The 288,358-nt window shown below is 34.7% G+C and overlaps 3 protein-coding genes and 1 long non-coding RNA gene across 8 annotated transcripts; 3 read left to right on the forward strand and 1 right to left on the reverse strand.

Moving 5' to 3' along the window:
• The first annotated feature begins 12,859 nt into the window (after window positions 1-12,859).
• On the forward strand, window positions 12,860-26,637 carry LOC123566628 (protein jagged-1-like). Of its 3 annotated transcripts, none has more exons than XM_045360904.2 (7): window positions 12,860-13,002; window positions 13,258-13,426; window positions 15,103-15,273; window positions 20,396-20,512; window positions 22,508-22,621; window positions 24,794-24,887; window positions 26,479-26,637. In XM_045360904.2, the coding sequence occupies exons 2-7, from the start codon at window positions 13,363-13,365 to the stop codon at window positions 26,582-26,584; spliced, it is 666 nt and encodes a 221-aa protein (XP_045216839.2). In that variant the 5' UTR covers window positions 12,860-13,002; window positions 13,258-13,362; the 3' UTR covers window positions 26,585-26,637. The 3 variants fall into 3 exon arrangements, with proteins under 3 accessions (XP_045216839.2, XP_053405671.1, XP_045216840.2); XM_045360905.2 differs by having other exon boundaries at window positions 12,925-12,997; XM_053549696.1 differs by lacking the exon at window positions 15,103-15,273.
• Window positions 26,638-37,316: 10,679 nt separating this feature from the next.
• LOC123566627 (uncharacterized) lies at window positions 37,317-41,106 on the forward strand. 2 transcript variants are annotated; one of them, XR_006689452.2, is made up of 4 exons: window positions 37,317-38,864; window positions 39,342-39,473; window positions 39,981-40,098; window positions 40,641-41,106. It is a non-coding gene; the product is annotated as an uncharacterized LOC123566627 (long non-coding RNA). The 2 variants fall into 2 exon arrangements; XR_006689451.2 differs by lacking the exon at window positions 37,317-38,864 and having other exon boundaries at window positions 39,189-39,473.
• A 16,512-nt stretch (window positions 41,107-57,618) lies between these two features.
• LOC123566625 (ras-specific guanine nucleotide-releasing factor 1-like) lies at window positions 57,619-234,409 on the reverse strand. Of its 2 annotated transcripts, XM_045360900.2 has the most exons (30): window positions 233,926-234,409; window positions 177,203-177,229; window positions 162,114-162,220; window positions 160,566-160,713; window positions 158,778-158,855; window positions 146,754-146,869; window positions 144,145-144,282; window positions 142,302-142,381; window positions 141,277-141,470; window positions 139,726-139,836; window positions 99,844-99,961; window positions 90,379-90,545; window positions 87,630-87,708; window positions 85,997-86,202; window positions 82,885-82,967; window positions 81,981-82,056; window positions 81,595-81,812; window positions 80,840-81,072; window positions 79,185-79,886; window positions 76,663-76,786; window positions 69,305-69,417; window positions 68,429-68,535; window positions 67,462-67,638; window positions 65,043-65,140; window positions 64,267-64,351; window positions 63,181-63,378; window positions 62,866-62,945; window positions 62,127-62,244; window positions 59,978-60,046; window positions 57,619-59,480 (listed from the first exon to the last, which is right to left on the reverse strand). In XM_045360900.2, the coding sequence occupies exons 1-30, from the start codon at window positions 234,187-234,189 to the stop codon at window positions 59,358-59,360; spliced, it is 4,437 nt and encodes a 1,478-aa protein (XP_045216835.2). In that variant the 5' UTR covers window positions 234,190-234,409; the 3' UTR covers window positions 57,619-59,357. The 2 variants fall into 2 exon arrangements, with proteins under 2 accessions (XP_045216835.2, XP_053405672.1); XM_053549697.1 differs by lacking the exon at window positions 177,203-177,229.
• LOC123566626 (uncharacterized) lies at window positions 115,451-120,978 on the forward strand. Its single transcript, XM_053549698.1, has 2 exons — window positions 115,451-115,555; window positions 118,018-120,978. The coding sequence occupies exon 2, from the start codon at window positions 118,025-118,027 to the stop codon at window positions 119,768-119,770; it is 1,746 nt and encodes a 581-aa protein (XP_053405673.1). The 5' UTR covers window positions 115,451-115,555; window positions 118,018-118,024; the 3' UTR covers window positions 119,771-120,978.
• Window positions 234,410-288,358: the final 53,949 nt, after the last annotated feature.

The raw sequence follows: 288,358 nt of genomic DNA on the forward strand, positions 1-288,358 counted from the left end.
AGATGTTGAACGTTTTGTTACCATTCATGAACGGATGGAGCATGCTTTCATTTTGTTTTGTTGCAAAGGACTCGTGTTTTCAAAGTGTTGTTGATTTGTTTTCAAAGCCAATTGTTGCCGGCTTCCGCAATTTTGTTTGTCTCAGTCATGGAAATACGAACCTCATATGCCAACAAAATAAATTCACATCTAAATGCTCTTTTAAAATCTGTTTATATATGCGCCATTGAAAGTGCTAGTTTGATATATTATGACATATGTATGAAAGAAATGCTCTGAATATATTCCCATCTATCCAACACATGTGAAACGGATATAAATGTCTTCCTAGCTATTTCATCTTTTTTCCTAGCTGCGCATATTTCACTTTTTTGTATAGTTCTACCGCGTGCTTACCAGCTAAACATCGCAGTTGTTTACATAAATGCAATAAATAAACCAGTTTTACGCCAGGTTCAGCGACTTAAATAGATCGTAACATTACGAAGCAATACATTAATTTTTTACGTACTTATTTATAGTAAGTATTACTATTTATAGTAACAATGAGCTATTTTCCATATTATCGATCTAGCTGGCTCTGATTGCTTTGAAACATTTTAATTGCGTGCTGAACGCGTCTAATTAGTTTCTCAATATTACCAGACCTGATAATACTCTAATTTTTCTCTGGTATTGAAGTAAAATGATGACGTAGATTATATAACATCATTTATGTAATAGCCGGTTCTATATGTAATGTAAAAATAAATTTAATTTCAATGATAACTGAAAACATACTATTTAAATTGATCCCGTTTCTTAGGAAATGATCATACTCATGTCACCAGCATCAAAGTATTGACCTATTATTGATAAACTGCTGACAGTTTGCGGTACTGAGGGTGGCACTTACTATGTCTATAAAAAGATCCGTTGGAAACGTAAAATGCAAACAAGCAAAAATATGAGCAGACTGAGTTTGATTTAGTCTGTTCATGAAAGTAATAAGTCAGAAAAGCTGTATATTTGTATAATTTTATGACAATCAGAATTATTTGTAATATCATTTAACGTAGAATGTATATGTGTTTATATGAGCCGAGCCATGAGAAAACCAACATAGTGGCTTTGCGACCAGCATGGATCCAGACCATGGATCCGCGCAGTCTGGTCAGGATCCATGCTGTTCGCTAACAGTTTCTCCAAAACCAATAGGCTTTGAAAGCGAACAGCATGGATCCTGACCAGACTGCGCGGATGCTGGTCTGGATCCATGCTGGTCGCAAAGCCACTATGTTGGTTTTCTCATGGCACGGCTCATATCATAATGGGGCGCCCCAGGGGAGGAATGGTTAAGATAACTAACATTGAATCACTTACCCGTCACCGATGTGGATTCGAAATCTCACCTGAAGTGTAGAATTTCTTCCAGCTGCCTTAAGGAAGGTCGGTGGTTAAAGGTTTTATATTTTACAGTTTTCAAATCCTACCATGACTGAACTGTTTTGATATCTGTCTTTTGGCCTGTTTCGTCGGGCCCTTAATTGTGTTTCTCTTGTTGCTCTGTCTTCTGAAAAGCCATTGAGTACATACGTTTTTTGGTTCTTAAGGTTTGCTTTTTATATATTTATACACGAGCATTTTTGTGTTTTACATGCCATGCCTTTTTGTTTTCATTACGTGTGTTAGAGATTCACCTGGAGGGGATTACTTTTATTTACACTGCCCCGTGTTTTTGGAACATGGTGGGGTAAGAGAGAGGTTAGATGCGCACCATAAACCGGTTTAAGCTCCCAAGTGGTATTTTGCCACTGACCGTTCCAAAGCGGTGCCCCACTGTGTTCCTTTGTTTGTTCGTTTCGTTTCGTCCTCGTGTGTTGGCTTTGTGTGCGAGTGTGTGTGTGTGTTTGTGGTGTGCACGTCTGCGGGTTGGTTTCGTCTTGAGGAGGTTGCGTTTTTGGTACGTGGCATTCCCTGCTTGATATTTGTCTTTGTTTTTTAAGGTTATACTCTGCTCTATATAACAATGAACAAAATGTATTCAAATCGATCGTATTCGGACTTATTTTTGAATCCTTTTGCTTTATTAACTTTTTACAATATCTAATGTGATGCAAATATATATAAACATCGGTACAACATTTACACCGACATTAAAATATTATTACGTTGCCAGTTGTTTTTTACATTTTCAGCTTTTAGCTTTTCATATATCTATTTATTTATCCGAAAGTGTTGTGTTTTTTTTTCCAAACCTTCTATTTATCATTCAGAACATTTTTGAGAACGTTTAACTAAACCTTTTCCTGCTTATATGATATCTGTGATATTTCTATATAAACAGATATATACATTGAAGCCCGTTGAAAGGTGTTTTGAAAAGTGTCCCATAGATTAGTACTACGACATATTACAATCTGGCAATTAAAACATTTCAGATGTAGCTTCACTATCTACTTTGTTGTCCTTTTTATATTCATAATTATCTACCGAAAGGCTTTTGGAGATTTTTTTTTCTAGAACTAATTTTCATCTCATACTTAAGACATTCTTATAACTTCTTTCATGTATAACTTGTATTTAATTGCAAACAGGTTAAAATGTAGTCGTATGGCAAAAAATAACCCATTCACTACTTAAGTCTTTGAGAACATTGAATGTAAATGTTTCTATTTACGAAACTGGAATTAAATTAACTCATTCCTTGAAGGGAATGTCCCAATAGCAACTTCTAGCTAACATCAAAGTTCGTAAACCATTTTCATTTAATGTGATATTCAATTATATAATGTGTTCTACATTAGTTATTAGACAGAAAAGTGTTTTTAATGGGGGAAAAAAACTTTTTATATTAACGCACTTAGATATTTCCTTTGTCTTTACTTCTTCGTGAATGTAATTAATTTTAAAAGTAAATATGAGCCGCGACATGAGAAAACCAACATAGTGGCTTTGCGACCAACATGGATTAAGACGAGCCTGCGCATCCGCACAGTCTGGTCAGGATCCATGCTGTTCGCTAACGGTTTCTCTAAATGCAATAGGCTTTTAAAGCGAACAGCATGGATCCTGACCAGAATACGCGGATGCGCAGGCTGGTCTGGATCCATACTGGTCGCAAAGCCACTATGTTGGTTTTCTCATGGCGCGGCTCATATCTATCAGCAGAGACAACTTTATTTACCCGACATTTTGCAAAAAGTAGTTTCTCTGATATTACGTAAAACATTTTTTTTTAAAAGTGTCTTTCGTTATCATTGTAATTTCTAATTACGAATGTTTATATTTTGAAAAGGCATGTTCCTCTCCAGTAGATAACATTCCTCATGTATATTTTAAGGTAGAAGCTTCCACCTATTTTTATCTGCTTCATTTGATTTTAAAATTGAATTTTATTGAATGATCTAATTTAGTAATTTTTATATTATGGCCTTCTACGAAGGTACTCATATACCAAGGTTAACACATGCACATCTTATAAAAATAAAATAACACAATTAGAGCGGGTGTGGGTATTTCCGAACAGTTAAGCAATAATGTTGAATGTTCGGAAATACCCACTTATATTGCCATTTAAAAACAGCTTGTTTATAGAGTGATTCCAGCTGATTTAGTGTGTATAATTCCAAACTATATAAGTATACAGATATTGTCAGTATAGTGTATTGAAGATATTACCTATTGGACGTGTATTTCCGAACAGAGGGGGTAATTCCGAACAACAGTGGGGCTAATTCCAAACAGTTCCAACTTCTTAAAAACAGAACGTTTGTTTGTTTACAATGATATACACAGACTTCTTTACGGTATTACTTGCATTTTAACAAGAAACTTTATAAACAAAACTATAACTCGAATTTACAGAGCATCTGTATCTAAAACCTAAATTTGCAGAAGCACAGCACAACATCTTGACAACTTTCTACATGATTAATGTCCGAAAATGAATATGGTATTAACACCTTATACATGATGCAGTGTGCATGTTAAAATGTCTTGAATTGTGTTTAATCAACAGTAATTTGCATCAACAGAAGTTCGTCTGTTCCAGATAATTCATCTGCACACATTTAGAGAAATCTGCATCACAATTTGGTGCTTGTAGGTTTTTCACACATAGCAGTAACATGACTTGTCGTGCAAGATTGTCTTGGCATCCATAATCTGCTTGCAACTTTTGTCAAGCTCATGCTATTGCTAAAACAGTCGCCGCTCCTCTACCAGAGGATCATATTTCACATTTTAAAACGAGCTATATAATGAAAGAAGTTGAACTCATTTTACTAAGTAGTAGATTTATTATTTGTTACTGTATCTTTTTATAGATATATTTATTTATCACTACTTTTTTAATTTATAGTCTAGCTCTAGTTATTTTGCTTTCAAATATAGTATATTATTAAGTCTTTATATATAGCTGATTTTGGATAAACTGTTCCTCATAACATTGATTGTTGGAATTTGCCACATATTAACAAAGTGTGTCTAAATCCGAACGGCTTCTTTGATCTTTCAACGTTTTCTTAATGAGAAGTGCAGTTAACTCCTTCCAGGACACTTGTGAGGTAAGACATCCATCAAAACTATTGTCAGCGGTAAAAAACCATATTTTTTAGTCCTTCATACTACTTACATCAAATACAAAATCAGGTAAGAACGACATGCATGCAAGCTGTCTTATAATTCTAGTCTATTATTTTGAAAAGGTCGCGACAACTTTGCATTCATTGCATATGATATGGAATTCGTTTTATCTGTAGTGACGCTAATTAGATTGGTTGCCTTTCAAGAATACAAAAATGTCATTGGAAAAATGTGTTCGGAATTACCCCCCTGTTCGGGATTACCCACACCCGCTCTATATAACATTCTTACACGACCTGATTTATTTTACTATCAGAAAATGTGTGAATTTTCTGACGTCACAACTACTACGTTATAGCGTCAAATGGCATAGCGGTGCGCTGGAAAATAAACCAATTGAAAATGTGCAAATATTTAATGAATGCCATCAAGGATGTACTTTAAAATCCTTGGTAATAGTTAGTGATTTGCTCTTGAATAAAATCATTGTTTGTCGTTCAGATGCGTATATAATTCCTTCGCATCTGAACTCCAAACAATGATTTACATGTATTCAGCAACAAATCACTAAATAGGATATATTATTTCTTAAATAAAATCACTGATAGTACGTCACAGTTATTACGTCATATCGTCAAACGACATAACTGTTCGCTGGAAAATAAACCCACACAAAGCAGGCAAAATCGTAGTTGTTTTCGTCAAGGATATGTTAGAATGCAGTAATATATCTCAGATAGTGATTTTCTCTTGAATGAAATTGATCATAGTTTGTCGGTCAGATGCGTATTATTATATCACCAGGGCGCATAATTCCTGCGCATTTGAACTCCAAACAATGATTTTATTCAATGAAAAATCGCTGTTTGAGACATTTTATTTCTAGATTAACTATTAGAAATGTTATTTTTAACAAATGCATTCAGTTTGTAAAACAAGAAGAAAATTTTCTTATCAAATAATTTCCTGATATCAACATTAGGATGTTGGGCTTACATGATAGCATTCACTTTTCTATGCAATATTATACCCTGTACAATGATAATAAACGTTTCAACATATGAAAAATATCAACGTTTTGAGTTAACTGATATACGTAAAAACTTTTCATCTTATGTAATTCTGATGTTGCTATGACCAACTAAATTATGACGTCCAGTGATATCCAACTACATGATTATGTTCCATATTTTAGCCCTTAAGAACACCGAAACAGAATTACTCTGTTGAGAGGAAACTAATTACTCTGTTGAGAGGAAACTATAGATGACCTTTTGTATTTCTAAATTTCTGATCAAAGAAGATACAGTATGAAATAAAACTATCCACACTTTTCTATCTTTTGCAAATGAATTTATTCTAAATAATTTAGAGTTACGTTTTTTTTGTTACGTCTTTAAATTTTCCCACTGGATTTTAGATTAAAGACATCACTTCAATCTTGAACAAATGAACAGAGTTTTCATGGTAAAATAAAAAATGAAAAAGCAGCTGGTGTTAAAAATGTATCTTGAACTATTTTATTGTAAATTTCTGATCAAAGAAGATACAGTATGAAATAAAACTATCCACACTTTTCTATCTTTTGCAAATGAATTTATTCTAAATAATTTAGAGTTACGTTTTTTTTGTTACGTCTTTAAATTTTCCCACTGGATTTTAGATTAAAGACATCACTTCAATCTTGAACAAATGAACAGAGTTTTCATGGTAAAATAAAAAATGAAAAAGCAGCTGGTGTTAAAAATGTATCTTGAACTATTTTATTGTAAATTTCTGATCAAAGAAGATACAGTACGAAATAAAACTATCCACACTTTTCTATCTTTTGCAAATGAATTTATTCTAAATAATTTAGAGTTACGTTTTTTTGTTACGTCTTTAAATTTTCCCACTGGATTTTAGATTAAAGACATCACTTCAATCTTGAACAAATGAACAGAGTTTTCATGGTAAAATAAAAAATGAAAAAGCAGCTGGTGTTTTAAAAATGTATCTTGAAAATATTTTATTGTAAATTTCTGATCAAAGAAGATACAATGAAATTAAAACTATCCACACTTTTCTATCTTTTGCAAATGAATTTATTCTAAATAATTTAGTGTTACGTTTTTTTTGTTACGTCTTTAAATTTTCCCACTGGATTTTAGATTAAAGACATCACTTCAATCTTGAACAAATGAACAGAGTTTTCATGGTAAAATAAAAAATGAAAAAGCAGCTGGTGTTAAAAATGTATCTTGAACTATTTTATTGTAAATTTCTGATCAAAGAAGATACAGTATGAAATAAAACTATCCACACTTTTCTATCTTTTGCAAATGAATTTATTCTAAATAATTTAGAGTTACGTTTTTTTTTGTAACGTCTTTAAATTTTCCCACTGGATTTTAGATTAAAGACATCACTTCAATCTTGAACAAATGAACAGAGTTTTCATGGTAAAATAAAAAATGAAAAAGCAGCTGGTGTTAAAAATGTATCTTGAACTATTTTATTGTAAATTTCTGATCAAAGAAGATACAGTATGAAATAAAACTATCCACACTTTTCTATCTTTTGCAAATGAATTTATTCTAAATAATTTAGAGTTACGTTTTTTTGTTACGTCTTTAAATTTTCCCACTGGATTTTAGATTAAAGACATCACTTCAATCTTGAACAAATGAACAGAGTTTTCATGGTAAAATAAAAAATGAAAAAGCAGCTGGTGTTAAAAATGTATCTTGAACTATTTTATTGTAAATTTCTGATCAAAGAAGATACAGTATGAAATAAAACTATCCACACTTTTCTATCTTTTGCAAATGATTTTATTCTAAATAATTTAGAGTTACGTTTTTTTTGTTACGTCTTTAAATTTTCACACTGGATTTTAGATTAAAGACGTCACTTCGATCTTGAACAAATAAACAGAGTTTTCATGGTAAAATAAAAAATGAAAAAGCAGCTGGTGTTAAAAATGTATCTTGAACTATTTTATTTTTAATTTGACTGGTATGATTTTAAAATGTGAAAAAATATAACGTGATTACTTACGTTTAAGATATTGTGACTTTTATTTATATTCAAACACTTTTCTAGTTTAAGTTTTATAGAAATCTGTCTACTGTGAACGTCAAAGTGCTAAAGTTATGTTTCTATGTTCTAGATTGATTGGCATATGAATGTTATCGATTACTTCCGTTCCTTTTTTTATGTCTAGACTTTAGTCTTCAGGTAGAGAAGATAGCTTTTTTCAGTTCTAGAAATTTGTTATAAAATAGCTTTAACCGAAGTGTTATTACCACTTGAAGCATAGAACGCAAATCTACGGATCGCGGGGTCGAATGTTTTAACAAACAAACAAACAAAATCAGCATGAAGCGAGCAATATACCCACGTAATGATTTAAATGATCGTTTAAGAGCTTTAAAGTTCCTGTTATCCGAATGGTTAAAATCTCTGACCTTTCCGTACTAAACCTTATATTTTGTTCGTGTTTAGAATCTTGGAATTTTGCTTAAACTGGTGCTAGAGAAGAAAATGTAGGGGTGACTAAATGAAACGAATTTTCTATGATATGTATTTTGTTTCTTGTGTTCTCTGCACATATTTGGTAAGGGCCTTTAAATGGAAATTTCAGAGTTTGACCTGAAAAGAGCCTAATTTTATGTATCTTGATACTGCTGCAGGAAAAATTAACTAAAGAACATCGTAAACATTTCAACAGTTAATTATGTAATCATGTAACATAATGATATGATTAATGACCTTCTTATACATATCATCATAGCATACAAATATACATATGCATATTTACACTTGCCCATACACTTAACAAAAGTTCTAATCGGCAACTTTCCATCCGAAAATATTTAAAAGGATGTATTATATCCAACGTATTTATTGTTGACAAGTGTTTAAGTTCAAGTTCGACGATTCGAAGATGTCAGAATAATTTGTATATTTGATATATTGATAACATAACACATAAGCACAGATACTCCTTGACTCCCCTTTCATGTTGTCGTTGCTATAATTATTGTTGAATTGCTGTAAATAATAGAATTTGGGTCATTTGTGGCTAATTTGGGTTCATTATGTGGATAGCTGGATCCCAGCATCACGCATTATGTCATATACAAAAGTTAAAGGGAACCAGATATTTGATAGAGCAAGTACTCGTTGTAAAACACAATGTTTAAATTTGGACCAATCAGAAACAAGTTCTAAAAATAGCACGCCTGCTATGGTATAAATAGGTACATGGATGGCAGAAAGCTCATTCGGTATCCAGCGGACGAAGAAGGCACATCTGACGGGAACTTCAACAAAAAGACCAGTCAAGTATAGTCTCCAGCCTATAGGCGTTTGAGCTATTTAAGATTGTTAGTTTGAAACATTTAATGATTTGCCTGATCCCTGAAATTGTCTAGCTCATAATTAAAATCATTTACAAAAGATTGGTACACGAATCATTTAGGCAGGGTAGCCAGAGGAAAATTCTATATATGAGATATTTGGTCTCACCAGCTATACGTTTTAACAAAGGACATTCTACATCGTTTGTCAGCTAGTCTAAGACATAGTCACCTTAGCGATTGGACACAAAAACATTGTTCAAGATACTAAAGGCGTAGGCACTTCCCTGGGTCAAATAACTCGTATCCTGACAGAAGATACGGCAAAACTATAGCACTGACCTGTGTCTGCGTCGGCTTCCCGATTTGATTCCGTTTTCTGTGTAAGCTGGTGTCTCAGTATCCACTAATGGGAATGGATTGAAACTTTACAGACTTGGTAATTGTGTTGAACTGCATTCTAATGTGTAGATTCAATATTTATAGTTTGCGTTTGTTCAAAGGCAAGTCCATTTTTCGAATTGGTATTTTTTGGGTTAAGTCAGTGCCACCAGTTGGAATATAAACTGCACACAATGGTTTTATTATGGAGCTATGACATAAGAATCTCGGGTTTCCTGGGAAAGAGATGGAATTGGAAGTGCAAGGTTTTTGATAGGCCGGTTTCATTGCCGTGCACATCAATTGTTTGTATGCGTATTGTCGGTGATAAATATCATTGCTCCAAACCAAACGTTGTTTAAAATGTTTATCTATTCTTCGAACAGTTGATGAAGATGTTTTTACACGGAATATTGTTTACAATATATTCTCTACGTTGATTCCTTTAGAAACTAAAGAAGATTATTATTATAATTATTATTATTATTATTATTATACCAGATTTACATAAGTTTTTGGGGCAAAGATTGTACATGAAAATAAGATGATTCCTTGAACAAGTGCTCTCTTTGAAAGAAAATAAGCATTGGTTTTTAGGAAGAAATTTGCAGACACTGTGATCTAAAACAAGAATATCGCATCAAAACGACATAAATTAAGTAATGTATCAAATTATCTGACTATTTACTGCACAAAAATCAGTGCGATTAAATAATGAAGTATATTTTTATCATTCACCTGTTGTAATTGCGATAAAATATTATAAAGTGTATCCTTCATGATTGTCTGTTAACATTTTTGTTCCTCTATAATTATCGTTTCGGATTACGTTGGAATTAATGATTTTTTTGGTAAGCAGATAATGTACGTATAATGATCGAAATGTTATTTTGTTCGACATTTGGAGGTAGTGTTAGATTTCTAGCATAACTGTAGTTCGCCATGCTCTTTTGCATTGATTTTGATCTAAACATAAAGCAGGGCTATAATACCATGCAAAAAAAAATCTTCCCATGAGAAGTATCTCTTTTTCTGATTTGTTACAAGTTAATCAAAGTAAATATTACTACTGTACACATCTTTTTAAAAATTTGATTTAGCTCCCGCCTTCCCAAGTCTCTTCGTTTTCCAAAAAATAAATGTTTTTAATTTACCTGACAAAACAACAGAACACTTGTTTTTACTTATAAAAATATTTAGATAAATGTTACTCGACATAATTTTCTAGGAAAGCCCCTCATTCAAATAAATACTTAAATTAAAGTATACCTCAATGGCTTGAAGAGAATAAACCCATTATGATTACATGATAACTATCTGAATGTATGAAATAGAAATGTATGAAACTACTGAAATGGATAAAATAAAGGAAAACCCTCATAGGATTTCATGCAACCTGAATGGATAAAGACGAAGAAAACTGTAAAACACTAAAAGGATTATGTACAACCTGAATGTATAAAGACGAAGAAAACTGTAAAACCCCAATAGGATTACGTACAATCTGAATGGATAATGTTGAAGAAAACTGTAAAACGTTAATATTAATTACTCAAAGTACTTATTACATTATACTTAAATTTTCATAAAAGAGTCACAAGATGTGCGAAAATTGAAAAAGAACTTCCACGGAAAAGGGTGTGACAAGTAGAGTAGGTTAACCAGAATATAAAATATTACTTCTACTTGAACAAAAACAAAAACAAAAGAAAACATCACTGCATTTAAACATTAAACAAATAATTAAGGTACATTTACTGTGTTCTGATCTTTGGAACAGCTCGAGCTTTGGCTTTTGTTAATACCTGGCAAGCTTTCACTGCTATCCTGACACAAAAAAAAATCAAAGACATCCATCGAGCATACATCGAGCATACATCAGTTATTTTTAGAATATATATTCTGCTTGCCTCGCTTTAGGTACATTAAAGGCATTTACAATTGTGGAGTGGAGTGGCAGAAAGCAGTTATATTAAAAGCTGTAATTTTGGGCAAAGTTTTGTTTTGAAAATTTAGAAGATGATATTGAATCAAACATGTATGCTTAAATGCACATTTGTTCGAACCATTTTGTATATACTCGTCATTTTTTTCCACAGGGACATACCCCTGGATCACAACAGAAATTCTGATCACCACAAGTCACCAACCTAACTCCTTATCCGACCATACTTCGATCTATTCCATTCATGATATTACATTTTTGGACGGAACGGTCATTTCAAATACTGAACTGAATTCCAGTACACCCGATTGGAATTTTACTTATTCTTTTGCCTATTCCAATGGAACACAACCCTACAATATAGAACTAATTAGAAAAAGAATTGTTTTGTATATTATCTGAAGTAAGGCGTTCAATGCACGTAGTTTTATCAAAATACTAAAAAAGACAAGCAATTGACGTTTGTGTCACATCTGTGCCTATCTTTTCCAAACAAATATTGTTTGCAAGATTATAGACAAAAATCATTTTTCAGTTGTTTATTTAATCACAGATGGTGCACTTCTCACATAATTTTCTATCATGCGAGAACGCCTTAATCAAATAATGCGTAGTTCATATTTCTGAGGCCGCATGTAAATAATCTTAGGAAAATACAAAATATGCATTCTAACACGATCCGATTCATTTTCCTATTAAACATGAGTTTAATGTAGGGATGAAAACAGTGTATTATTATTCAACAATTCACTGTTCTGACGTCATAATTATTACGTCATAGCGGCGAGCTGGAAAAGAAACCAATTGAAAACGGGCAAATATTTAATGAATGCCGTCAAGGGTGCACTTTAAATTCCTTAATAACGTGTTAGAATTGAAATAATATATCTCATTTAATGATTTGCTCTTGAAAAAAATCATTTTTTGTCGTTCAGATGCGTATTATTATATCACTCGTGCTGCGCATTCTAACACGACTTGATTCATTTTCCTATGAAATAAAGAAGGCTGAAAGTTGTGCGTTATTTTACAACAATTCATTGTTATGACATCACAATTGTTACGTCATCAAACGGCATAGAGGTGCGTTGACTGAAAAAGAAACCAACAAAAAACAGGCAAATATTTGAAGGACGTCCTCAAGGATGTACTTAAATATCTTTGGTAACGTGCTAAAATCAAACTATATATCTCATTTAGTGATTTGTCGTTGTATAAAATCATTGTTTGTCGTTCAGATGCGTATTATTATATGACTCGGGTTGCGCTCTCGTGATGATAACTCATTCGCACCTGAACTCCAAACAATGATATTATTCAACACCAAATCACTGGATGAGATATATTATTTCTTAATTAGACCACTTCCCGTAAACAAAAATACATCACACGTAGATACTGTACGTTTGGCGCAAAACTGAGTTGAATGATAAAGAAATTATTAATTCAATGATTTTATGTCTTAATTGTAACGTCCCCGTTCATATTTAAATTAAAACTGTTATGACAGTTATTTGCCATGCCTCCTCGGCACGGCAATTAGTCAGGCTGTAGCGAAATAAGAACAGAACAAGATTCTATAGCGTTACAGAGGGGACAAGGAAACTAAGTCATATGTTTGTTTTCCTCCGACCATGACAGGCTCATGTTACATATCATGACGTCCTATTTTTCGTTTACGTTTACATTCATTGTGAATAAATACCAAGCGATTTATATCATTTAGTTAGCTTGATTATTCTTGAAAGAAAAACATATTATTGTGAGGTTGGGACTATTTCGTTGAAATACGCTTGAATTGAATGTTAACTTAGAGTTTTTAAAAACACCAATGTAAAATAAATTTGATATTTACTAAAATTTTATTTTTATTAACTTTGATATTTTGGTCTATGTTTCTTTAACGGAAACACAGTTAAGAGTTAAGAGTAAAAATTAAACTTCACTTGAAAGTTTTCAGAGACTTACATTTCAAATAATCCTAAATACATTTTACAATCAATTTGTCTTTACTAATTTTAGGCTTTTCACCTGGGCAAAAACAGGCAAAGTCAGTGAAACCACGCCATATAAATTGGTGTGTAAACTGCACGACAAAATTCCTAATCTTACACATAGCAAAGAGAGATGGGGACTTTTTCGCGCACATTTCTGATCATCACCACACTCTTCATCAAGGACGTTAGCTGTGGTAAGTTGATCTTTACAATTATATTTTTTAAATTTCATCTCTCTAACTTACGTCTTCTAACTTATGTATTGTTCTTTTTTAAAATAAATATTCGATACGTAAACTAAGGTGACAGAATAATTACAAAGAGCTATTCTGTTGCTTATGTATTTTTTTGGTGTGAGTGTGTGTTGGGTTTAACGTCGTTTTTCCAACAGTATTTCAGTCATGTAACGGCGGGAAGTTAACCTAACCAGTGTTCTTGGATTCTGTAACAGTACACACCTGTTCTCCGCAAGTAAGTGCCTACTTCCCCACATGAAGTGGAGGACGAATGATTTTTAGACACAGTTTCGTTTATCAAATCGTCACGGAGAACATACGCCCCGCCCGAGGATCAAACTCACGACCCCGCGATCCAAAAGAAGATACAGTGCAAAAGTCGTAAAGCACAGTGCATGTTTTGTGATGGTTCCCTTTTAGTTATATAGTCTTTTCCCGCTTGCTGAAGTTTATAGTTAAATGAAATGTTTGATATAGCCCAGTAGTGTTTAGGCATTTTTAAAATATTTCTGTCACAGAATAATGAACCGACATGGCCCAACAATATAAAACAAAGAATGTATTCAATAGTTATTTAGTTTATTATGCTACTTTATCTAGAGATAGACCCTAACATTTTCATTGATAGAAATACATTAAATAAAGTCTAGAAATTGATTTCCAAGTCCTTGAAATTAACAAAAATGATTTCACAAATGTGCAATGTATGATAGTTTTGCTAATATCAATAACAGAAGTTTTAATATTTAATTCAAAGTTGTGATCCGCAAAGAATGTCAACTCTTGCCTTGGGCTAGTACTTTAAAGCAGAGATATTTATTAGTTTACTTCCCTTGCAATTACACAATAGAGTAGAAAAAGAAAACGGTTTAAGACACAATATTATACATTTTTGCACAACAAAATCGTTTAGGATTTATTAATATGTGTTTGATTTACCCCTGAACCACTGGTTCCTATGATTTTGTCAATTTACTTATGGTAAAAATTAACTTTTAACAAGCCGCTAATAAAATGAAATACCAGTAAGTATTTTACAGTGCAGATAATACAGTTTTGCTTGTATCAAAATGTCACAATAGAAGCACTTTTGTAATACACAACACCTGGTAGGATTAGTAAAGGTGCAATTATATTGATCTCTTTTTCCTATGCCTTCTTTATCAGGGCCTGTCTGTCCATCTGAAGAGAAAGGGACAAGGTTTGGAACAGGCAGACTAACACAAATTGAAATATACAATACAATTTGTTATCTAAAGATATCTAACGTCAACCTTGCTAAGATACTTCTATCTTTTAATATTTACTTAAGAGATCCTCATCGAGTTTACTCAACTTTAATTGATATTATGAGTTAATTTTGCATTTATAAATAAGGGACATGCAGTACTATTTGATTAGTTTTTAGTAATTGTACACATTTATACTGTGTTTAATTATACATGTCTAAATACCTAATGCATAGTACTGCTAATACACAAAAATGTTATTAACATAAACTGTAGGTTGTAATTGTTTCTATTCTGAATATGGAACTTTGGTTTATTATACTTTTAACAGAAGTAGAATAGTATAAGTGCAATATCACGTTTATGCGTGATCAAACAGTACAAATTACCCTACCTTTTTGTCAGAGAATCTCGAATGTCCACCTGTACAAGATATTGGTCCCTCGCAGTGCGTAAATGAATGTTCGCCTACAAAGCCCTGCACATCGCCTTTATTATGCTGTCCAGGAAGCTGCCGAAAACAGGATTCGCAGAACCAGGATGTTAATATAACGTACACGAGATGCTTACCTCGAGGTATTCACTGTTTGTTTTTTTTATATATATAAATCGTATTATCATAAAAAGGCTTCAGGAAATGCGCAAGAAAGCTCCAATTAATTGGAGTTTTCTTGCGCATTTCCGGAAGCCATTTTGAGTTTTCTTGCACATTTCCGTAAGCCATTTTATGATAATACGGGGACTTATCATTATATAATACAGTTTACTACATGAACCTTTGCACGCAATAATTATGATCTTGCATATACGTAACCTAATTGATAGATACCACACATTTTGATACTCAAAAATTCCTTGCATTTCTTCGCACTTTATTTCCTGCTTGAAAAAATAGCCATTCATTGACACAACGTGTAACTATGATTGCGCATCAAATTTCCCTCCATCTTTTCTGTAAAAAGATATTCCTTTTCTTTCCAAGGCACTATTTAGAAGGTAATAAAAACCTTCTTAACCCTTACCCTGCTAAATTTTAGTAATTAACTTGTCCATATTTCAATTTAGACAGTACCATTGACTGCTAAAAGGGGTACTTACTTGAAAGAAATAATTTTGATAAGGTATCCACAATTTCAGTCATCATTAACACCAATGCGTTTAAAAGAAATATGTTGTTGCCTGACTGATGCGAGAAAAAGATCCTAGGCAATTATTAACAATAAAAAAATCAAAAGGTTTAATGATCCAAAATTAGAGTCGGGGACAAAATATTTTATTAAAATTGATATTAACACTATTTAAGATATTGTTAAAATTCAAAACGGTTATATTCTCATCTCTGTAGACTTTTAAGATCTTGTGTGCTTGTATCTTGTCTTAAAGCCGAAATTGATGAATTGAAAAAAGAAGTACTTTTACAGATTTGAGCAATGAAATAAAAAAATTTGTTTGTGCAATCGCCATATTTTAAAAGATGTGTTACTCTCGTATGGCAAGCTCACGTGTTTCTAAGAGTTTAAGAGGTTAAAGGTCACGTGTTGAAGATTGTCCTTGTCTGAAAAGATCTTTTGATGTTTCGGCTTTCAAAAGTATTCCGTCACGTGATGCATGCCAGAAACAGGAAAAAGACAAAGTTCTAGAGTAAGCGTTTCTGTTGGTAAATCCTTTAAAATATATTTTAAGTCATGATGGTTTCGATAGCAACCCATTGTCTTGACAGACGAATGAAAACGTGGTTTGGCACTTTTGAAACACTGGTAAGTAGCTGAAACACTAATATGAGAATTGAGTTTCGCCAAATGAACAAATAGAAATGGTAACTTAAGTAGCTAAAAGGACCACAATTGTTGATTTTTCCCAACGGGATATGTTAAGACTTGGATATATAACTGAGAGATGTACATGTGTTGATTTTATCTGTTCAGCTTAACTTGCCAAGGACCATACAGGGAGATAATCAGCAACAATAGATTCAATAATACGAGGGCTGAAACAAAAGTAATCTCACTGGAGCCATAATAATGTGTATAAGGAAAAAAAAACAAGTGTTGCTTACTTATCGAGATATCAACATGCAAAGCAAGTATGGTAATGAAGATCGCAGCACGTCACTGACGTTATTGACATCACAAACCTAGTATATGTTTGTCGATAAGAAATGACAAACCTTAGCGTCAAATCAAGAGGAAGCCACTATAGCTTTAAGAGATGACTACAAAGAGATGTTATCACATATCATTATAATTTCATATGTGAAGTTGTGTTGTTTTGATGTCAGTTGATAATTGTCTTTGTTTTGGTTGTTTTACTGGTTATGAAAGAAACGCTGTTTTTACGTACGGCGAAATATCGTGAGGGTAGAACGTTCTGAAACAAATAAATCTGGAAAATAATATTCATTGATGTAATCATACTTGAATTAGCTTGCATCTTCATCGTCTTTCTGTAATAATACAATAATGAATAAATGCGCAATGGAAGAAGTGACATTACTTTTGGATCTACTCACGTAATTCCTACTAATTGAACCCAATTTTAAAATCTTTGACAAATATATGAGAAAAGAAAATATCGAAAATAACATTAAACAAAAAAATGTAATGTATGTTTGCAACAAAAAAAAATGGCAGCCACATTATACACAAAGTCTGTATGCGCCTTTAAGTTCCCAAGAACTATGCTTCTATAACTAAAACAAGGACAAATATAGAAGTATCAAGCCCTATGTATGCTTTTATATCACGTTATCTAACATTCAAAATACAAGCAGTTCTAACACGGGCCTAGTAACAAGTTTTATTATATATAATATAAATTCTGTAAAAATAATCGGCTTGTATTTCACAATTAAATATGAACAGCCAGAAAAAAATGCGTATTGTACCTTTTAAATTCCGTATTGTACCTGCCGTATTGTATGCAGCCGGACTACTTTCATTAATATGCATGACCTGACACAGTTCTGTAAATAGCGCACATAAAAACTTCACTTAGTTCCCGTGATTTTAATATGTTAAACATCGAAGTTTTCGTTCAATAAGAAAACAACAGACAAAAAGGTAGAGGTATATAATAAAAGGGTCAATATAACAATAGCTAGACCTGGGATTTTGTATTCAGCTCTCGTGGATTTTGCAAGGTCGGATTACACTCGGGGCTTGCGGTTGAGATCCGATCAGGCAAAAATCCACTCGAGCTGAATACAGCATCCCAGATCGAGCTACTATTATAATAACCCTATTATATATTTGGTATTGCTAGTCGTATTATTATATATTTGGTACTGCTACTCGTATTATTATATATTTGGTATTGCTACTCGTATTAAAATCAGATTATTCAACTGTGATAGGGACTTAGACATTATTCTTGCAAAATTTGCTTTTTGCATGTATTGATTTGATAATAATACAAATATTTGCCGTCTATCTTTTACATCGTGCGTCCAATGCACATCATAATATATATATTTTCGATGACCTTTTACAAACATTGTTAATACCAGTAATAAATGACATGCAATGTGCAAATAATAATATTGAATTTAAGAAGGTAACATATGGTGCAGTTTAAAAGAGGATGGGGAAAGATGAGAAATGATGTTCAATATGTACTCTTGTCTTTAATTCTTTTGGTTTGTTTGTTGTTTATTTGATATATTTTGTCTTTGGTCCGTTTTGTGCAGGCTGTGGTCTTTGAAACCAAATATTCCTGCTACACGCCCGCTTAGTTCAATAGGGAGAGCGCAGATCTACGGATCTCGGGGAAATGAGTCCGATCCTTTTTGACGATTTGATAGAATACATTGTGTCTGAAAATATTCGTCCTCCACCCCTGATTCATGTGGGGAAGTTGACAGTTACTTGCGGAGAACAGGGTTGTACTGGCAACACTGGTTAGGTAAACTACCCGCCGTTTCATAACTGAAATACTGATGAAAGACGGAGTAAAAACCTAAACAAACAAGCAAAATTTAATGACTTTTATATACATGGAAAAATTCATTCTTTGTCCAGAAAAAGAATATTGTTTTCTAAGACCTCTTTAAATTCAAGATATTCTATCTGCCACCGCTCAGAAACTTTTGAATAATAACTATAATAATTTTTATGATGATTATTATTATTATTACCATTATTATTTTACTAACAAGAAAAACTATGCTTGTAGACGATCACACATTAGGCTATATGTTCTATCTTAAATATACTTCAAGGTGAAATAAGTTTTGATTTGTTAAAAAATATGTATCAAGAAGATTATTATTATAATACTGTTGAACCTGCCTTTCAGTTAGGGACCAACTTTATTAACCAGCCACTGCCTAATGCAGCCAGGCAAATGACTTCCCCAAACTGAATTTTATTCCAGTTTCAGCTTGTTTTTAGCAACCAGCTTGTTTCGCTCCACCGGTCAGTAGCTTAATACAAAACTTTACAAAAATGGCAGTCAATCCTTAAATTGCTTGCTACAATAATGAATTGTTTGCTTTCAACAAATAACAGAAAATCAAACACCTAAATGAAACAGACAAGAAGAATCTTTTAAAAAAAATAGATACATGACCGCATTAGCCAATGTCGATTTATTAATGCTGGAGGAGCAGAGATGATCTTAGAGTGATTTAAATTGTTTTAATGCATTCTCAGAAGTGGTCAGTCAGAGTCGGCAGGTTTGTAGTGGCTGTATACCAATAAAAGAAATTGGTCTTTGTTTCATGTAAAATTCAGCTACTTCAGATCAATTTTGATACACTTTCTAGATTTTCACTCCGTCGTAGACCTATTTTACACAAGATATCCATACATTTGCTTCAAGAAAACGAAAAGAATGGTTGTTGAATAGTATGCAGTGAAATGCAAGTCCTCCTAAGTTGAGTACCCTCAGATTGTCGCATTTCATAAAGCGGTTCGGAGAATAAACACCCTATTTTCATCTGTAACTTAATAACAAGTAAACACGCGAGTATGCGAATATAAGCATGAAAAGTGTCTTGCCTTATCCAAAGAGCTATAAAAATAAATTTTAGTTCTTTGCCTTATCTAAAATACATTCCTAAAGTGAGATAATGCCCATCACCCACCAATCAAAATGTAGTTAATGACATTTACCCCAGATATTTACAGTAAGTATAGCTGAATTCAATACCGACCTGCGGCTGGAAAATAGACCCGCCCACGCTCAATGGTATACCATAAGATTAACATACAACTTCTGATTTTACTAAAGATATCTTTAAATCCAGGGAAATGTCATGTGGTCGTTTCGATTCAATTCTGATCTTTTACTGTAAAAATTTTGGTTTTACCTCTTATATAATGTTCTTTTAGAAATGTTGATGTCTGAGAGCTTTTATTTCGAATTACGCCATTTTTTAAATATTTTTTGCGAATGACACATGCTCGCGATAAAGACTTCAAAGCGATGCAAATATTAGGATACAACAAATCTCATATTTAAATTAACAATGAAAACATTCATAAATTCGTTAGATATTCGTATTAAGTGTAAAGACGTCAATTTTTGCTCTGTTTTAAAGCGGCTTAGTACACAGTTCATTCTGTAGATAGTCATGGATAGTCATGGACGCCCTGAAATAATAATTTATGATATATCACATTAATGCACTGTGATAGTGGAAAGAATTTGACCAGCTGGATGCTTCTCATTTATATAACATTTGATCTATACGTTTCAGACCTATGTCGTGATGGTGTTTGTAAGAATGGTGCTACTTGTTTATTAGACTCTACAAAACCTGAAGGTTACAGGTGTGACTGCGTAGTTGGATATGATGGAGCACAATGTGAACATAGTAAGTTTAAAAAATCTCAAAAAAGATCCTTTTGAAACGTAGAATGCTGGCAAAATAATCCTGGATCAGATTTGATTGTAAAACTTCCTGAGATATTTTGTTATGTTTTCGTTGAGTTTAACGTCGCACCGACACAGTTCAGGTCATATGGCGGCTTTCCCGCTTCCCGCTTTGATGGTGGAGAGGAAGACCCCCGGTGCCCCCTCCCACAACCCTCCCCCGTGGTAAATTATTTTATTACGGGCGGGCACCTTTGTAGAACCACCGACATTCCGTAAGCCAGCTTGATGGCTTCCTCGCACGAAAATCCAACGCCCTGAGTAAGGCTCGAACCATCATCGGGGAGGGGCATGCGATTTAAAGCGCTAGGCCACGCACGGGTGCGCCTCCCGAGATGTATTTAGATGTGTAAAACACACCCCACATCGCAATCAAACATTAATGAACTCCATGGTATCAAAGGAAAAGAAAATAGAGCAAATGTTGGGATAAATTGAGATGTACTGATTATCGGTTCTAGAGTATAAGGGTCTTACATGACAGGGTTTCCATACCTCGAGAGAACAACGCTACGATTTCGAGGTATCTTATTTGCGCTGTCCCGACTGAGGGAAAAACAGCTGTCTGATGCATGCAAGATTTTGCTTTCCTTGCATATTCTTGCAACATTTTCAAAGACAATTTTAAATTGTAAAATCGCGCATTTAGTATATGACTTCATAAAAAAGACGTCACGGTGTGCACATGTTGCTTCTTTTTCCTTAGGGAAATGAAGAGTTGATCTACAAGCCAGACAGCTTTGTCTTTCCTCGCTAAATAGGCAAGAAAATATTAATATTTATGAGCAATAAACGACTCGTGTACGTTTGAAATATCTCAGTCAAGGACTTCAGTTATTGACACTGCCTCCTCTTGGTTATAATTTGGTAGTAGCGTCGATCATTCGGTAATTATACTCGTATGCTAATTTAAACATGCAGATAGGGGGAGGGAAAATAATCCTTGCCAGTTCTAAATATAGTATGTCATCGCGGGTCCGTGCACTACTCGAGATCGTCATGTGAAGAAGCTACTCACCAGTTTTGTGGATGATTGGCCTCATATAGCCGTCTGTGTCTGCAAAAAAAATGTCCAAAGGATCAACTGGGTATTTATCCATCATAGAAAGCTGTAATGCATTAATTCTGACGATGTGACTGTGACTTAAAACCAAACTAACAAACAAACTTATACATGTAAATACTCAGTCCCTACCCAGAATGCTCTCCTTCGCCAGTCATGTTTCTCAAACGGAAATGGAAGAACGACAACTCCGTATGAGAGATTGGTAAATATTATATGTAGATAGCACTTCTAAAATCATTAAACTTTGTTTACCTTAATCAAATGATACAATTCGTGTTATAACAACTGAAACTGACTCTTATTTTGATCGTTAAGAAACAGATCAGTAAAAGTATGATACGACCTCTTTTTGCAAAGAAAGCAGTTCAACCATTTACAGTTACGTACATCCATTGTTCCATACTGAAAATCTCTAACTCTGTATCAGATCACATCTGAGCATGTGCCTGAAGGTGCTGAATTTTGTGTGAATTATTTGTTTGAAACTAAAACAGCCTAAAATAAAACATTGAAGGAATATATGTCACGATTTTCGCTGTCCTAGCAAACGTCTTAGTCCATTTTGTCTATTTATTTCTTTAAAACTTGCACCAGTAGCAATGCACTGAACTTGGATATTTGACTTGATTTAGTCCTTAGCTTGCTGACGGCAGATAATTCTGCCCTTGCGACCAGTGCAGACCATGATCATCCGTCTGATCATGATCTGCACTGTTCGCCAGCCAGTCAGTATCTTTTTGGTAAGCAACCCTTTTGATAGTTAATGGTATCGTTCAAATTGAAAGATTGACAAGTTCATTATAGAAATTTAGCACGGTAAGAGTTAGAATTGCATTACAATTTACAGTTCCAATGCTTTTTGATGAACAGATATAGATGATTGTCGCCCCGATCCATGCTTAAATGGGGGAAAATGTGAGGATTTGGTGAACAACTATACATGTTGCTGCCCCTATGGATTTACTGGCAAAAATTGTGATACTGGTAAGTTTGTGTTATGTTCTTAATGTGTCGTACAATGCTCGATAAAACCGTATTTCTATGAATGTTTTATTATTACTTGAAAGCATGTACACGGACGAGTATTTTAAATCTCCAAACGGCATTGTAGTCAGTCTACTTCCGGTTGGACATGCTAGTTGCAAATGCTTTGCCAAGCGTTTTGTTGGCATATATTTACTGCATTATTGATACCTTCTCTGAAATTATGATTTGATACTGATTTTTAGCTCACGTGCAGTGTGATGTATTGTGACCGTCATTAATCCGTCCCTTGTACTTTAATATTTACAGGGCCTCCGTGGCCTTGTGGTTTACGTCTCTGGCTTCGAATCAATTTCCCCTCATGGCCTCCGTGGCCGTGTGGTTTACGTCTCTGGCTTCGAATCAATTTCCCCTCAGGACCTCCGTGGCCGTGTGGTTTACGTCTCTGACTTCGAATCAGATGTACGCTCGTGCATTAAACAATGCAAACCATGTATAATAACCATCGTGAGAACACAAATAATACAGTTATTCTTCTGATTGTTTTTAATACCACTTCTGCATTTTATTTATCTATTATGTTGGGTTTAACGTCGCACCGGCACAATTATAGGTCATATGGCGACTTTCCAGCTTTGATAGTAGAGGAAAACCCCAGGTGCCCCTCCTTGTATTATTTCATCACGAGTGGGCACCTGGGTGATCTTCCGTTAGCAAGCTGGGTGGCTACCTCACATGAATAATGTAACGCCCCGAGTGAGGCTCGAACCCACATAGATGAGGGGCAAGTAATTTGAAGTCAGCGACCTCAACCACTCGGCCAAGGAGGACCCTACTACTTCTGCAAGTGAAATGTTAAAGAAAATTGTGCGCAATGTCTTAACAGTCTTAATATCCCGTCGTTTAATCTATCTTTAAAAAAATTCTAAACGCTGAAATATAAACGTAAAATAAGCACTGGTTTTACTAAATTTGATAATAAAAAAAAAGGATTTTCTCCAATTCTTTGACCATTTTATTTGGTTAAGGATGTATAACCGCGTTTACAGAACATTTAAGGACATACAATATGTTTGGAATTTGGAATTTGGGATACAGTCCCTAAAGACATGTAATACTATATAAAATCGTATTTTGTGGGTACAGGATTTCACCCATCACTGAAAGTCTTGTCTAAAACAATAAAGATTATATTTTAGTTACCTGTATATTTTTGAAGTCAAAGGGACGGGTCAGTTTTTTTGTTTTGTTTTTGTTTTTTTTGTTGTTTTATAAAGCAGGATTGCAAAATTTCCACGGGAGAAAAAAATACTCCCACGAGAGGACCTACTTTTGAACTCGTCTCAAAAATTCTTGTTTATGATTTATGGAAAGAAACGACCATTTTTAACTTTTCGCGAATTTTTGCAATATATCTACTAATAAAAGAACAATAAAAATAGGTAGCGGAGTTTGCAAAAACTCTGTAGCGAGACTGGTGTATACACTTTCTTGCTGTAAAGAGAATACAGACCTTTGTGTGTGGGTTTCTTATCGCTTTCTCGTTGTCCTGTAAATGAGTCGCGCCATGAGAAAACCAACATAGTGCGTTTGCGACCAGCGTGGATCCGCGCAGTCTGGTCAGGATCCATGCTGTCCGCTAACGGTTTCTCTAATTGCAATAGGCTTTGAAAGCGAACAGTATGGATCCCGATCAGACTGCCCGGATGCGCAGGCTGGTCTGGATCCATGCTGGTCGCAAACGCACTATGTTGGTTTTCTCATGGCGCGGCTCATTTACAGGTCAACGAGAAAGCGATAAGAAACCCACACACCACTGGTATTGCCATGTTGTCTTAAGCGCAGCTTTTCGGTTTGCCAGATTCAGCTAATAAATTTACATTTTTTAAATGTATAACATTGTATATAGATATCTATGGCTTATTTTGAAAAAAGAAAAGAAAACTAAACGTTTAAGGTGGCATGTAATGATATTAGACATTTCATATATTCTAAAATCTTGCTGATGCACAGACTGGTCTGGATCCATGCTGGTGGCAAACTCACTATGTTGGTTTTCTCATGGCGCGGCTCAATTTATCTAGTCTCTCTAGCAAAGACTATTTGTGGTATGTTGAACTAGATTGGATATTCATCATTTACAACAATAATGTGTCCTGTTATTCATTCCAGAAATACTCCCTGTATGCCAGCAGAAGATGCCGCCACCAGAACGTTCACCTTGTTTTGAGAAAAAATGTGAAAAATATGAAGATGCGAGATGTGTGTAAGTAAATAAAAAGTACACTATACTAAAAAAACAAAAATTCAGGACTTCCTATAAAAAAAAAAAATATTTTTACATACTGTATGATACATTATCAGAAACCACTTGCTTTTTATACGCCCGAAGGGACGTATTATGTTATGACGCTGGTGTCCGTCTGTCCGTTAGCAATTTCGTGTCCGCTCTGTAACTCTTGAACCCCTTGAAGGATTTCAAGGAAACTTTACACAAATGTTCACCACACCGAGACGATGTGCAGAGCGCATGTTTTGGATGTCTCGCTTCAAGGTCAAGGTCACACTTAGGAGTCAAAGGTCATATCAGTTTGTTTCGTGTCCGCTCTAACTCTTGAACCCCTTGAAGGATTTCAAAGAAACTTGACACAAATGTTCACCACACCAAGACGACGTGCAGAGCGTATGTTCCGGATGACTTGCTTCAAGGTCAAGGTCACACTTAGGGGTCAAAAGTCATATCAGTTTGTTTCTTGTCCGCTCTGTAACTCTTGAACTGCTGGAAGGATTTCAAAGAAACTTGGCAGAAATGTTCACCACATTGTAACGATGTGCAGAGCGCATGTTCCGGATGACTCGCTTCAAGGTCAAGGTCACACTTAAGGGTCAAAGGTCATATATGACTTTGCTTTGTGTATATTGCTCTGCATTGCAGTGCTCTTGTTTTTATTTGGCAGATCTCTTTTTTGTACTTACAATAATTTTTTTTTGAATTACTTCCCTTTTATGTTACTATAAATAGCTTATTTTGAAACTTTTTTATTATTGGCCGTAGACAAAAACCGAGACCACTTTTCTGTGGTACAACATGGATGGTACCTCCAATTTTAAGGTGTATTTTTACATACCTGTACGTGATAAGGATTTTTTTGTAGACTTTGAATATTTTTTTTGTGGACTTAGATTTGTTTTTTTTTTTTGAAGTTTTCCTTTTGTTGTTCCAGTCCTTTGAGGCTACAACAGTAAAGTTCTTAAAATTTTGCTCCCATCCTATGATGTAAGCCTTCGGGCGTATATTGCCCCGCATGGCGGCGCTTTTGTTGTATATTGGCACAGTTATGATGGGCTGATTCTAATGTTTAAAAAACTTGTTGCCCGACACTTTTGTTTATGTTATATGTTGATCGCTGTTATGAATTTCTATTGTGCTCTTTAAAAAGCAATATGTTAGATATGATCAAATTATTTGAATTATTTCATTAATACAATGCATTGTTATTTTTCGTTCTTTTGTTATTTAATGAATAAACGCATATAGATGAAGTAATGTTACAAAAGAAAACATTGTTAACTTTTATAATAAAGAAATTATTAATTAATATTGTAACTGCATGCATATTTCGTTTTCAATTTATATTGTAATTGCGTGCACGTGCATATTCATGACCAGTTATTATTAACAAAAGCGTATTTGCGTGTATATTTCATGATCAGTCAGACTGAGTATTGACATTGATTGCATATTCATGACAAATTAGCACTGTAATAGGGTATATATAATATTTCATGATCAATTAATTGTGCATTTATATGTATTCTTCGTGATCAGTCCATATACAACTGCGTGTAAATTTCAGGCCGATGTTTAAATTCATAAGGACAGTAGGAGGGGAAGAAGAGGATGTTACCGAAGATTGTGAACGTCAAGAACATAGAGGACGCAAAAAGTTTACAAATTTGTGATGACAGTCAATGTTTGTGAAGTCACTACCGTAATAAAATATAAATACTTTTAACTTTCTTAAATACATTTTGCATGAACACGTGCTATTTAGAAAAGTAGCTTTGTAAAAATTTCATTGTACTGAAAACAATGAATACTGTTACAAGAGGGCCAAGATGGCTCTTAGTCGCTCACCTGAGTAACACACAATACCAATGTAAACATGTGATTTCATGGAGACAAATATTCTGACCAGTTTTCATTAAGATTGGACCAAAAAACATGGCCTCTTGAGTGTAAACAAGATTATTCTTATTCTACCTAGTTTTTGAACCCATATGACCCAGTTTCGGACTTAGCCTAGGAATCATCAAGATAAACATTCTGACCAAGTTTTATGAAGATAGGGTCATAAGTGTGCCCTCAAGAGTGTTAACAAGCTTTTCCTTTGATTTGACCGGGTGAACTAGTTTTTGATCCCATATGATCCAGTTTCAAATTTGACCTGGAAATCATCAAGGTAAAACTTTCTGACCACGCTTCATGAAGATAGGGTCATAAATGTGGCCTCTGGGTTGTTAACAAGCTTTTCCTTTGATATGAACAGATGACCTAGTTTTTGACCCGACATGACCCAGTTTCGATCGAGGCCTAGTAATCATCAAGATAATCATTCTGTACAAGTTTGTATCAAATCAAAGCATAAATGAAACCTCTACATGGTTGAAAGGGCCAAACTTTCAGTGGCAATAACTCCAGAACCCATAATGGAATCTAGCTGGTTTTCGAAAGGAACTGACATCTTACTATGACTTAAGTTGCAATTGTTTGTAAGTGTGTTTAAAATCAAATATAAAAAGGCACTTCTCTCGTGTTCACAAGGTAAACATTAACACATTTTGGCTCTTTCAGGGGTCGATCATGGGCCGTAACTCCGGAGCCTATGATTGGATCTGACAGATTCATTATGGAATCCAAGATTTATTGTTGTTGAAGAAATTTTATAAGTTTGTATCAAATCAAACCATAAATGAAGAGTCTATATGGCTGCAAATGATATGATAGCAAATTTTGGCCCTTAAAGGGGCCATAACTCTGAAACTCGTGATGTAATCTGGCCAGTTTTCAAAAAGAACCGAGATATTATGCAAATACAAGCTGTATGCAAGTTTGATTAAAGTTGATTGCAAAATGTGGTCGCTATCGTGTTCACAAGCCAAAAATAGCAAATTTTGACCATTTAACGGCCCATAACACTGGAACCCATGATGTGATCTGGCCGGTTTTCAAAAAGAACCGAGATATTATGCCAATACAAGTTGTGTGCAAGTTTGATTAAAGTTGCTTGCAAAATGAGGTCTCTATCGTGTTCACAAGCCAAACATAGCAAAGTTTGTCCCTTTAAGGACCCATAACTCTGGAACCCATGATGGGATCAGGCCAGTTTTCGAAAGAAGCCGAGATATTATGCCAATACAAGTTGTGTGCAAGTTTCATTAAATATGATTGCAAAATGTGGTCTCTATCGTGTTCACAAGCCAAAAATAGCAAATTTTGGCCCTTGAAGGGCCCATAACTCTGGAACCAATGATGGGATCTGGCCAGTTTTCGAAAGGAACCCGATATGCCAATACAAGTATTTGTGTGCAAGCTAGATAAAATTTGATTGATTGCAAAATGTGGTCTCTATCGTAAAAATTGTGAACGGACGGACGGACGACGGACAAAATGCGATCACTAAAGCCCACCCTGTCACTACGTGACAGGTGAGCTAAAAATAGTATTGCACGACTGCTTAATAGTGTGTGTTGTATCACTGGTCTAATTCAGCACATTTTTACTGGGCTAAAAAGTAGCAAAAAATTAAAAGTTGAAAATTGATTTCTAAAGTCATGTAATAAAACACTTATTGATAGTGCTTGTTAAATGCAGCAGTTAGGTGTAGTTTTTAGGCGTAAAATTGTTTGTTTCCGGTAACATGCTAAAAGAATAAGGGTAGGTAGGTCGGTACATTTTTTTTTTGGGGGGGGGGGATTTTCTTTTATTAATTGGGACTTTTCGAAAATTGATCTTGTGTCAAAAATAAATACAAATAAGAGGGTTATGCCTTTAGAGGACCAGTTAGTTGATTTCTAACATCTCTGAACATGTTTTAAGCATAAAAGTGCAGTTTTGCAACTTTTTGTTTAAAAGTTTAAAAACAATTCTTCAAGGCCATAAAAACATTTAGGGTCGGGCCAAAACTTTAAAGCAGGTCGGGATACCGGAAACAAACATTATTTAAGCCTTACGCAAACAGAGTTGAATATCATGATTACGTAAATATTCGGACACTTCAATTTTTATAATTTGAAAAAAAAGGCGAAATTGATGGTGGAAAATATCGTAAACATGGCTGACGCCAATAAGACGTCGCCGTCGTGGGCGGGGTTGCCTGCCCATTTGTAATACAACTGATCAGAAAACAAATAAAATGCAAGGAGCAGTTTCAGTTTGGGTACTTTTGTAGCAGATATATCATGTTTGTGTGTGTTTGTTTTTGTTTGTTTGTTGGTTTTTTTTTTTTTTTTTTTTTTTTGTTTTTTTTTTTTTTTTGGCTGGGGGTGGGGGTTGGTTGTTTTTTGGGTTTTTTCAAGTTGATACAACCCAATATGTTTTCGATGATTAATTTTAAAGTAATGGTTGGTCTATGCATGATTGACAACCCTCGTAATCAAATAAAAGGAGGTAATTAAAACAATAACTATCTCAGATACTATTCCTTTTTAGCTTTACACTTCCCCCATTGCCGTCTATCATTGTCTGAATTCATAGTGAAAGAGATAAAGGGAGACAAAATAAAAAGCTGCAGTCAGAGTTACTGGAATGTCTATGTTCAATCAATTTTATACTTTTAATACGCTTCCCTGTAGTTCATATACACATCTTTCCAACCTTTAAGTACAATTTTAAAGGAAAATTACGACTGTCAAAAGTGCCAGAACCTCTCAGCTCCATTACTAAACTTAACAGTCCCACATTTCTTGATGTACAATCATTATATTAATCAGTTGTTTTACAGAATCTGCAGGTATTCTGACATGGTATTCATTGACACGCATAAATTCGGTATTCTAAGGTTTTATAGAAAGATATGTGCGCGTTAGTTTTATTTACGTCCGAAGACCGCCAAATAACTTATCACGTTAACTTATAAATTATTCCGGCTTTTCCTCCGTTACTTGCTTGCTGTAAAAGCAAACAAGTAACGGAGGAAAAGTAAAGTTCACCACTTTTCAATAACATACCATAACAAATATACTAATCCCCAATGATGACGTGATTCCCGCCGAAACGCGAGGACGAGTCCATTTCATTATAAAGTGTGTGAAGTTGGCGAGAAGTTCGACATTCGACATTGAACATTCGATCTCAGAACGACATTGGACATTTGAAGCGTGAAGTTGGCAATAAGTTAAACTTTCGACATTGAACATTCGATCTCAGAACGACATTCGGCATTCGATACCAGAACGACATTGGACATTCAATTTTAGAACGACATTAGACATTCGAATCCAGAACGACATTAGACATTCGAATCCAGAACGACATTGGACATTCAATTTTAGAACGACATAAGACATTCAAATCCAGAACGACATTGGACATTCGAATCCAGAACGACATTGGACATTCGATACTAGAACGACATTGGACATTCGATTTCAGAACGACATTGGACATTCGATTTCAGAACGACATTCGATACCAGAACGACATTGTACATTCGGTTTCAGAACGACATTCGACATTCGATTTCTGAACGACATTCGACATTCGCATCTAGAACGACATTGGACATTCGATTTTTAAGAACGACATTGGACATTCGATTTCAGAACGACATTCGACATTTGATACCAGATTGACATTGGACATTTGATTTTAGAACGACATTCGACATTCGTATCCAGAACGACATTGAACATTCGATTTCAGAACGGCATTCGACATTCGATACCAGATCGACTTTGGACATTCGATTTCAGAACGACATTCGACATTCGATACCAGAACGACATTCGACATTCGATTTCAGAACGACATTGGACATTCGAACCCAGAACGACATTGGACATTTGAATCCAAAAACGACAGTGGAGATTAAATACCGTAACTATATTAGATTTTCGAACTGAAAACGACATTTAGATTTTTATTTATAAGTTATAAGATTTGGCTGATAGAATGTAATAAATTAGAATATGCACTACGTATCGTATGTACGTTTTTCATTCAATAACAACCCCGTGCGGAGGCTTGCTGTAGTAGCTGTATTTTTAGTTCTTTCTTTGTTCTTTATCTTTTTTGTCTTAATAGTATAGTTTATTTCAAATATGTCAATAATGTGACAATATGCATGCCAATATCTCCCAGGTGGGATACTAAACAGTATACGTTTCTAAGTCTTCTCCCTCGGGCACATTTATAAGACCATTTATGAGTTAAATGGACAACATGCTGGGACAGATTTTCAAGTCGATCTGATTTGACAACAGAAGTGGGGTTTTCATTTAGTATACCAAATGAGCAGCAATACAATAAGTTGGGCGGTGCAACAATTATCCGTCGGCTGATGATTTACGTAAGAAATAGGCATGTAATGTAAGAAATGAACCGGTTTGCAATCAAAGACTGCTCAGCGTATTGGTAAGTGCGATTGCCCCTGATACATGACATGCAAACAACCTGTGGGTTCGAACCCCAACAGAATTTCTGTTTATTGTATTATGAATCAGAATTCAAAAAGTACGTAACATATTTTATTGCCTGGACTTCAATATTTACTGCTTTGAATTATTTTGCTTCATTTTTCCCATTCGTGCCCACCCGCTTTGCGCAGTAGGGAGAGCGTTTGTCTATGGATCGCGGGGTCGGTGGATGTTCTCCGTGACGATTTGATGAAAGACATTTTGTCTGAAATCATTCGTCCTCCACCTGTGATAATTCATGTGGGGAAGTTGGCAGTTACTTGCAAAGAACAGGTTTTTACTGGTATAGAATCCTGGAATACTGGCTAGGTTAACTGCCCGCCGTTACATGACTAAAATACTGTTGAAAAACGGCGTTAAATCCAAAACAAACAAATCAGTTTTCCCATTCGTTTTCTGTTACTTTTTTCTCTCTAAAAATTCATTTCATATCAGAAAAAAGTATTATTTCAATTCACAAATAAACAAGGTTAAGATAGAAATTGTTCATATCACGGCCCCGGTGCAGTCAATCCGGTGGCCATTTGTCAAGCTTCAGGGCACCTGTGTTTATAAACAAAATCTTTGCTCAGCTTAGATAAGATAAATGCCCATAAACCATAAATAACTCATTACCAGAAGTGTCATTCCTGTGTTCATTTTCAATCATGTTTATACATTAAAAACAAACAACGCAATAAGAATGAAAATAAAAAAAGATATGTGTCGATAGCTCGTTTTGAACTCGCAAGTAATAAATACAAAAAAAAATTACAGATACGCAAAAAACAGATATATAACATGATTAACAATTTAAAGGCCGCCTTTCAAGGACGAAGACCTACTTACTTAAGATGCTACTTTTAGCCAATTTTCGTTTTTGATTCGAATGTCCAATGTCGTTTTGGATTCGAATGTACAATGTCGTTCTGAAATCCAATGTCTAATGTCGTTCTGAAATGGAATGTCCAATGGCGTTCTGAAATCGAATGTCCAATGTCGTTCTGGTATCGAATGTCGAATGTCGTTCTGAAATCGAATGTCCAATGTCGTTCTGGTATCGAATGTCCAATATCGTTCTGGTATCGAATGTCCAATGTCGTTCTGGTATCGAATGTCCAATGTCGTTCTGAAATCGAATGTCCAATGTCGTTCTGAAATCGAATGTCGAATGTCGTTCTGAAATATAATGTCAAATGTCGTTCTGGTATCGAATGTCGAATGTCGTTCTGAAATCGAATGTCCAATGTCGATCTGGTATCAAATGTCCAATGTCGTTCTGAAATGGAATGTCCAATGTCGTTCTGAAACCGAATGTCCAATGTCGTTCTGGTATCGAATGTCGAATGTCGTTCTGAAATCGAATGTCGAATGTCGTTCTGGTATCGAATGTCGTTCTGAAATCGAATGTTCAATGTCGTTCTAGATGCGAATGTCGAATGTCGTTCTGATGTCGAATGTCCAATGTCGTTCTGGTATTGAATGTCGAATGTCGATCTGGTATCAAATGTCCAAATGTCGTTCTGAAATCGAATGTCCAATGTCGTTCTGGTATAGAATGTCGAATGTCGTTCTGAAATCGAATGTCCAATGTCGTTCTGGTATCGAATGTCTAATGTCGTTCTGGATGCGAATGTCGAATGGCGTTCTGAAATCGAATGTCCAGTGTCGTTCTGGTTTCGAATGTCTAATGTCGTTCTAAAATTGAATGTCCAATGTCGTTCTGGTATCGAATGTCCAATGTCGTTCTAAGATCGAATTTTCAATGTCGAAAGTTTAACTTATTGCCAACTTCACGCTTCAAATGTCCAATGTCGTTCTGAGATCGAATGTTCAATGTCGAATGTCGAACTTCTCGCCAACTTCACACACTTTTCATTATAACAGATAAAATAATAATTCTTTATGCCATTAGTTGACATTTAAATATTAGTACATTGTATTTCTTTCATTTTAACTATCCACTAAGTATACGGCATTAAAGCTCAGTAGGGTAAAATGCAGATAACACTGGATATAAGCAAGTCGTTTTGTGAGTTCGAATCCACATGAGAATTTTTTTAAGATTTTTGTTTTTGTTTTTCTTATTTCTTTTAATTTTTGTTCTCATATTATCGTTTCTTTCTTTCATGGTTAGTGTTTGCATATATATGTCTTTATATAACATAATATAACGTCCATTATTCGCTTAAGTGCATGTATTTAATTAATATCATTTTTGATTTAATGCTAAACCTTTCGAACCTGCCAAATCGGCTTTAGATATTTCCCTGTCGTGTTGTCACAGAGCATATGAAGAAATCTATTTTTTTTATGCAAAAATGAAATAAAAATTAAATGTCATAAATGAGTTTCGAACCCACACGCAATACATGTTTATCGTGGACAGTATGCTTTACCTCTGAGCAAATTTGTAATTGGTACTAAAACTAGAACTATTTAGATTTAACATGTTAGAACAAGAGCTGTCGGAGGACAGCAACGCTCGACTATTCAACAGCATTGTCAATTAAATGAATACAAAAGTCAGAAAGGGGCATAATTTTGTACAAATGCAAAACAGGTAACGACACCTACACAGTGCTTATCAGCTCATGACAGTGTTCAAGTGTGAAGTTTCAATTCATTCCCATTAGTGGGTACTGAGATACTACCTTACATATAAAAAACTTAACCAAAAACAGTTAAGTTGAAAAAGGGGCATAATTTTGTAAAAATGCAAAGTAGAGTTACTGAACCTATGTACTGCATGTCACATCATGACAGTGAACAAGTGTGTGAAGTTTCAATCCATTCCCATAAGTGGATACTGAGATATTAGCTTACATAGAAAACTTAACAAAAAACTACTCAGTCGAAAAAGGGGCATAATTTAAAAAAATGCAAAGTAGAATTAAGAGACCTGCGCAGTGCATGTCAGATCAGGACAGTGACAAGTGTGTGAAGTTTCAATCCATTCCCATTAGTGGATACTGAGATATCAGCTTACATACAAAAACTTAACAAAAAACTACTAAGTCGAAAAAGGGACATGATTAAAAACAAATGCAAAGTAGAATTAAGGGACCTGCGCAGTGCATGTCAGATAATGACAGTGAACAAGTGTGTGAAGTTTCAATCCATTCCCAAAAGTGCATACTGAGATATCAGCTTACATACAAAAACTTAACAAAAAACTACTAAGTCGAAAAAGGAGCATAATTTTGAAAAAATATGCAGTCTGACTAAAGCACAGCTCCAATTAACGCTACGCACATGAAGACGTGCTATTGATAGCCTCGTTCTGTCGAGCCATACGATAGCCAATCAGAGCCTACTTACAACATTTTATAAGCGAAAATAGAAGTTTTAAAAAATCTATATTTAGCCTTGGTTTTTCATATTTACAATTCTTATGGCGACCACATCTCGACTACGCCTACGTGTTTTGAGAGAAATCATATGTCATGGTACGGGCTTGGTCACGTAAGGTGTCAGACAGCCGGTTAGCTCAGTCGGTAGGGCACTCGCCCTGTAAGCGAGAAGTCCCGGGTTCGAGCCCCGGACTGACTGCACATTTTTCTCACCCTTTGACATTCGACGCTATTTTGATGGTTCAGCCAAATGCTTGTTGAAACAAGTCGCCTGACTGGTTCAAATAAAAATAGATTTGCGAAAATAACAATATCGGAAATCCAAAATATACAGAAAAAGAATGTGAATGGGTCATTCTCAGATCTTCGTTTAGAAGATCAAGTACGTTAGTCAGATTGAAAAAAATGCAAAGTAGAACTAAGGGACCTGCGCAGTGCATGTCAGATAATGACAGTGAACAAGTGTGTGAAGTTGCAATCCATTCCCATTAGTAGGACCTGAGATACCAGCTTACACACAAAACCTTAAACAAAAATTTCTAAGTCGAAAAGGGGGCAAAATTTTGTAAAAAAGGAAAATAGAATTATGGAACCTGTGAAGTATAAGTCGGTTTTCACAATGAATAAGTGTGTGAAGTTTCAATCCATTCCCACAAGTGGTTACTGAGGCACCAGCTTACATATAAAAACTTAACCAAATCGGGACACCGACGCAGACGCGGACGCCGATGCCGACGCCTACGCACGGGCGAGTCCAATAGCTCTACTATTCTTTGAATAGTCGAGCTAAAAACTGATGTATTACCTATGTTCTATTTTGATATATTTATAGTCATGTTTGTAAATATCAAGTTATCGTTGGGACATAGACCTGAACCTAGAATTATAATTATTTGTCACTTACCCGTAGGCTTCTCCCGTCGAATCCAAACGATTTTTTTTTTTCACCAAATAACACGTTTCTAATCATTTATGGCTTCGAAGAGTTACAGCTTAACAAGGCTAATACTTCAGATTTAGAAGCGTCATTTTTGGATTTAAATTTAACAATTGTGAATAATAATCTAGAAACGAAAATATATGATAAAAGGGACGATTTTAATTTTGAAATTGTCAACTTCCCTCATCTTGATGGAGATGTCCCTCGAGCAACATCATACGGTGTCTATATTTCACAGCTTATTCGTTTTGCAAGAGCTTGCTCAAAGATAGATGATTTTAATGACAGAAATCTTCTTATCACCAAGAAATTGTTACAACAGGGTTACTGTTATCATAAGCTACGGAAAGCTTTTAGTAAATTTTTCTACAGATCGTCTGAACTGTTAAAAAATACAATACGAACCTAAAAACTCTTTTAAAACTTGGACTTACACACCCGGAATACTATGGAGATGTAGTTTATAAAATTCGGAAAATTAAACATAGCCCTCATTTTAATCAAATATTTGTAAAATGGGTTAAAAAGTTCATCAAAAGAGGATACGATGCGAAAATCGTGAAGCAAAAGGCATGTTTAGTGATTGACCCCTCTACAGTTAATTGCTACGCTTTCCTTTTTGATGGTGCGATGACTAATAAAGTTTAAGACTCCATGATGCTTTTCTCCTAAATCCTACATACAACGGACGGAGGGAGTTGATTTTTGTCTTACAGTTTTCTTAGTCGTGCCCTTGAAAGTTAGGCTCTTGTTGCTCTGACTTCAGACAGGTTGTTGAGTACTTTGGTGTAATTTTACCTTAGATTTACCTTAATTTATGTTTTGCTTTATTTATCTGTTATTTTTGCACTAATGTTAGAACCTTTCTCAGCGGGGATTTTGTTTACATTGTGTTGTCTTACCTGTTGAAGATAGAGTAAGTGCGAGGTGGGCATGCCCTAAACGAGTTTAAACTCCCAGTTTCCTTTATATAGGTTACTGACCGTTCCAAGGCGGTGCCCCTGTTTTCAACTGGTTGTTTTGTCTGTCTTGTGTTGTCTGTTGCGTGTGTTTTCTTGTTTGTTGTGAGTGTTTTTCCTCCTCCTCGCTCCCCTTGTCGCCACTCTTTTCCTTTGCATTTTCGCTGCTTTTTGCATCCCCTTCCCCTTTGCTTTGAGTAGGTTTTCGTAGCTCCCCTTTGTTTTGGTAGCCGGTGTCCTGGGGCGGTGCGTGGTTGTTTTTTTCTGCTTGTGTGGATGCGTTTGTGTGCTTCTGGATCTATGGCGGCACCCTGCTGTTTTCGTATGTGTTGCTTGTTCGTTTTTCTATGTTATTCAATTAGTTGCGGTTGTATATTTCTCTTTGGTACACGAGTGTCTGCGCTATTGTGGTTTACGTTGTAGTGTGACTGTTATTATGGATCGTGGCATTTCCTTTGTATATTCGGCCTTGTTTGACTTTCCCCTTCGGATTCCTTCTCCCCCCCCCCCCCCGCCCCCCTCCCCGGCCAAATTTTGCTCCTTACCATTTCCTTCTCCGCCATCTATACTTAGCAAATTTTACTTGTTGGATGTTTGTAGCAACCCGTCTGAAATATTTTTCCATTACAGCTTCTTTGCGTTGTGGGCCTACAATGCAAATGCGTGGCTCTGTGGCTGTGTTTTTAGTGCCCTGTGCTTCCGAGAAATCTACCCTTACCTATTATTTTTCGTGCATTGAATTAACGGTATACGCAACTTATTGTTAATCCATTTTCATCATAAATTTCAAACTTAAGGGAAAAATATATGAAAATTAGAAGTGTCGTTTTCGGCGAAGTGTTGGATTCGACCATGTTTCATGTTCGGCGAAGTGTTGGATTCGACCATGTTTCATGTTCGGCGAAGCGATCGAGAACACGTAATCACACGAAAATTGCCGAATGTCAGTTCCACTCATTAAGTACCAAACAGTTGATTTTTTTTTATTTCGATGACTTATCAGAAGTCCATTGAACCACATTTGTCATTTTCAAGACTTTGTCAACAAATATATATATATAACGTTATAATAGTCATATAAAACACGTCTGATGAACCAAAACTTATGCTATGAATATTTAGAAGTAAACATTTAACATCATGATAAGTACAGGGTGTAGGCTGAGTGTTAAACGGTAAACATGGTAAACAAAAAATAACTCACTTCTGCCAAAGTGTTATAAGTCAGTATTTTTCTGTAATTTGTTTTACTGAAATAAGAAATAAAATAATGTAGAGAAGTGATGCTGCTGATAGATAACCTACACACTTTCGTATGCTTTGAAAATATTCTAAACATTTCGTTACCAAACATTTTTGTCATGGAAATGTCGTCTGCTTCGAATACAGTGTCTGCTTTGTAAATTTTCAATATAATGTTACAGGTATAGAATTTAATCAATTGTCACATCATATGATTCACATAAAACTTTAGATGAATGTTCTAGTTTTACTCTGACTTTGTAATCCTTTCATTCTCAAATTTCAAAAGAACCAATTATCTTTTCTGGGATATGTGTATTCAATTTGTCCTATGATATCACGTGCTTATTGGTCATGATAGAAATGCTGTTTTCTCAAACAAAAATTAAATGAGAAGTCACATGAATGTAATATTAATACATTCAGTGAATAGATCCTTTGAAAACATAGAACGCAACCTAGCAACATAATAGCAGATTCTGTTGAAGTGAGTCTGTTCATGAGAGGTTCTGTAATGTGTAAAACAACTCACGTCACCTGGCACCGGCTTATTATAAAAGCGGAATTCTATTACAGTAAAAATGGGTGTACACTATGATCCCAGAAGACAAGAAAATATCCAAGTATGGAACTCACGTTAATGATGTACTTTGAACAGGAACGTGTTTTGAGCACTAACTTAAAGGTAGTTCGTACTTTGCCTTGAATACTTGGTGGCACTGTTTGTAAGTCTATCCAATAAGATGTCTTCAAGCTTATAAAGGGCTGTTCTATACGTCCTGTGACGTCATTCATAGTTTTGAGATTTTCCTTTTATCCCATCATGTAGATCTCGATTTAAGGCGTCACGACTATTTCTACGAATGTTATAAAATTCGGCCTTCATTAAGTATTTAATACACGACACTTGTTAATGGACTGGAAAGCCAGACATGAAAAACAATGGTAACGCAGTTAAAATCTCCCATGTTTTTAATTCAGCTTCAGACAGTAAGGTCAGGAAAGACAACTCTTTGAAAACGATTCTCAATTTACATATACGCCAGTCAACTATGAAAAACAAGGAATGCCGGGTATGTCACTATTATTTAGAAAAAAAAAGTTTGTTACATTTTTGTGAACGCAACTTAATATGGCTACGATACTTTGTTCTGTAGTAAAATTATCACGATTTTCATTATAAACACTTCTGGCTTCTACAAGGTGCTGTCCATGCTTGACACAATCTGGAGTACTTATTTCTAAAAGCACTCATGCAATAGAAAATTAAGTTGAAAATTTTCAAAACGTTAGTTAAATATCTATTGAAAATTGATAAAAACTAAATATCATACACTTTCAAATTACATTTACATATTGGTTTATCATTTCGAATTACTTTTTTTATAATAAAAACTAAACTTTTAATTTTAATCTGGAGGCATGCCCTTTTATAGTCAATGATACAACTATAATGTATTGTTACTTTATATCATGACTTTACAATTCCTATATATTAAAGGAACGCTTTATTATTCCGCTGTTACCATAGACACCATTTAATTTCCCAGGTAACATCAATTCTCTGACAATCTTATGGAATTATAATTTTTCTCTAACAACCATATCGGAGAGAACAGAACACGGCGCATCTTTTGTCGAGGTTGTTGGTTTTAAAATATTTTCAATCTGAATATCATCAGGTAGGTCTTTAATGGTTCTTTGTTTTTAAAATTAGAGCATTTTTTATCATGATCGAAATTTTACATCGACAGGTTTGAGTTTTAGATATATAATTTGTACATATTTAATTACTACGTTAGAAAATGGGCGTTGTCCTTATTCCTAGCTCGTCGATATTGATCAGCGGGAATGCGTAAATTTTGTTTGAATGACATCACTTAGGAATACAACTGTATTCGAGTGAAAATTTAAGTCGATGTATTCACTGAGCTGTATGCATATTCTGTAATATAATAGCTGATTTCGTGATTTTTGTTTTTGGATCGAGAAAAATGATAAAAACTAATAGTGATAGATATTAGAAAACTATGAAAGCTAGCCATTTTAAAAATATACATTTGACCGATAAGTTAATTTCTTATGTTTACTTTTAAATTATATCCTGCTTCTTATCAAAAGATAGTATTTTGCACTTAGAGTCGTAGCTTTCTTGTCACACAAATAAGCTGGACAGGTCTTTCTTTCAGACTTCCAAAATGAAAGTCGCGTTTGTCTGTTTTTGCCTAATATGGTTGGTAGCAGCAATGACTGTTGCCAAACCTGCTAAACTTGCAAAAAACAACCCTGAGGAAACTATGAGCCAAGGTACGTGAAACTGTTTCTCTGAATTTCTTTTCGGGCTGTATTTATGTCTAAAACGAATACATGTATTTCAGGTTTATAGTTTTGTTTTGTGGAAAATCAAAGATATTCTGTTTACATTAGGTTGATTTAAAAATGATTGGGTGCATTGAAATGCTATCGTTGCTCTTTAATACGCCAGAATAACAACACGACAGCACAGTATGTCATTTTTGACTTGTTGCCGTATAGGCGCCCCTGCCAGCACGACATCACGATGACACGGCTGCATGATTACACGTTTGAAGTAGGACGACGACACGACAACTGATCCACTTATATCGAGATTTTATATTGCATTTACGAACCTACTCAATGGCATTCAATTACCAGAGGAGGGTTCTAAATAATGTTCTAATAGCTTTGCCCTATCCCATTTGCATATATCTTACGGCGACAGTTTTTGAGCACCTAAGCTTTAGACATAGATCTAGAGAGATCTGTTAAACTTTGTCAGCAAGCAAATTACTTGCCAATCTAATAAAAAGTTTTTTCTTTTATTATAGCTGATCTTGAGAAGCTCAGAAATCAAATGCCAAACTGGAATATAGAAGGACTCTATCCACCCTTTCTTCCGAGAGTGCGAAATATTGAACAACCTAAGCGGCGGTCACAAAAAATCAAGATCAAAACGAAGCAGTCCAGAAGGAATAGACGTTCAGTAGTAGATACTCTATAGCGGCGGAGACGTTGAGAATTGTGAAATTGAGACAGTGTTAAATTCTTATTTCTAAAGACTCGTATAACTTTTTTATGGCTTTATCAATTTATTGCATTATTTTATAGATTTTGTATTGTTCTTTAGATCATAAGTACGTCGGTATGCCTGTATTGTACATCTACTATTTTATTTATGAATATGCTTCAAGTTAAGATCTTAAATGTATGAATAACTTCTTTCTGCAGATTATTGTTTTGCTATTAATACTGTAAATGTTGTCTGTTCTTACTCGAATCTATATATGAAATTTATTTGTTTTGGAATCTACTTAACTCCACTATCGTTCTGAAAATAAACGGAACAGAATTTAATGTAGATTTACCTTAGGTAAAATGATAGGGTGTTTTAGTTTTATGGGTCAAAAGGCGATTTCCTTGTTTTTGATGATGAAAGAAGAACTCGGGTATGAGCCCCTCCTAGCATTATTTCAGGAATGTGCTTGTACCTGGATAGTAGCACCGACCTTCAGTATTCTAGCTGGATGGCTTCATTACAAAAGAAAGAATTCAACATCCTAAGTATGGTTCGAAAGGCAAGTAATCCAAAGCGGGTGACCTTGACGACACGGCACTAGAGACCTCTAAAATGATAGTAACTTACAGACAATATGCAGTTAGGTTTATTACTTTATTGGCTGACCACTACACTATTTTTGTTTACATCAGTTTTAAATATACAAGAAACGAACAAGAAACGAACAGTATACTAATGAACTTTGACAATGTGGCAGTTGAGTCCAATAAGTTCAGGGGTGTTCAAAGATAATTCGTCATAGATCTATTGCAAAGCAATTATTGGATTTACCTGTATTGGAAAAAAAACAGTGTCGATTGCATTGAGGTCAACTGCCACATTATCAAAGTTTATTAGTACCAAAAAAAGTACCTCACAATCATAAATTTTGTTTGAAAATATCGTGATAATTTCTAGTTATACGGTTTATGTAAACAAGACGAGAACATTTCTGAGCTGCTGTAAATAACATGTGAATGTTGTGTATTTATATCTCAAAGTGTAATATGGTTTAAACATCTATTTAGAATCTACTTTGTACGGAATCCTGTTCGTGCCACTTAAATTGTCGCCTCGCCAACACGCGACAACGCGATAATTATCGCGTTGTCGCCTTGTCCGAAAACATATATACATGCGAGATTTAACAATCCTCGCGAGGTTAAGAGGGCGATAATTATCGTCTTAATTGTCGCATGTCTTTCTTAATTCTCGCGTCGAGAAATTGAAATCCAATAGACATAGTTGCGAGAATTAATAAAACCTCGCATTGTCGCATTGTCGCACTGTCGCTTGGGATTAAATTTCCGGACAAATTTATCGATGTAATTCTTCCTGGGTACTATTTATCAATACCACGATGATGTAGTAAGAAATTATCCCCTACACCGGGCGACAATGCGAGGTTTTACTAATTCTCGCAACTATGTCTATTGGATTTCAATTTCACGACGCGAGAATTAAGAAAGACATGCGACAATTAAGACGATAATTATCGCCCTCTTAACCTTGTGAGGATTGTTAAATGTCGCATGTACATATGTTTTTGTACAGGGCGACAACGCGATCATTATCGCGTTGTCGCGTGTTGGCGAGGCGACAATTTAAGTGGCACGAACAGGATTCCGTAACTTTGTTTGTTTATGGTTTAGCGCAGTTTTCAACAGTATTTCATTTTTTTTTTAACCTAACCAGTTCATGGATTATGTACTACTACAAACATGTTCTCAGCAAGTAATTACTTTCCCCTCGTGACGACTGTTTACGACCCGAAAGGCGACGTTTTTGTTGTTGGTGGTGGTGGTGTATTTTTTGTTTTTTGCTGCTTTTTTTTGTTTTGTATTTTTTTGGAGGGGGTGGGGGTTGTTGTTTTTGTTGTTTTTGCAGCCGAACAGCATCGTATGGAAATTCAGTGTTTCAAATAAATCCAGAGTTTCTTTTCTCGCCCTGCCTATCGTAAGAATACTGCTTTCAATGCTCAATAGCTTATTCCATACATGAGTTAACACAAATAATAGCAACACGAAAATTCCGGGCTAACGAAAATCCATTATAACGGAGGCGAAAAACTCGAGAAAAGCGCAATCGCGCATTGTGAGAAAAAACGTGCGTAAAATCGGAAGAGTAATTCATTATTTAACGCGGAATAGTAAGTACATGTAAATCAGAATTAATTTATGAATATTTTTTGTCAATGGTTTATACGTAGTTCTTTATTGGTTATATGTCATAAAAACAATTTTTTAAGTAAGATATAAGCCTAAAACGATCCAATATGTAAACTACTGGACAGTCTGGGCAGTATTTTACATATTGGATCGTTTTCGTCTTACCCTAACATATTATGACAGAACGGTGTCCAGTTTCATGATCTGTGTATTTCAAAAAAGTTTAATTTTAAAGGTTTTTCCATAATTTCGTCATCATTTTTGGCACTGTATCTGTAGCGTCTGACATTTGAACAAATGCAAGAAATTTACATACATTCTCCATATACGTTCGGTTTGAACGCAATATCATTTTACAAGCTTATTTGTCTTTAGATGATAAACAATCTTTTCCGAGATTAAAAACCGTATATTAAACAAAGCACTGTGAGTTACATTTACCACAGATTTATCAATATTATCATCTTTCTCGTATTTCATAAATTTTAAAGGTAATTTCTCCAGTGGTTTGAAATATCAGTATACCGGTATATAATGACAGCAGTGAAATTTATTTCCACGGGCAATATCTTACTTCAAGAACCAATTATCCTTTCATGTTCACGACTTGCTTAGTCATACATGCAATATACATAATGATGTAACAGAGTACGGCTTTGTAATTATTTTACTGTGAAATCGGTGATATATCAAAGTGCTTTATAATAATATATTGATTACTTTACAATAGACTTGCAGTTTTATGGGTAATTTTCCTTTGTGGACACTTTGTACTTTTGTTGGGTTTAACGTTGCACCGACACAATCATAGGTCATATGGCGACTTTCCCGCTTTGATGGTGGAGGAAGACCCAAGGTGTCCCTTTGTGTATTATTTCATCACGAGCGGGCACCTGGGTAGAACCACCGACCTCCCGTAAGCCAGCTGAATGATTTCCTCACATGAAGAATTCAACGCCCCGAGTGAGGCTAGAACCCACATCGATGAGGGGCAAGTGATTTGGAAGTCAGCGACCTTATAACCACTCGGTCACGGAGGCCCCTTGACACTATGTATGATCACTATCCAGTGGACAAATATTTACTGCTCAACTATGTTTTCAATGCTTTCTATATTCACAAGCCATGCCGAAAATTGCACTTAGAATACTACTTCGTTACAGTGAAACCTCTCTAAGCTAGATCTCCTTAAGCATCGGGAACCCTTCAAAACGCTGATCAAGGAAGACAGATCAAAGGATTTCAGTAAAACAATATATTCCTTCTTCTTCCAAACAGAGCTTCTCTGAATCTTTAGTCCTTTTAAGCTGTTTCGGTTTTTTCGCGCAACTATTAAATATTATTCTAATAGTAGACCTTTATATGAACAACCTTTCCTTTGCGTCGGTGTCGGCATGTGCACCCCGCGTTTTAAAAGTTTATCATATAACAGGCTTCTGTTTGCAAACTTAAGCTGTTTCGGTTTTTTCGCGCAACTATTAAATATTATTCTAATAGTAGACCTTTATATGAACAACCTTTCCTTTGCGTCGGTGTCGGCATGTGCACCCCGCGTTTTAAAAGTTTATCATATAACAGGCTTCTGTTTGCAAACTTCACACATGTATTTGACATTATGAAATGATATCAAAGGACAAATTACATGTTAACTCTAAGACTCTTGACTTATTTTGTCAAAGTATTGCCCCTTTTCAACTTAGAAATGTTGGTGAAAGTTTTATATGAAAACAGCTTAAGTTTCTCAAAAACTACTTTGCCAAACGCTTACAAACTTTACATATGTCTTTGGCATCATGAGAGAACCTCGCATATCAAGTAAAATAACTCTAGCTGTTATTTTGTCAAAGTTATGCCCCTTTCACTTTAGAATTTTCTGTTGAAACTAGGCCAAATGTGAGTTATACGAGACAGACAGATGAACAATGAAGAGGAATAACGGCTTCAATCAGTTCTGTTTGTGCGCGGGCTTTTTTTTTTCAACAGCATTCCAGGTTAATGACGGCGGACAGTTAATGTTAACTGTTTTCATGGAATCTATATACCAGTACTAACCAATAATCAGCGAGTAACTACCGAATTCACCTCATAAAGCCAGAGATTGAAGCGGAGTTCAAACACAACTTCTTCTATCAATTCGTCTTTGAGAACATATGCCTCGCCTGGGGATCAAACTCGCGACTCACAATCCATTGATCTGCTTGAGCTAAGTCGGAGCTCTGATCTTTTCCTGTTTATACACAACAAAAAGAAGGCCATGAATGTTTGGAGGAACCATTTCAAAACATGTTAGAGAGCTCTAAGCAAGCGTGTTTTTATCCAGTGGCTCATGATTCTACATTGACCTAGGAACCTAATTTATAATCTCAGATGGCCAAGTTTCCATCTTGACATAGAAAACAAAACGGTTCCATGGATATCAGAAAGAAAATATCGTGTCTGGAACGTCTGAAAAAGCTTCTTCTAAGGTTTGACATAGTGACCTAGTTTTATACCTCAGGTAACTCTGCCTAAAACTTGACAGGTTTCATATAGATCCGACAGAAAATATCATCTGACAAATGTTGACAAGCTCTTGCTATATTATAACGTAGTGATCTAGTTTTGATCCCAGATAACCCAGTTTCGAACATCAAGACAAACACTCTTTAAAGGTGTAATAATGACAGGCCTTCCAGCATGGCCTTGCAAAAAAGGAGGAAAAGTAGGAGGTTATTAAGATAAAATTTGCTATGCTTACCTTAATAATACTACACCTACATCAGGCCCTGATCCAGAAATTTTTGATTTGGGGAACACCAGGGAGCACCAGCCAGGCGCACAGTGAGCGCTGAGAGGGGTAGGTATTGGGGGGGGGGGGGGGGGGGGGGGCGCCGCCCACGTTAGAAGGGGGGATCTGGTAGCCTCTGGTGCACTTACTGGTGGCTGTACTCCCCTCATTTTAGGGCGGTCAGGGGGCTGTCCCCCTGGAATTTTTTTTTAAATACAGGCATGAAATGGTTGCTTCTGGTGCATTTTAGTTCTAAATTTGAGATAATGGAGGGATTAGTCCCCTCTTGGTTGGGGAGGGGGTCAGTGGGCGCTTCCCCTGGAAAATTTTGAAATACGGGTAAGAAATGGTGGCCCCTTGTGCGTTTCTGGGTCTAAATTTTGAGAAAAAAATTACCTCTTTGCCAATATAGTAGGATACATCTTTGAGGAGTACTGGTCACTTCTCAGCCAACTGTGTGTGTGTGTGGGGGGGGGGGGGGGTTGCTGGAGGATCCGGGCCTGTATACTGGCAACCGAATGATGACCCAGATGTCTTGACTGGCAGTTTCTGTGCTTGAATCTGTGTGCCCATATGGTTTGGTAGGATTATAGGTACCGTGATATGAGGCAACTATTTTGTATTGCAGGAGGCCCCAAATGGCTCCAGAAACTGCCAGCAACACATCAAGAGTCCATCATCTGCAAATATAACTACTGAAATGGTTGGGATTTTTTCTTTTAATGTCAAGCAAGAAAGAAAGAGAAGTAGGTTTTCATCAAAAAGTAGGAAAAGGCATTTAAAAAGTAGGTAAAAGTAGTAACGCCGGAAGGCCTGTAATGACCAAGAAGAAAATATGCCCTCTATGGTATAGGCAAGGTTTTTCAACTATTTGACTATACAGACCACGTCTTTGACAAAAGATTACAAAGTTTCTATTTCAGACCTAGATTTTATTCCGACTGACATTCTGATTGGTTTGAATGTATACCAGGTAGGTAGAACATGTGGAGTCCCAGTCTTTTATAACACATACAAGACAAATACTCTCATTAGGCTGAGATTTACTAGAAATGTAGATGCCAACGCGTAAACAATGTACATGTACAAAGGTCTTTTCTTAACTAAAGGGCCAGAACTCTGGTGTTCCTGAAACATCCTCGCCTATTATCAAACTTCTATTAGATCTTGTAGTAAGAAACACGTTGTGTAAATTTCATAAAGACTGCTTTAGAAATTTGGCCTCTAGTGTGTATGTGAACTTATTCAAGGGCCATAACTCTGGTGTTACAGAAGCAATTTGATTGAAAGTTGTTGCCATATATATCCGGAGTAACATTCATGAAGATTACTTAAGGAACGAGGTCTCTAAAATATATTTGTTAACAGTAAGATGGTACAGACAACAGAAAGACGGCAGATGGGCAGGTAATGGGTAATCACAAAAGCTCAGCCTTAAGCACTTTGTATTCTGGTAAGCTGCAAATAGGAGAGGACTCATCCAACAAAAATATAGACTTTAAGTCGTACGATTACACACCCTTTAAAGACCGCTAACTGAAGACAAAAGTTCAGCAGTGTCCTTTAATCTAAATGAAAACAAATAGCTTTAGCAAGAAATATAGTTTTTAATATTTTACTCAAAAATACAAGGGGGAAACATGTACAATTAATGGCATAACATCGAAAATGAAACACGACTGGTTCTGTTACAGCCATTCTGTGTATTTACAGAAAGATCTAGGTTACAAAGGTGTACCAAATTTGAACTGGAATGCTTAATTACAAAAGTATACAAAAACTTTCAAATACAACAAGAAATAATCAAACATTGTATTAACAATTACGCAGTATTCTACTTAATTTCAAACTACATTATTAAACAAGCCATGATATAAAAAATTCGCATGCAATAAAAACAATGAGTATTTCTGTAATTACGTAACCTATGCCTTTTTTGTTTCACTTTTCTATTAAAGTTTCGAAATGTTGTGGATATCTTTGGTTTCTGAACTAATTAAAGGTTCAAGCATGAAAGTGTTAATGATATGGTACTACACTCTTAATGTATAAAACGTATATCCGACTGCTGATGGTTTAAAAAACATTTTTGAATTATTTTAATTAACTGCTTTGAGACCAGAAAATAATACTTTTCCAACCACACATGCAAGTGGCAGCTGCTAAGAACTGAACCTAAACGTTTAGATATATAAATGCTCTTTGGCTTGAAAATTATAAAAAGTTTAGTAAGTTTGTAAATCTAAAATGAGTCATTGGTCAGATTTTTTTTTCAATAAAAAAACTCATCAGGAGCTTCATTTCTAGAATGGTTTCAAAAGCGAACTGTGTGACCTTGGACTTTGGTTTTGATGTACTCTACAGACAAACTCAAAAATGTAAAATGATAAATATGAGAGTTAATGATCTAAAAACATGATTAAATTTGAGTGTTATTACAAAAAATCTAGTATGTTAATATTAGACATGACAAACAACTAATGTATCTGTATTTTAAACAGTCTGAAGAGATTCTTATGTATATCTGGAATTTTTTAACATTATTGTCATCATATCAAATAACATCTTATAGTTTAACTGGTCTAAACATTCAATCGGCAACCAGTTATTTTCATTTTTTTTGCTCATTTACTTCATATTAGATCCAATCCATTCTGTAGTTCATTAAGTTGGCATGTAAAGTGAAGCTAATGGTTACTTACTGTAAAGGCCAATAAATGGTCTAAATCCTAAACTTCCCACATGAGTAAGAGGTTGAGGTCAAGTAATTTGAGACACAATGTCTTTTATCAATTCCTCTCGCAAAACAAATGCCTCACCTGAGTATCAAACTCATGACCCTGCGATCTGTAGATCTGCACTCTCCCTACTGAGATAAACACAAATAAAAGAGACAAACAAGGAGCTGCGTTCAATAAACGCTTGATGCCCCCGGTGGCATCCTTGTCGATACAAAGCAACCTAAGTCCAAAACGAGGATAAATTCAAGGTCATGCAAGGTCAAACTGAGGTGAGGTGATGTCTGAAGATGAGGAATGGTCACAGGTTACATCTGCATTAGTATAAAGTCATTCTAGTAAGGGGTATTGATGCTAGATGAAACGGTCCCATCTGGTTAACCTCGTACGGACGGACGGACGGACGAACAGACGGACAGGACATTCACTATTTGCCTCCCGCATCAGTAGACGCTGGGGGCATAAATATTTCTGGTTGCTGATTGAATATTTAGATTAGTTAAACTATCATAAAATCTCTAACTAAACAGGTGAAATAATTCATCCTACATTATCACTTTCTGATCTTATCATATTTCACCTTAGCGCAAAAAACTGTACCACTGTATTGACATAAAGTAATGTAACACCCACTTATTGAGTTGACCTGATGAATTATTAGGTGCATGTAAGATTAATTCTAGCGATACTATGAAGATGATGAATGCCTTTAACAAAGCCTGAGATATGTATTACCCTAAAACTATACTCAAAACACTTGAGCCGTGCCTTGAGAAAACCAACATAGTGGCTTTGCGACCAGCTTGGATCCAGACCAGCCTGCGCATCCGCGCAGTCTGGTCAGGATCCATGCTGTTCGCTAATGGTTTCGCTAATTACAATTGTCTTTGAAAGCGAACAGCATGGATCCTGACCAGACTGAGCGCATGCTGGTCGTAAACCCACTATGTTGGTTTTCTCATGGCGAGGCACACTTCAGGACTGCAAAGGCAACAAAAGCTAATCTAAACTCAACACGACTCTCATTCTTCATTGCAAGCAAACCTCTAATACAGCTTAACAAAAACAGTATAAACTAGAAGTAAAAGAAAAAAAACAACAAGAGTATTGGTTTCTCAGGTCATATACTGAACAGCGTGTCTCTCTTTGTCATGAGGCTGTTCAAAACTGCCAGAAATTAAATGCTCCTGGTATCGTTTGGTTTTGGTTTGGTTATACTCCACTTTTCTAGAGTATTTCAGTTATATATATACAGTAAGAGTCGGTTAATCTACTGTTTGATCAACATTTAAATTTCTTAGTTTTGCTGATTTTCCTGACATTTCTTTGAGTACTGTTATAATACAGAACCACAGACATTATACATAACTTGAATGAATGTCAAATTTACCAATAAAAATGATTTTGACAAGAGTATTTTCCATTGTAAATTGCAGCCATTGTTGACACCGAAACTTGTTTAAAAATTCCAATGATTAACCCTATATTTTTACAAATACCTTTGTGGACATGACTTGACATCATTAAACTTAATTTAAAGATATTTTACAAATTCAAGAAGATCCTACATATATATTCAACAACCTTAAAATAGTGTATAGTTTATATCTGAATCTTCATGAATAATTTGTTTGTTTGTTTGCTTAGTGTTTAACATCGTTTTTCAACAGTATTTCAGTTATGTAACAATGGGCAGTTAACCTAACCAGTGTACCTGGATTCTGTACCAGTACAAACCTGTTCCCCACAAGCAACTGCCAACTTCCCCACATGAATCAGAGGTGGAGGATGAATGATTTGCGACACTATGTCTTTTATCAAATCTTCACGGAGAACATATGCCCCCATGGGGATGGAAATCACAACCCCGCAGTCCGTAGATCTGTGCTCTCCATATTGAGTTAAGCGGCAGAATAGTCATGATTAACTTAACATCCTGTTTCAGATAAGCCAGGTCAAGAAGTAGCCAATGCTTCTTGATTAATGATTATCACATATTTCATGTCGTGGGAGTGTAATAAAGCCATTATTAAAAAATGATAATAAACTAGTGTAATAAAGCTTTGACATTGACGTCATTTATAGTACTGGAGACGTTGGTGAAATTGACGTGTTTATATAGTAATAGAAAGTAGAATTGTTTATGTTTCTACAGGAAAAGCTGACATGTGATAAAAAGAATATTGCATTTGTGACTTTCCATACTGAATTTATTAAACACGTTGCATAAAATAGATAAAATGCTCGGCAGAGCATCGCATTTTATTATTTTATTCAACTCGTTTAATAAATTCAGTATGATAAACTCATGTAATATCCTCTATATAATTAATACGGTAAAGAAATTGGTATTCATTTAAGCCTGCTATAATACTACCATTAATTCAATAATCTGTATTTCTTTATCCATTCAATTAACATCGCTGCTGCAGACAATCACCTGAGTAACAAATACTCATATTGCACATGTTCAAATGACCTACTTGTAAAAAGGTAATTATTTATGAAACAAAACAAAGTTCTATCTAAATTTCACAAAATATCAATTGGCTGCCATTAAGGGCTTAATAATAGTCACTGACTTATATACAACATGACACATTTCTTATCAATATCAGATATAAAGAAATTAAATAACAATAATAAAACAGTAAAAAGCATAATAAAGGTGTATATGTATATATATATGTATATATATTTGAGTTTAGCCAAAGTCTCAGCTAAAGTTTCTGAAAAAATAGAAAAACAACAATTTTTTAACAAATCTATCAACAAATTAAACAACACCACTGTGTCTGTATGCTACCCTAATTATCACTCTACAATGACTGACATTTGATAAAGTGTCCTCTTATAGATCACTATGCCACATTCACAGATGGACCACTATGCCTAAATGAAGTGCACCAGGTTAGCTTTAGCACTATGCCCTACAAAGATTTTCCTTTAATGCTGACACACTATAAAGTGTCCTCTTAAAGCTTCTCATTCACATTATATTATAGAGCACTATGATATAGGACAGTTTCCCTTTAAAGCTAGTCATTCACAGAGGGACCATTACGCCTAAAGGAGATGCACCTGGATAGCTTGCACTATGCAAAACAAATGTGTCTTTTTAAAGATGATGCACTATTAAGTGTCCTCTTCAAGTTACTTATTCACATTATATTATAGAACGCCATGTCTTACTATAGTAACCCTTTAAAGCTAGTCACTCGCAGATGGACCACTATGCCTTAAGAATAGCCCTTTTATAGCTTAAGCACTATGCCTTACAAAAGTGTCCTTTTAAAGCTGTCTGGTCATATATGGAGCACTATGCCTAAAGCAAGTGTTTAATTAAAGCAACCCCCGTCATAGATGGAGTTCAATGCCTAATTCCCCTTTAATCCTGAAGTAGTATGCCTAACAAAAGCTAAACCATTTACAGATGGAGCATAAAGCATTATCAGGAGCCCCTTTAAAGCTATTTACACAGATGGATCACAATGCTTTATTAATGAACCCCATTCAAGCTGAATCTATATGCCTTACTCGGTATTGTTATCAATGTGCTTATTTCACAGATAGGGCACTTTAGGCCTTATTAAAGAGTCCTTTAAAAGCTATTTATGCACTAATGAGCTGTATGCTTTAAGATATTGCCCCTCTGAAGCTACTCATTCACAAATGACTGACAGAACACTACAACTAAAGAAAAGCTGAAGCACTATGCCTTAGAAAAGCAACCATTCAAAGGTTGACACAGATACAGTGCCCCTTTAAAGTTACTACTTCACAGTTACATTATACCTAAAGAAAGCATCATTTTTAAGTTGAAGCACTATGCCACAAAAAAGTTTTAACACAAATACAGTGCATTAGGGCTTAAGAAAGTGTCCCTTTAAAGCTACTTATTTAAAGATGGGGCAGCATCCCTATAGAAATTGTCCTTTTAAAGCTAACAGAAAAGGATGGAGCACTATGCCTTGAGAAGATATCCCTTCAAAGCTTTACATTCACAGATGGATAACTATGCCTTAAGACAGCATCATTTCAAAGCTATTTATTCATAAAAAAAGAGCACTACACCTTGATTAAAGTTTCCCTTCAAAACCAGTCATTCACAGATAAAGCAGTATGCCTTAGAAAGTGTTACTTCAAAGCTATTTATACAGACAGAGTACTATGCCTAGCTTTAAAGTACTGTCAAAGCTAGTCATTCACAGACAGAGCAATATATACATACTCAAGTGTCCCTTTCATGTTTACCATTAACAGACTGAGCACTATGCCTTTCGATAGTTGTCCTTGAAAGCTACTTATATTCCTTATACTTAACCTTTAGCCTGCTGTTGGCAAGTGATTCTGCCTTTGCGACCAGCGCAGACCAAGATCAGCCTGCACATCCATGCAGGCTGATCATGGTCTGCACTGATCACTATTCAGTCAGTTAATTTTCAGTTAACACCCCTTTGAATAATAAATGGTATTGCCCAACTGATGGACCAGTCCAAATTAGAAATTTAGCAGGCTAAGGGTTAATCAGACTATGGATCAGCTTCAGATTATAGTTTATACATATTGCACCTGATTCTAAAGTGTAAAAGTACAAAAATGACAACTAAATTACATACATACTAAAGGAATATATGTTTCATAACTATGAAGAAATGTATGAAGTATTTATTAAAACTGGTTAAACAGTTAATCATATTGCACATTAAGTTGGTGTGTTCTTGAGTACATTTGTGTAACATAGATGAAAAGGTGTAAAACAATTTTTAGGCTACAAAAAAGCAGCACCAAGAAATTTATATAGACATGGTTAACATGAATGGTTAAAAGCATTCCCCTTAATTCAACAGAAGAAAGCCTATTAAGACATTCAGTTCAAACCTTGCTTAGTTTCTTCAATGTTTATTCAATTAACCAGAGTAAACGGTATATACAACATGTTTAGATTAAAACTGGTGTATCTCAGTTCATTCAAGTTAAATTTATACATGGTATACAAAAATTTTAGTTTACATAATCAAAATCAATTTGTTTTATCTCAGTTCAACAAAGTTTAGAGATTCAGAGGTTTTAGTTTAACAAAGTAAAGACAATTATATTTCATCTCAATCCAACATAGCATATACCTATACAGAGATTTTAAGTTCAACATGGCATTGCCTTAATTAAAAAATATCATCTCAATCAAACAAAATAAAACCTGTGCAGAAATTTTAGTTTAACATGGTAATTATTTCAAAATGTTTCATCTCAAGTCAACAAGGAAAATCTACAGGAATTTTACTTTAATATAGTTCATCTCTCTTAAACAAAATAAAACCTATAGTGAGATATTAATTCGTCTCAGTTCAACTGAATAAAATCTATACAGAGATTTTAGTTCAACATGGTTCATCTCAATTCAACATAACAAAACCCATTACCGGATTTTAGTTCAACATGGTTCATCATCTAAATTCAACAAAAAAACAAGAGCACCGCCTTGCGGGTGCTGACGCTCATCTGATTTTTTTTGTGTAATAGAAATATTGTCCTACCCATGATTTTCTAAGTCTAAAAAGGGCCATCATTCTTGCAAAAAGCAGGATAGAGTTATGTTTCTTGATGTACAGTGTCCACTTATGATGGTGAAAAACTGTTGCAAGTTTTAAAGCAATAGCTTTGATAGTTTATGAGAAAAGTTGACTTAAACATAATACTCAACCAAGAAAATGATTTTCTAAGTCCAAAAGGGGCAATAATTATTGCAAAAAGCAGGATGGAGTTATGTTGCTTGCTGTACAGGGTCAGCTTATGATGGTGAACAAGTGTTGCAAGTTTCAAAGCAATAGCTTTGATAGTTTAAGAGAAAAAGTTGACCTAAACATAAAACTTAACCAAGAAATCTGATATTTTCTAAGTCCAAAAGGGGCCATAAATCTTGCAAAAAGCAGGACGGAGTTATGTTTCTTGCTATACAGGGTCAACTTATGATGGTGAACAAGTGTTGCAAGTTTTAAAGCAATAGCTTTGATAGTTAGGATAAAAGCTGACCTAAACATAAAACTTAACCAAGAAAACTGATTTTCTAAGTCCAAAAGGAGCAATAAATCTTGCAAAAAGCAAGATGGAGTTATGTTTCTTGATGTACAGGGTCTGCTTATGATGGTGAACAAGTATTCCAAGTTTCAAAGCAATAGCTTTGATAGTTTAGGAGAAAAGTTGACCTAAACATAAAACTTAATCAAGAAATCTGATATTTTCTAAGTACAAAAGGGGCCATAAATCTTGCAAAAAGCAAGATGGAGTTATGTTTCTTGCTATAAAGGGTCAGCTTATGATGGTGAACAAGTATTCCAAGTTTCAAAGCAATAGCTTTGATAGTTTAGGAGAAAAGCTGACCTAAACATAAAACTTAACCAGGCAACGCCGACGCAGACGCCGACGCCGACGCCGACAACCGCTCAAGTGATGACAATATCTCATCATTTTTTTTCAAAAAATCAGATGAGCTAAAAAACGCTATAGTGAGATATTACCTCAACATGGATCATCTCAATTCCACAGAATAAAACCTATACAGAAATTTTTGTTCAATATGGTTTAAATCAACATGGTTCATCACAATTCAACAAAATAAAACCTATAGTGAGAGATTAGGTCAATATGGTTTAAATTAATATGGATCATCACAATTCAACAAAATACCTATACTGAGAGAAAAGTTCAACATGCTTCATCTTAATTAAATAGAGTTAAACTTCTGATTCACATGGTTAAATTTTATAAGTTTTATCTCAGAACTAATACAATCAAACTTGTCAAGAATTCATAGAATAAAAAATATATGAAGTACATGTATCCATTAAATCAAATTAGTGAAGAATTAATACAATCAAACTTGTGAAGAATTCATAGAATAAAGACTTGTAAAAAAATCATGGAATGAATATCTGTGAAGAATAAACAGAATCACATTGGGCATCACAATACAGTTAAGGTGAATATAATTAAATTATATAATATAGGCCTAATGTCACAAACTCTTAAATGACACTCCTACAATGTTTTCTTCACAAATGAGCCATGCCATGAGAAAACCAATATAGTGGCTTTGTGACCAGCATGGATCCAGACCAGCCTGCCCATTTGCGCAGTCTGGTCAGGATCCATGCTGTTCGCTTGCGGTTTCTCTAGTTGCAAAAGGCTTTGAAAGCAAACAGCATGGATCCTGACCAGACTGCACGGATGTGCAGGCTGGTCTGGATCCATGCTGGTCGCAAATGCACTGTGCTGGTTTTCTCATGGTGCGGCTCAAATGCTCTTATAATTCATCACCTCAGCTCAAAAAATGGATAAAACTTCTGTATGTTAATGCATTTATCCGTTTTTGTGCTAAGATATCATTTTAATCTGAATAATACTGAACTTGCTAAAGGTTGAAAATTGCATATTAAAGCAATTGAGAAATAGATATGAAAAATACTTTAATATCAATGATGACCACATTTTGTTGGTTTTTAAACCAAGTCAGCACAATTTAGGTCATAAGGTCCCACTATAGGACAGGTGGAACTCACAAGTGCTTCTTTCTGTGCATTCGATTCAGGCATGGTAGGAGTGGGTACAGTGTTCTTTGACCTACTGAGCTCCAAAACAATAGAGGTCACGTTCATATCACAGGCAATCATCCTATCAACTTTATGGAATGTAGGCATAGTGTTCTTTAGTTATTAAGCAGAAACCATTTTCAGTCTCAAGGTCACTGTGACCTTGACCACTGACCTACAAACCCATAAAACAAAAGAGGTCATCTAGTGACCATATGCAATCCTCCTATTTAGTTTAAGAGCAGAAAGCCCAAGGGTTCTTATGTAACTAAGCATGAACCATTTCCAGTCTTGAGGTTAATGTGAACATGTACTTTGACCTATTGACCCAAAAAACAACTGAGGTCATCTAATGACCATAGGTGATCATCCTAATGCAGTATGATGACTGGAGGCCAAAGCATTGTTTATTTATAGAACAGGAACAGTTTTCAGTCTCTAGATCGCTGTAACCTTGACCGCCTGAACCACCCAAAACAACACGGGTCATTTACTGACTACAATCAATCGTCCTGTGAAATCTGACCACTGTGAGACAAAGCAACTCTAATTATTGATCAGCCAAAAAATGGTCTACCAGCAGACAGGCAAGAAGCAAAACAATATACTCCCTCTTCTTTAAAGGCAGACATAGTAATAATATTGCTTCAGTCCGATGTCATTACCTGTTCTCCTCAACCATTGCTTATTGCAGAATATACAATGCTTAACTTGCTTTTTTGTTTAACTGAGAAACAAATCCAGCCATGCTTAAATCAATTTTTGATACAGTATTCTCTCATCCGGAAAACATGAAAATAATTTGGCATACAGTAATACATTGGTTTACATGGTAATCGTGGTTATTAATACTTCATAAATCTGGCTAAAGAAAATCTTTAAGCCATCAAAAATGGATGGCCAAAGAACCTAGAATAAAAGGACATCACTGATGGTTTAAGTAAACAAAAAATACACAACTAACAATGTCGGTTTTGCAAGGTAAAGTCTTATAAAAAGAATTAAAAAGGGAAATATTCTGTACAAAAAATTATGCAGCTGTTTATGCAAATCTTTCTTACAACTTTTATGAATTCACAAAATTAGTGAACATTTCCACGTTGCGAACTTTTCCACTTACACAGTACATATTCGAGGGGAAGGACGTGAAGTGGTTGCACAGTGTTCAAGCAAGCAAAATGGTTGCAAACTTACAAAATGGCAGATATTTGCTAAAATTATCACATGTTCTTTTATTTTTCCATCAAGTAAGTGGGTTTCCATGGTATTTTGAACTCGCTTGCTTGAAGTAAGTGTGCAACCACTTCACGTCCAGCCCCTTGATATTACAGGATGATGTTTGGAGCGAAACAAAAGAAATTAAATGTTTGTTTTTTTTACATAAAAAGGATCTGTTCAAAATCTGGCATATAAAATTCATTTGGTCTTATTGTAATTCAAAAATCTATGACAAATTTATACACTATGAATGTATATCTGACACCAGCTACACAGTTTAACAAGAGCACCGCCTTGCGGGTGCTGACGCTCATCTGATTTTTTTTTGTATAATAGAAATATTGTCCTACCCATGATTTTCTAAGTCTAAAAAGGGCCATAACTCTTGCAAAAAGCAGGATAGAGTTATGTTTCTTGATGTACAGTGTCCACTTATGATGGTGAAAAACTGTTGCAAGTTTTAAAGCAATAGCTTTGATAGTTTATGAGAAAAGTTGACTTAAACATAATATTCAACCAAGAAAATGATTTTTCTAAGTCCAAAAGGGGCAATAATTATTGCAAAAAGCAGGATGGAGTTATGTTGCTTGCTGTACAGGGTCAGCTTATGATGGTGAACAAGAGTTGCAAGTTTTAAAGCATTAGCTTTGATAGTTTAAGAGAAAAAGTTGACCTAAACATAAAACTTAACCAAGAAATCTGATATTTTCTAAGTCCAAAAGGGGCCATAAATCTTGCAAAAAGCAGGATGGAGTTATGTTTCTTGCTGTACAGGGTCAGCTTATGATGGTGAACAAGTGTTGCAAGTTTTAAAGGAATAGCTTTGATAGTTTAGGATAAAAGCTGACCTAAACATAAAACTTAACCAAGAAAACTGATTTTCTAAGTCCAAAAGGGGCAATAATTCTTGCAAAAAGCAAGATGGAGTTATGTTTCTTGATGAACAGGGTCTGCTTATGATGGTGAACAAGTATTCCAAGTTTAAAAGCAAAAGCTTTGATAGTTTAGGAGAAAAGCTGACCTAAACATAAAACTTAACCAAGAAATCTGATATTTTCTAAGTACAAAAGGGGCCATAAATCTTGCAAAAAGCAAGATGGAGTTATGTTTCTTGCTATACAGGGTCAGCTTATGATGGTGAACAAGTATTCCAAGTTTCAAAGCAATAGCTTTGATAGTTTAGGAGAAAAGCTGACCTAAACATAAAACTTAACCAGGCAACGCCGACGCAGACGCCGACGCCGACGCCGACGCCGACAACCGCTCAAGTGATGACAATAACTCATCATTTTTTTTCAAAAAATCAGATGAGCTAAAAAGCAGGCTTGAACGCAAAATTATTAAAATTCATATTAAATAGAAAGAAATATGACAATTTTGCATTCAATCCTCCTCATGTTGCCAACAGAGCTAGAATTCCATTACTAACTTTCATCATATATATAGGTATGATAATTTCAGTATTAACAGAACCTGTTTTATACTTTTTGGAAAAGCATGTTGTACTGCACAATATGAGAACTTCAACTTAAAAACTTAGGTCTAATTAGTCGTACCATTGATCCCAAAAATAAAACAGATCTGAAATTATTGTATAATAGCGCTAAATCTCCCTAAACCTCGTGATAACCTAATGAGATATCATTTATTGAAGATGACGTTTTTTTTTGCACTTTGCTTTATAAGCATTTATGCGTTTCATAACTTGATCAGAGTGATACATTATTTTACATAAAATCAACCAGTCACAATTCTGATTATAATTTCTTTGGTCTAACTCAGTCAATAAGGACATACATGTATTCATCCTGCAACCCCGTTCAACTCCTGACTTTACAAATGCAGCAATCCCTAAACCAACAAAAGGTAGCATTATTTTTGTGCAAATCCCTCAAAACTGTTTTCGTCTAATACACAATGTAATCTTTTCAATAACAGTTCTTATTATCACATTGCTGGATTCCGGTCTCACAAAGCATACCAGAAGTAAACTGGGTACCAGTCAGTGTATCATGAAGAACCAGCCTGCGGTACCATGGAAAGACGTGACATCTTTGGTTCTATATCTAAAGATGCTTTATAAGTCTGTTCATCGTCATACAGCCGTGTTGTATCAAGTAAATAATTTGTAACCTAAAATATAAAAAGCATTTTTTTTTTTTTTTTTTTTTTATGCAGCAATATTGTTGCATATCATTTCAACAGGCAAAAATAGAAACCAAATCTGAAAGCATCATTATGCTAATTCCGACAAAACACTTGTTTTTCAAAAAAACAAAACAATTTAGATTAAATTAGATACTAATAGTTTTGGAATTCTTTTGGCAAGTGGTTAAGGCGCTTCACTTTGAATAGCTTGCAAAACTGGTATGATTTGTCCTGGTTTCGACACAATTCAGGCCGAATGGCAACTTTTCAACTCTAAATGTTGAAGACACAAGGACCAGCTAAAGGTAACATTTAAGAGATGGGTGAACACCTGAGTGGGTAGAACCACCAAACATGTGCAAAGAACTCCTTAGTGTTGTATCAGGACAAATATATAAAGTCTGCCTAGATTCTTTTAAATGCATTCAGTTAAAACATTTTTAAACTAATAAATGCAGTACACTGGTCTGTTATATACTTACACGAGGATGATGCTCTATTCGATATGGCGTCTGCTGAAACAGTCGAATCTCTCGGATCACATGGGCAATCTGTTAGTAACATCAAATTAAAATCTTTAGCAAAATTTCAAACATACATCCTCTCAATTCTGACAGTCACTTCAGTTTGTTCTTTGTTTCAATTGCGGAGGAAACATCCTCTCAGTTCTGAAATCAGTTCATTCTCAACCTCGGGGAAAACAATCTCCCACTTCTGACATCAGCTAATTTTCAGACACTGGGGAAAACAATCTCTCATTTCTGACATCAACTATTTTTCAGACACTGGGGAAAACAATCTTTCATTTCTGACCAGTAATTGCTCAACTAAGGGGAAAATATCCTCTCACTTCTGACAACAGCTAATGGGGAAAACAATCTCTTACTTGCGACTTCAGCAATTTTTTACTTCTAACATCAATTTTTAACAACAATCCTGGAAAACATCTCTGTTCCATATTAAAAACAAGAGGGCCAAGATGGCCCTAGGTCGCTCACCTGAGAAACACACCATAACAGTGTAAACATGTTTGACATAGTGATTTCATGGAAACAAATATTTTGACCAATTTTCATTAAAATTGGAGCAAAAATCTTGAGTTTTAACAAGTAATTTCTTTGATTTGACCTAATGTCCTAGTTTCTGAACCCAGATGACCCATATTCGAACTTGACCTAGATTTCATCAAGGCTATCATTCTGACCAAATTTCATGAAGATCAATTGAAAAATACAGCCTCTATCGCATACACAAGGTTTTTCTTTGATTTGACCTAGTGACCTAGATTTTGATTCCTGATGACCCATATTTAAACTTGACCTAGATTTTATCCAGTCAAACATTCTGACTAAATTTTATGAATATCCAGTGTAAAATGCAGTCCCTATAGCATACACAAGGTTTTTCTTTGTTTTGACCTAGTGACCTACTTTGTGATCCCAGATGACTCATATTCTATCTCGACCTAGATTTTATCAAGGCAACCATTCTGGCTAAATTTTATGAAAATCCAGTGTAAATTGCAGCCCCTATTGCATACACAAGGTTTTTCTTTGATTTGACCTAGTGACCTCGTTTTTGACCCCAGATAATATATATTCAAACTTGACCTAGATTTCATCAAGGCAATCATTCTGACCAAAGTTCATGAAGATCAATTGAAAAATACAGCCTCTATCGCATACACAAGATTTTTCTTTGATTTGACCTAGTGACCTAGTTTCTGACCCCAGATTACCCATATTCAAACTTGACCTAGATTTCATCAAGGAAATCATTCTGGCCAATTTTATGAAAATCCTCTTTAAAATGCAGCCCCTACTGCATACACAAGGTTTTTCCTTGATTTGACTTAGTGACCTAGTTTCTGACCCTAGATGACCTGTATTCAAACTTGAACTAGATTTCATCAAAGCTATCATTCTGACCGAATTTCATTAAGATCAATTGAAAATACAGCCTCTATCGCATACACAAGGTTTTTCTTTGATTTGACCTAGTGACCTAGTTTTTTTTATCCCAGATGACCGATTTTCAAAGGTTTTTCCTTGATTTGACTTAGTGACCTAGTTTCTGACCCCAGATGATCTGTATTCAAACTTGACCTAGATTTCATCAAAGCTATCATTCTGACCAAATTTCATTAAGATCAATTGAAAATACAACCTCTATCGCATACACAAGGTTTTTCCTTGATTTGACTTAGTGTCCTAGTTTCTGACCCCAGATGACCTGTATTCAAACTTTGCCTAGATTTCATCAAGGCAATCATTCTAACCAAATTTCATGAAGATCAATTGAAAAATACAGCCTCTATCGCATGCCAGTCTAAATGTAGACAGACAGACAGACAGACAGACTCCGGACATTGAGCGATCATAATCACTTACCTACTACAAATCAAACTATGCCTCACTTCTGACTTTAACTATGGGGAAAAACTGATATCAGCTTTTTTCCAACTGTCTGAGAAAACAGCTTCATGCTTCTGATTTAAGCATGGTTACTACCATTGTTAAAAGAACCCTTCACTTGATAACAACTATAGGGGAAAAAACAATCATTCACTTTTATCTTCAGTTTGTTTGAATTTCAACTACTACTGAAATCACAATAAAAGCAGTATCTTACCATTCTCATTTTTGAGAAGTTAACTAGATTATCCTCTGTCATATCAGGTGTACCTTCCTCAATGAAAGACAGGTCAGTGAGATACATTCCCAAATATGGTATACAAGGAGGGTCACATCTGAAACACAAAACAAACCAGTAATAGAGTGTCTCCTACATAGAACAATGCATTAAATAGTCTACAAAATTTCATGTTATTAGGTCCAAGTTTTCAAAGTTTACAGATCTGAAACTGTTTTCAGCTGTCAAGTCATTTTGACACTGACCTTTGACCTATTTTCTTTATTTATCATCTGTTTCATTAACTCAAAACAGGCCATCATCCTATGGTTTCCTATCTATCGGAGCAGGGGTTCTCCTATCAACATATTTCTTCTTTGGTCTAAGGTCACACTGACTCAGCTATAGACATACAGTGACATAATCTCATTTAGAAACTATTTCCAAACTGTGGATCAATGTACCCTTGACCTTTGACTTACTGACAACCAGGTCCCTAGCCTAAACCCAGTCATTGAAAATAACCCAATCTTTTTTATTATATCCAAGGGAGACAATCTGTATATAACATTCGTTTGAAGACAAATGATAGTTTTTCCCCTTATGCAGTGTGAAGGCACTGTTATGTTGAACTATGCCAGTGGCATGTCCTATAAACATATGAGACAATTTCATATTCATAATAGCTATGTTTAAAGAGTTGTTTGAAGAGATCAAAACTTCTGAAGATTTGTACTACCTATGTAATGCATCCCTCATGTTTTTAAATCGACCGTCTGATGATACCAGCGTCTGTAAACGTTCAATCATCTGCTTAGTCTGTAATATAGAAAAATCTCATTAGAAAATTATGTCTGTCTAAAAATGACATAACATTAGACATAAAATAGGGAAGATTAAATTTAAGTTATGCATTGCTGTTGTGTATCGAAACAGGGAAGTGTACATGCAGAAATTAAAAAACTTGTAATTTCAACACCATTTTATCGATACACATTTGACTTTAACCACTAGACAACTGAGGCCCCCACAATCAATTTAGCATAAAACTTGCCTGTTTAGATAGTTTTTCCCAGGTTTTCTTCAGCCTGTAAACAGAGCTGTTGACAAATGCTGCACAGATCTGCAGGACTCCATTATAGTTGTGCATACATCGACATATATCTGCTATAGCTGCCCACTTCTCTATACACGCCACACGCTCCTGTAGACTGGTTCTACTTACTATCTCTGTCACAACCAGTCTACTTACCTATACAATATAATACAATCATAATGAATATTATTCCATAACTCCTTACATAAATCGCTGGTCCGTACTTTGTTCTATATGACAGGTCAATATTTAACATGTTTACTGGGCTATAATAATTAGTCAAAATATTGAAAATAAAACTGTGAAAATTAATTTCTGACATCATGTAATCAAGCAGAATTGTCATAACATATTAAATGGCTTGCTTGTCAATAGGTGTATACTATGTTCGATCACAGTATGATGTATTATACAACTTTTTATCAACTGCTGACAAGAAGTGTAGTGCTTGCAGAAAAGAACAGTATTCACCTCATTGAACTGATTGCTAACAAGGAGTTTAATCACCTCACTGAACCACTTGCTAACAAGAAGTGTACTCTCTCACTTCACTTAACTGCTTACTAATGAGAAGTGTACTAAACTCAATGAACTGTTTCTTGAAAAGAATTGCACTGACCTCATTAAGCCACTTGCCGACAAGAAATGTACTAACCTCACTGAACAGGTTGCTGACAGGAAGTGTACACACCTGATCAAACCACTTGCTGACAAGACGTATACACACCTCATTGAACTGCTATCTGACAAGAAATTTACTTACTTCACTGAACCACTTGCTGACAACTGTACTCACTTAACAGATCCACTTGCTGACAAGAAGTTTACTTACTACATAGAACAGCTTGCTGCCAAGAAGTGAACTTACCTAATTGAACCATCTGCTGACAAGAAGTATACTCAGCTCAATTAAATGCATGCTGACAAGAATATAATAACCTCAACAAACTGCTTGCTGACAAGTTTACTCACCTCACTGAACCGTTTGTTGACAATAAGTGTACTCACCTGATTGAACCACCTGCTGATAAGAAATGTACTCACCTCATTGAACCGCTTGCTGACAAGAAGTACATGAGGAGCTTTATTAGCTTTGTCAGGCTTCATCCAGGCTTGTCCTAACAACTCTCTAAATGAAGAAAACAGGTTCATGGTTCAATCATCATCAGATCAGAACAAATAATATATAAAAAAACAGTAAAACTTAAACTTTGTTCGCTTGAGTTCGGATAATTTGAACACCGCCCTTTGCTTGAAATCATCGTCATGTCCCGGCAAAATCCTTATATACTGTAAATTGTTTGATGGCTCGAACTACTGATAACTCAAACAATTTTGCCAGTCCCATCAAGTTCGAGTGTCTGAACGAAGTTTGACTGTTTAAGCCAAAAAGGAAATAAAATGCAACAAAAAATGGTTACTGTCACACTAACATAATTATAGGCTTTATAGCAAACACTTCATAATCTTTTTATGGGTGGAGAAGACCCCAGGTGCACGTACAGGCATTATTTTAGACATAATCAGGCACCTGGATAGATTCCTTGCAAGAAAGAATTCTACAGTCAAAGTGAGCCTTTGAGACCCAGAACAGTGAGCATCGAGTAATTAGATGTCAACAACTTAAACAACTTTGCCCCACTACATTCGCCTAAATGGTTCAGATGAGCTACAAAGCAACACAGTGAAAAGTCTGCTGTCTCTTTAAAACAGTCAGCTTTTGGGAAAAAAGAGAACTTTCCTATTAATACTGAAAGCCAAAATTTTACTACAAAGACTAGCATATTCATGTATGATTGTAGTACATGTATATTACTTACTCGCTTCTGATGGATGTGAATATTTGATGATCAAGGAATGTCAACTGTTCAGATATGTCTAGTGCAGATAAACTATCAAATGTATCCTTAGAAGGAACCTGAAATCCAAGAACAATGTTGCTGTTATAATTTGGGCAGTCGGATAAAAAAAATCCATGGAAACATTGACAAAAGAAGTTTAATGTGTACCCGAATATCAATCCATATCCATTAAAAACAACTTAATGAAAAATCATCACAGTCTATAACATAGTTGTCCGTATGACAGCCAATGCTCAACTATTTGAATTGTTGCCCTAGTATCAAGAATATTTCTCTAAATGTTAAAATATTGAGTTTCAATCCAGTATCTGCATAAGTTTTGGAGATAGTAACTTGCACGCAAAACTTTAACCAGGATTTTCTTATTCCGAAAAGGGGTATAATTTAGCCAAAGTGCAGTCAGAATTATGGGACTTGATGTTATCACCTAGTTTCATAACCCTGAAAACACATTTAAGGTTTCAATTCAATATCTGCAGTAGTTTTGTTTTGGAGATAGTAACTTGCATGCAAAACTTTAACTAGGATTTTCTAAGTACAAAAGGGGACATAATTTGGCCAAAATAAATTGAAGAGTTTTGGGACTTGACCTAGTGAGGTTGGTAATTGATCTAGAAAAAGAAACAAGAGGTTCATGATGACCCTGGATTGCTCACCAGAATAATATGAGCTACATGTTTCAAATGTCAAACTGATGATTTTTAGAAATTTTTTGGAAGATTTTCCGATGTACAATCAAGTAACCCCTGGGGCGGGGCCAATTTTACCCCGGGGGTCATGATTTGAACAACTTTTGTAGAGGTCCACTAGGCAATGCTACATATCAAATATCTGAGATCTAGGCCTTCTGGTTTATTTTTAGAAAATTTATGAAGATTTCCCTATGTACAATCAGGTAACCCCTGGGGCTGGGTCAATTTGACCCTGGGGGGTCAAGATTTGAACAACTTTTGTAGAGGTCCACTAGGCAATGCTACATGTCAAATATCTAAGCTCTAGGCCTTCTGGTTTATTTTTAGAAAATTTTGAAGATTTTTCTATGTACAATCAAGTAACCCCATGGGGCGAGGTCAATATGACCCTGGGGGTCATGATTTGAACAAATTTTGTAGAAGTCTACTAGGCAATGCTACATGTCAAATATCTAAGATCTAGGCCTTCTGGTTTATTTTTAGAAAATTTTTAAAGATTTTTCCATGTAAAATCAAGTGAACACCCTGGGGCGGGGTCAATTTTGACACCGGGGGTCATGATTTGAAAAATTTTGGATAGGTCCCCTAGGCAATGCTACATGTGAAATATCTAAGCTCTAGGCCATCTGGTTTATTTTTAGAAAATTTTGAAGATTTTTCTATGTACAATCAAGTAACCCCATGGGGCGGGGTCAATTTGACCCCGGGGGTCATGATTTGAATATATTTTGTAGAAATCTACTAGGCAATGCTATAAGTCAAATATCTAAGATCTAGGCCTTCTGGTTTATTTTTAGAAAATTTCTGAAGATTTTCCTATGTAAAATCAAGTGACCCCTGGGGCAGGGTCAATTTTGACCCCGGGGGTCATGATTTGAACAAATTTTGTAGAGGTTCACTAGGCAATGCTACATGTGAAATATCTAAGCTCTAGGCCTTCTGGTTTATTTTTTAGAAAATTTTTGAAGATTTTCTTATGTAAAATCAAGTGACCCCTGGGGCAGGGTAAATTTTGACCCCAGGGTCATGATTTGAACAACTTTAGTAGAGGTCCACTAGGCAATGCTACATGTCAAATATCTAAGCTCTAGGGCTTCTGGTTTTTGAGAAGAAGATTTTTTAAGATTTTTCTATGTAAAATCAAGTGGCCCCTGGGGCGGTGTCAATTTTGAACCCGGGGTCATGATTTGAACAAAATTGGTAGAGGTCCACCAGGCAATGCTTCGCACCAAATATCTAAGCTCTAGGGCTTCTGGTTTTTGAAAAGAAGATTTTTAAAGTTTTTCCTTTTGGTTGCCATGGCAACCAGAGTTCTGCATGGAATTCAATTCTCTGAAATTTTTTTTGTAGAGCTTCACCCAAGGAACATTCCTATGAAGTTTGGATGATATTTGTCTAGCGGTTTATGAGGAGATGTCATTTGAAGTAAAAGTTTACAGACAACGGACGACGGACGATGGACGACGGACGAAAGACGCCGGACAGTGAGTGATCCTTATAGCTCACCCTGAGCCTTTGGCTCTGGTGAGCTAAAAATAAGTTTAAAAGCCTTATATGCCTTTAAATAATAGCCATATGTACTTGCTGCATGCAAAACTTTAACCAAAGTGTGACGCCGACACCAGGACGAGCAGAATAACTAGACTATTCACTGAATAATCAAGCTAAAAATGCTTGCATATTACCTCTGGGTGAGCAAGAAGCTTTGTGAGATCTATTTTTGGTTCCGTTGTTTCCTTGGTGAGTGTCCGAAGTATGGACGCTGCCGCCTTATGTTCTGCTGGCAGCAAATTTGTATTACAGACCATCTCCTCGAGAAAATCTATCACAGATGCCTTAAGCTCATTGTCACACTCAAAATCCTGAAACACAATTCATTAGTGAATTAGAAAAAGTGGAAAACCACACTCTGGTAGCCCAACACGACATAGACGAAAAATGTTGCAGGCTCGGTTTGATTGCGCCTGTTCATGGACGGTACTGGAAATGATAGTTTCCATCCATGCCCTCCATAGCCTCGAGTTGAGCAGAACTCAACATTTACAAATGTCATAAGTACCAGAATATAATTCAGAGACATCCGAAGATGTATTCATACGTCGGTGCACATGGAACCTTCAGTGACACACAGAGTTTAATTCCCCAGTTAAAATAATGTTTTTGCCCTAAACCAGAAAACAATAAGCTAAACTGAACAAACTGGAATTTAGAGAGGGGATCAAACTAAGGCCAAACTATTCTCGTAGTTGTAGATATAGACACTTTCTAAACAGAACTGCTGCTGACAACTTTGTTATTGGTTTAGCACTGTTTTAACAAAGTATTTCAGTTCTGTAATGACCCAGTCTAGCATTTAACCATACCTGTGTTCATAAATTCTGTACCAGTACTATACCTGTTCTCCTCAAGGAGCTGCCAACTTCTCCACACAAATCACTTGTGGAGGATTAACTATTTCTGATATAATGTTTTCCATCAAATCCCAGGGAAAACATACTCTTAACCCTGAGATGAAACTTAAAACCCAAATGTTCCATCAATCTGCAGTCTCCTGTCTGGCAGAACTGTTGATGAAGTAGTATTAAATCAATGTGTGCTTTTAAAGCATTCTAGTTAGGAGACCCATTAAATTGTTATAAAACCCTCTTTTACCTGGGAATGTTTGGAGACCCAGTGTTTGATTATGTTGAGAACTCTCATTGTTGCTGCAGTACTTATCACTGACTCTCGTTTCTTTAACAGTCGGGTATCTGTAGCACCTAAAATCATACAAAACAACATCATAACATTCCTAGATATTTCATTTAAACATATTTATCTATAAGTAAAACTTTTTACCAGAAGAATCTTTTTAAAATGTGTCAAAAACACGAACAGAATGATACACTTCAATTTAACTGTAAAGTTTGTTCAAATCTGACTAACTGCTATAGAGGCATGTGCTAACATGACCACAAGACTCCCGAATTCACAGGCAGATGAACAGATAAGACAAAAACATATAATTCTCCCTTCATTACTAAGTCTTCATTCACAATTATTCTATAAATGCTATTATAAAATGGTGTTCCTAAAACAGCAATTACTACTAAAGTAACTAGAGCTATCACTGAAGGTGATGAATGTACCGCCCACCCCCCGGCATGCACTGACACAGTACATTGGATATGCACAAGATAGCATAATTATGTGCACTGTATATATAGGCTTTATGTAGATATATAGACTTTATGTATGTAGTAAAGTAACAAAAACAAAGTCCCATAACTATGCAGAGTATTTTTCTGAAAGGACCTAACATGCACCATGCTCAAATAAGGTTGGTACTGATCACACTTGTGTGAAGTTTCATTAAATTGTATGCAATGGTTCCACAGATTAAGCACACACAAATTGTGTCTTGAAATTGCAAATTGTCTAATCCCAGACATACATTTTCCGAAGCTTTGCTTGAAAATATCTTTCCACTGTAAAGATGCATGAAAGGAAAATCTAAATCTGCTGTAGATAAAAATATTGATATATTACCAGTGCCAGCACTGAGAAACCTTTGCACCCTGGCAGAGGACTGATCGGGTGAGTAAACGCCTGAACCCGCAGTTGCTGCAGCAAATGCTGCTGTTGCTGCTGAAGAACTTGACCTAAAATAGAAAAGAAATTGAAATATTTTATCCTATTATTCTTTTTGTCTTAAAAGTAACGTATTTACCCATTTATAAGACCATACTTCTATAAGACGTGTTCCTTTAATTACATCAAAACTGGCATTAATTTGCACAGTCTGTTATAAACACTTTAGGGCAACGATATTCACACGTTTATAAAACAAGACAACATATTTGGTCTGACTTTAAAGGATAAAAAACTCGTCTTAGGCTAAATATAGTACTTACAGCCCAGGTTCTGAACTTATAAAACAAAGTTTGGAGACCTGGTTGAATTTCAATACACTAGTATCTGATTGGTTATTTCAGTACACAACTTTGAAATTGACCAATCAAAAGATGCCAGACTGGTCTGAAAACTGGAAGTTACATAATGTTGGACTCATCTGCTTTTTTACAAACAAGAAATTCATTCCAGAACTTAGTTTGGTACAAAATAAAAATTCTATGCAAGTTTTACAGAATATAGTAAAATACGGCTGATTTTTGCAGTGATTATTTTCATAATTACAGTCATACTTAGTTGACCCGAACTGATATAATTCGAGAGCTATACCCTTCGCTCAAACTCATCGTCAGGTCCTGGCAAAATGTCTATGTAACATATAATTGTTTGTGGCTCTACTTACCGATAACTGGAAAAAAAAGTTGCCAGTCCCGTCGATTTCAAGAAAACAAAGTTCGACTTCACAGTACAGTCAAACCTCGTTAACTCGAACTCGTCGGGACCGAAAAAATTTGTTCGAGTTATCGGTAGTTCGAGTCATCGAACAAAATACATTATACAGGGATTTTGCAGGTACCTTACGATGAGTTTGAGTGAAGGGAGGTGTCTGAATTATCCGAGTTCGAGAGAACGAAGTTTGACTGTATATGATTTCTTTACTTTCAAATATCTCCAGTATCAGTAATATGATTCCAGATTTTTTTAGATTTTAAAAAAAATGCTATTCCCATTTTTAAAATATCTGAACACTATAATCCAACTCAGATAAGACTTTTTGACAGGGAAATGTATCAATTTCAAGTTAAATACATGCATTCTTCACATATTGCTGCCCTAGTTAAACTTCTACATTATACTTTTTTGAAGACCAAGCAAATAACACTAACCTTTGGCCTGCTGGCGGCAAGTGATTCTGCCTTTGTGACCAGTGCAGACCAAGATGAGCCTGTCCATGCAGGCACATCACGGTCTGCAATGGCCGCTATTCAGTTAGTAAATTTTCAGTGAACACCCCTTCGAATAATAAGTGGTACTGCCCAAATTGAATGATGGAACAGTCCATATTAGAAATTTAGCAGGATAAAGGTTAATACAATATACCGATGTACAGTCAAACCTGTCATAAGTGGTTATTTGCCTGGATTAAAGGATTTCTTCTTCTGCAATTTTCTTACTATTTATAATAAGATATAATTATATTAATACAAAATTAAAGTACTAATAAAGGTATTTCTGTAACTGATTTGTACATAATATACTTTAATTTTTTCTAGACACTATATCTCAAACAAACTAGAACTATAATTCAAAGAGTATACCACATTCTATTAAAATGGATTTTTGTAGTTGTTGTTGTTTTTTTACAATGATTTCTTCTTTTACAGTGAGCTGTATTCAGATTTCTATGCAGGTTACAGAAAAAAGTGTTTCTTTACTCTGACCTATAGAATTTTAATAGCCTACTGAAAATGATTTTGAAAGTGCAATTCAGACATGCTTGAAGTAAATGAAATGAAATTTTGCAATATTTGTAGAAAGATAAAAGAAGAGTGCTTTTACAAACTTGCTTTGTTCTAGTAACAAAGGCTCTTGAAATGATAAATAGTCAGTTCAAAGTCATTGGAAAATGCTTTTTTTCTTCTATTTTATCACTTTGCATACGGTAGATAGACACAAGAAAATTGCTTTACAATCTAAACTTCTATGACCTTGACATGAAAACATCCAATTCTGCATGAAACCTGGAAGTTGTTGCAAGGCGCTTAAATCTGACATAGGGTTTTTCAGCAGATTTACTTCATTTTGGACAATGAAGAGGCTTAATTCTGAGCAAGTGACCTAGTTTTTTGAATGATGAGTTTTCTTGAAGAACTATTATATAAACAAGATTGCCATGATGGCCTTTTAATGCTCACCTGAGTGTTTTTCAGGATGGTTGATTGATATTACTTAGTTCTGAACTAATATTATATACCTATAAAATGAAAACAAGCCCGTTTTCTGAGAAAAAAAAAGAGATGTTGTCCCCTAAATTTAATGAAATTTTCAAAAGACATGTCATCTGAAGCAAATTCTGACACATTGTCTGACGATGAAGGACACTCGGTGACAGAGAAAGACGAAACACAAAGTCTCCACCTTAGTCTATAACCCAGGAGAGCTAAAATGATAATAAAAAAAAAATACACTGAAGTATGAAGAACAAGTCTAAATCATCAAAACAGTGATCTGGATACAGGTTACCTTTGAGAAGGATTAGATACTGAAAATAATTTACTTGGGAAAGTGTCAATATGAACACATATTCCAATACATTTCTAGACACAGGTTATATCAAACCAACAGAGGTTTGCAGCCACAAAACCACTCGAGAAAAGTCTATAGAACTTGCAAAAGTGATGAAAGAGGTTTAAAAAAGATTGAAATGACAGCAAGTGAGAAAGAAAACGTTAGAAAAGCCACAGTGAATAGTGACCAAAAGACAAGAGTGAGAAATAGATCCACTAGACTAACCAGAATTCCGGAATGACCGTAGGATTATACTGTTAGTGAAGGACTAGCTAAGTGACCACACACAAAAAAACTAAATAAACTATAAAACTAGCTAGAGTATTCGAGGAATACCTAGGGCGACCGAAATGCAAGTCTTTAACTTGACAGAGTGACATCTCCCTGTAAGAAAGATAACTTTTCAATTGTGAGCGCAGTCTGTAATACTATGCATACTAGTTGTTAAAAGATACACCCATCAACTCTATATAAACAGTCATTTCTAATGGGATACTAAAAAAATCCCCACCCCTACCCCCCCTGCTCAATATGTCATTTTTCCAATTATATCATAATTTTCACTTCATTCCATTAAGAATTGATAATTATTATCAATTTAAAATAATTTGTGTAATTATTTTTCTTGCTGTTCATCTTCGTTAAATCTAAAAGATTTTAATCATTGTTACAAAGTCAAAGAGGGGATTTTTTCGCACTTTAATTGGTCAAATTGAGCAGGGGGGATTTTGTCAGTGGAGAAATTTGTCCTTCATTCATCTGTAACAATAACTAACTGACCTGGAATACCAGTAAATTTCTAACATTTCATACCTCCAATATATATGTTCAAGAAAATATGATTATGTTCTCATATTTTTTACAGTAATAAGATGGTCTGCCTTTGCATGGCTCCATTTATATCAGGTTTATTACGAAAAAAAAAAACAACAACAAGATTTATAGTATTTGTTGTCCAAGTGACGTGATGATAATGTTTCTTAATTAAAAATATTTGTCTGAAGTTTGACAAACTGGAGATAAAAGATTTGACTTTTGACCAGCATGCCATCCAATAAGCCTTTATACCAACATGACATCAGAATAAATTTCAAAGTTTTTTGTCCAGCAAAACTAACTATTGACTGGTTGATAGCCAACTATGAACTGATGATCTATGTAAGGGATCATGTAATACCAGACCTGAGATTCAGTCAAAAAACCAAAAGCCTGAAAATCTACATTTTAAGATTGAAAAGTTCTTTTCCCGTAAGTTATATATGGGGAAATTTTGGTAGCTTGAAATCATGATCAGGACTAGTCCTGAAAAATCCAAGCCTGTAATACACACTGTCTTACTAAATGCCTTGCCAGTCAAAACACAGTAGTTTTAACTATAGACTGGCAAACCGTTCAGTAAGTGTTTGATTACACAGCATAAGGAATAAATGGTTTTTTTTGGGTTTTTTTATAAAGTTTGCCTTCAGCCCTGTAAAATTTAGTGTTCAACCATGGACAAGTCAATACCTGAAACACTGAACCAGTGATTTATTTAAAAAGAGTCATGTAATAAATATGATTACTGAGTGGCAAGCTATTCAGTAAGTGTATAATATCAAAGGATTATAAAATCTTTGTACACGAACATCGCGGTACTAAACACAATAGGTACTATTCTTCTTAACAACTGTTGCTGCAAAGCCTAATAAATAACGACCCATCCTAACTTAGAGACTGTTCTTCATGAAAAATGTATATCTCCCACCACTTACCATGCAGAAATTGTAAAATGCAACAAATTACATGTGGGGAAGTTGGCAGTTACTTGCGGAGAACAAGTTTGTACTGGTACAGAATCCAGGAACACTGGTTAGGTTAACTGCCCGCCGTTATATGACTGAAATACTGTTGAAAAACGGCGTTAAACCCAAATCAAACAAACAAAAACAAATTAAGGGCCATAACTCTAGGGTAAATCTCTGAATAATAACATTCCAATGATATACACAACTGTGAAGTTTGGTGGAATTCCAACCAGTGGTACAGGAGTGAGTAGAAAAGGAACAAATTTGACAAATCAAAGGTCATTTCTCTGCTGGAAACATTTTAATCAGAACACGACAATGCACAACTACACTCCATACTAATCACTTCTGAGGTTTGGCAAAATTTCAGTTAAATGGTAGGCAACAAAGAGTGTGATAACTGTAAAATATGGCAAACCAAAGGCCAGAACTCTGCTCAGACCCAGAAGCAGAAAATGCTGGTAATGTGCATAACTAGGCTTGGCACTGATATCTCCTGTAAGGTTTGGTGGAAATCTGTGAGACGTAGCCAAATCATCATAAAGTTTGACAAATAAAAGGGCCATAACTCACCTAAATTCACTGAACCAGAACACACCAATAATATGCACAATAAGACTTGGTACTGATCAAGCCTGTAAAGTTTGGTCGAAATCCCCTGATATATAAGAAAAGTGACCAAAACATCAGAACATTTAATAAATCAAGGGCCATGACTCTGCTGATAATCACCAAACCTGAGCATGCTAATGACAAGCACAATGGCAATGATCACATTTGTATAGTTTGATGTAATTTCTCCTTGTATCAAGGGCTATAACTCCTGAATATCACTGAACTGGAACATGCAGACAGTATGAAAAATGAAGCCTGGTAAGGTTTGGTAAAATCTGCCCAATTATATAAAAGAAGTGGGCAGGCCAAAACATCATAAAATGAATCAATGGCCATAACACTGCTTAAAAATCACCAAACCAGAAAACATCAACATCAGTTATTTGTTTGAAAAGAATCACAAACTAGAAAATGCTTTTGTAAAAAAGCGCATGTCTCCCCCAATGCAAAGTCCTATAGGCACGAAGTTAATAGGGGTCAGGAGCGAATGTCAAAAAGACACTGATGGTTAGCTGCAATAGGGATCATCTACTTGGCATGTCCAGTCATCCCGCTAAATTTTAACACTAGTGGCCTACCGGTTCTCAAGTCACTGTTCAGGCTCCTGTGACTTGACCTTTGACCAAGTGACCTCAAAATAATTAGGGGTCATCTACTCTGCATGTCCAATCATCCTATTAAGTTTCAACATTGTAGGTCAAGTGGTTCTCAAGTTATTTCCAAAAAATAATTTTACATGAACAGGCCACTGTGACCTTGACCTTTATTAGACTGACCCCAAAATCAATAGGGGTCATCTACTCTGCATGTTCAATCATCCTATGAAGTTTCAACATTCTGGGTCAAGTGGTTCTCAAGTTATTGATCGGAACTGGTTATCAATGTTCAGGCCACTGTGACCTTGACCTTTAATGGAGTGACCCCAAAAACAATAAGGGTCATTTACTCTGCATGAACAATCATCCTATGAAGTTTCAACATTCTGGGTCGAGAGGTTCTCAAGTTATTGACTGGAAATGGTTTTCCATGTTCATGCCCCTGTGGCCTTGACCTTTAACAGAGTGACCCTTAAATCGTTAGGATTCATCTACTCTGCATGACCAATCATCCTACAAAGTTTCATCATTCTGGGTCAAGTGGTTCTCAAGTTACTGACCGGAAATGGTTTTCAATGTTCGGGCCCCTGTGACCTTGACCTTTCACAGAGTGACCCCAAAATCGTTAAGGGTCATCTTCTCTTTATGACCAATCATCCTATTAAGTTTCAACATTCTGGGTCAAGTGGTTCTCAAGTTACTGACTGGAAATGGTTTTCAATGTTCAGGCCCCTGTGACCTTGAACTTTAATGGAGTGTCCCCAAAATCGAGAGGGGTCATCTACTTTTCATGTACAATCATCCTATGAAGTTTCAACATTCTGGGTCAAGTGGTTCTCTAGTTATTGATCGGAAATGGTTTTCCATGTTCAGGCCCCTGTGACCTTGACCTTTGACAGAGTGACCCCAAAAACAATAGGGATCGTCTACTCTTTATGACCAATCATCCTATCAAGTTTCAATATTCTTGGTCAAGTGGTTCTCTAGTTATTGATTGGAAATGGTTTTCAATGTTCATGCCCCTGTGACCTTGAACTTTGAGGGAGTGATCCCAAAATCAATAAGGGTCATCTACTCTTCATGACCAATCATCCTATGAAGTTTCAACATTCTGGGTCAAGTGGTTCTCTAGTTATTGATCGGAAATGGTTTTCAATGTTCAGGCCCCTGTGACCTTGACCTTTGACGGAGTAACCCCAAAATCAATAGAGGTCATTTACTCTTCATGACCAATCATCCCATGAAGTTTCAACATTCTGGGCCAAGTGGTTCTCTAGTTATTGATTGGAAATGGTTTTCAATGTTCAGGCCCCTGTGACCTTGACCTTTGATGGAGTGATCCCAAAAACAATATGGGTCGTCTACTCCAGCAGCCCTACAACCATATTTTAAGTTTGAAGGTTCTAGGTCAAATGGTTCTCGGAAATTATTGCTTGGAAATGAAGTGTGATGTACGGACGGACGGACGGACAGGGCAAAAACAATATGTCTCCTGGGGGAGACATAATTCTCTACATTAAGAATTTAGGAGTGGAGAAGATTTTGTATCTTAGAATCATTTAAGGATGTAAAGGTCAAATTAATTTTGCGACAAGTTTGATGAATACAGGTTAGATGGACAAAGACCATTATGGATATTTTTTCTCTTTGTGGACAAAAATCAAAATTTGAATGATATGCAATTTAACTTGTATACATGCAGAACACTAACCTTCGTTTGGATGCTCTAGATGATGTGACTACAGCGCCTGCACGTGCTTGTGGAGGAGAACCATCGGTATGTGTGGCAAAACTACTCCTTGGTGTTATAGAGGCAGATGTGTCCTCAGAGCTAACTGTAATACAAAACACAACTTCATTATGTTTGCTTTGCTTTGGCTTTAGCACCTTCTTCAACAGTATTACAATTATGTAACTGCAGGCAGTTAACCTTACCAGTTTTCCTGGGTTCTGTGCTAGTACTAACCTGTTCTTAGGACGTATACGCCAAACAGCCCATATGAATCAGAGCCGGAGGACGAATGATTTCAGACATAATGTCTTTTATCAATCGTCACAGAGAAACATTCGCCTCACCAGGGGATAGAACTCGCATAACCCTGCAATCAGTAGATCTGTGCTCTCCCTACTGAGCTAAGCAGGCAGACTAAGTTCACTTCCATATAAACATAATTCAGTAATTATATATATCATATGAGCACATACAATAATTGAATTCCTTTAAAATTGCTGCAAATATACAGTTGAACTTCAATGGCTCGAACTCAGATCTTTCGAACACCCGGGATCGCTCGAACTCTTCTCCCGGTCCCGAATTTATTCCTTCTTTATTCTATATAGTTCTACCTCGGATCGCTCGAACTTCGAAAATTCGAACTCTCGAACTCATTTGGTGGTCCTTTCGGCTTAATTACAGTGATAAGTACACCTGTTCAGTCGAACAGACAATTTGTCGCTGGAATGGCTTGTGTTTACAAAGTTATTCACACCTCTGCCTGACATTCGCCAAGCTTCCCCTTTAACCGGCGCGTGCGTAATTTTCACACGTTTATGTAATTAGCGTCGGTATACGACAAACAAATTAATAAAGTGACTTTCGTTCACTGCAATTCTTCAATGGGCTTTGATTTATACGAATAGAATTATTTAAAATAATTGAGCAATGACTGTCTTTATTTTTTCTGCATAAGAACGGGAGATCCAATGTCAACTTTCATACTGCTTTAGCATGGCTGAACAACTTAGAAAAGGACCCGGAAACGGGGGTATATCTAAGTCGGCTACTTGAAAGCAATATAATTATTTGATATTTGTACTGGACTATGATTCATAAAGGTTTGCTTTTCATTTGATGTTGTCTTCACTACATTCTTATAATCATATCAGTGTTTTATATGTGTTTTTTGTTTCGTATCTATGTCATGTTTGAAAATAAATAAAGCATATTTCAGCCTTCGTTTTTTATTCATCATCGTATCATGCACACATTTAGGTAAAATATGAAAATATATTACGATGTAAGGTTTGTAACACATCATGCCCTCGAATTCCAAAATTCAAAATGGCCGCCATTTGGATGGCTCGAACAACAGAAAACTCGAACTAATTGCCACGGGACCCTCGAGTTCGAGCCATCGAAGTTCGACTGTATATGAAGTAATATCATAAGCATGATGTTGAAACACAAAAAAAGGAGGATAAACTGTGCTGCAGAAAAGCTCAGCTTTTAACTGACTCAAGTGTTAAAAGGCACTGACCTCCAGATTTTTGAAAGAAACAAGGAGCTGCGTTCAATAAACGCTTGATGCCCCCGGTGGCATCCTTGTCAATACAAAGCAACCTAAGTCCAAAACGAGGTCAAGGTCAAACTGAGGTCAGGTGATGTTTGAAGATGAGGAATGGTCACAGGTTATATCAGATTCTGTATTAGTATGAATTCATTCTTGTAAGCGGTATTGATGCTAGACGAAATGGTCCCATTTGGTTAACCAAGAGATGGCCCATATAAAGCAACCTAAGTCCAAAATGTGGTCAAGGTCAAGGTCAAATGAGGTCAAGTGATGTCTGAAGATGAGGAATGTTCACAGGTTACATTTGCATTAGTATCAAGTCATTCTAGTAAGGGGTATTGATGCTAGACGAAATGGTCCCATTTGGTTAACCAAGAGATGGCCCATATAAAGCAACCTAAGTCCAAAATGTGGTCAAGGTCAAGGTCAAATGAGGTCAGGTGATGTCTGAAGATGAGGAATGTTCACAGGTTACATTTGCATTAGTATCAAGTCATTCTAGTAAGGGGTATTGATGCTAGACAAAATGGTCCCATTTGGTTAACCAAGAGATGGCCCATACAAAGCAATCTAAGTCCAAAATGAGGTCAAGGTCAAGGTCAAACTGAGGTCAGGTTCTCCCTAAATAGTTGTTCTGTCTGGTAAACAAGATGTCAAGAAAGCAGATCTTAATGTTATGTAGATACAGCACAATGTGTGTAATTATGAAGAGAAAAATGTAATGTAATGTAAATAATTATAAGAAACGGAATCAATTTTTTTAGAGTTCATGCAAAATGAATAACAGAATATGATCAGTAAATCAACCATGAATTGTTAGTGCACTACATGGATCTGTTGTCCATTTTGAATGAAATCCGAGAACAGAAATTCATTCCTCAAATATTTTTGTCAAGCAAAACAGCAGATGTTTTAAGATAAAATATAGGTATTGCATACTTACAGTGTTTAACTTTGATTTGTGGTGCAACAATGTTAGGCGATGAGTAACTGTAACTGATTGGTGATGGAGCACGGCGCAATTTAGGACTTGCACTAGGTGACCTAGCTGTATGTTTAGGTGAGGTAGATCGTATTATGGGAGATGGTATTCTCACTGGTGATGATGATTTCTTTGGCTTGCCTAGTCGAAGTGGAGACGCTGTTGAAGTTGCCGATGAGAACAAGTCCGTTGAATATCTTTCCGGCATCTTAATAGGTGTTGAAGGCCTTCGTGGACTGGTTTCGCCACTTTTTGGAGTCAAGGGTTGTGGTAGTGAGCGTCGCGGACTGCCAAGCGGGCTGGTTGCGGGACTAGGTCGTGGAGTTCCGGGTGTTAAAGTTTCTGAACTTGGAACCGAATGTAATCCATACACGCGTGAATCGAGAGATTCTGATACACTTAAAGATAATCCAGTACACACATCCGGCATCAGGTATTTGTTGTTCAACAAATAAAAGTCATCTGTTGAAGATTCACCAAAATCTGACGGAAGCATGACAACTTCTGACAGAGAAGGATCCATTTTTATTGCAGGTATTTCTGGAATTTCAGAGTCACAAAGTGTCTCACACGTTGCTATTGGGGCCTGTTTAGGGGGTTCTAGGAAACTGTCAAGTTCACTGGGGCTATCATCGCTGTCCATAGAGTCTTCTCGTTTTAAAGCTGAAAAGTTAAATGTGTCATTTCTTTCAGTATCAATGAAAGTACTCTAGATGAATAATCCCTAAAGATCTAAACAGGGCTTTAAGATGACTAAAAAGATACAGAGGTGGAAATTTTTCGATGTAGCTTTACCATTTATATAGCAATCAGCATTTCAAATTATCTAAAAACGAAAACTGTTTGTAAAATCATACGGAGTATGCCCTCCAGGCTCCACCATGGCTCATTTTCAATGACAATGAGCAAAGCAATATACCTCCTCTTCTTTGAAAAGGGGCATAATGAGTAATAAAACAATATTATGTCATAAGGAAATCTTGCCAGCTAAAAAGGTCATGGATCCATAATATTCAGTCTGCCACTTTTTCATCACAAGTCTTCTGAAATTTACTAAAATTACAACCAAGTTACCACTTGCCAACATGCCTTGTCAAGGATTCAAGCTTAAAACTGCTGTTTTAGTCCTTTGCAGGATGTGTTTCAACTGGAAGGTAAAGGTGTGTTAACAGAGATTCTCACTCTCAACTGCTGTTTACACACCTTCTCACATGTATGCACTCCTTGGTGAAGCGTAAACATATTACAGCTCCATAACAAATAATTCAAAAGGAAATGATGTCAATAAGATAAAACAATGCTGACATTCCTGTGCATCTTCCAGACATTTAATGACATTATTAAAACAGTTTATAATTTTTTTAGCTTTTTGCACATTTTATGCTAGAATAGTCTTAGCATAATTTGTTCATTTCCTGTTACATAACCTACAGAATCCCTCGGGATACGTTGATACCCTCAACCTCTCTGACACGGGCACAAACCAATCCCTCAGGATTCTGCAGATGTTATAACACGAAAACACATGTGTAATCCCAACATTCAAATTACCAACTTCTTGATTAATTCTTAAAATAATAAAATAAATTATCTGTTAGAAAGGTAATCATACATACTTTTCATAAAGTCGACATGTTTAGTTGTGCTTATTCGTTGTTCAGAGTCTGTGGACGTACTGGCACCAGAGTCACTACATGACACTTCAACCTTCATACAACCTGTGCTTATTCTGCGTACACGATCTAATTTCTCAACACGCGGCTTGATAACATTTTTATTATCCTCTGTGGGCGGGTCCTTCGTAAACTGTTGCAATGCACTTCCTAACATTTCAGCGTTCAGGACAGTTCTGGAAAATATACAATTACATTGAATTTTGACCACTTTAATAAGCCATTTTCTACCCCGCAAAAAACTAACCCCTGATAATTATTCTCTTCAATTTACTTATAAAAAAACTGCCTGTTTTGTAGAGACAAACCGATTGATCAAATTTATGCAAAATAGGTATCAGGTATGACTTTAAATTCAAACCAGAAAATTTTTGTACTGGATTTATTTCCACTATATAAAATGACGGTGCTTCTTTTTTCCATAAATATATACATAGGTGCAATGCAGATTATTTCTGTTCTGTTAGGTCTTGAGTGACACTGACATTTTTTTATCTTATGTGGTGACTTTTCAGCTTCTGATAGTGGAGGAAGACCCAAGGTGCCCCTGCGTTTTTTCAGGCGAAAGTGGGCACTGTGGCACAGAACCACTTCGTAAAGTCTGCCTAATGGCTTCTTCACGAGTCAGCTATTCACAGCTCACCCAAAGTATCCTTAACTCTGACAACTCATAAAAAGACATGATTTAAATTTCTTACTTGTCTGAAGGGGCTTCGGCATTTTGCAGTATGTCCGAATCAAGGCTACTCGAGCCGATTCCCTCTGGACTTCTGTAGACTTTCTTCAGTGCCTCTAACACCTTCTGACCCGTGGTGAACACACGATATGTGAGCAGGAACGTATTGAGGAAGTCGATACTGAGAAATCGTAAATCTGTCAGCCTCTCAAGCAACCGTTCAACACTGCCATGCCGAATCTGAAATTTTCAAAATAGAAAAATAAAACAAACTTTTTTCAACAAAATGCACAAAAAGACATTATTGAGGAATGAAAGTGGAAACAGTTCCATAAGTATACATATAAGGTTAGTTCACTTGGATATAATTATAAAATGAAATGGACAACCTGAATATAGTTACTGTACCTGTGGAACTTTGCAGGAATTGAGAGTTCGGCTGAATTTGATATCCACATCATCTCGGAACAATTTAGGATCTGACCTGGCAATGCAAAATATATCATATATGACATCATAGCCATATGATTATTATAATAAAAGCTACAAGAGAAATAAGTTAACAGTAAATCTTTAGTGTTGCCAGCTTTGTATTTCAATTGTTGTTGTATTGAAAAACCACCATGATGTAGAGAGTAACTTGAAATTTTATCATTTTGATAAAGACCGTGAGGCCGTAACGTCATTGAAATAAAATACAGTGAAAACTAGTCATTATGCCATAGTTAGTTTGTTTTCTTGTGTCTTTGGTCATACTTTCACAATTATGGTCATACGCTGGATCAGTAAAGGCAGTCAAGTATACGTTGCCCGTAGTTCATCTTATGTGTTTACGTTATGTAATAATGTCCCATACTGTCCTCCATAGTCTTATTTATTTAGTTTGTAATCGTCTTCCATAGTCTTGTTATTATATTCAATTATTTTTAAGCAACATTTTCAATCCTATAAACCTCATATAAACCATATCCAAGAGTCCAGCCTTAATCCATATTAATTACTGATTCTTTACTAACTAATAACTAACCTCATTGATAGACCTCCCTTTTAAATTTCTATTTCCAAACTAACCTGCATAATGCATGCACACTTGGAATAAGAAACTGACGTTGCAGACCAACTTATTAGCCTGAGATAAAAAGCATTTTCCATGAAGCACATCTGTCTGCATTAGCAGACCCTGTTATCCCTGGCCCAGAGTCTAGAACCCAAGGCAAGACCAAGCTGATCAGCCAAAGACTTTGATTTCTAAGCCTGTAAGAGCATCTATGTTTGAGACATAAACCTCTAAGCCACAGAAGATGGAACCTACCTCACTGACTGCGGCATGGTAACAGAAGATGACTCACTCATGGAGCTATTTAACAGGTCACTGTAATGTAGATTCTCTATACACTGTAAAACATAAAAACATACACTGTCTAGTGATTTATGTGTCACATAATCAATAGCATCTATGATATTGCATTTCCAATTTCTGACCTTAGTACAAATGTTGAACACTTTACAAATGTAATAATGCAGACAGTATTTTCACCACTGTAAACAACAACATATTTTCACCAGATTCCATGTAGTTCAGGCATTACATGTGGCCTCTGGAGTATTAACACAGTTTTAAATGACACTGAGCCCTAGTTTTTGACCCCAGATGACCTTGCTTTAAACTAGATTTAGAATTCTTCATGACAAACATCCTTTACAGCTTTCAGATCAGGAAGTATATTATGCTTATACATTGTTAACAAGGATTTCCTATACTCTGACCTAGCAACCTGGTTTTTGATCCCAGATGACCCCATTTCTAATTCACCAAGATTTGATTTAAAGTAAACATTCTAATTTCTATATTTAGGTAGATGATTATGACCTAGCTTCTGAATCAGATGACCCAGAGATTTTGTTGCAGTAGTGTGTACACAGTAAAACATTCTCTCATACCAGAGGTTAACCACAGTTCCCTAGTTGAAACTCATGGCGCATTTTGCCAATTTTTTAGTTTGGTTTCTTTACAGGTAAAAAATTTCAGCCAATCAGCAACTGTTACATTTAACGGCAAATGTTCATGAACCAATCAAAATTAACAGTTAAAAGTGTGACTGGGTCCTTTTCAATATCGACGCCAACGTATATGCAATTTTCAATTTCTTTAGATAAATTTTTTAACATATGATCAGAAGAATTTATTTTTACTAATCGCCATCATAAAATATCGTCTAAATTCATTGTGCAAAAGTATGCTGCTAAGATATCGTCTGAATCTTCATTTTGGCATGCACAATAATTATAGTGAACATTGATTGGCTAAATCCACTCCTGCCAGTAATTATGAGTGCACACTCTCACCAAGCAAACAAAAGAAATTGTCAAAACTCTGACAGCTGAGAATGACAGAAAAACTGTTGATGCCGGAAGAAGACAACCGTATTATCCGCACATATACCAATGGCTTAACCTGAACCTATGGTTCTGTTGAGTTAAAAAGAATCAAAGGGCCAAAGAGCCATTACCCTGAAAAATTAAAATTCTAAACCATAAAACACCTTATATGCTCAACTAGATCATTCCAATCAATTTCGTCTTTCAAATCATGACAAAAGCTTAAATACTTATTCAAACAATACCTTGAAAGGGCCATATCGCTGCAAAAAAATGCATAGTCATACAGGCAAGAAGTCAATAGGGGACAGGAGTGAAAGTCAAAGAGACACTGATGATTGGCTGCAATAGAGATCATCTACTTGGCATGTCCAGTGATCCCACCAAGTTTCAACATTCTGGGCCTAGTGGTTCTCAAGTTATTGTTCAGGTTCCTGTGACCTTGACCTTTAATCAAGTGACCCCAAAATCAATAGGGGCCATCAACTCTGCATATCCAATCATTCTATTAAATTTCAACATTCTGGATCAAGTGGTTCTCAAGTTATTGAATGGAAAGAGTTTTCTATGTTCAGCCCCCTGTGACCTTGACCTTTGATTGAGTGACCCCAAAAACAATAGAGGCCATGCATTTACTCTGTAAGTCCTATCACCCCATGAAGTTTGAAGGTTCTAGGTCAAATGGTTCTCAAGTTATTGACCAGAAATGGATTTTCATTTTCTGTCTGTACCCTTGACCTTTAAAAGACTGACCCCAAAATCAATAGGGGTCATCTACTCTGTATATCAAATCATCCTATGAAGTTTCAACATTCTGGGTCAAGTGGTTCTCAAGTTACTGTCCGGAAATGATTTTACATGACCAGGCTTCTGTCACCTTGACCTTTAATAGAGTGAACCAAAATCAATAGGGGTCATCTACTCTGCATGTCCAAGCATCCTATAAAGTAACATTCTGGGTCAAGTGGTTCTCAAGTTACTGATCGAAAACAGTTTTACATGTTCAGGCCCCTGTAACCTTGACCTTTAACAGAGTGACCCAAAATCGATAGGGGTCATCTACTCTGCATGACCAATCATCCTATGAAGTTTGAACATTCTGGGTCAAGTGGTTCTCAAGTTACTGTCCGAAAATGGTTTTTCATGTTCAGGCCCCTGTGATTTGACCTTTAATAGAGTGACCCCAAAATCAATTGGGGTCATTTACTCTGGATGTCCAATCATCCTTTGAAGTTTTAACATTTGGGTCAAGTGATTTTTAAATTTAACTTATTAATCGAAAACGGTTTTCAATGTTCAGGTCCCTGTGACCTTGACCTTTAACAGAGTGACCCCAAAGTCAATATTGGTCATCTTCTCTGCATGACCAATCATCCTATAAAGTTTCAACATTCTAGATCAAGTGGTTCTCAAGTTACTGACTGGAAATGGTTTTTCATGTGCAGGCCCCTGTGACCTTGACCATTTATAGAGTGACCCCAAAATCAATTTGGGTCATCTACTCTGGATATCCAATCATCCTATGTATTTTTTAACATTCTGGGTCAAGTGGTTTTCAAGTTATTGATCGGGAATGGTTTTCAATGTTCAGGCCCCTGTGAAATTGACCTTTAACAGAGTGACCCCAAAACAATAGAGGTCATCTACTCCAGCAGCCCTACCATCCTATGAAGTTTGAAGGTTATAGGTCAAATGGTTCTCCAGTTATTGATCAGAAATGATGTGTGACGTACCAGTGGGGGGAGACAGAATGAAATCCGGTGAATGCGTTCTGATAGGAAGTGCCAACACTAGATGCAGAGGGAAAGATGGACAGACTGACAGTGAAGACAAACCCAATGTCCCATGAAATAATTACATATAGTTGAACTTTATTCTCTTAAACTCAGATAATTCAAATACCATCCTCCACTCGAACTCATCTTCAGGTCCCTCAAAATACCTATGCAATGTATATTGGTCAATGGCTCGGACTACTGGTAACTCAAACAAATTTTGTCTCTCGCGTCAAGTTTGAGGGAACAAAGTTTAACTGTATAGCGTACCTGACCGATGTCACTACACCAAGCTGCTTTCTCTATGTGTGTAGATGCTACAAGTATTATTGTGATCTGTGGACCACTCTTAGAATCAACAATTAGTCGGAAGTCAAGACCATTGTAGTCCACTTGTTTCTCACCAGTTTGTAGCGGTAATAAAGTACTCTGTGAAGATGAACTTGCTGCACTTGAAACAGAATCCAACGATGTTGCTGAAGAAAAGCATTAAAGCCCTACAATGACTTTGTATAACATGTGAAACACACATAAGATTTTTTTTTTAAATCACAGACACAGTTTTGTTTATTTGGCAACTTTACAGCTTGTGCCTCTACAGGCATTATATAAGGCATGACATGGACCTTGATAGAACTTTTCACCTTTCAAAAACTTAGCTGAACAGATTCCTCACATGAAAGAGTTATAAATCCTAAGCTGTGTTTCAGAATTTTATATTAAAGTAGCATTTTAGAATTCTACATCCAAAGTAGTGTTTCACACCCACAGTGGTTAAAATGGGCAAATGATTTCAAGTGAGTGATTTTAAGTGCCTAGTCATGAAGGTCCAAAACTTTTCTTCAGTGAATCCTTGTTAGGATCCTAGGAATTTACTTACAAATCTGATTACTAGTATATTGAAAGAATATAATTTTTTATGTTACAGATGACCCTATATACATTTAAATGAAATATCATTCATTTGAAGGAAACACTTGTCACTTGACTAATACTATAACTTACTAAAATTTCTGTAATGAGTTATATTCTGTAAAATCGATGGTGTAATGCAATATTTACTGTAAAATGGATTGTATAATGCATTACTTACTGTAAAATGGATGGTGTAATGCAATATTTACTGTAAAATGGATTGTATAATGCATTACTTACTGTAAAATGGATGGTGTAATGCATTACTTACTGTAAAATGGATGGTGTAATGCATTACTTACTGTAAAATGGATGGGATGGTGTAATGCAATATTTACTGTAAAATGGATGGTGTAATGAATTATTAACAGATGGTGTAATGAATTATTTACTGTAAAATGGATGGTGTAACGAATTATTAACGGATGGTGTAATGAGTTATATTCTGTAAAATGGATGGTGTAATGCAATATTTACTGTAAAATGGATTGTATTATGCATTACTTACTGTAAAATGAATGGTGTAATGCAATATTTATTGTAAAATGGATGGTGTAATGCAATATTTACTGTAAAATGGATGGTGTAATGAATTATTAACAGATGGTGTAATGAATTATTTACTGTAAAATGGATGGTGTAATGAATTATTAACGGATGGTGTAATGAAATATTTACTGTAAAATGGATGGTGTAATGAATTATTAACAGATGGTGTAATGAATTATTTACTGTAAAATGGATGGTGTAATGATTTATTTACTGTAAAACGGATGGTGTAATGAATTATTTACTGTAAAGCGGATGGTGTAATGCAATATTTACTGGAAAATGTAATGCAATATTTACTGGAAAATGTATGTAATATTTACTGGAAAATGTAATGCAATATTTACTATAAAATGGATGAGGTGTTACATTATTTACTGTAAAACAGATGGAATATGGCATAAGTTACTATAAAACGGATGTGTTATGCTCTACTTACTGTCTTCATCAAAGTAAAAGATATCTGAACTTGGGTCTTCAATTATTGTGCAGTCAGCCAAAGGAATTTTTCCACAGTTCTGGAATGAAAATTATGATTATTTTTAGTGTCTTGGAGGCAAATTAAAGCAAGAGCTGTCACAGGAGACAGCACGCTTGACTATTTCAATGCTTGATTATAGTGAAACTGGGCACATCTGAGAAGCTGGAGCTGCCACTGGAGTGTTTAATGACTCCAATGGTAGATGAAGATCTTGCATAATAGCTTGAGTCTGTGTCAAAAATATTAAGTAATAAGAGAGATAAAGATAAAGTGTATCAAAACACTAAATAAGTATAATTCTAAGCAAAAAGGGGCATAATTCATTACATTTTGGTACAAGAGTTATGTACCTTGTGTCATATGATGTGTGTGATAATGTGGAAGATTACTACTTCAAGTTTGAATCAAATCCATGTAGTAATAACTGAGATATAGTGAAAATGCTTAAATTATAAAGAGGGTATAATTCATGAAAAATTGGTGCCAGAGTTATTCATTTTGTGTAAAATGATGTGGGTGATAAGGTGGAACAACTGTTTTAAGTTAGAATCAAATCCATTTAGTTTATAATAACTGAGACAGAGTGAAAGTGCATCAAATTACTTTAACCTGAAATTGTAAGTCAAAAGGGGGAATAATCAATGAAAAATTGATGCCAGAGTTATGGCCCTTGTACCATATGATGTAGTGATGATGATGAACAATTGTTTCTAAGTCTGAATTAAATCCATTTAGTAATGACAGAGATAGAGTGAAAATGCACCAAAACTTTAACCTGCAATTCTGTGTAAAATGGGGGCAATAATTCATGAAAAATTTGTGCAACAATTATGAACCCTGCGTCATAACTTTAACCTGAAATGCTCAGTAAAAAGGGGGGATAATTCATGAAATATTGGTGTGAGAGTTATGGCCCTTAGGCTAGATGATGTGGGTGATGATGAGGTATAACTATTTTAAGTTTAAAGCAAATCCATAAAGTAATTACAGAGATAAGGAGAAAAAAAAAAAAGAGTGTAAAAAAAACTTTAACCAAGGTGGGGACGCGGAAAGATGCCGACTCCGGGGTGAGTAGGATAGCTCTCCACATACTTCGTACAGTTGAGCTAAAAAAAAATGACCTGCTCGAATTTTGCATCAGTTTATACTTTACTTACTTTTGTAAGCTGGACAATCTAGAATGCTTGCTTTTAAGTTCACTGTAAAATCATTTACATTTGTATGGGACTAATTTTCATGGATTTCGTCACAAATACGTAGTACAATGTAATAACATATCCCATATTGTATGTCAGTGGCAATTTTTTTTTCTGAAGTGTTTTTCTCAACTCTACAGTTGATAAGGATAGTAAAGAAACTTTAGTTAAGGTAGCTCTGCATGTTTGATATAGCGAAAGTAATCACATAGCATTATATAATCCAGATAACATAGAATAACGTCTGGACTTGGCACACAGAAACGAAAATATGTCTATGAAATAAAAGCAACCTGTGAGTAACTTTATATTTATAAACAAGAGCTGTCCGTAAGACAGCCAAGCTCGACTCTTCGAAATATTGTCCCAGAAGCAGGAAAATATTACCCAAAAAGGTTAAATATCAAAAGAGTTTTAAGTTCAAAAGGGGACATAATTTGACCAAAATGAATATCAGAGTTATGGGACTTGCTGCTATCAACTAGTTTTAAAACCCCGAAGGCACATGTGAAGTTTCAATTCAATATCTGCATTAGTTTTGGAGATAGTAACTTGCATGTAAAACTTTAACAAAGTCCAAAAGGGGGCATAATTTGCCCAAAATACATGTCAGAGTTATGGGACTTGACCCAGTGAGGTTGGTATTTGATCTAGAAAAAGAAAAAATAAGTTTCAAATCTATATGGTTTTTAGTAATAGCTGTATGTACTTGCACGCAAAACTTTAACCTGGATTTTCTAAGTCCAAAAGGGGGCATAATTTGGCCAAAATGAAGGTCAGAGTTATGGGACTTGGTGCTATCAACTAGTTTTATAACCCCGAAGACACGTGAAGTTTCAATTCAATATCTGCATTAGTTTTGGAGATAGTAACTTGCATGTAAAACTTTAACCAGAATTTTCTAAGTCCAAAAGGGGGCATAATTTGCTCAAAATACATGTCAGAGTTATGGGACCTGGTGACCCCAAAGTCAATAGGGGTCGTGTACTCAATAAGTACTATTAGCATGTGAAGTTTGAAGGTCCTGGGTGCAGTGGTTTGTAAGTAAAGTGCCTTCATGCAAAAAGTTAACCTTGGCGCCTGTGACCTTGACCTTTGACCTGGTGACCCCAAAGTCAGTAGGGGTCGTGTACTCAATCAGCATGTGAAGTGTGAAGGTTCTGGATGCAGCGGTTCGCGAGTAAAGTGCCTTCATGCAAGAAGTTAACATTGGCCCCTGTGACCTTGACCTTTGACCTGGTGACCCCAAATTCAGTAGGGGTCGTGTACTCAATAAGTACTATCAGCACGTGAAGTTTGAAGGTCCTGGGTGCAGTGGTTCGCAAGTAAAGTGCCTTCATGCAAAAAAAAAGTTGTGACGAACGAACTAAAGAACGAACGGATGGAAAGTTGAAAACTAATATGCCTCCCTTTGGGGGCATAAAAAAGATGAACAGTTCATATGGGTCTCCACCTAAACATAAAAGTTAAAGATTTATTCATATAACAATATAGAGGATCATGAAACTTACCTTTGCAAGGTGAAGTCTTCCATTTTCCTTTGCACGTGTGGTGAGCAGAAGATGATTTGTGAACAAGTACCCCTGACGAACCTCTTCTTTCTTTGATGATGAAGTCAAAGATGGCAGTCGTCCACGATTACCACGAGGCTTTTCCTGGAAAACTTGCAGTAAAGGTCCTGCAAAATATAATTCGTAATATCACTGAAACTAATAGCAACACCAGATCTATTTATGTATACAAGCACATATAACAGTACTATGGGTCCAGTGTTGTTATAATTTCTGAGTTTTTGGTCCAGTCACCATTATTTTATGACACAGTTCCGATTAGGCCGGTGCTATTCTCAGAGGTGTGAACTGTGTCCTATATATATTATTCAAAATGATATTCTTATACATTTGATTCCCTGTACATGTGTCAAAAGAGGCTTCTTTGAGATTCATATCATATTTTTTAAAAATACACGAGATACTTTTACTTGTGAGTACAAGTAATTATAAATAAAAAATAAAGATACAGTGACTTAGTTCTTAAAACGAAGTCTTTTAAATAAAAACATTATTCTGGCAGCCTGTAGAATATAGAGGTACCTACTGTGTCTGACAGTAAATATCTTATCTAAGCTACAGTCACACATATGGATATGTCCGTGCATTGAGTTACGGTGCGTATGGGATTGGTCTATGGTTGGGGCAGACACTGATTAGTACTGAGCAGTAGGTCTTAGTACGGGAAAAATGGTGAGAAATGGGGAACAAAAAATAAAGGACGCGAATAGGTACTATAGTTTAACTGGGCCTGGCAACTTGCCCAGCACGTGGACGGGTCTGCAGTGAACTACATTGAACTATGCTTAAGTACGGGCAGCCACGGATAACTACGTTTAGCTAAAAATCAATACAGCAAGGTACGTTTCAGTATGAATAACTATGTTTTTGTACGTTTAACTACGGATGAATAAGTTTCAACCAAGTTGGACTAAAGTCACGCTCAAATGGCTATGGATTGCTAAAACTTTTGTGCATGTTCAAAACTTGGAGAAACTTGCAAGTTTAGGATAAGCCTCGAATACGTTTTGACCAAGTGCTGCTACAGATTGATACGGATTACTACTTTGAGGTATGGCTCAGGTACAGATCGATGCAGATTACTACATTTCTATCCATGGCTAGATGTAGCTATCTGCGCCACATGACGTACAGTGTGTGACTTGGGTATAATAAAATAACAACTTCAATAATAACAATTCACGATTTTTAACGTTTTCAAAATATTCAGCAACTTTGAAGTCATTCAATTTTGTAGGTATAGAATTTTCTGGTTCTGCCAAAACAGCTTTTTTTTGCTGTGATACGAAATTGTTGGTTTCCAATTACCAAGATAGAAGAATTAGACCTTTCATTTTCGTTGGGATTTAATTCCATGGATTGACTCAACCAAATATTCCTCCAAAAATAAGTACCACATGATTATTAACAAATTCACAATATCTTAATTTCAAATATTACCCTTTATTCTAGCATAAAAATGGTAGTCTTGTCACTTTTCCATGTTTTTACAGAAGAGAAAAGTAGTGTTTACAGAGAGATTCTCACGCTCACATGCTGTTAAAATACCTTTTTATATATGCGCGTTCTGTCACCAGGCAAAGCGTAAACTATAATAATATAAGAGCCTCAAAACAAATAATTCAAAAGGAAATTAAATCAACGTAAAAAACAACTCGGACATTCTCGTGCATTTCATGGAAATGTAATGACGTTGAGGGATATATAATGTACTCATTTATTAGTTTTTGATGCGTTTTATGCTAGAATAGCGTTACGGCTGATGATGTTCATTTCTGTTATAACATCTTAAGAATCCCTCGGGATACGTTGGCACCCTCGCCCTACAGGGCTCAGGCACCAACCAGTCCCTCAGAATTCTGCAGATGTTGTGATACGCAAAAAAAACAACCAGGCATTATCCCTACAATGTAAATAGGCCTTAATTCATACTTGTATATGTACATAATTATAATGTGTAGGATTTCACTGTTGTAATACTTCTATAAGCGCATGAACAGTCAAAATTCACACATTTTAATACTATACATTCAATATGCACTTTTAAATTCAAAATCTTAAGTTTTAGACATATATCAGTTTATGTGTAGCTTGAGTATATTAACCAGAAATTTTACCAAACTTAATGAATATAGAGATTTACTACTTTTACTCAAACTGAGATCAAAAAAATTATTCTTTCAACTCAATTAAAGCATAGTCAACTTTCCTTGCACACAAGTTTCAGCATTGCCAATATTTCTGGCTGGTAATAAAATTATATATAAGTAGTGACTTTTACCTGTATTTACATGCCCTGAAAAGTGTTTATTTCCCATTCCTTATTATAACTGTGAAAATTAAATGATCAAAGCTCTATTGCTTACATCATTAAAATTTCATTGCTGTGAAAACATTTGTTTCTATTTGATTTTCTAGTTATCCATGTTCAACTTTAATGCATTTTTAATGAGTCAGGGAGTTATTGTAGACTCTGAACAGGAAAAAAAAAAAAGAAAATAAAGGAAACTATCTATTATATGGTTGAAAATTACTCTTGACTGTAAATTAAAGCTTGTTAAAAATCAAGGGATGAATGCGAAAGAAGTCTGAGTGCTTCCTTATTTATATGCACTATAAGACTTCTTTTGCGTTCATCCCTCTAGATGTAATTCAAGATCAAATTTTATATTGTAAGTATGACCACCTTGCCTCTTTTAACAATTTACACTGTCATAATTTACACTGACACAATTTACACTGACAATATTTTGAGGAATTTGTCAGGGATTCCCATAAAAATGGTCCATCTAAGAGAATAAGACCCTTTTAGGACCCACGAGACGCATGTACTGAGGTAAGGCGAGGGCACAAAGGTCACAGACATATCAACTCCTACTACCAGGTATTGTGTCTGCTACAACATATTATTTTCCTGTATAGGAGAAAACTAATAACGAAACAGCCATGAAACTGACAATAAATTATCAGATAAATATATACCAGCATGTCAAAATCATTCACTGTCAATCACAAAACATAAAGATTCTAAAAATAAAAAGATACTGAGCCCCAAGTAACACATTTTCTTACAGCATGATTATATTATAGCACTGCTGCCATCTTTTAACCACAGAAAAGGGAAGTTACTCTAAAATTCCCCTTATTCTCTTATAGACAAACTACTCTTTTAACGTTTTCATACACTCACCAATTTCTTTCAACACATTAAAGCCCGTGATTTCAAATTCCTTCGATATTTCCAATACCATGTCATGAAAGACGGCATATTTTGGTCGGAAAATGAAATATTCAATACAAACTATAGAAATGATTTGAGAAAATTGTCAGTCTGATTATACTTTCCATACAATGTGAAGGATAGGGCAGTTGAACTGAGAAAAAAACCAATAGCTAGCCTAAGCTATGTACACCTATTGATTACCAATATTGACTGCCCACATTCTTTTACATTACTATTACTGCTGATTACACAGTTCTAAGGCAGTGATGTTCGTCACTTATTATTTTTAAACTATCTTTCATTCATTACACTTCTAGAGATCTTATTATTTTTTTTATTTCATATCAAATATTTAACAGTAATGAAAAGACATGTTTTGTGAGAACAATTTTCAAATATTGGCTTCCATTAACAGATAAATCAGCTATTCTCCTATATTTATACAATAGCTGCATGTTATAATGGAACAACTCGCTAGTGACACATTATTAGGAGTGGGTGTTTTAGATACGCTTTTATTCCATCTTTGATTTGTGTCTCAGATAATGTGTACTAATTCTCTTGTAAATGAAAAGATTATTTTAAAATATAATAAGAACAAGCCAGGAAAAAAAAACAGAGTATAAAATAGTCAGTAATAAAATTTTAGCCATTATCACTATTCATGTTGAATGCAAAAATCTTAAAAAGTGATCAATGCATTCTGTGCCCCCTAAAATGCAGTTTGTTGATAGATGGCTTGTTGCATACTTATCATTTGAAATTATGTCCCTTTAAAACTTCCTTTCAGATTCTTTACAAAGGGCATGGACTCATACATTTTGTTATAGGGCCATTAAAACGTTGAAGTTGAAACTGTATCAGAAAATAAATACGCCCATACCAGTATGACTAAATAAAAATTCCCTGATTTTTCCCTGATTTTTTTCCCTGATGCAAAAAGTGGTTTCCCAAGATCTTTTTTGTTGCATATATCTCACAAACAGCTCACTTACATACAGTGGTATATATATATATATTATGGTCTCCATCACCCCTTACACATGAAGCTATGATCACTATAACTAAGCTAAGCCTTTTACTTCCTTTTTAACATGTTCCATGAATTAAATTGGAATTATTTTAATTGGTGTTGTTTTTTTTGGTTGTTGTTGTGTTATTTTTCATTACTGTTGTCATTTTTTCACAGAATCCAGGTAGCTGGATTGCTCTCTTACATGCAAGAATTTTACATTCCAAGACATTTCATTTTTCTTGAATTCTGCGCTATCACTCATTATCATCCATCAATGTCGAAACAATTAATTAGAGGCGATTTTCTAACATAAGTATAATTATATAAATACTTTGCAAGTGTTATGACTGTTCAAGGAAAACAGTCTGTTGTGACTGTTGGTTGAGTTCGAGTGGTCAAACAATATATACGATAAGGGATTTTACCCCGACCGGATGATGAGTTCAAGCCAAGGGTGATGTTCATCATTAAACTATCCAAGTTCGAGTGAAGGAAGTTCATCTGTAGGGAGTGTACACAAAGTTAAGCTAGTTGACTTTAGATTTCCAAGTGTGATATTGACCTTGAACCTTGTGACCTGCCTTTTGTGCTTTGCATGTGGTCTTGATGAAAAGAATAATTTTTATACCAATACTAGTTTTATGAAAAATCTTACAAGCAGTTCTAAAGGAGAGATAGAGCAGATATGAAATTAAGCTATTTGACCTTTACCATCCAAGAGTGATATAGATGTTGGACCTAGTGACATTTAATTTGCGCTCTGAACATCATCAAGGTTTACAATCATCCTTGATGTTAAGGAGGTATCATGTGGTCAAAATGGACAGACAGACAGCCGGAGGGACATACAGACCAACAAACGGACATGTTTGACTGGAATATAGCCACCATATTCTTTGTATCTGGGTGTATAAGAACTAGGTACAAAATTTTAATTATTTAGTAACTGAATTTGAAAAATTAAGCTCAGTGTCTGAGTAGAAATAACATTAAAAATCAATCCAGGGGCTTAAAAGATATGGAGTTTATGTGTAACATTTACAGATAGACAGATAGACAAACAGACAGACGTGAAGCAATATATATTTCTTAGATGATACCCCTTTTCACTTCACAATTATCAAAGAAAATATAAAATTAAGAGCACCAACTGACACCAAAAAAACAATAAATAAAACAAAATATGAACAAACATCAGGCTGAAACTAGAGATGCTTTTGAGAAAAGCGCATGTCTCCCACAACTGCCCCTATGAAAAATGTTAGTTTCTGTAGATGTTTTAGACGAGTGGATCCAATTAGATGGTCTGGATGAGTGGATCCAATCAGTAATTCAAGGGCCATAAATCAAAAGTGCCTGGGCGGATTTGGCTAGTTATCGAACTTGGGTAAGGTCTTATGGCCAAACACATTTTGTTCAAGTTTGGTGAAGATCGGATGAGAAATGTTCGACTTAGAGAGCGGACAAGAGTAAACAGACGGATTTTTTCGGTAATTCAAGGGCTGTAACTCTAAAATGCCTGGACCGATTTGGCTAGTTATCGAACTTGGCCGAGGTCTGATGGTCAAACATATTTTGTTCAAGTTTGGTGAAGATCGGCTTGTATATCGACTTAGAGTGCGGACAAGAGTAAAAAGGCCGATTTTTCGATAATTCAAGGGCCGTAACTCCAAAATGCCTGGACCGATTTGGCTAGTTATCCAACTGGCCGCAGAGTCTCATGGTCAAACACATTTTGTTCAAGTTTGGTGAAGATCGAGAGAAATGTTGACTTAGAGTGCGGACATGAGTAAAAAGGCCAAGTTTTCGATAATTCAAGGGCCGTAACTCCAAAATGCCTGGACCGATTTGACTAGTTATCGAACTTGGCCGAGGTCTCATGGTCAAACACATTTTGTTCAAGTTTGGTGAAGATCGAATGAGAAATGTTTGATTAAGAGTGCGGACATGAGTAAAAAGGCCAATTTTTCGATAATTCAAGGGTGTAACTCCAAAATGCCTAAACCGATTTGGCTAGTTATCAAACTTGGCCGAGGTCTCATGGTCAAACACATTTTGTTTAAGTTTGGTGAAGATTGGATGAGAAATATTCGAATTAGAGTGCGGACAAGAGTAAAAAGACCGATTTTTGGTAATTCAAGGGCCATAACTCCAAGACGCCTAAACCGATTTGGCTAGTTATCGAACTTGGCCGAGGTCTTATGGTCAAACACATTTTGTTAAAGTTTGGTGAAAATCGGATGAGAAATGTTCGACTTAGAGAGCGGACAAGCTTTGTGACAGACACACACACAGACACACGGACACAAAGACAGACTGGAGTAAATCAATATGTCTCCCACACCACTGTGTGGTGGGAGACATAACAAGAGCACCAGTCTGTGTGGGTGCAGATGCTCATCTAATTTTTTTGTCTCTGTATAACAGAAATATTGTCATACCCATGAATTTCTAAATCCAAAAGGGGCTATAATACTTGCAAAAAAGCAATGTAGAGTTACAGTACTTGCTGTGCTTAGTCAGCTTTGCTCCAAGTTTTAAAGCAATAGCTTTGACCGTTAAGGAGAAAAGTTGACCTAAACGCAAAACTTAACCAAAGAAGTATAAAATACATTTATTTTTATAGCTCTCTGACTTAACCAAAAAATCTGATATTTTCTAAGTCTAAAAGGGGCAATTAATTAATACTTCTTGCAAAAAGCAGGATGAATTTATGTTTCTTGCTGTACAGAGTCAGCTTCTGATGGTGAACAAGTGTTGCAAGTTTTTAAGCAATAGCTTTGATAGTTTAGGAGAAAAGTTGATCTAAACATATAACAAAACCAAGAAACGCCGATGCCGAGTCCTGATACGGTTTTGGTGTCCCACTAGCCATCTAGTTTTCTAAATGTAGTTGATTTTTGTTTGATCAAATGCAAACACTACTCTTTGCTTAAACCAATCATCCAATCCCATCAAAATGCCTACGTAATGCATATTGTGCAACTCCAGAAAATGCAAACATTGATTAATTGAACTCTCTAACTCAACCAACAATCTCAGCAGACGTTTTACAGTGCATTCCACATCTTTTTCCTTGAACAGACGAGACTCATGCCAAATATTTGCATCAAAAGGCTCATGTCAGAAAGTCGCCTCTCCTTATGGTGCATATTTTTACACCTTGTGGGATATGCTATAAAAGGATAATTATTTAATCACCTGTTTGACACATTTTGGTTTAATGACCAAACAAGAGCTGTCACTATTGGTGATAAATTCCCCCAAGTAGGCCCAAGAATGCCATAGTTGTATGGGCAAACAATCACATATCATTTTGTGACCTTGACCTAAGAGGCCTCGGTCATAAGCATGACATCTTCTCAATATGGTTAACATTTGTGTCACTTTTTTTTCAAATCCCTTGATAAATGACAGAGTTGTGGACCTGACAAGAATCACCTTTGACTTCTAAGTGTGACCTTGACCTTGTAGCTACAGGGGTCTGGGTCTTTTGCACACTACACCTCGTCTTTTTATAGGGAACATTTAAGCCATGTAATTTCAAAATCCCTTCATCAATTGCAGATTTATGGACCGGACAAGAAACAGACTATGTTAACTTTTGACCTCTAAGTGTGACCTTGACTTTGGAGCTAGTGGTGCTGGTCTTGCTCAAGACAAGTGTTCTCATTATGAGGAACATTTACGCCAAGTAATTTCAAAATCCCTTAATGAATGGCAGAGTTATGGACCGGACATGAAACATACCCCATTAACCTTTTACTTATAAGAGACCTTGACCTTGGAGCTAGGGGTCTGGGTCTTGCGCATAACAAGTCGTCTTATTATGGTAAACATTTATCCTAAGTTGTTTTAAAATCCCTTCATGGATGGCAGAGTTATGGACCAGACATGAAACAGACCATGTTAACCTTTGACCTCTAAGTGTGACCTTGACCGTAAAAAAGCTAGGGGTCTGAGTCTTGCGCATGACACTTCGTCTCATTATGGTGAACATTTATGCCAAGTTATTTCAAAATTCCTTTATGGATGGAAGAGTTACAGCCCGGACAAGAACTTACCAGATGCAAGCATGCACGCAAGGACAGTGCGATTTTAATATGCCCACCTTCAGGGGGGCATAAAAAGTTGAAAGCTCAAACTACCTATTACTCAAACAAGTTTAAGTTCAAGCGAACAAAGTTCGGGTATACAGACTCCCAAGCAGGCTTTAAAGCCCAGGCAAGGCGTGTTTTCACAAGTTATTTAAGTTTTTCAGATTATCTCCCCTAGCCCCACACTAACCACTACCATCATAAATACCATGTTACAACTAAAACCATATGACTGTATTAATCAAGTATTAATTTTTTGCTTTTGATTTTATTGTTTCAATTCATAAATCACCTCAGCCTGAAATTTTTTCATTAAAATATTAATAAAGCTGTTGTGGTGAACTGTAAGGGGGCAGCAAAGCACAGGAGACTGCCAACTAATATAGGAAGTTGTCACGTCCTTGCAGAGAACAGCTTTACTGTAAGGGGAGACAACTGCCCAGAAGACTGTACTGTAAATTGAGACTACTGTGTTGGAGATGTAAGAGGACACCACTGTATAGGAGATTGTACTGTCACAGGGTGAGAAAAATGTGCAGCCAGACCAGGACTTTAACCCGGGACCTTAGAATACCGTTCCAATGCTTGACCGACTGAGCTAGCTGGCCGCCTTCACACTTTCTCCCCATTTTAATATTCAAGTCCTATACCGTGACAGTACTGTACGGGGAGACTACTGCATAGGAGACTGCGGACTTAAATAGGGAAGTTTTCAATTCCTTGCATAGAACAGGTCAAAATCTCAAGTGGCAGAGGTATCTGTACTGTAAAGGGAGACCACTGCATACGAGACTGTTCTGCAAGGGGAGACCACTGTGTAGGAGATTGTATTCTAGGGGAGACCACTCCTTAAAGAGGTTACTGATTTGCATGGAGAAGTTGTCTCTTACATGCAGACAACAGTACAATGCTGGTTGAGGGGGAATAACTCAATCAAACTGAATTTGCTTCTATTTTGCTTTGTTGAATAATCTATGAAATGATTTAGTAATTATCTATTAATGGCGAGAAAAAGCAAGACACAAGACAACACATAACTACCAGAAATGACAGATGTATCCTATACGTACCCTGTCTCACAAAAGTCTGGTTAACGTCTAGCAGTATATCACAACCCTCTATAATCATACGTTCTATTGACAAGTTTTTCCGTATGTTCTCCGTTTCACTCACTTCATCGTGCATAATCTGAAAAAAAATCAAGAATTATACAATACAACAGAAACTTTGGTACCTGAAAATTATCTTAACATTTCGCAGGAGTATGGGATCTTGAATTTGGAGACTAGTCTAAGAATACAACCTTGTCATTGGTTGATGTGGAGACTGTGCTCAGAAACAACCAATCTGGTGCTGGACATATGAGACTGGTCTTCAAATCACTTTTACAATTATACACCAATATAAATTCTGTCAAAAATACAGCTTGTATTTCACAAGTAAATATGAACAGGCAGAAACAAAATCCGTATTGTACCTTGCTAGACTACTTTAATTTAAAATGCATGATCTGACACAGTTCTATAAATAGCGTACAAAAAACTTTACGCAGTTCTATTTTACCATGGATAAACATTGAAGATTTTGTTCGATAACTAAACAACAAATAACAAGAGGACCATGATGGTCCTGAATCTCTCACCTGTCCCCAAATGACCCAGTTTTGAACTGAGTATGACTTCGTTTTTTCTATTATTTGACATAGTGACCTAGTTTTTGAGCTCATGTGACCCAGTTTTGAACCTGACCTTGATATCATCAAGATGAACATTCAGACCAACTTTCATACAGATCCCATGAAAAATATGGCCTCTAAAGAGGTCACAAGGTTTTTTATTATTTGACCTACTGACCTAGTTATTGATGGCATGTGACCCAGTTTCAAACTTGACCTAGATATCATCAAGGTGAACATTCTGACCAATTTTTATGAAGATCCATTCAAAAGTATGGCCTCTAGACAGGTCACAAGGTTTTTCTATTTTCAGACCTACTGACCTAGTTTTTGACTGCACTTGACACAGTTTCAAAACTGACCGAGATATCATCAAGATGAACATTCAGACCAACTTTCATGAAGATCCCATGAAAAATATGGCCTCTAGAGAGGTCACAAGGTTTTTTATTATTTGACCTACTGACCTAGTTATTAAAGGTGCGTCACCCAGTTTCGAAGTTAACCTACATATCATCAAGGTGAACATTCTGACCAATTTTCATTTTGTGAAGATCCATTCACAAGTATGGCCTCTAGAGAGGTCACAAGGTTTTTCTATTTTTAGACCTACTGACCTAGTTTTTGATGCAGTTGACCCAGTTTCGAACTTGACCTAGATATCATCAAGATGAACATTCAGACCAACTTTCATACAGATCTCATGAAAAATATGGACTCTAGAGAGGTCATAAGGTTTTTTTATTATTTGACCTACTGACCTAGTTATTAAAGGTGCGTCACCCAGTTTCGAAGTTAAACTAGATATCATCAAGGTGAACATTCTGACCAATTTTCATGAAGATCCATTCAAAAGTATGGCCTCTGGAGAGGTCACAAGGTTTTCCTATTTTTAGACCTACTGACCTAGTTTTTGACCGCAGTTGACCCAGTTTCGAACTTGACCTAGATATCATCAAGATAAACATTCAGACCAATTTTCATATAGATCCAATGAAAAATATGGCCTCTAGAGAGGTCACAAGGTTTTTTTTTATTTGAGCTACTGACCTAGTTTTTGAGGACACGTGACCCAGTTTCAAACCTGACCTAGATATCATCAAGGTAAACATTCTGACTAACTTTCATGAAGATCCATTGAAAAGTATGGCCTCTAGAGAGGTCACAAGGTTTTTCTATTTTTAGACCTACTGACCTAGTTATGGACCGCACGTGACCCAGTTTCGAACTTGACCTAGATATCATCAAGATGAACATTCTGACCAACTTTCATAAAGATCCCATTAAAAATGTGACCTCTAGAGTGGTCACAAGCAAAAGTTTACGGACGCACGGACGACGGACCACGTGATCACAAAAGCTCACCTTGTCACTTTGTGACAGGTGAGCTAAAAATGTTGAGGTACATAACAAAAGGGTAATTATAACAGAAGCTAGATCTGGGATTTTGTATTCAGCTCTTGTAGATTTTGCAAGGTCAGATCACTGGCACCAGAACAGAAAGAAAATGCCTCTGCACATGTTAAACTAACCCCCTAGGTATTCTATTAGAACCATGGTCATGAACGGGAAAATATACTAACCCGTTTCAATCGCGCATTTCATACCTAAAGCACACAGTTCGGTAAATGTGTACTATAGATATCAAACAAGTGGTAATTTATCTTCCATTGTGTACCGGTCACATTTCTTCAATACTTCTTATCTTAGAAAAACAACACGTAGTTTATAGTTATTTCAACGTTACACAAAAAACTTGCTTGAACTTCCCTTGTGAAGTTCCGTTCTAGATTACAAAACCATTCTGATTGGCTGTTGTGAAAATGTATGTCAATTGTCATTTTACTACACGTGTTCGCTAAAATGTGAAAATGCAGCATAAATGTGCAAAATGAATAAAATAAACAGAACAGATGCAGACCAATGTACGATTTCAAATTAAAGATCATATACAAGATGAATTTCATTCATCATTTCGAGTTTTAGTGTAAAATTGTGATTTTTTTAAATTTTATTTTTGTTTGTTTACAATTCGCAAAACATGAGCACACTGCCGTGACCTCTAGACTGGATATTCATTAGGGAAGGTCAAGCAAGTTTTTTCTGTAACGTTGACGAAAGCATAAAATATGTTGATAATCTCAGCAATATGGAATATTGAGACAATGTGACTGGTGCACATGGAAGATAAGTTATCGCTTGTTCAATATACTTTAAGGTACCCATTCACCGAACTGTGCGTTTAAGTTGAGAAATGTACGATTGAAACGGGTAAGTATATTTTCCCGTTCATGACCATGGTTCTAATAGAATACCTAGGGGGTTTGTATAACATGTACAGAGGCATTTTCTTTCTGTTCTGGTGCCAGTGGGTCAGATCACACTCCACATTTGTGAGCCTCGTGAGATCCGATCTGGCAAAAACCATTCAAGCCGAATATAGCATCCTAGATCTCACTAATATTATAATAACCCTTTTAAATTACCCAGATGCACATAACAATATTAAGATTGTAATGTCTACAAAATATCATAATTCACAAATCAATACTTATAAGGGTACAGTTCGATTACTAGGTCATACGTGTTTACATGTTTTCAAACCAAAATTTCTCTACTTATAAAATGACCTTTCTACTTTTTGATTATGTTTTTGTTTTATCTTAAGCTCATGTTTTTCTTATACAAGACACGCTAGAATATGCAATCCTGAGTTTAGGTAACAAAACGCATCATGAAGTTTACGAAAACGAACTGTGGTTGTCACATTCAGAACACCTTTGTTTAAACAAGGCAGAATTTGATTAAACCATCACTTTTCAAAACATAAAGGTATCCTTGACAATTTTTACAATAAAAATGCTAGATCTTTTATATTCATTTGAAAAAGTTGGGCCTCAAACTGGCTTTGTTATATGATGTAACAAATAAAAATCAACAGGGGCAGACAGGTGAGAACATATCAGAAAATGGTTGCTTACAGACTCTCTTTATAAACAGTACAATGGAACTCGCCAACAAGTATAAACAGTGCAATGGAACTCCTCAACAAGTATAAACAGTTCAATGGAACTCTTCAGCAAGCACTAACAGTACAATGGAACTCTTCAACAAGTATAAACAGTTCAATGCAACTAGCCAACAAGTACGAACAGTGCAATGGAACTCCTCAACAAGTATAAACAGTGCAATGGAACTCTTCAACAAGTATAAACAGTTCAATGGAACTCTTCAGCAAGTATAAACAGTGCAATGGAACTCTTCAACAAGTATAAACAGTTCAATGCAACTAGCCAACAAGTACGAACAGTGCAAGGGAACTCCTCAACAAGTACGAACAGTGCAATGGAACTCCTCAACAAGTATAAAAAGTGCAATGGAACTCACAAACAAGTATAAACAGTGCAATGGAACTCTTCAACAAGAATAAACAGTTCAATGCAACTAGCCAACAAGTATAAACAGTGCAATGGAACTCACCAACAAGTATAAACAGTGCAATGAAACTCTTTAACATGTATATACAGTGGAATGGAACCAGCCAACAAGTATAAACGGTGCAATGGAACTCAACAAGTATAAACAGTGCAATGGAACTCTTCAACAAGTATAAACAGTGCAATGGAACTCTTCAACAAGTATAAACAGTTCAATGCAACTAGCCAACAAGAATAAACAGTGCAATGGAACTCACCAACAAGTATAAACAGTGCAATGGAACTCTTCAACAAGTATATACATTGGAATGGAACCAGCCAACAAGTATAAACAGTGCAATGGAACTCAACAAGTATAAACAGTGCAATGGAACTCTTCAACAAGTATAAACAGTGCAATGGAACTCAACAAGTATAAACAGTGCAATGGAACTCTTCAACAAGTATAAACAGTGCAATGGAACTCTTCAACAAGTATAAACAGTGCAATGGAACTCTTCAACAAGTATAAACAGTGCAATGGAACTCTTCAACAAGTATAAACAGTGCAATGGAACTCTTCAACAAGTATAAACAGTGCAATGGAACTCCTCAACAAGTATAAACAGTGCAATGGAACTCTTCAACAAATATAAATAGCGCAATGTAACTCCTCAACAAGTATAAACAGTGCAATGGAACTCCTCAACATGTGTAAACAGTTCAATGCAACATCTAAACAAGTATAAACAGTGCAATGGAACTCGCCAACAAATATAAACAGTGCAATGGAACTCCTCAACAAGAATTAACAGTTCAATGGAACATCTAAACAAGTATAAACAGTTCAATGGAACTCCTCAACAAGTATAAACAGTGCAATGGAACTCCTCAACAAGTATAAACAGTGCAATGGAACATCTAAACAAGTATAAACAGTGCAATGGAACTCCTCAACAAGTATAAACAGTGCAATGGAACTCTTCAACAAGTATAAACAATGCAATGGAACTCTTCAACAAGTATAAATTGTGCAATGGAACTCTTCAACAAATATAAACTGTACTCAACAAATAAAGTTAGACTATATATTTAAGTGCAGAAATTAACTAGTTTGCAATTCTTATTTGTTTGTTTCATACATCTGAAAGATCTTTCAGATGTTTTAACAAAATTGCTTAGTAATTTACTTATCAACCATGGTTTAAGTTATTTTGGTTAAGCAACAGTAGTATTGGTGATCTTGTTTAAGCAAAAGTGGTTTAATTTACTTTAGTTAAGCAACAATGGTTTCGATTATTTTAGTCAAACAGCAGTTGTTTAGGTTACTTCAGTCAATTAAATGTGGTTTAACTTATTTTAGTTAAGCAACAGTGGTTTGGGTTATTTTAGTTCAGCAACAGTGGTTTTGGTTATTTTAGTTAAGCAACAGTGGTTTTGATTATTTTAGTTAAGCAACAGTAGTTTGGGTTATTTTAGTTAAGCAACAGTGGTTTGGGTTATTTTAGTTAAGCAACAGTGGTTTGAGTTATTTCAGTTTAGCAACAGTGGTTTGGGTTATTTTAGTTTAGCATCAGTGGTTTGGGTTGTTTTATTTAAATAACAGTGGTCTGGATTATTTAAGTTAAGATACAGTGGTTTGGGTTATTTTAGTTAAGCTACAGCGGTTTGGGTTATTATAGTTTAGCAAAAGTGGTTTGGGTTATTTTAATTAAGCAACATTGGTTTGGATTATTTTAGTAGCTTAACAGTGGTTTGGGTTATTTTAGATAAGCTTAACAGTGGTTTGGCTTACTTTAGTTTAGCAACAGTAGATTGGGTTATTTCAATAAAGCTACTGTACAGTGGTCTGGGTTATTTTAGTTTAGCAACAGTAGTTTAGGTTATTTTAGCTTAGCAACAGACATGGTTTGGGTTATTTCAATTAAGCTACTGTGGTCTGGTTTATTTTAGTTAAGCTACAGTGATTTAAGTTATTTTAATTAAACTACAGTGGTTTGGAGTATTTTAGTTTAGCAACAGTATGATTTACATTTTTTCAACAATTTTGATGAATATGACCTCTGTTCCAATCCAAATGTTCCCTTCTGTTTTACAAATATTTACTAAGGCCATAATAAAATATCTGCTCTATACCCAAAATTTTTCCATAACACCTCAGCCCTTTTTCTTTTCAAAAACCAAAAAGAACTTTTATAAAGACATTAACTGAATTTCAAGAAATATTTTTATTAAGCCTTTTATCTGTCATATCAAACTCTACTGTATCTTTTTTTGATAGAAGTACAAGTAACAAAACTTAAATCCCCACTCTTCCCTTTTTACGAAATACTTGGATGATTAATCTAGAAATAATTTTACAATGGCCTTACCAGCATTAAAACAGGAAGTTGTATTGAAGAACCTGTTTTACAACTGTATATAGTTTTTCTTCCTGCCCTATGTATGCAGACGAATCTCAAAACTTTATCTCAGGATACTTTTTCCTCTAAAATTTTCTTAAACTTGTCATATCTGTGACCGTCGGTTCGGCAGCTCCAAATAGTTGTGGGGGGAAATTATGCTCAAGTGGTAACTGACCACCGAAGACCGATCAGTCAACAGATATTTTGGAGTGGGGTCATTGCCCCTGTATGGATGCACAAATGATGAACTCCATGTTTAGTTCAGTAATTAATTGATTTATTTTATGATGGACACCAATGTGTAGTTTATGTAATGTTATTTCAATATTTTAGTATAGTCCAGTATTCCAAATGTTATCAAAGTTCTATGTTCAAAATACAGTTAAAGATAAACACATCCAAGACAAGCACCGAAATTGTATTCTATACTGTCAATTTAGTTTAGCGGTGTTGCTTGTTCGAAATTACAAAGAAGACTGATTTTAAGTTCTAAAACAAAATTATAAGTTTCCAAGGACAATCTCTAGGGTAACCATATTAGCCAATAAAAATTTAAAAGTAATTTTATATCTAAACCAATGAAAATTATTGTAACAAAAAGGTGAAATCATTTACTTAAGAATTTAGAAGTTTACTTAAGAACATGCCTGGGCTTCACACTTAATCAGCCAAGGAAGCCAAGGTGTTTGTTAACAATAGCACCTAATGCAAAGTGCTAAAAGCAAAATCTGTTTTATAATCAAAATTGTTTAGAAAGTGATAAAATAAAAATTTCTGACATGTTTAAGCAGGAAAAAAATAATAAGTTAAGTAACACTTGTCCAAGCAAAGAATGTTACAAAATAGAAAAATCAATTTTGAATGATTTTTACTTAATTCACAAAATATTGAAATTAAAATTTATCATTAAAATTTTATGAAAGAATTTGGCTAATTTTATAGCCTGGTTACACATTACCCCTCCTTGAAAAAATGATTGTCCTCAATCATAATATTTACTGAATAACAAATATAACAATAGCAAATAGCATGTTATATGCTGTAAAAGAAAAATTGCATACAAATATGAATAAAGACAATAATAAACATACAACTCATTTATACAGTGACCGGTCAAATTCATACATCATACATTCATTCATTTACACATCTTTTTTTATTTGTATATATTTTTTTTTATTATTTGTATAATATTATTATGTAATATCAATAAAACAAGTTAGAGCTCTTTAATTAGAAAAATATATGGTATGTCTATGAAGGAAAACAAGTTAACTTCAAATTTTCTATAAAATTACTTGTATCTTGGCGATAACTAGTAACAGATCATAGAAAACTTTGCAGTTGTCGAAAGGACAACAATAAAATGCAAAAATATTGAAGTTAAAAAGTAAAACAACAATAATGTTTATTGTAGCCTCCATATACATAAAATTGTCTATAGTTTGTGGCTTTATCGCAAGTATGGCATAAAACTTGACTTTGAATAGCCATGTGATTTTGGAATCACTAAAGTAATATTGTAACATTAATTGCGTTACGTTGTGTAATTGCTTTTGCAACTTGTCCGATTGTGGATAGATTCTAAGTATAATAAGTAACATTAAATAATAATCTACCACGGAAGTATGGTTATCTGCTCATTGGCAGTCATATATAATGTTTCAGTTTTTGTGTAGTATGCACATTGGCATTATAATGTTGGTTTTGTAACTTCATGTTGTGGACTGATGCAAGTATATCATGGAACAGTAATTGTTCAGCCACAGTTAGTATGGATGAGTGAATCTTTTAGTTCACTATGTAATATTTTTATAAATTCATGTATAATTATACAATTTCAATACTGAACATTTTGATTTGTGAGAGACAGCAAGTATGACATAAAACTTTACAGTTGTCATCACAATAAGTATAGTGTAATTACATTTTGTTGTTTGCTTCAAATAACATAATTATAATAGTTTGAAATATTTTAGTATATTGGCAGTGAGTGACTTCCAGTATCCATAATATGTAACATATTTTGGTCCTCCTGCACTATTTGAAGTTGAAGATTCAAGTATTGTTCACTGTCCTTCAGCTTTATATATTTTCACTTGTGTTCATTGACACTTTAATATTTGGAAGCCCATAGTATAGTGTTCTTTGTCCATATTAATAATATCTATCTTGGTAAAGTGAAATTAGAACATTTAGTGGGACATTGCCTCACGCACATTGAAACAGTTGAACCTCATTTTATTTGCAGAGAAACCTGTTTATTCTATCAGAACAGCATTGCTCATTTACCTTTTGGTATATGGTAAAATTAGATATTGTAAAAATTAAATTAATTAAAATGCTTACATATCTTAGAGAAAATATCATTGACTTTTCTGAAAACATCTGCCCTTATCATAAAATAGTACTGTTATTATTAAAAATTTAACTGCAATTTATTTTGTGCTGGTAACAACAAAATTGACTATAGAGTACAGTTCAGCTCACAAAAATATACATTAATTATTATGCGTAAAACCTGAATTATTATTTAGAACCTTTGTTTGATTTGAAAATTTTACCAGGCTGCTTGATCTTGGCTGCCATTCTAAACAAAAACTGTCTAACACACTTGATTGGAGCTTGAGAAAATGGAAGCCATACGGGTTCACGAGAGTCAGAGAGATAGACCTTGAAGTATGTTGAATCAAGGGGATCTGATTCATCATTTGTCATGACGGCTCTGATCATTTTGGCTTCGGCTGGTTTTCCATCATCCAACAAAGCTGTTGTGCTCTGCCACAATTCATGGTCTATTTCTTGTAGGCTGTCAAACAGTGAGTTTAGGTATGGTTGAAGTAGTTCTTTTCGTTTTGATATTCTGAAGGGTACACCTTGATGAGAAATTTGATTGTTGCCATAAATAGAATAGATTTCTTGGTTGGATAAGTCGTAGGTTTCACCATATCCTACAACAGTATCCTTTACGGGTTTAATACGGTGTACTGGAGTGGGCAGTCTGTCAAAGAATCTGTGTTGCTTCAGTAGAGGACGTTTTCGTTTCTTTCCACTCATAGTTTTGTTGATGTGGTACTCTCTAATGAAGACATCAGGGATGGAAGATGCATATTCCCAGGTGCTGGGTTTGTTTGGAGCCTTCCATTTGATTCTGTAGTAGAGAGTATCCTTGCTGCGTTTTGATGTAATGATTTTTTCTATGTCCTCTGCTGAAAATTTGTGTGTTGGTGTTTGTGCAGTTGTGGATGTTTGTGCTGTTTGTGGTGTTGAAGTAGTTTGCATGTTTGATGTTGTTTGCTGAGGATCTTCTTGTGTGTGACTGGAATCATGAGGTTGTGATAGTGTTTCCTGTTGTTGTGACTGTTGCTGTGTTTGTGCAAGTTGTTGCTGATTGTGATTAGTGTCGTTTGTGACTTGACTGTTTGATGATTTTGACCGTTTGACCTTTGCTTTTGATTTAGGATTTGCTGGTCGTTTACCTTTGTCCTGTGCATTAGATGTGTTAGTGTCTGTGTGTGTGTGATCATCTGTGTGTAGTTCTTCTGCACTCAAAGGTTCTTCAAGATGTTCATACCCTTCAGGTGGATTTGTTGGCCTGGACTCAGGGTCATGGTAGGGCTTGAGGCGAGTTGCATTAACAAGTACCTTTACTTCTTTGTTGTCACTACAGCGCCTCAGCTTGTATGTGTTGTGCGGACCAGTGAACACAATGTAATATGGTCCAACCCATTTCTTATGTAATTTAGGGGCCATACCTGGGGGAACCTTTGTGCAAAATAACCATACTCTGTCAGCTGGCTTGTATTTTGGTTCTTGAGACCTCTTGTCATATTGTTCCTTATACTTGTCCTGTGCAAGTTTAATGTTTTCTGCAGCTATTTTCCTGGCAATGTCAAGGTTATGCAGAATCTGGGAAAGATGAGTTTTGAAAGAAGCAGAAAGAGTAGTTTTGGGAGTGAGGGCTGTGTCTATAGGCAGACGCATCTCACGGCCGAAAAGTAAGAAGAAAGGAGAATGTTGAGTTGACTGGGTAGCAGGAGTCATGCGATATGCCATCATAATCGAAGGAAGAAGTTCTGGCCAATCATCCTGCTGTCCCTTACAGTAAAGGCGAAGAGACTGAAGGATTACACTGTTCATTCGCTCCACAGATCCATTAAGTAATGGTCTGTAAGAACTTGTGTAGAACCGTGTAATTTGGAAAAGTTCACAGAGAGCCTTGACAAGCTGTGAAAGGAACTGCTGACCTCTGTCAGACACAAGGACATTAGGGGCTCCATAGCGACATATGACCTCCTTGAAAAGAACAGCTGCCACTTCAGTAGCCTCCTGTGTGCGAAGTGGAAACGCTTCGCACCATTTAGAGTAGCTATCCACTACAAGAAGTACATATTTGTATTTGTCTTTTGTTGTTGGAAGGCCTCCTAAAATGTCAATGTGCCATCTCTGAAAAAGGTCAACAACAGGCATAGGTTGAAGGGGTGGTGGTTTGCCATGGATGTCCCTCTTCACCTGCTGACATTGGTCACATGACTGTATGTATTTCTGGCAGTCCCCGAACATGGTGGGCCAATAATATTTCTGTCTGAGCGCAGCATATGTGCGCTCAAACCCCTGGTGCATGCCACCAGCCAGACTGTCGTGATATGATTTCAAGACATCATCACGCAGAATAGATGGGACACACACCTGTGTAATGAGTTTCTGGTCCTTAGGGACGCCTTTTGTCCTAGGTGTATATAAGTGTAGTAAAACACCATGTTCAGAAAGTTCGTACTGTTCTGCCTCAGCCACTACCTGTTTAGCTTTCTTAGGGTCATCTGGAAGTTCCTGTTTTAATTTATAATTGAAAATGTTCCTATAAAATTCATCATCCCTTTGTAGGAATATTAGGTCCATGTTTTGTGTAATAGGGTCTTCCATTTTCTGTTGTGTTTGGGAGTCTTCTTTGTTTGGTGCTGTCTCAGTGCAGGCAGTGGCTGGAGCTACAGATGGAGTGGGAACATTGTCGTGACTGTAAACAAGTGTCACAGCTGCCAATTCTTCAGACTTGGTGTCCGAGACCTGACAGACCAGTTCACTTGGGTCACTTTGTTCCTTGCCACTTTTCTCATTTGCTTCATGGTAGAGGCGACGCGAGAGTCCATCTGCATTTCCGTTAGCACTAGAAGCCTTGTGAACAATCTCGAAGTTGTAGCCCTGAAGTGTCAGAGCCCATCTACCGAGACGTCCTTGGCAGTTCTTAATGTGCTTCAACCACTTCACAGAAACGTTATCTGTGTACACTGTAAAGAAGTTGTTGGCAAGGTAGGGTCTGAAATGTTTCACAGCTTCTACCAGTGCCAACCCCTCCTTATCTGTGATGTGCCATCTTAACTCATGGCCATGTAGTGTTCTTCCGCCGTATGAAATAGGATGTTCAAGACCATTATCATCCAATTGTGACAATACGTAACCAATGGAATGATCAGAACTGTCTGTTGCTAGAATAAATGGTCTGTCAAATCTAGGGAAGGCTAGAATAGGCGGAGAAGAAAGAGCTTTCTTTAAAGTCTTAAATGCATTTTCACATTCAGGTGTCCATTTGAATTTAGAGTCCTTTTTAAGAAGTGCTGATAGGGGATTTGCAATTTTGGCATAAGATTTAATGAATTTCCTGTAGTATGAAGTCATACCGAGAAAAGATTTGACTTGTTTCACATTTTTGGGAGGTGGATACTCATCAATGGCTTTTGTTTTATCTGGGTTGACTTTGATACCATGTTTTGAGATGATATGCCCAAGATATTCAATCTCATGGGTTGCAAATTTGCATTTTGCTGGCTGAAGAGTGAGATTTGCTGAGCTGAGATTAGAAAAGACTTGAGATAAGTGATCGAGGTGTTCTTCAAAGTTGTGAGAAAAGACAAGAATGTCGTCGATGTAAACAAGAGCAATTTTCCAGTTAAGATGTTTCAGAACTTTGCACATTAGATTTTGAAAGGTGATAGGAGAGTTCATTAAGCCAAAAGGTAAGCGAGTCCAAGTGTAAACAGATTGATGAGTGACAAAAGCGGCCTTGTGAGCAGTTTCTGGATCAAGTGGTACTTGCCAAAACCCACTCTTAAGGTCAAGAACAGAGAAAATTTCAGCCTTAGCATCAGCAATGGTATCAAAGACGTCAGATATATGGGGAATGGGAAAAGACATTGGTTCCGTGGTCTTATTCAAATCGCGGTAATCAATAGTAAAGCGATATTCTCCATTCTTTTTCTTAACAAGCACCACAGGGCTATTCCATGGTGAGTCAGACTCTTCAATGAAACCATGGTCAAGCATTTCTTTGACCTGCCGCTCAGTTTCACGGCGCATATCAGGACTTTGTCTGTAGGGAGCTTTCTTAATGGGCTTAGCATTTCCTGTTTCAATTCTGTGGGAGAATAGATTTGTGAGACCTAATTCAGAGAAGTCCTTTGCAAAAGACTTTCTGTTTTTACCAATGAATATTAAGAGTCTTCTCTTCTGGTCAGAGGTGAGATCAGAGTCATTAAGGTTGATTCCGAGATCTTCTGCAATTTCAATATAGTGCTCATCAGTTAGTGTGTCAGTATGAATAGAATTGACAGATGCAGGAGCTTCAGAATTTTCAGAAGTAGGAAGATCAGTAACTTGTGTGACATTAGCACAGTTAATTTCAGAAAGAACAGAAACTCTAGCATTAGATTTTAGAAAGACAGGAAGAGCAGTTGGATTCATGAGACGGTACTGTATTTTCCCATCCACAACTGTAGAAAGACATTTGCCTCCTGCCAGTTCATCTTTTACTAGATTCTGTGGCGGCTCACACAGCACAATCTCACCATCCTTAAATTTGTTAGTCTTTAAGGGAAGGATAAATTCTGAGTGTGGAGGTATAACATGCGATGTTAGGGTTTTACCAAAATCAGTTTTAGCAAGATCTGGTGAAATTAAAGAGATAGTGATTTGGTTAGTGTTTTCCTTGTTAATTGTTATACTGTTAGATTGGAAATTCAGCTGGAATCCTTCTTTCTTCATAAAATCTCTTCCAAGAATGACTGGTTCATGAAGTGTCGAGAAGACATGGAAAGTGTGTTGAAAGGGGAAACCATCAATAAGAAAAGAAAGATTGATAGTTCCTAGCACTGAATGGATCTCACCACATACACCATAAATATGAGCAATTTGGGCAGGGTCATACTGAGGGTCTTTAGAAAATTTCTTGACAATATGTTCACTAATACAAGAAATACCAGCACCGGAATCAAAGAGTGTTTGGTACCGTTTTGAATGGATTTGAATAAAAGCCCTACAGTTTTGGTCTAGAGAAGAAACTAAAGAAATAGTGGGTTTGACCTCACAATCATTGGTAATGTTAGCACAGGTTTGTTTAGAGCACTGCCAAGGAGCCTTATAAGAAGCCATTTTATCTAGAGCACTTAAAAGTCTAAATACTAATACAATGGAAAAAATATAAATCTTTACAAAAATTTACTTAGTCTAGTAAATAAGTTATAATTGTTGAACTAGTTGAAATAATGGTAAGTGAAAATACTCAACTTTAGGTTAAGTTGTTTTAAACATTTAAGTTTAATTGTAAAACTTGTAATCAAGTTCGAAACTGTACAAAATAATAGAATTTTTCCAGCACTTGCAAAAATGTGTACTCAAAGTAGAGATTATTAAATAAATTTTACTGAAAATTTGTGAATATAGCTTGGAAACAACAATTTAATGAAAAACTTTGATTAAATGTGTTCAAATTTTCTACTATCTACCATGAAAATACAACAAAAGTAGATGAAATTGTGCAAAAGCTGTTCTGAATAGAATAAAGTAACAAATCAATTGGTTAACAACAACTGTTTCAAATACACGAGAAACAATATAGCACTAAATGTTGAAATTTCACTTACCAAAATAAGCACTTTAAGAATTTTCAATTGTCTTGATGTTTATCACATCATATCTGTTGTTTTCTGGCTTCTTCTGGTCTTCTTCTGGATGACGGCTCTTCTCTTCAAGTAACAGCTCAAATGCGGTCAGTCCCTGACTTCAGTAGGTTCCTAATTTTAGGTTACGGTGGTTTGTTTTTAGTGTTTATGAAATATCTGCTTTAATTAGCTCTGATCCCTCAATTACATTAACAATTCTAGGATTGTCTGTTGCAGTTTATTTTATTAGCATTTTGATCCCCGAGTTTACTTTCAGCACTTTTTGTTTTCTTCTGATTTTGACATTCAAGTCCACAATAGCACTTTCACAAGTTGTTGTAATTCTTCTTCAAAGTTTAGTCCATTTCTCATATGTAATGATCGTACTTCGGATTCTCTCACCACAAATCTGTGACCGTCGGTTCGGCAGCTCCAAATAGTTGTGGGGGGAAATTATGCTCAAGTGGTAACTGACCACCGAAGACCGATCAGTCAACAGATATTTTGGAGTGGGGTCATTGCCCCTGTATGGATGCACAAATGATGAACTCCATGTTTAGTTCAGTAATTAATTGATTTATTTTATGATGGACACCAATGTGTAGTTTATGTAATGTTATTTCAATATTTTAGTATAGTCCAGTATTCCAAATGTTATCAAAGTTCTATGTTCAAAATACAGTTAAAGATAAACACATCCAAGACAAGCACCGAAATTGTATTCTATACTGTCAATTTAGTTTAGCGGTGTTGCTTGTTCGAAATTACAAAGAAGACTGATTTTAAGTTCTAAAACAAAATTATAAGTTTCCAAGGACAATCTCTAGGGTAACCATATTAGCCAATAAAAATTTAAAAGTAATTTTATATCTAAACCAATGAAAATTATTGTAACAAAAAGGTGAAATCATTTACTTAAGAATTTAGAAGTTTACTTAAGAACATGCCTGGGCTTCACACTTAATCAGCCAAGGAAGCCAAGGTGTTTGTTAACAATAGCACCTAATGCAAAGTGCTAAAAGCAAAATCTGTTTTATAATCAAAATTGTTTAGAAAGTGATAAAATAAAAATTTCTGACATGTTTAAGCAGGAAAAAAATAATAAGTTAAGTAACACTTGTCCAAGCAAAGAATGTTACAAAATAGAAAAATCAATTTTGAATGATTTTTACTTAATTCACAAAATATTGAAATTAAAATTTATCATTAAAATTTTATGAAAGAATTTGGCTAATTTTATAGCCTGGTTACATATCACCGTCAAATGACAATATAAATGAGGTAAACTGATAATAATATAATCAGATTACTTCACAGAATTGTAAACTTTCAACAAGGAAGGAAGATCACTATTGGTATGTTACTTTAAACATTTATTAATAATTATAAACAAAATATGAGCAGATTGATATTGATCAAAGTTTCAACTGATATAAATTTTCATGACATTGTTTTGGAGGGTACAGAGGACCACTCTCTTGACCTAGTTCTTACCCAAAAGGTCCATGTATCAAATTTGACCTACATTTCATTAAGACAAACATTTTGACAATGCTTAATGTAAATCAGTAAGGAAATGTGGCCATGTCAGATAATTTTTGTACCTATTGTAAACAAGTTTCAAACATGCATTAAATTTCATGAAAACAAACATGTCTGAACAAGTTTCATGAAGATATCATTTTAGTACAAAATGTGGCCTCTAGAGTGTTAAAAAGGTTTTTCTGTTTTTATACAAAGTGACCTAGATTATATGGACCTTGATCACCCAGTACTGAACAAAACAAAAATATTAAAGAGGAAAGCATCTTGAATATAAATCGTAAATACTAGGCAATTACACAGACTGACACTGACAATCACAATACCCCTTCTTGAGCGCTCTGTGCCCAGGGGAGCTAAAAGTCACAGACATCTACAATTTATGGGGTGTTAAGAAGTTTTTTCTATTATTATACAAAGTGACCTAGATTATATGACCCTCGATTGCTCAGTATTGAACATAACAAAGATATTACAACGGAAAGCATCTTGAAAAGTATAGTAAATACTAGGCAATTACACAGACTGACACTGACAATCACAATACCCCTTCTTGAGCGCTCTGTGCCCAGGGGAGCTAAAAGTCACAGACATCTACAATTTATGGGGTGTCTCATGTATCAGGTTTCATTGGAATCCACCCAAAATTATGGAAGATGTAACTATGCACTACAAGCTCTCAACTAAAAAGTACTACTTACACCAGTGCACACCTTTTGTCTAAGTTCAAGGGCACATAACTCTATATAGCACTGCTGAATGCACATATTTACACTTCACGACATTGATATGTATGATGTATCATTGAAACTTCTTTAAAACTTCACAGCAGTTCACACTATTATTTACAACAGTCAAAGCAATTAACTAACAACTGTCAAATGTCTCCTATATATATCCACCTTAACTTAATATTTATAGGGATATAAATAATAAATACATGATTGTGTAACTTTAAAAGCAACCATTCTACACAATTACATAAAAATCAAAATTTAGGATTTAGCTGAATGCATTTTTTTAAAGCATAACATTCAATTTTCAAAAATTACTGACACAGTTCCCTTAAACTCTTTCATAAGGGAGTTTTAAGGAGGCGTAAACATTTCTTTGAAATCTTCAAAGGGTTGTACCTTTTTAATCATACATGTATTCAAAAAGTATATAACACAAATAATATTTTGGAAAAAGTTGTCCTTTCTGTCTCTAAACCAAAAAAACATATTTCAAATTTTTGCAGTTGTGAATAAAATTTCATGAAGAAGTGGTACATGCCATCTTATATCACTTTTATTTGTTTAGAACTTGAGTACAAATTTACATAATTGCGGTAACTGGCACCACTGTTCTTTGCAGCAAAACCTTTGATTGAAGCATAATTAACCATGTTGATGTCCTACAGCTATGACCTATAATAAATAGCACAGAATAAATTAACCACCATCAGTGAAGCTAATACATGTCTGTTGTAAAGAGGCTGACACTCCTGTTTATATACTACAAACTAGAGATGCTTTTGAGAAAAGCACATGACTCCCACAACTGCCCCAAAGAAAAATGTTTAGTTTCTCTAGATGGTTTAGAGGAGTGGATCCAATTATATAGTCTGGATGAGTGGATCCAATCAGTAAATCAAGGGCCATAAATCAAAGTGCCTGGGCCGATTTGGCTATTTATCAAACTTGGCTAAGGTCTTATGGCCAAACACATTTTGTTCAAGTTTGGTGAAGATCGGATGAGAAATGTTTGACTTAGAGTGCAGACAAGAGTAAAAAGGCCAATTTTTCGGTAATTCAAGGGCCTTCACTGATTTGGCTAGTTATTGAACCTGGGTGAGGTCTCATGGTCAAACACATATTGTTCAAGTTTGGTGAAGATTGGATGAGAAATGTTCGACTTAGAGTGCGGACAAAAGTAAAAAGGCCAATTTTTCGGTAATTCAAGGGCCATAACTCCAACATGCCTGCACCGATTTGGCTAGTTATCGAACTTGTGCGAGGTCTCATGGTCAAACACACCTTGTTCAAGTTTGGTGAAGATCGGATGAGAAATGTTCGACTTAAAGAGTGCGGACAAGCTTTGTGACTGAAAGACCCACACACAGACACACATACAGACACACACACACACAGACTGGAGTAAATCAATATGTCTCCCACACCACTCTGAAAATATCTATCTTTGTTGACATGTACTTGCCCCTTGGAGGAGTCATTATTACAGGCTATATTGTACAATGAGAATTTACATGGAACATATTTATTTTACATTTCAGTTTAGACATGGCTGTCCCAGGGAAAAGGATGCCCAAACATTTTTCCTTGTCAACTATTGGCTGTGATGAAGACATAGTATTGTACTGTCAGCCTTGTGACCATGATGGCCCTCGACTCCCTGCCCATGGTTACTGTGTTGACTGTAGGGAGCACCTGTGCGAGACTTGCTTTACACTCCACAAGAGACATACTCTTTCAAGGCATCATTATCTTCTAGATAAAAACAGCATGCCACAAACCATGTCTTCAGCCTCTGTTCATCCAAGCCAGCCTGACAACCTTACCAAACCTTGCCCTAAACACATGAAAGAAATGATCAAGTTCTACTGTCAGAACCATGAAACACTACTCTGCAGTGTATGTGTTACTCTTGAACACACAGGTATATCTTGCGAAGTAAACTACATCCCCGACATTTCTGACCTGGTAATAAATAGCAAAGAACATCAAGTTATCTTGAAAGCTATGGATACCATTACTAAGCAATGTTGCAAGACATCAGAAGATGTGAAGAAAATCATCGCAAAGTCCAACAGTTCTTTAACAGATGTATTGGCTGATATAAAGAAGTTTCGGAGAGAAATAAACCAAAGACTAGATGAACTGGAAAGGCAAGCAGAAGATGCAGCAAAAGCTATCCAACAAGAAAATAACAAGAACCTGAAGACAGTAGAAACAACTTGTGATGATGTAACCAAGTCTCTGAAGACATCATCTGGCATCATTCAACATCTCAACACATCCAAACAAGCAGACAAACTTTTCATGGAGCTGAAATTAGCAGAGCAAATGATCAAAGATTATGAGAAACGTGTCCACCAGCTAGCAGCATTTGATGTCAAACTGTACAACTTTATATCAAATAAAGAAATATCAACTTTACTTGAAAAGGATAGGTCACTGGGTACATTCACAGAGAAATCATTAAAACAACCAAGTCCTCCTCCAGCCGTTGATATCAAATTCAGAAAAACTACACAACAGGGTAAAATCTGTGTAGAGACATCAAAAGATAAACAGGCATGCTATATAACAGGAATGACTCTCCTTACTCCTGATCTTCTTATCATCACTGACTGGTGTAACTGCGCTGTTAAAATAGTGGATACCTGCAGTCAGTCTGTTACTGATCAATTACAACTAGATACTATACCAAGTAAAGTCACCTCAGTTACCAGTACAGAACTTGCTGTCACATTTCGTGACAAACAAACTATTCTGTTTATATCAGTCTACGCAAACAAACTCAAGAAGAAACAAACTCTGAAGGTTGATGGAAAATGTCAAGGTATCAGTTGCTACCAGGGGAAACTTGTTGTGTCATTTGTTCAACCTGCAGGACTCCAAATTCTTGGTACTAATGGTTCTATACTGAAAACAGTCAGAGGAGAAAATATTTTCAGCTGGCCAGTATATGTTACCACTAACTCAAATTCTATCTATGTATCTAACTGTAAAATGAAAACAATTACAAGGTTAAACTGGCAGGGCGAGGTGATTGGTAGTTATGGTGGTATAACTAAGCTTCTTGGTATAACACTGTCAGATGATGGTACTGTTTTTGTGTGTGACTATGACAGAAATGTTATAGAAGAGATAGCAGGTGACTGTTCTACAGGAAAGGTTGTGTTGGAGAACGTCAATAGTCCCTATACTGTCTGTTGGTGTGCTGAAACAAGTCAACTGTACTTCAGCTGTAGAACTGAACAAGGCAAACATGACAACTTTCTCCAGGTCTTCAAGCTGTCATAACTAGGACAAAACTCATCAACAGCTTAACCAATATATGCTGTGAAATCATTCATAATCATGGAGAACTTCATTTTGTGGATTTTGTGATGTCAATTCATGACAAACAAAGAATATTCCTACTTATTCTATCTTTAATGGTGCATGCCTCTAGATAAAAGAATTTTAAAAAGAGACTGCAGTTGGTTTTAACTACTGAAAATGATGAACATAATTATTGTTTTAAATAACTATTTTTAGGTATTTCTACATATTTGATAAACCAGAAGTGATGGCACAACGTCATTTATCCAGATAAGATAGAATAAAATCTAGAATTGGCGTATGGAAATCAAAATTAGTTAATGGCTACAAATAAATAAATTAATTTACTACAAGGGCCAAGTTACTATCTTTCTAAAGTTAAAATCTGATATTAAAACATCTGACAATCTACATTTCAGGTTAAATAATTAAAAATAATGTCTTAAAACCAGCTTGAAATGTGCAGTTGATTTTAATCACAAGTGAGTGAATACCTCAAAAACAAGCACATGGACCTAGTATACTTTTTTCTTTCAAAATATAATAGGTCAAAATTTCTATTTACAAAAATATTATAAAAATTGTGCTTTTCAAACAGACTCCCATTATGAAATCTTGCATGAGGGCCAATGTTTTCAACTCAGACTAGCAAAAAATCAAGTAAACGACCCTATCTTTTTCACTGATGAATTTTCTTAGTATAATCTAAACATTTTAAAAATCAGGGTTTAATCAAATTCTACATTGTAGAAAAAAATTGATCAAAACCTGCAGAACTACCTTGATATAAATGACACAAAGTACAGCTATATTCCCTCTAAATGTAATCAAATGTAAATACTTTGACTTGACATTTTTTGGGAGTTTTCTACAACTATTTCTTTTTATTACGAGTTTTTTGGGTTTTTTTTCAGATAAAAAGTTTGTAAATAGAAAAACAATTCTGCTTCAATTACCAATTAAATGTCTTTTCTAAATTTTTACCAAAATCATGATATTTTATGCCAATAATTTAAAGCAATTTCACAACACTGCAAATGTTTTACTGCTAGTTATTACTGTTAATGTAAACTGTAAGAAAATCTCCCAGTATTCATACTCAAGAACTGTTCACATGTGTAATATCCTCAGATGGTTGAATGTCTGTACATATAATTATATAGTATGAAAATAAATGGAATATTACACACTGTAGTTCAATTTTGAACTATCTCATCCTTTCTTAAATTTCTTTATAAGAAAAAAGAACAAAACCAAAAAATCAAACTAGAAGATGCTTTTGTGGAAAAGCACATGTTTCCCCCAAAGTATAGTAGTAACAGACAAGATGTCAATAGATAACAGAAGTAAAAACTAAAGAAACACTGATGGCTGTTTTTGTGACCAAAATGCAAGTGGGATCATCTACTCAGCATGTCCAATCATCCAATGAAGTTTCAATGATTCTAGGTCAAGTGGTTCTCAAGTTATGGATTGGAAACAGTTTTCAAAGTTATTGCAATGTGACCTTGATGTTTGATCCAGTGACTCTAAAATAAATAGGGTTTATTTACTCTAATGTCCAATTATCCTATGAAGCTTAGACTTTCTGGGTAAAGTGGTTTTCAGGTTACTGATCCATATTCAGGCCACTGTGTCCTTTGTTTGACAGACCCCAAGATCAATATGGGTCATCGGCTCTGCATGTTCAATCATCCTATGAAGTTTCAACATTCTTGGTCAAGTGGTTCTCAAGTAAATGATCGGAAATGGTTTTCCATTTTCAGGCCCCTGTGACCTTGACCTTTGATAGATTGACCCAATAATGATAGGGGTCATCTACCCTATAAGCCCTATCACCCTATGAAGCTTGAAGGTTCTAGGTCAAATTGTTCTCAAGTTATTGATCAGAAATTAAGTGTGACGGATTTTGTCTCCTGTGTCCTTGACCTTTAATGGACTGACCCCAAAATCAATAAGGTTGTCTAATCTGCATGTCAAACGATCGTATGAAATTTAAACATTTTGGGTAAAGTGGTAGTTATTGATTGGAAGAAGTTTTCCATGTACAGGCCTGTAACCTAGATATTTGATGGAGTGACCCCAAAAACAATAGGCGTCATCTACTCCCAAAGCCTTATCACCCTGTGAAGTCTGAAGGTTCTAGGTAAAATGTTTCATGAGTAAGTGATCGGAAATGAAGTGTGAGAGACAGAAGGACAGGGGGGTTATGTAAAATTGGGCAGTTAACCTACCCAGTGTTTCTGGATTCTGTACCAGAACAAACCTATTCTCCGCAAGTAACTGCCAATTTCCCCACACGAGTCTGAGGTGGAGGACGAATGATTTAAGACATAATGTCTTCTATGGAATCATCACGGAGAACATGCAACCCCGCAATCAACAGATCTGTGCTCTCCCTACTGAGTTAAGCTGGTGGGTACCGGTATCACAGATTTTTATGTATACATCCTGATGACATCCATCAAATACTTGCCTGATTTCTGTTGGTTTCTTTTCTAGCTTGACACTATGCCATTTAACACTAAGATGTAATAATTGTGTGGTAAGAAAAAAAGAATTGATAATAATAACATATAATTTTCAAGCTTCTGTGTTTAACAGGAAAAAACAAGAGATGTTGGAGGACAGCAACGCTTGACTATACAACAGCCTATTCAGATGAATGAAAATAAAAGTTGTAAAGGGGAATAATTTTGTAAAAATGCAAAGTAGAGTTATGTAACCTGTGCATCACATGTCAAATCATGATAGTGAACAAATGTGTGAAATTTCAATCCATTCCCATTAGTGGGTACTGAGATACCAGTTACATACAAAAACTTAACCAAAAACTGCTAAGTTGAAAAAAGGGCATAATTTTGTAACATGCAAAGTAGAGTTATGTAACCTGTGCACTGCATGTCAGATCATGACAGTGAACAAGTGTGTGATGTTTCAATCCATTCCCATTAGTGGGTACTGAGATACCAGCTTTCATACAAAAAACTTAACCAAAAACTGCTAAGTTGAAAAAGGGGCATAATTTTGTAAAATGCAAAGTAGAGTTATATAACCTGTGCACTGCATGTCAGATCATGACAGTGAAGAAGTGTGTGAAGTTTCAATCCATTCCCATTAGTGGATACTGAGATACCAGCTTACATACGAAAACTTAGCCAAAAACTGCTAAGTGGAAAAAAGGGGCATTATTTTGAAAAAAAAAATTAACAGAGTTATGGGACCTGCTTAGTGCATGTCTTATGTTGACAGTTGACAAGTTTCAATCCATTTCCATTAGTGGGTATTGTCAGATACCAGCTTACATACAGAACTTTAACCAAAAAATTCTAAGTTGAACAAGAGTGCAAGAATGTCACAATATATACCCGTCACAGCAAATTTCTTTACACTAGCACCTGTATTTGCAAATGGAATTTTAATTTTGTGGTAGTAATTATTGTAATTCTTTTGTTCTTCTAAATCCACATAAAAACTCCTTACCAGGTAGAGATACCTTAAAATACACCTAAAATTTGAAAGTAGCATCTATGTTGTACCACAGAAAAGTGGTCTTGGTTTTTCCCTATGGTCAATTATAAAAAAGGTACAATATAAGTTATCTATAGTAACAACTAAGGGAAGTTAATCTTTAAAAAAAAAAAAAAAATCCCCCCCCAAAAAATTGTAAGTCCACACAAAAATCCTTTATAAGGTAGAGATAGGTCAAAATACACTTCAGAATTGGACGTAACATGCATGTTGTACTACAGAAAAGTGGTTTTGATTTTTCCCTACGACTAGTAATGAAAAAGTTACAATATATGCTATTTATAGTAACAACAAAGGGAAGTAATTCTAAAGAAGGGACCTGCACATGACACTTCGTCTCATGATGGTGTACAATTGTGCCAAGTTACATCAAAATCCCTCTATGCATGAAGAAGAAATGCTTCGGACAGTCATTCTTGTATCTGACCTTTGGCCTCTAAGTGTGACCTAAACCTTAGACCTAGGGACCTGGTTCTTGCGCAAGACACTCCATCTCGTGGTGGTGAACATTTGTGCCAAGTTACATCAAAATCCCTCTATGCATGAAGAAGAAATGCTCCGGACAAAGTTTTCATTCTTGTATCCTTTGACCTCTAAGTGTGACCTTGACCTCAGACCAAGGGACCTGGTTCTTGCGCTTGACACTCCGTCTCATGATGGTGAACAATTGTGCCAAGTTAAATCAAAATCCCTGCATGCATGAAGAAGATATGCTCCGGACAAAGTCATTCTTGAATTTGACCTTTGGCCTCTAAGTGTGACCTTGACCTTAGACCTAGGGACCTGGTTCTTGCGCACGACACTCCGTCTCATAATGGTGAACAACTGTGCCAAGTTTCATCAAGATCCCTCCATGCATGAAGAAGATATACTCCAGACAAAGTCATTCTTGAATTTGACCTTTGACCTCAGTGTCACCTTGACCTTAGACCTAGGGAACTTGTTCTTGCGCATGACACTCCGTCTCATAATGGTGAACAACTGTGCCAAGTTTCATTAAAATCCCTCCATGCATGAAGAAGATATGCTCCGGACAAAGTCTGTGGACGCCGCCCGCCCGCCAGGGGCATTCCCATAATACGTCCCGTTTTTCAAACAGGCGTATAAAAAGGGGCATACTTTTGTAAAAAAGCAAAATAGAGTTATGTAACCTGTGCAATATAATCAGTTTATCACAGTGAAGTATGCAATAAAACACCTCAACAAGTATAAACAGTGCAATGGACCTCCTTAACAAGTATAAACAGTGCAATGAAACTCCTCAACAAGTATAAACAGTGCAATGGACCTCCTCAACAAGTATAAACAGTGCAATGGAACACCTCAACAAGTATTAACATGCAATAGAACTCCTCAACAAGTATAAACAGTGCAATGGAACTCCTCAACAAATATAAACAGTGCAATGGACCTCCTCAACAAGTATAAACAGTGCAATGGACCTCCTCAACAAATATAAACAGTGCAATGGAACTCTTCAACAAGTATAAACAGTGCAATGGAACTCCTCAACAAGTATAAACAGTGCAATGGACCTCCTCAACAAGTATAAACAGTGCAATGGACCTCCTCAACAAGTATAAACAGTGCAATGGACCTCCTCAACAAGTATAAACAGTGCAATGGAACTCCTCAACAAATATAAACAGTGCAATGGAACTCCTCAACAAGTGTAAACATGCAACAGAACTCCTCAACAAATATAAACAGTGCAATAGAACTCCTCAGCAAGTATAAACAGTGCAATGGAACTCCTCAACAAGTATAAACAGTGCAATGGAACTCCTCAACAAGTATTAACATGCAATAGAACTCCTCAACAAGTATAAACAGTGCAACAGAACTCCTCAACAAGTATAAACAGTGCAATGGACCTCCTCAACAAGTATAAACAGTGCAATAGAACTCCTCAACAAGTATAAACAGTGCAATGGACCTCCTCAACAAGTATAAACAGTGCAATGGAACGCCTCAACAAGTATTAACATGCAACAGAACTCCTCAACAAGTATAAACAGTGCAACGGAACTCCTTAACAAATATAAACAGTGCAATGGAACTCCTCAACAAGTATAAACAGTGCAATAGAACTCCTCAACAAGTATAAACAGTGCAATGGAACTCCTCAACAAATATAAACAGTGCAATGGAACTCCTCAACAAGTGTAAACATGCAATAGAACTCCTCAACAAGTATAAACAGTGCAATAGAACTCCTCAACAAGTATAAACAGTGCAACGGAACTCCTCAACAAGTATAAACAGTGCAATAGAACTCCTCAACAAGTATAAACAGTGCAATGGAACTCACCAACAAGTATAAACAGTGCAATGGAACTCCTCAACAAGTATAAACAGTGCAATGGAACTCCTCAACAAATATAAACAGTGCAATGGAACTCCTCAACAAGTGTAAACATGCAATAGAACTCCTCAACAAGTAAAAACAGTGCAATGGAACTCCTCAACAAGTATAAACAGTGCAATGGAACTCCTCAACAAGTATAAACAGTGCAATGGAACTCTTCAACAAGTATAAACATGCAATAGAACTCCTCAACAACTATAAACAGTGCAATGGAATTCCTCAACAAGTATATACAGTGAAATGGAACTCACTATAAGTATAAACAGTGCAATGGAACTCCTCAACAAGTATAAACAGTGTAATGGAACTCCTCAACAAGTATAAACAGTGCAATGGAACTCCTCAACAGGTATAAACAGTGCAATGGAATTCGGCAACAAGTATAAAGAGTGCAATGGAACTCTTCAACAAATATAAACTGTACCAAATAAATTAAGTTAGACTAATTTAAGCTCTGAAATTAATTAGTTTGCAATTTTTATTTGTTTGTTTGGTACATCTCTAATGATGTTTTAACAAAATTGCTTAGTTATTTACTTATCAACCATGGTTTAAGTTATTTTAGTTAAGCAACAGTAGTTTTGAAGATCTTATTTAAACAACAGTGGTTTAATTTATTTTAGCTGAGCACCTTTAGTTTTGAGTATTAGTATTTTAGTTAGGCTAAAGTGGTAGGGTTTATTTTAGTTAAGCTACAGTAGTTTGGGTTATTTTAGTTAAGCTACAGTGGCTTGGGTTAAGTGGGGTTTTTTTTAGCTTAGCAAAAGTGGTTTGGGTTATTTTAGTTAAGAAACACTGTGGTTCGGTTTATTTTAGTTAAGCTATAGTGGTTTGGGTTATTTTAGTTAAGCTACAGTTGTTTGGGTTATTTTAGTTAAGCTACAGTAGTTTGGGTTATTTTAGTTAAGCTACAGCGGCTTGGGTTATTTAAGCTACAGCGGTTTTTTTTTTAGCTTAGCAAAAGTGGTTTGGGTTATTTTAGTTAAGAAACACTGTGGTTCGGTTTATTTTAGTTAAGCTATAGTGGTTTGGGTTATTTTAGTTAAGCTACAGTTGTTTGGGTTATTTTAGTTAAGCTACAGTGGTCTGGGTTATTTTAGTTAAGCTACAGTGGCATGGGTTATTTAAGCTACAGCGTTTTTTTTTTTTAGCTTAGCAAAAGTGGTTTGGGTTATTTTAGTTAAGAAACACTGTGGTTCGGTTTATTTTAGTTAAGCTACAGTGGTTCGGTTTATTTTAGTTAAGCTACAGTGGTTCAGTTTATTTTAGTTAAGCTACAGTGGTCTGGGTTATTTAAGTTAAGCCCTTCTGTTTTACAAATATTTACTTAGGCCATAATAAAATATTGGCTATCTTATCATCCCCATTTACCCACAATTTTTCCATGACACCTACACCCTTTTACTTTTCAAAAACCAACATGAATTTTCATATTATTAAAGACATTATCTGAATTTCAATAAATATTTTGGTTTTTTATTTCGCCTTTTATCTGTCATATCAAACTCTACTGTATCTTTTTTGATAAAAGTACAATTATCAGGAACAAAACTTAAATCCTCACTCTTTCCTTTTAACACGAAAATACCTGGATGATAATCTAGAAATAATTTTACAATGGTCTAACCAGTGTAAAGAAAATGGCATTAAAACAGAAAGTTGTATTGAAGAAAACAGTTTAAACAACTCTATATATTTTTTCTTCCTTGTATGCAGACAAAATAATTGTTTAAACTCATCTTAGGATACTTTTTCGTAAAAAAATCTTAAACTTGTTACATCACTGTCACATGACAGGGGCGTAAACTGATAACAATATACAGGTATTCAGATTAGTACAGAAAATTGTAAACTTTCAACAAGAGTAGGATAATTTTTGTACCTATCGTTAACAAGTTCCAAACTTGCATTAGATTTCATGAAAACAGACATGTCTGAATAAGTTTCATGAAGATCAAGTATAAAATGTTGCCTCTAGAGTGTTAACAAGGTTTTTCTATTATTATACAAAGTGACCTAGATTATATGACCCTCTATCACTCAGTATTGAACATAACAAAGATATAACAGAGGAAAGCATCTTGAAAATAAACTGTAAATACTAGGCAATGACACAGGCTGACATTGGCAATCACAATACCCCTTCTTGAGCACTCTGTGCCCAAAGGAGCTATGTCACAGACATCTACAATTTATGGGGTGTCTCATGTATCAGATTTCATTGGAATCCACCTAAAATTATGGAAGATGTAACTATGCACTACAAGCTCTCAACTTCAAGTACTACTTACACCAGTGCACACCTTTTGTCAAAGTTCAAGGGCACATAACTCTACAGTGCAATACCGAATGCACATATCTACACCACGATGTTGATACGTATGATGTATCATTGAAACTTCTTTAAAAATTCACAGCAGTTCACACTATTATTTACAACAGTCAAAGCAATTAACTAACTACTGTCAAATGACTGCCTCAATAGCCTAGTGGTAAGAGTGTCTGCTTTGAGTGCGGGAGGTCTGGAGTTCGATCCCCGACCGCGTCATATCAAAGACATGATAAATGGTACTGTAGCTCCCTTGCTTGGCACTCAGCATTGAAAGGGTTGTACCAGGAGGTAAAATAAGCACAGGTAAGTATCTGTTACTGGATACCTAGTTTGCCGCACAAGAGCTTTATAGCTCATGTTATTATGTTGGATTATATGCGACGTTAAAAAAGCTTAATTACCTTTACCTTTAAATAAATAAAGTTTACCTTTAAATGTCTCCTATATATCCACCTTAACTTAATATTTGTAGGGATATAAATAATAAATACATACGTAACTTTAAAAGCAACCATTCTACATAATAACATAAAAATCAAAATTTAGGATTTAGTTGAATGCATTTTTTTAAAGCATAACAGTCAATTTTCAAAAATTACTGACACTGTTCCCTTAAACTCTTTTATAAGGGAGTTTTAAGGAGGAACAGAATATGAAATCTTCAAAGGGTTGTACCTTTTTAATTATACATGTATTCAGAAAGTATATATATAAATAATTTTTTGGAAAAAGTTGTCCTTTCTATCTCTAAACCAATAAAACAATTCAATATTTAGCAGTTGTGAATAAAATTTCATGAAGAAGTGTCATGCCATCTTAAATCACTTTTATTTGTTTATTGGTTATTTGACACAATTATTGGTCATACGGCGACTTTCCAGCTTTGGTGGTGGTGGTGGCAGACCCCAGGTGCCCTTACGTGCATGATTGCGTCAGGAACAGGTACCTGGGTAGAACCACAGACCTTCCATAAGCAAGCTGGATGTCTTCCTCACATGAAGAATTCAATGCCTCAAGTGAGGCTCAAACCCACATCGGTGAGGGGTTAGTGATCTGAAGTCAGTGACTTTAACCACTCAGCCATGGAGGCCCTAAGCATGATTAACCAAGCTGATGTCCTATAGCTATGACCTATAATAATTAGTACAAAGAACAAATTACTTTGTAACCACCATCAGGGAAGCTAATACATGTCTGTTGTAAAGAGGCTGACACTCCCGTTAATATACTACAAATGCTACCTAATTGGAAAAAGTATCTATGTTAACAGGTACTTTCCCTTTGGAGGAGTCATTATTACAGGCTATACTGTACAATGAGAATTTACATGGAACATAGTTAATTTACATTTCAGTTTAGACATGGCTGTCCCTGGTAAAAAGATGCCCAAACATTTTTCTTTGTCAACTATGGGCTCTGAAGAAGATACGAAAGTGTACTGCCAACCTTGTGACCGTGATGGTCCTAGACTCCCTGCCCATGGTTACTGTGTTGACTGCAAGGAGCACCTGTGTGAGACCTGCTTTACACTTCACAAGAGACATACCCTTTCAAGGCATCATACTCTTCTAGATAAAAACAGCATGCCACAAACCATGTCTTCAACCTCTGTTCATCCAAGCCAGCCTGACAACCTTACCAAACCTTGCCCTAAACACATGAAAGAAATGATCAAGTTCTACTGTCAGAACCATGAAGCTTTACTCTGCAGTGTATGTGTTACACTTGAACACACAAGTACATCTTGCAAAGTCAACTACATCCCCAATATTTCTGACCAGGTCATGAATAGCAAAGAACATAAAGTTATCTTGAAAACTATGGATACCATTACTGAGCTATGTCAAAAGAAATCAGAAGATGTGAAGAAAATTACTGCAAAGTCCAACAGTTCTTTGAAGAATGTATTAGCTGATATAAAAAAGTTTCGGAAAGAAATAAATCAAAGGTTAGATGAATTAGAAAGACACGCTGAAGATGCGGCAAAGACAATCCAACAAGAAAATAACAAGAACCTGAAGACAGTAGAAACAACTTACGATGATGTAACAAAGTCTCTAAAGACATCATCTGACACCATTAAATATCTCAACACAACCAAACAAGCAGACAATCTTTTCATGGAGCTGAAATTAGCTGAGCAAATGATCGAAGGTTACAAGAAATGTGTCCACCATCTAACAGCATATGATGTCAAAGAGTACAAGTTTAAACCAAATAAAGCACTACCAACCCTACTTGGCAAGGAGAGGTCACTGGGTACATTCACAGAGAAATCATTAAAACAACCAAGTCCTCCTCCAGCTGTTGATATTAAATCAAGACAGACTGCACATCAGGATGCAATCTGTGTAAAGACATCAAAAGATAAATACAGATGCAATATAACAGGAATAATTGTCCTTACTCCTGATCTACTTATCATCACTGACTGGAGTAACAACGCTGTAAAAATGGTGGATACCTGCAGTCAATCTGTTACTGGTCAGTTACAACTAGATAGTGTGGTTCAAGATGGCACCTTTATTTCCAGCACAGAACTTGCTGTCACTCTTCGTGACAATCAAAGTATTCAGTTCATATCAGTCTCCTCAAACAAACTCAAGAAGAAACAATCTCTGAAGGTTGATGGATGGTGTTTTGGTATAAGTTGCTGTCAGGGGAAACTTGTTGTGTCATTTGTTGATCATGCAAAAATCCAAATTTTTGACACCAATGGTACTATACTGACAACAGTCAGAGGAGAAAATATTTTCAACACGCCATTATATGTTACCACTAACACTAATTCTATCTATGTATCTGACATGGAAATGAAAACAATTACAAGGTTAAACTGGCAGGGTGAGGTGATTGGTAGTTATGGTGGTATGACCGGGCCTTCTGGTATAACACTGTCAGATGATGGTACTGTTTTTGTGTGTGACTATGACAGAAATGTTATAGAAGAGATAGCAGGTGACTGTTCTACAGGAAAGGTTGTGTTGGAGAACGTCAATAGTCCCTATACTGTCTGTTGGTGTGCTGAAACAAGTCAACTGTACTTCAGCTGTAATACTAGACAAGACAAACATAACAACTTTCTTCAGGTCTTCAAACTGTCATAACTAGAACAAAACTCATCAACAGTTTAACCAATATATGCTGTAAAATCATTCATTAATCACAGAGAACTTAATTTTGTGGATTTTTTGTTTGTGTCAATCTTTGAAAAACAAAGAATATTCCCATTTATGCCTCCAGATTTTTTTAATGGACTGCTATTGGTATTAATTATCAGAAATGATAAACAAGTAATGTTTAAACAGATAGTTTAATGTATATGTTTTAAATAGCTACCTTAATGTATGTAACACAAAGTACAGCTATATTTCTTCTTAATGTTATCCAATGTAAATACTTTGACTTGACACTTTTGGGAGTTTTCTACAAGTACTTCAATCTTTTTATATGGAGTGTTAATATAGATAAAAAATGTAAATATTAAACACAATTCTGCTAGTCTAAGAATTACTTACTAAAGGATCTTTTCTAAATTTCAAAATTTAAAAGGAAGTTGAAAAAAATCTAGAGGCATGTATCTTTAAACACTGAAATCTATGAATTTCAAGTCTCATAAAATAGCCCTTTTTTACCAAAATCGTGATATTTTATCCCAAAAATTTAAATGATTCAACAATACTGCAAATACCAAATGTATTACTGCTAGTTATCTCTGTAATTGTCTGTACATATGTTATGCCCCAAAATTTGTGCAAATTCCTTATAATTATTTTTATTCATAAAAGTAAGAATTTGTAAAAAAAAAAAAAAAAAAAAAAAATATTTTTGTCTCATATGAGTCTTTATTTGTTAAGATACTTAACATATTTTGTAAATATTTGTTTTCTTAGTAGTTTTGCATTCTTGTGTAAGACAATTTTTTCCCCCCCAAACTTTACCATGTTTACTTATTAAGATCACATACTTAGGAGAAAGTTAATAGGTGCTAAAACATATTTGCCACTTTAAAAGAAAAACCTTTTTTTCATATTATGTCACAAATTACTTGATTATACGAACATGTCTGAGAACTTTGCTGTTGGCTTCTACAGTGTTTGTTACACAATCACTTTTGATGTGAACCTAAGCTAAGCACTTAGCTCTAGGTGATAACTTATCAAATTTTAATTACTTTTAGTCAGTTTTGAAAGAAAAACTGTGATTGTTTCATTTCCTGGAGTATGTTCTCTGTTTACTCAATTTTGTCACCTGGAAATCAAGTTGCTAATAAAAACCAAGAGCCAGTTGTAGAAGTCACAGATGACTTCTACCTAATAAAGTGATTACGTCAATTTTTAAAAAACTGTGTTCTTGGATATTTTCCAGGTATGTGACATTTTCTTATTTTATATTGAATTTTCTCATGATTTTTCTGTAACGGTAACAAGTATAGAATTATTGTCTGTTATTTTATTATTTCAGTCATTTAATCATTGTTTCAGCATATGAAAATTAAACCTTTCATATAGGTGTCCAAAATATTTCTGTATTATCATCAACCTTTGAAATTGTTTAAAGTCAAAAGTGTACCAGTTCCTATCAATTCTACATCTAGAGATGCTACGCAACTCCTTAACTTGCCAAAATTCTTTGCAGTATCTTCCAATCAGCAACATTACACAACTCTAGATAGTTCTCAATTAGAAGACTGCAATGGTATAACCACCAAATTATGTACTGGAAATTTTGCATTGTCACCTGTAACATCTTCATCTTGTATACTGGCATTATATGCAAATGATAAGGTGCAGATTAAATCACTCTGTAATTTTAGATATGTTCATGATATTGTAAAACCAAAAATACTTGAACTGTCACCAAACTCTTTGTTGCTATACAGAACTCCTTTTCTGTCTATGGAGTGCCATAATCAACATAAAATGGTGACAGGCTGTGATTTTTGTATTTTTAGTCTTCCTTGTAGATGTTCGGTTTCTACAAATGATTTTTACTTTATTCCTAGGTTAGGTTCTTGTCATAAAAACGCTGATAATGTTACAGTTTTGCATCCAGTAAACTTAGCCTTGCTTCAGCATTTCTTTGACACATCATTTGTAGACAATATTTTTGCTGATACAACATTTAAAACAGCAGTAAATGTTAGTGTTCCAAATCTAAAATTTTATGAGCACAAAATGTCTAATATTATTGCAGCTGATATCAAAGCTCATCTGAGTTTACAGAAAATGTCTGATGTTGCTAAGAAAGATGGTGTAATATTTAAATCCCTGACTGAACCTTTGTTAGACGGAGAAATTGAAATCAATTCTAACTGGCCTACAACATCTGACATCATTACTTATTGTTTAGTTGGTGTATCAACTGTTTTAAGCATATTACTTGTTTTGACAATATTGCGGGTACGCAAACTATTTTTAGCAGTTGCAGTTCTGACACAATCTAAATCATGTAAAGCATTACAAACAACTGTTCCTTCATTTATTTACAAGCCTGTTGGTACAGACAATAGTAATAATGATGTACCATTTACTGTTTCCCTGGATCTAACATGGGAACATGCCAATTTCATAGTGTTGACTTTTATTGTTGTAACATTACTTGGTCTTTTGTATAAATATTTGAAGAACAGACACAGAGCTACCCTTTGCCTGGAAGTAGCTTCTGGAAAAAAGTGCATTTTGATTGATGTAATGCAATTGCCTAAAACTAGGAAAATCTAGGAATACTGAGACAAAAACTAGGAGGTATTATCAGATAAAGTGTTACCTTACTGCTGTTTTTCTATCCAATTACCATACATATAAGCTATATAGAAATTTTTGACTGGGTGGGGGTGGGGGAGGTCACCAGTCTAGAACGAAGATGTCACCGCCGAGAAGCCTAGCGGGGTATTTGAGGGGTGCCTTTGCCCATATTAGAAGGTTTCTGAATTTTGTTGAAATGCAGGTATGAAATGGTGGCCTTTGCTTCCATTTATTGGTGGCTATACAGGGGGTTCTCCCCCAGCAAATTTTTTTAATTACAGGCATGAAATGGTGGCCTCTGGTGCATTTTTAGGTCTAAATTTTGATATATTTTTTATATGCTGTGATATTATATTTATTGCATTTGTTATTGTGTTTTATGCTATTGATGTTAAATGTCAGTAAATAAATAAATAAATAATGGAGGGGTAACTCCCCTCTTGATGAGGGGGGTCAGGGAAAATTTTAAAATACAGGTAATGAAATGGTGGCTTCTGGTGCTTTTCTGGGTCTAAATTTTGAGAAAAACAGTAGGTTGCATCTTTGATGAGCATAGGTCACTTCTCAGCCAAAGGGGAGGCACAGGCCCCCTCGGCCTGGCCATGGATCAGGGCCTGGTGTTCAGCTGACTGTAAATTTGCTTCTGCAGTTTCTGTTTGGCATCACTTAAGCATAGTCCAAATGTATCAGTGACACCAAACCACTACTGCCAGTAACACAGGCAAGTCAGCTGAACATCACTACATTTGTTTTCTGCAAGAAAATCTTCAAAACACATTTAAAACACAAAACTGAAACTTTCAGGCACAATGCTGCAAATTAAAAACTAGGAATACTAGGAGCATTTTAGAAAAACTAAGAAAAACTAGGAATGGCTGGAGAGCCTGTATTTATAGTAGCAACAAAGGGAAGTAAAATTTCTTTTTCTAAGTCTACAAAAAACTCTTTACCAGGAAAAGATACCTTAAGATACACCTAAAATTTGAAAGTTAATCTATGTTGTACCACAGAAAAGTGGTCTCGGTTTTTCCCTATGGTCAATTATAACAAGAGCACCGCCTTGCGGGTGCAAACGCTCATCTGAATTTTTTGTCTCTGTATAATGGAAATATTGTCCTACCTATGATTATCTAAGTCCAAAAGGGGCTATAATTCTTGCTAAAGGCAATGTAGAGTTACGGTACTTACTGTGCAGAATCAGCTTTTAATGGCGAATAACTGCTCAAAGTTTTAAAGCAATAGCTTTGACCGTATAGGAGAAAAGTTGACCTAAACGCAAAACTTGACCAAGAAATCAAAATCTATGGTGAACATTTATGCCAAGTTATTTCAAAATCCCTTCATGCATGGCAGATTTATGGACCGGACACAAAACAGACCCTGTTAACCTTTGACCTCTAAGTGTGACTATGACCTTAAAGCTAGGGGTCTGGGTCTTGCACAAGACACATCATTTCATTATGGTGAACATTTATGCTAAACTATTTCAAAATCCCTTCATGGATGGCAGAGTTATGGGGCAGACACAAAGTGTGATGGACAGACGGATGAACGGAAGGACCGACGGATGGATGGAAGGACACAGCCTATTTCTATGTCCCCTTTTTTTTCTTTGAAAAAGGTGGGGACAATTTCAATAACCAGTATTCAAATATGTGGGATCAACCATAGTTCAATTTTGATCTATCTCTTAAAGGGACCAAGTAGAACCATTTGAACAAATTTGGCAGAGGAACTTACTATGATGCTACAGACCATGTTGATAAAGATCCATCAAGCACTTTGTAAGAGGTTTTTTTTTCTAGCTTCAGTGGCCCCTAAACAGGCCATGTTTAGGAGCCATGTGCCCCATCTGAATATGCTTTTGTGAGGGCCTTGCAATGATGCTACATACCAAGTTTGATGAAGATCCAGTTAGTTCATAAGAAGAAACTGTTGAAAAGTTTTTCTATTTTAGCTGTACCCTTTGATCAAACTTGAAAAAGGTTTATGCCAGGATGCTACTGACCAAGCCTAGTTTGATCTTGACCAGCGGTTTCAGAGAAGATGTTAGTAAAAACGTTGATGTGGAATGCAGGACGATGGACTACTGACAATCCACCTAATATACTAAAATCTCACCCTGAACAAAGTTCAGATGAGCTAAAAGGTAGGTCTGCCTTCTTCATCAAACAATCATTTTGCATTAACACTTAAACACCTTTACCTAGCCAAGATACTAAACAAGAGGGTCCTGAACACCCTGTATCGCCTACCTAGCCGAGTTCTTATGCCTGGAATCTATTGAAAAATCATGTAATGTAGCGTGGCCATTTAATGCAAGAAAACATAACCTTTTAATCAGTTTTATTTAACAAAGCAACAGCTTTTATTATTATAAACATAACATTTTTACGTAAATATTATCAAGTGAAAGTGACCTTAAAAACTAACTTTCATATCTCTCCTCATAATCTCCCTCTATCTCGCCCACATCAAGATATGCTGAAACATATGTTCAAGTAGCAGTCTAGCCGCTACGTAAAATTATGCCAATTGTGGTGCCTTTTTTTTATTAACATTATTACTTTGATCCAGGAAGTAAATGATATAAACAACTAAGTATACCTGTTTAACCATTGGGCTACATATTTTGTGACAGGTTTGACAATTCATCAAGTTTTCAATATTTTCAATTTATAGATCAGAACAGAATAGAATATTTATTTAGATTCAAGCATAGCTTATCATCTGTCTCCGTAACATATTAACAAATGATTTATAGAAGAATACAGAATCTCTCAAACCCTGTTACATTACAATCATCACAATAATTATGGTTCCCAAGATTCAGTCCTTAAAAGGACTAACCCACACATTTTAGGAAAAAAGTAATCTCTTTCAAGAATCCTTAACAAGAGGGTCATTGACCCTAAAGCACTCACCTGTGTACAAAGCTTCAAGCTTCAAGTGTATTTGTATAACACACAGGGGTGTGGCCATTTTTGACCTTAGGGTAATAATTTGGACACTTATGATAGAGAATAAAACCCTTCTATCACATGCCAAATATCAAGCTCTAGGGAAAAAGATAATTTCTAAAATCTGATAGCTGAAAACCTATTTTTAAACAAAAATACCCATATGTTCAATGAACCAAAACCGTTTGACCAGAGATCATTTGTGTAAAGTTTAATCAAAATCTATTCAGTGGTTTTGGGAGAGATGTTGTTTAAAGAAATTGTTGATGAAAAGTGATCACGCCCTCTGGTGGCCATGTTTTTGACAAATCAGTCAAATTTGAACAATACAAGGCCAATTTGTATAAAATTATTTTAAAATTGGGCTAACAGCAAGAAGATTTTCTAAGTTTCTACTATATACATATAGGGAAAAGTGGCCACGCCCCCTGGCAAACATTTTTTTTGATGAATCGGAAAAATTTTAACAATCTTTGTAGAGGGTCACACAAGGACCATTTGTGTCAAATTATTTTAAAATCGGGCAAGCAGTTTCACACAAGAAGATTTTTAAAGTTTCTGCTATATACATATAGGGGAAAGTGACCATGCCTTCTGGCAGCCATGTTTTATTGACGAATCAAAATAATTTGAACAATCTTGGTAGAGGATCACACATGGACCATTTGTGTAAAATTATTTCAAAATCGGGCCAGCAGTTTCACACTGAAGATTTTTTAAATTTTCACTATATACATTTAGGGAAAAGTGAGCACGCCCCCTGGTGGCAATGTTTTTTTGACAAATCGGTATAATTTGAACAATCTAGAGGGTGACATAAGGACCATATGTGTGAAATTATTTCAAAATCGAATCATCGGTTTAGGAGATGTTGTTTGAAGATTTTTCTATTTCTAGCTCTGGTGGCCCCTATGTGCAACCAAGCAAAAGAGTTTGAACAAGTTTGGTAGAGGAACATCCAAGGAACATCCATGCCAAGTTTCATGAAAATCCCTTCAATAGTTTAGAGGAGATGTTGTTTAAACACAATTGTTGATGATGGATGGATGCACACACGCACGGCAAACTCAGCGTAATCACAATAGCTCACCATGAGCACGTGCTCAGGTGAGCTAAAAATGGTGAGAAGTCTGAAAGTGACTAGAATTACAAACTTATTGACATGATATTTTTGCAAAATATTCTCATAATTAACCAAACATTTTGCGCAGAAGGTAAACCGTTGCAATGCTTTTGGAATTATACATAAAAATTTACATTTTTCTTGCATTTTTACCAATATCTAACACTTATTTTCACCCACTTTATCATTTTTCAGTGTCATATTGTCACAAGGTTTTTTGTGACAATATTTCTCTCAAAAGTTAAACACAGGATTTATTACTTGATTTTTGATTTTCTCTAAATTATCTTATTAGAATATGTATTTTCAGAAAAATCCAATTTTGTTACATTTTATTATTATCCTCTTAGAAGATTTCTAACTAATTTACAGACATGTTTTAACCTGGACCTAATATGTTTTAGCTTTTACAGTATAATTTTATTGTGTTAAAAACATTGATATTATGTTCATCATAATGTTGATTGGTATAATGATTATGTATGATTAACTGTTATACAAATTGAAATTTATCTTGACTAATTCTCACTGTAAGAGTCTATACTTGTTAAATACTTGTTTAGAAATGTTTTTGGCATATGTTTCCTTGCCAACATAATTATGCTATATAAAGCATGGTTTTGAATGAAGAAAAAAAGAGAAAATATTAGGACTCGAAAGTAAGAACTAAGACAATCTCTGCAGAGTTAGAAATTTATGTCAGGAATACCTGTTGTTATGTAAAAAGTAAACTTTTATATGGAAAACCGTTTGGACATTAATTCTGAAGTCAAGATTTAATTGTCGAAGGAACTCATTATTTATTTGTTATTTATATTTGTGTTGATTTCAATACAAGACATTTAAAACAGAGTTGGAGTTATTCATCAATTCTGCTGATTCCCCATCAGCGCATCAACAACAGTCGCTGAGCATTTAGCCCTATCATAATATATACATTATATGCCAAACTTGCTGAAAATGAACATGCTGAAAAAATTCACCCAAATTGTGGGCAAATAGCTGAATAGCTTTAAGACTAGGTACTTATAATTACTGGTGTTATACTTTATGGTTCTTAACAGGACCATGGTACCAACGCATAAAATAATTCGACTTAACCTAGTGCTAGGTGGATGTGAGTGATGTTGAATTTTCCATTACCTCTCATGAATTAGTGTTGAAAAATGGAGCTTAGCATAGCAGTAAGACTACAAATGAAGGGAGTTAACTCTACAGTATATACCTTATCAAAAGAGAAAACATGATTGTGGTTCCCATTCTCTTAAGACCATTATTTTAATGCTATTATCTTTCCTAGTTGCTTTCTTTGCTTCCAAAGGATCTTCTCATAGATTTTATTAAAAAAATTTGCATATTCAAATGACTGGGACATTTTTGTCCATTCATACGTTACAGCAGAGTATTTTTAAGTCACTTCTAAAAAGGTCAGATTATTTAAGAAATAATACATTGTAAACAGTGACTTGTCACTTGTCATTCAGTATAATCATTGTCTGGAGTTTAAATGCAAAGGAATTATATCACAAGGGCCTAGGACAAGTGATATGATAATATGCATCTTAATGGCCAACAATGATTTTATTCAAGAGCAAATCACTGTTTCAGATGTATTATTTCGATTCTAACAAATTATCATGGATTATTATGTACATCCTTGACGACATCCATCAAATACTTGCCTGATTTCTGTTGGTTTCTTTTTTAGCATGCCGAATTGCCGTTAGACACTAAGATGTAATAATTGTGTGGTCAGAAAAAAAAATTGTTACAAATAACACATAATTTTCAAAGGAAAACAAATCAGGTCCTTTAGAATTGGAAATAAACAGCTCTGGGAATGAACTTTCCACTAATAGTCATTTCAACTTACCTTAGATAATTCCTCGAGTTTACTTTTGGCATATTCTAGACTATTTCTCTCAACATGGTCATGTGGAGTATGTGCAAGAAGTTCATGTAACGTTATGATGTAGCGTGGTATCTATAAATAATAAAACAATTTTATGTTGAGGTTACCCATTGTTTAAATAATTGATAATAAGTGCATAATTTTGTCAAACATAGTTAAACCCTGCTCATTCATGGCCCGCTTTAATCAACAGATCAATTTTTTAGTGCACAAACGTTTTTTTGTTGTTTATCATTAAACAAACATAAATATAGGATCATATCGTGACTTTTCAGCTTCTGATGGAGGAGGAAGACCTCAGGTGCCCCTCAAAGCTTTATTTCAAGTACAAACCGGCACCTAGGAGGAATCTTCAAACTTTCATGACATGATGAGCCAACTGGATGATTTTTTTCTCACATGAAAAAATTCCACATTCAAAAACTTAAGGGGCAAGTCACTCAAAGCCAGCCACCTTGACCAGTTGGATGTGGAAGCCCTTTTCACCAGATAATTTGTTTGTTCATTTGTTTTGGGTTTAACGCCATTTTTCAACAGTATTTCAGTTATGTAACGGCAGGTAGTTAACCTAATCAGTGTTCCTGGATTCTGTATCAGTACAAACCTGTTCTCCGCAAGTAATTGCCAACTTCCCCACTTGAATTAGAGGTGGAGGACAAAATCAAATGGTCACGGAGAACATATGCTCCACTAAGGAATCTTACTCACGACCTGGCAATCCAAAGATCTGAGCTCTCCCTATTCAGCTAAGGGGACGGGCTTCACCGGATAAGGAAAATGAATTTAATGTACAAGATAATATGAACATTTTTGCATACTAAATACTGAATAAGTACTCTGAAGGTGATAATAACTTTCAGAATAACATATTTGGTGCACAGGTTTACTTATTCTGTGCACATGATAATTTATGTAACGCACTGTATAACTGCCTTGATACACAGGATAACTTAATTAACAGTATTCACTGTACACAATGACTTAATTGGTGCCCAGGAAAACTCCTTATATACACAAGACAACTTATTTACTGCACATGATCATTTACTTGCTGCAAAGGTTAACTCTATTAGTGCACAATTTTACTTATTTTGTGCACATTAAAAATTTTTCAGTGCACAAGAATAACTGTCTTGAAGCATAGGACAACTTACTCGATGCAAACAATGACCTACATGATGCATCAGAAAACTTATTCTCAACAGTGTTGAATTATATTTCTTTATTAAAATACTTACAATTTACTTCAAAAATACGATTTACTTATGTTGAGCAAAAGATACTGTGAAATCTTTGCAACTCATGGGCGTCTAATTTCATGCTTTTGTTCAAAAATACAGTTTCGTAAAATTTATCAATTTTGTATTGTAAAGAAAAAATACAAGAGGAGTTTATATATATTTTTTCTAGATTTAAATATGTGAAATGATCCAAAGACAAAATCCATGAAAATTTGTCAGCCACAAATAGTTATGATTTTACAGGAACACTTTTGTACATGGGATAACTTACTTGGTGCATAGGGTAAGTAAGGAAGATCTCTAGTGTCCTTGTTTCACATGCCGGTTTCTCCTCATAACGTTTAAGCAGGTTGTTAAATTCTGGTTTCTGTTTGTATTCAGCAAGTACTTGAAGACTGTAGTGGTGATTTCTCACATATTCTTGGTATATACACAACATAGGCAGCAGCATGTCAAATAAATCACCTGAAATATCATACAAAATACTGTGAACTCAGGACTTAATGTCATGAATTTCATAATAAATTCACTTAAAAGATATTCTGAATTTTTTCCACAGCTTTAATGGCTTAGTCCTGGTAAGTTTCGACTAAAGGGAAGTAACTTCATGTATTTAGCAAAAAATATCTTTTTATATTTATTTCCCTTTGTCCTATACAGATTCTTTGTTGGAGGACCTCCAAGTTTTGTTTTTTTTAAAGGTGGAGGAAGATCCCAGTTGCAACACTTAGAACTATGTGCACTTCCTTCGACAACACTGTTGTATGACTTCCAACAACAGTAAGACTTGATTATAAACAGGTGAGAGGCAAGTACTTGACAGTCAGTTAACTTTTACAATGATGTACAGCCTAACCTCTCTAATCAACATCTCCAACTATCAAATACAATTCAACTTCATACTCAAAACTCAGGTCTCTCAAATACCTACCTTTCTCTGGAACTCAACATCCAGTCCTGGCCAAAGCCTTATTATGGCAATAAAAAGTACTTCCCTGCAGAAACACATTTGAGCCGTGCCATGGGAAAACCAACATAGTGGCTTTGCGACCAGCATGGATCCAGACCAGCCTGCGCATCCGCGCAGTCTTGTCAGGATCCATGCTGTTCGCTTTCAAAGCCTATTGGAATTAGAGAAACTGTTAGCGAACAGCATGGATCCTGACCAGACTGCGCGGATGCGCAGGCTGGTCTGGATCCATGGTGGTCGCAAACCCTCTATGTTGGTTTTCCCATGGCACGGCTCATTTTTTCTTTCCATTAATTGAATTTCTTATTTTTTGCAGATCTACTTACCTAAAACTAATGTAGGCCAATTTTCTAGTCTTGCACAGAGACCTTTGAAGAATATTTGATGTAGAAATAACAGTGTCTCACTGAAATACCAATTAAAAACCAATTTACTACTAATCTGAAAATATTATAACAAGATTTGTTCGCTGTCTCCTGACCTTACTTGGGTAGGTAGGTAGGCAATTTTTTTTCTTGTGGGGGATTGTGGGAGATTATACCTTTACCAGTAGAAACGTGATTGTTTCTTACAGTACATTTTTTCTGTACAAATAAGACAAATCATTTGATTGCTTGTTTATTTGGTTTTAGCACCATTTTTCAGCAGTCTTTAAGCTACATAACAGCTGGCAGTTAACCTAACCAGTATTCCTGGATTCTGTTCCAGTATTAACCTGTTCTCCACAAGTTACTGCCAACTTCTCCGCATGAATCACAGACTGCAGATGAATGACTTCAGACACAATGTCATTTATCAACATATGCCTCACCCTGGAATTGAATGCATGACCCAGTTTTCCACAGATCTGCAATCTTCCAACTGAGCTAAGCGAGCAGACATTTGACAAGCTGGAAGAATTTTAACTACCCTACAAGGAAAACTGATGATTTATGCAGGATTAAACATTTAAGACCATTTCTAAATTTCGCTAGATTGGGCCATGTCTAAATATCTGATGTAACACCATTATAAATTCTTTGCCAGACTATCATCCAGATTTTTCTTAACATGGAAGGGATGTGGATGGTTGAGAGGAGCTCATTTCTTTATTCCTGATATCTGATATTCTTGTACGGAAAAACAAAAAATGACAATCAGAAATTTAAACTAGAGGTATGGCCATAGGACACAGGTGCCCCCATTTTATGCATATTTTTCACTAAGTAAAGAACTATAACTCTGTAGCCTGGCTGAGTGAAATCCCAGAGAAAGCAGCAGGTACACACATTCATATGCTGTATAACCAATTCCTCTTATGTTTTATGACTCTAAGCCTTTTGAGATACATAGGACACAACATTTTATGCTCTTTATGACTATTTTCAATAAGTCAAGGGCTATAACTCTGGTCTGGCTGTGTAGGACCCTAATAAAAACATTAGGTGCACAACTTCACATGCTGAATAACAAATCCGAGAGGTTTGATGACTCTGGGTCAACTACTTTTTGAGATATGCATGACACAAATTCTGACAGACAGATGGGCGGACAAGGGCATACCCCCCCCCCCCTCCTAACTCTAAAAATCTTCCTGTCTCGAGAGGTGAAGAAACATTTCTGATGCGGACACCCTTGTCAATATTGCAGATGAGTGTAAGGTTTTTTATGATTTTGTTCAATGCAAGATTCTGTCAAAATATGGTGCTTGGTCAGATTCCAAGCAAGCAGACACATGCATAAAATGTAATGTTCTCACACTTTATTCTTAAATAAACCATGTTTTGTTGATCATAGGTTATAGAGCATATGCCACGTAATACCAAGGTGTGGGTTATTCTCGGGAAATTACAGTAGTCGCCATAAAACATACATTTTAAAATGAACAAATTAAAAGTTTCCAATCTTTAACATGGAGTATAAACTGATGAAAATAGAATTGAGCCCTGTCATGAGAAAATCAACATAGTGGGTTTGCGACCAGCATGGATCCAGACCAGCCTGCGCATTCGCGCAGTCTGGTCAGGATCCATGCTGTTCGCTTTCAGATCCTATTGCAATTAGAGAAACTGTTAGCGAACAGCATGGATCCTGACCAGATTGCGCCGATGTGCAGGCTGGTCTGGATCCATGCTGGTCGCAAACCCACTTTGTTGGTTTTCTCTTGGCACGGCTCAGATAAATTATTACCTGTTTAGAAATATTGAGTTCACATCTTCGTGTGTTATAGGAGGTTTCTTTGAGCTTGCGGCCATTCTGAGTGGCCGTAAAAAACAAGTTACTAAGGTAGACAACTGTTGGTTGTACTCCTCTTCACATTCCACCATACTGCAAAAGTGTGTTTATAAAACTGATCAGAAGCATTTCCTAAAAAGTTAAATATGTTCTGATTTTTGTTAGGTTTAACACAATAAGACCTCATATGGCAACTATCCAGCTGGGTAAAACCACACTTCTAACAAAATCCAGCTGGACAGCTTCCTCATATTAAAGAACTAGAAGATGCTTTTGTAGAAAAGCGCATGTCTCCCCCAAAGCACAGTCACATAGGCAAGAAGTAAATAGGGGACAGGAGCAAAAGTCAAAGAGAAACTAATGGTTGGCTGCAACAGGGATCACTTACTTGGCATGCCCAATCATCCCACTAAGGTTCAACATTTTAGGCCTAGTGGTTCTCAAATTATGAATTGGAAACAGTGTTCAGGCCCCTGTGACCTTGACCTTTGATTGAGTGACCCCAAAATCAGTAGAGATCATTTACTCTGCATGTCTAATTATCCTAAAAAGTTCCGACACACTGGGTCAAGTGGTTCACAAGTTATTGATTGGAAGAGTTTTTATATTCAGCCCCCTGTGACCTTGACCTTTGATGGAGTGGCCCCAAAATCAATAGGGGTCATCTACCCTATAAGTCCTATCATCCTATGAAGTTTGAAGGTTCTAGGTCTAATGGTTCTTAAGTTATTGACTGGAAATGGATATCCATGACCTTGACCTTTAAAAGAGTGCACCCAAAATCAATAGGGGTTCATCTACTCTGCATGTCCTATCATCCTATAAACAGTGTAAAGTATAACCGGTGGTTTAAGCGAGAAAAATGTGTTTTTCGGTGCAAAATGGCGGAAAAGCGTTTACATGTGTCAAGGAAATTTTAAATTTCTTCAGAGTAAGTGTGTTTTTCTTGTTTTATATCCATAACGAGGACGTGCATGTTGTGGCAAGATTACTTGTTTATTGTCGACTATCAACCCGGGGTCAATGATTTTCGATGTAAAAAGTTATTGAAGGGACAGTGGTGAGACACGGCCATCGAAACCTTTCGAAACTCACTTTATGATTGCTTTTCTTACACAAATCTTGTAGTTCTCGCCTCAGTTACGTTGTTGATCGTTGCATAATCATTTGTGCTCCATTTGTTATACTAAAAGCGGGCGCTAAAGCCCCTCACGCCCAATTTTTTACATATAAGCAAGTTTTGGTATCTTTAGGGTTGGTTTAAGACAATTTTGTATCTACTCGGGAACGTCCTTACAATCCTAATGAAGGTTTATAAGATTTTTCGTAATGTTCTGTGAATGTAAAGACCATAATCATGGTAATAACTATGAAGGTCAAACTTAATAAGCACGTGCCAAATTGTAACATTCTCAAATTCTATCCATACTATGTTGAATAACAACATAAATTTAAATATATGCTTCATGTTATTACCAGGATATTTGTACGGTCTATATCTCATTTGTACCTAAACGCAAAGATAATTCTGGAAAATTGGTTTTTATATATATATTTTGTACTTGAGCAGATTAATCATAAGAAAGTAAAAGAAAGTATTTCCGAAGAATCTCGTGGCTTAGTCATGTGAACATTATGTCTTATTTTTCAATAGACTCTTTTTTGTTTTTGACTGTATTTAAAATGAACTGCAGAACAAGGGTAGTTTTAAAAATCTCCTAAAAAAGCCACGAGATTCTTCAGAAATACCTTCTTTTACTTTCATATGATTAATCTGCTCAAGTATAAAAATATATATATAACAACGTTCAGATACAAATAAGACAAAGTCCTGTAACTCTGCAAATTTTTCTTTTTTGAAAGAACCTAACATGTCCCATGCACAACTACTGTTGTTACTGATCACTTGTGTGAAGTTTCATTAAATTGTGTCAAGGGTATGAGGGGAGATGGTGCGCACAAGACTGTGTCTATGTATATAGTATAGTAACAAAAAACAAAGTCCCGTAACTCTGCAATTTTTTTTCTGAAAGAACCTAACATGCCCCATGCACAACTACTGTTGTTACTGATCAATTGTGTGAAGTTTCATTAAATAGTGTCAAGGGGATGAGGAGAGATGGTGCATACAAGATTGTGTCTACGGACAGACAGACAGACAAGACAAGACGGACAGACTGACAACCTGAAACCAGTATACCCCCCCTTACAACTTTGTACAAATAATATGATTTTAATATATATATTAAATATATATTTAATGTAATATAAGTGTCACATGTACTTTGTCGATTGTACCTGAATAAAATATAACTTTGTTCCTCTGTACAGGCATAATATCAATTTCAACACCCGAGTACAACACTACTGGTTACACTCATGCTTTCAACATGCATGCAGTGTAATGAATTTCAGCATTTGTTTTTTACCTGAATACAACACTGCTGAGTTTTCTTATGCTTTAAGTGCGTATTTAATTTCGGCACTACTTTTTTTACCTGAATACAATACTACCAAGTTTTCTCATGCTTTCTGTGTGTAAATTTCAGCACTACTCTTTTTACCTGAATACAATACTATTGCGTTTTCTCATGCTTTCAGCATGTGGAGAGCGTATGTATAGCTCTACGATCTGTTTCCATCTTCGTCGACACAGCCAGCCACGGAAAAAACTTTGTACCTGCAAAACAAAAATCATGTTCGTAAAACAAGCGTTTATGAATATCACTGCAATGATAGAGAGAGTAAGTAATCCTTCCAAAATATAGTCCTGCAAAATATTAACATCGAAACATCAGAAACCAGAAATCTTAATGTTAAATCATTTGTATAACTTAAAGGCACAGTTTAAATAGTCCTCATTTGTTTTATTATAATTTTGAATAAAAACTAGCCAATGAGAATGCAGAAATTTTCAACAATCAGAGAAAACTGACAGAAAACTTTTATGATACAACTTTTTTTCTGTGCTTAAATAGGTTATTTCAAATATCACACTCCAGTATCCTTCCAATAGCTAAAAATCTTTACTATTTTCAGAGGGAAAGACTACAAATTATCATGATGAACATTTACTGGTATTTTATTCCATACTTTGTGTATTTATGTTTCAAGAAGTTTTTTCAAATGATAATTGTAGTCTCTAAAAAAGTAGGCCTTAATTATTAATATTAAAACCTAATATGCTTTGCATGAAGTCTGAGTTGACCACTGCCGAACATGTCCCTGACAGGCTTCCATAGGTCATCTAGCAGACACAAACAACAGAAGGAGACAATATTCAATTAGTTTGAAAGCTTTTGCGGACACAAATATTCATGAAAAAAAAGTTACATAATTATCTAGTACAATGAAATAATAGCCAGAGGCATTGTGGGCTATCATCCTGTCAATGTCTTTTTTATCATTATTCCTCGAAATTTGAAATTAATTTTCAAGTCATATTTACACATCAAAATTTCAAAAGGTTTAATACATATTTGATTTTTGTTTTTACTAAAAAGAATATTATCTGCATGTGTAGTGAGAAAATAGACTAACTATCAAACAATTTCTAGCAGCAGACTGGTGTTAAAATGTTTTCCTACATATACCTCTATTGAAGTCTCAGCCTATCTATTACCGTATTTCAAGCAAGCAGGAAAACAACCATGCCTTTCCTTACTGCGCTAGCACGGGGAAAGATGAGACAGGTTTATTTAATATGAACATATTACTAATAATAGGTTTTATTCCTGAGATGTATTTGTACACATTAAACTCAAACATGGTTCCTGCCACTCAAAGCTTCAGGTCAACTGTAGGCCCGTACTCTCGTGTGCATGCGTATTTACATTTACCCATACTCGCCACTGGTAACCAATAAAAGTGACTTCTCAAGAAAACTGTTAGTAATTTTAGTCACAGGATAAAGTAAGATAGAGGAGATGTTCGATTCCTGAACTTCCTAATAGCTTCTAAAATCTTTCCCAATTATTTAGTGTGAATGCCAGGTGTGAAGCACCCATACACAGGGCTCTTAACTGAATGTGAGTTACTTTTGTTGGAGGAGCATGACCCCTCATAGTCAGAGCATTACCACTGGACCACTGTGACCATTACTGAGGTTACTATTCTGCAATTTTTTATGACATTAGTAGTGGATCATCTAAAGATGCAGGTGTGAGACTCTTCCAGCTACAGATTATTCAACTCGTCAAAATAAAGGGAGACAATTTTAAACCATCTGCCATGGATGGATTAGCTTCCCTTCAGATACAGTTACAGATATGTTGCAAAGAAATTCATCTACTTCATATTAGATTTGTTTTCATGTAATCACTTACATTATTTTCTCTGGAAAATATTCAAAATCACATAAAAAATCAAAGGTGCTTAATAGGTATCTTTTTTTTTCTGTAAGGGGAGACCACTCAGCAGTGCTTTGACTTCAGACATATCAAGAGTCATCTCCAGTGCTACATTTAGCAATATTTAGTATAGTAAGTGTGTTATATTTTTAGTCTAGCAAGCGACACTTATACATGTACAAAACATGTACATATCAAATGGGCTATGCTATATTAAGCAATACAGTTGCCCAAACATATTTATTCAAACCTTTCTTTCTGGTCCACCTGGATTATATAATGACACTATATAATATAAGGGTTACAACATGGTTAACTATTTGCTAAACAAATCAAACCAACATTTATTATACTATTAAAATTAATGTCAAACATCAATTTGCTTACATCAACTCTGTTATACTATAAATAGCAATTCTGTTACTATAAATAGCTCTAAGCAGCACTAAAAATAGCATTTATCTTTGTTAGTTTATAATCATCTATTTTTCTTGATGCAATGACTAATGTACAACGAAATTACAACTAAAACTTGCTTTAAAATAAAACAAATTCTGGTCAGGAAGATTTTATGTTCAAAAGAAGTAGCAATGTAACTACAATACAGTACAATGCTCTGCAAGGGTTTAAAATGAAACAGAAACAAACATTTAACCTAGATTTTAGATAATTTCAAAACTGAACACCATATAGTGTCTCCTGCTTTTAATTCTTATTTTGTTCTTGAAATGCATTAATTTATCAGCTCAGTGTCAAAAGTGATTAACTGCATTAGAAGAAGAAGTTAATCAGTTTTTGCGCTGAATTAACAATATTTACAATCAAATAAAATTCAACTTGTCCCAATATGTTTACCCATATCATACTGGATATGATTTATTCTGCCTTTGCGACCAGTGCAGATCATGACCAGCCTGCACATCTATGCAGTCTGATCAAGATCTGCACTGTTCGCCATTTAAACAGTATCTTTTTTGATAAGCACCCCTTTTAACAGTTAATGGTACTGTCCAAACTGAATGATGGACATGTTTATTATAGAAATTTAGCAAGGTAAAAGTAAAATAATTACAATGCGGCAAAAAGCATGATTTGCACATGCAAATAGGTAATATATATATATTGGTATACTTGTTTCTTTTTCATTGTAGTTTGTACTTTCATAACATAATGACTATCAAAAAATTAGCGCAACTAAGGAGTTTCGGTTGTCTTTTCTTTGATAATTATGTTAAAAAAGCGTTAAATTCCAAAATACGTACTTAACTTGCTAAGTTCATGTCAAGAGATTAAGTTTTACACATATATCAGATGAGAGGTTTACTCGGAAACAGTTCAAAGCAAGTTTTATTGTAAGCATACTTGAACATATTTTAAGGCATATATATGTATTTAACATGGCGCATATATATATATTGTACATGGAGCATACTGTTTGTGACTAAATATGTTATCATGCATATTATTTTGCAACAATATAGATTATACCTGCGTGTAGCCTGAAAAGTGTCAGGGTATAGACATCGTGAGAAACAAATGAAACAGAGGGAAAGATAAAAGAAAAGATGGATGTCACGCCATTTGAGCAAAAATTATCAGTTTAATACACAAGGGGAGTAACTGACATGAATATACCATCACGTTCCGACACCACAAACACAATGTATTCTGATACAATTAACACAGCATATCATTGTCACAGATCACCTTGGATATAATGACACTTCCATATAATGACACTTCCATACAATGACTCTTGGGCATTCTTGGAAATGTCTGTATCAGATAATCCCCACCATACTGACAAAGCAACTTCTAAGTGCAGCTTACGATAAATTTATGACTAAAGAAGCCACAGCAATGTGCAGTGTAACTTGTGACCTTAAATCAAGTGACAAAGGGAGGCAACACAATGTGCTGTATAACTGATGACTTCACACAAATTGAAAAAAGAAGCCAACAAAATGTGCTGTATTACCAGTAACATTTCACCAAATGAAAAAAAGAAGACACCGCAATATGCTGTGTAACTTTTTAATAATTGACATGGAAACTAATACAGAGTACACAGTAACTTGTGACCTTATACAAAAGTTCAAAGAAGTTAATACAATGTGTAATTGATGACCTTACACAAAATGACAAAGAAGTTAATACAATGTGTAATTGATGACCTTACACAAAAGGACAAAGAAGTTAATACAGTGTGTAATTGATGACCTTACACAAAAGGACAAACAAGTTAATACAACGTGTAAATGGTGCCCTTACACCAAGGACAAAGAAGTTAATACAATGTGTAAATTGTGACCTTATACAAAGGACAAGAGACTAATAGACAATTGTAAATGTGACCTTCACAAAGGAAAAGAAGTTAATACAGTGTGTAATTGATGACCTTACACAAAAGGACAAAGAAGTTAATACAATGTGTAATTGATGACCTTACACAAAAGGACAAAGAAGTTAATACAGTGTGTAATTGATGACCTTATACTAAAGGACAAAGAAGTTAATACAATGTGTAATTGATGACCTTACACAAAAGGACAAAGAAGTTAATACAATGTGTAATTGATGACCTTACACAAAAGGACAAAGAAGTTAATACAGTGTGTAATTGATGACCTTACACAAAATGACAAAGAAGTTAATACAATGTGTAATTGATGACCTTACACAAAAGGACAAAGAAGTTAATACAGTGTGTAATTGATGACCTTACACAAAAGGACAAAGAAGCTAATACAATGTGTAAATGGTGACCTTATACTAAAGGACAAAGAAGATAATACAACGTGTAAATGGTGCCCTTACACCAAGGACAAAGAAGTTAATACAATGTGTAAATTGTGACCTTATATCAAAGGACAAGGAACCTAATAGTGTACAATTGTAAAGGTGCTGATCTTCTTTCACCAAAGGAGAAAGAAGTTAATACAATGTACAGTGTAACTGGTAACCTTGTAACTGATAACAACTGAGCCACTTCTATATTCAATGTGAATGTTAACCTTACATGAAATGATGACTGACTGAAGCCACTTCAATATGCAGTGTAATAGTTGTCCTTACATCTAAATAAAAAAGAAACCATGCCAATGTGCAACGTAACTGGTGACATTACACCAAATGACAATAGAAGCGACTTCCACTTAAAATGAAACTGTTTAACTTACACCAATGTCACAGATGACCATTCCCCAAAGTGTCTTACATAATTGTAATGATCACTATACAAATTTGTAGTATGAAAAAAGCTGAGTCTTACACTAAATGACAAAAGAAGCCAAGCCAATGTGCAGTGTAACTGTTTATCTTACACTAAATGCAAAAAAGCCAAGGCAACATACACTCAAAGAAACAATGTAACTGTTTTCTTACACAATGGCAAAGAACAACATCATGTAACTGTTAAACCTTGACTAAATGCAAAAAACAAACATGTGCAAAATGTTTACGATAATGGCAACAACAAGCCAGAGTACAGTGTAGCCATTGACAAATGACAACAAATTTCAAATAAAAGTGTTTCCGATAATTCTTGCTCAACATCTACAGATTACACAGAAATAATCCTATAGAAACAAAGAATTAAGAACTCGGAAATAAAGAGTGAAGAAAACAAGTCTGAAATAATGACAGATTTACACTCTTTGAAGTAAGTTAAACCTCTTTCCAGCTAGAGACAACAGTGGGGGGTAGGGGGGTTAGAACTCCTGTTTCATTATACCCAAGCCAACTTGTATACCAATGCCAGCTTTTTCTTGCAATTTTCTGTTTGAAGGCTATTTTTTCTGAGTCAACATTCTTGTTTACTAAATAAACTAGGATTTGAAACAGATACTGTTTTGTCATATAATATTGACATGCCAAACATATTAAAACTGTATTAAATGAAAACTTCCTCCTTTTCAGGAACAGACAGAAGTCTTACAAAAATGTTTTTTTTGTTCTTTTTTATTTATTTTTTAGTTCCAGTTATATGTAGTTTAAAAAATACAAAAAAGTTTGCCCATAATATAATTTTGATTTCAGAAATGATAAAATTTCTTTTTAACAAGAAGGTCATTAAGACCTAACCCTGCCATGTGACCTTGACACCACATACTGTGTTTATTAGTGGGAAAAACATTTATCCAGAAATAAGTTCCTCTAAATCCAACCAAGTGGAACTATTTGAACAAGTGTGAGAAAGGTTCATGGCCCGAAGTTTGATTCAATGGACCCATCTTGAACAAATCTGGTGTAGGACTACCTACAAAAGTATCATGCTTCCCATCTGTGCATGCCATATACTTTGAGAAGACTATTTTTGACGTTTTCCTTTTACACTGCTATGTAAACTGCCAGCCCCTATGTGACCTAAATGTTAGGTCCTAGTAAGATCATTTGAACAAACTTGAAAAAGGTACTTCAAATAATACTGTTGACCAAGTTTGGTAAAGATCCATTAATGAGAAGAAGTCATTTATCTTATTATAGATTTTCTATAGCTCTGGAAGACCTTTTAATGTGCAAAGCTGAACTTGAAAAAGCCTGTCCATACAAGAAGGCTTCAGACTAAATTTGGTGAAGATACAAGTGTTTCACCGGGTGTTCTTTTATCAGTTTTCTACTTTCAGCTTTCACGGCACCTAAAATGTGTCAATCTGAACCATTTGAAACAGCTTTTAAGATGTCCATGCAAGGATACTACAGACCAAGTTTAGTGAAGATACATGAAGCTGTTCTTGAGAAGAAATTTTCTTCAGATATTTTATGTTTAGCTTTGGCGGCCCCTAAAAATGATAAAAGCCAAACCATCTGACAAATCTGAGAGGTCTATAAAAGGATGCTGCAGATAAAGTTTGGTGTTACTTGGACCAGTTGTTTCAGAGGAGAAAATTTTTAACTTAAAATGATAACAACATCTGGCGGACGATGGATTATGGATGCTGGAACATTGACCTATGCTAATACCTAACCCTGACCCTTCAGTTCAAATGACCTTAAAATAATGTTTTAGGAAACAGCTGTTTGACAAATAAATAATAACTGTTTTCCACAATATTTTGAGAAAAATCTAACATTCCTTCAAACACAATTCAATAATTGCATACAAGTTGGCATAGGTACAAGTTGGGTACAAGTGGGTACAGTAGGGGAGTGTATTTGGTGACGGTGCACACCAAGCTTACTTTCAAAATGACCTGCTGTTCATTGTCCACTTCCTGAAGATAACACGGAGCTTCCTTCGTAATCAACAATAACAAAATATACATCATTCCCTCCTCATTTATCTCACTATAAACTACCAACTAAGCCGATATCTCACTGTAAACTATGAACTAAGTTCATTTCTTACTTTTGCTTAGCAGCTCTATACATCTTGCAGGGCTATGGGACATACCGGTAATGCTGGCACCAAGTGGTTTCAGGCCAGTCATTTCGATCCAAGTTATATTGGGACCAAGTCTTTAGGTCCAGTTTGAGAATTTATTTCAGCATCAATTACTACAACTAAGAAATGTAAATAATGTTTGAAAAACTCTGTGTATTTGATCTGCTGAAGAAAAAAAAATAGGTCAAAATAACTTGGTGATGAAACGACAGTTAGGACAAAACCACTTGGTGCTGAAGTGACTGTTAATAAATACTGAGAGTTTTATTTGCATTTGAAAGTAGTCACATAATTAGTAAATTTAACTACCATTATAATGGAATACTAAATTCTTAAAACCTATGACATGGCTGCCAAGCTAAATGTAATTCATGTTACTTACACTGTTATCAGTGCAAATTTTGGACAAACTTTCCTAGATTCCCGAGATATACAGTTAAACAGCAACAAAAATGTGCTTGCATAAAGACATGCAATATGCTTGAGTAATGAGAGGTCTTTGGCTGTAAGACCAGTCTGGAACTTGCCAAGACCAGTTTGAACCTTGCTCTAATTATTACGAGTTAAAAAAATCTGATTCTTGAATTATCAGAGACTGCCTAAACTAGCCAGTTTTAAAAAGTAATTTGAACCATAAATGGACAGACATAAAATGGTAAGACCATTTTAATTCTTTGCTACACTACCTTGACCTGAAAAAAATTAAGGATAAAACCTATATACATACTTGCATGAAAACAAAATAAAACTATATGTGCTGGCAAAATAAAAAAGTCCAGGGCATGGAAGCTCAAAATCAAAGATCTCTGATTCCTTATGACCTTGACCTTGCCATAAGAATGATAGGGTGTATGCTCCACAAATCGTAATGCGGCGAATACTTCTTCCAACTTTATATAAATATGACCATGAATTAAGAAAATATTACCAGCAAAAGAACGCACAACGTCTTTGACTCTTTTAACCCATTTTGACCTTGACCCTTAAAGACAAGTACTGTGCACCCCATACCAAAACTTTGTGATAAATGCTTATACTAATCTTAAGGATAAGACAGGAGTTACATTGTGCACCACACACCATTAATTAGTGAAAGTTAGTATTGAATTAGAGGATGGGTTACAAAGTTATAGCCTGCAGAAGAAGGTGTCTGATCACATACAGACAGATGGCAATAACTAGCATACTGTCACGTACACTCTTTGCTGTATATTTTTAAGATACCTGAAAAGATTGGTTGATGGAATTATCTTGATTACTCAGATATCTGGTCAAAAATAGACAAACAGAACAAGAAATTTTTTATAAGAATATCCTAATAAATTCACTGTAAATGATGGATCTGTAACGACATTAAAATTATGTATTCTTGAATGCTTTTTCAGCATTTCTGGCCAACATTGCAGCACGTACGAGCACATGGTTTTTCTTACTAGCCTTGGAAACTGCAATATTTAATTGTTTAAAAAACAAATTCATGTGAGCCTCACTTACAGTTCAAGGGAGCTAACAAACTGTTGCTTCCCTTTACTCAGTTGAAATTCTGCAATACGGGATAATTATATGAAGATATTCACACCACATTTTACAAACACAAAAAATGGAATGGAACTGTATATGATACAGATCTAGCATGAGTTTTCCATGGTTAAGAATTTATATGACTATTAATAGCTACAATGAGAGAATAATTATGGTTTACAGTCTACAAAATTTAATGTAACACACAAAAGCTGTGAAAGAAGGCATGTGCTCGAACATTTCAGTGCTTGATAGTGCAACAGGGCATTTTTGAGGAGACTAAAGCTATCATGGCAGTGACTGATATGCCCGATGTGAATGATGATGCTGTTGGACAACAGTTTAAGTTTGAGTCAAATACATTTATCAAGACAAGAGATACAGTGAAAGTGTATAATATGTAAATAATTTGACAAGAATTTCTAAATACTAAAGGAGCATACTTTGAAATCATACCCAATCAGTAATAGTAGAGATAGAGTGAATCTGTATAAAACACAGTTCTAAGTCAAAATGGGACACAATTCATAAACTATTGGTGCAAGAGTTATGGACCCTGTGTCATATGATGTAGGTGATAATCTGGAACTAGTAGCTCAAGCGTAAATCAAATCTATTACGGAGAAAGAGTGAAAGTGCATTAAAACTTTGACCTGAAGTTGTAAGTAAAAAGGGGACATAACTCATTATGATGTGGGTGATGATGTTCAACAACTGCTTTAAATCTGAATCAAATCCACTTAAAAGTAAACAGAGATAGAGTGAAAAAGCATTAAAATTTTAACCTGAAATTGTAAATAAAAAGAGGACATAAGTTATGAAGTATTGGTGGGAGAGTTATGGTCCTTGTGTTGTGTGATGTAGGTGATGACAAGGAACTATTATTTTAAATGTGAATAAAATTATAAATTTGGTAATAACAGAGATAGAGAGAAAATGCATTAAAACTGTAACCTTTGTCGTAAGTAAAAAGGGGACATAATTCATGAAAAACTGGTGTTAGAGTTATGGCCCTTCTGTCATATGATGTGGGTGATGATGAGAAATAACTATTAATTTGAAGTAAATCTATTAGGCATTAACAGAGATCAAGAGAAAGTACATAAAAACCTAAACCAAGCTGTGGACGCAAATGCTGATGTCCGCCCATGGAGGAGTAGGACAGTTCTTCATTATACCTTGTATAATTGAGCTGAAAAACCCGAACAATCCCCAAAGGCATTGGATGAATATCACTGGATGATGAAAAGCCTCTCACAAATTCTCACATGGTTCCAAACAAAACAATACAGCGAAACTGGGTCCACATAGGCTTACAAATCACACAATGAAATACAGACATACTGAAATCACATGATTTTACCAGTCGCACGTAACATATAGCCATACCTATTACACAAGACATACTAAAATCACATGGTTTTGCTTATCTTTTATGTCATGTGTGACATACAGCCATACCAAAATCACATGGTTTATTGAAATCTGACACAGTATAAAGCCTTGCTGATATTACACGAATTCCATATCTAACACACAGTAAATAATCCCATGGTCTACCTGTATATCACACATGACATAAAGCCATACTGAAATCACATGGTGGATCTATCACAAATAAAACACAGCCACACTGAAACAAATAGCTTTATGTCACATGATGATGATAATGTAACCATTGCCTGGAAGCCATTTACAATTCAAAGCTGCCTGCCTCCAGATTCATGTCAATATTTTCAAAATTTAGATAAACACATTCAAGGTAATTCTGTAATTTAGGAACTACAATCACATTTTTTAGCCTATAAAATACTATAAAATATGTAGAAATTTTATATAACCTTTATTTAATTTAGTTTGGCTATAAAAAATTGATATAAGACAACAGAAATTTAGCTTTTCTTTGTATTCTTTACAATTAAATATATATCTAAACAATTCTGGTTTATAATTTTCCATGTCTAAACCTTTAGCCTGCTGGCGGCAATAATTCTGCCTTTGCGACCAGTGCAGACCAAGATCAGCCTGCACGTACGTTTGCTATTCAGTCAATAAATTTTCAGTGAACACCCCTTCAAATGATAAATGGTACTGCCCAAATTGAATGTTGGACCAGTCCATTTTAAAACTTTGATATTAATCTGGAGGCTTGTCCCTTTAACATCAGGTCATTCTAGGGCTCAGCGCAAAAATATTGTAACTGTATGTAGATAAAGAACAAGATACAATAGTTTCACACTGAGCCCATTCTGGAGGACAAAGGTTTGGGAAAGACTTCACTTTCACTTTCATGGCGGGAAATACTCAAACTTTCACTTTTTTAGCTGGATAAATGTAGGTTAAACATTTTTGCTGCCAAAATCCAATCTAATTATACATATTAAATAAAGATTATTCTTCAATTATAAGACAGGTTCTACTGTGTACTTATGTCAATAATTTTGTCCCACTGGGAGAATTTCTAGCTCATTTCGATATATACAAAAACATTTTGCTTAATGATTCAGAACTGCATTAAAGCTGGCTATGCAAAAAAAAGTGCATAAAACATACAGCTGAAAATTTCTACCTCAAAACACAAAATACTATGTGACACCGTGTAAATGAGATAAAAAAGATTCCTGTGAGTTAGTAAAGTTTTCAAATATATTTTGAAGAGTGCATTTTGGCATTCATCGTGTAGGAGCATATGAATTAATTGCCATATTTCTTGCCCAACTGGTTTTTGTCATGCCTCAGCCTGTAAATATTATGAATCACTGGAAAATTCCATAAATCCCAGATCTAGTTTCAGTATGATTTCAGAAAAAGAAAACTTTACTTTTGTGCAACATCATACTCTCACCCCCACAGCCCCAACCCCCATCCCCACCCCTACCCTTTTTACCTCCCTGCCAGTAAAAAATGTGCTTTATTAAAAGAAAATTTTAACAAAAGCTCAAACCGCTAGACCTTCACATTTTTTTTTAGATTTCTTATAAAACTGACCCAAATTTATTCTGGCAATTTAAGTTCATAAGCACCATTTAAAAAATACAAAATTAACACTTTTTATTTGCAACATGTAAGCCCTCTCAAGACAATATAAATCAGAAAAAATATTTGCTATTCATTAAAAATATTCACAACAAAAGCAATAAATTTACACAAAATCAATAAATATGAAGAATAAAAATTCAAGATTTTATTACTCAATAAAATAACTGCAAATTACACCTGCAGAAACAATATGAGATATAAAAAAAACAGCAAACTGTTTTCCTGATTTAAAATTACAAAAGGAGTTTAATTGTAGAATTTGAAAAAAATACGGATGTACAAACAGAAATAAATACCTTTTTTATTTTCTTTATTTCATCTGTTTCATCTTCCACTGTATGATTGGAAACTCTGTCCTTTTTGAACTTCTGTAACTGAAGAGTTCAGATTGATTTGAATTTTAACAGTTTGAGCACACATTTTTGGAAAAACATTAATAACTTTCTAAACAAGAGCTGTCCATAAGACAGCGTGCTCCAATATTCGTTGATTTGACAGTAGAATGAATTTATGTCTCAATAAGAGACCTCTACTTTAAAAGGAAGATACACCAAGATATAAAAAGACCCTACTTAGTACTCAGAGGGGTTAAAGGTCAAGTATGGAAGGGGTACTGACATTCTTTATTTTGATGGAATTAAATTATATATTGTATAAGAAAAAACAGTCCAAGAAACTACATGCACATAAAGTATAAAGACTTTACTAAACTCAAATTATATTTCTATTTATTTATTTATTTATTTATATTTTATCTTATTTATTTATTCTATTTAATATTATAGCAGACAATGATGATAAAGACACATTTTAAGTTTCAAGTCATTATCTTATATTGTACTAATGTTATATCCAGAAAGCGAAAATTGCCAAAAAACTTTAAGTAAGAAAGGGACATAATTCTGCCAAAAATACAATTAGAGTTATGAGGATTGTAAACACACAAGCAGATGATGATTATAAAGAAATATTTTTAATTTCAAGTCATAAACTTTTAAAGTATTAAAGATATGTCTATAAATGAAGCTTTTGAAAAAATTTAACATGAAAATAATTCCAAGAGTTGAAGTATAACAACTTGGTGACCTTGACCTTGGGTGTATAATGGACCCAGCATACATATTTTGTTTGTATGCTGGACAATGTTTATGTAAAGCTATAGTAAGATATAAGCAACAGTAACAAAGATATGACAGAAAAACAAAGGTTGCCGAAAAACTTTATACCACAGTCACATATACGGCGCAGATAGCTACGTTAAGCTACGGATAGAAACGTAGTAATCCGTATCGATACGTACCTGAGCCATACGGACTGGTACGGATTGATACGGGTTACTACGGTAAGGTACGGTTCAGGTACGGATCGATACGGACCGATACGGACCGATACGGATTACTACGTTTCTATCCGTGGCTAGACGTAGCTATCCGCGCCGTATGTGTGACTGGGGTATTAACCTTAAAAATAACCAAAGTAGAACACCTTGGTGACCTTGACCTGGGGTATAATGAGCCCAGCCCCTGCACATACTTTGTTTGTATGTTGGACAATGTTTATGTGAAGTTACAGTAAGATATAAGAAATATAGTAACAAAAATATGGCAGAAAAACAAAGCTTGCCGAAAAACTTTAACCAAGAAAGCTCACGCTGATGTTGACGCTGCTGGGGTGAGTAGAAGAGCGCCCCTATTCTCCGAAACTTTTTAACACATGAGTTTTGACGAGTATTCCAGTAAATATATAAACAGTTGTGCCCTTGTGAAATTATTACGTATAACCTCCCATCATGCATAAATAGTGTTAAAACACGGCTTTGCTATAAATTATTTCTTAAATAAATGGAACATATATGAAATACTGTGAAATCATTTAATTTCGTGGACATAAAATTTCGTGGTTTTGGTCAAAACGGCAATTTCGTGGGGATATGAATTCGTGGATTTCAACTTTGAACATAAAATAAATGGGAATTTTACTTGTTCGTCGGGATTAAATTTCGTGGATTGACTCAACCACGAAATCCACGAAAATTAGTCCCCCACGAATATTAATGATTTCACAGTATACTACAAATGCAATACCTCCGCTTTAAGTTTTTTAACTTCCGTAGCCAGTTCTTCCGTTTGTTGTACATAATGCCACTTGGCTTGTCTCTCACTTTCCAAAATCTGTATAACATGTAGATGTTTCTGTTCCAACTCTTCTTTCTGTTCCAGCACCTTACTGTAGCTGTAAAATTATAGCAACAACCATTATTAAATATTTATTTCTAATACTGTAAAATAATTAAATTTTGAGGCATGAAATTTCGTGGTTTGGGTCAAAACAGCAATTTCGTGGGGATATGAATTCGTGGATCTCAACTTTTGAACATGAAATGAATGGGAATTTTACTTGTTTGTTGGGATTAAACTTCGTGGATTGACTCAACCACGAAATCCATGAAAATTAGTCCCCCATGAATATTAATGATTTCACAGTATGACAAACTATATTTATTAATACTGCACAGAAAGAATGATGTCACATTCACTTACTTTAAGCATTATGATACAATGTTACCATTTTCATTTTCAACACATTAGAACCAAATTATATATAGCTAAAGTATGATTCAACCAAAATAATTCTTTCAAATTAAAAAACACTCGTGAAATTATTTCATGGGATGTCTTCCTTGTGTTTAAATTAATCAAAACACACTTCGTCTGTGTATTATTTTCTAAATGTAGCTGTAAATCTTGTAAAATAATACTTCCATCATTAGAAAATTTGTAGTAGCTGTGAAATAATGGTTCCTGATTAAATGTTTCACAGTAGCTGTGAAAAGATGCTTCCATGATTAATTATGTTTCACAGTAGCTGCAAAACAAAGCTTCCATGATCAAATGTTTCACATAGCTGCAAAACAAAGCTTCCATAATTAAATGTTTCACAGTGGCTGTGAAATGATGCTTTCATGATTAAGTATGTTTCACAGTAGCTGCAAAACAAAGCTTCCATGATTAATTATGTTTCACAGAAGCTGAAAAACAAAGCTTCAATGATTAAATGTTTCACAGTAGCTGTGAAATGATGCTTCCATTATTGATTATGTTTCACAGTAGCTGTGAAATGATGCTTCCATGATTAATTATGTTTCACAGTAGCTGCAAAACAAAGCTTCCATGATTAAATGTTTCACAGTAGCTGTGAAATGATGCTTCCATGCAAAATAAACGACAGAATAGGACGGGCAAATCCACGAATAGCATAATTTGCTGATCCTATTCTGTCAGTCATTTTGCATAAACACAGCAAAAGAAGAGTTTCGTTTCTTATATCTGTAAACAAGATTCTATTATAAATTTCACAAATTTTGTTGCATTTAAAATTAAAATCAGCTTCCAGAACATTCTGTTCACTGGACGGAACAACTGCAATGTCATCTTAGGAACGTTCTGACGTCGTCAAAACAGTGGCCCATTATCTCTAAGCAACGCTGACATAACTTTCATGCCTTTCCTTTTGCTGCTTATACGAAATGAACGTCATAATTTTCAATGGAAAAGAATAGGGCGAATGTAAATACATAATGATTAAAGACAGAAGGAACAAAAGAGCGATACCTGTTTGACTGATGAACTTACCTTGCCCTACGTATTGCATCAATCCAGGCATTGCATTCAGATTCCGTGTCTGTCCGCAGTTCATAATTCCTCTGTCCTTCAGATTTGTATGTAATGGTGAATATATACTGAAAATATATAAATAAAAATATTTAAGTTCTTCAAAGACAGAACATAAAATTAAAATGTCATATTTTTGGCTTCATTTCCAGTATCCATTTGCTTCTCCGACACCATAAAATTTACTGAAATGTGATGGAGGTAGGGCAAGAAAGATACTTGATTAACATGCAATAAAAAAAATTTCTGTAGTTTCACGAAACACTCTATTCTTTCCTATTACTTCAATCTTTTAAATTGGCTATTGAAAATCAGTTAGCTATCATGAGCTACATCACAAATTTGAAACTTTTCTTTCCTGAAAACAGCAAAAGACTGAAAAAGGTGCCTGCTGCAAATTATATGAGCCGTGCCATGAGAAAATCAACATAGTGGGTTTGCGACCAGCATGGATCCAGACCAGCCTGCGCATCCGCGCAGTCTGGTCAGGATCCATGCTGTTCGCTTTTAAAGCCTATTGGAATTGGAGAAACTGTTAGTGAACAGCATTGATCCTGACCAGACTGCGCGGATGCGCAGGCTGGTCTGGATCCATGCTTGTCGCAAACCCACTATGTTGGTTTTCTCATGGCGCAGCTCAATTATGTACATTTAAATACACAGCTGAAACTGCCTTTGCTGACACTTGTACTATACAGCCACTTGCGTTATTGATGCATCTTGTAAGCTTTCTTCCCAAACTGACTTTTTGTTCTAAGGCCTAAAAAAATGATTGTTTGTTTCCGATAACATGCTAAAAAAAAATTATGGTAGGTAGGTTAGTATTTTTTGGATGGGCGGGGGGAATTTTTTTTAAGCAGGACTTTTTGGAAATTATTTTTGTGTCAAAAGATGCATACAAATAAGGGGGTTATGCCTTTAGAGCATCAGTAAGTTGATTTCTAATGTCTATGACCATTTTTTAAAGAATAAAAAGTGCAGTTTTGGAACTTTTTGATAAAAGTTGAAAAAAATCTCTCCAAGGCCATAAATAAGGGTTGGGCCTAACATTTAGCATTGGTCGGGATACAGGAAACAAACAATTTTTAAGGCCTAATGTCACCTTTGTCTTAAGCAGCCAGACTGTTGCTCCCTAAACTGGTGTTAATACAGCTGGTTTGACTATTATGCTAGAATTCTCTGTATATGAGATAGGTGAAATTTTTCCCCAATAATAGAATTTCTTTAAACTCTGGATATTGAGAACAATCATGTAAGAAACAAAAATATGCAATAAAAATCATAGGTCACTGGTATTGACAGAGTTATCTGCCCTTGAAAACAGCATTTTTGGGGTCACCGGTATTGAAATGAGAGTTATCTGCCCTTGAAAATGGCATTTTAGGGGTAATGCTGTTTTCAAGGGCAGATAACTCTTTTTCTTCATCAGTGACCTGTTTTGTTTTTTTGCAAATTTTTGAGAGTTGTCTGCCCTTTGAAAGCAGCATTTTTGGGTCACCGGTATTAAAAAAAGAGTTCTATGCCCTTCAAAACAGCATTTTTGGGGAAAAGAGTTATCTACTCCTTTGAAAAACGCATTTTTTGGGAAAAAGCGTTTTCAAGGACAGATCACTCTTTTTCAAATACTGGTGACCTAAGACTTTAATTGCATATTTTTGTTTCTAAGATGACTGTCCTTCAATATCTAAAGTTTGAAGAAATTCTATTACAGGGAAAAATTTCGCCATGCCTTTAAGTGACCATCATAAATGAATCACAAGAAAACAGTCTCCCAAATGACTAGTTTGCAGTGTAAAAAACTGTCCGTAACTTTTATTTATTGGGCCCCAAGTAAGAAGTCAATCATTCACAACTTAGTACTGGTCACTTACGATAAAGTGTCAGTTGATTAATTACACAATATTTGGTCTGATCAACACTGATTCTGTGCCTCTAATTGCCACTGAAAACAACTTCATGCTTAAATTACGGAAATCCAAACTCTTAACACTACTTTTAAAAGCGTCTAGTCACATAGATCTACAGAGCGCTCGAGACAAACGGATACACATCTAAAAACATACTTAAACGGCAAAAATCAATAATCTATATTATTTTAGATATTGATCTCAGAGAATGTAATTTATAAACATAGCTTAATCAGTTTAATGGCCTTATAATTTCTATCAATAAAACTACTTTTTTCCTTTACAAATGGCGTATATCTAAGAGAAGGGGTGTAACTGTGTAAATATTCGTCAATCATTCAGTACTCCTAAATTTGTCAATAACAGCCTTCAGACATATAATTCAGTAACATTTCCATCTATCATTCCAAGAGAAAATTAACGTAAACGATTTACAGGCTATACTTCTATTACCTTCACTTTGTGAAACAATTATCATAAGTTCTGTAGACCTCTTGAACGACCCTCATTTAAGAACAGTTTAAACCAGTTATAAATACCTTAATTACCCACAATTTGCCTTGCCCTTCAAGGACACACCGCAACAGATTAGGACTACGTTTCATGTGTTTATTAATTGTTTGTTTAAATTTCATAGCTTTAAACCAAACATGTTTTAGCCTTAATAAAATAAAATAAAAACTTTGACGGGAATGATGTATTTATTATGCCGGTTCACTATAAATATGTACAAATATCTGTAAAGAATTCATTCCGTTGTCTAGCCTTAATAAAATAAAATAAAAACTTTGACGAGAATGATGTAAATTATGTCGGTTCACTATAAATATGTACAAAAATCTGTAAAGAATTCATTCCGTAGTCTAACTATATCCATACGATATGTACAGACAAAAAAAAATAACATCAAAGAAGTCTGATTTTTAGAGACATACGTAAATTATGAAGCAGACATATTTGCTTCAGTTTTCGCACGTCCATGGTTTTACAATCATAGTAATCGGTGAAAAATTCACCACTACAACCACGTTGGAACCACTTCATCTGATAAATCTGACAGAAGTAATTGACGCAATATCAATTTCATTCCGGCGAATTTCAGCTAAGTTTAAATTCTCTTAATAAACTGAAACATGTTCAAATGCAAAACAACACCGAGCCAAGCATTCAGAATACAGCTGATTTCACGTGTAATGAATTACAAAAAAAAAAAAATGGTCATAAAGTGACGAATTTCCAAGGAAATCTCCATAATGTCTATAATAACTGAATGCACTTTAAAATAGCAGACGTTGTACTTTCATATGCTGATTATATGTGTCTTGGGTAATTAATAAGCACAAATAAAATGCAGCAGCAAGAACATTTATTCTCTAAAATACTTTGGAAGCTAACATAAAATGGATTTTACCCGTCCGACCAAAGGACTTTATTACCAAATATGGGATTTATTTTTGAAGCTTAAGGCGGCCGTGTCGCAGCGAAAGGGTATTCTGGGGACCGGTCTATCATATTTCTCTCCATATGGCATAAATGTCAAACTGCAATGCGCTTCTGAACACTTACAGTGTAGTTCTATATATTCTGGGTAGAAAATAAAGAAATCTTAGAAATATTCAAGAATCTGTTAAGACTCAGTGTTCGTGCAAGAATAAAGCGCCAAGCAATCCCATAAGCACATTATAAAGACACTTGAAAAATCGGGTTGTCCGGAGTACTGAAACATTTTGGTGTGGAAATATACAAACACAAAATGTTTGTTCGCTTTAAAAGTATCTTTAATAGTGGTGATTAGGGTCTTTATAATACTGGTTAGCCCCTAAGGAGTTTCACTGTATATAATTTATATAAGTTATCAAATAATGTTTAATACTTTATTGAAGTACGTCTAAAGGAATACTCACATTTTTAGACATCTCTATGTGTCAGGTCATTGTTGTTGTTTTTGTTTGTTTGTTGTTTTTTTTTTTTTGTTGTTGTTTTTTGTATTTTGTCGAAATTGCTTTTACTGCTGTTTTGGTCTAAATGAAGTTTTCTTTTTTACCCTTTTAAACAGGTTAATACACAACTTAGCGAGAGAGAAAATAGTTACAAAAAGCGAAAATATTCAAAAATAGTGTGTGTTTTTTTAAATATAGAATTCCTATTCTTTTTGCTAGTGATGAAACGGCAATTGTGCCTGTTAATGAAAGTGGCTATCAATTATACTAAAGACCAATATGTAATGTAAACTCTGAAAGAAAAAAAAAGTTTTAATTTCCATCTAAACAGCTCTACCAATAAAGCAGGGTCAAATCGATTAGCAATGTAGCTATGTAAATACAGGTTACCTGACACAACATCGATATTTGTACAGCGTCTTTGAATGACACATCTGTCACCTGTTAAGTGTTTTATCACGAAACAATTATTTCATACTTCCTGCAAGAATTTAACGTTTATGAGTTCCTAACACTGTTTGCTTTAAAAAAAAAAAACGAACGTAGAAACTTTAGAAGTTTAATTCAGATAAACCTCGGTCCAAGCTCTAAAAAAATACATAATCGGCCGATGAGCTGGAATGTAGGGTAGCTTGTAATGCATGAGTTTTAAACTATAATAACCGTCTAATTTATGGTGAGGATCAGTCTTATAATGTGGCATTTCAAGCAAAGCTTTCTGAGAAGCCAGCGATTTCAAGGTCACGATTTTTAACTGAAATTACTGATAAGCTTCAAGATTGGACTTCAAGTTCCGTTCAGTCTGCAACTTTAACATAAAAGCTTTTCATCTTTCCGCACTAGTTTATATCTGAAATATCAAGTAAATATAGAAAAATTGACGGAATAATTATGATGGCTATTTCTGCATACTAGTATACAATAAGCTATTCAGTTTCAAAAAAATTAAAACAATTCTCGCAAAAATTTAATAACTCTTCGTGTTAAGTCAAAACATTTCTAGGAAAATACTTTTTATTCATGAAATCATACTCTAACTATCACGCCGACTATTCACACAAGTGCCAAGTACTGCATAGAGTAGCAAGTTATTTTTGCAAAAACGTGCTTTTTTCATGAAAAAAAGAGTGCTATTATGAAATCTTGTTCGTCAAAAGTTAAAGTTTTCGCGAAAATTGAAATAAATTCTTTAATCAAGTTGTTGTGGTGTAAGTGCGGCCTATGATAACGTTGTTGCGAAGTAAGTAAACCCCGTGATGATGTTGTTGCAAAGTAAGTGCGTCCTATGATAACGTTGTTGCGTCGTAAGTAAACCCCGTGATGATGTTGTTGCAAATTAAGTGCGTCCTATGATAACGTTGTTGCGTCGTAAGTAAACCCCGTGATGATGTTGTTGCAAATTAAGTGCGTCCTATGATAACGTTGTTGCGTAGGAAGTAAACCCCGTGATGTTGTTGCAAAGTAAGTGCGTCCTATGATAACGTTGCTGCGTAGGAAGTAAACCCCATGATGATGTTGTTGCAAAGTAAGTGCGTCCTATGATAACGTTGTTGCGTAGGAAGTACGTCCTACAATAATATTGTTGTGAAGTAAGTACGTCCTAAAATAATATTGTTGTGAAGTAAGTACGTCCTAAAATAATATTGTTGTGAAGTAAGTATGTCCTAAAATAATATTGTTGTGAAGTAAGTACGTCCTAAAATAATATTGTTGTGGAGTAAGTATGTCCTATAATAATGTATTGTTGTGAAGTAAGTATTTCTCAAAGCAATTTGTGGAACATGTTTCTCCTATTATATAGTTGTTTAGAAGTAAGTGGCGCTTTCAAGACAGCACTGTCTTTGTTTCAAAACTACAAAGACTATTTAGATAGGATGCTGTCTTTTTAATTAAATCGCTATATGTCCAGTTATAATCATATAGATCTAATGATTTTATTGTCATGAGATTTGAAACAAAGTGAAATTGAATTTGCTAGTAGATGCGTTCAAGTGTAAGCCTGGCATGCGCGAATCACTTCCGACTGAATATTTTCCGTATCTGATGGAAGCCGAATACAGGATTTTGTATTCGATAGTAAATGACATACGGTATTTGAGACATAAAATTCATAAGTGTATAATAAAATGCTTTCCTATAACTATAAATAGAAGCTTACTCATAAGTTGACCTTGACTTTTTACTAGTCTTTTTATCATAATTATAAAACATCATTTAATGACAAAACAAACAAGAGGGCCATGATGGCCCTATATCGCTCACCTGTTATCATTGCACTTGAGGACAAGAAGGTCCTCAGAAAAAATATCTAAGTCCAAAGGACAGGAACAACAAAGGGAAGAAATTTAACCAAAAAGAAAAAAAAATCTTACAAGGTATAGATATGTTAAAATAAACCTAAAAATTGGAGGTACCATCCATGTTGTACCACAGAAAACTGGTCTCGTGTTTTCCCTACGGCCAATAATAAAAAAAGTTACTAAAAATAAGCTATAAAAAAATAAAATATTGTAAGTGGACAAAAGAAGGATCTGCCAAATAAATCTGTTGACATAAATGAAATTTCAGATCAGTATCTTCATTAGTTATGGAGATATAACAATTTTAATTTGAAATAAAGGGAGGTAATTTGACATAAAATCAGTCCATAGTTATCTACCCTCATTGTCTCAGTCCAACTAATAACAATAATGAAATTTCAAATAAGTCCTGTAAGTACTTACTGATATAAATCCATTTTGATTACAATCAGGGAGGTAATCAGATATAAAATAACTCTGGAACCTATGATTGGATCTGATTTGTCATGGAATCCAAGATTTCTTGTTGTTGAAGGTATTTTGGAAGTTTGTATCAAATAAAACCATAAATGAAGTCTCTATATGGCTGCAAAAGCCAAAATAGCCAATTTTGGACCTTCAAGGGGCCATAACTCTGGAACCCATGAAGGAATCTGGCCAGTTGAAGAAAGGAAGCAAGATCTTGTGGTGATACAAGTTGTGTGCAAGTTTGGTTAAAATCAAATCATAAATGAAGCTGCTATTGTGCAGACAAGGTCAAAATAGCTAATTTTGGCCTTTCAGGGGCCATAACTCTGGAACCCATTATGGGACCTGGCCGGTTCAAGAAAGGAACCGAGATCTTATGGTGACACAAGTTTTGTGCAAGTTTGATTAAATTCAAATTATAAATGAAGCTGCTATTGTGCAGACAAGGTCAAAATAGCTAATTCTGGCCCTTTCAGGGGCCATCACTCTGGAACCCATAATGGAATCTGGCCAGTTCAAGAAAGGAACCAAGATCATATGGTGATACAAGTTGTGTGCAAGTTTGGTTAAAATAAAATCATAAATGAAGCTGCTATTGTGCAGACAAGGTCAAAATAGCTAATTTTGGCCCTTTCAGGGGCCATAACTCTGGAACCCATAATGGAATCTGGCCAGTTCAAGAAAGGAACTAAGATCTTATGGTGATACAAGTTGTGTGCCAGTTTGGTAAAAATCAAATCATAAATAAAGCTGCTATTGTGCAGACAAGGTCAAAATAGCTAATTTTGGCCCTTTCAGGGGCCATAACTCTGGAACCCATAATGGGATCTGGCCAGTTCAAGAAAGGAACCGTGATCTTATGGTGATACAAGTTGTGTGCAAGTTTGGTTAAAATAAAATCATAAATGAAACCACTATCGTGCAGACAAGAAATTGTTGACGGACGCACGGACGCACGAGACGCACGGACACACGACGGACGACGGACGAAGGGTGATCACAAAAGCTCACCTTGTCACTATGTGACAGGTGAGCTAATAAGCCGAGTATCTATGGGTTTAGCTAATTAATTGCCTGACTGCATGCGGAAAACACAACGAAACTTAGAGAATTAAAAGCTATTGAAATGATGTAATGTGCCTAGTTCCAATATATAGGATTCATTTTCATCAAAATTGAGTCAGACTGCAGGAAAATAGCGTGCAAATCGTTAATGCTGGCAGTTAAAAATTCACTGCATTGAAAGTATTGTTTTATAAAAAGTCTTTGAATTAGTCATCAATAGAACATGGAATATCTTATTCTTACTATGTGGCATTGAAAATAATGTATAACTAGAGCTGCTTTTGCTAAAAGCGCATATCTCCCACTACTGCCTAATCATCTAAATAGTTATGTACATGTAGCTGAGTCAAGTATTGTTTTATAAAAAGTCTTTGAATTAGTCATCAATAGAACATGGAATATCTTATTCTTACTATGTGGCATTGAAAATAATGTATAACTAGAGCTGCTTTTGCTAAAAGCGCATATCTCCCACTACTGCCTAATCATCTAAATAGTTATGTACATGTAGCTGAGTCAATTTAAGAGTGCGAATACTGACGTCTGTGTACAGAGCGATTTTCGGTAATTTTAGGGCTATAATTCTGAATTGCTCGGGCCGATTTGGCTAGTATCGAACTTGGTCGAGGACTTATTGCAAACACAAGTTTGGTGAAGATCGGATGAGAAATGTTCGACTTAGAGTGCGGACAATATTTGTGACAGACACACGGACACACACACACACACACAGGCATAAGTAAATCAATATGTCTCCCTGGTGGGAGACATAATAACGTAATAGTGTAACACAAACAAGACACATCTTAAGAAAACATATATCTGACTTGTTGTTGATTTAATGCGAGGTTAATAAGAGGTTAATTAAACCCCACGCTGTCTGATATTGCAGAAATACAATGATAGGGTACTGTATTTTTAACGTAATTTCTATATAATATAATGATATTACTAACGAAAGACTTAAAGGCTGAGTATGGCGTACGTATATCCTTGAAATGTGTCCGTTTCTTACATGCCGCATCTGTATCTTATTCGAACCGTTTATCATTGTTTCTGATTCCTACCAGTTTGTCGTCTAGCCATGACTGGCAAACTGGTAGAAATAACTCGTAACATTCGCATTGGACGTATGAAATACGGCGGGTTTTTTTTTTTTTGTCCGGTTTTTTTTGTCCGTTTTTTTTTTTTTAATATTTTTTTCCCGAAATGAACGCTGTCACTTTATCTACCAGAAACTGAAAGATATGTAAATATCAAATTGTTTGAACGTGGATTTATTTGGTCAGAACATAACAAAGCGAGAGTTACAACTGGGTCTAAATGAAATACCTTTCTATAACTATTGAAATGCAGGTGCTCAAAAGTAAAATGTCTTTTCTATAATTACAATGGAAGCTTTATTCGTACTTTGACCTTGACTATCTACAGGTGACTTTATCATATATAACTTCATATAATGTCAAAACAAATAACTATAAATAATAAATTGCTCTTCTGTACGTGGAAAACAGTATTAAACTTATACTGATATGATTTAGGCCCAGATCCAAAACTCTGGATGCATTTGCATAAATAGTGAGTCAATCTGCATGAGAATACAAGTAGCGTGCAAATCGTCTGTCAGTAAGAAGTTTCACCGCATTGACAGTATTATCTTATATAAATAGATCTATAAATTAGTCATTACTTTCCTATCTTATTCTTACTATGTTGGGTGAAAATAATGTAAAATAAAATTACAGTATAAATAATACAAACAAGACAACATATCAATTATAAAAAAAATAGCAATTCACATGTAACCAGTTAATGCGAACAAATTAATGCAGTATAAGAATTAGGAAGCCCTCCATATTACAAGAAAATGTTACAATTTTACATGCTTTGGTTTCGGGAGCACATCTGGAGCGTCAAGTTAGATACTTCTTTATTCCTCATTTAGCACTTGCGGAAAAATAGTTTGAAGGCTAAAAATGGTAGGTTGACTTTGGCCAAGAAAGTCCACTATTTCTAGGGGTAACCCGGATCCAATTTTTAACAATGCATGTTATATACCGAAATGTTCGTAAAAGTTTGTAGATTCTGAAAGAGCCGGCATAAATTGGCATAAATGGTGGCGAGCTGAGAAATCCAAGATGGCGTTCAAGATGGCCACCAAAAATGAAAAAGGTGCTTTTTGTAAAAAAAAAAATGTGGTATACTTCATTCCCTTTTGAAGAAATAAACTGCCGGCCTGCACTGTTTTCTAGAATAATTGCAACACACATTTCATGAATTGTAAAACTTTTAAATTGTTACATGTAAAAAAATATGTCAAACTTGTCAAATTCCAGCTAAACATACAAATTTTACTCATTCATATTATCACTAATTCGTAGTTTTAAAAAATAGAACTTATAAATCCTTCTGTAAGAGTTCAAAGAATGGCACAAAAGGATTATGTGATAAAAAGAATGACAATTATTGATGTTTTACAGTAAAACTGTTGTAAAAGGTAACTATACTAATGTGACTTTATATGCGCGTTACAAGCAGGTAAACAGAAAAGTACTTGAAGAAGTTGATACATATTGTACATGTGTCTAATTTTCTTCCTCAGGTTATGAAGGTATGAAAAACAAATGTTGTGGTCAGTTTCTAGTTCAATTTTATGTTTCGTATTCCCCCCAAGGATAGGGATATTTTTTATCCATTATGAGGTCAGAACATCAAAATAGCTACATATTTGGTTCATTTACGGCAATTGTTCTAAATACTGTATATTAGTACATTTATTTAATATCATTGTTACCATGGACACGGATAATGTCGTATTATCCATAGACAGGTTTTCAATGCTATTCAATTATTGTGCGCATATTGCCTCAAGCAAAGATTTGCATATAAAAACAGAGTATATTTTTGCATAATTTGAAATATATGCACAATGGTAGAACATTATAAAACGTTTTAAAAACGTTTCGCGACGTTAATTAAAATAATATAAGTTTACAGACTATAAAATCGTCATTTTAAATATAAAACTATGAATAAACAAAATTGACACTATTACCCTGCTTAAACGTACGAAAGATGCCATATATAAACTATTTTTTTCAAACCTACTGTATAATAGTTGACTGATAACCTATCCCAAAAAGGGATATGGTAGGTTGACAAAAATTACGCCCCTTTTTCGTTAGAGAAAGGGGCATCGAACCTGTGATGCGTGTATGTGGTCGCACGGTCACATTTTTTTAACGAGAGTGTCCCTTTTTTTTTTAGTGTGGTGAGAAATGTTCATTGGGAAGGACTGTTAAGTGTGCTGGGGTTACAATTTCTCAGTGATCATTGCTTATGGTCAGTGTGGAGTGATCACAGCTCTGAGTACTTTTCATAGAACATTGATTATCTGGTAGTGTTCACGGCACTGTGAGTACTATGTAATAGTTATAGTATGTGTGAGAGTGTGTTACCAGGATATATCAGAGCTAGGGGTACATCGAGGGTATTTTTCTCTGCACATATCGTCGAGGCCGGTAGGCCGAGACAGATATGTGAAGAAAAAATAACGAGATGTACCCCTAGCTCTGATATATCCTGGTAACACACGAGCACTACATATTATAACTGTTTTATCGCATAGTTTATCATTAAAATTTATATATTATTTTCATTTAAATTTGTTTATTATTATTTTTACTATTTTGATTCCCTTTCTGCGCCTCGCTGACTGAAACACTAAAACTTCTGTTTTAGAAAATGTGTTCCCCAGATAAAAGTACCAAACAAATTTCTGCATTGGTTTTAAATCTTTGCATTTCATTGGCCAGACATATTGTAAAACTTGTTGTTTTGTTTGTAAAAAAAAATCAAAGAAAAAGAAACATTTGAGAAATCTCAGAATTTCATATATTTCATGTATTTCTGAATTTGGCAATAACTATCAAGTTTTTGAAATATTCTAGTTTATTTATTCTTTTACTTTATAAATGTAGGTGTTTGTGACAATTCTTTCTCTGTGAACTGTAAATTGGAGCTAAAATCATCTTTTATTTGAAAGGAAAAAATTATACTCCCTTGATAGGACCTCAATAGAGAAAAAGTGTTCCGATATATATCGGAACAGTTTTACTGTGCTGATATATATCGGAACACTTTTTTCTTATGAAACTCCATAGAGATTTCCGTGTTGATATATATCGCAACAGTTTTGTAAGGTATCAGCACAGTTTTGTAGTAATAATGTGTGTTACTATGTATAACATGCTGCAAAGATCAAAGGAAAATTGCCGCACTATGCGATAATTTGTGGGTAGTGATCACGGTATTATACTGTAAGTATTGCTCACTGGGTGGTTTTACGGTAATGAGTACTGCTCATTATACTGTTAACATTGCCTGAGTGCTGCTCACTGAGACGTATTCACGGCACTGTGAGTAATGCTCACTGAGTAGTGTTCACGGCACCGTGAGTACTGCTCACTGAGTAGTGTTCACATTACCGTGAGTACTGCTCATTGAGTAGTATTCACGGTACTGTGACTACAGCTCACCGAGTAGTGTTCACGGTACTGTTCACCGAGAATGAATTTAAAGGACATGTTTTTGCATAAATTTCTTTTGAAATCTGAAAATTGTGCTGAAGTCATATGCTAAATATATACTTTTATCTATCCGATATTTGAGTTTTATGGTTATTTGACCTTTAATCTGCATAATAATTTCATGCAATTTATGTTAAAAAGGTACTAATAAAATCTGACATATCGTAGTAAATATTAAGCAGAAAAATAATTGAAATTTATATGAAAATGTAGACATGATGGTGTGTTTAAAGATTGTAGTCATCATTACTTTTGCGGCGGCCATTTTGGACGCCGTCTTGGATTTCTCAGATCGCCATCATTTATGCCTGCAGCATTATTCAGGAATAATAATAATTTTCTAAGTGTAGTTATGCCTGAAATTTACATAGAACTAAAACCTTATATAAACCAATGTATTTTTGAATTGCATCTTAATAAGCTGCCTCACATATTACAATCATTCTAGTTTTGGTTTTTAAATTTTCCCATGGACTACAATGGTAATTTCTAAGAGAATTTTTCATAAATTGTGATATGATATACGAATTTCCAAAACGAACAGGCCATCAAACATTTAGCGAATATGGAATAGGTAATCAGTAACTTATTCTTTTCTTTTATTCTTTGGATGTACTTTTAGATAGACTTTACAGAAGCAAGTGATGCTGATGGTGGTTTTAAGTAAGTTTTCCAGGCCTACAGACCGTCGAACCTTTTCTAGAGAAGAGGGAATACGTTATCATGATTTTGCCTCGGACTGTATTGTAACAGGGCAATGTTAGGTTGAGTTAGTTTAACATACAAACAAAATATTTTCTGCGAAATCGGGAATAAGGAATTATAGCAACTTCCTTGACGCTGTGTCAACGGAGGCATTTGACGTAATATTTAGTTTGTAATATGGAATATTATTTTGATGACCAGTGCTGATTAAAGTGGCATCAATTCACATTTAAGTAGAATATCTTGACCTGATATGATTTGAAGCGAACGACATTACATTGTATATTATTTCGAAAAGGAAAACAAAACCATTTATGAAGAACATATCACATTAAATGTCAATATATCAGTATGAACTTTTAGCGCGGTATTTGTTATATCAAAATTTATTTTGAATGCTTTAATTGATTATTATAAAATTAATGTACATTAAATAAGCATAATGTTATTATTACTACACAGAACATCAGTCAAAACAGTAGTATGTAATACTGACATGATATATTTCCGAGTAAACATCGTACCGTAATAACAAAATAAGAAAATAGGACTGTATAAACATTAAGTAACCATATAATAATTATATCCATGTGAAATATATTGTATAAAAACGAATAACACTGTAATATGATAATTATACAAGATATGATATTGGGTGTACATTAAATCATTTTGAATATGGAAATTTGACTGTTTCTGAAATGGAAATTTGACTGTTTCTGAAATGGAAATTTGACTGTTTCTAAAGACGATAATGTAGGAGAGATATGGTAAATCCATTTATCATGTAATTCTACATATAAATAATTTTAATCTTATTTTGAAAAAAAAATGTCGAAAACAGAAAATAACACGCATTTTTGACTTGATAATTCTTTTAGCGCAAATAGTAATAAGTAGAATTCGAAAGTACAATTACTTGTGAAGAAAAGTGATATAATATATCCATTATAGTACCAACTGGAATTCGAATGAAGAAAAGTGATATAATATATCCATTCTAATAGTACCAATTGTAAATCGAAGGTACGATAACTTGTGAAGAATAGTGATGTAATATATCCATTATAGTATCAATTGTCATTCAAAAGTACGATTACTTGTGAAGAAAAGTGATATAATATATCCATCATAGTACCAATTAGAATTCAAAATTACGATTACTTGTAAAGAAGAGTGATATAAAACATGTTTGTCCATTATAGTACCAGCTGGAATTTAAAAGTACGATTGCATGTGAAGAAGTGTTTGCTTTTTGTTTTTGTTGGGCACCGACACAATTATAGGTCATATGGCGATTTTCCAGCTTTGATGGTGGAGGAATACCCCAGGTGCCCCTCCGTGCATTATTTCATCACGAGCGGCTACCTGAGTAGAACCACCAATCTTCCGTAAGCCAGCTGGATGGCTTCCTCACATGAAGATTTCAACGCCCCGAGTGAGGCTTGAACCCACATCGATCAGGGGCAAGTGATTTGAAGTCAGCGACCTTTACCACCCGGCCACGACGGAGGCCCCTGTGAAGAAGAGTGATATAATATATCCGTTACAACTGGGTTTTAGTTTCTGATATTTTTCTCTTGATTCTTTTAAATTTGAACAAAGAAAGTCTTTATTATCAAGACAGTATATTATTAAATTCACCAATTACAAAGACAGTATGTAAATTTTACGTGAAATATTTCAAGTGTATTCTTACCAGTGTGACAGAAAGACACTCTTAAGCAAGATAGTATTCTAGTATCTATATATCTATATAGCATTATTTCAGAAAGTATAAAAGAGACACGAAAACTTTTTTTAAAAGAGTGTAAACAATAGTTTATCAAACTCATTGCACTAATACATGTAGATACATGTTTCATAACAGCTATATATAGAAATGAAGGTTATATACACACTTATAGATACTTACTCCGAGGAAAGGAAGAAAGGAAGAAAGTACTGATTAATAAAAGTGATTATGTGCATTTTCAGTTGGGAAGAAAAGACGTGCTTTATTGACGAGAGTGCGAGCTAAAGTCATGCGCAAAGTGCTTATAAAACAGAGTGGGTACAGACAAACTTAAATTTTACCTCGACTTTGTAATTATTCCATGTCATCTGAAAATAGTCAGTTACATTATTACATAATGTATAATTTCAAACAAAAATTACAGATTCTTTTCTTCTTTTAAATCAAGTCATCCGTATAGAATGAAAAGGAAGTCCCCAATGTAGTCACGAACACACCCTCTCGCTTGACACAAGTACCGAATATTCCAGGAAGCTCGAGAGTGGCTCAGATAAGCTTTATGTTTTCAACACAATAATATAAACTAGTATAGACTAAAACTAATTATATATTTTCTCTCACAAATTACAATATCTTAGGGTGTCATATACTAGTTTATTTGGAAGAATTAGGCATTCCTTATTAATTTAAAAACTACCGGGATTGGAAGCAGATAGGTTATGAGTTTCATATATTGCGTTAAATCGAAGTCTTCGAATAAATCTGATACAAATATAAATGACAAGCGAAAATGTAATTTGAGACGCACCATGAGAAAACCAACATAGTGCATTTGCGGCCAGCATGGATCCAGACCAGCTTGCGCATCAGCGCAGACTGGTCAGGATCCATGTTGTTCGCTTTCAAAGCCTATTGCAATTATAGAAACCGTTAGCGAACAGCATGGATCCTGACCAGACTGCGCGGATGCGCATGCTGGTCTGGATCCATGCTGGTCGCAAATACACTATGTTGGTATTCTCATGGAGCGGCGCATTTATAAGTTCCATTAACATTTTATACTTCCATGAATTATTCTAGTGTAAATGTATTCAAAACGAAAACATTCGGCTCTCTTGAATGTTTTTTGACAATAAAGATTGAATGATAGGTGTATCCTACTCACAAATAATTCGAGAATTCAAATCAAACTGATATTTATTGGACGTTGATGAACGAATACAAGAAATGTTTTCTTAAACTTTGTTAAAATACCAGAACAAAAACTGAAATGAAGCCATAATTTTCATATACATACATAGTTTCATATATGAAATTGTCAGTAATGTAGACTCGGCACATTATTTTTTATTACATCATTTTCACATTTTCATAATGTACACAAACAGCAAAAAGAAAGGCCAATGTAATGCATCTGTTCATAAAAAATATCTGCATGCATGACTGAATGCAGAGTGCGTTTCATAATAATCTATTTGGGTACGAAAGATGCTCAGTACCTGCCTCATAAAATCAATTTGTGTGTGAAAGATATTGCAAAAGTAAAGGTCGTTTTATGTCAGCCGCCTACAGATTTATTTGTGAGGGAAAGATTTAGCAAATTCGAGGACAATACCTGCCTCATAAAAACAAATGTCTATGTTATGTGTGAAAGTTGTGACAATTTAAGGCAGTATAAAAATCAATTTGTGTGTAAAAGATGTAGCAGATCTAAATGCAGTATGTAAGTTTATTTATTTGTGAATGATTCAGCAACGTGCCTCGTACAAATTGTTTTGTGTTTGAAAGATGTAGTAAACATGAGACCAGAACGAAGGCCAGTTTTTTTATTCCTCATAAAAATATCTGTGTATAACACAAGACCGATAATAGTGCCAGTGCATACCTCATAGAAGTCTTTCTGTGTATCAAAATTGGAGCAGAAATGAAGGCTACCACCTGCCGCCTATAATCGCTTTGCGTGTAAAAGATGTAACAAAACTAGATAAATAATTCATAAGTTTGTTAAGCTGTACTTTGAAATCTTCACAGTTTTTGAAACAGCTACATATGGTTTTCGTACTTTACGCCACTTGATTTCGTTTTCTGACAATTTTATTCTTTCGCCTGCGGAAAGGCGTGACGCTAAACTATGCCAACAATAATTGTATTTGTCGACTTTTCGCGATTCTCTTTTCTGCAGGCGACAAGATGAAATAACACAGCCATAGTAACTTTGAGCATCATAATTACAAATTAATCATGATTTTACAACAGGTTGCTGACTTTTGCTAACGTTATAGAAATAGCAAAATATCAGACATAGACGCAAACTGAAGCAGTATACTGCTTGGTTTGACGTAGTATTTGATTAAGGATGTTATGCATGTACTGGACGTCATGGCTAAACATCATTTATGACTAAACAGAACTTTTGTATAGATATATCCCGAAACATATCCCCAAATTATCTCCGTTTTGTCTATAGTGGATAAAAAAGAAATAACAACAAAATCTTAATTGCAGCAAACAATGATCCCAATGTGTAAAACTGCCTTAAAACTAAAGAGCCAAGCATTATTTCATACATTACTAATATATGTGCCTGCACTCCAATATCAACTATTTTGTATCCTTTTGACGAATTCTTCGTTTTAAAATATTTTGCAGAAAAATATAGTAACTGCTTATTATCTCTGTTCAAGTCTCTTAAATCAGCAGCGAACTTTACAAGTATTTTCAACTAACCCGGAGTAGAGAAATTTCACGTACCGCTTTTAGATATTCTTTTCACTTTCAATTAAATCAAAATAATGTGACCTATATATCGTTTTCGTTCCTTCCCTCTCTTTACTTTACTGTTGTGATTCTGATTACATAACACGTCTTTTTTCCATATCTTTGTTTATCTATTTATCTCTTTCGGTTTATAAATATATTCAATTTTATTATTGCACATATATTTTCAAAATAATAAAAGGAAGAGTAAAAACAATTGCGCTTTTTTACTGCCGTGTCGGTCTCGTACATTTTTCTTTCTGAAGCAGAATACGTTTCGTACATACCCGAGTATAACGACAATCAAAGACGCCAATTTCTTCCTTTACACGACTACAGTTGATAATATGGGCAATAGCCTAGGTATGAATATGTGTTTTGATGCAAAAAAAAAAAGAATGAGTATGAAAAAGTAAGTACTCTTGTTGAGTTTTAAACGCATACAAAATATAGAATCGGCCTAATACCAACCAATATGCCTTGCCACTGCGCTATTTCTGTATTTAGTCTAGTACCTTAGTAACCAATGATTGTTTTTGATTATAATATTAAAGGCCGTTATCACTTATCAGAGATTACAACGATAGTCTCAAATCTTTGTGCTGTCCGAGAAATCCAAGATGGCCACTAAAATGGCTGCTGAAATTTGGAAGTGCACAAAAGTCTATATATGTACTCATGCCTAAAACATTTTTTTAGTTTGAGTAAATTGTTTAAGACATATCGCATCACAGTTCCGTATTTTCAAGGATTTTTTGTTAATACCGACTTCGGTTCATTACTGTTTAATATTACACAATATAACATGGATTTATTTCAACAGAAAATCCTTGTACATCTCTCTTTAATGTAAAAGCTGATCGAAATTGCAGTTTCAGAGCTAGAGCAAACAAAACGCATAGATTAACGCCAAATTATTGCTTCAGCAAGGTTTTAATTATTTTAGGAAACTCTGGCTTTCCCCTAAAGTCTTCTAAATTAACAGAACCAATATTGATATTCTTGCACAAACGTGTATATATCGCTACACCGGATAACGCGACCTCCATGTGTAAACGTGTTAAATTACAGACTGGGATTAACTTCCCCGAGACAAACCCCATTATATGAGACACATGCATAGTTAATTGTGATGTATGGGGCTGTAGGATGCTTGTTTTAATGGAAGAAAAACTGACACCGTCATCTGTTATCTGTACTAACAGTTCAGATTTAGTTAAAACATATTTATTTTACATCGATTGTATGAAAAAGTCTAACAATTTGTACTTACCATAGACAAAAGGGAAGTCAACTTAATAAATGTTTAACATGAACAGTTACGAATATGTTTAAATAAATTTATTTATTTTACATTTATGATAGAAAATGTTCTCACAATTTATTATGAGCGTTGACAACAGCTTCAAGAGGAACTAAACCTCTATCTATTTAATACGTTTAACATCAAGAAGTAAAATTTAGTCAAAATCTACTAGTATTTATTTTACACAAATTTTTGAGAATTTTCTCACAAATTGAATTCGGCCATTGCCAAACAAAAAAGGAATCCAATTGTAAAAGCCTTGTAAAATATGTTTAACATGGACAGTTAAGAACCCATTCATTTTATATTATTTCACAATTTGTACTGAACCATTGACAAAAATGAATTCATTAGTAATTTTAGGTGTTTAATATGTTAGTGACAGTTAAGAATTAGTTTAAAGGTCCAATACTAAGGAAAGTGAACATTTTAATTTCTTTTAAAAAGCACAGAAACTATTTCATTTTATTGGAAAATGAAAGTTGGTATGTAGAAATTCGAAATAAATCGCAGTATATGTACAATTATTTTTCTATGAAGTATGAAGAAAGTTAAAAAGACCTGGGGGTCATTCTGTCGATTCATTGAAATTTCAACATAATACACATACATTTCTTTGAGTTCCAAAGACCTTCTGGAAATTTTGACCTGCCAATCTTCATTATTTAGTGTCTTGCAGAAGTCTATGCACTGGCTATGAAAAAAATTGCCAACTCACTTTCCCTTAGTAATGGACCTTTAAACCTATTTATATTACAACATTTTATAACTTGTTCTAAACCACTGATGATTGACAGAAGAGAATCCGGCAGAAAAGTCTTTATTATGTTTAAGATGGAAAGTTTAAAATCCGCTTTGTACCATTTATTTTACATCACTATTATATACATTTTTATAATTTTGTAATAACACGTTGAATCCAATAATTAGAGTGAATATGAACACTCTAGTTAGTTAAAATCTATTTAACTTACATCAAGTAAAAGAGAATATTTTCACAACTTGTTCTAAATCACTGACAAATGCCAAAGTTACGGAACTAAACTAAACATCAGTTTAATATTTAAGACTATTAACAATAAGTTCAAAACTATCAATTTTATATTAATTGTGCAGACAAGGGGGCGGTAAAGTACGTTTAAGAGTGCCCAACAGACGTATTTTAGTTAAGCAACTCTTTCATTTATTTTATTTGGGTTATCATGCAAACTGAGGAAACACTGGGATATTATAAGTATTGCTCTCTCATTGTGGGTGATATAGCTTTGCTGATCAAGTGAATTCTTATTCTTCAGCGTAAAGCGTTTAACTTAAGTTTGTAGTGTATTGCCACAAAATAATAAAATGAAATAGAAATTTATGCAGTGTGCTTCATAATAATGTAATTTTTGTTTACGCGTGTCCCAAGCAAATATTGCAATTTTGCTGCTTATTTCAACTTAAACAAGCATAAAATAGAACGAAACTTTTAATTGTTTGTTTTAAATACATATGGAATATATCTAACGATCTTGTCATTTCAACTAGCGCTTCAAGCTCTAGAAAATATATAAATTGCCTCATTTCTCTGTAGGATACATTCAATATTCACTTAAAACAAACAAATAACGTATTCTTTATGTTTACTTGTATGTAAGCTTGTTCTTCAAATTATCCCTATTAAAGTACTGAAATGTGGTTTGTTAATAGTGGTATGTCTGAGACGATTTTGAAATGATAAACAAAATAAACGTGCTATGTGTGATTACAAGTGTTCACTTCTTTTCATATTACTCAATGTTACAGGCCGATATTATCTTCTCCCAGACAAACCCCATTATACGAGACACATGTATAGTTAATTGTGATATATGGGGCTGTAAGATGCTTGTTTTAATGGAAGATCAACTTACACCATCTTCTGTTATCTCTAAGTACAGTTTGAACAGTTTTTAGTATTGTATTTTGTCAATAGTTATCTTAACTATTTCTACTATTACTTGGCGATGGTTTTGCCTTAACTCCCGCAAATCCTATTTGACATTCCTTGACCTTAGATTGGGAATTTTAGCCTGCCAAAACCATACGTACATCCACACGGACTTGTAAAGTTCCATGACTGATGAAGAATACAACTTTCTATTTGACCACAGAGGTTCGTATCCGCTAATGATAGTTAATGCATGCAATATCCTTCTAGTGTGTTCTTCTATTAACTCATTATAAAATGAAAATAGAAAGATGTAAGTTTTTGAGATTAAGAATCATAAACAATGGAACATATTCTGGAACATTCGGAAATATTCTGGTCCGAACTTGCTAATGCTATATCGCGGCATTGAAAATGTTGTCTATTTCATTAGCCATGAAATCTGTGTTTTATTAATTGAATATAATTCATATCAATCACTGCATATCTCTCACTGCGAGTGATATAGCTTTGCCGATCTACCCCTACATTTTGTACTATGTTTTATCTCACTAGAAATCTGTCGTGGATAAATTATATAGGGCCTACAGTACGCGTTAAGATGTGAACTAATTACAAGGCAGGTATTCTAATACGGAGCTTTTTAACACCGAGGCCGTATTTTATTACCGAGCTTTTTCAGTAATTGTTGTTTCAACCATTTTAGTTGAACCATCTAAGACAACAAAAAACAACAGAAGCAAGTAACGGAGAATATTAGGGCACCGCCTTGGCACAGTCAGAGGAAAACAAAATCCCGCAGAGGGTTTTACTCCGTAAGGTGGTGCACCATACCTCGTTCTTAATCCCCTCTACATTCAAAAGCCCCGAATCGGTCTATATCATCGAAGACATGTACAGAATACATAGATACATGTGTACGAAATGCATAGATATAGTGGAACATATAGGCATAGAGACATGAACGTAAGTCACTGAAATTCCATTTAACTTCATATTTAGGTGATTGTTCCATGTCACTAAATTCAAATCTTGGAAATTCAATTTAGTTTTTTATTACTTCTGTATAAACCTGTGATGTTTCAGTGGCAACTAACACCAAAACAAACCGCTTTATTTGATCTCGGCAAAAATCAGCCGTTCCAGTCATCACATACTGCACCGCAAACACAAATTCTTGAATGAGCAAGTCGGTGCAAAGCTTTGATTAATACTACATGTACTCCTACAGACCAATGAGAATACACAAAAATTATAGCCCGTAAGATTCCAAGCAATATTTGACCCCAAAGACAGAATTTTCCAGAGGGAACATCTTCGTTGGCATATGATCAAATCGTCAAATGTTTTTGTTTTTGATGTCCCTCTGCGCATTAATCATAAGTCCAAGGAGGACTTCAGCTCGTCATAGGAGATACTTGCATTTTTACACGTGACGTTAGAACATTCGTTTTTTTTTCTTCAAAAAACGACTTAATTAAGCTTAGTATGCAACACCGGATCACTTAAGTCAATGGCGACTGAAGGAGAGGGGAAAACATACTTATATATAAGATAAAAATCGCCGTTCGGACATGAAATACATGACTGTGTTTAAACGAACTCTTTGATTGCGCCCATATATTTCATACCTATATCGGAACTAGTAAACCGCGATTGCAATGTCCAACGAAAGTGTTATCATTGTCATCTTACAACAATATCAATAAAACTGACGACCTAGAAAAAGCGCTTTCGCATACACAGAAATACATAAAATGAGGCTTTCAAGTAAACAAATGTCTTTAATCAGTGAATGATTAAGCAGTTATTGAACTTACCAATCAAATCAGTGGAAAGCGTAATTTTTGATATCGGCAAAATGGACATAAAGTGGGACTAGTTATAGTTATTCATTTATTAGGGTGAGAAGTCATTAAGTTGTAAAAGACCAAAATAATGACAGGCTAGTGAACAACTTATTTAGAATTGCAATATTTGTGCAATAAAATCGGGCCTTGGTGGGAAGCATTTTTAGACATTTGGATATTTGTTCTATTCATTGTATTCAATGGAACATATTTCTTCCTAGCGTATTACCCATAAGGTGATTATCCAAGAAGGATATTACTTTATTTTGCGTTTTTGTGTTACGATAAAGAAACTTTCTCATGCCAAAATCAGCCTTAGTTTAAAGTTGTTTCTTATATTAATCTGATGTAAAGGGGATCGAACTTTCAAATTTTGGTTTCATAATCTGGTGATTTATCAATATCACCTGATCACCGCGTCAGATATTTGCTTTAAAAAGGGACATCAAATGTTGATTGAACTGTCCACCCCTCAACATACTCAACCACAGCGTCATATCTTTGCACAGATAAGCATATAATAGATTCAAACTAACATTGTCAACAACTCTAACAGGAAAAACATTTTTATTGACTCTGATGCTATATTTCTTTTCTTTTGTTGGCCTGTTCAAATACCAACAATTCGATATGCGAGAAGTGAATATTAAAACATTTTGTTATAAAATTAGGTAAACTGGTAAAGCCTGTGCAAAATAACCGAGTTTTTTTCTTATTTATCTGAAGAAATTAAAATTAAAAGACAGCCCGTGATTAATCATTAAACTATAAAAATAATAATAATGTTTATAATAATAATAATGATAATAATAATAGTTATAAATGAATGAAATAATAATGATGATAATAATAATAATAACAATGAAGTAATCATAATAATGATAATAATCACCTTATTTTAACGAGGATAACATATTTTATGTATGATCCTCTAACATAATGATCTAAAACTTCTGTCCTTTGTATGTAACATGGGACATGAATTTTTGTACTAGTATGAAAGCAACTGAATTTTCCGGAAGCATCAGAAACAAAACAAAAAGTTAACTGAGCCGCGCTGAGAAAACCAACATAGGATCCAAGCTGTTCGCCTTCAAAGCCTATTGCAATTAGAGAAACTGTTAGCGAACAGCATGGATCCTGACGAGACTGCGCGGATGCGCAGGCTGGTTTGGATCCATGCCGGTCGCAAACCCACTATGTTGGTTTTCTCATGGCGCAGCTCAATTGTTATTCGAGCACAAAACCCTAAAAAGTCTTACAGAAAACAACAAATTACACAAACATATGAACACTGCAAAGACAATTACACTTAGAAATAAGAAAATGAAGATAAACAACCAAAATCATGTTGTGACAGAATTATCATGAAAAAACTATGACTAACGTTTTACAATCACCGCATACAATATGAAAGAAATTGGAGACAATCAATATAACATTTGCCTAAAAGTATTACTTTTAACATATCGCAGAAAATGTATAAGGACTTAAACAGCATGACAATTTGATGAGTGATAATCCCTAAATGAATACAAAATGACAACGATGTTAGCTCTTAAAAGTTTTAAATTAAAAAAGAAGAAAACGACGGTTTTCCTTTTTGTGCAGGATTTACAACGCTTATATTTCGCCTGCAGTGTTGTTGACCCCATCAATAAAAATGTAAAAATTCGATTTTGTACTTAAATTATCTTAATACGTTAGTGCTAAAGTTGAAATATTTTACAACTGAAAAATCTGCCGGGGTCTTGTACAAAATTCATTTGTACGAAAGTAATACAACATTTAAAAAGAATAGGCAGATAGGACATTTTATAGCAATTTTCATGTGGTTGCGTTCTGTAGTTAGTGTGTGGTTTCCTTGCATTTTAATTCTTGACTATAAATAAACACTGTTCGATAGACAAAACGGCCTAACTGATTGAAATCCCCTTTCAATTCTGCATGGCTGTTTCCTTATGGAATTTCAACATATACACAGAAAAAAAGTAGAAAGATGGAACCCTCATAGGTCGCCTAACACGACAAAAATGAAAATGTTGAAGGATCGGTTGGGTTGAGCCTGTTCATGGACGGGAGTGGAAATGAATTCTACTGTCCGGGCCTTTTAGACCCTGGATGAACAGAGCTCAGTATCTGCGTAAATACCAATGACAATTTAGAGAAATCCTCAGGTGTGTTTCAATGATACTCTAGAGTGCAATTCCATGAAAAGCGGCGCATGGCTCCCAGTTTAGATAGTAGTCCTAAACGAAAAACCAACAAATTGTACTTAAGGGAAGGAGTCCGAGACTTTGAAACCTTTAACACTCTAAAACTCCTAACACATATCACATTTTAATAATATAGTGCAAAGCATAATAAACTAGAGCTGCATTTGAGAAAAGCGCATGTCTCCCACAACTGCCTAATCATTTAGTGATTCAAAGTGGTTTGGGTGGTTCAGGTGAATGGTTGCGATCAGTAATTTTTGGGCGGTCCGGATGGTTTGGATGAGTGGTTCCGATCAGTATTTTTTGGAAGGAGGTCTGGATGGTTTAGATAAGTGGTTCCGATCAGTAATTTAAGGGGCATAATTCAAAAGTGCCTGGGCCGATTTGGCTAGTTATCGGACTTGGCCGAGGACTTATGGTCAAAGACATTTTGTTCACGTTTGGTGAAGATCGGATGAGAAATATTCGACTTAGAGTGCGGACAAGATTTGTGACAGACAGACAGACAGACAGACAGACAGACGCACGCACGCACGCACGCACGCGCACGCATAGACAGGAGAAAATAACTATGTCTCCCACACCACTGTGTGGTTGGAGACATAATGTATTATCTTTAGAGGTAACACCGGCAAGTTATGTAGTATTAAGATTTCCAATATTAGAACCGGAAAATGTGAACAAAGTCCTGCATGAATTTGTTAATGTCACCACAATTGCAATATCAATAAATGAACCATCAGAAAAAAAAGCTTTTTCACATTCACATAAGCTTTCCTTTAGTGCATAATGGGATTGTTATGTATTTACACTTACCAAACAAATCAGGGCAAAGCGTAATAAATGTTATCATTTGTGGAGATAGTACTGTCAAATGTTTCAGATATTGACTTTGTGGACAAAAGGGAAGATAATAATTGGCAAATTATTTACCATGAAGGATGTTATCAATGTCTCGAAGTATTCTCTTAGAAACGGCATAAAGACACGTCTATTAAATAAGATGTTTTCACTCAGTCATTCTAAATTGGAAAACAGTGTGTTTATCTTTCATGCTGGATTTTTTACGCATTTATTTCTTTTGAAAGCAACACTGTGCTTCTAAATGAAAATTCAAATTTTCAGTTCTATATCATATATTTTTGCTGATGTTAAAATTTTCGCAACCGAAATCTACCAAGATCTTGATATAAACTTCATTCAATTCCTTAAGCCTACATACATGACCTGTGTTAAAACAGGAACGTCCTGCAAAATTATTTCGTTGTCATGGCATTGCAATATCAACAAGCAAATTCGATAAATTGGTATCCCCCGCCGAAAGGGTTTGTGGTGACGGCAAAACAGTATATCCGGCAAAAAGTTAAGAATGTTACTAAGAGGCAAACAATTTCCTTAGTCAAAATCAATTTAAGAGAAAATGTATGCTATTTTTTGGTGTGTGTGCGGGGGTGGGGGGTGGGCGGATGGGGCAGCGGGGGTGACTGGGTGAGGGTACAAAACATCATATGTTGATTGCAAATGTTGATGGAAAATTACAAATTAAAAAAAAAAGAAAGAAAAAAAGTGTGTGTGTGTGTGTGTTGGGGGGGGGGGGGGGGGGCAAGGGGGTGTGACCAAGGCAAGATGGTGACTAGGTGTTCACTTCACATGTTTATAATAAATGTTCATGGAAAAGAATGAAAGACGTTTAGTGAAATTCTACCAATTGGTTGGTTTGTTATGTACAAAACAAAAGAGCTTTCACATTCTCATAACTACATCAAATGGGGCTTTCTAGTGAAATGATATATTTAATCAGTAAATGATAAGATGGTTATCTGTTTAAACTTACCAGTCAAACCGATGTACAGCGTATTTAATATTTTCATTTGCAGAAATAGGACCTGCAAATGTTTTTAGATATTGGCACTTTGCACATAAAATGAAGCTAGTAATTGGTAAATTACTTACCAGGAAGGTACTTATATACGTATGGAATTTCAAAGTATTCACACAGAAAAAAATATAAAGACCCTACCATTAAATGTTTTTTTCCATGATTACAATATGACGGTTTGATGTGTGAAATCCCACAAAAATAACAAAATAGTATGGATGATTGTTCTTATAAGGCGTGAAAGTCGTTCTAATTTGAAAAACACATTATTTTTCTTTCGTGCAGAAAATTATAAAGCGTATATCTCACTTACTTATGGATGTACGACTGTATTATAGAATATCCGCTATTTCGAAAAAAAAAATATTTCTTTGAATATTACTTTCAAACAAAATTTATGCTGGCAATAGATACTAATTCGTCAAAATATGGCTAATAATGTACACTCATCTATTCAGATTCTACTTTTTGCGAAATAATGACCCTTATTTTTTTACCGGAATTTGCCTAAATCTGATGGAATATACACAATAGGTTGGGGTAGGTAATTATTTCAAAAATTTATTTACGTAGAAAATGTCTGGTTCTGACTTTTTCTAGCTGGAATATATAATAATAAACTACATGTAGTTAGAGTAAATTTTTTCAACGTAGCAATTTAAATTAAGTAGAAAGTATCAGGTAAAACAAAAAGAACTAAAAATATCATTATTCACCAGTTTTTGTTTCCAGGATTTTCTATATCTTTTACATTACCCCAACTTTTTTCCTTCTATTTTGAAGCATAGTTGTGTGTTATTTAAGTAGAAAATATTTTTAAAATCTTAACTGTAGACATTTTTTTCGTAAATTTAAATGCGGTTTTGCATTGCTAAAAGTGGGTGGGGTAATTATGTCAACATGTTAAAATGAAAGATATTTGAGTCTGACATTTATGCTCATGTAATACTGACATCACCGTGTATTCATAGTAACATGTAAGACTTGAAACCCCTATAACACCCGGTAGGATATCATGTGTCTTGTTAAGGATGACTACCCGTAATAGGCCTCAATTTCACCAAAAGCGTACATACAACTTGATAATGTAAGCATTGAAAATGTCAAACGATAGAAATAAGGTGCATATTGACAAGTTATATAGTGACAGAAGTTTTCAAAAATTTCCTTTAGATTACCTCCCCTGATAATTTTTTTTCATGAGTTATCTCCCCTGAAAACTAGAAAAAAAAATAATTTTCTCCTTTTCCCTACGGGGAATTTAGATTTCTTTTTGATATTTGTATCAGAATCATATAATGCAGCTTTCTACCGCAAAATTTTCTCGAAACCCAAGCTCAGATTCTCATAATCAAAGAAATTATATATTTCCTATAGGCATCAATGTTAACTTCAATACCAATTATCTCCCCTAAAAATGATAAAAATCGAAAAATCTCTCGGTGAAACGTTTTTAATTTTGAATGTCTTTAAAGTGACCAAATTTCATTTAAATATTACAGTCCAGTTACAAGATATGAAATATGGCTTTTACACCATGTTATCCTTAAGTAACCTCTTTAATTTTACTTAATATCAGAAATGCTTAAACAGGGGGTGAAGAAAATGCACTATCAAATAAAAACGAGCAATAACATGTGCTTTTTCTGATCTTATATGTCTTAGAAACTAACGTTCTTCAAGCTCACAAAGTACGAAAACTTCGTAATTGTAGAAAAACATTGATCGTACATCCTTAATTAACTCTGTTCTGCAAGCAGTATATGATAGTTAATTACCTCGGTCAATGATAATTAAAATTTTCAATTCCATGTCATACGTTTCTGCTGATGTTGAAATATATTTCAACCAAAATCTACAAAGGACATTTGCTTACAAGGTGCACTCTGCGAAACCACTTTATGTTTATTGCTACAAACTGCAGAAAAAGATTTTTTGCATAAAAATGTATTCTGAAAAGCAAAAAGTAATCAATATGTCCCTCATAATGTTGCATTCATAAACACTATTGAAATAGAAACCAAATGTGAATGAAGTCTTTCGAGACTTTGTCGTAGTCATCTCACTACAATATCAATAATCTGACGACCTAGAACAAAAGAGCTTTCACATTCACACAAATACATCAAATGAGGCTTTCTAGCGAATGTATATCTGTAATCAATGCATGATTAGATAGATATCTACTTAAACTTACCAATCAAATCAGTGCAAAGCGTAATAAATGGTATCATTTGCAGAGAAAGCACGCTGTTTAATTTTCTGCGATACTGAAGCATTCTCCATAAAATGGAGCTAGTTACTGGTAATTTATTTACCAGGGAAGGTAATCATTTACATGACCGGTGCGGCGAAATTCAGAAAACAAAAAAGTGTAATAGTAGTAAAGGATAATACTTTATTAAATAAATAAAATTGTGTAGTTGTTTCAAAATTTTTTAAATATTTAGACATTTGTTATTTAACATTGAGGAATTCTTTCTTGATTTATGGTATATAAGTTTATGTGTAGCTGCAAACGATTATATTTTTAATGAATTTCCAGCATTTAAGTATTTTTTGGTGGGTTTGTGTGTTGTGCAAAGTAAAAAGATTCTCCCTCGCGCAATATATAAATCTCCCCTAGATTTAAACCCGCAATATGTAAATCTCCCCTAGATTTTAACAAGTGTTCAGACGAATACTGGATATAATAATTGGTGTTCACAAGCCCTGCTTCTTATCAAGGGACTATCATATTAGTACCTCGCTTATCTAGGGGATAATCAGTGAAATAAATAGTACTTAAACAATTGAGCCGCACCATGAGAAAACCAGCACAGTGCATTTGCGACCAGCATGGATCCAGACCAGCCTGCGCATCCGCGCAGTCTGGTCAGGATCCATGCTGTTCGCTTTCAAAGCCTGTTGCAATTAGAGAAACCGTAAGCGAACAGCCTGGATCCTGACCAGACTGCGCGCCATGAGAAAACCAGCATAGTGCATTTGCGACCAGCATGGATCCAGACCAGCATCCATGCTGTTCGCTTTCAAAGCCTGTTGCAATTAGAGAAACCGTTAGTGAACAGCCTGGATCCTGACCAGACTGCGCGGATGCGCAGGCTGGTCAGGATTCAGGCTGGTCGCAAATGCACTATGGTGGTTTTCTCCTGATGCGGTTCATTTCTTATACTTTTAAAATTGTCAAACATTAACATGGAAAATATACTTGCCATCATACCTGGGATATAAGTAAAGTAATTAAATAAATTATGCATAACAATGAAAAATCTTAATTGAATCACACACTTCATTACTAATATTTTGCAATAAACAAATATCAGTACATTGCCAATATATGAAATCTAAGTACAAAATTTTTTTATTAACAAATTCAATTTCTTTTCATGCCCTTAAAGTGCACATCCGAATACATCTTATGTTTTAAATATTGTAACATCTCTATACATTTCAGATTTTAAGAGCGCTGCAAAGAATTTATATCATCTCAGAAAAAAACTAACAGTATCTTTGAACTTTCAGCCGACAATGACGCTAACAGACTACTCTTTTACTAGTTCAGTTAGAGAGTTTTTCTCGCAATTATAATGCCCAGCTACATAGACAAAGAGATTAGCTAACTATTACTTTTACAAAAAAATCACGTGTACAATCTATTATCTAAAAAACATAGAAGCACAAGCTATTACTTTTTGTCATGAGCATGACACTTAACGGACTCTCACAGAAAAGGCATAATGATTCTACCGCATAACACTCCTCTCTTCTATTAAGTGAGAAAAAATCAGATTTCTATGAAACATTTTGATGTTTTACATCCCCAATGAATATATAATCACATCAATGCTAGCTCAAAAAAATGGGAAGGTATTGTAAATGGCAAAACATTGTCTTCCACTTTAGTACTGGGATTATAATAACCACGTGTCACATTTAACTTAATTTAGTTTATCATGCAAGGAGGGGCAAGGTCTTTAACCTCATTAATCAAACGGTAATCTAAAACTGAACATTTTGCTTTTATTCCTGAATATTTTACAGTCGGAATCTACCAAGGTCTTGTTTCATTCGGTGAAAAGTAGCTTTCTCAGAGAGAACATGGTGTCCTTAGTTATTTTACTTATAGAGAGTTAGTTTTAACAAAAAGCATAACAGCCTTAAAATGTATATTTAAAACAATTAATATGATATGCAGTCCCTTATGTTCCTTCATTCATGACCGTTTGATTAGGCAGCGCATATGGGTAACTCTCTTTATCCATTTTATTAAGCATTCCAATATTAAGGAAATCGTGTATGAGAAAAAAAGCACCTTTTTTTGTTCAAACGTATGCCTTTTTGTATGAGCCTCTGACAATGTAAAAACAAGGGCATATGCTTACTTTGGAGTCTGCTGTCATATTTTCTAAAGCAGGGAATACTATACATAAATCCAGTAAAACGTTTTGGTACATGCGTCACATGGGTTGAAATATCTGTATACACGTACATATGAAATTAGATTTAATAGCGCTTCAGAGAATTTATGTCATCTCAAACAATTTCAATCTTACGGTATCTTTGAAGTTTTCAACAGGCAATGATGCTAACTGTGATGCTAGTTATCGCTAACTGTAAACCTCCTTAACCCTTAGCCTGCTGGCGGCAGATGATTCTGCCTTTGCGATCAGTGCAGACCAAGATCAGCCTGCACATCCGTGCAGTCTGATCATGGTCTGCACTGTTCGCTATTCAGTAAGTAAATTTTCAGTAAACACCCCTTCGAATAATAAATGGTATTGCCCAAATTGAATGATGGACCAGTCCATTATAGAAATTTAGCAGGCTAAGGGTTAAAACTGATGACAAGTAGGACGTCTTATATCCTTTAACAACCAACATATTTTTGTTGGAACAAGATCTTTGATCTGATTTATTGTATTTAGATACACAAATGTTCTGTTAGTTACTTATTTTTTCTAAATTTGATACATTACTTACAGACTTTTGAAGATCTGAATACAGCAAAATTGTAAAAGCGCTATAAGCTACCACCTTAAATAAGAGATACAAAATGTAAATAAAGTCCTATGAGAGTTTGTCGATGCCATCGATTGCAATATCAATATACAAACGAGCCAGAAAAGAGAACCTTCAACTTCACATGAAAACGAGAATTTCCAGTGAAATATGTCTTTCATCAGTGCCTGATTAGATAGTTATCTATTTGAACTTACCAATCAAATCAGTGCAAAGCGTAATAAATGATATCATTTGCAGAGATATTCTAAGATATTGACATATTGTGCATAAACGAAGGCTGGTTATCGGTAATTTATTTACCGCGGAGAAAGTAGTCATTAACTCAGCCGATAAGGCAAAAATCAGAAAATGGCACGCTAGTATAAAAGCGCTAAAATATTGCTATGTTCATGCAATATAATTGTCACCCATTTTTTGAATATCTGATGAGTGGTTTTATTACATGGGAGCCAATTCAATTAAGAGTGTCTACATGTTGCTGTCGCCGATAGATATTCATAGATGTTAGTTGTTTTCTGTTTTGGAAGACAGTGCGAGATATAAAAAAAAGACGCACCTATTGAAGTAGACAGATGAATATCCAACAGGGTGAATTTAGAATGAAATTAATATGACAGTCTATTGCCCTTTGCTTTTTATAATGGATTTAAACGTATTTAAACAAGAAAGCATAAAAAAACTGTCACTTCTCTTCTCTTTTATATTAAGTGAGAATTTTTCAGATTTCCGCACGACAGCCCCTTATGAAAGCAAATCAATATCACGGCTAGTTGTAAATTCAGCATCTTAAGGCATCGTTACATTTGAAATGTTCGGCGAGAGACAAAAAGTGAAAATTATTCAGTTGTTTCTGGAAAAAAAATACGTTTGTTTTCTTAAAGTAAGTAAACCTTTATTTTTCATTACAACAAACAGATAACCTGGCAATAACCGAACCACACTGCAACAATGAGTTCACCCATTGGCAACAATAACCTAACCTCATTGCAACAATAAGCTAAGTCTTTAGTAGAAATAACAAAACCACATTGATAACTTCTTCATATTGGCAACAATAACCTAACCTCATTGCAACAATAAGCTAAGTCTTCAGTAGAAATAACAAAACCACATTGATAACTTCTTCATATTGGCAACAATTACCTAACCTCATTGCAACAATAAGCTAAGTCTTTAGTAGAAATAACAAAACCACATTGATAACTTCTTCATATTGGCAACAATTACCTAACCTCATTGCAACAGTAAGCTAAGTCTTCAGTAGAAATAACAAAACCACATTGATAACTTCTTCATATTGGCAACAATTACCTAACCTCATTGCAACAGTAAGCTAAGTCTTCAGTAGAAATAACAAAACCACACTGATAACGTCTTCATATTGGCAACAATAACCTAACTATATTGGCAACAATCACCTAACAACATTGACAACAATAACCTGACACCATCTGAAACAATAACCTAAACTCATTGGTATTGTGCCAAACAAAAGTTTGGTTTTATTTAACTTAAAATTTTTATTGTCTTAAAAGTATCATACATTGGACTAGATAAAACTAATTGTTAACTATACGCTAGGTGTCATTCCCTCTTTAAAAGTCACGCAAGCATTACTTTTGTAGACAAACGGATCATCCCTTATCTTCACATCTTCACATATGCTCTATTCTGTGGATATGTCTAGTGGGCAAATGTGTTTAGAATGAAATCTAAATACATTTTTTTAAATACAGAAATCCTAAGCAGGTCTAACTGTGAGAAGTTCATATTTTTCACTTTCACTTATGTGAGCGGTATATAAGGAACTATCTAAATCAAAAACTTTCTGAATTCACTTTGCTCTACAAGCTGAGATCTCCTTAGATTAAATCTATACAATGAGTAGCATCATAACTTCCGATAAATTCAAGTTGATATTGAAATGTTTTAAAATTGAAATTTATTAAGTTTCAAGGATATTTGACTAACCTACTTATATGGCGTTTGGACAATTCTCTGAAAAAACTATATTTTCAATACAAATTTATTTTCTCCAACTGAGGACTCAAGTTTTCAAAAGGCATCAAATTATTATCAGATAACCCTTCCTTTTAAAGTGTTAAATTGTATGTGATCATGAAAAATTGATCCGCGAATTAGAATGCATTTGGAGTAATTTCATTGTCCAAAACCCGAGAGCCAGCAATTTCTGTCATATGTGATATATTGTATTTAAATTAAATATGATGAATCGGCGATCAGGCCGTTTTTGTTATTAATCGACATGAGACTGACTTAAACAATTTGAACCTGAGATATCACAAGGATTCAAGTCAATAGTTTTACAATTAATCTAAGTTTCCAAGAGCTATGTGTACTGTCAAGTTAGAGCCTAAACACTTGCAATCTTGATTAGGAAACAGGTCATAGGTTGAGACCCTACTGCCCGTCCGTCCGAATTGTTCTACACAATTTCCACTGTGGTAACTGATAAACACACCAAGTTCTACATCTAAGGTCAAATTAGTTTTTAAATTATATGTCCTTCAGACTTGTTTCAAGGTCATTCTTGCCTATTTATTCCATTGACGCAGATATTGATCTGATTTTACTGAACAAATTGTAGCCTATATTAATGATATACTTTCGTCTTTTAACGCTAAATCTCCTGTCGCTAAATTTTCTGTCGCTCAATATCCTGTCGCTCAAAACTCCTGTTGCTGAATCTCCTGTCCTTTAAATCTCCTGTCGCTAAATTTTCTGTCGCTCAATTTTCTTTCGCTCAAACTCCTGTGGCTCAATCTCCTGTCGCTTAATATCCTGTCGCTCAATCTTTTGTCGCTAAATCTCCTGTCGCTTAATATCCTGTCGCTCAATCTTTTGTCGCTAAATCTCGTGTCGCTCAATCTCCTGTCAATGTCATATCGCTCAATATATATATTGTGAACAGGTAGAGCTAAAATTTAACTAAAACTTGTACTTAAGACATACAGCCTAAAAGTTTCGTTTGTTTCGGGTGATTTTTCTTTTAGCTAAATTATGGTCCTTACACTTACAGTTTTGCGTATTTTGCACACTGTTTATACTTGATGAAAATGTTTTATCTTTATGATAACATTCTACGCTACGGCATATGTTTCTTTGTTACTAAAGACAAGTGCAAGAATGGTGATCTAATATGACCCGTTCTGTTATACTTTTCACTGTTATCGCTTTTACAAAGTAGTGCAGTTCAGTTAATACGCGTATCTTGGTGAATTATTTGCTTCTTTTATTGTTTAAGTTTTAATGAAATAATTAATTAATTTCAAGACTTCTCGGTGAACGCCTTTTTGAAAACTATATCCCTTTAGGAGCAATCAGCATAATTGGAATTTTGTCTGTATTCTTATTATGTAGCGCATGTTGTCTTAGCTGGAAGAATGAATGCATTAAAAAACAATTCAATGAATGGTGCATACATTAATTACAAAATAAATAATGCATGTTGTAATGATGTAAAACCTGCCGCAGAGGTAAAGTTGAATATTTAGATAATATTGCACAGAGGTTCTTCACGGATTTCAATTGATATCAATTTAAAATATAGAAGTAGAAATATCATGCAATCCCTTTTTGTACCGACCAAGAGAGCTATTCCGTACCACAATAAACAACGATTTCTGCAAGGTTAGAGACAATTCTCCTGTAAATCATTTTTAGCTCGTTTTGAACAAAATCTACATGGTATTGTCGTCACTTTAACGTCGGCATCGGCGAATTTGATTTTTAGGTCCATTTTTCTTGAAATTCTTTAAGGCTATAGCTTTTAAACTGTTGTTATTATCATTAGATTAGTATGCAGGTCAAGAACCATAACTCTCCCTTGCATTTTGTCAGAATTATGGGCCTTTTTAACTTAGAAAATCAATATGTCTTGTTTGTTCTTTTTGTGTTTAAGCTCACTTTGTTTGAATACTTGCTATAGTTTGGATATTTCATACATTTTCTTTGTCATCAATTAAAATGAGTTAGAAGACCAAGAATCATTACTCTTTTCTTACATATTATCCAGGACTTGCATCCGCAGACAGTGCTCGTGTTACATAATACGCTGATAAAAGAGGCATCTAAACTTTCAATATAATTTCTCCTGCTTATGTCATAACATATTGTTGCAAAGTTCGCCTGTTTAAAAGATAAGAAATTGAAAAATTCTCATAGCAGGTTGTTTTTGCAATTTTTATTGTAAATGTCTCCCACTGTATTTGTGTAGTTTAATTTGACACTCACTCATCAACATTAGACATTATTCTCTGAACAGAATTAATTCATGTTCATGAAGGAAAGAGGTGGCATTTCAAATTATAGGTAACTGGTTGTATTAAGTGAAAGTCAGTATGTTACAAATAAAAATATTAGCTTTGTAAGTCTCTCGTTTCGTTTATAACAGTAATGAAAATTGAAAGAAAAAATATGTAGCATTTGTTAGTGTAAATACATACTTAATGGAAAGATTTTTTGCTTTTCGTATCACATGTTTCGTTCTTTCGCTGAATGATAATTAATATCATTTTTAAATCGCACCACAATTGAACTCGTGAATAGATCTTGATACAATTCTAATAACCTAAAACTAGTAATTTACTAATAAAAACAAATGGCTGCTATTTATAGACAAACATCTATTGGTATTTTGAAAGATAAAATCTAATATTTAAAAAAAAATGGAACAAGAAAGCGAAAACTTTTGACAGAGATATTCGATACCATATTCTTCTAATAACTAATAACTTGAGTTATGTCTTCTTTGCCCGTTGAAGCGCTAAAGAATTGCAGAATATGTCAATGAATTAATTACTTTAATTTATTCTCAAATAAAGCTTAGTATTCAATTTCGTAACAATGGTATAAGATGGTTACATGACCCGACCAAATTCTTTTCGGAGAAAGGTATGTGACAAAGCCTATATTGAACATATATTGTTGGATTAGGTCTAGAGACAGGGCTACCGGACCAACAGCAAATGTCAGTTTAAAATACTAGAAGGTCATAAAGCTTTTCGCGCATTTGTACGTAAACCAGGGGCCAAAAGGGCATTACTTCACAGGTAATATTGATATACCCTACCATTGCCTTCGTATTGTAACATGTTGTTATTGTTGTTGTTGTGATGCAAATGATGGTTATTTTGCCAACAATCTTTAATGTCACGCTATAAACAGTTAGGGTAATGAAATATGTTATTATATCTAATGATTACCAGTGTTTTAACTCGTAAACGGCACACACTTTGCAAGAAAGCTGCATTTATTGTTATTTCACATGTATGTTTCATGTTTACGTCAGCCATGATCATTGATGCATGATGGGATTGTATAACTTCCGTTGTCATTAGCAACTGCTTCCAGTGTTTTGTTTACCTTACTGTAAATCACTATGTTTCGGCAAAAGACTTATTTTGGTGGAAATCCCATGGTATTAATCATTTTAAGAAAGCCTTTTCTCTATGTAACAGTAATTTTCTATCAAAGTTTCATTTAGTTTTAGCTTGAGATCGTATTTTCTCTGGTTGGTTTGGTTGGTTGACAGCGTTCGTCCGTACAAAAATTGATCGTTTCCGAACGTCAATCGAGCGATTTGCGAACGTCGAACACTGGACGTCAACTAAAACGAACCGTCGAACATTTTCCGAACAAGTTCTTGTTCGTTTCCTTAGATTTAGTATAATTAGGGCTGGAAATGTTCGACTGCAGTCGGTTTTACAACAGCTTTCTAGCATACGTTACGTCTAAAGAACAGTAATTTACGAAATTAAATGGTACTTAAACCAGTTTGATTTTCCATTCACCTCTTTGGACTAAAGCTAGAACACTACATAACTGGTCTGCAATATCTAGAATTTGATACGCATTTTTCGAAACGTAGATGATCTATTTTATAATTATTTTCGCATTTAATACTGGTCACTGACTCAAACACGATCTTTATATAGAAAAGCCGTATTATAATATTTATTAACCAAACGTCGTCTACTTCTACGGAGGATTTTGAACGTCAGAAGTGTGCGCCGTTTCGAAGCATAAATTATACGTTCACGAACATATTTTTCGTACATGTTGGAAATCATCAAGTCGTAAAGCCAGAGTATAGGCATCTATTAAAATCAGTAAAGTTGGAACAGTATTGCATTTCTTTCTATTGATAACTGGGTACAGACCCACTTAAGTAGCCTAAGCATTTATCTTCTACCCTCAGCATACCTACACCAATATTACAGAAGCTTTACAGAACCATTACAGATGCTTGAATTTTGAGTGTTCTGTAATTTTGTGATCAAGTCTTTGTCTGTCTGGGTAAAAGATCACCTCTACGAGCTCGCAGGATCATTACAGATACTAGTAGTTATTGTGATCGAATATTAGTCCGGCTTGATAACAGATCAACTGTACGAGTCCAGCAGCCGCTGACACGTTACCACAGATACGCACATTTATCGAGCTGAAACATAGCTGGACCGTAACAATATATGTTACATAAAATAAGGCATTTTTGTGCTTATATTCGCATGTTTTCGAACAAAAGTAGGATTTATATTTTGCAGACAAGTTTCGTAAATGCGGCAATATGATGGTACCTGACTATAGCTGTTCACTTCATACTAGTCATTTCTTTGTTTTTGAAGCAAATGCATAGGTGTCTTGTGGAAATATGTCTTAGCTGGGTGAAAATGTAGAAACTATATTAAAATGCATCTGAAATAACAGAATATTATATAAAACAAAAGAACAATTTCTTTTATTTGGTACATAACCTTTAATAGGTTGTTATTGCTACTAAAATTATCATGAAAGCCGAATTTTGTAGGAGGCGGGTGCCAAAATTTGTTTAACGTACTCTTCGCTTATGTGCGTGTTCATCAAGTATTCGTATTTTGAATGATAGCCATAGTTACAGCGATTTATTTACCTTTTTGCCTAGTTTTGCTATGATATAAGTTTGAGTAAGATCTCTCAAACGGCATCAAACAAATTACGGTCTGAAGGATAGAACTCTGTTACAACAATAACAATAATGATTAAAAGAAATTTAAAAAGAATTCATTCGTAGTTTTAAATTTGAGAAACAGCTGACGAACTTCATCTAAAGATGTATTCAAGGATATTTGACAAATTAGCATAAAAAGTGTCCACTTTTGCACTTCCCGTTTAATGATCCACGTGGAAATCTATATTAATTGAATATGTGCGCACTTCTGTCCTACTATTATAGATCGACAACAAAGCATCGGTAATGGAAATTACAAACATGTCATACTGGGTACTGAAGGTAATTATTACGCTATTTTCTCAATCATGGCTTGTATTGATTAACGTTATAGAATGGCTTACTCTGCGGGAACCATCGAGTGAGTTTCTCTGGAAGCAAGTAAGATATAATAAGCGTGCGGTTTCGTACATTTATAGACACGTCCTTATTGTTGTTATCGGAAGCAATTGCAAAAACAAGATATCTAAGCAGATTTTCATTTCGCAAAACATAAAAAGGTGTGTGCTACGATTTAAGATTATTACGCGTTTGATATAAGTCTTGTCCAGGTTTTCTGTTTTAAGTCTGTGTTCTTTATCATCAGACTACGAGATAAGCGGGAAAATTATGCAGTTCTATAAATATGTCCTTCTAGTTAAACTTTATGAAAGGTCTTTCTTTTTCGGGTCTTATGAGAAAAACTAACAATTTCTACAAAAGTGCTATATTAACAAGCATGTTTTAAAACCCGAAACTGTATATGAATTATTTTCTAAATTTTAACCATAAAAAGTATTTCATTCAATGTAATGTAAAGATACAGCGTGTGAAATGAGAATATCATTGATATAAACCTATGCCAAAGTGCTTTCCAAGACACGGGTCTCCAATCTAAAATAGTTTTAACAGTTTAATAGTTTTAGTCCTTTGAAATTTAAGTACAGACATGTTTCATATCGTTATTTATATTCGGAGGTAACCCGCACAGCAGCTGTAAGGCGTCATACAAACCTTTATTGTTATCCTGCTCAAATGCATTGAGAATATTTTTGTTACGAATTCAGTTGTTGTGGACAGTGTAAGCGTAACTTCATTCGAATTTTAAATAAAAACCAAAATTTAGTGCAATAACTCAAATTTAGTATACTAACCCAGAATTATCGTTCAAATATGAACTGAAATTATGTAACGCCAAATCCACGAAATGATTGAAAATCTGACTCTGTATCATTCAACATTTTACAATTAATATCCGAGAGACCGCATTCCTATGGGAAAATGGCATTTCCCATTTCTTTCTTGATTTCCGCTTTATTCATGGCATTAAATCAAATTAAAAAGCATGACGTGCATGAGGACTTGAAGTACTTTACTTTCGTGAAAGTTTTTTTTAAGATAGCATGTACAGAAGTACTTGCTGGTTTTGCAAGTTAAGATTGGCGGCCATTAGAAAAAGTATTTGTGACACTGACATTTAAAAGAAACATCGAACATTTTTTATGAAAATAAACCCCGCCAAAACAGTAATATCAATACTGAGCCATTCCATAATTTACATACTTCATAAAATGTAGGCAAATTAGAAATTGATATACGAACAGGCAAATATTTAATGTTTCTAAGTAGCTACTGTTCTGTTGTTATACACTGAATACACATCAACGACCACCAAACTTTCTTACAAATGCAACCGCTATATGTTTTATCGATAAAACAGCAAAATTCCCAAAAAGGACCACAGTTACAACAGTGTCCATGTGAAATCCGTTTGTCATCGTAGATTTTCTGAGATCGTCATATAAGTAAGCAGAGCAAGTAAAATATCACTTTTGTCATATGCTTTGAAGCTTTTAAGGACAGGGTTTATGGGAAAATCCTAACTGCAAATTAATATTACCCTTTCCACACAACTGAGATATGTTCGGTTATTTCGTGCCATTGAGATCTTATTGTGCCTCCCCCACCCTCACCCACTTTTTTTCGGCGAACGCCGTCTAAATTCGTTTTCGTTACCTATGCCACGTGACTTCAGTTTGTAAATCAAACTACTTGATAACGCATTATAGATAATTTATCAAAATGGAAGATTTATGCAACATTCTGCCTGATTGGACGAGAGTGTCAATTTCTTTCACTCTATTGATTGTGCTACGCTGAGTGAAATGTAGACAAAGCGTTTATCCTAAACGACGCTGTTCACAGTTTTAAAGCTAGTAACTTTGGCTCAGTATATTTAGCAAGAATATTGATATATCTCAAAATGGTTAGTAAGTTTAATATGATAAAAACCTGTTTAAATACCAACATATATCAAATTAAAGAAAGAGCTGAATACGGTCTGCGTATCACATGAATAAGGGTGTGATGAGAGTCTTTTATGTAGAGAAGTGCTTTTTAAAAGATTTTCCTTGTTACAATTGTCGTCTGTATATGAAAAGGTTTCTTGCTTTTGTGACTTATTCAGATTGCATATTAAAATGAGTACTTGTTTGCTTTGATATATTTGTTATAAATTATTTAACTGATTTATTATATATGAATATTTTTCTTTAGTATGGTATGCAAATATTGAACTCAGTTGAAATCTGTTTTATTATATATATGCTATATAATGACTGAATCTCATTACACTGAAATGAAGGTACTCTGCATACAGTTTATCTATGTGATATGACTACAGTCAAACTTTGCTTATGAAACAGAAATATTGAAATAATTACAATTGTATGTTTTGCTTGACCTTCACATTTTTATAGGTGTGACGTCATTGTCCAAAGATTCATGAATAGCGAATATGCATTTGTTAAAGCGGGATCAGTTGGCCTATTTTAGAAATAAATAAAAATAATGAATAAAAAAATCCTTTAATTGATTTTTTCTCATGTATTCTAATCAAACTTGATTTGTAGCATCTTTATTAGGCCCGCAGCCAACTTTGTTCAGCTGGGACATTTAACCCCTTTTAGGGGCTGCTAGAGCTAAAACTAGAAATGCCTTCATACAGCGTCTCATGAACAGCTTGGTGGATCTTTGTCATACTTGGTCTGGAGCATCATTATTAGGTCCTCTTCCAAATTTATTTATATAGGAACTTGGGCCCTATTAGGGACCACTATAGCTAAAAGTAGATATGCCTTTCTTCGCATTAACCACTCAAATGTAATGGATTTTTATCAAACTCGATGTGTAACAATATCGTAAGCTCTCCTGCTATTTTGTTACAAATGGGGATAGGGACCAATTTATCTAAAAATATAAACACGTTTAATGACCTCTTCTCATGAACCGCTTCATGAATCTTCATCAAACTACTACTGTAATTATTCGTCTAAGGATAAACGAAACAAAATTGCAACCCTACGAAACCTTTGCGAAAAATTAAAAGAGAACCATTTAAATTGTTAAAGTGCGGTGTTTAGTTTTGCAGTTTGAAAAATGTCAGATGAAAGATGAATGTTAGATGAAAAATTCATAAACTTCTTTCCTTATTACAATTCGCCAACCATCATTTTTAAAGATATTTCTTGTTTATTTTCTTTTTTTCTATCTGTCGTGTATCTCAAAAACTATGTAACATATAGGATTGTCATTCAGCATGTAAAGATGAGCACTTCGTATTTTAAGTGGAATTTCACAGACTTATGGCCTTCACTTACTCAAAAATAGGCATTAAAAGAGCCTAAAATGTGTGTCGCATGTATGTCCAAAAGCATTTGACCTAACATTACGAAACAGTAAAGGTATATTATTCAGCATGTGAAACTGTTCACATGATATTTACTAAGCCGGTCAAGAGCTATTACCCTTGGCTTAGTCAAAAATATAAATAAAAGGGCATAACATTTTGTGTCGCATGCGTCTCAAAAAGTATTTGACTTAGAGTCATAATACAATAGAGAATGGTTATATAGCAGGTGAAAGTGTGCATCTTGTGTTATGTTTGGAATTTTCCTCAACCAGACCAGAGTTTTGGTTCTTGGCGTTGTTAAACATTTCAAGTGCTTAAAAGTGTGCTGCATATACCTTAAAATTTCACCTAGTGTCATGAAACCATGTAGGAATATTATTCTGCATGTGAATTTGTGCACCTGAGTTCTGATTTGAATTTCACTCTGCAAGATCTGAATTATGGCCTTTGACCGTCAAATATAGATATTAAAGGCATAAAAATTTGTGTCCCTAGTATCTCAAAAAGTATTTGACTTAGAGTCATAAAGCATTAAACGTTTGTTATGTAGCATGTGAAGTTGTGCACCTAGTGTTCTGTTTGGGATTTCATTTAGCAATTATGATACCAGGCTACTTGGCGTACATAAAGTGCTAAAAGGTTTATGTCGCATATATCTTAAACAATATTTAACCTATAGTCATGAAACCATGTACAGCGACAGGAAGGGGAGCACCTGTGTCCTGTGCTCACAAATCTAGTTGGTTATCTGGTTTCCTGACCTATCATGGTTCCCGTCCAAAATAGCGGACTGTGGAGGACAATACCTGCTTTAAAAGAATCGTTTTTATTGGTCACTTCAAAAAACAATCGCTTTTCTTATTTTATCGCCACATGATTGTGTTTCTTCCCCGACTTCATGATTTTGGGCATGCTCGGAGTTGTAGCTATTTTTCACTGTAAAATCCTACCGTCTCGCCGAGAGGCAAGCTGGCATTAATACATGAAGTATTTCCACTAAAACCTGGTAGCTTAACCGTTTAAATTTAAACTATTTTCTGCAGGAAAACACCAAATTCTTTTGCAATCAATTTCGCAGAGGGTTTCTTTTTCTACCGCTGAGCGCATTAATTTCCAATAAAGATGCTCCATTTCTCGCATTTTGAACAAATCAAGTTATGAAACTAATTATGGTGTCTAAGGAATTGGACGATAGATTTTCTTCTTCTGAAGCTATTTATGACTTATCATAAGCTTTTTAATGTTAGAAACAAATACATATAACGCTTTTTACTCTTATAAATGGAACATTTTGGGCCATCTTATTCCCTATGAAGAGATATTTACAGCAGAAAAAAATATATCTATATATTCTCGAAATAGAAAAGATTCTTTCTTGTCTTTTTAAAGCCTCAGTGGTGTATGCGACGAACGTCTTACTCTTAACTCAAAGTGCATGGGCTCTGAGATGAGAGCTAGACAATCGTCGCACAAAGCACTGTGTCTCTCAAAAAGTAAAACTTGCTTATATCGCAAAATCTGATAGAAGTCTCCACAAATCATTCATGGAGCCTAACTGATAGAAGTTAAAACAAAACAGTAAAACCAGTATGTTTAAAAATATTTCATTCATTATTCCATCCGAGATTTGAATACTTATGGTGTTTTTATTTACTCTGGGTTTCAATAATAGACATCGAGGAGGAAGAAAAATCTATCCTATCGTTTAACAGACGTCTTTACCTGCGGTGTCGCTTTTGGTGTAAAACTTCATCTAATTGAGATTTCATGGGTAAATAGGATAAAACTGAATGGGTGTCTCTGGGTAAAAAGTGTAAACCTGAACAGAGTTTTCGACTAAATAGGGTAAAACTGAATAGGTGTCTCTGCGTAAAAAGTGTAAACCTAAATAGAGTTTTCGACTAAATAGGTAAAACTGAATAGGTGTCTCTGCGTAAAAAGTGTAAACTAATAGAGTTCGACTAATAGAGTAAAACTGAATGGTTCTCTGGAAAAGTGTAAACCTAATAGAGTTTCGACTAAATAGGTACATGAATGGTGTTCTCTGGGTAAAAAGTGTAAACCTAAATAGTGTTTTCGACTAAATAGGGCACAACTGAATGGGTGTCTCTGGGTAAAAAGTGTAAACCTAAATAGTGTTTTCGACTAAATAGGGTACAACTGAATGGGTGTCTCTGGGTAAAAAGTGTAAACCTAAATGGATTTCCCGAAAAACAATAGAGTTAAACTGAATGAGTTTCTTTGGGTAAGTAGTGTAACTCTGAATGGGGTTCTCTTGGTAAGTAAGGTTAACCTGAAAGACTTTCTCTCGGTAAATAAGGTAAACTTTAATTGGTTTCTTTGGTAAATAGGGTAAAATTAAATTGATTTCAGTCATACACAGATTCAGTACGACAGACAATGACTCATTTGATTATTCAAACAATATGAGTCAAACATGGAAACCATATACAAACGTTTATGAACACGGCGCATATAAATGTACTGCAATTGTCTAGCGAAATGTGAATAAATGTTTGACGTGAAACCTTGGGAGATATTATATTGGAATGATATCTGAGAGGAAGCTCTATGTTACGTAATATCAGAAATTATTTACGAGAATATTTAGACACCAGCAGGGATCTGCACAGTATTATTCTACGGAAGCTTGTTATGGACATCGCAATAAAAATATATCCAGAACTTTGCGATAAAGATATCGGTTACACGCAGGAAGAGACAGGCATTATACAATAAGGTTCAAAATAACGATCGTCCGTGTTTCAATTGCAGGTGTAAACTTCAGCACAAAGGCTATGCAAACACTGAGTTCAAAGTTGAAATATTGCAATTTTTGGTGTATGTTAAAGAAAATGTCATTACATTCCCTTTATTAGTTTAGTTTATACCAATTTATTTAAGCAGCTTCAAGCTTATTGGAGCCACTCTCTCGAGTCCGACTCCTGAAAAAACCAGTAATGGTGTCATATGAGAAGTCATGGTCGTGACCCCAGTAGGGCTCGAACCCACGACCCCTGGATTGAGCAGCCGACACTAGACCACCGCTTCCCTTTGTTTCATGATGTATGGTTATTCCAGGGAGTTGGTGATAAGGATTTGTTCTTATCTGTAATACAAATCTGATTAACTGATGTATATTTAAGACAATGTTAACGATTCTTCAAGAGCAAAGATTTTTACTTTGTTTTCAAGTATCTGCTTGCTGTTTTCGGCTTTATTTTTACAGTGATTCATTGTGTAAAATATTTTCGCGTTACTTTACAAAAATAGTGTTTTCAAAAAAGTATTTTTGCGTAATATTGTTGTTTGGTGAGCACAATCTTTACGGTTTTGCATTCTAAAATTAATTACACTTATAATTCGCAAAAATGTCTCCAATGTAACACCATAGATATTGGAGCAGAATAACAATGCGAAAGCGCATAAAATATTCATCGCGTGTTCTGTTGTCATAAGACTTGCAATAGTTAGTATCAGCGCCACAGCAGTATCAATAGTGCAATATACACACTTTTCAATTTGTTTTAATAAACAATTGCGAGAACGCTGGCAATGTCGGTGTAGATCGATTTATTTAAAGGAAGCAGTGATTCAGTTCAGCAGACAATAAAAACATGAATCGCAAAAAGTCTTTGTTTTCATGTAACCATAATTATTTTTTTACAAAAGACATGATGATAAAAAGGCAATCCGAATTTTAATTATTATCGCTACAAATCGTAACGCATGCGCAAAATATGTAGAAATGTTTTTCAATTTGCAGGACGAGTTAAAGGGACTGGCCTCCAGGTCGTCCGAGTACAAAAAAAAAATATTTTTAGATATCTGGAAATAAATGCTATATTTCTAATAAGGCTTTAAAACTTAAGTACTGACCAACTATATGTTACGGAAACACATGAGAATTCGCTGTTTTTACTACTTTTTACGATGAAAATCTCCAGGTAAACTGTCTCGATTATAAATATAGTTTGAAATTCCGCTATAGCGCTATTGGTTACGAAGACGAAAAACTGTCTTTACTGGCGCGGCGGTCCGGGGTTTGATTCCCGACGAGGTCATCCTTTTTTTCTTGATTTGGAATTTTCAAAATAATTTAGCGCGTCTGTTAGACTTTACTTTAGGTTCTCTATCTTTCGGCATTTTGAAAGTAGTTTTTCACAAAAAAGAAACATAGCAGCTGCCAAGTCATATATTCAAGTACACATGCAATACACGGAATACCAAAATGGTGTATAGACGGTTCAATTATCAATGGATGGTGTCAAAACAATACGAAATTAATACAACACATCTTTGATACGTAATTATGGGCTCTCTGGGCGTTACTCTGGTCGTCCCTATGAGGCTAAATGTTTGTCTTAAATAATGCATTTATTACATGAAACGTAAGGATGGATGTGATTTTTTTAATATGTCAAGGGGTAGTCAAACTCGTGACGATATTATCCCTTTACTTTCATTTCAGTCTGATATTACTGCGTACGGACCGTCAGGGTAGTAACTAGGGTCAGGGATTGGGACAAGTCAAGGGGTAGTAAGGAAAATCTGATTCTTTCGTGTTGATCTGACTACTTAAAAGATATATCAGTTTTGAAAATACCGTTAAGGCATCACATTCAGGTTTACATCTACGATTAAAATGAACTAGCCGAGGATGTATGTTTATTTTCTAATGAAATATTATGTCCATATGTCACATGAAATGCACGATTTGCAAGCCAAAGAGTTATATAGGTCTTGTCTAAAGGATATCTCTAACTTTTACATTTTATAAAATTTCAAAGTTTCAAAGTACAGCAGTGGGAGAAATGAACCATTTCTTCTAATGTCCTACCAGATAAATAACTTGTTTCAAGTTTTGTCATTTTAATTGTTTTAACCATTTTTTTTATTTCAGAGAAAAAATAAATAATACATGTATATAGAATATCTATACAGATAAAATGATAGCAAATACTTTTGAAATAAAGCGTATGTACATAATTAATGAACCGCACCTGTACAATTGCATTGACTTCAAATCATTTTTTTATTTAAAATGTAAGTTTTAAAAAAGGTCTCATTTGCAAAATGAAATTATAAAAAGTTCATTATAATGTAAACAGTTTTTTAAGCCTCTGAGCAAGATCATTTTTAACAGAAAAAAAAATCAAATCAAAAAGGCTACACAATGTTTCTTTGCCTCACGAAAGACGATACCTGGCGTGTTTATATTTGTTTTCATTCCACGGCGATCTCTTTTTAGAATGTGAAAAGTGCAATTAATTGTTAGACAGTGAAAAGTAATACTGCCATTCTATGATATGAAATTAATAAATGTGGCCTTGAATAAGAGGATCTAAACAAACTGTTTTGCAATCAGAAGTGCATATGTTCCCATTTATGCCCACTTTTCCATCAATATGATACGTTTCAATTTATATCAGTTTTTCCATAACATACCAAATAATTACAATTTGCCTTTAAAACTGCATTTTTTTTTTGTAATTTTCATTTTAGGGATGTTTCGTTACATCAGAATATTTTGAGTGACGTCATTTGATGTCATTTATCAAGGAGACAACTTGATAGTCCTCCTTGTATCTGGGAGGGAATAAAAGTTTCACCGAAAAAAAAGGAATACCGAGGCAAGAACTATTCAATTGATCTTAGAGGCAATTTATCTCATATGACACATTTGTAGTACACATGTGTTGCATTAAATGACTGGGAACTTGTAGATATTCAATTCTGAATACTTATTAAAGTCAAATGTGGATCTATATATTTTATGACGTCATAACTATTGTTTGCGAAGATTAATAACATTAACAAATGAAATGTCCACATATTATGATTTTTGTTACACCCTTAAACAAGTATGACCATTAGGACAAGAAATGAATTGTCACAAGATTTTATATTATTTGCTTTTGATATACATTCATGACAAATAGATACAATGTATATACATGAAAGACAAAACAAACAAGGTCAGTGTGGTCAAAACACTAAGCTACGGGCGTCCCGAGTTTCGTTCTTACATGTTCAAAGCTTTGCAAAACACTTGGTTTATGAGGTCGTATTTTTCATAATTTTCTCCTTAAATATTACGTAATTCTTGAGCAAATAGCATAAGTTATGGACCAGCAATTTATATATGGAATCATGTAACAATTAATACTATACGAAAAAAAGAAGTGTTGTCTAATAGTTCTAGACAGTTTATTAAAGCAAAAACAAGACCCCTAACCATTACAAATATCGTATGTTACAATAGATTTTGCTTTCCGCGATTCAAGTTGAATGGTTATTACGATATATACAGAGAAATGTATAACATTACTATCGTGTAACCATGGTACCAGCCTTAGCTCATTTTCCCTCACAAGTAATTGCTTCATCGTCTAACAAAACATTCTCCCCAGCTGCTACTTTTTGACGCAGGTCTAAATCAGGCCAACGTCAAACATTTCCAGCTCTAAAAGCATAATAATTAGTTGAGTTGTTTTATTGATCAATAATCAAATAAATTTCTGTCCTTGTGTTACCAATGTATAAAGATAGAGGAAAATTAAACAAACAGGTCAGTATGACTGTCTGTCCTTTAGATTTTGACGCACCAGGCGAGAACTTGTCATGCGGTGGTTAATGTCTGTCATTGGAACATGGAACTGAAATAACGATTTTTAAAACGTTTAGGTATTATTTTATTTATTTATTTTTTTTTTTAAAAAAGGAAGAAAAACTTTACTTGCATGATATGTTTTTACGAAAATGCATGCATCTATTCTTAAGAGAGTCAGAATATTCCTCATGTCATAGAAGATTAAGTGTACTTAGGACCCGTCGTCTACGAGTGGTCTCCCCCTACAGTAAAAGAAACCTTTGCAATTACAAAACATTTCATCTCGTTTATTGTATCATTAGATGTTGGATTTTAGTTAATGAACTTGCGATAGGGGAGATAACCCTGCTGAGTGTTTAAGATTTGACATGTACTGCTATTTGGCAATCATGATGTTGCATTTTGCTTATCAGTGACACCACACGAAATGCATTTGTTTATGTCCATATACGTGCATGCATTTCTTTGTCATACTTGATTCTTTGTCATTTCCAAATTCTTGTTCCAAACTACATCATTTTCCCCATACTCTCATTTTTCAAATTAGGAATTGTCTTACTTGTTATATAACAGTCTCCGGATAAGGATTCCGCAAATGTTGCAAATCACAGCTGAATTTAGTTTTAACATTACGAACTGAGTCGTTTTTTTTTTTCATTAATTTCGAAATTCTTTGAATTCATTGTTATTTTGATTTTGCCTCTATGACATAGTTTTAAATGGATAGAGTAACGGAAGTCGTCCCCCGCTCGCGGGAGATTTTTTTCCTTCCCGTGGGCCATTCGTAAACGCTAAGTCTGAGACACAGAATTGATGGTCATTTCCGGTTGTGGTCTACAGCTATCTTTAAAAGGAGATATCACATTTAAGGCCGTTGCTGATAAGTTTATGGGTTTTTAAGGTATGCAGAAAGGATACGAAAAAGCTATACACAGAACAAGATCTAATTCAGATAAAAGTGTTCAGTTTGTTCTTTAATATGAAAGGCTCAAACACAATAGATCAAACACATTTTTACAACATTAGAAGAAATTCTGATATGATCATCAATAATTAACAATATTGCTGTGTAGTACCAGGGTTTTCAAAAGCGCTATGAGCAAGTGGAAAATAGTCGATGCCTTTTAAAGCAAAAGTCACAAGGGCATTCGGCCGTGTTAATAATTTGAGCCGTGTATATTTCTACTTGTCTCCTCAAGATATTATTTGTAGTTATTTCTATGTTCTTCAATAGAATGGATCTAACGTTTATATAATCAGCTATCATTTTGGATTTAATGTGCATAATATTTATGCAGCTTAGCTAACATCTATGAAAAAAATCTTGTAATTTAACTGTTTTGTGATGTGATAAAATTTGATACACATATGTCTTTTAATGATTTTACCATTTCTCAAACTGCCATCCTTACTTGTCTCAGAGTATGTATTGGAGGTCTTAACATAGTCATTGTTTGATACTTCGCCTTACAGTAATAAAGGGTATTTGTTTGTTTCAGTATAAGATTAAAATGAGCCGTGCCATGGGAAAACCAACATAGTGGGTTTGCGACCAGCATGGATCCAGACCAGCCTGCGCATCCGCGCAGTCTGGTCAGGATCCATGCTGTTCGCTAACAGTTTCTCTAATTCCAATAGGCTTTGAAAGCGAACAGCATGGATCCTGACCAGACTGCGCGGATGCGCAGGCTGGTCTGGATCCATGCTGGTCGCAAACCCACTATGTTGGTTTTCCCATGGCACGGCTCAAATATCTTTCACTGGGTGAACACCAGATGCAATAGTTTCATGAGTAAGGAATCTAAAATCTGGTGTTTAAAAGCGAAAGATATTTCGATCTTCGACTGGAACAAACACACTCATGGCGTCACAATATTAATATCGTAAAAATGATATTAAATAATTCTTTGAGGTATCTATAATTCTTTTAAATTTTAAAACGAAACGACAGAACGAATATGCTTATTTGTTTTAGGTATTTATATAGATACCTACTCTACACTGAAACAATCTGTTTATAGAGTGAAAAGGTTCAGTGAACACAGTTTGTCAATCCTCGTCCTTTCCAACTTTCTATGTTATACATACAACTGCTCAACATGAAATAAATAAGTAGGTATACTTGAAATATGCCTGTTATTGTTATTGTCTATCATATCCCTCATTTTGCATGTATGTTTCGATTTTTTCTTTCATTATTTCTAATTGATTTATTAATTATTATTTCTATCATCACTGGAAGACTAATGGAGCAATATTTACTTAGTAAGAAATGTATAAATTTTGCATGTTTTTACATGTTTTATGCAAAATGCATGTTTCCAGGGATTTATACCAATTAAATTCATATAACACTTTCCTTCATGTACACATGCCTCTATATGAAAATTACATGTATATTGCATTTTGCAATCACTTTATTATAATCATATGCATATAACATGTTTCCCCTAACTTTATATCATAATTAAATGAAATAACTGTTGTATTTTCACATAAATGTATGAAAATACATGAACGTTGAATGTTTTTAATATATGTTTGATAAGCATATCAATATTGCATGAATAACTGTGGCTTTAACCATGTGGCGGCTGTAAGAAGTCTCCCTGTACTTGGATTCAGTGTTGTTATATTTTCTGGTCCTTTGGGATCATGGTGTCCTTTCAAGATATGTGTAATAGAGTTTCCGCTTAAGCCGGTGGTGTTGCATATTTCATTACCTGTCATGAACAGACTCAAACAAACCGAGTCTGCTATTATTCTTCTTGGTTGCATTCTTTGCTTCCAAATGATATCTTTTTGCAGATTTTATTATTTAAAATATATATCATTAATATTGCATGTTTTGTTGAAAACTTTATAATAAATATATGGATACTACATGTTTTGCCAGTGACAAGTAAATAAGCTTGCACTTTTGTAATCATGTCAAAAATGCATGTACTAATAAACTTTGATAATGTGGCAGTTGAGTCCAATAAGTCCAGGGGTGTTCAAAGATAATCCGCCATAGATCTATTGCAAAGCAATTATTGGATTTACCTGTATTGGACAATAAACAGTGTCGATTGTATTCAGGTCAACTGCCACATTATCAAAGTTTATTAGTATTTCAATGTCATTATGACAAGTATATAAATATATCACGTTTTACCACAAGTATATGAATAATGCGTGATTTCTCGTGAATTTAAGACAGGTATATACAAACTGCACGCTTTACTATCACTTTATTGACAAGTATTGCTTGATTTCCCATGACTTAATGATTCTTATATGATATCGCATGCTTTACCATAATCTATGTTTCCCATGACTGTAAGACAGGTGTATGCAGACTGCATCTTTTTACCATGACTGCCCATTGTTTTCTCATTTGGGATAAACCCATTATTTTATCTGGGGACCAAACGCCGCTCTTCATGGAATTACACGCCTCAACACGTGTATCATTGAAGGTTCCATGTTCACCGCCGTTTGAATACATCTGCGGATGTCTCTAAATTACTTTTTGTACTTTTAGCATGTGTAAATGTTGAGTTTTGCTTAACCCGGGGCTAGAGGGCGTGGACGGTAGCATGCCTTTCCACTACCGTCCATGAACAAGCTCAATCAAACCGAGCCTGCAACAGTTTCGTTTTTGTCGTGTTGAGCGACCTGTGAAGTTTCCACTTTTCTCTATTTTATTACAAATTTAAGAATATTGCATGTTTAACCTTGACTTGACATGAAGTGTATGAAAATTGCGTGTTTAACAATGACTTTATGACAATGATATGAGTAGTTAATGTTTTTAACGACTTAATGGCAAATCTATAGATACATGCATTGCCATTCGTTCCATGTTTTTACAATTTTAAAAAATATACATGAATATGGCAATTTTCTCAATACATTTTGAAAACCGTTTTGTTATGTCTTCAAGACATAAGTGCATTTCTATCTGAATACTGTATGTTTTTGAGAACTATGCATATTGCATGTTTTCCCTAGTTTATGGTAAGTAGCAGCTAACACTTGTACGATTTCCAATGACTTTATGACAAATCAGTTTATGGTGTTCGTTTATGATTTATGACAAGAATTATATAGTTTCCGATGTCAATATGACAAGTATACATTTGTATCAATATTTCAAGGTTTTCTATAGCTTTATGACACGTTGATTTAACACCGTCACAGATGATAAAGAATTGCTTGTCGTACTTGGCAAATTCAATTTAGGTAAGGTGATTCTAACACACTTACAGCATTTCAATTGATTTCATTGATGTTTTTTTTTTTAAAGATAGGAAATTAATGCATTATGCATGAGGCTTTATTATCGTTCTTTAATTGCCAACTTCCAGGAAATGGTTAAAACATTGTTAACCTACGATTTAACTTCTTTCATAAGCATTTTTTTATGGTTTTAACTCTATATACATCGTATTTATGTGTACTTTTCACTGAATGTACAATCAATTTTGGGAAGAAAATAGACAATTCTTTGTTTAATCTAAATATCTCCATATCAAATCGGTCTGAGCAGATAGCATTTCATCTATTTTTAAATGAAATACCGATGCAATTGTAAACATTTTGATATACATGTACTCTAAAACATATTTCTGCACGATATCATTCAATTTTATAATTGCAAGCGCTTTTGATATAGTACGAAGCGAGTGAATGTCTAGCTGAGAGATGCCTGGATTCAAGGTAAAAATCGATGGTATAACAATTATCCCTGCGCTAATCGAGCACCAGTGTCGTTGGAAATCTGAGATTCGCCATTTGAACACGACACAATAATGTTCAAAGAGAGGATAAAAACGAAAATCGATTAAAACTGTAGCTAGTTTTACGTGAACAAGTAGCGGTGTTTCTCCTATCACGATAATTGCAGACTGTTTTGCGGTTAAGTAATGGCGGTCAGTTAACTGTCTGCCCTCTAGTTAAAAGGTGACAGAAAAAAACGGTTGTATAACTATGCATAGCTTGACTTGTGCATACCCTTTGTCAAATGACATCAATCTAAACAGACACCAGTACATATTAAAAAGTTCTTAAAATTTACAAAACATCAAAAAACAATTTTTTAAGTCTGCTAAATGAAATAACTAAATATGAAACTGCAAAACAATACCAACATCAAACAAAACAACGCAGAGGAAATATCAACGGAACATCAAAAGACTAATATGGTAAAAATGATGTTTTGAACATATTAATGAATAGTTAACAAGATAATCTTTTAAAGTTTGTAAATAACATGTTTTAAAGTAATTACTGTATTGGCGTCTTTGGTATTGATGGGAAGAGAGTTCCATGGTTTTGGAGCAGTGTAAAGCTATTTCCTTTTATTAACCGGTATATCATATCTGACTTGACTGTGTTCATGTAATTTTACACATTAGGTTGTGTTCATTTTGTTTGTGTTAATATAATTATCATATGTCGTTACTTGCTTTTTCTTTCTTCAGTTTGTCTCTTAAGGCACCAACTGCAATAGAGCACCATCTTTGTATGTTTGTGATAACGTTCGCATGTAAATAAAGAAGTTCATGTCCTAGAGCATGTTTTATCTCGTGACACGACAAGACAAACAGAGACATTTTCTCTAAACAGAGATTTTTATTCTGTGCCTTTCTTATGTTACTGATATCGTTTAATAATGTACGGCAACGTTGCCATTATGTCAAGCTATTTTTAGCAAAAAAGAAACATTGCTACCATATTAAATCTACGATTTTAGGTACAAATTCAAGTAATATAGTGCAGAAGCGTGTTTTATCTTTCATCGAAATGGGAAGGGAGTTTCGTGGTCTAGAAGAGCAGTGTACGCAAAGTCCTGGTTGCTAGACAGCAACTCACCGAGTTAGCAGATTCAAAGCCACGAATTCCATAGTATGAGTAGTGCATTTCAGATATGACCTTGTTTGTCAACATTACTGAATCATGCTAAATGTACCAGTTATATGATTTATGACATATCTATATATATTACCGGAACAAGGCATTGATAATACATCAAAGGTTGATTCGGAGATCGTATTGCCTTTGTTGATTTACTTAAATCTCCCAGAACTGTTTAAATGTCATCTATTCCAGAGAGGAAACCCGACTAATAAATTATCAAGTACCGGACAATTAGAAGAAAACTCTTGACTTAAGAGTGATGATCACTCTGTAAGAACACTTCATGAAATGCAACTGAAGACTGCTGGAATTATGTCAAAACAGTTTCATGTCTCAAAGTGTCAATTTCGAAAAATGGAAGAAAGATAGTTTTCAAGGCGGATCATTTGTTTACATAATCTAAACACTTTTTTTCCCTGTTGCAATCATAATGTGTTTGGTATTAGGGATGACTTGTAAATTTGAGAATCAAATGAAAATCCTACAAAGATTGTTATAAATAAGAGAGTATAATCAGTATGGAATTACCTCTGTCCAAAATTCCATCGCTAAATGAATGTATTAAATGATTGTATTTAAAGATCGTGAAAAATCCACCTTCATTTTTGTTCTAGTTTGACTGTGTTCTTTTTATTTTGCTTTTTAATTCAATGCTAACAATCGCTATGGAACCAATTCTTTTCTTTAATATTCCTTTTAATAAATGCCATATCGTTAATGATTCACTCTTGTAAGAGTCGGAAAGATTGGGCCTAAATGAAATTCAATAAGTATATATTTGAAAGTTTGCTTACAAATGAAGGGATAGCATTTTTTTCAAACACGACTGTGAGGGCCGTTCAGAAATAACGTTGACTTTTGCTGTCAAAAGCCGCCTATTGTGTATAGTGCAATGTAATATATATGGTTGTAATTTGCAACCTTTGTTTAATTTGGTCATATATTATTGTAACATGTATGTTTATAAAAAAATCGTAGATAACAAGCTGATTTGTAAAAGAAATTTATTTACCAAAACAGTTCCTCTGAACCACAGGCTTTATGCATCGCCTTGAGTATATTATTGGTAACAATAATAAAAATCAAAAGTCTTAAGATAGCTTAAGATCAACTTTCGAGGTACTTGTAGAGACCAATACATACTGCGACAAAATCTGATCATCAAATTACAAGAAAGGCATACATTGTAACAAATCGAAATAATATCATTATAATGCAAAAGGGTGTTTTATATGCAATCTTCATTTGAAGTTTCGTGGTCTGGGAGAAGTTTACGCAAAGCAGTAACTCAATCGTGTTGGAAGATATTCATCGATATGGTGTCAACTCTAAGCTACAAAACAGTCTTACAATACGGCATGGCATATCAACAATATTCAATAATGATAAAACAACTATTAATGTTACTTAATATATGAGCCTTGCCATGAGAAAACCAACATAATGACTTTGCGACCAGCATGGATCCAGACCAGCCTGCGCATCCGCGCAGTCTGGTCAGGATCCATGTTGTTCGCTTTCAAAGCCTATTGCAATTAGAGAAACTGTTAGCGGACAGCATGGATCCTGACCAGACTGCGCGGATGCGCAGGCTGGTCTGTATCCATGCTGGTCGCAAACCCACTATTTTGGTTTTCTCATGACACGGCTCATATCTATATACAACTGGAACATGTCCTGGAGATCGTTTCGCCTTTGTTTATGTACTTACATCGCTATATCATATGTCCTAGAAATGTTTGTAATATCAGCTATTCCTGAGAGAAAAGCGTCCGATACATCATAACGTATCGGACAATCAGGAATCTCGTGACAGAAAGCGATGAAAGTCCTGTGAGAACACTTTATGAAATGCTATTGAAAAAAAATATATCTAGACAGAATCATGTCTAAAAGTGTCAACTCTAGAGTGAAATATTTAAAGAAAATGAAAGATAGTTGAGTAAATCAGTCTTATATGATAATCATTTGTTCAAATGCTAAACATTTCTCCTTCTTACTACAGTTATGTTTTGTGAATAAAACAGATACCTTGTAAATTGGAAAATGTAACAATCCTAAATAAAAGCACTAAACGATACAGAAATTACGTTATCGGCGGGTTGATTGCTAATTTATTAAGTTACAAAGCAAATGTTCTAGAAATATATCTTGAAGTCAGTTTTATTTATTTTAGCTGGTGTATCATTTCCTACGCATTTGATCTGACTGCGATCATTACCGTTTCCGATTGTCTGACTTTTCCTAATTTCAGTTTGTCTTTTATTGTATTAACTACCACGGTTTCAATTATGTTTAATTCAATGTTCCTTAAACTATTAAGACCAATTAAAAGCACTTTAGTGTTTATGTTGTCTAAATCGTGATTAAAATAATGTTTTCGGATAATCACGACTTTAAGAGAATGAACTCTAAATGACAATTTAGCAAATTAAGTAGTCTTCGTTTTTTACGGAAAGCCACGTGAGCGTTAAGGTATGTACTGACGTCCGAAGAATGCCGAATTTTTCCGAACGAGAATATGTATTCAACTTCTTTACGTCAGATAAAGTTATATGACAAAACAGTTTCCCCAGAACACAGAATTTGTGTCTACTCGTGACTCTTGATGTGTTTTCAGTAATGTAGTAAAATGTGTCAATAATAATCTGCGGCTGCATAGATATTATTTTAAATGTCTCTGGCATAATAAATATAATGTATCAAACATTTTTCTTCCGAAAGATCGAAGCTTACTGTAAACATTTACAGGTATGGGCTTTTTCGTGTTTACAGATGTAAATACCATTGCCGAAAACTTGTTAATATCTCTTTTACAAATAATATATAACTGTTTTATTTCTTCTATGTGATACATTACACGAAGCAACCACAGGGCTACAAATAATAGATGATGAAGAACAATAAAAGAAATTAGGAGTTACGTTGTTTTAGCCTGAAAAATGTCTATGCTAAATTATATGTAGAAAACGATGACCAATAACATTTTCTCCTTGGTATATAATATTAAAAACCGCAAACGTAAAAGTATTGTTATTTGTCGTAGGAGTAATATCAAGCCAGTACGTAAGGTTAGTATACCACTAGTATAATAAACCTTTTTACGTATAAGAGACGTTGGTTAAATTGACTTAGTTTATAAAAAAAGTATAAAAATGAAGAAAGAAGAAGTTTTAATGTTTCCGAAGGAAAAGGTAACATTTGATAAAAAGAACATTACAGTTGTGTCTTTCCGCTCTGACTTTATTAAACTCGTTGGAAAAAAATTGATAAAATTCTCGTATTTTATTATTTCAATCAACTCGTTTAATGAATTCAAAATAAAATGGCACTCATGTAATAACCTATTTTTATTAGAAAAGAGTTATTCCAAAATACGGCAGAAAATACGATTTTAGACACATGCGCAGCGGAGGTAGGAATGAAAGAACGACAACTCTGCGTGTGAAACTGCTTTTAGGTCAGATGTTTTGCTATTAGAAAAAAAATTGTCTTACCGTTGCATAAAAATGGTTTGAGTTAGCTCGAATTTCAGTTTCTTTTGTATTTGTTTATTATGAGACTAGTACGTTGTATATGTTGCAACGTACCATCCATAAGTCATATTTGTTGTAGTTAGAATTATGCGGTCCTTTTATTACACATAACAGCTTTTGTTCTCTTTTTTTGTGAGAATCTTCGAAATCCTACTCAAAGAGAGAAAATCATACTTATGTGCATGTAATTTTCTATATCATCATTACAAAAAATATATATTTAGTTTCATTTTGCGGATAGTTGGGCAATGTTTTATACCAGTTAACGTGTTTAAATTTGGTTTCAAGGTGACATTTTTATGCTTGCTACACGTCATATGTCGCAAGCTCTCTGGAGATAACGAAATGGCTATACCTTGTGCATCTAAAATTAACAAAACAACTTTATAACTGTACGTTAATTAAATTTACTCTTTGCAAGCCACCATGCAATTTGTTCTGAAACTCATTTTCTCCCTGAAATATGTTTTATCAAAAAAGCTAGACTCCCTAGTGACAGTGATGGGATTGTATTGGTGAGAAGAAAACATGATTTCTTTGCTTCGAAAGGGTCTTTCTAGAGATTAGATTAACCTTCACATAACAGTCTTAAGTTAATGTGCGGCGGTTGTAAAAAGTCGTCTCATACTGCCTTGCACTCGGTGCTTTCGCTACTTTTGGTCCTTTGGGATTATTATCATTATTATTTACCAGATTTTTATAGCGCTCTTTTCATCTATAAAATAAACGTTCAAAAGCGCTGTACAAACTACATATCACAGAATGATATCGACACACAATACAACACAAAAAAAATATATCACCAATAAAAGGTATTTAGCCTGAATCAGGTTTTATTCTACATTTAAATTGTACTAGATATTTTAAAGAGCAATAAACAACAGTAAATAATTTCCATTGCAAAGACATATAACAGCTTGTTTTCAAGTGCAAAGTTAGTTTCAACAGACCTTGAAGAAAAAGTGTGTTTTTAATGATCTTTTGAAAGCATACAAGCTTTTTGCGTCCCTAATGGTAGCCGGAGGAGCAGTCCATAACTGCGGTGCAGCTGATGAAAAACTACGATTACCGTACCTTACAGTTTTGCTTTTTGGAACAACTAGTTGTTTTGAGTTGTTCTTGGATCTCAAATTTCTTGCTTGCTGATAGAGGTCTAGTAAGTTTTTAACATAGATCGGTGATTGGTCATGCAATGCTTTGTATGTGTGAATTAGAATCTTAAAGTCCACTCTGTGAGCTACTGGTATCCAATGCAGTTCTTTCAGTACCGATGTAATGTGATCATAACGCGATGTTCTCGTTATGATTCGAGCTGCAGTGTTCTGAAGATTTTGAAGTCTATTCAGCAAGGCCTTCGGAACACCATACAAGAGCGCATTGCAATAATCACAGCGTGCAGTGACGAGTGAATTTACTAGCGATTTTGCAACATCTGTATTTAGATATTTCCTGATGTGGCCTATTTGACGTAGCTGTCCGTATCCTGATCTACAAAATGAGTTAATATGTTTTTCCGTGCTCATTTTGGAGTCTAGAGAAGCACCAAGATTCTTTACACATTTAGACGGTTTAACGTTCTCTTCTCCAATTTTCACAGAAACCGATTCAATATGTTTTTCGTTTCTTTGAGAGGTAAATGGAGTGACCAGTTTTATCGGCATTGATTTTCAACATATTGCTGTTCATCCAAGATACAAGCTGGAAAGTCGCCATATGACCAATAATTGTGTCGGTGCGACGTTAAACCCAACAAAAAGAAGAAGAAACGTTTTGGTCCGAGAACGGACCCCTGTGGGACACTGTATGTCATTTGCACTGGTTTTGACAATTCACTATCTATGGTCACAGTTTGGTAGCGATCGCTTAGATATGAAATTATCCATTTGAGTGGTTTCCCTGCGATACCAAAGTGGTCGTGGAGGCGGTGCAATAGTGTCTTGTGGTCGATGGTATCGAAAGCAGCTGATTAGGTTAAGCATCACTAACATTGTTATATTATTTTGGTCAAGGGAGTTGAGAATATCATTTTGAACCTTCAGTTATGCAGTCTCAGTGGAGTGAAATTTTCTGTATACAGACTGGTATTCTTCGTGGAGACTGTTCAAAGATAAGTGGCTTTCCAAACGAGCATCGACTACCTTTTCACGTATTTTAGACACGTACGGTAAATAAGAGACAGGTCTATAGTTCTTCAGAACATTTGCATCTAGATCTGACTTTTTGATGAGTGGTCTGATCAACGAACTTTTGAAGGATTTCGGTACATATGCTTTCTCCAAAGAATAATTGATTATTTTAGTGAGAGATGGTAGCAGTTCTTCTAAGCATTCTTTTAAAAGCCATGTCGCAAGTGGATCTAGCAAACACGATTTACTTGCAGATTTTGAAATTAACTTTTTTCACTTCATCCTGTGAGACTGGAGTAAATTCAACAAGTTTATCTATTTGCGTGTTCGAAATTTCCTCGGTGGTAACCGCACCGGTTTGTAATTCTGTTTCTGCCCTAATTTTATTTCTTATTCCATCAATTTTATCGATGAAGAAATCGCTGAAATTTTGCGCTAGTTCTTTGGAAGAGAAAGATGCTGGCAGCACGGCCTCCTCGTGTCTATCAAGAAGATTCTTTGTCACTTTGAATAAAGTTTTCTGATCGCGTCCGCAGGACTCTATCTTTTCAGAATAGAAATTAACACGTGTTTGTTTCAGCAATTTATTCACAGAAGCACAGTGATTTCTGTATATCCCATGATCTAATGTCAGATTTGTTTTTCTCCATTTGCGTTCAAGTTTTCGTTTCAAATGTTTGGCTTCGTGTAGTTCTCCATTATACCATGGACAAGTCGGTCTAAGCACTATTGTTTTAGTAAGCCAAGGGGCGTGCTGGTCAACGAGTGATATCAAAATGTTGTTAAATGATTCCACGTGCTCTTCAACATCAGAATTAATTTGTTCGTGTCAAGAATCTCCAAAGATTTTATTTCGTTTTTAAATGATTCAATGTCGATGGATCTCAGCTTTCGGAAGGTCAGTTTTCCTTATTGGAGCAGGGTTTTCTGCTTGAATATGAAATATCACAGCCAAATGGTCACGTGATATCTTCCCATCAGAATCAGATAGTCCTGGGTCAGTAACTTTTATATTTGATACAATATTTTCAGTGTCTCTTGTGATAAGAACATCCAAAGTATGTCCTGCAACATGAGTTGGTCCTCGAACAAGTTGTTCCATATCAAATGTTTCTAGACAGCTGTTGAACTTGGAAGCATCACGATCCGTAGGTATGTCCAGATGAAAGTTTAAGTCGCCAACAATAACTAATAACAATTCGTGCTGAAGGAATTCATTAGTACTGAAACCGTTCTTTTGTGATGGTGGTGGTCTGTATACGACTGAAAGTCGCAAGGAGTTCTTATTTGTAGCAATGTTACAATCAATGTGCTCAAATGTTGAGAGGTGTCCATCGCCGGAAGATGTCAGCATTTTAAATTCTATATTGGACTTATAAACAATAGCGACTCCGCCTCCGCGCATTTTCCCGGGACGAGGGACTTGCTTCATGCGATACCCGCCAGGGACAAGCTCACTATTGCATGTTTTTTCCACGGTATTGTCAAGCCATGTCTCTGTGATGGCAACAACGTCGAAATCGTTTGAAAGGATAAAATTACAAAGGGGTATTGTTTTGTTTTTTACAGATCTTTGGGTTTATAGAACATACTTTAAGTGTTTTCTGACCTTTTGTTATGTTTAGAGATTCACATTTTATTCATATTATATTTATTATTATTCCTATTTGAGAAGCGTCTTGTTTGAATCACAGCGGGAATTTCTTGTGATAAAGTTTGCAAATTATTTTCATTCACTCCTTGATTATTATCCCATGCCCTTCTCACACGATTTTGGCCACCTCTCTTTCCTCTTTTGTATTTCTGAATGCGTAATTGCTTGGTTTGTTCTTTGACAATAGGATTAGGTCGGCTACCCTGGGCAGTCACGGATTTTCCAATATTGTATAAAGTTTATCTTTCATATTTAATCCGCATTGATACGTGTTCACTTATTATTGCTGTAGGTAAAATGCACATGTAAAAAATGTCACAATATATACAACTTTTGCTTTTAAAATTCAAATTTCTCAAAAAGCACACAATGAATCCAAGAAGTAAACACAAAAACACAATTCTCGCTATTTCTGCTCACAACTGCCAAATTTCAATATTCTTCATAAAGCAGAAATACTTTAAAACAATCAAAACCTAGGAGCTCAGAAATATGCAGCCTACACCTGGCGCAATACCATATCATTTCATGACTTATATTTAACTGTTCTTTTAAATTGTCAATAGGGTTACGCGTAAGTCGGTATTTGGTGTAGGAGAACCACCGACCTTCTGTAAGCCAGCTGGATGGCTTCCTCACATGAAGAATTCAATGTTCCGAGTGAGGGTCGATAAGGGGCAATTAAAAGTCAGCGACCTTAACCACTAGGCCCCCTCTACGTTATGTATTCATATATTAAAAGCGAAAGAAATATATACACATAATTTTAAAAATCTTCATTACAATGCATACATACATTGTAACAACGTAATTACGAATTGTCATTAAAACTCATATGGAGATGAAATAATGAAACTGGACTAACGAACGTCTAAAACAGTCTGCTGATAGAGATGAAATAATGTAACTGGACTAACGAACGTCTAAAACAGTCTGCAGATAGAGATGAAATAATGAAACTGGACTAACGAACGTCTAAAACAGTCTGCAGGTAGAAATGAAATAATGTAAACATACTAGCGTACATGGAAGCCTGATGTCGGCTTCACTGTAAGGAACATAATACATGTTCCGATTATTTCTACAATGCAGAAATAAATTCAAACCAGATTATTCAAAGTTCAGAATATACCTATAGAAAGGATAGGCCTTGCTTTTGGTGTTTTATTAAACTAATCGGAATAAATTAGACCGCAAGATAAATTTCATAAGGAAATCTGTGAGAAATTTCCCAAGTATGAAGACAATTAGTTCAGGACTGATTATTTTTGTTGATATATTTCATTTATAGAAAGATAAAACATTTGTCGGCTCACACTAGTTGCTGCTTACATTTAGAACGCTTTTCATTTCCGTATTTTGAGTCTTGGCTTTATTCCCTGATAAATGATGAAACGCCATTACTTTCGGTAAATCAAACATACAGAACTACCTTAAAAATGCTGTTCAAATTTTTATCGTTTTAAGGTGGTACCAAAACAATTCTCCATTATTTTGTTAACAAACATGAGCGACATATTACCTGTATTTCTTTCGTATTCTTGAGTTCATACCAATAACATGTACATGCAATTACTGTATATTGATAATAATAATGTTAAATTTGAAATGAAATTTAAAGTTATATAACCAAACTTCTACAGCGACTCCTCCAAACAGATGAGACGATTGTGTTCTCTTAAAATTCATAAATTTAGGTACTATGAATGTGACCAGCAGTACAAACTTATTGAAACAATATTTTTGCAATGACCAAAACTATTGTGCTAAAGGAAGCAAACCGTTCTCAAATTTTCTAAATACTGGAAAAATCAACATTCTCTTTAACTGTTTACAAATATCTAACTCTGTTGCTTTTTACGCACATTCTATGCCAAACTTGGCGGACATGAACATGTTAGAAATATTCACCCATTCTTTGGGCGGCTACCTTTAAAACTGCACTTCAAATGATTATGTCAACACTTATTCCCTATACTAACTTCTCACATTCAGTCGGATAACCTATATCATTGAAACTGTATCATTGGAATTAACGGGTGATTGGTAATATGATGGGCTGATTTCAACAATTGTGTGTTTTGTTTGATGGCGAAACATACACACATAAACAAACGGTTAGGTAGTGACTACAGGCAGCATTATTCTTTTACTCACATGGCATATTATATTCAAATTATATTACAAACAGGTTTTGTAGATAACCTGACCTCCTCTTACCGACATCTTTCCGATAAGGGCATTCTAACTGCGCATGCGTATGTAATGGCGTATGTGTTGCAAATAATGTACATTTATCTTACAACAACTGACATTTTACATGTTAGCTTAACTGGTCTTTGCAAAACTGCGTACTGGTTTTTGACACAAATATTGAAGACATGATTTATGAGAATCACCATGGTCACCCATGAGTGATATAGAAACGTTATTCCATTATATACTCAATCTTATCAAAAGTATCAGAAAACATGATCTGGCAGATGTGTGAACCGCTATTGGGTCAGAGTAATAAATTCAACCTATTTTAGTAATGGAAAATTTACAAAAACTTGTTTTCTCCTGAGAAAATTCTGTCTTTCTAGATGAAAATGAATGACAGTCAAATGCATCTGACTCTTATATTACAGAATCACACGGATTCCACCTATTAAATTCATTTGACACCTCGCACAAAGTGGTAGAAATTTCCCGGAAACAAACAACAAAACCGGATGTATCAATCTTTGAGCAGATTTCGTTTGGTCTCGCTCATAAAAAATAAACATTGTGAAAGTAGCGAACAACACTGGACTCACTTAACCTGATTAAACTTTGCCCAGCGTGAAAGTTGGTGCAGGACGGTAGTAACCCCTTACCCAAATAAATTTTGACATATTTCCATGCCTCTTGACCGATTGAGCAGATACACAAAGACACGTTGTGACATCTTTAGCTTACCTGCGTATACTGCATGTTTATTACTCTCGCTTAAATGTACGTAACATAATCTTTGACCTTACATTTGGAACACTTCAATAAAAATGGGAAATATGAAACTTGTATTTTTAAAATAAGTCAAACTTTAAGGTTATATTTTAGACAATCTCTTGTTTACCTTGAATAACCCATGACCTTCAGAATTGAATTCGAGAATTTTTAGATTATGTGATGAAAGGCATACACTTTATACATATGTCTTGTGTTACCAATTAAAACGGCTGGATCTGCAGTAAGTGTAATCGAATATTTCTTGGGTAAACGGCGTCACATTAACACTGTTCCTCGGCCAGTAAGAAATACTATTCAATTATTTATAAAGAGCTGATGATTACATTGGAACGTTTATAGCATGTGATCAATATTGCTGTTGTTCTCAAAATGACATTTAAGAAGTTTTTGTTCTTCTAGGGAAAGTTTTATTACTCGCAAACCTTTTCAAGTTTAAAGTGGGAAAGAGCCAGTTTATAAAAATGGTCCGTATTCGTCTACTTTCAGATAGAACTTTTTGATTTGCCACTATTTTATTTAAAGTAAATATCATATAGTAATATACAGAACATTTTGTATTCGTGAGGTTCCTTTCAGCAGAGTTTCAACTAGAAACGGTATGCCTTAAAACAAAAAATAACGCGCATTTTTTTCTGGGATTAATCCTATGTAAAAGGATGGCTTGCAGTAAACTAATGCGGTCTGACTCGTGTTCTACAGAATATCAAGTGTATTACAAATTCACAGAAAGTAAAATATATCTGCATTCAATAGACAAACTTTAGGCTTTAACTAGTGTGAGGAGAACTGTTGCAAAACGGGAATACACGATTTGCCACTTCATGTAGTCCCTTGATGGAAATCGGCCAAGCATAACATAATTTTGACGTTGCATCAATAGAAATCAGACCTATAACTGTGCTTTAAGGACATTGTAATTTATATAATATGATAAACATAATGGTTTATAGTTATGACCATTAATTTCATATTACCTTTAAATCTTCAAGGTCTTTTGCACAGCCTATATCCATTTGTGTTAACCAATTACAGCGGCTAGGTCTACTGTCTTTAGGAAATGATGTTACATTAACACTGTTCAAAACTAAACATTTATCTATAAGGGCTAACAATTGCGAAGGAACTTTTATTTAATGATTTCCATGTAATTTGTATTTACTGTATTTAGTAAGATCTATTTTAAAACATAAGCATGCTTTTCACTGTACTTTGTTTAATTTGGTGCCCTCATCATCGGACACTCATGGGTGTTTTGTTTCGCCACTCAACATGTAATGACACCCGTGGGTATCCGACAATCGAATCCTGAATCATTAGCCGACATATAAGAAACATTATGATGGCATTTGGAGCGTTTTTGTCCACATCAATTATTATTATTACGAACCGAGACAAATTGCTTTCAGTTGAAAGAAAAACAAAACATTTAACAGACGTTTATGTCATCTTAGAGGAAAATCATAAAGACATAATTTCATAAGTTCTTGACAATATCACTTTTCTTTCGTATTCTATTACTGTGCACACACTAAAAACTGCACGCAGAAACACCTTTAAATGTCAAAAATTAGAAGGTATTTTCATGGCCAATGCCACTACTTTCATTCCGTCATATCTAGCCGAACATGCCCATCATACCATTGCGGTGATCTTGTCAGGATTTCTCAAAACAATATCTGGATTGTTCCAGGGCCATATCTGGAGATTATCAGCATTCTGTTTATTTTCAAATCTTTTCATGCAAGAACTTACAAAACATTTGAGCCATGCCATGAGAAAACCAACATAATGGCTTTGCGACCAGCGTGGATCCAGACTAGCCTGCGCATCCGCGCAGTCTGGTCAGGATCCATGCTGTTCGCTAACGGTTTCTCTAATTACAGTAGGCTTTAAAAGCGAACAGCATGGACCCTGGCCAGACTGCGCGGATGGGCAGGCTGCTCTGGATTCATGCTGGTCGCAAACCCAGTATGTTGGTTTTCTCATGGCACGGCTCATTTTATAGCACATTCTGTGCAATTATCAATTTATTACAACTGCTGACCTACATGTGATCTACATGTGTTTGCTGAAGAAGTAAGTTTTTTGTACATACCCATGCCGTGCTGCTATAGTTTAGATACTGCTCCTACAAGTTTGGCAGTTCCAAATGCATTTAATTAAGCTTTGCAGCTCTTACACATTCATGACGCTTCTCTTAGTGTAGTAGTTATTATTCCTCTAACTTTGACGGCAACAACTCCCCTTCGATTGACGTCTTAAGTACGTTTATAACACCTTCTAATTTAGTGCTTCCAAAGCAGTTAAAATTTCTTCTACTATTGCGGCTCTTATGGAGTTGTTACTAACTTTAGACAATTTAATATGAAATACATTATTTGCAAACTTTATGATTTTATGGATAGGGCAGTGAAATTGTGACATATCAGCTAAGTTACTATGTACGTAGTACACAGACATGCCCAAAAGCTCTAAGATCTGTTTTGAAAATTGTCATGTGTTTGATACTCCCCTTTTCTGAGTTATGAATACGGAATTCTGAAAATTTTGCATAACAAACGGAAAAATTTGTGTGAAAGTTTTCTTCCTTAGAAATCGCCGCAAATTAAGTTACGGTGTGATATTTTAAACCGTCATTTGTGGAAAATATTATTGTTATATTTCATTTATCTTGCTACTGACAAATACCATGTGACCATGATCACATTACCGTTGAAGAAATTCGAATATTTTCTCATTTTAGATTTTACAGTTCCTTTTTTATTTTATTACCGAATAAACATTGCATCAGTGCGCTATATGTTCAAAACGATTTCAATAACAAAAGTCCGTTATCAAATAATGCACAAATTATTATGCTTGCCAGCCTTGTTGGTCATTGGTCATTTAGCCTTAATTCTTAAATGATATTAATTCTAATGTAAATCAGTCGGAAGTAAAATTATAGACACCACTGATTGCCCGATTGCTAGGTAACTATTTATTTGACGGTTTTTGGACTACACTTTCACTATAAATTTTCTAACTACCCATGTTTTTGCTCTTGATAAATTTGCCGTGTGACGGATAGCGTATACGCTTTTAAAATACATAGACAAAACATGCACAGTACATATTTCGGTTACTTAAGGATTGACTAAACATAGTTCTGATGTAATGTTGACATGGAAAATCATTTTGTTATTAGTTTAGGTTTCTGGTCTATTAAATCGAATACATCTCGCAGTGGGATCAATTTCTTAAATGCTTTCATTGTATGGAAAATCGTAATGGTTGGTCTTATTGATATTGACGCTGGTAATGGTAATATTAACGCTTTATAAAATAAGCCTTTGCCATGAGAAAACCAACATAGTGGCATCCGCGCAGTCTGGTCAGGATCCATGTTGTTCGCTTTCAAAGCCTATTGCAATTAGAGAAACCATTAGCGAACAGCATGGATCCTAACCAGACTGCGCGGATGTGCAGGCTGGTCTGGATCCATGCTGGTTGCAAAGCCACTATGTTGGTTTTCTCATGGCACGGCTCAAACGTTATTTGCTAAAATCTATAAATGTTTGTATCTATTTTGTTCAATTCAGGAAGGTGATAAACCCACATTTGGAAAGGTCTTTTTCAAATGTCTTAACTGATAAAAACAAAATGAATAATAGAGCGTGCGAAAGATATATATCACTAAGTGGAATAAAATGTGGTAGTCGTCATAAATCTTTAACAAGTCTGTCTTACAGATTACCTGACTTTTCTACACTAATCCCTGCTCGAGAAAATAAACAATTCAAACAACTGGAACAGCTAATGGGTCTCTTGAATTAGAAAATGGTCTGTCTAAGATTTAATCATGATAAGTCAATGATGTACCTTAATTTGCTAATTTACATTGGCTTTTATGCTGCTTTACGGTTTGCAATTTACATAGTAATAGCCTAGAGTTAGTCGTCAACAGCATAACAATGTCGTGTTGCGCGAAGCAAAAAAATGCTGACTTTATCCACGACCTCGATAAATTCTACTTTGATTTTATTACTGAAAGGCGTATGCTAGAATTCCCTGTATATGAGATGGGCGAAAATTTTCCCAATAACAGAATGCCCTTGAAAACGTCATTTTTGGGGGAAATGCCATTTTCAAGGGCAGATAACTCTTTTTCGATACCGGTGACCTATGATTTTTATTGCATTTTTTTTGTTTCTTAGATGATTGTCCTTCAATATCCAAAGTTTGAAGAAATTCTGTTATTGGGAAAATTTTCGCACCAAATTCTAGCATACGTCATTAACGCTTAGCTTTACATTTTGAGGACACTATTTAAACGACAATATATGATAGAAAGGAAGGAACTCTACAAAACAATTGTCAGTATACTGATATATACATTGATTTCCGGAAAGGGACTGCATAAAGGTGCCACATTTTTGGACAGTTAAACGCCTTTAAAAACTCACCATTTTCAAAGAACTGTTACATAATATGTTCGTTTTGATGCATTTGCAATAATGTGCCAGTGTTGAAATTGCACATAACTAGGTGAAACTTAATCTTCAGCAATTGTTTATTTTTATTTCTATAAATAAAATGACATTCATTTTTAAAGGGAGACAACTTTTTCAGAATATTTTTTAAGTATACATCGTACGGGACAGTACGGCAGAGCATGTAATGGTCAGATAGATTGTTGGAAAATATGTTGTTCGTTTATATAAAATGTCTGTGTTTTGACGATATACTCCTAAACCTTAAATGTTAACACCACACTTGCATTTTATGGTATTTAAAGAGGCATCCAGATGATCATCGCAGTGACAGATAGTGGCATCTATAAAATATCGAAACTCATAATGTCAATATAACATACTGAAACTCATAATATCACCATAAAATATTGAAACTCATAAATCAGTATGACAAACATTGATATTTTTTAAGTCATATAGCTTCAGTTTCTACATGTAGTTCATGTAAACATAAAATTAATGGCAAAATGTCTATTAGCAGTAATATGCATAATGTTTAATATAATAGACATTTGATACATGTACAGATAATCACAGCATATCAAAGTATGCACTACAGTTAAAAAGAATGGACGTTTTTAAACAATCAACTGTTACTTTATGACTTTCTTTTAAATGTGGCTCTGCGTACACAATTGATTAATAAGTAAGGTTAAATAAATTTGATGGTTGGATTTTCCACATTTGAAGTAATTATCTGAAGAGAAATTGTACTATTGGAACATGGGTATCTGATATCAGTTTTTTTTATATACTTACTAAGAAATACATTGTACGCATGCTTTCTCAATCTAAATAAATGATAAAAATAAGGAGATGATTCTTCAAAACTGTATTCCTATTCTTTCACTACTTAGAGCTATAAAGGGAGGTGATCAAAACATTAGATTCAATAATACTTTCTTATATGTTAATAAATACCCAAAACTATGACACGTAATAGAGAAAACTATTATCGCAATTAGGATTTAACAAGAAATTTATGTATTGTGTTCACTGCAAACTTTGGCCACCACATTAAAAACAAAGGCATTCTGTATTAGGCTTTAAAAGCTTGTTATCTGTGGGAAAACTTAAAAAAAAAACTGTAGAAAGACTATTGCAAAATGCATACATCTGAAAAAATGTAGTTATTGACTGGGGAGCACGGTTTGGAACATTTTGAAAAGTGTAATTTTGGCAGGGGAATACAGGAAAGTGTAGTTTTTGCAGAACAGATTTTAAAGTGTAGGTGTTGGCAGAGGGATAAAGTGTATTTTGGCTTTGGCAGAAGAATACACTTTATAACTCTTTGAAAAAGTAAGCGTTTGAACCGGAAGATAATAAAGAACAGTTAGAATATAATTTTTGGCAGGGGAATACAATGTAAAACAGTTTGAAAAGAATGTAATGTTTGGCAAGAAATTCAGTTAAACAGTTTTTCATTGTGACTTATTTGCGAATGTGACTGTCACAATGTTATTACACAGTATTAGATGCAGTCAAGAGTAAGAAGAAATATAACTGCAATGAGATGATCTGTGGTACAATAATTTAAACTCTGAAATTTTGTATTTAAAATTCAAAAATACTAAATGCAAATAAATATTTAAGCCAGTCTTCTCAGAGCTTTTATCTTAGTGTTTTTACAATCAGTATAAGGGTTTATAAAGGAGTTGCCGCTCATATAGAATAGTTTTTTCAATTGTCAAATTTCCATTCTGACAAAACAATGCCACCGAATAAATAAAATGCATTTATCTATGACAACAGGAAAAAAAATCTTCAATTTTCATCAATCTATTGATGTTGAGGCACGTGATATATAATATAATATGTTTTATGATTGTACTAAAACTGACTGTTAGGTGAAGTTGTGGTGTAAATGACATTAAAACGTATGTGTGCTGAAAATGCCTCAATACACAAAGAAACTGAAAAATAAATGGCCAAACGAATATGTCATATAGAAATTTGCAGTAGTCGCAGAAAAGCATTATGTACATTTTGCATGTTATGGCACACAAAATATATGTAACACAATATAATTTGCTATTTTGATACTTACGTAGTCCACTTGGTGAGACATATAATACGTTAAAGAAATCACAATGAAATTGGAAACTTACCTGTTTTTCTGACTCCTTTCCTTTAAGAGGGGTGATGACTCTTTCACAATAGCTTCCTTCCAACAAAATAACTCCAAGAGGTCTTGAAGAAGTTTCATTCTCAAAATAAAACATCAAATTTTGGTAGAGTAAAAAATATCTCTGCTGCCACTTGCCCGTGTCTGAACTCTTCTTGTACAAAAAGCCTGCATTTGAGTTTTCTCTCCTAGCCTTACTGACAAGGTATATTAACTGACTTTCGTTGAATCTTATGTTCTTTTGCATGATGGCTCCAAATGTGATGTTTTGTTTACTTTTTGTGTTTCGGAGATATATTTGTCAATGTCCATTTTTCGAACAAGCAAAACGTTTTTTATAAATATTTATTGTAAAGATTGTCCATTATTCCAGTTGTACATTAAAACAATGACTGCCATATACCATGTAGTTTGGATATCTTGCATCATTATCATCAAAGGTCGTGCAAATCGGACGCTTTTTGTTTGTACCTGAAACAGAAAATAACAAGAAGTTTGAGTAAAATGAGCCGTAGTAAAACATATAATAACGTTCAGTCTGCCAACTTTTGATAGTCACTTTACTGTAGAGCGTTTAGCGTCTTGCATGCTGGTATTCATAAAGTAGGCCGTGCATTATCCACAGTCGTCGCATGGTCTGTTCACATCAGGTTTACATTGATCATTCTGGAGTCTTACGAATATACATTCTGCTTTTGAAAAATGTTTTAAAATCATTTAAAGACTGAGTCTTATGTGGTTCTAGAACCGCTTTCTCACTATTGCATGAGTGCAAGATGCGACTGATATGGTCTATACACTTGACTTTGCCGTAGAGTCTAGCCTGTATAAAAGTTTTGTGTTTTATACAAGTTTGCATTTACGCCCCTCTATCCTTTAACTATGACTGAGGTTAGGTGCCTAACTCTGTTGTCCCTGGATGGTGTATCACTATGTTGATTTTATTTCCTGCTCGTGTTTGTTTGTTTGTGTGCGTGCATGCATGCCTACGTGTGAACGTCCGTGTTTGCGCTGCAGTGGTTTGTGGTGTAGGGCGCCTGCGTTCTTTTGAGCGTGTCTTCCCTGTTAAATATTTATTCTCGCTATTCTTTTCCTCCCCCGCAACCCCCGCCCTAACCCCTGCCCATTTTTGTATCTTGCATATAATTAGATATATATTTGTTGTTGGATATTTTAATCAAGCTGTTATATTTGCCCTATCTTTCCACTACAGATTCTTTTGCGATACATGGCTTTCTGGCTGTGTTTTGGGTGCTCTTTGACTCCGGGAAATCTACCCTAACCTTATATTGTTTATGCTTCTCTTTTCTCACTAAACTCGTCAGATGCAACAATAAGCATTCTACGTAAGTGTAACGGGTTCAATATTTTTTGTGTTAAAACAAAAGGTCAAACTCATCGACTCCTTATCATTGAATTATAAGCGGATCCAAAATGACATTTTCGGCAAAGGCTGTACGTAAAACCTTTTCATTGCAAATAAAGTAGGTGGTACAGAACGAATATGATTATCGGTTGCACATAATGAAGCATTAGAGTTCTTTCCTGGTTGCATAGAAAAGTAAATAACACATTCCATTCATTTATGGATGTAATGCTATTTTAATTGTGCTTTCGGGCGTGTAAACCAGTAAACCACAATAGGAAATTTGGCAACTCATCCAAAAATCGCGTTTTACCCTTCTAAAAGCAAAATAATAATTTTCAACCCTATATATAATTACAGCAGTCTTCCCACGAGTATCCGAAAATCATAAATCATAATACATTGTAAATCCCGGAATATCGATCTTTACTATTTTTAGATAGAAAAACCAAAATGGTACGCCTACGTTAAATATAAAAAATTAGTACCTGAATATAATTTTAAATAACGTTGAATCGACAAGAAAATCACCTACATAAATGCATTCATTTTTTTATCTTTACCGTCAGAAAATTTAGTCTGAACTATTTTCCGCTCATTTTTACAGTTTGGTTCCCGAATTTGAAAGATGCCGCCATTTTCTGTATGCATTTTTGTGATTGACCGTTGACGTCAAATGGTTCGTTCAATTTCACAAAAATGAAGTTCATTCATATCATTGCCTCAACGTTGTTTGTACGAAAAAAAAAAAACGTTTTCCCCTTTCTTTATATGTGAATGTAAACATGTATATAAACTTATCGTGTTTATTAAAACTAACATAAATCCCATTCATTGAAACACGTCAGTTTACCCCATATGTCTCATTTTAAGACATCGTTTCATTTGACTGATGTTTAATTTTTTTATTAAGATATCTAGGAAAATTAAATCTTTCACAATGAAATCCGTCTGCGTTGTTTTGTAATTGATGACCTTCACTAAATAAGCCAACAGAATAGTTCAGAAACATCAAACAGATTCTACAAACCAATAATAATTACAAATTCTCCAAACATTACACGGGTTTGTTTGTGGGAAATAGGAGAATCATTTAACTGCAAAACAAATAAAATCACCGAACCGGAACATAAAGACGATATGCACCAATAGAGTCGGCAATTATAACCATATAAAGTTTAGTGTAAGTCCTCCAGGTGGTATCGGACCTGTTGCTCGGTCAAATAAAATACGACAAATCAATGACTACTCAAAATCATGCCAAAATTTGATGAATCTAGGGCCATTATTCTACTGAAAAATCACTGAACCAGAAAATGTCGACCAGTCGCACAACAGTGCTTAGCAATGACCTCTCTTTGGAAGCATAGCGCCAATCCACCCATTGAATGTCGGAATTGCGTGTTGCGTGGACAGACTTTGTGACATACGGACAAACAGACTGACAGCTAGCACTCTTAATCGATATGTCTCCCCACTACATATGGGAGACGTCATCCTTATAGCAGACTTTTCTTTGATTCCATTTTGATCCACATTTCTCATTCCACTATTTACTCCTGAAGGCATTCATACAATCAGATCTATCAAACAAAGCAAATGACCCATTAGCCAAGTGGCAAATGTTATTGACAAAATCTATATTAGTTTTAAGGGTGCTTTGGTTAACAAACCGACAACTTTACACGGAGTTGAAACCAGACTAAATATATTGAATTAGGTGCATAAAACGTTGATTTTCTATTTATTGACTCATTAGAACCGTTAGAAAAGTGTATCGCATTTCAGTCTGTTTGCGGTATAACAACACTAAATAAACTATTGGCGCCTAATGAAATAGTAGGTGCATAATGGCGGATTTGAAAATTCTCCTGTTTTTTTTTTTTGTTTGTTTTGTTGTTGTTGTTGTTTGGTTTTTTGGTGTTTTTTTTTTGTAATTTCATTGCAATATCTTGCTAAAATAACTTGGCAGATGTTTGCTTGGCTATGTGATAGCATAGTATTTGTATAATAATGTATGACATAACTGCACTTAAGAATTCACCATTGGAGTTTAGAACATACCCAAACACAGTAACTTGGGTCACATTTTTGAGCTAGGTTTGCGGAGTCTTTGTTAGACCCAAAGCATTTTCTTGTATCAAATAAGTCAACTTTCTTCTCTTTTTTTTTTATTACGAACTGACACTACAATGGCCTGCAAAAATGTAAGCAAAAGACACTAGAAAAGTCTTGGATGTTCGTTATATTCCAAAAAAGTTATAAATATGTATAAAGCAAACAATGTCAGCTAGTTAGTGTGCTTTTGCCTCGGATTTGCAGGAGGTAACGGTTTAGGTTCTATCATTTTCATTAAGCTTCGTGTAGCGAGCTTTTTATCTTAAGTATTGAAAGCTCTTTTATAGCTGAAAAATCTAATTAGTTCAGATAAATTGCTAAGACAGAACTAAGACGATTTTAAATTTGCTAGATCTTTCTTTGAAAACTAGATGTGTGTCCATAGGACACAGGTGCCCCCAACTCCTGCCACTGAAACATGGTTTTATGACTCAGGTTAAATAATTTTTAAGATGTTTGCAACAAAAACTTTTAAGAACCTTCTGTGTATTTTTCACTTAGTTAGCCATAACTCTGGCCTAGCTGAGTAAAATCCTAAGGAGAACACTTCACAGGCTATAAAACAATCCTCTAATGTTTTATGATTCTAGGTCAAGTACATTTTAACATACATGTTTCACAAACGTTTTTTTTAGTAAGTCTGGACAAAAAGTCTGGTCTTATATAAGGAAAAAACTTAAAAAACAAAATAAGTCAGGGGCCATATCTCCTACACGACTGAATGAATCCGGACGCAAAACGCCAGGTGCACAACTGCACATGCTGACCAACATTACTGTAAACTTTGGTGACTCTAGGTCAAATACTTTTAGAGCTATGCGCGACACAACATTAAAATGACCAAGTTTTTACTAAGTCAGGGGTCATAACTCCTACACGACGGAATGAATCCGGACACGAAACCCCAGGTGCACAACTACACATGCTGACCACAACCTGTAAAGTTTTGTGACTCTACGTCAAATACTTTAAGAGCTAGGCACGACACAACATTCTCGGAAGGACGGATGGACGGACGGACGGACAAGAGCAAATCTATATGCCCCCACCACTCATGGGTGGGTGGGGGCACAAAAAATGCGATCTTCTTATCAAAATTATGAGAGTGAATACGAATTGGACGATACGAGCGCGGAATAGACAGGCATTCTTGAGTTGCTTAACGCTGGTGTAATTTGCCGCTGTATCGATAATTGTGCAGACCTGATTGTAATGAGTCCGGCAATCGAAGGCGTATCAAGTAGAGGCGACATGCAGTACCGACAGGAGATGAATGCTTTAATTATTAATGACTTGATTGTTTTGCACGATATAAATGTTATAGTTATCAAAGGATCTGATATTGTGTAAAACACGAAACATGGACGCTTTCAATGCAGTTACATAATGTCGGGACGCATCATTTCTCTCTGATGGTAAATGGAACTGACGGTGAAGAAAATTATAGGACTTCAAATAAAAAAGGATCATTTCCTGAGGGAAAATGTACAATCTTATTATTTGTTTTGATTGCCAACCTGGAGTTCAAAATATAACGCCCAGCCTGACGTTTTTTGAGTTAAGAAAACTAAAACGTACAACCATTATCTTTTTCATTTTAACTCTAAAATTAATGTGTGAACTTCATAATTTTCAACGGTGATCAATTTGTGAACAAAATATGTTACATTTTTCCTTTTGGATCATGGATTCCATTCATTTTTACTATAACAGAATTCCGCTTAAGCCGTTGCAAGCAGTGTGAAAGGTGTTACACATTTCATTTCTTCTCGTGAATTGACTCAGTCAAACCTAGTCTGCTATTAATCTGCTTAGTTGCGTTCTTTGCTTCCAAGGGATGTTTTTTTTAGATTTTAATCTAGAAGCCGCGATCATCAAATCCTATTTAGCAATATTGCATTTAAAAATTTCGTCTTAGTTAAGCGATTTCTTGCTGTTCAAAGTGAATTTACCTCTGAACCAGGAGGGGTAGAGTTAGACATCTTTAAAAATACTGAGTTACATGCGGTAAAAGTTCTCTGTTTTGCCTTCATTCTTTAGATTACATATTGTGGAAGAAATGCAGGTAGGTTTTACTTCTGCCACAAGTTTTTTTGAATGAAATGAGCAAAATTCAAAACAGACCCGCAAGATTCGACTTTAATTTTTCAATGTTGGAGTCAGAGTTCTGTCTCATTAAATCTGTTTACTTCAGGCACCCTAGAAAAAAGATATTTACAGTTTTATTTTGTGTTTTATAATTGTTTAACGATAGTTTGATGTTTCTTTTATCAAAATTAATGTTGTAATGAATTCTCTGCAAACGTTTTAGATAGTGGCCATCACATTGATATTTGTCTCTACTTGAGCTTGAGGAAATACCATAAATTACACAAAATTTACAAAAAACGGCACGGTAAAAGTTGTTGAAAATTTGCAACACAGTGTGAAACATGGTCAACTTTAAGAATATACCAAGCAAATGCCATTTTTTAAACATTACTATTAGGGGCCCAATACCTTAACTTAAGCTTCATATAAACATGTTAATAAATACAAGCATTTACCGTTTATAAATATATATTGTTGTGACTTATTAAGAAAAACAGGATTATTTGAAGGCTTGAATGGATACATAACGGTATATTTATTGAAATATGGCAGCCATTTTAACATTCAAGATGGCTTCAATATTAAGAGACGAAAACATGTTACCAATGGAGTTTAAAATAGCTGACACAAGAGTTTTTAAAAAAACATAGCTTTTCATAATATAGAAGAAACAGGATTGCAATCCGCCACACACTATAAAATAACCTACTGCTAATCATTTTGATGTCATTTAATCATATTTGACGTTCCGTATTCCGCATGTAGGGTTGACGTCATTTTATTTTAACTGCTCTTCCGTATTCGACATGCAGTTTGATTTTTATTCTTTTTCGGCGTGCCGTATTAAGCACGATTTTATGACCTCGTATGACCTTATGCCGCCTGAATAATGTACCAGTCGGATTGCTTGGTAAGGTATTCTCGGTATTTTCAGCCATAATGAAAGATTTTGTAAGAGTGGCGCTGATTGGAGGAAAGGCTGAAAATGCTTTACTCTGAGTCGTGTGTGACACTGAGTGAAATGACAACGCGTTCGTCATCTATAACCTCTATAAGTACAGCACCATCGGGTTGTATGCGTACCACTTGAACAGGTGTGCGTAACCAAATAATCATCTGCTCATCCGGACATATTTCTGTTTTGTTAAGTTTTCTTGTTAAGTTATTTCTGTTTTGTTAAGTTTCCTTTCCTTAAGTTTCGTTTTTACAAAAAGGTTATTTGTTTTATACTGTCATTAACTCTTACCCTGCATTACAGCAACAATTTCTAACCAGTGCAAATCATTACTAACCTGCAACAACATGTCCGATACTGTTAAATTTTAGACTCTAAATTTCAAATTAATCTTTCCGGTGAAAACAGTACTGTACATATTCTGAATGATAGACAAATTTAATAATAAGCTGAAGTAGGATAAGGGTTCATGTTGCTTCCAACAATTCCAGAAATAAAGTTTGGAACGTATTTCAATATTGTTTGCTTAATGTTACCATCTTTTAAGCACCAAAGGCTCAAAGTGAGCTTTTGTGGTCGTTCGGTGTCCGTCGCGTGTCCCTCAACAATTTCTAAACACAGTCTTCTTCAGAACTACTGTCCTCATTTATACAAAACTTCACAGAGGCCCCTTTCAACATTGCCAAAAGATTTAAAATACATGTTTCTGCCCATATATAACTTGTGCTTCAGTTACATCACGCCGACCATCTTTTTTTAAAGATATTTCTGGTTTGTGTTGTTGGTTTTATCTTCAAGGGCTTTATAATTATACTCAATTTGATGCACTGAATATAACATTAAATTGAATGATAGATTACATTGTCGATTTTGAAAGTTATATAACAGTAAATTATTAAAGATAACTAAACCATTTAAGTACAAGATGGACCTTTAAACTTTATTTGCTGTTTCACTTGGCGGCTGCTTTTCAACACCTTTGGGTGAAAGGATTTATATATTTGATGGTTTTGACAAGAAAACTGCGACGATTGTTGAATCCGATTTGAGATGGATGTAATGGAACTTTTTATCGTCTACAGACTTAACGAAAAATACTGCTCATAGCATGATATAAAATGATGAATCCAGATAGATACTGCATCTACAATAACAAAAAGCACAGCTAGGGCAAACACATACTTTTAATGTCGTTCAGTATGTTGTTAATCAAAATTATGCACTAACATTCCTCAAAATTTAAGAAAATTGCAGTAACATAACTAAAAGGAGACGTACGTATTAGCTAGTGCATTAATAAAATTCAGTCTTATTTTATTTTGCTATGGCATAAACGCATTGATTTCAAACATTTTTTTCGAGAGGTTTGCTTTCCGCTTGAAGCCATGTGAACTGAAGCGGTGGTATATGAAAAAATAAATATATTTAAGGTGATTGTGCATGACAGGATCAAATTTACATTTGTTCTACAAATTAAAGTCAAAGCATTTGGAAAATGATGCAAATCTGATCAAAGGATTTCAGAATATTCATTTTAAAATGTTTGTTAAATGTTTTCAGTGATACATTGACCAGTGTAAAATATTAATGGATTGCATTTCAGTATTTGTTTAAAGTATAGCTGTTGTTAACAACCAAAATATATATACAAATTAGCAAAACTATTTTAAAACAGCAAAAGCCCTTAAAGGTAACACTCATGGAATTTTAAAATCAGAATTGGGAAAAAACACTGTCTTGCTTTGAGATTACCTCCTTTTACAGGAGGTAGACTTTTAGAGTGAAAAGTCCTGGCTCCACATACACACTTACATGTTATCTAAATATTAAGTACAGTTAAATACATCTGATTAGAGTTTTCTACATTAGAAGTATGTATCTTAGGATGAAACATCTCAGTAAAAGATCTCATATCAAATATCTACAAAAATGTAGTCATTTAGACGTCCAGTTCCCTTCTAAAGACATTTTTTAGGCTTCTGTAAAAGTAAAGTAAAGTGTTTGTTTATTATAGCGTCACCTCTACTGAAAGGGCAAGTCATATTGGCTTATGAGGTACCTACATACATTGATCAACATAAATTCCCGATTTCTGTCTTTAATACCAGGCACCAGACAGGTAAGCAATGATTACCATTATTAAACTATCTGGCGGCTAACCAACCGGTCTCTCTCCAGTAACAAGACTTGCTTCTGACTTGGCTTGAACATTCGACCTCCTAATTGCAGGCCACGCGCCTTATCTATTAGGCCAAGACAGCTTGGTTTTGTATGCTGTTGCAGTAACTTGGTAACTGGTCTTGTTTTTTGTACACTTGCATTTTACAAGGTGTTATCTCGACCTCTAAGCAGATACATATAATTGATAAACAAGACTGTATTTTACATAAAACCAAATGTTGTATCTTATGTTGTAACTTTCTATATTCCTATCCCATAGGAAATGTGTTATACAAAATACATATTCATTGCACTGACATTCTAATACACGCTTATAATGATGTTATATAGCTTCCGCCCATAATTTTCACTACAAAGTTAAATAGTGTTACGAATATGAGAAAAAGAAACTCTTCAATCAGTTGTGGGAAGAAACAAAAACAAATACAATAATGTCTTAACTCGGCATTTTATTTTAGAGTGATAATGTTTCTGTCTGGCCTGGAATCATATTCGTTCTCTAGTATTAAATGTAATGATTATCCCCATATTTTAATAAAAGCTGTGAATTTCAAACACTTCCTGGTGTCTGACAGTATTTCAAATTACAAATATTTTACGTAAGAATTCCATTTGTTTCTGAGAAAGAAAGCACGCAAATATGACAGTTTATTTGTCTAAATGAAATATATATCGTTATTTGTCTTTTGCAAAATACATCAGCCATACAATTAAGGTCTAGTGTATTTGTTGAATTGTAAATAGCGTACTGATGATAATAATTACGTTATATGTAATATATCAAAAGTAATTACTTATAATTAGAAAATGATCAGTTTGATTTGTTATTCACTACTTTATCAAAAAACTGCTGTGTTTTTTCGTTTTTCGTTTTAACCTTTAGCCTGCTGGTGGAAAGTGATTCTGCCTTTGCGACCAGTGCAGACAAAGCTCAGCCTGCACGTCCATACAGGCTGATCATGGTCTGCACTATTCGCTATTCTGTCCGTAAATTTTAAGTGAACACCCATGCGAATAAAAAGTGGTATTGCCCAGTTTGAATGACGGCCAAGTTCATTTTAGAATTTTCGCAGGGTAAAAGTTAAAAAAGTATTTACGAAAGGAGAAAGCATGTACTGACGCCAATGCGAATTTAAAACATTTGTACATGAGGAGACGTACACAATCAAGGCTTTTATTTTGTTAAATTCAATAGGAACGCATCCAAATGTAAAACCGTGTGCTATTACTTCATTCATACTCATCTCCTCATCTTCTACATCTACTACCTCTGAGGGAGTTTCTGTACAATAGTATCAAATAAAGGTGACCTTCGAGAAGTCCAAGATGGCCGCCAAAATATTTCAGAAGCATAAAATTCCATACATTTGCTAATGCCTTACACAATGTGCGTTAGAAGTGATCGTTGTATCTTATTCATTAAGTTTTTAAGTCTTACAGCGATCTTGTCCTACAAATGTCACAGTTTTTGAAAAACACACAATTTATCACAATAGACAAAATAGTACATTTTCAACACATTATATAAAAAGAACTGATTCTCTATGTTAAACAAACATACATGCGCATGTTTTCTTAAAAATATCCTATAACTTCCGAATATCCGAACACTGTTACAGTTTTAATAATAAGCATGTTTTTTTTTGCCTTAAGAAAGTACACGTGTATGGATATATGATTATCACTGGTCACCATATCTTCTTATGAAATACTCCGCCCACATAATTTTAATTTAAAAAATCCATTTGCTTTTAAACACACTATGACATTTGCCAGACAAAATCACTCTAATAAGGAAACTAGAATGTGTCTGTAGGACACAGGGTGTGCCCCCCCCCCCCCCCCCCCCCACAGGTACATTTGTCACAAAAAAGGGGAAATAATTCAAATGTTTGCAGTCTTAATGGGGTATAGCCTTAACAAACAATTTATGAAAAGAATTCATTATTCTAGGCCATATACTTTTTGAGCTTTGAGCATCACAAACAAAAAAATCAACTATTTTGGCTTTTTCAAGGGCTGTAACTCTGTAATAAGCTCTAAAATTCTCAAGAAGAATGCCAAGTGTGCAAGGTCACATCATAATAAAGACTCAAGCAAGGTTTCATGAATTTACATCAATACGTTTTGAGCTAGGCACATAATTAGATAAAAATGTGCATTTTTTTACTATTTCAGGGGCCATAACTTTAAATATAGGGGGTAGAGCCAGAGATATGCAAGTTTTCATCATGACAAAGACTTATGCAAGTTTTCAACCATTTTTGAGCTAGGTGCATCACAAGGTGAAAATGTGCATGTTTTACTATTTCAGGGGCCATAGGGGGTGGACCCAAATGAAAAATAGGAGGTGCGCAAGTTCATATCATGATTAAGAATCGTACCATGCAAGGTTTCGTGAATCTATATCAAATACCTTTTGAACTAAGCGTGTCACAGGGTGAAAATGTGCATCTTTAAATATTTCAGGGGCCATAACTCTGAAAATTGGGGCGGAGTCAGATGAAAAATAGGAGGTACGCAAGTTCATATCATGATAAAGACTCATGCAAGATTTAATTAATCTATATGAAATACTTTTTGAGCTAGGCACGTCACAAGGTGAAAATGTGCATTTTTGACAATTTCAGGGGCCATAATTCTAAAAATAGGTGAAGGACCCAAATGAAAAATAACAGGTGCGCAAGTTCGTATCATGATTAAGACTCATGCAAGGTTTCATGAATCTATATCAAATACTTTTTGAGCTAGGCGTGTCACAAGGTGAAAATGAGCAGTTTTGACTATTTCAGGGACCATAACTCTAAAAATAGGGGGCGGAGTCAGACGAAAAATAAGAGGTGCGCAAGTTCATATCAAGATAAACACTCATGCAAGGTTTCATCAATTTATATGAAACACTTTTCGAGCTAGGTGCGTCACAAGGTGAAACTGTGCATTTTTTACTATTTCAGGGGCCATAACTCTGAAAATTGGGAGGGGATCCAAATGAAAAAAAGGAGGTGCGCAAGTTCATATCATGATAAAGACTCGTGCAAGGTTTCATCAATTTATATTGAATACTTTTTGAGCTAGGCGCGTCACGAACTTCGGACGGACGGACAAGAGCAAATCTATATGCCCCCACCACTCATAGGGGGGTGGGGGCACAAAAATGATAAACTGCGATCAAATGAGTCATAACACGTTCACCCCAAAAGCATTGGCAAATATATGGAATTTTATGCAACTGCAAAATTTGCGACCATCTTGGATTTTTCGGACAACACCACGATTTGAGACATCATCCTCTTTTTCTTCTACCTCAAATAAACACCTACATAATTAGTTAACGATTTAGAGCAATCTCTCGTGCACAGAGTGCCCTTAGACACTGTGACGAAAAATGAACACATATGCGCAGACTAGTCAAAGGGGTCTCTGTGACCAAGTGGTTATGGTCTTTGACTTCAAATTACTTGCTTCACACCGATATGGCTTCGGGCCATGCTCGAGGTGTAGAAGGTCACAAGTCCTACCCAGGTGTCCCGGGGGCGGGGTAACTTAGGTCTTCCTCTACCATTAAAAGTTGGAATGTCGCCATATGACCAACAAATATTTTAATGTAAAAACAAAAACAAAGCAATATGGTCAAGCGACACACTGATCTCTTGTTACTGAAATTGAAAAAGCTGCAAACAGAGTTGAACCTGATCATTGCTTATGTCAATGCCGTGTGGTTTTCAAATTACCCACTTCCCGTCCCTAAATCCATAGCAATACATACTAAACACTGTTTCTCGTCACCAATGATCCACAGAGGAAGGTTTGCTACGAAAATATCAGTCATGTTACATCTGACAGTCTCCCGAGTGTCAGCTTATTTAAAATTCATAGAACGCTATCTAGCACATTCTCCTGTAGTATATCTATATACTCCAATCGTCTTCGGAAATCACTGCTTTCTTTATACATGTTCTTCTTATTTCTTACTCGCGGCTTTTACGCAGATCGTGACAAGACTGTTGCAGAGTTATTTTCCAGGCAAATGAAAGAGCCGGAGGTATCTTAGAAAAGTAGATTATTATTCGGTAGGAAACAAATAGACAGCTGATCTACTGAAGAAATGGCAAATAATTTAATACTAAATCATCTAGACAGATTGGAAATAGAAATAAGTGGAAACAGTATCAGAAATAAGTGTATAGTGAGCCGGGAGTTGAAGATCAGTAAATTATCTTACCGAATAGCGATGTGTTTATCTTTAAAACGTGATGCCCATGGTGTACGGACTTGGACGGACAAGGTTATTCTTTAGCCATTAATTTATACATAATTCTGTTACGATAGGTATCATCGTATTTTTCACGAGTTTTCAATGAATGGTATATAACTGTTTAGTCCGGACTCTGTTATGCTGCTTTTAAATTTAAGTAAACTTCACAATATGTTATTGTTCTTTACCGGTAGGTTTTATTCCATCGTAGTGCAGTAGGAATTTTCTTTTCTTTCTTCTTTTTTTTTAAGAAGGGTGTTTGGTGTAACGTTACACCGAAACAATTTTGTCATATGGCGACTTCTCAGCTTTTGATGGTGGAGGAAGTCCCCAGGTGACCTTCCGGACATTATTTCATTACGGGCAGGCACATCTTGGTAGAACCAGAGACCTTCTGTAAGCCAGCTGGGTGGCTTCCTCACATGAAGAATTCTTCAACACCAGCGATGCTCAAATCCACATCGGCGAGGTAGTTGCCGATATATAAAGTATTCAGTGTGTTATACATGTCAATTAATAAAGCCGTAATGGTATTTTTTTTTATTTACGACCAGTGGTTCTGGTCAAATTACAGTTTTGTTAGCTAAATATGGAGACGATGCCTTGTTTAAAAGTAGTCTTACTGGCCCTTGTACTGCAGCTACATGACCCAATAAACTGGAAACGTAAATATTTTGTTTGTTTCTTTATCATCCATGATATCTCAAAATCAACTAGGCTTTTTACTAATTTATTCGACCCAAGGGTAACTTCTTTATTGGAAAACACTCCCCGTTTTCCACTCCAACTATGCTATGAAGGAACCTTTCGTTGACATCACAACGGTAAACGTTATTATACATTGTTCATCACTGTTCTTTTATGTGTACCAGATTGTGTCTGTATATTTTGTTATACATGTGTTACAAAGCTAGGACAATCTAGGTCAAAGTTACAATAACATCAAATTATTCATAACAAAATGTAATAAAAGTTATTCCTTTATCTAGGAATATTGCTGAAATAATGCATTGTCCCGGAACTTCATTCCAGACTAGCTAGATAAGTATGATTATTTTGTAAACAATATTTCTAAATCGGAGAGCTTACGACTGCTAAAGTTCAAACATATTTTCCTGTTTTTTTTCTCTAATTTCCAAAATTTATCTCGATACTTTCCCTTTGCGATACCCAACCCATATCTTCTAAGTAGCGATTTATCAGGGATACAAATAATAATAAAATCTGTAAAATGATCACTTGGAAACATAGAATGCAACCCAAAAAAGAATAATAGCAGACTCGGTTTGATTGGGTCTGTTCATGAGAGGTACATCTTTCAAAACATCTAGCACCGGCTTAAGAGGAACGGAACTTTATTACATACCATTTAATGGACTCCATTATCCCAAAGGACCAGAGAATATAACAACACCGAATCTAAGTACGGGTAGACTTTTTACAGCCGCAACATCATGAACATGACACTTAAAGATTGCTGTTGTGGTAGTTAATAAAATATGTAAAAAGGTCCATCGAAGCATAGAATGTTTTTATTGGATTAACTGTCTTTAAATTATACCGAAATCTTAGTGTGACCCAGAAATGATTTCTGAAACAAGGATCAATTTTCCTGTAACATAATTCATAGTATTATTTCCTTACAAGTCCATACAAGTCACCATGAGTGATAACTTGCATTAAATTCAAAATTCATGACGTGTTAAAAGCAAACTGACTTGGCACATTCGTCATTTTTTACAGGGATATGTCGCAAGACGAGCATTAAGCTTCAAAATGTTTATTGTTCGCAACATGCTTGTACAAACTGAATAATAAGCTAGAAATAAGAATTTCTAATTAAGTTTATGTTATTTCTATTTCAAAATTATTGCATTAGAAACTTTTCTACATAATAAACAGATTTCACGAGAATTCTGTTCTACTTAAGACTCTCTAAATCACTTTTTAACAAATGAAACTAAACAGATATCAATGCAAAACCGCGTATTATTGAAGAATCTGATTAGATACTAGGAAAAGAAGACACTTCACAGGTACAGCACGCAACCAAGCAATAATAGCAGATTCCTTTGGAGTGAATGAAACGTGCAACATTTCTCATGCACCATCCCCCAGGCCCTCCCTAAAACCAAGGGCTTACTTTGTAAATTTTATTCCAGTAACATGTATACAAGACACTGATATATTAGTGGCATACCTCATTATCTTTATAAAAAAGTAGTACCATCTGCTTGATAAGATAGCTATCAGCAACAACTATGCATTCTACCTTTTTGACGCATTCATTCGTTGCTACGCGACGGACAACGAAACGAATAACGTCTGTACTGGTAAATAGGTTGGTTATTGTCATTTTTTTCAAGTCTAGAAATCGTTGAAAATATTCTTTAAGGTTTAGTATTATAAGATTATCTTCGATGTCAATGACTGAAAATGCTACTTAAAAGAACTTTGGTGGGGAATTTGTATCATTGTCTCTGCCATATTGACAGGCGTGTTTGTATAGCTATAAAATATATGTTGATTTTTAAGGAGTATTTTTTTTATCTATTACGTAAGAAACCATTTCCCTCAGAATCATATTATCGTACAAAGTAATTCAGTTGGCAACATATTCATTTCTAAATTCCTAAGTTACAATGGAACCTCAAACACCAATATTTTTCAATAATGAAGTTAACATTTCATATAGGGTGAGTGACGTCATTTCTTACGCCAGCTCATGTGTACCATCTTGTTAAAAAGTTTACTAACGACGATATTTTAAATTTTATTGAGGCTAAAAAACAAATGTAAAACATTTATATAATAATTAATACCAAGTGTAGATAGGTGTGTAATAAAAAGATTACTAGACTTGCATTCAGAAAATATGGACTAGTCCTTCCGCAGAACAATAATTGCGCTCCTAAAGTCGAGCAATACTTCCGCTGCAGACCTCGTGCATATTTCTCGATAACAATTTAATAACCTATATTTACAAAATGAATAGTTTTAAACGTGTCATTGTATCAGCAATGTAATTCATAATATTAACTTTACAGATGCCATTTATATTGGTTTTGCATGTAATCCGACCACTTACAACTCGCTAAAAGCAAACTGACACGCAACAGTCATTACTTATCATTAACTCTGCCATTATCTGTAAGTTTCAAGGAATATGTCTCAAGGTGAACATTAAACTTTTGAAATGTTAAAGCAGATTGCAACATATATGAATTATCCAAAAATCTAAAATCGATATAAATTAAGTTGATATTCCATTAGCTATTGTACAATGTAAAATCAATATAAATTAAGTTGATATTGCATTGCTATTGTATGAACTAAAATGAAATGCAACTAAACAAGTGCTGCTCTATTCATCATAATAAATTATTTTAAACACATAATTAATATTCTATTTAAGATACACAGATTTTAAATGTTTTTGTTTCGCCCAGAAGTCATGGTATCTTTTGTTACTTTTTTATATACAATTACATATACGATCGAATGGAAACGCTCTATAAATTTCAAACGAAGATGTAACTTTTGACTCGTATCCTATTATATTATATTGTATAGTATGTCTTTAGGAATAATTTCTAATATATATAAGACACTGATATCTCATGTTAATTGAGATTTCTCATTAATTTAAAAAATGTGAGAACTACCTGATAAAGTAAGTTAAGGTTACTACTGGCAACAACTCTACAGTCTATATTTTGACGCATACGTTCGTTGCTAAGCAACGATCAAGGAAACAAATATCTTATACAGTAGTAAATATGTTGGAATTTGTTTTGTTATCTTTCAAATTTTGAAATCGATGTCAATAATATTTTTCAAGGTTTACTGTCCTTTATGCAAGGGACTCCGACAAAGTGCTTATAAAGAACATGACTTTTGTAAAACATGTATTTTATGCATGCTATCTTCTTATACATGTTATGATCATTGTTTTGTATGATTATTGTAGACATACGTTAATCATTATCCATTGTGCTCATAATTATGTTTTCTTGTGTCAATTAATTAAAGGCCTGAGTGATTAACTACGACGCATCTGTACGAAAAAAAAACGTGTTTTATTTGCCAACAAAGCACGCAAAACTAAAACCTATTTCCATTCTAACACGTTCGAATTACACCAGAAATTGATACTTATCTGGAATAAAATGCGGTTTTAAATACGAGGGAGTAAACCGGAATAACCTAATGTAGGTCATTTTGCGAAGACAAGACAATACACGGTAAAATCCTTCTTTATTTGTATGAAAGAAAATCTTAAAAGTAATTTAGAAATTTCAGTGCATCTTTTAACTTGTAATGAAATATGTAACAGTATACATTTTCAAAGGCAAGTGTAGAGTTACAGTTATTTAATTAAATTGAATGAATGAAACTGAATGAAATAACATAGAATTTATGACGTACTGACTTCAGATGCTTCCTTGAGCAACCTCAAAGTGATTATCATAATTGAAATAGTAAGGATAATATTATATGTTTGAACTTAGTTTTCTTATATTGTTATCGGCATACTGAGCTCGTTTTCACAATTGGGAGCGGCCACAGTTCAGTCCTGGCAGAATAAAATATAGATGTTTGAAATGTTCCCTGAAATCATTAAGATTCGTTGGGGTGGGGGGCTAGTGCTAGTGTACTTCATGGCTGAAACAATCTAAACATTAAATTCCAACAACTTAGTATAGTTTCCATTCATTTTAATGCCAACATTTTGAATTCCATGATTTCATATTTCCAAGAAATGACCACTTTGGCCAAAACCATTCAAAGAGTATTCTGAATGGTGTTTATTGAGACAAACAAACATATGCTTGTCTATTGCAATACGTATCGGGAGCGTGGACAGACTTCGGTGTAGGATATTGAAAGTCATAAAGCTGGAAGTTGTCCGAGAAGATTTGATGTGATTCAACTGCTTCCGTTAGCCTTTAACCTGCTAAATATCTAAAATTGACCTGTCCATCATTCATTTCGGGCAATATCATTTATTATTCGAAGGGGTGTTTACTGAAAATTACTGACTGAATAGCGAACAGTGCAGACCATGATCATATCTTGGTCTGCACTGGTCGCAAAGGCAGAATGACTTGCCGCCAGCATGCTAAAGGTTAGGGTTGTACACATTTGTTGTTTTAATGACAGACACAATCATTCAAAACAGATTTTTTTCCTTAAGTTAAAGAATTTTTCTAACTACTTTCGAAAACGTCTGATATTTATGTTTATCCGACACAATCGTAAATCGTCTAAGATAATAGGTAACATGTATATAGATTTTCGTTCCTTATAACATTGCATCTTCGTCAGCATTTTATCTAGGTTCTTTACTATATAATAAAATCATCTAATTATCAGCAAAAGCAGCTGTTGACTGAAAGAAAGCGGAACTTAGACTTTCCTTATATAATAATTGTTAAACTATATCATTCAAATTTATATAATATACATACACACATTAGAGGTAGGAAGGTACCAGCAATTTGATTTGTCAAACCCCAAAATGCAGCACATCACGTGTTATTCACTGTTTTGTGATACTGAAACAGTATTCTTACGCGAATATATGAGTCAACATTAAGTATCAGGGACAACTGCTAATAATTACATGCGTATCATACAATACTTCAAAATTACAATATATGCGGCTGATTTGTTTGGCACGAGATAACATGTTATTTATGTCCTCCATTATTCTTAACAAAACTCCCCCGTATATTAACTCAGGGTACTTGAAAGGTGATGCACATTTCATTACCTTTAATGAAGGGACTCCATATCCCTTTTTGATTTGAGCCGTGCCATGAGAAAACCAACATAGTGGTTTGCGACCAGCATGGATCCAGTTTCTCTAATTGTAATAGGCTTTAAAAGTGAACAGCATGGATCCTGACCATACTGCGCGGATGCGCAGGCTGGTCTGGATCCATGCTGGTCGCAAAGCCACTATGTTGGTTTTCTCATGGCACGGCTCATTTGGTTGCGTTCTATGCTTCCAACAGATCTTCATTTAAATATTATATTTATGTTTTTGCTTTACAGATCTTGTTAACTGACATAATTCTAATTTCAGTAATTTGCGCAAATCCCTTTACTCTCACCGCCCCCATTTTGAATAGTTCGTTAACTGTTTCATCGTTAAGCGTGTGTCATTATATATTGATCTAATGATTTGTGTACGAATATATTTTAATATGTATGTTGTAATCTGTAAAACATGTATAACAGTTTGTATTTACGACTTTTGTCACAGATGTAGCACGTTTCTAAAACACAAAATATTTCAGTTTGTATATAGACATCTGGCAGTTTGTATGTGAACATCTGGATGTTTGAATTGATTAATATAACGTATTAATTAACAGGAAATATGAAGGAAACACCTGGCTCTATCGAGATACATTTAATATGGATCTGCACAAAAAACTGGTAAATTTGATAAAGATTAATCAGAAGCTTTCAGTTATAGACATAAAAGTATATATGTGGAATTAAATCGGACACGTAACACAAGGAGCAAGTCTACTATCGACCATGCATTTGACCATTATAACAGTTATGACTTAAGACACATATATACATGTATTCATATGCTTTGTGTTCACGTTTCATCTCAACGTTAACTGTAGCTGATGAGGTACCTGTAATGAGGTGATCTGTCCACCCCGTGTACGTCACAGGTGGCAGGACTATATAGGTAAGGAAAATAAATATGGTCCAAATGATAAAAACTGTTCCCTATCTTTATTGCTAAAAGCAAGTTTATCCATGCAGTCGGAGACAGTTTTACGTATGTGTTTAAATAGAAACTTTAAGATTTCCTCCGTAGAAACAAGTAACCAAATTTGATATTATTTCGCGGATTGGGTCATGGCTGGACATGTTGTTACATTAGAAGATAAGGTGTTGACCCCAGACGCAGTCCGTATTGTAACGGTGACTCCATGACACCATAAGATCATATGACAACCTTACCTAATAATAGTCCATCTTGTTACACCGTTTATGTTTCTACAAGAGCATTTAACGTGATGACCCAATTTAAATGCATGTTGCCACAAAAGAAAAGAGCATATTACTACGTCTATGTCACTCTTAACGCGGGGACCCAAATAGATCAATGCTGTTACGTACAACAGCAATGTTGCTGCAACAGCCCTTAACGTGGAGACCCAATCATAGTCGTGTTGTAAAAAGCACATTGTACAGTGACTCACACAAAGTCCAGGATGTTACAATATCACAGTCGACGCCTGTACAAGAATACACGTGCATATAAATTATGGATAAAATCACATTCCGTTTTGCTACTACAGAATATTGTACAGTGACACAATTTACATCCAACGGTTTTTCAAGACCACATTATACAGCAACTCGATCACAATCCTTGATGACACAACGCTGCAAAAATGACTCAATCATTGTCGATTTTGTTACAAGGGAACATTACATGAAGACTTAATTATGGTACATGGTGCACAATCAGCACATAACGCAATGACTTAATCAGCGTACATGTTGTTACATTTATAATCAATCAATGGCTGTATCACATTAATATTTTCTATAATAGTTGAATACGAACTGACCAAACATTGTAAATGTATGTATAAGAGCACATTACGCGACACTTGGAAATAAGTATGACAATGTTAAAGCACGTTTTAAATATTTTTATCGCACTACATGTACGTGTTTTAACCAATCCTCATGTAGTATTAATTTTATCCGTCAGTTTGTCTGCACAAAGTTATTTCCCTCACAGTGGAACATACACTGTAGGTCATTCTTATACATGTATACACTAAAAGTCAAACACGTGGTGCATTTGTACTATGATACTGGACAGTAATCTACTAGATATTTCAAGCAATCGTTTGATTTCTCTTTCTGTTTGGCAATGAACTTCTGATTGTATGTAATCTTGGTGCAATTACATGAACTAATACTGGCATTTGTCCTTTTGGTTTGAAAAACAAAATACTCATACGGCACACTTTTGTGTATTTAGTCGAATTGTTGGTAGCAAGTGGGAAATTCATGCCGCCGTCCTTGACAGAAGAGTTGTGTACATACATCTAGAATGGAACTCGTGCTCCAATTTCTTCAGCCTGCACACTTTATCAGTTACAGAAGTATATACCTTAGAAAACTATGTGTAGTAAGCAAGTGGTTTGGGATATGGTATAAATATTTAGTTTACTCCATCGTCCTAACATTATTTCTATCACTTTCGTTCTATGTTTCTTGCAAGAACATGCAAGTAGAAAATGATGCTGATTTGACCAGTTTCTGTATTTTATTTCAATTTATAGCTCTTCCAAATATTGGTTCAAGCCTTTATTGAAATTATACTGCTTAATAATAAATGCTGGTTAAGTGCAAACTCTCTTGAGACCTGTAGTTAAACGATGTTAAAATGTTGAAGAGAGAGGTTTATAACGCAGTTGAAACTCGATATCTCAAAATTCCGGCTGTCTCGAAGATATTTTCTAGTACTGTCTAAAAAGCACGTGTACAATATATCATTTTAAGTAAACTTTGGGTTATCCTGAAGTAAATTTTCGATCCCTTGGAGTTTAAGATACCGCGTTTCATAATCTCAGTAATATTTCTGGAATGATTGTCTGTCATGTGCATTCTACACGATCCAGAGTTTAACCGAGACAGCGCGCCCGATTCTTTTGCACTGAATAGTAAATTTGAGCATAACTAAGGAAAGAAAAATGTAAAAGTATTTAGACCCATGCAGTTCTGCTTTATTGGAGGAAACAAAACATTTGCTGACGTGTGTAGTTTCAGAGTTGACATGCTGACTTCAAATCAGTGAAGAAAATTTGAAAAGGAAAGAGAAAGAAGGGTTACCCAAGATAAAGTATATGTATTTGATGGGGCGGTGGATTGGACTTTGCATCCTGTCATGTTACTGATGTCGTACATCAACTATTTTAAGTTTTGTTTTGGATTTAACATCGTTTTTCAACAGTTAATCTAACCAGTGTTCCTAAATTCTGACTCAATACAAGCGTGTTGTCCACAAGTAAGTGCCAACTTTCCATCATGAATCAGTATGAGTATGTACATTGTGTCATATGATGCGGAAGATGAAGTAGAACAATTATTTTTAGTGTCATTGCAAACAAATCTTTGCCGATAAACACGGAGATTAAACGTTTAAAACACGGAAATTCTCGTAAGTTCACGCTGTTTATAAACGTTTCGACCGAATATAACAAAACCTCAAAAAATACAGGTAAAATCCTTAAATCTGACAAAAGCACGCATCGGTTTCAATTCAGTTTTTATCGTTACCATAAACTGTAATGAATGTACTTAACAACATTTGTGAACGGTTAACATGATTATAAAAAGACAAAAAAGCATGTATATTGTGTTTTAAATGCCAAGTCAAGTCAACACATTTACTCAATATGCAGCTTTTTATTAATTTCATACAGACGTAAAGATTTTATACACATTTCGGTGGCATCAGTTTCAGAACAAGTTTAATAACTTAATTGACAGATGCAGATTATACATTATACGTGTATCTACCGTTGTTTTGAACCTCCGTCCAATGATCCAATGAGCGACACTTGATTTTGCAGGACACAATATGATGAGCGACACTTCAATCTGACTAAAGTACTTGATCTTCTAAACGAAGATCTGAGAACGACCCATTCACATTCGTCTTCTGTATATTTTGGATTTCCATTATTGCTATTTTTATGTTATCCAATCAGACGACTTGTTCGATTGTCAAAGGATAAGAAAAATATGCGGTTATTCCAGGACTCGAACCCGGGACCCCTCGCTTACAAAGCAAGTGGCCTACCGACTGAGCTAACCGGCTGTCAGATACATTACGACATATGAATTGTAAATATCAAAAGTCAATGCTACATGTAGATTTGCAAGATGTTGTAAGCTAGGCTCTGATTGGCTAGCGAAAGAGCCGTCAGAACGAGGCAATGAATAGGTCGTTTTCAGATCCTATGCGTAGCGTAATATAGGAGATGTACTTTAGTCAGATTGAGCGACACTTGCTTTTGCAGGACACAATATGATGAGCGACACTTGATTTTGCAGGACACAATATGATGAGCGACACTTGATTCTGCAGGACACAATATGATGAGCTTTTGCAGGACACAATATGATGAGCGACACTTGATTTTGCAGGACACAATATGATGAGCGACACTTGATTTTGCAGGACACAATATGATGAGCCTTTGCAGGACACAATATGATGAGCGACACTTGATTTTGCAGGACACAATATGATGAGCGACACTTGATTTTGCAGGACACAATATGGCAAAGCAAAGCATCCTATTATCCTCTGACAAAGTTCCTGAATTCCTCTATATCTACAAAGTGGCGAGAATTACTATGCAGAAAACCCTTGTTTTACCAAAACACACAATCCTAAGCCTAATATTCAAATATCTTGTAAAGCTGGTTTGGACAATGGTGCTACAAAACTGTTTACAAATTTTTTTGTTTGTCTTTTAATAAAATTCATAATCGTGTTGGAATATTGTGAGGTGATAAAAGTTCACATCATTTTTGTTGATATTTCCTTTGCGTTTTTATTATTACTTGTTTTATTTTGTAACTTGACTTACGAAGACAATTATAATGCATCATGAAACATGCAACAAAGGCTTGTTCGTCATTCGCAATTATCCAATCCCATAATTCCGTTATAAGTTTCTTTTGTTTAAAAGGGCACTGTGGGGGAATCACATGATCAAAATAATCTCTACACCAAAATAAATCTATGAATAATATGGGGTAAATTGAAGCAACTTTTGCTGTAAATCTAAAATATAGCCATTTCATATTGCAACACAGATGTATCCTAAAACTGCATAGATTTCAATCACAATCACATTCTGATTATCTGGAACACTTCAAGAAACTGAGACTTCTTATTTTCCTTAGTGTTTGTATTTACAGGATATCTATCATTATTGCCAACTACATAATCATTTAACAATTTTCATATCTTATCATGATAGGAAATTTATTAATGTTCTTCAAAATATAACTTTGGTTTAGAGATTATTTTGATCATGTGATTCCCCGCAGTGAAGGGAAGGCATAGGTATTATTACTTTCATAAACATATAATAACAACGAATTGACGCGCACAAATTCTGTAGAATAAAACTGTTACTTAGTATTGAACATAAAACCTTAACAATGATACAAATGTACTTGGTAAACTGGCAAAGTCATCAACATCATAAACAGGTAAACAATATTGGTTTATTGACTGCTATAATAATACAATATTATCTTGTTATTATCTTGTCAATGATCAGTTGTGAAACAGATCGATCAGATGGTTTTCGCAAAAAATACACACACGCACAAAGAATACAAATAGAAAGATATTTAAACAACGCAAAACATACAACACTCTTTGCTACTTAGATGAGTCTAATAGAATTTTTAACTAATGATCCCGCAGTTAAAATATTTGAACGCCATAACAAGCTTTACCCAGAAAATGTCATTGTGTTAAAAGTTTGAAGAGGTGATCAACTTATATCACCCTAAAAAACAAGCCACAAAATTAAATCCAAGGAAAAGATATATTGTGATGCCTTCTCTATAAGCCACCGCCATATAAAACAGCTAAAATCTCACCTACATTTATACATTAAAGACATAGAAGAGACTGGAATATGCAACATATTTTCTCGAGTGGCACAATCTCGAGTGACAATATGAATTATGGTGTTCACGATTGAAACATATATTGTTCTTATATTGAAAGAAACAATTTTTCTTTTATATTATGTATTTTAAATGATTTCAACTAAATCTTACCTATTTCCCCACACAACGTCACGTGCATTGCGCTATGACATCACAATACCGTGACGTCCCGATATCTATTAACTGTCAAATAGTTTTTATGAAGTTTCAAGATTTATTTGAAATTTTATTACGATGGCTCTTACAGCTATTGCAGAGGTCCAGTGGTAACAATGTCTGACTACGAAACCCGGGGTCGTGGGTTGATGCTACCGCACCTCTGACTGAAATTTACTAACATTTGGATAAGAGTCCCATGTATGGATGCTCCACACCTGGCACGCTAAAGAAAAGAATCAGGGAAGTTTCTGGAATAAGATCGGCTTCCGTTTTTTTGTGTGTGTTTTTCACTTTTTTATTTTTTTTAAATTTTATTTTGGTTGTTGGGTTTTTTTTGCACCAGCTAACATTACTAACAGTTTTCTATAGGAGTCGCCCATATGGCGACTACAAACAAACTATTTATTTGATATTTTATTACGATGAACTGTGTATTTGTAGTTTCATGTAGGCATTTATATACATCTTTATCTTTACTGAAGTGTGTTTGCAAAGAATTTCTTATTATTGCTTGCATTCAAGTGTAGTTTCGTTCCAGTGAATATAGTTCACTGATATATTTCAGTGCATCGCTGAAATGGACAAAAATATGTGCTTGTTTGTAATATTTGTTCAATAAAATCTGTAAAGAGATCCTTTGGAAGTATAGAATGCAACCAAGCAAAATAATAGCAGACACGGTTTAATTGAGTCTGTTCATGAGAGGTAATGTAAGGTGCAAACCCTCTCACGCCCGCTAGCAGAAGCTGACATTGGATGTATTATTGATTTATTAAGCACAAAAGTGTAGTTGGCAAAGGGAGTTTAATTGATTTATTTAGCACAAAAATGCACTAAACTTGTGTGTGTAACATTCAGAGGAACATTAATATTAAGCCGTGTAGAAGAGAACAGAGCGTATACAAAAGGTACTAGAGATATTAGTGGAAACAGTTTTTACTGATACTTTTTTTTCTATATAAATCACATACAGACAATGCAAAAGTATCTAAAAACAAACTTTCAAGGAAAGGTAGAGAATTCATTTCCTTAAATACGTTGTGTGCAAGGTTGCTTTTTTGATTTTTTTTTAACTTTTCATTACACGTTGGACATTATTAACCAACTTTTCCATAGACTGTCCGTTTCTTTGTAGCTGATATTTGCGTGAAATATTTTAAAAGATGCCATTGATCTTATTTTTCCGTATCAAACATTTTACTCTGAACAAGCAAAAACCCGTAGGCGCCAGGTTAAAAATTGTTTTAAATATGAGCCTTAAAACTGTACATGAATATCCGATATTGATGCAATTAATATTTTACTAGTATATCATATGAAACAATATGCCGTTACTGTCATTAAGTGTGTTTGTATTTATGTAACTGTAATTAATTGCATACTGAAAATATCGGATTTGCGTTGTCAACGCTCGTCGTGAAAAATGGCTAAACAATAGAAAGATAAATATTTCTCAATGGATGCATGTCAATTATTAAAAGGACTGAATTGTCTAAACATATGGTCGGAAGAAGCAAATACTTTTTAGCGACTCAGCATTTATAAGAATCTTCCAAACACACAAAGTTTATGTCAAAGTATATGTTCAAATCTCAGTATATTATATATGCGTGTTAGATATAAGTTACTGAAAATAACTCCAATATTGTTCTATGGGTGTGAGGTATGGTGCTGTAAAACAGCTTCAATAGTACTAGATAGAACACATCAACAATATTACTATGAGTGTGAGATATTGTACTGAAAACAGCTCTAATATTACTATATAATTGTGAAATATGGTACTGAAAAACAACAAAATAACTATATGACATGATCTCAAAGTTGTAGTGATTTTGCTTAATCAGCTTAGACAGATTTGCAAGAACGACAACTCATTGCGATAGGTTATGATGGGTCTGATAAGTAACCAAGATAGCGCATTATTACTACTAATTTCGACTTATATGTCTTTACATGAAATATATAATGTGTTAAATATACGACGATAAGTCCATCAGAACGTAAAATATAGATTTTTCGCAGTGCAATATGATTCAACAAGATTTTTTGTTCGTTCAATATCACAACATATTTCACAGCTTATGTCACAGCTCATATCTGAAAATGATAGGTACTACTACTCTATTAAACCATTTGTTGAGTTTGTGACAATTTTATCCCTATTTCGCAGATTTAGCCATTGGATTAGCATAGGAAAAGGTAACCTTGTTCTCATGTACAATCTCTCTTGCAAAATATATCAACACAGTAAAAGAATGTTGAAAATCGGCTGAAATGAGAAAGTTATGACCATGTCAACATTTTATAAAACTTGTAGTCATTTCGTTTCAAAAGCAAAACAAAACAAAATTGGTTCACTAAAATTATTTTCGATACATATATATTTAAATTGCATTTAATCTAAAATTGAATATCTCTATCTTATAACTGAAACGAAAATAAACTATCATGTTATACTCATGAAAATATAGAACTTAATTTTTACTTAATTCGTTTGCCTATATTTGGGGATTTATTGAACTAACGGTTCAGCAAAGTGTATCGATGACGTCATTAACCCTTAAATGGCTGCACCCATAATCTGTTCACTAGGTCATATCTTTTGAAAGTTCCTTTACTGCACTGAAAACGTTTAACTAAGATTTTCCTGTCAATAAGTAATTGTTCGTGTTTCCCTTTAATGTAAGAGAAGTTTCAGTTACACGTTCTCTGCTCTAACTAGTTGTAGAAGAGTAGGACTTACACTTGCATATCAGAACTAGATGTGCTGCAAGCCTGCACGAAACTGTTTTATTATCGTTCTGTTGTGATGACGTCATTATTGTATAAGACCGATTTAGGGCTGATGTCAGCAAATGCACATTCGTCATTAAACAGATTATAGTATTACAGTACAACCTCTCTAGAGCGACCCTCTCTTAAGCAAAAACCTCTCTATAACAGAATCATCAAAATTTCCCGAAGCTGCTGAAATATACTATCAAATTTACCTCTCCCAAACAACAACCTCTACATAACAGTCAATATTTGTATCTCCCAAAGGGTGTTGATACTCTACAGTATTAGAGGTTGCACTGTATTGTAAAACAATTATGATTTTGGTAAAGAAATGCAGTATGTTTCAGTAACTTAATGCATTGAAGGTACACTAGCAATTCGGTTGAAATACATTTTTCTCAATTATGATTGCTTCTCTTATATATTTATATTTGGTGCGCACATCCTGTATCCTTCTGTTCGTTCGTAAACTAAATGAATTAAATCCCGAGATAGGAAACGGAAAAAAAAAAAGAAAAATAACTTCATAATAATGCAGATATTTGAAAGGAAACAGGAAATACGCGGCGCACTCAATGCTATATTTTAAAATACTGCCTAGTTAAATCTTCTGTGCAGTGGTGAAAATCATATGAAAGACATATATATCAAAATCAAATAAAAACGTTAACAAATATATAGACAGCCATACAATTATGAAAATGCAATAAATATTTTGCCTACCGTGTACAACAACTGTTAATCTGCGACAGATGTATGTGATAGCTATCCTTCGCTTTATCCGGCATGTTTCTCATGTATTCATCCATATAAGCTGTCACAGTTTAGGCAATTTTTAATAACTAAATCTGTTTTCACATGATTTATCCAAACACGCTTTTAATTTAGTTCTGGCTGGTATTATAAAATATTAATTGGACAATGGCGTGCCCGGGGACCCATTCGTTTGAAATGGACATTTGTCGTTACTCCATTGGAAAAATGAACTTTATGATATACTCCTTATTTATTTTGCACATAAAACTGCTAAATAAAATATCCACACTTACCGGCTGAAGTTTAAAAGCATTCTTTAATGTAGTGACTTTTTATTGCATTTTAAAATTTTCAGCCCGCGCCAAAAACTAAATATTAAATTTCCGAATCACCGTTACTTCCAAATTCGTTTCACTAACAATTCTTTTATCATTTCCTGACTAAAACTGCACAATATATTCAATTTATATCTAAGTGCAAAGAATAATTAATAACTGAATTAAGGAAACAAAATATATGCAAATAAGCTTTACCGTATTAATCACGACTTCCTACTTAAATCATGCGACATCGGACGTTTTGCGCAGCTGGCGATGTTCAAAGCTATGGCTTATCAAAACCCTCTAAACTCGCTAATGTTGTGATAAAATTCGATACAAAACTAGCGCTCAACTTATGTCGATAAGTCACTTCGCTGCGCTGCAATGGAAGCGTTAGGTTATCAGCCATATATTTCTGTAAAAATCCGATACAACTAATATTGTTGTACAGGGGCTCTGTCACAATGTCTCCTAACAACGAAATCTTGTATTTCCGCAACGGAAGTAAATAATCTGGAACACAAAAACAAAACTGCCACAAATTGACATATGTACGTGTTTTTTTTTTCACCGTATACGTTTAACTTGGTGAATACTTAACGAAATTCGAGATCATGTATAAATTCGCAATTTGCAGTTTTAGAATAGCGCATTTTTTGCGGTCACCATGAAGTGCATATTTAAGTTGATTTTATCAATAGTGACCTATAAAAGACAGGGAAATAAACCAGCAAAAAAAAAAAAAAAAAAAAAAAAAACTTTAGGAGGCCACATTTATGCCTTTATCTGTACTGCCTCGGGAAGTTTATTGTTATCATGAAGGGTCATGAAGGGCAAAAATAGCGGAAATAAATATCTTGCTGAATTGAAATAAAGGACATGACTGACATATAGATTAAGCTCAGCGGACCAGTGATAAAACGCCTGCTAATGAAACCAAATCTCGCAATTTCGAGCTTGTGTTCCTCCAAATAGAATTTCTAACAGTTCTTCGGTTGAGATTCTAACTTAAGTCCTGTGTTGGTGCTTTGCAACTTGCATAAAAAGGGACTTCTTCTGTACCAAGTTCTGTCTTCCAAACATAAGCGTGCAGAGACAATATTTGAAACGCGTCTTTAGTGGCTTGTCAAAATGTCACCTTTCCGTCAATACATATTGTTAAATCCCGTCTTTTTGCTCTTTTAGACACACAAGAAGACACATAGAACTTTGTTGGGCAAAAGGATGGTGACAAAACACTGTTTAAGCTATTCCTAACTCTTAGAGTGTAAACGTTTGCAATTATTTCGGCTCTGTATAATTATTTAATGCGTAAAATATAAATAATTGGCCACGAATTTATCATATTTCGCGATAAGAATATTCAAAAGATGTAACTAAACAGTAATCTTCACGTGACTAAGCTTATTCACAGCCGTCATCGCTTGATTATAAGGTCGACTCTAAAAGAATGTAATTCGTCTAAGGTTTTGGAGCATAGTAAACAGATATACAAGGTGCTTCAATTCTAGGAGTCCCCTATCCCCACCCACGGGTTGTTCATTGACATACATGGTATAAAACACCTACACGGATCCTCAATCTATAGCTACACCCCGAAGACTATTGGTATTTTTGTCAAGGCTCTGGATGGTTTTGAACCCACAACCTGCCACGAAGGAAGCCAGCGCACTAATCGCTGAGCTATAGAGGACCCACGGGCATTTCTAATTCTATTCATGTACAGGTTATGAAAGGCTTCTTATGATTAATGCGATTAATAGAACAATTCCATATTGTGAATATATAATTATAGCATGCAATACAGTGTGAAATGTTTTAATGGTTTTCTGTCAGTTATGCATTGTTTTCATGCAACGCTTTTATAGGTTCGTTATAATAGATTGTGTTTTGTAAATAATTTATTCAAAGCAGAACAGATTTCAATAACGTATTGCATATATCTTACGATATAAATGTGGTTCGATTCGCGGTAAAAATTAATGCGCATAGCAAAGTGTCATTATACAATGTAACATACTGAATATTGCATATTTAATACACATTTTGAGTTTACTCTTTTCAGTCAAGAGGGGAAATGCAACATTGCAATTTATATGGCAATAGGGTCATAAAAACAATAACTTGATATGGATTTTACTCTTTTCAGTTAAGAGAGGAAAATGCAACATTGCAATTTATATGGCAATAGGGTTATAAAAACAATAATTTGATTCGGAGTTTTGTATCCGGCCTGATAATATCCACGAGAGCCGAGTACATCCAAGCTAATGTTAGTTTTTAATATGACACGAATATATTTTTTTCTGAAACGTGAAACAATTTACTTACATGATTAAAACATATTATTGAAAGTAGGTCATGCTCAGACAGAATTCATGTAATGCAAAACATATTTTGATTTTCAGAAGATTGTGGATCAATGTGAGGTAGAGAACTCTGCATTAAGACAAGCAAAAGGCGAGTAATTCGCACGAAAGTACACCATAATGTAAAGCAGAGTAAAAATGGGGTCGGTTAGGGATGGGTGGGGACGGGTTTAGCCTTGAGCACAGTGTTTTGCGGTAAGTAACTTGATTAGTTCAATTTCTATCATTAAATTACAAATATGTTCGAAAACACGTCACGCTACCTGGATGATATTCTAACATGGATAATTCGTATTTAGCTCCAATATTTGATATTATTCTATATCTATTTTATCTATCCATTTGAACGTTCATTTACTACACGTGACCTAACATATATATATTACCTTATTGGACGCACGTGCGTACAAAAAAAAACTCTGTATTTTCTCCGTATTTGGACGGTTCAAAAAGTCCCATGTTAAACATATGATAAAACCCGAAACGCGTGAAAATGTTCCGAATGTAAATCGGGTGAAGTAGGCGCTCTATGTACAGAGTTTGATCATGCGTCCGGCAGCGTCCGGCAGAAATACAATATTGATAGTGAATCATTTATATATATATATATAAACACAAGAAATGTATATGTTCATCATATAAACATGACTTTTGTAACCATTTTCCGTGTGATGTTACTGGCGATATTTTCGCCACTGACCATCCCAAAGCGATGCCACACTCTGTTACTTCACTTGTTTCTTTTATACCTTTCGTCTTTTCGCTTTACTTTGTTCATCTATTTTGTATGATTTTCAATCACTAACACATCCCTACATACACTGCTCTGTGGTATTTTTATGAGACCATGCTTTCTTAGAACGTTGCTTATTCTATTACATCTTTGTCCCTGATTTAATGCTTTAATTTTATATGAACAGTGTTCTGGATTTTAACATCAAAGTACTTCCACAACCTCTACCGGAAGGGCTATTCCTTTATGGAGTCCAAATTTACTCATACACGGAAAGACCTCCACAACCACTACCAGAAGGGCTGTTCCTTTATGGAGTCCAGTTTTACTCATATCCGGACAAGTATTCAAATCTCCTTCTACTGTGCCGACCAGACAGAAAAGCAACTATATGACCGTTTGTCGACCTGTCATTTCCTACTAATTTTAGTTATTTTTCATACGTGTTACTAATTAGATAAATTGCCTCTTACTTGCAGACCAATGTATTAATTCAGTTCATATTGTACTTTTATAAATACAATCCCTTCAGATTTACATCAAACTAAAGTGTTTGTATTGTACATGGGTTATTCAATAATTATCTCAGCCTACTTCAAGTATGTTAATACTTCCCATGATACATTAAATTTATGTAGTTAATTTGTACTACAATGTATATGGATATTTACTTCAAGTTTCAAGTTTATTGAAAAGTCAAGGCCCTTATGGCCACCTGACATGAACATAAAATATCTAACCACATATCATATTAAACAAGATATATACATGGTTAACAATGTGCGTTGAGGATGAGAAATGAGGCACTCCATGAGAAAACCAACATAGTGGCTTTGCGACCAGCATGGATCCAGACCAGCCTGCGCATCCGCGCAGTCTGGTCAGGTTCCATGCTGTTCGCAAACGGTTTCTCTAATTGCAATAGGCTTTGACAGCGAACAGCATGGATCCTGACCAGACTGCGCGGATGCGCAGGCTGGTTAGGATCCATGCTGGTCACAAAGCCACTGTATTGGTTTTCTCATGGCGCGGCTCAAATTTAATTAAGGTTGTGTGCCCGCAATGACAGCCTACGAATTACGAACCCGCCACATGCGATTTCAGCACTTTCCGGTTTTAACAGAAAGGCATGTGACTGTTGGGCTACTTCTGCATCCGAAGAATGTCGAGCTTTCTAAGGAGCCGCCTAAGGAGAAAACGCAAGCACAAGGACATTTCCGGGTGTCATTACGGGTCCTGAAACTAAACATTTTTTTACAAAGGACTGCCAATTTAAGTAAAGCCACTCTATTTTCACAATTCATAAGTTTGGATTTTATAGTAATAGTCATCTCTACAATCATTATGATAAGGTGGGGCTCCGTGGCCGAATGGTTAAGTTCGCTGACTTCAAATCTCTTGCCCCTCATCGTGGTGGGTTCGAGCCTCACTCGGGGCGTTCAATTCTTCATGTGAGGAAGCCATCCAGCTGGCTTACGGATAGTCGGTGGTTCTAACCAGGTGCCCGCTCGTGATGAAATAATGCACGGAGAGGCACCTGGGGTCTTCCTTCACCATCAAAAGCTGGAAAGTCGCCACATGACCTATAATTGTGTCGGTGCGACGTTAAACCAAACAAAATAAATAAATTAATATGATAAGTGCAATTGAAGAGGTAATGAAATTCATCACCCAACAAGTTATTGTTACATAATTGACAGATTCTTGCCTAGCAATAGTTGTCTAGCAATATTATAAAATCTTCCTTTTTTCTACAGGTTATTTGTGATTGATACATCTGAATTTACATATTGTGTTAGCAAGATCAATTGCCAGAAGTTTGAAATATTTCTCAAATACAAATTCTTGCTTATACATTCTGCAACTGAATCATTTACTAGAATTAATAACAATACTATTCCAGTTTTGTAAAAACTGGTCGTTAAATCAAACCTGAACAATCCTTTTAAATGAGCTAAACGATGGAGTGTTCTGTTCTAATCAATGATTAGACATACCCAGATTATTCAAATTATCTCGAACGAAGGAGATCCAACTAAAATTGATATTCAGTCTTTCATAAAGTGGTATAATACCAAGGTCGCCATATAACATACAGTGTGTTGTGCTTTGCTTCGAATTCAAAATACATTTAAAATATTTCAAATGGAATCAACGCTTCCAATACCCCATACTTCAGAACTATATTATAAATTAATAGACGCAATCATAGGTATAAAATAAATGCAGTTGCATATCAATAGACAAGAGCATTTCTGTATATCCATTGTGATATTTTGAATATTTGATAATGAAATCCCCATTTGTTTTATCAAGGCAGGGTACATACAGAAGGGCATTTCCCTATACATGGCTGTTCACTGACACCAGAAAGGTAGATTCTACATCTTGTATGAACTCAATTACTTTCTGTAACTTCTAAAAATTCTATGAACTTTAGGTTAGTTTTATAATTTTGTCTGGGGTTCTTTTAACAAAGATTGGAAATTAGGGTCTAAAATCAAATATTTTTAAATTCTGTACGATTTTATTTTGAATGTGATGTTATTCGCTTTAAGTATAAAATGTAAGATATAATTTCACTTGAAATGAGAGTAAATATAAAAATATTACCTTCATGTAGAAAATAAAAGTCATGAACCCTGAAGAAGATTTTCCAGAAGCGGATTCAAGAGTGGTTCAAATAAGCTTGAAGCTTTTGTCACAGTCGAGCTAAAATAAATGTATATAAATTAACAAAGAGGGTAGATGTGTTCGAAAATGTTGGATAGAGTAAGCCAATATAGAATTATTTTTGGGTATCGTTTTGTGGGTGACATGTTACCTTATTGAAAAATATACTTTTTAACTTTTTAATGGTCTTCATTTTATACTGGGGTATGTGACAGAGGTCTTTCCCTTAGAATGGTAGCCTAAGCTGTGTCTGTTCTGTAAGAGCAGTAGCGAAAACATAATTTATGTAAAATGTCCTATCCATAAACAGACTAACAAACTCTAAGTATCTTACTTTGTCTGTGGTAAAATTGAGTTAAATAGTAAAGGACTCCTGAAATATTGCATTTTATAGCATTTTGTTTTACCTGGTATAAATAGATAAGGTAAGCAAAATCATGAAAATTGCGCATGCGTGTCTTGAAAGTTAGAAATGATCTATCTTACTAGTCTACGTAATTATGGCAATGAAATGTTAGAACCAGATTTTTAATCAAATTGTCAGACACCAGGATTCGGGGAAAATAACGTGAACAAGGCGAACGTTTCTTTTTAACAAAAAATGAATCGAAAGTTCAATAAATAAATTAAATACTTCCTACTTGTATGGTCGATAAAACCTTTAATCTGTGGTATTGAAAGTAGAAAAAAAATAGTTTAAATCCGCCTTATATTTTTTTTATATGAGCCGTGCCATGGGAAAACCAACATAGTGGGTTTGCGACCAGCATGGATCCAGACCAGCCTGCGCATCCGCGCAGTCTGGTCAGGATCCATGCTGTTCGCTGACAGTTTCTCCAATTCCAATAGGCTTTAAAAGCAACAGCATGGAGCCTGACCAGACTGCGCGGAAGCGCAGGCTGGTCTGGATCCATGCTGGTCGCAAACCCACTATGTTGGTTTTCTCATGGCGCGGCTCATATTCAATTTGCTTCAGATAAAAAATCAAACATGCATAGTGTCTTCTTGTTTGATATCATTCAAGAAAAGCGGTTTTGTATAACATGCTGCTTTACCAGGCAATTTGTTGTTTTGATACTGAATAAAACAAAATCCATACTTTCTCCTATTGTTCGAGGTTTTCTATCCTATAACCGATGTCACGTGACTTTAGAACGCAAGGAATCATCTACAAACATTAATTTTATTTCCGCTTGACCTAAATTACATTTCCTGTGAGAAACATCAGAGTGCATTATATTGCATTTAAATTAATCTTTGACGACATATCCATTTTGTTAATGCCGTTTTCGTGAACGTAGAACAATGCCCTCATATCATCTCTTAGTGAACGTATCTTGACAATATAGAATTGTCGTGAATGAATGAAACATCTTATTATTACTAGTAGTTGCTTGGTCACTTTTTATATATTTTGTAAATGCAAACTCGGACAAAGGGGTTGAAATTTAAAATCTGAGAAGAAAGAAATACACATTTGCTTAAGTGTTGGCCGTAGATATTTGAAGCTGAGGTATTAGTATAACAGAACCAGTATTTAACACGATTATCTGGAACAAACAGAACTTATAATGCAACTTTTGTGTCTGTATTTCGTGTTCAGTCATTGCAAAAGTCAATACAGAGGTAATTATATACCATTTTAATGCTGATCAATTTCGTATTGATAAAATAACACTTTTACAACACGGACGCAATATAAAAGGCTGTGCATCAAAATTGACAACAGTGATGTTTATTTCAACCACTTCCAGTATAGGAAAAATAGACGTCAAAGAATTACTCACTAACATTGTTCATACAATTGCAATAAATGGGTTTCATCAGCTCTGAGTATACCAAGATATAAAGTTCCTGGATTAATTGCGTACGTTTAATTACTTTCTATGGAAGCTGATAATTAACGATTTTCCGTTCAACATTGTTCCGTAAATGCTGGAACGACTAAATGACATTAATGAGCCGCACCATGAGAAAACCAACATAGTGCATTTAAAAACAAGCATGGATCCAGACCAGCCGGCGCATCCGCGCAGTCTGGTCAGGATCCATGCTGTTCGTTTACGGTTTCTCTAATTGTAATAGGCTTTGAAAGCGAACATCATGGATCCTGACCAGAATGCGCGGATCGCAAATGCACTATGTTGGTTTTCTCATGGTGCGACTTGTATAATCTATTGTGCAATGTACTTAGCTTAAGCAGACAACTAGCCCCATGTTCACAAAACAGTTTTCGGTCTCAACTGAGTTTTGGTGGCAAATTTTACTAAATAATCGAGATTAAATTTCTTTTGAGACTTACCTTGAACAGTGAATAGTCACTTGAAGGTAGTCATCAACGTGATATTTGATTTCAAACATGCAGTTTATATACAAAGGACAAAAAGTTTTATCATTAAACTGAGCTGAGACTGAAAATGTTTTGTAAGTTTGGGGTTTTCAAATATTTTGTAATTTTGTTAGTTCTATTATAAATAAGCATCTATTTAGAAAAATAATGACAACTGCTTTATTATAATATTAGCTGATTTCCACAAGTCGATGAAATAGAAATAAATCGTTTTGACTATGAACAATCTTTTTTCCAAAACCTTTTAGGAATTCTCGCCACTCTATATCCGCTTTCAATTTTTGAAGTCAGATTTGTAAAATGAGTATAAAATACATAATGCTTACAATTTTGCTCTTTTTTCTTTTAAACACTTTCCAGATATCTAAGGTTTCTTAATTTTTATTTAATCCTTTTAACGATATTTTCTTTTAGATACACTGCAGCAATATCAAAACGTACAAAATGCATTATTTTCAAAACTTCTGTAAATTAAATTGTAAACATGTTACTATATTTCGTCAGTAAACAATTTGCTTTGATTTATCACAAAGCAGCCTAAATTTCAAAATGTCTGTTACCTCTTGAGATAAAAAATCAGTAAAGATTTTTTTCATGAAATCGGGATCAAAGTCGTTTTCTTTACACGATATTAACTATGAGACAATCTGTCAAGATGTCTCCACATGTTACTCAAAAAGTCAATTTTGAGCTTTTGAATCCATTTATGATGCAGTCGTTCATACTGACAGAACAATGTCTGCAAGTGATTTTACTGAAAAAAACTTTTTACATATGTAAATTGACGCATCACTTAGTATTTAACAGTGTTTTATTCAAAATGCCACAGTTATGAACAAGTGTCACCCCGTATTAGTTTGTACTACTAGTTACTTTCAGAATACTTACTTTTTATGCAATTTTGATAGAAATTATTGTTTGCCTATGTGTGGGTTAGTCCCTATAGGAACTGAAATATTTGATTTTAGGTCAAGCACTCAATTTTCGTGCATAAGTCCTTAGAGGAGGTTTATAAATATAAAAAATATATAATGACAGTAACCTAATATTCTTTTTCACCTGCCTTGTTAGTAATCAATCATTTTAAGTCAATTTGCTAACATACGATAACAAGTTCCATACTTTGTTCATCGCATTAGTAAATTTGTAAATTAAACATATATCGTAGTTTTTATATCAGTTTGTTGAATCTAGGCAGAAGATATATAATTTAAACTTCGCGGAATGAACTGATTTACAAGAGCTATATTTTGACATTAACTTAGATATATGATTATTATTCAGTACCATCATATCTGCGAAAAGGTGACTCTACTGTCAATCAACTGGTCCTCATTTACGAAACACTTTGCAAAGCTCTTGATGATGGGCTGGAAGTTCGTGTCGTTTTCTTTGACATAAGTAAAGCCTTTGACAAAGTATGGCACAAAGGTCTTTTATCCAAACTAGAATATGCAGGTATTACTGGACCCTTGCTCTCTTGGTTTCAAAGTTATCTATCAGATAGGCGTCAACGGGTTATACTTCCTGGCACTCAGTCATCATGGGCTCACATTAAAGCAGGAGTTCCCCAGGGGTCAATCTTGGGACCTCTGCTATTTCTTATCTTTATTAATGATATTGTACAAGAAATACGATCTTGTATAAATCTCTTCGCAGATGACACTAGCCTCTATGTAATAGTAGACCAGCCTGATTCAGCCGCAACTCTTCTCCAGTCAGATATCCAGACAATCTCGTCGTGGGCCAACAAATGGTTAGTAACATTCAATCCATCTAAATCTGAATCTCTTCTTGTAACCAGAAAACGTAACCGTCCGCAACATCCGCCTCTACATATGTTCAATCAAGAAATACCTGGGGTCCTTGAGCATAAACACCTTGGTGTTTTTCTTTCTAGTGATTGTACATGGCATAAACATATCAACTACATCACAGACAAAGCATGGAAACGTGTTAACATCATGCGTAAATTAAAGTACTCACTAGACCGTAAATCCCTAGAAGTTATTTATACATCTTTTATTCGGCCAATATTAGAGTATGCTGACGTTGTTTGAAGCAATTGTGCCCAGTACGAATTCGATCAACTTGACAAAATTCAAAACGAGTGTGCACGTATTGCTTCTGGGACAACAAAACTCATCTCTTTGGAAAATCTACACCAGGAAATCAATTGGGAACCCCTATTGGAAAGAAGATATAAGCACAAACTCGTTATATTCTATAAAATGCAGGCAAATCAAACACCCGATTATCTCTCATTTTTGATTCCCGACGCTGGTAACCCACGATACTCACTAAGAAGCTCTGATGACATACATAATATACATGCCAAATCTGCTTTATATTACAACTCCTTTTTACCTTCAGTCATTCGTGATTGGAACCAACTACCAGCAGACGCTCGCAACTGCTCAACTTTGTCAGCCTTTAAAAGTCAAATTTACAAGAACAAAACGAAAACGCCACAGTATTATTACGTTGGTAGCAGAAAACTCCAAATTCTTCACACACGACTTCACACTAAATGCAGTTCCCTCAACCATCACCTCTTTATGGAAAACATTTCTCCGTCTCCTTTATGCACGTGTGGAAAAATTGAATCAAACTTCAATTTCCTTTTCGAATGTAGATTATACAGTGCTTGCCGTAACGTCTTACTACTTAATCTACAAAACTATGAGATTGATCTCAACACATTGCTCTTTGGAAACCCATTCCTTTCAGACCAGGATAATACTATCATTCACGCATGTTCAGAATTACATATCTGAGAGTAAGAGATTTTCGTGATGCCTTTCCTTTCATTCCGAGACAATACTCGCCCCCCCCCCCCCCACCCCCACCCCCTATCTTTCTTTTCCTTTCCTCTTTCTGATTACTTTAGTCTTTAGAACTTAACGTTGTTCTATTTTCTATTTTTAATTATCATTATCATTTTACACTATACAGATACTTGTATCACGACCTATTCCCACTACGAGTATAATATGATATAATGCTCTTTTGTGTTTACATACAAACTTTATTGTCCGCCTAAGGAGAAGAATTCTATAAGACATGTCTTTCATTCTTATCCTTTCCTTAGTATCATGTTAACTTGTTGTTGTAAATATACAAATCTATGTTATGTACTCTTGGGAATAAATATGTTTAAACTAAACTAAGCAAAACATTAGTTTAACCCTTATCATGGTGGACACAATTGATTCTGCCTTTGCGACCAGTGTAGATCATGATCATCCTATACATCCGTGCAGTCTGATCATGATCTGCATTGTTCGCTATTCAGTCAGTATCTTTTTGGTAAGCACCCCTCTTAACAGTTAATGGTACTGCCCAAATTGAAAACTGGACATGATTATAGAAATTTAGTAGGGTAAGGTTTAATTCCGCCTTAGGCTTTAAAACAAATTAAATTAAACCGACCCCTATGCTTTCAAAGGGTTTAAATGCTGCGATGGTAGGTATGATACGGTTACTGTGACAGGCATTCAGTATTTAATAGTTCTTTTGTATCATAGCTTCAACAAAATAGTAGAAAGACTAGAAATACTGATAAAAATATGCTATGAATTGCTATTGTTATAAAGGCAGTAATAGTGAAAGCATTTTATTCTTAAATCTGGGTCAACCTTATTTATAATGAATGATTATGTAACAATTGCTGCAATCAAAGTAAGTTATTCCTAAAGAATATAACTACGATAAACCAACATTAAGAAATGATTTTCACACGAGAAAAACATGTCTATTGAATATCAGGAACTATTCATGCAAAATTATAGAACATGTTGCCCTAGTTTTTTTTTGTTTTTTTTTTTTGCTATAAATTTCGTATGAGTAACAATCCATTGAAAACTAGCAGTTCATACATATTATTCCAAACATTTATTTACATACTACTTCCTTGTTTCCGTGTTCAATTTCAGGTCTGCTTGTGTTGACTTTATAGGCTGATTTTTCTTTTATTTCAGAAATTGCATGTTTAAAGAGGAACTAAAGCAAAACTTTTTTTTCTAAATATAATACAATCCACCATATGTTTTTGCCGTGAAATAAATTTCAGTTGTATTTTTATAACAAGTTGCAATGTTCAAAACATACTAAATTTAAGCCGCCCAGTGCCTCGAGTGATTCCAGAATACCGAATTGTAGAGGGAAGTTATCTTTTCATGCAAATAAGATAAATCTTGTGTGGTATTATTCAATAACGTGCAGTGTAATGAACATGGATTCGCGGCCAGACGAACCCATGGTGTTACGGTAAAGTTTATAGATTCAAGGAAGAACTAGAATATTATTCTGTGAACAAGTTCATGCATAAAAAAAACAGACGACATTACCGTTTCATTATCAAGCAATTTGATTAAATGACTGACAAACATATATGTATTGTGTTCATTATTTTGCACATGCATGCAAGGAAAGATGAGCATGCTGTGGTGTTGTCTAGCATGTTTATTTAATGACAGACAATCCTATCGCTTTATTATTAACCACATTGATTCAAGGACAAACAAGCAAGCCAAAACAATCTATTTGCAGGCAGCATAGTTGACGATAAGCATACAATCGACACTTTATACATTTGCTGATGTGTTTTAAAATATGATATACTGTTACAATATACTGGCTTACAGTAATTCGAATATGACACATATGAATCACTGCCATGAAGTAATAAAATGAGAGAATAGCTTTTCATGTTATTCATTTGTTGTATTAGTGCTTGCACGACTGTTAATGTGCACCAGAGGAAGGAAGGTTATATATAGCTTTGTTGTTGAAATTCCGAAACTTCATGGGCATATTTAACTAACTTTTAAGGGGATATGAATAGTTCTCTAGGATGTTTTGTTGTACCAGTTTACCCAGTAAATTACAAAACAAATCGATTTATAAAACAAATTACTTACTTGCTACAAACGCTGTTATAGTACAATGTTAGATCGCGAATATATATAACTTATCGCTTAGTACAAACTTCTATTAAAACAATTTTAGAAAAAAAATTAAAAAAATAAAAATTAAATATGAAAAATAAATGATATAAAACAGATTAAATTCTGAGACTTTTTAAGGTGAAAGATAAAATTCCAAGCTGGTGTAGGTTTGTCAAGTCATATATCTTGAACATTGAACAGACACGTTATGAAAGCTAGACAGTTGTCTCAGGTATTCCAGGAAATATTAGGTGTGACATTGCTTTTCTAATGAAACCTGACTAATTTTAATGTTTCATCTAATCTTTCTTTCTCCTTTAGCTAAATTTAAAAATGAAATTATTGTACATACCTTCATGATTGCTACTAGAATAGTTTATGGCTCCAGAAATTCTAATTAGAAAAAAAAAGTAGAAATGGATAAAAAATATTAAAGTGTTTCAAGACATTGGATTTCATTCCACATATGGATAGAATGTGGGTATGGAGGCTAAAAACTCAAATGGAAAAAAAGAAAATATATGCTGATTAATTTATAGATAAAGCCTAAATACGAAACTGAAGCATGCAACTTTGAAGGTAAAACTGCATTTTATGTTTTGTATATGCATTCGGTTCACAACGGCCGGAGCTTTCATAATCAATAGCCGATTTGCAAAGGACTGTTTAGAACAAACAGGAAGTGATTACACAGTGTTGTATGGTGTTTAAGTGATCACGCAGTGTTACATGTAAAGTAGTCCAGAACGGTGTTCAACGTCCTTGATAAAATGAGCCATGCCATGAGAAAACCAACATAGTGGGTATGCGACCAGCATGGATCCAGACCAGCCTGCGCATCCGCGCAGTCTGCAGGCTCCATGCTTTCGCTTTAAAGCTATTAAAATGAAAACTGTTAGCGACAGCATGGATCCTGACCAGACTGCGCGGATGCGCAGGCTGTCTGGTCATGCTGTCGCATACCTATGTGGTTTCTCATGGCACGGCTCAAAGGGTAAACTATGTCATATGACATGTAACTGTTGCATTATTTGGTCTAGATTTCTTGGTTATTTTGCCCACTTTTAGTTTTTTATTGAGTAAATGTCTACAAACGTATTTTTGCTAAAAAAACAATTATGTTGTGGGAATGGGGTTCCCGAGGGTATTGTTTTCAAAACAGATTTTGTTATTTTATTTATTTCTAACAAAACATTTAATAATTTATTTTGTTTTTGGTAGGAGACCATGATATAATAAATGACAATGATTAATACTGATGTCATTTAAATGTTCTTAAGTATTGGAAATGATGTTTGAACATACGGTTGTTCATGTGACATAAAGAAGGAAATTATTTAGTATTGTGTAACCTTTATCATGCCAGTACATGGTTGTGCATAGCATATGTGTGTGTGTATGTGTATGTGTAATAGATCCTTGTTTAAGTTGGAGCGTTGACATCGTTGTATGCATTTCACATGCATATTATAAAAGAACATCGTGTAAGAAAAATGTTGACATCGTTATACGTATATATTAAGCATGTTATAGAATAATGTGTAAGCGAAACTTTGCCACTGTTATATACATAAGCAAACAAAATCCTTGTGCTATGTGATAACCAGAAAATTCAGAGTTTGACTAATCTTTATGTATACTTCATATCCATTAATAACGTTTTCCCGAAGTATTTCAAAATTGTTTGCACGCTTCAGTCACTTTCAAACAATATCAGTCAATCAAAATCTGCTATCACCTTACTTGATTGTGTTGTAGGCTTCCAACATATGTTTTCTAGATTTCAAAGCAGTCTTTAAGCGCCACGTAGATGTTGTAAAAGTTCTTCATGTATATGTACACATTGCTGTTGTAGTTTCTGGTTGTTTGGGACCATGAATCTGTGAAACAATTCCGCTTTAGCTGATTATCGGCAAAAGTACATTAGTGATGTTGTAATATTTGATTTCCTCTCATGAACAGCCTAAACCAAACCGAGGGTGTTATTAATTTGTTGGATTGAGTTCCATGTTTCCAAGGGATCTTTTAGTTTTTATTGCATACGTTGCACGTATGAGTATTTGTTTTCATTTAGGAATTTATATTTTCATCTTAGGTCGATTGCGAAACAAGCACCCTGACACCTCATTCCTGATGAATACCCATCGCCACGAGCGTATTTGAAAGGAAAATGACAGTCTCTTTTTTAATGTTGAGTGCCAAGCTATAGGGAGCTTCAGGTACCATTTTTCGCGTTTTTGTTATTTAAGGGACGGACCAGGGACCGAACACACGCTCTCCAACGTCTCGAGCGTTCTACTACAAGGCAATCTAGGTCAATCTACAATGTATACATTTGATTCATAAATTTGCAAATATTTTCAAAGTTTCGGTCTTTCTGGACAATGACGATGTTCGAAAGTTCGTTAAGTTCGTTCTACATGTTCAGACCAAACGTTTTTCTGTATAATCTATTTAAACCTTGAAACCAGCAAATTAAAGATACAGGGTATTGTTCTCCAGTCTTTGCTGGATTAATCCGAAACAAGAAGTATCTTTAAAAAAGATACACGGCCGAATTAGCCAATGTACACTTTAAGCTACGAAACGTGCATGCACTCTGTACTTTTACATACAATAGGGTATTTATTATGCAAAACAAAATATGGTTTTTAAGGTAAAATTTTCATGTTTTTTATTTAGAACATATTTTACAGAACACATATTTTACATAATAATTTGATTAATCATAATCTAGGAAACTTTGAGAAAAATATGACTAGAAAGGAGGGGCCGAAATTTGGGGGACGAAATGACCAATTTGAAATTGTCAAGGGATAACAAATGACCAAAGTGAGGACGAATTGACTAGGGGACGAGTAAATTGTTTACGGGAAATCACTCCGTATCAGAATGTTTGTAGTCGAACTCTGTGATTCAGGTTTATGACGTAAGCTATTTCCATATGAGTCTTGCAACGAGTTATACTGTCTAGATAACAATACAGCTCAGAGCACCTGCATACTGCTTAAGGAAATATCACCTATTCCATTCGAAACCATGTGGAAATTTTCATCCACCAATCACAGTTTAAATAAGGTAAGCTTTTAAAAAGCTAGAAGCGGTTCGGTTTGTACTTTTTTATCAGGTAAGAAGTGGACATGTACACAGTATATGCACAAAACCGTTGTGCAGAAATGTCTGGGGCCTAAGATTTCCCGTGTAGAGAGTAAGTCTAAAAACCGAAAGACGAGAAACGAACTGTCATGTTTATCTAGCAAAGTAAATCACTTGTATCCTAAATTAGAGTGTGTGACTCAATCGAGTTCAAGTGCAATATGTACTAACCGAGGTTCCCTATCAGTACATTCAGTGCTTTGATCTTATAACGTCTCTTTTCGTTTCAATGATATATTTGGGTTACTATATTTATGGTCGCCAAACATGGGGTTAAAGTTATGCTTTGTAAGACCGCGTTCTAATGGTTACTTTGCAAAACGTAAAATTTGGTCTCCACTTTATTTGAATTATTGATAAGATGAAGCTGGAATCCAGGTTGTTCCTAATTTTTGGAACGTTCTGAGTTCTAGGTGTGTTAACTACTCTAAAGTACTAACGTAATACCGGCTCGCTGAGGCGAGTCGGCATCAGCTATTAAATGACCTTCACCCCAGATATTTACAAGAAGTAAAGGTTAAATCAATACTAGACAATGTCACAACGCCATGACTTTTGGTTTATCAAACGTGCCGAACTACCTTTATAAATCATTGGTATTATTTACAATTTCGTGCATGTATATATCCATTTGACGATGAAAATGTTCCTTGTGCTTAAAGAAAGAAATCCGTTTTCGCTGTTCAGTTGTCCCTCTGATGCATTGTACACATAACTTATCATTTTCATCATTATACTAACAAGTGACCGAGTACAGAAGTCCCATACCGGTGGAAAACGTTTTTAGTGTTTATACCTTGTGGTTGTTGACAACAGTGTTCGTCAAACACACTGGAATCGTATGTAAGGAAACTGGAGCATTTATGGACGGACCTGCCAAATCTGCACTCAAAGTGAATGGCTTTAAATGTCCACTACTGAGTCAAGTAGGGCCGTAAACTATGTAATTTTTAGAAAGGTATTGTTTATGCTGGAGGTTTAAATGATCATGGGGAACATTTCTGTGTAATAATAAAAATCCCTCAATGCAATTTAAAGTTACCGAGCAAAAAGCTTTATACCATAACTTTAATGGTAACTGTGACCTCTGATTGATAGGCATGGGCCATACAAGCAACACATCATCTATTATGGGGAAAATATGCGTGAGTGTATATAAAATGCTTCATGGCATTTGCAAGCTAAGGAACAAAAACTTTTTATCTTAATTTCAATATTGACCTTGACCTTCAAACATAAGTCATGTATGCGACATATTATCTGGTCACGAGGAACATTTGCTTGTAGTGGTAAGAAAATCCTTCAATGCATATAAACGTTATGGAGTGGAAACAAATTTTTACTTCACCATAAACAGTGACCTTGACCTTTAACAGATGAAAAGCATAGAGTATGCGTTGACACATTGTCTCATCGTGAGGAACGTTTGTGTGTTGCACTAAGATAATCCATCAATGCATATAAAACTTATGGAGCGAAAACACTTTATACTTGACCTCTAATGGTGACCTTGACCTATGACCTTCAAGATAAGATTTTCGGACGGACATTCGGACGGACGGAGGACATTCCTATAGTAACGGTGTTCCACCGGTAGGAGTAGGAAACTAATATCCATGACTGTAAATGTTATAATTACCTGTACCTGTACTGTAGGCTTATGATATTCTGTGTGGAAAACTGTATTCATTCTTCTTTAAACAGAAAAGTAATTATTTTCATTGACTTCACAAGAAATTCTTTTATATCTAGGGTTACAACAGGGGAAGAAAATCAAAGTTTAAAAGTCTCCCGGTTAATAATTAACAAGGTATATGATTTTAGTGATTTTAAAATTGTAAATTGTATAAAAACGCAAAATTTACAGTTTAAAAAAGTGAATAATTATTTAAACTACGTACGTACATTTACAAATATAACATGTTAGTAAGATACAAATTTTCAATATTCTGAATTAGACTGAATCAACAATTCTAAAATGCTTGTCTCTGTTAAAACACTCTTATGTTAGAATGACGTCACGTTTACGTGCGGCGACGTCAAAGTTTTTGTTGCGACCAAGAAAGAGCGCGTCTATATTTTGTCTACTGTTTTAGATTAAGGGCATATTAGAATCGAAATATTTTACAGCAAAATTATGTTTTAACACTATCTATACACTCGGCGGTAATACGTCGTACAAATAGTTTCACTCGGGCTGCACCCTCGAGAAATTATTACGCCCGACGTATAACCGCCCATCGTGCATAAATAGTGTTAAAGCACTCTTTTGCTATAAATTATTTCTTAAATAAAATAGTGTTGTCCTTAAATGCTGAAATGAAACATCAACCAGTTTGTTGTTATATTTTCTGGTCCTTTGGAATCATGGTGAATATTCAATTTGATTATATTGAGATTTCGCTAAATCCGGTGGTCGGAGAGGCCTGAGGGGTATTGTACTTTTCAATACCTCTCACAAGCCGAGTCTTCTACTATTTTTCGTTTATGTTCTATGCTTCCAAAAAAATCTTCTCACAGGTTTGTGCGTTAAAACTTTCCTATACATACAAAATATGCAATATTTCAACAGTCCTACACCTTCTTGTTCTATTTTATACATAAACTGAAAGTGATATCATAGACATGTTTAAAGTTCATAACCTTGCGTGCTGTTTGCCATTCTAGTTGATATAAATATAACGATGAAAATGATACTCCCATGGAATTTTATTCTTGCGGTAATAAGACCAGGAAGTTGTCTTCTAGCGTATTCAAATAAACTATTACAGTCTTCCTCACAACCGCTGTAAAATAAGAAAGCTAAAATGAAAATAAATACCAACGCAGGTGACAGCTTTTAACAAGTGAAATACAGGTTATTTGCGGACTAAAATCCATTCAGCTGGATCATATTACCGCAAAAAAACTTCTCAGATATAACGTTTAATGACATTTTCACTCTTGCAATATCTTCGCTGATTTTATCTTCTATCTGTGTGTTTGTGTAAATTATGTGATATTTGCAACTCAAACTTTGTAATTATTGTCTGGCGTTTCTATATTTGTACATAGAAATTTTGTGAGTAGCTAGCGAGGTTAGTCACATGCCACAGTAGCAAGACATCTATTTTAGTTTTGTTGAACGGTTTTTGACCAAAGATGATACAGTTAAGAACGGTACTAATCTAAAACTAATGATTTCGCTATACATTCACTTACGCGAAAGCCCAATTTCAAAAGATTCGAATGGCGATAAGCTTTCATATAATTGTGCATATATAGAAAGAAAAATGTTTGGATATGATATGTATATACCAAAGAGCTAATTTTTCATTAAAATGTTATTAAGAGAAATATGTTACCGGTATTTCGATCTGAAATAATGCGACAAATACGCAGTATGCAAAAATAACTAACTTTGAAATGAAATAAAAGTTTTATAAAGGTTATTGGCGGTATTTGACCGGAGAAAAACGGCACAGACCTTAAAATACTTATAATAGGTTCTGTTTCAGAAAAACTGATAAAATATCGACAACATAAAGCATAGCATATGTCTGATTGTTGACCTTCCACAGTTAGTTTTTTTTCCTTCTCTGTTTCTATGTTCAGAAAGTCACCAAAGCTTGCAGAAGGTTTCATTTGTTTTGAACATCTGCGGTCTTCCTTTGCCGTGAAGGGCTGGAATGTCTCCGTAAAACCTATAATTGTGGTTTTTTTTCTGTAAAATTGGAGCAAAGGATGGTCATAACGCTACCGGATGGGTCTAATAAGCCACCAAGCAAACGCAGCTGACGTGTTTGAACATTCTATTGATCGGCATTGTGACTCAGTTGATAACCGTTTTAATTATCTTTAATTTTAAGAGAAATGAGTGCCTTTACACAAGATATGTATTCTTTCTAACATTTATACCATTTTTTTTCGGATCGTTACTGAAAAATATTGACAAGTCGAAATTTCAAAAATTGATAGATCATGGGAACAGCCATTTTACAGCTGATGACGTCATTTTCATCCGTTTGAAATATTTATTGGTTGAAAAATACAAAGATTGACTTGGACGTACACATCATATGAATAAGAGTTTTAACCTCCGACTTATTTAAATAAAATTATTTTACCTTAAAGGATTATTTGATCTGAATTCATATTTGAAAATAAGAACAATTACTTCATAGAATCTATGTAAACATAATATTAACACGTATGTGTGTAATAGTTAAAAAAAGTGGTACGCACTTAATACATATATAGCTAGGCACAGTATGAATGTGTATTACCACTAAAATAACTGAAGTGTTTTTAATAAATGACTGTTATGCACAATGTAGTTCCACATACATAGTTAGTATATGTATTTACTCAATTGGATTTATTTGACGAAGATTTTATACTTTTAAAAATGGTTTTTAAAAATAAACTATTTTAGTGAAATATGTCCATTGGATATCCATTTAAGAAAATTGAATTTCGCCACTCGCACTGATAACTTTGCCGTATGAAAAAAAAAACGACCGCATGTACTCTGTTATTGTTTATATTTATTTAGCAGCATCAAGCTGTTTAATAAAGTTAAAATCAAATAGTCATAATCTTATGCTTAAATGAAATTAATTGGATGGAATTGAATTGAATCTGCCAAATAGAACAAACGTTTAAACAATGGTGCTTTTCCCTTTTAATAGTCACTTACATCGCATTGAGTGAAGAGATGAAGTTTTTTTTTTCAAATAATGTCGATATTTAGGTATATTGTTGTTTCAATTATATCAAGTTAATAGAATGTGCCCAATAACTCAACTATTATTCCGTTACTATGGAGACAACAAACTTTAAATCCAATAGGTTATATAGTATATAAGAAAAAAGAATTTTTCAGTAATATACACTCACTTACAAGAAAGCTTATTGCAAAAGATTCATCTATTTAATATAAACACCGTAAGCTGAATGGTGACATGCTTACACAATATTGTTTTATGTAATTGTGTAAGATGTACTTAGACGTGTAATTGGTGTTTTTCTTGAAAATACACAGAACAGTTTTGAAACTGTAATCTAACATAACTCGGAATAACTCCGGGTTTAGGTACAAACTTTAATTAAATCTTATTTCAAGACGTAGCACTAAAAGTTTCTCTTTTTTTTGTAAACTCATTTTCACGTTTGTGTATTAGTTAGGAGATATCCTCTGCGAAAATGAGCCATAAAATGACAAAGATTTCGATAGGCTACTGGCTTTGACCTGATACGAGGAGCATAGTAACAGAATTCCAAGGTCAAAATAACTTTTTGTATATTAAACAGTTTTAAGGTCTATGCAGCCTATATTTGTGCATATTGTACTTTGAATTTTAGATATAAATCAAATTTCTCTTCTTAAACCTGTTGTCCGTTTTGAGAATGAGACTACAACTACAGAGAAATTCTAAAATATTTTGCAAGAAAAAAAAAACTAATTGTGTGTTAAATCACTATTCGTGTGCCTTGATATTGAAAATTGCCGCAAATCGGGATATCTATATCTCCGATATGAAAAGTGTTGTTTTTTTCCGATCCGGCAGTTATAAAAGAAGAGATTTTCATCCTTATTACCTTTTATATCGCAAAAGAAATCATCTCGCCAAATCTTCCAGTTTATTTTAACTCATGAATCAATTCAAAATAAAACGTCAGAAATTATACATTATAGGTCTGATACGTCGGGAACGATCACATTTTAAGATTGTACATGACGCCTTTAACGGCCATACCACTAGTATAATAGTCTTCGTTCGTGTAGTCGTCATCGTACAATACAAATCGTCATCCGATTTTCTCTGTACATTATTTTGAAATAAATAACATAGATAAGTCAACTAAAATTATACTTTAAGTAGTGAACCTGTAATCGCCCATTTCCGTTCGATAACATTTTTTTCCGTATGTGCTTTCGACATTTTCCGGTTGTCACCGAAACATGTGCACTTATGAACTACAGTTGCTGTCGAAGAGTGGCGAAATAACAATTCGAAGCCGCAATGCCATTACAGACTCAATATCTTGAGGACAAGTTATTTTCAACTTTCATAAGCATCTGCATATTTTTTAAAAAAATACGTATCAAGTTATGAGTAAGTTGTCAAAATTTCACTACGGTAAACCGTACGGTAATCACTTTGAGAGTAAATGCACAAAGTTCGGATAATGTTGAAATTATGTTTGTTAGTAAATATACAGATGTTTTCATTGAAGTAAGATGAACGTGCTACTTATGTCGACAGCTGAAAGCGGATTATTGTGGTCTTGATGTTGAAAGATCATTGAAGCTATCAACATTAATATATTAAAAAAATATGGACACGCCCATTTTTGAATAGCGTGTACCTCGTTAATGTCAGTACGACTCTCAACAAATGTTGAAGTTTTCAAGTTTCCGTCATAAAAGCATTGCCATTAAACCTCATTCGTGTTTAAAATTGAGAAAAGTTGATTTGATTAAACTCTGGATGCAGATGGATTTTTAGACAATCAAAATATGGGGAGCTGTGTAAGTTATGGATTGCTTTGAGAGTCCCGCGCTGCTTCTTTTAATGTCTACAATCAAAGAAGAAAGGAAACAGAGAACCAGGAAACAGGGGACCAGACTCAGCGGAAATAACCAACCAACCTTCGTAATAACATTTAATGGGTTGTATTAGAGACAAATAATTGCCGGGAGAGACGAGAACTTCTCCGCGGCAGCTATAAACAATAAACCTAGCAACGACTCCAGATATTGATTTGTCTTTTGTAGATGATAGTTATAACGGCACTGTGTCAACGTAAAGTAATTATGGTATATTTATATCAGAATCGTAGAGAAATAATTTCTCACAATACCCCTGGAGGAATGCAGAAAAGGCAACGGCATATGGTTAATATTTTATAAGAATTGTCAGCGACCACAAACAAAAAAGGAGGATACATTGCACCGAACAAAATATAAAGCAATGTGATAGAAGCAGTATAATAGGGGTAATGCGGTAGCGACAATGTGTTAGAGGCAATGTGAAAGTGGCAAAGCGATAGAAGTAATGTAATATGCAAAAAGAAAATTAATTTGTAATTTTGTTAGTATGACACAATTTTATTTTCGAGTGTTGCTATGAAAGTTATGATAAAGCCTCATAAATTCATTTACACTGATCGGAATCATAAGCAAGATATAATATAATCATTTGAAAGGTCTGTTTTCAAACTTTCGTTGCGAATGTATTGGTGTAAATGTCAAATATTCTGCTTTATGAACTAAGTGTTGTTATATTTTCTGGTCCTTTAAGATCACAGAGGACATTCGTTTTTACTATGACAGAATTCCGGTTAAGCCGGTGCTAGGAGATGTGTTGCATACATTTTGTGTATTTCATTACCTCTCATGAAAAGATTCAATCAAACCGAGTCTGCTATTATGTTGCTTTGTTGCGTTCTGTATTTCTAAAGGATCTGTTCAGAAATTGTATTATTTATAAATAAAACAGTACTGTAGTTTCTTATTTTATCCAGTTATTTTGAAAATTTACATGCACAACAATTAGGTCATGCTTTATCCAAAATAATTATCAGAATTTAAAAGTGTAACCTTTTGTATTAATCTTATGACGTCATCTGAAAACATTATTGTATTTAGTTATTTTCACATTAATTTTCATGAGTTAAATAGTAGTAACACTTTATTCTGTAATATGGCAGTCATATGTGCTTTAAATGGACACTATTAATTATGATTTGTATAATCATCTCTATGTCATTTAAACCTCAACATCACTTAATATCAAGGAAATTTCAACATTTTTTCCTTTTTTCCAACGTATGATACAAACTCGTTTGTGTATTGAAATATAATTTAAGCATGTTCTTATGTTAATCATCCCTAAGTGTGCAGACCCCCTGCAAAGCAAAGTGTCTGCCATGTACACAGTTTTAGTGCAAATTACAGCTCAAAGACACTTACCGTCGAATTGCTGTATAAAAACACTGATTCATTGGAATCTGCTTTTAAATTAATGTCTCACAAAATGTATGGACCTAGATGCAGCAATTGCACTTCAAAGCTTCATGCACATATAGGTAAAATAAAATTTCAACATTAATATTAATACACATTTAGTAAGACTACCCTGAATACTAAACAAAAACGTGGAACAGGGCCGAAATTCGAATCTACTGCTCTGACAGTATCAAGTATTTTTGTATGATCTTTCTAAATCTTTACATTGTAACATTTTACAACTTTGGATTATTTTCAATAGAATAAAAGAATAAAACCTGTAAAAAGTTCATTTAGAAGCATAGAACACGATCAAGCAAAAGTAACAGCAGACTCGGTTTTGATTGAGTCTGTTCACGACATGTAATGAAATGTGCAACACCCCTCATGCACCCTAGCACCAGTTTCATAGACAATTTGTAATAAAGACTCCAAACCAAGGCAGGCAAATCAACTTATCTGAATGACGTTGCAATACTGATCCTTCGCTTACTTCATGTAACTGCTGGAAAATTGCTTTATCATACAAGAAGCCTGTCAAAAGCAGAGAACACATGTCACGTACAGTTGCATTCTATGACTGAAATAGCCCGAGGGCTTCTGCATAAGACATAATGCAAGCCAGACGGTACCGATGCATAATAATTCACGTCTCGTTAACAATCCGACTGCACGCTGGTGATGACATTGCAAGACACTGTTTCGCATCTTTAATTTAAAAATAACACAAAAAACACAACCACCGTAAAAGCAAAGCCAAGGAAATATTCCCAGCAAGCAGTTATTGTAGAAAGCCAAACTGCGTTGCCTGTGGCGAGCACACTTTACTATTTTTTGTAGGTAAGCAAAGGCGGAGCTAATCAGAATAGAATGTCTGCAAAACAGTGTACATACCATGAAGTAAAACTTGCAAAATATCAAAAAATATAGTTTCATATTATAAGATGTTTTTACCGGTTGTAGGTGCAGATAGGAACATGCGACGGTACGTTATCAGGGTCGACATTTTGCACTAAATTAAATTTGAGACATAATGTTCCCCAAGCGACCAAAAAGCACTGCGAGCAGATTTTTCCCACTATTCTAATTTCATACTGCTCTACTAATAGGGATCGATCTTACAGATTTCTTTCTTGTGCGTAATAAGCGTCCACATAACTTGTCCGAACCGCAACGTCTTGCACATCAGTACAAATATGGGCAGTATTCAGAATCTACCTTTAAATTCATACAAACGCATATATCTGGGCAAGCTGATGGACTGTAACGATTCCCGGTTTAAGCAGTGCCTTATTTCATATTAGGCTACAGCTATATACTAGTATATCCAAAATTCTGGTGACCGTAGCAAATTGTCAGATGAAGAATAGAAATAAAATTTCCAATATTTATGTGACCAATATCACAGAAGTCTAAACTATTTGATTCATTGGTTGCTTCTACGTTAAATTAAG

Source organism: Mercenaria mercenaria, chromosome 8 (genome assembly GCF_021730395.1).
Source record: "Mercenaria mercenaria strain notata chromosome 8, MADL_Memer_1, whole genome shotgun sequence".
Classification (NCBI taxonomy): domain Eukaryota; kingdom Metazoa; phylum Mollusca; class Bivalvia; order Venerida; family Veneridae; genus Mercenaria; species Mercenaria mercenaria.

What these genes read in the sequence shown, in the direction of transcription:
- LOC123566628 (XM_045360904.2), top strand. Translation starts at nt 13,363, where the DNA reads ATGGGGACTTTTTCGCGCACATTTCTGATCATCACCACACTCTTCATC. An exon ending in CACGAGATGCTTACCTCGAG is followed by an intron (nt 15,274 to 20,395) that starts GTATTCACTGTT and finishes TATACGTTTCAG; the next exon opens with ACCTATGTCGTGATGGTGTT. An exon ending in TATGAAGATGCGAGATGTGT is followed by an intron (nt 24,888 to 26,478) that starts GTAAGTAAATAA and finishes TGTAAATTTCAG; the next exon opens with GCCGATGTTTAAATTCATAA.
- LOC123566626 (XM_053549698.1), top strand. Translation starts at nt 118,025, where the DNA reads ATGGCTGTCCCAGGGAAAAGGATGCCCAAACATTTTTCCTTGTCAACT.
- LOC123566625 (XM_045360900.2), bottom strand. Translation starts at nt 234,189, where the DNA reads ATGCAAAAGAACATAAGATTCAACGAAAGTCAGTTAATATACCTTGTC. An exon ending in TTACTTACCCTATGCACCAA is followed by an intron (nt 139,837 to 141,276) that starts GTAAGTTATCCC and finishes TATTATTTATAG; the next exon opens with ATACCACGCTACATCATAAC. An exon ending in GGGAAAAACTATCTAAACAG is followed by an intron (nt 62,946 to 63,180) that starts GCAAGTTTTATG and finishes TCTATATTACAG; the next exon opens with ACTAAGCAGATGATTGAACG.